The 288,358-nt window shown below is 49.8% G+C and overlaps 1 protein-coding gene across 3 annotated transcripts; it reads left to right on the top strand.

Annotated features, from left to right (window-relative positions):
• Window positions 1-1,418: 1,418 nt before the first annotated feature.
• LOC140403681 (carbohydrate sulfotransferase 3-like) lies at window positions 1,419-199,086 on the top strand. Of its 3 annotated transcripts, none has more exons than XM_072491848.1 (3): window positions 1,419-1,867; window positions 190,069-190,345; window positions 196,773-199,086. In XM_072491848.1, the coding sequence occupies exons 2-3, from the start codon at window positions 190,260-190,262 to the stop codon at window positions 198,001-198,003; spliced, it is 1,317 nt and encodes a 438-aa protein (XP_072347949.1). In that variant the 5' UTR covers window positions 1,419-1,867; window positions 190,069-190,259; the 3' UTR covers window positions 198,004-199,086. The 3 variants fall into 3 exon arrangements, with proteins under 3 accessions (XP_072347949.1, XP_072347947.1, XP_072347948.1); XM_072491846.1 differs by lacking the exon at window positions 1,419-1,867 and adding an exon at window positions 87,793-88,118; XM_072491847.1 differs by lacking the exon at window positions 1,419-1,867 and adding an exon at window positions 88,578-88,767.
• The last annotated feature ends 89,272 nt before the right edge of the window (window positions 199,087-288,358 follow it).

Genomic DNA, 288,358 nt, shown 5'->3' on the forward strand with positions numbered 1-288,358 from the left:
AATGATGCTTCCAGGGGCAGTGAGGATGGAATACTCCACGATTGTAATCTCCGACCCCCCCCCCCCCCCCCCCCCACCCCCACCCCCCCCCCCCCCCCCCCCCACCCCCCACCATGGAGGCAGCTCCTCGCCGATAAGGAATTCGGCACAAAAATATCCCAAGCCATCGGCGGTTACGTAATCTGCAACCAGGCCGGCGCAGTGGTTAGCACTGCTGCCTCACAGTTCCAGGGACCTGGGTTCAAATCCGGCCTTGTGTGACTGTCTGTGCGGAGTCTGCACGTTCTCCCCGTGTCTGCGTGGGTTTACTCCGGGTGCTCCGCTTTCCTGCCACAGTCCAAAGACGTGCAGGTTAGGTGGATTGGCCATGTTAAATTGCCCAAAAGGCTAGGTGGGGTTACTGGGCTATGGGGATAGGGTGGAGGCATGGGCCCATGTGTGGGGTGGAGGCGTGGGCCCATGTGTAGGGTGGAGGCGTGGGCCCATGTGTAGGGTGGAGGTGTGGGCCCATGTGTGGAGTGGAGGCGTGGGCCCATGTGTGGGGTGGAGGCGTGGGCCCATGTGTGGGGTGGAGGCGTGGGCCCATGTGTAGGGTGGAGGCGTGGGCCCATGTGTGGGGTGGAGGCGTGGGCCCATGTGTAGGGTGGAGGCGTGGGCCCATGTGTGGGGTGGAGGCGTGGGCCCATGTGTGGAGTGGAGGCGTGGGCCCATGCGTAGGGTGGAGGCATGGGCCCATGTGTAGGGCCGGTGCAGACCCGATGGGCCGAATGGCCTCCTTCTGCACTGTAAATTCTATGATTCGATGATTCAGAACGGGGAGATCTCACCCTCCACATTCTGGGAGGCACTGAAGGCGGTGATCAGGGGGGAAATAATAGCCTATAGGGCCCTTAGGGACAGGAAAGAAAGGGTAGCCAAGCAACGGCTGATCGACTCCAGATTGGAGGGAGATCGGCCGTACTGCACGGCCCCAACCGTGGAGCGGTTGGTGGAGAGGAAAAAGCTGCAGATGGAATTAGATCTGCTCTCCACGAGGAATGCAGTCCACCAGTCACGGGGGGGGGGGGGGCTGGGGGGGGGGGGGGGGGGGGGGGGGGGGGCGCGGGGGGCATCTACGTGCGTGGAGACAAAGCCAGCCGCATGCTGGCACATCAACTAGGAAAGCAGGCTGCCGCTAAAGAAATGATGCAAGTTAGGGACAGGGATGGTAGGATGGTGGCAGCTCCAAACAAGGTTAGCTAGGTCGATGCAAACTTGCCTGTACGCCTCCGAGCCCCGGAGGGGGGGGCTGAGAGATGAAGCTGCTCCTTGACAGACTGGAAATACCAGTGGTGGGGGAGGAAAAGAGACAAGAGCTGGTAGCCCGCAGGGTGAGATCGTGGGATGCATTCATTCCATGCCTTCAGGGAAGGCACCGGGACCAGATGGATTCCCAGCAGACATTTACAAAACATTTGCAACAGCACTTGTGGGAAATATTCAACGACTCACTGTCGAAGGGGACCCTGCCCAGTGCCTCAATCTCACTGATCCCCCAAAAAAGACAAAGACCGGACAGAGTGGGATCAAACAGACCCATATCTCTCTTAAATACTGATGTGAAAGTCCTAGCGAACGAACCGGCGAGGCGTCTGGAGAGCTGCCTACCAGAAGTGATGGGGAAGATCAGACCGGGTTTGTCACAGGCAGACAGCTAGCAACAAACATCCGATGCCTGCTGAATGTAACAATGACCCCACCCCAGGAGAGGAGCCGGAGATTTAAAAGCGGGAGAGGAGCCGGAGATTTAAAAGCGGGAGAGGAGCCGGAGATTTAAAGGCGGGAGAGGAGCCACCTCCTCTAACCGAAGGGGTTGAGTGAATATCAGGTAAGCTCTTTCTTTCTTTCTTTTTCTTGTTTTATCCACAAGTTATCTGGAGGGGATGGCAGGGAAGGCAGTGCAATGTTCTTCCTGCAGAATGTTTGAGGTGAGGGACGCTGTCAGTGTCCCTGCTGATTTCACCTGTGAGAAGTGCACCCATCTCCAGCTCCTCAAAAAACACGTTAGGGAACTGGAGCTGGATGAACTTCGGATCATTCGGGAGGCAGAGGTGGTCATAGATAGAAGCTTCAGGGATGTAGTTACTCCGAAGAATCAAGGTAGATGGGTGGCGGTGAGAGAGGCTGGGAGGAAGCAGTCAGTACAGGGAACCCTGTGGTCGTTCCCCTTAGTAATAAGTATACCGCTTTGGATACTGGTGGGGGGATGACTTACGAGGGGTAAGCCATGGGGTACAGGTCTCTGGCACAGAGTCTATAAGAACATAAGAACATAAGAACTAGGAACAGGAGTAGGCCATCTGGCCCCTCGAGCCTGCTCCACCATTTAATGAGATCATGGCTGATCTTTGTGGACTCAGCTCCACTCTCCGGCCCGTACACCATATCCCCGAATCCCTTTATTCTTTAGAAAGGTATCTATATTTTTCTTAAAAACGTTTAAAGAAGGAGCCTCAACTGCTTCAATGGGCAAGGAATTCCAGAGATTCACAACCCTTTGGGTGAAGAAGTTCCTCCTACACTCCGTCCTAAATCTACCTCCCCTTATTTTGAGGCTATGCCCCCAGTTCTGCTTTCCCCGACCAGTGGAAACAACCTGCCCGCATCTATCCTATCTATTCCCTTCATAATTTTATATGTCTCAATAAGATCTCCCCGCATCCTTCTAAACTCCAATGAGTACAGTCCCAGTCTACTCAACCTCTGGTCATAATCTAATCCCCTCAACTCTGGGATCAACCTAGTGAATCTCGTCTGCATTCCCTCCAGTGCCAATATGTCCTTTCTCAGGTAAGGAGACCAAAACTGAACACAATACTCCAGATGCGGCCTCACCAACACCCTATACAATTGTAGCATAACCTCACTAGTCTTAAACTCCATCCCTCTAGCAATGAAAGACAAAACTCGATTAGCCTTCTTAATCACCTGCTGCACCTGCACACCAACTTTTTGCGACTCGTGCACCAGCACACCCAGGCCCCTCTGCACAGCAGTATGTTTTAACATCTTACTGTTTAAATAATAATCCATTCTGCTGTTATTCCTCCCAAAATGGATAGCCTCACACTTGGCAACATTGAATTCCATCTGCCAGATGGAATCCCTGTTGATCAAAAGGGAAGGGGGGAGAGGAGTAGAGCATTAGTCATTGGGGACTCCATAGTTAGGGGGACAGACAGGAGATTCTGTGGGAACGAGAGAGACTCGTGGTTGGTGTGTTGCCTCCCAGGTGCCAGGGTCCGTGATGTCTCGGTTCGTGTTTTCGGGATCCTTAAAGGGGAGGGGGAGCAACCCCAAGTCGTGGTCCACATAGGCACCAACGACATAGGTAGGAAAAGGGATGGGGATGTAAGGCAGGTATTCAGGGAGCTAGGGTGGAATCTTAGAGCTAGAACAAACAGAGTTATTATCTCTGGGTTGTTACCCGCGCCACGTGCTAGCGAAACGAGGAGTAGGGAGAGAGAACAGTTGAACACGTGGCTACAGGGATGGTGCAGGAGGGAGGGATTCAGATACCTGGATAATTGGGGCTCATTCTGGGTAAGTGGTGTCATGTTAATCACCCTGGGGTAACACGGACTGCAACTGGATGCAGTTGTACTGGAAAGTAGACTCCAAACTTTGATGTTAGTTCAATATGCTTTATTGAACTTGTTGAGCAGAGCACACAGTTCGCTGTGGGGTTGACACTCTATTAATCTAAGCATGCTGACTATAACTAACTAGACCAGACTAGCTCTGAGCCACATGTAGAAGGCGCTAACTGATATATACACCCTGACTGTCACTACAGTTGTTACCAGTGGAAAGAGGCAGAGTGTTGATGCCTCGTGTGTTTTATAGTGGGAGACCACCTTCTAGTGTTCTGCCTAGTGATTGGTTGTGTTCTGTCCTGTGTGTTGATTGGCTGCACTGGGTGTCTGTCACTGCCTGTCTGTATCTCATTATGCGCATGAGTGCATATCATGACATCTCCTCTTTTAAAAAAAAATGTTGGTTGCTTGGAGCATATGCGACTGTATTTACATGTAGAACTATTTACATTAAATGGCGAGTGGATGAATATATACATGAGAGGTGTCTAGCATGCAGATACAGAACAAAATTTACAAGAGAAATATCTATAAGTCCAATCTTTGGGGCTCGCGTCGGATTCTTGTCGACCGCCTGAGAGGTGGAGGTGGGGGCGACGGCGCCTTGACAGGTGGGATTGCTGCCAGATTGGTGGCCTCATGGTGCGAGGTGTCCGGAGGAGGCATAACAACATCTGGAAAAGTAAGATCTGGTGGTGGGCAGGCAACTTTGCGCAGTGCCCTTCTGTTGCGCCTGACAATGGCGCCATCAGCCATACGAACTACAAACGATCTGGGAGCAGCCTGTCGAACAACAACAGCTGGAGCTGACCAGACTCCATCAGGTAGCTTGATCCGAACAGCATCTTCCGGAGATAGCACAGGCAAATCGGTAGCATGAGCATCGTACGTCAGCTTTTGCCGGTTCCTGAGTTGCTGCACCTATTGCAGCCCTGGGAGGTGATCCAGATCTGGTAAGTGTATGGCCGGAACAGTCGTTCGCAGGTCTCTATTCATGAGGAGTTGAGCCGGAGACATACCGGTGGACAGAGGGGTTGCCCTGTACGCCAACAGCGCATGGTTGAAGTCAGAAGCAGAGTCCACAGCCTTGCAGAGCAGTTGCTTCACTATCTGGACCCCTTTCTCGATCTTCCCGTTGGACTGCGGGTAGTGTAGGCTTGAGATAATGTGGTTGAATTGGTACGACTTGGCCAAATTGGACCACTCTTGGCTGTGGAAGCAGGGACCATTCTCACTCCTGACAGTGAGTGGAATACCATGCCTGGCAAATGTCTCCTTGCAGGCCTTGATGACTGTCCTTGATGTGAGGTCTGACAGCTTCACAACTTCCGGGTAATTTGAGAAGTAATCTATGATGAGCACATAGTCACGCCCATTGGTGTGAAAAAGGTCAATTCCCACCTTGGACCACGGAGAGGTCACAATCTCACTTTGCTGGAGTGTTTCTTTTGTTTGAGCAGGCTGGAAATGCTGGCAGGTCACACAATCGAGGACCATGTTGGAGATGTCCAGGCTTCCAGGCCAATAGATAGCCTGCCGGGCCCTTCGCCTACATTTTTCGACACCCTCGTGGATTTGTTTGAACACTAAGCTCTGCAGACTGCGAGGAATAACGATACGATCGAGCTTGAGGAGGATCCCCTCGACGCCGTCAGGTCGCCTTCACATTAAAGAACTGAGGGCATTGCCCTTTTTGCCAGCCATTTGCGAGGTGGTGCACTAGACGCTGCAGAAGAGGGTCCTTGGCAGTCTCTTCACCAATGCTGATCACTCTTTCATCTGAGGCCGGGAGGTTGCTGGCACACAGCTGCACCTGTGCCTCAATCTGGCGGATGAGGTCAACCTGTTCACAGGGCAAGGTGATGGAGCGGGACAGGGCATCCGCAATTATCAGCCCCTTGCCTGGTGTGTATACTAACTCAAAATCGTACCTTCGGAGTCGAAGGAGAATGCACTGAAGCCTGGGCGTCATGTCATTCAAGTCCTTATGAATGATATGGACCAAGGGTCTGTGGTCAGTCTCCACTGTGAATGTTGGTAGACCGTAGACACAGTCAAGGAACTTTACAATGTCGATTAGGAGATACAGGCACTCTTTTTCTATTGGGCATACCTGTGTTCAGTAGGAGTCATGGCCCTTGACGCATAAGCAACTGGAGCCCAGGACGAGGAGTCATCCCTCTGGAGGAGCACCGCACCAATGCTGTCCTGGCTTGCGTCCGTGGAGATTTTTGTTTCCCTGTCAGGGTAAAAAAACGCTACTACCGGAACAGTGGTGAGCTTCGCTTTGAGCTCGAGCCACTCTGCTTACTGTGTGGGTAGCCACTGGAATGCAGAGGATTTCTTCACCAGATGCCTGTGAGCCGTGGTGTGTGAGGCCACGTTGGAATGAATTTTCCCAAGAAGCTCACTATTCCGCGGAAGCGTAGTACCGCCTTCTTGTCTTCCAGGGTCTTCATGGCATGAATGGCCTTGACCTTGTCCGAATCTGGTCGCACACCCTGCTGGGATATCTGGTCGCCAGAGAACTTGATGGATAACATGCCAAAGGAGCACTTGGCCTTGTTCAGCTTGAGGCCGTTTGCATGGACACGTCAAAAGACTTGTTTGAGATGAGAGATGTGATCTTCGGGGGTCGTGGAACATATGATTACATCATCTACGTAGACACGCACACCCTCAATGCCCTCTATCATCTGTTCCATGATCCTGTGGAAGATTTCAGAGGCAGAGACAATGCCGAACGGCATATGGTTATAACAGTCCTTGCCAAATGGTGTGTTGAACGTGCAGAGCTTCCTGCTGGACCCGTCCAGTTGTATCTGCCAGAAACCACGCGATGCATCTAGCTTCGTGAAGAATTTGGCGTGTGCCATCTCACTGGTCAGTTCCTCCCGCTTCGGGATCGGGTAGTGTTCCCGCATTATGTTCTGGTTAAGATCTTTGGGATCTATGCATATCCGCAACTCTCCTGAGGGCTCCTTCACACAGACCATCGAGCTGAGCCAGTCAGTCACTTCCGTCACTTGGGAGAAGATGCCCTGGTCTTGGAGCTCCTATAGCTGTGCCTTTATACGTTGCTTCAGAGGAGCCGGCACCCTGCATGGTGCATGGATTACAGGTGTGGCATCAGGATCTTGTAGCAGTATGACAGAGTGCCCATTCCATCAAACACATCCGGATGTCATCAATGTCAGCCTGAAGATCCATATTGGAAGAAGACAAGGCATGGACTCGCTGTACGAGGTTGAGTAGCTGGCATGCATGGGCACCAAGCAGGGATGCCTTATCAGGCTTGACGATTTCGAATCGCAGTGTGGCATTGATGGTCTTGTTGGAGACGAATAGATGACACGATCCGAGTGCAGTTATGGCATTGCCATTATAATCGAGGAGCTGGCAGGCTGGCGGAAGAATTTTGGGTTGCTTTATAATGCGGCCAAAATCAGCTTGCAAGATGAGATTGGCAGAAGCACCAATGTCCAGCTTGAACAGTATGCTGCATTGATTTACTTGTATGAAAGCGCGCCATTCGTCCGCGGAATCCACATTGAGGATAGATAGGCGCCTTGCTGAATTTGAGGAGGCATACTCACATGTAGTGATGATGCCCACACGATAGGGGGACTCCAGGCAGTCGTCCTCTGGATCCGTAGTGCTACCAGGATCAGAATCCAGTAAACCTTGCTGTACACATCGAACGCGCTTGCGTTCGAAGTGGGATCGCTGGCCCTTGACTGGTGGTGCAGACCTGCATAAGGCCGCATAATGTCCAGGCTTCCCGCAATTTAAACATCGCCTGCTTTTTGCAGGGCATTGCCGCTTTAAGTGGGCGGTGCCGCAGTTCGGGCACGTCATGACGTTGACGTCGTTACGCTCCGTGCGTCGTCGCACATGCGCAGTGCGGTCAGCCGATGTTAGCACCTGCGCAGTTTGGTTTCCGGCCGCTTCGTTCTCCTGTTCGTGTTGCGCATGCGTGGGGACCGCTTTCATCGATACTGAGGCGCTGCATCCGGGCGATGGCCTGACCACTCTCTGCCTCATGGGAGGCAAGTTTTTCGTATTCTGCCGATTTGAAACAGGAGTACCGATTTCTTGCATGCTCATGCATTATACACGTCTCGAGTGTGACTGGCAGGGTCATGTGCTTAATTTTGAGGAGTTACTCCGGCAAGGAATCGGAGTGCATCCCAAACATGATCTGATCCCTGATGATGGAAACAGCGGTGTCACCATAATTGCAGGACTGCGCTAATATATGGAGATGAGTTAGAAAGGATTGGAAAGGTTCATCCTTACCCTGAAGGTGTTGCTGGAAGATATAGCGCTCAAAGCTCTCGTTTGTTTCGACTTCACAGTGACTGTCGAACTTCTCCAAAACGGTCTTGAATTTGGTCTTGTCCTGGCCGTCGGTAAAATCAAGCGAGTTGAAAATCTGGATAGCTTGGTCCCCCACAGTTGATAGGAGCAGCGCGATCTTTCTGGCATCGGGCGAATCCTCGAGGTCTGAGGCCTCAATGTAGAGAAGGAACCTTTGCTTGAAGACCCGCCAGTTGGCGCCGAGATTGCCAAAGATCCGTAGCTGTGGAGGGGCCTGGATCTTCTCCACGCCGCTGGAAGGCACTCGCTGGTCATCACGGAATCACTCGAGGTAAACCACTTGGAGATAGTAGACTACTGGTACCATGTCGTGTTAATAACACTGGGGTAACACGGACTGCAACTGGATGCAGTTGTACTTGAAAGTAGACTCCACACTGTGACGTTAGTTCAATATGCTTTATTGAACTTGTTAAGCAGTGCACACAGTTCGCTGTGGGTTTGACACTCTACTAATCTAAGCGTGCTTACTATAACTAACTGGACCAGACTAGCTCTGAGCCACGTGTAGAAGGTGCTAACTGATATATACACCCTGACTGTCACTACAGTTGTCACCAGTGGAAAGAGGCAGAGTGTTAATGCCTCGTGTGTTTTATAGTGGGAGACCACCTTCTAGTGTTCTGCCTGGTGATTGGATGTGTTCTGTCCTGTGTGTTGATTGGATGCACTGGGTGTCTGTCACTGCCTGTCTGTATCTCATTATGTGCATGAGTGCATATCATGACAGGTGGGACCTCTACAAACGGGATGGTCTACACCTGAACCAGAGGGGTACCAATATCCTGGGGGGGATATTTGCTAATGCTCTTCGGGAGGGTTTAAACTAGTTCAGCATGGGGGATGGGAACCTGAATTGTAGCTCCAGTGTACAGGAGGTTGAGAGTAGTGAGGTCATGAGTAATGTTTCAAGGTTACAGGAGTGTACCGGCAGGCAGGAAGGTCTTTGGAGTGTGTCTACTTCAACGCCAGGAGCATCCGGAATAAGGTGGGTGGACTTGCGGCATGGGTTGGTACCTGGGACTTCGATATTGTGACCATTTCGGAGACATGGATAGAGCAGGGACAGGAATGGTTGTTGCAGGTTCCGGGGTTTGGATGTTTCAGTAAGCTCAGGGAAGGTGGTAAAAGAGGGGGAGGTATGGCATTGTTAGTCAAGGACAGTATTACGGTGGCAGGAAGGACGTTTGATGAGGACTCATCTACTGAGGTAGTATGGGCTGAGGTTAGAAACAGGAAAGGAGAGGTCACCCTGTTGGGAGTTTTCTATAGGCCTCCGAAAAGTTCTAGAGATGTAGAGGAAAGGATTGCAAAGATGATTCTGGATAGGAGCGAAAGTAACAGGGTAGTTATTATGGGGGACTTTAACTTTCCAAATATTGACTGGAAACGCTATAGTTAGAGTACTTTAGATGGGTCAGTTTTTGTCCAATGTGTGCAGGAGGGTTCCCTGACACAGTATGTAGATAGGCCAACAAGAGGCGAGGCCACATTGGATATGGTGCTGGGTAATGAACCAGGCCAGGTGTTAGATATGGAGGTAGGTGAGCACTTTGGTGATCGTGACCACAATTCAATTACGTTTACTTTAGCGATGGAAAGGGATAGGTATATACCGCAGGGGAAGAGTTATAGCTGGGGGAAAGGCAATTATGATGCAATTAGGCAAGACTTAGGATGCATAGGATTGAGAAGTAAACTGCAGGGGATGGGCATAATTGAAATGTGGATCTTGTTCAAGGAACAGCTACTGCGTGTCCTTGATAAGTATGTACCTGTCAGGCAGGGAGGAAGTGGTCGAGGGAGGTAGTTGAATCACTTGTCATGAGGAAGAAGGAGGCTTATGTAAAAATGAGACGTGAAGGTTCAGTTAGGGCGCTTGAGAGTTACAAGTTAGACAAGAAGGACCTAAAGAGAGAGCTAAGAAGAGCCAGGAGGGGACATGAGAAGTCTTTGGCAGGTAGGATCAAGGAAAACACTAAAGCTTTCTATAGGTATGACAGGAATAAAAGAATGACTAGGGTAAGAGTAGGGCCATTCAAGGACAGTAGTGGGAAGTTGTGGTTTGAGGCCGAGGAGATAGGAGAGGCATTAAATGAATATTCTTCATCAGTATTCACACAGGAAAAAGACAATGTTGTCGAGGAGGATACTGAGATAAAGGCTACTCGACTAGACGGGATTGAGGTTCATAAGGAGGAGGTGTTAGCAATTCTGGAAAGTGTGAAAATAGATAAGTCCCCTGGGCCAGATGGGATTTATCCTAGGATTCTCTGGGAAGGTAGGGAGGAGATTGCAGAGCCTTTGGCTTTGATCTTTATGTCGTCATTGTCTACAGGAATAGTGCCGGAAGACTGGAGAATAGCAAATATTGTCCCCTTGTTCAAGAAGGGGAGTAGAGACAACACCGGTAACTATAGACCAGTGAGCCTTGCTTCTGTTGTGGGCAAAGCCTTGGAAAGGATTATAAGAGATAGGATTTATAATCATCTGGAAAGGAATAATTTGATTAGAGATAGTCAACACGGTTTTGTGAAGGGTAGGTCGTGCCTCACAAACCTTATTAAGTTCTTTGAGAAGGTGACCAAACAGGTGGACAACGGTAAAGCAGTTGATGTGGTGTATATGGATTTCAGTAAAGCGTTTGAATAGGTTCCCCACGGTTGGCTATTTAAAATATGGTGGCATGGGTTTGAGGGTGATTTTGTGGTTTGGATCAGAAATTGGCTAGCTGAAAGAAGACAGTGGGTGGTGGTTGATGGGAAATGTTCAGCCTGGAGTTCAGTTACTAGTGATGTACCACAAGGATATGTTTTGGGGCCACTGCTGTTTGTTATTTTTATAAATGACCTGGAGGAGGGCGTAGAAGGATGGGTGAGTAATTTTGCAGATGACAATAAAGTTGGTGGAGTTGTGGGCAGTGCGGAAGGATGTTACAAGTTACAGAAGGACATAGATAAGCTGCAGAGCTGGGCTGAGAAGTGGCAAATAGAGTTTAATGCAGAAAAGTGTGAGGTGATTCATTTTGGAAGGAGTAACAGGAATACAGAGTGCTGGGCTAATGGTAAGATTCTTGGCAGTGTGGATGAACAGAGAGATCTTGGTGTCTATGTACATAGGTCCCTGAAAGTTTCCACCCAAGTTGATAGGGTTGTTAAGAAGGCGTACGGTGTGTTAGCTTTTATTGGTAGAGGGATTGAGTTTCGGAGCCATGAGGTCACGTTGCAGCTGTACAAAACTCTGGTGCGGCCGCATTTGGAGTATTGCGTGCAGTTCTGGTCGCCGTATTATAGGAAGGATGTGGACGCATTGGAAAGGGTGCAGAGGAGATTTACCAGGATGTTGCCTGGTATGGAGAGAAGATCTTATGAGGAAAGGCTGAGGGACTTGAGGCTGTTTTCGTTAGAGAGAAGAAGGTTAAGAGGTGACTTAATAGAGGCATTCAAGATGATCAGATGATTAGATAGGGTGGACAGTGAGAGCCTTTTTCCTCGGATGGTGATGGCCAGCACGAGGGGACATAGCTTTAAATTGGAGGGAGATAGATATAAGACAGATGTCAGAGGTAGGTTCTTTACTCAGAGAGTAGTAAGGGCGTGGAATGCCCTGCCTGCAACAGTAGTGGACTCGCCAACACTAAGGACATTCAAATGGTCATTGGATAGACGTATGGACGATAAGGGAATAGTGTAGATGGGCTTTAGAGTGGTTTCACAGGTCGGCGCAACATCGATGTCCGAAGGGCCTGTACTGCACTGTAAAGTTCTATTTTTCAACCCCGGGAGCAGACACCTGAAGTGATTGTCTCCCTGGATGCTGAGAAAGCCTTTGATCGAGTAGAATGGAGGTACTTCATGGATGTGCTTGAATAGTTTGGGTTTGAATCAGGGTTCACCATGTGGGTGAAGCTCCTGTACAGAGCTCCCATGGTGAGCTTGCGGACGAATGCCACCAGCTCCGAGGACTTTCGGCTGCACAGGGGAATGAGACAGGGGTGCCCGTGGTCCCCACTCCTGTTCGCACTGGCAGTCGAGCCATTGGCCACCGCTCTTAGACCGGGCAGTGTGGTGGACGGGCATTTGAAGAGGGGTGGAGAGCTCAGAGGTTCACTCTATGCAGATGACCTGTTCCTCTACGTGTCGCACCCCCTGGCCACCCGTATCCACATGTTCTGGTCCTGCTCTAGACTTTTGAGCAGCAACCTGGTTTGAGGTGTTGCCTTGTGCTGCAACACCAGGGGGAGCACTTCCTGCATATGTGCAGTTGTCGTCTCTGAATCGGAATGTCAGCTGCCAGCGTTGAAAGAAAAATGTTTTGTTTTATTCCTTCATGGAAGGCGGGCATTGCTGAGAAGGCCAGTTTTTGTTACCCATCTCTAATTACCTTTAGAACATAGAACATCCAGTGCAGAAGGAGGCCATTCAGCCCATCGAGTCTGCACCGACCAACAAGCCCTCACTTCCACCCTATCCCTGTACCCAATAACCCCTCCTTTGTGGTCACTTAGGGCAATTCATCATGGCCAATCTACCTAACCTGCACGTCTTTGGACTGTGGGAGGGAACCCACAGACTCCGCACAGACAGTGGCCCAGCGGGGAATCGAACCTGGGACCCTGGCACTGTGAAGCCACAGTGCTGTCCACTTGTGCTACCGTGCTGCAGTGCACCTTGTATATGCCTGTGCGGAGTCTGCACGTCCTCCCCGTGTCCGCGTGGGTTTCCTCCGGGTGCTCCGGTTTCCTCCCACTGTCCAAAGACGTGCAGGTTAGGTGGATGGGTTATGCTAAATCGTCCCTACGTGGGCTTACAGGGATAGGGTTGGGGTTTGGGCCTGGGTAGAGTGTTCCTTCGGAGGGTCGGTGTAGACCCGATGGGCCCAATGGCCTCCTTCTGCACTGTAGGGATTCTATGATTCTTTGCTACTCACTGCTGCCACTGTGCGTCGGTGGGGGAGGGAGTGAACATTGAAGGTGGTGGGCGGGTAATTTTGTCCCAGATGGTGTTGAGCTTCTTGAGTGTTGCTGGCGTCTCATCCATCCAGGCAAGTGGAATGTATGCACTCTCTTAACTTGTGGCTGATCGATGGTGGACAAGGTTTGGGGAATCAGGAGGTGAGTTACTCCGAGTTCCCAGTCTCTGACCCGCTCTTGTAGCCGCAGGATTTAAATGGCTGGTCCCATTCAGTTTCTGGTCAATGGTAACCTCCAGGCTGTTGATAGTGGGGTATTGAATAGCATTACTGCCATTGAATATCAAGAAGGGAGATTCTTGTTGGAGATAGTCATTGCCCATCAACTGTGTGGTGCCAACGTCACTTGCCTTTTATTGGCTCAAACCCGGGTGTTGTCCGGGACTTGCTGCATATGGACAAGGACTGCTTCAGTATCTGAGGATTCAGAATGATACTGAACATTGTGCAATCGTCAACAAATTCTGACCTTATGATGGAAGGAAGGTGGGGACACTATACAAGTACCATCAGGTAGCAATGTGCGATCATCTGTGATGTGCTATCAATGAACACAAGACGAGTAGTGAACGTAACTGAGGCTTTAATAAACTAAACAGAAAGCCTCCTGGCCTCTGATCCCGAACTGGGGCAGAGGCGGAGATCAGCCACCTTTATACCGAGCCCGAGGGGAGGCGGAGCCAGCAGGCAGTGGTTTATCACAATACATGTAATACAGTGGCAGTTTACCACAATACATATAATATACTACAGTGGTTTACCACGGGGGTGAAGTGGACTTAAAGGTCAAGTCTGTCGGGGGCCTTGACCTTCCGCCGTGATCGCCTCAGTCCGGCTGTGGTGTGGGCACCGGTGTCGAGACCTGCGCGTCCGGGAGCGTGTCGTCCTCTTCTTCACCCAGTAGTTGAGTCGGTGGAGGGGGGGGGGGGGGCGGTGTGTGGGCAGGGGTGGTGGTGATGGTCGCCGGTGGGCCTGCGGGCCTTGTCCGCATAATTGGGGACCCACTGGGCATAGTAGGAGAAGAACCTCAGGCATCTCTTCAGGGCCTTGGGGCAGTGGGGGAGGGGGAGTTCCAGGAGGGGGCGCATGCGGTCGGAGTCGGGCCCTAGGACTCCATTTTCCACAACGTAGCCGAGGATGGCTAGGCGGGTTGTGCGGAAAACACATTTCTCCTGATCATAGGTGAGGTTCAGGAGTTTAGCGGTGTGGAGGAAGTGCCGGAAGTTTGCGTCATGGTCCTGCTGGTCATGGCCGCAGATGGTGACATTATCCAGATATGGGAACGTGGCCCGCAGCCCGTACTGGTCAACCATTCGGTCCATTTCTCGATGGAAGACCGAGACCCCATTGGTGACGCCGAAGGGAACCCTGAGGAAGTGGTAGAGGCGGCCATCTGACTCGAAGGCAGTGTACTGGCGGTCCTCCGGGCGGATAGGGAGCTGGTGATACGTGGACTTCAAGTCAACTGTGGAGAAGACTCGATACTGCGCAATCTGGTTGACCATGTCAGATATGCGGGGTAGGGGGTATGCACCGAGCTGCGTGTACCGGTTGATGGTCTGACTGTCGATGACCATCCGGTGCTTCTCCCCAGTCTTGACGACCACTACTTGGGCTCTCCAGGGGCTGGTACTAGCCTCAATGATCCCCTCTAGTAGGAGTCGCTGGTCCTCCAACCTGATAAAGGCCCTGTCCCGGGCACTGTTTCGTCTGCTCCTAGTAGCGACGGGCTTACAGTCCGGGGTGAGGTTAGCGAAGTGCGGGGGTGGGGCGACCTTAAGGGTCGCGAGGCTACAGATGGTGAGGGGGGGGGGGGCAGGAGTCCACTGAACTTTAAAGTAAGGCTTTGGAGGTGGCACTGGAAGTCGAGCCCCAGTAATAGGGCAGCGCAGAGATGGGGAAGGACATAGAGCTTAAAGTTAGTGTACTCTACGCCTTGTACAGTAAGGAAGCCAGGGAGATTTTCTGGGACGCGAGTAAGATTGGGAGGGAGCAGCGCCTCACCGTATCTGGGTGAATGAAGCTGTCTGTGCTCCCGGAGTCGAAAAGGCAGGCCGTCTCGTGCCCGTCGATCCGGACGGTCATCGTAGATTTTGCGAGGTGATGAGGCCAGGACCGGTCGAGCGTGCTGGAGGCGCGCTTCGGAAGGTGATGGTTAGGCTGGTCGGAGGTGGCGGTGGCCAGCATATGGCCGGGTGAGCAGGGCTCCCGGGAGGCTGCGGAGTGGTCCCAAGATGGCGGCCCCCATGGGTCGCGTGTGGCGTGCGAAATTGAAGATGGCGGCGCCCACGGGTCGCACATGGCAGGTGGCGCGGCAGCTGGGGGCAGCCCCGACAGGCAGCAGGCAGCCCTGCTGGGCCTAGGAGTTTTAGGGAGAGATCGGGCCTGGCAGGCTTTCGCAAAGTGGCCCTTCCTCCCACACCCGTTGCAAGTCGCGTTCCGTGCAGGGCAGCGTTGTCTGGGATCCTTACCCTGGCCGCAAAAGTTGCACTTTGAGCTTCCGGCGTTGGCGGGCTGCTGCGCGGCACAGGCTTGCGCCACACTCGAGTCGGGTGATCGCGGCGCCCACAAGGTCCACGAGGGTGCCGCGCGGTCGGAGGCGTAGGCCTCCATGTTCTGGAAGACCACCTCCAGCGAGCTTGAGAGCTGCACTGTCTCTGGGAGGCCGAGTGTACCCCCTTCTAGCAATCGCTGGCGGATGTAGTTTGATTTCATGCTTGCGACAAAGGTGTCCCTGATCAACAGCTCCGCGTGTTGGGTAGCCGATACCGCCTGGCACGCACAGTTCCAGCCGAGTACCGCAAGGCACGCAGGAATTCTGCTTGTGATTCCCCAGGGCGTTGTCGCCTCGTGGCATGAAGCTGCCTAGCATACACCTCGTTTACAGACTTTACATATTGTCCCTTCAGCAGCATTATCGCCTCCGTATACGAGGGGGCGTCCCTGATGAGAAGAAAGACTTGCGAGCTCACCCATGCGTTGAGGATCTGCTGCTTTTGGAGGTCGGTGAAGTCTTTGGTGGAGGATCCGAGGTATGCTTTGAAGCAGCTTAGCCAGTGCTCGAATGTTGCAATGGCGTCGGCTGCCTGTGGGTCCAGCTCGAGGCGATGCGGCTTGAGCGATAAATTCATCTTAAAAGTTTAGCTTATTAAATTGATGTGCCATCAATGAACACAAGATGAGTAGTGAACGTAACTGAGGCTTTAATAAACTAAACAGAAAGCCTCCTGGCCTCTGATCCCGAACTGGGGCAGAGGCGGAGATCAGCCACCTTTATACCGAGCCCGAGGGGAGGCGGAGCCAGCAGGCAGTGGTTTACCACATTACATATAATACAGTGTCAGTTTACCACAATACACATATTATATACGGTAGCACAAGTGGTTAGCACTGTGGCTTCACAGCGCCAGGGTCCCAGATTCGATTCCCCGCTGGGTCACTGTCTGTGCGGAGTCTGCACGTTCTCCCCGTGTCTGCGCGGGTTTCCTCCGGGTGCTCCGGTTTCCTCCCGCAGTCCAAAGATGTGCAGGTTAGGTGGATTGGCCGTGATAAATTGCCCTTAGTGACCAAAGAAAAAGGTGAGGAGGGGTTATTGGGGTACGGAGATAGGTTAAGTGAGGGTTTAAGTGGTTTGGTGCAGACCCGATGGGCCGAATGGCCTCCTTCTGCACTGTATGTTCTATGTTCTATATACTACAGTGGTTTACCACAATCTGCTTTTGTGACATTTGTTGAAAGGAAAGATACCGGCCCCACCCTTATCTGGAATAGTACCTGAGGACATTCTATCTCTTCCTGAGAGGGCCAACACAGCCTCAATTTAATGTGTTGTTTGGAGGATAGCACCTCAGACAGTGCAACAGGCCCTCAGCACTGGTGTGCCAGCCCTGACATTGTGCCCAAGACTCTAGTGTGGGACTTGAACCTTCCGACTAGATTTCCACCACTGAGCTGGCGTGCCTGATTATTCAGAAACCTTGGGCGGGATTCTCCGACCTCCCGCCCCGCCGCTCCGACGCCGGCTGTCGAATTCTCTGGCACCGGTTTTTGGGCAGGGGCGGGGATCGCGCCGCGCCGGTCGGGGGCCATTGGCAGTGGCCCCCCCCTCCGCCCCCCCCCCCCCCCCCCCCCGCTGATTCTCCGGGCCCCGAAGGGCCGAGAGGCCTCCCATTTTCGCCCGCCGGCGTGGATTAGACCCAGGCCCATACTGTCGGGACCTGGCTTTGAGGGCGGCGGAGTCCTCGGGGGGCGCGGGGGGAGCCGGCCCCGGGGGTGGGGGCGCACAGTTAGTCAGTTTTGGCAACATGGTTGGGAAAATGTATTCCAATTTCCTCTTCCCATCCATGATGATGTTAACTTCCGAGAAAGCCCAGAGGCGTGACTGAGAGATGACCAAAACCACCTTCCTTTAATAAATTTGGGATTATCCGACAGTTTGGCGGAATGTGCATCCTCTAACACTTTGTTTCGTATCGGGGGTTACATCCAACCCACATGACCCACAAATTATGAACACTTAAGAATGTAATTAAGTGCAAATTTTGAGAATACGTTCTAATGCCCAGTACCGGCAAGCGCAATAATTCACAAAAACACTTAAAATGAATAAGGGAGCTGGAATAAGTGCGGAAAATATGGAGAGACACTGAGAGACCAGGGGCGGGATTCAAGCAAAACGTTTCCAGGTGACATTATGGGCAGGTTTGGTGGGGTGTTTCCCGCCGGCCTTTTGGGTGAGAGCCAGACTGCTCATGTTTTGGGGGAATTTCTCCCCAGTGAGGGTGTGGTCCAGATTCCACCAGGCGCCGCAGGTCAGGTGACTCGCGTGAGGTTTCGCGCCCGGCCTAATTTGGGCGATTCACCCGGAGCCGGGACGTGGTGGTACAATCGCGCCCCAGAGCATTAGAGTGCGGCTAACAGAGGTGCTGAGAGCGAGAGATCGCAAAGACAAAGGCCGGGATTCTCCTGTCCCCCAGCCCAATAGGATTTCCCACTGAAGCCGCCCCACGCCGGTGTTACGATCCTCTACGGGGACAGAATTTGTCCTGCAACCGATTCCCTTCCTACACCTCAGAGTATGACCTACCCAGGCGACCAGTGGCCAGAGCTTCCTCCCAATTGGGGGAAGTCCCCACAGGATATAAACCCCGACCTGGAAGCAGTGTGGGGAAGGTGACCCTGCATATACGACACTGGCGACGAGGATGGGATGGAGCTACCGTAGGCGGAAAGTGCTGAGAACTCGGAGTGTTTTTCAAATACCTCAGGAGGCCGCTTGCCAGCCCGTAGGTGCAGGGCACACATAGGAAGCCGCGAGCCTTTTGACGCCAACTCGGACAATTGTGCCGGGTACGCCGAAAGGCTTCAAATCTTTTTTTGCACTGAGGCCATCATCAATGACCAGCGACAGACCCTTACTGACCACCGTTGGTGGACCAGCCTCTGCACTGATAAGAAACCTGACTTACCCGGACAGGCTGGATGGACTGTGTTCACCACGCTAATCGACCGGGTGGGCCGTCACCTAAATCCACAGCCCCCAATCATGGTCGGACTGTACCACTTCTATACCGCGTCAAAGACGCCGGCAGAGTCCACCGGGGGGTACTTGGTGCCCTTACAGAGACTCGCTGGCCCCTGCGGGTTTGGAGCTGCCCTGGCTGAATCACTGCGGGACCGCTTCGTTTGAGGACTTCAGGACCAGGAGACACAGCGGAACCTACTAATGGAGACACCCCTGACCCTCAACCGGACCGGCGACACAGCACTCTCCCAGGAAAACACCGACCGCGGACTCCAGGAACTCCAGGACTAGCAGTCCTGAACATTGGGTGTCGTCAAGACCACTGACCGATGAACACCGTAGGTGCCGGGACCGTCCCAGAGTGGACGTCACCACAGGCCCCACAACCACCGCCGTGATCCAACCTGGAGTGACCTCCCACCCCCCTCCGAGAGGCCGCACGCATTCCCTGCAGGACTTGGAAGTGGAGGAGCCACTCCTGCCGCTGCTCTGTGTGACTGGCCCCAGAACGGCACCTATCCGGGTGACGGTGCTGCTAAATGGACACCCCACCCAGGTGGGACTGGACACCGGAGCGGCGGCCTCTGTCGTCAGCTTTCGCACATTTACGGACATCCAAAATGGGTCTTCAGACGTTGGAGCTTCAAGACACGGGGGCCCGACTGGCGCATGTACCGGGAAGCCCTTAGAAATCGAGGTACTGCCCACTTGCCCGTGGCTTAGGAGACCAGTCCATGTGCCTACCATTGATGGTAGTCCTCGGCAATGGACCCAGCCTATTGGGGCGTGATTGGCTGGGTCACTTACATTTGGATTGGCAATGCGTGTGCCAGATGTACCCCCCTCTGGACCGGGGGGGAGTGCTATCCAAGTTCACATCGGTTTTCACCGAAGGTCTCGGGACCATTAAAGGAGCCTTGGCCACGATAAATGTCTTTATTTTTAAATTTAGAGTACCCAATTCATTTTTTCCAATTAGGGGGCAATTTAGCATCTTCAATCCACCTAACCTGCACATCTTTGGGTTGTGGGGGGCGAAACCCACGCAGACACGGGGAGAATGTGCAAACCCCACACGGACAGTGATCTGGGGCCGGGATCGAACCCGGGTCCTCAGCGCCGTGAGGCAGCAGGGCTAACCCACTTCGCCACCGTGCCGACCTGCAATAAATGTGGAAGAAAACGCCCGCCCTGTGCCGTGCACACTTCGCGCCAAAGTAGACTGGGAATTGGACCGTTTGGCGCAGCTGGGAATTAGTCGCCCTGCCCACTGCGCCAATTGGGCTGCACCTGTAGTCCCCGTGTTGAAGCCGGGCGGGCCGGTGCAGTTCTGTGGGGACTACACAATAATTGTAAACCGGTTATCCCGCCTTGACCGTTACCCAGTCTCTCGGATCGAGGATCTCTACCCGCAGCTCAGCGGAGGAAAAACGTTCACTATGCTGGATACAAGCCACGCGTACTTGCAGCTGGTTCTCGAGCCAATTCTCGGAAATACGTGACGATCAATACTCATCGGGGATTGTACAAATATACACGGTTGCTGTTCGGAGTCCTCGGCTTGTCCGATTTTCCAGAGGGTTATGGAGAATACCTTGCGAGGTTTATCAAGGGTGGCTGTCTACCATGACGACGTTCTCATAACGAGACCTCGCATCAGGAACACCTGAGAACCTAACCGAGGTCCTCGAGCGATGTTCTCGGGCCGTGGGGAAGAAGTGTGGTTTCCACACGCCAGAGGTCACGTATCTCGGCGACCGAGTGGACAGCAGGGGCCTCCATCCAGTGGAGGACAAGGTGCGGGCAATTCGCCAGCCCACCAGCCCTCGTGGCGAAATGGAGCGCCGCTCCTTCCTCGGCCTGGTGAACAGCTGCTGGAAAAAGGGGTAGAGTGGGACTGGGACCCACTCCCCCGCACCAAAGGCGGTGAAGTAGCATCACTTCAACCCGAACAAACCCCTACCCCTCACCTGCGACGGCTTGCCATAGGGCGCCAGGGCGGCCCTGGCAAACCGCATGCCCAATGGCTCGGAGTGACCAATAGCCTTTGCGTCCCGCCCGCTGGCGGACGGCGAGCAGGGACTACGCACAGATAGAAAAGGAAGGCTTGGCCATTGCGTTTGCGGTGAAGAAATTTCACCAGTATGTTTATGGCCGTGAGTTCACGGCATCTTCTGATCACAAACCCCTGCTGGGGTTACTCAAGGAAGTTCGGATGATTCCACCGATAGCATTGGACCGGGTTCGGGGATGGGTCCTGCTTCTGTCGGCCTACAGGTGCACGTTCGAGCATCGCCCGGGCACAAGACACATTGAGCCACCTGCCTCTACCCACAAAGCCATCGGCTCCCACCTTAGCCGCGGTGGTGATAGCCGCCCTCTATTTCTTGGACACTTTGCCAAGTAACGGGAGCACACATCAGAACGACCCCGGGTTATCAAGGGTCCGACATACAGTCCAATACGGGGCACGACGTAGGGCGATATCAGACAGCCTGAGAGCCTACACCGCCAAGCTGCCCGAAATGAGTGTCGAAGATGGCGTCCTCCTGTGGGGAACGTGTGTAGTCGTTTCCGAATGGGGTGCACACCCCTGTTGACCATAGCGGGCACCCCAGGGTGGCCAAAATAAAAATGTCGGCACGCAGCTATGTTTGGTGCCCGGACTGGATGCCGAGATCGAGTGGGTGGCTCGCAATAGCGTTCCATGCCAGGAACACCGGAAGGCCCCACCGGGAGCCCCGTTCCACCCCCTGGGAGTGGCCCAGGAAGCCGTGGTCCCGCGTACGCATCGACTTCGCAGGCCCGTGTCAGGGGTCCACGTTCCTCATGTTAGTGGACGTCCACTCAAAGTGGCTCGAAGTACACCAGGTCCCCATGGAGACCACGGACAGACTGTGAGGAATTTGTAGCACACGCGGACTGCCCAAGGTCCTGCTGTCCGACAACAGGGCGGCATTTACAAGCCAGGGGTTTGCATCGTCCATGGCCACGAGTGGCACCAGGCACTTGCGGACAGCCCCTATAGCACCTGGCCTCCAATTGCCTGGCCGAACGAGTGGTTCAAACATTCAAGCAGGCCATTAAGACGACGACCCCGGGATCTTGGGAGAGGTGGCTGGCACGATTTCTCTATAGTTACCGTATGATGCCTCACGCCACAACTGGCATCGTGCCAGTAGAGTTTTTCATGTTGCGACGACACTGGTCATATCTCAGCCTCATCCTCCCCGACGTCAGGGCGCGGGTCCATCAGCGGCAGGACCGCTTGGAGACGGACACTCACCGCCCCTCATGGGTGCGCATCTTCACGGCAGGTGACGCGGTTTTTGTGAGGAACTTCGGGATGGAAGCCATGTGGCTCCCTGGGGTAGTCCTGCACGCAACGGGGCCAGTCTCTACACGGTTCAGGTACAGGACACAGAGGCACACCGCCACCTGGACCACATACGATGGCGTGACCAGGAACCACCGGCGCGAGGCTCGGAGGTCCCACGCAGGCCCCAAACTCTGTTGCCTGTAAGGCCAAGGAGGAGCCTGGGCCAGAGGGGAACTAGGACACCACTCGCCCGTTCCGCCTTCTGTTGAACGTCAGGGCGCCAGAGAACCAGAGGTGCCCGTGGATCCGGCCAGTGACACGTAGACAGTGACGTGGATCCAATATGGATATTGGACCGCCCGGCAATGGTAAGCCAGCACAGATTGTACCAACAGCTATGCCGATCATCATGCAAAGCGGCGGTGACCGGTGCGCTGCACACCTCCCGGGCCGGCTGTACCACCAACTAATCTCTGCCCACAATCCAAGCGGCCACGGGACCCTCCACTGCGCGACACGGTAGCATAGTGGTTAGCACTGTTGCTTCACAGCGCCAGGGTCCCAGGTTCGATGCCCGGCTTGGGTCACTGTCTGTGCGGAGTCGGCACGTTCTCCCCGTGTCCGCGAGGATTTCCTCCAGTTTCCTCCCACAAGTCCCGAAAGACATGCTTGTGAGGTGAATTGGACATTCTGAATTCTCCCTCCGTGTACCCGAACAGGCGCCGGAATGTGTCGACGAGGGGCTTTTCACAGTAACATCATTGCAGTGTTAATGTAAGCCTACTTGTGACAATAAAGATTATTATTATACCCAAAGCCATGGACATTTCCTGGACTTGGGGGGGTAAGGGCTATTACGACCCCCGACAGGGATGAAACATGTATAAAATCTGATTCCCCTCCTACACCTCAGAGTATGAGCCACCCAGATGACTAGGGCACCAATTTGGAAGAACTGCCCGTGGGATCTGAACCCCGACCTGGAAGCAGATCGGGAAAGGTGACCCTGCTGGGAGTGGAGAGGAGTGATTGTTGTATCCACAGAGAATGTCAACGGCTGGGAGAATTCCGGCCATGGGTTTGAGGTGTAGGGAGGTGACTTCAAGCGCCAAGAATAAAGAAAGGGAAACAAACAGAGGAATGATTGAGAGAACAGTTGGCTCAAGAATGGGAACATCAAGGCAAATGTGATACCCGGAAGGAAATGGAGACTTGGAAAGTGGGACAAAAATAAAAGGACACAGAGCCAATTCTGAAGGAGAATAGATGACCTCGATCAGATAAGGAAATCGACGTTCTGTGGTAAGCATTGTAGGCAGCTGAGGTGTAATAAAGAACAACAAACAAAAACCGTTCAGGAAACTTAGACGATGAAAAGGTGAACCCAAAAGTGGAAGAGGCCAGCACACATCACAGAAACCCTGCAGTGTAGAAGGAGGCCATTCGGCCCATCGAGTCTGCACCGACCTTATGAAAGCGGACCCCACCCAGCCGCACTCCCCTGTCCTGGGTCCGTTGGACACTAAAGGGCAAATTATCACGGCCAATCCACCTAACCTGCAGATCTTTGGACTGTGGGAGGAAACCGGAGCACCTGGAGGAAACCCACGCAGACACGGGGAGAGCGTGCAAACTCCACACAGACAGCCATCCGAGGCCGGAATCGAACCCGGGTCTCTGGCGCTGTAAGGCAACAGTGCTAACCCCCGTTATTCAATAAGCCGCCCTTATTCAATCAAACTTCTAACATTAGAGCTGGCTGACTGTGAGATCAGGACAGAGGTTTCTGCGTTATGGGTGCAATTGACCTGTTCAATAATCAATGAATGTCCTGGAATCAAGTCCCACTCCCCACTGACAAAAACAACATCCACATCGACTGTGTTATGGTTGCGAAGGGGATTTCAGGATGAGAGGGACCACTGAGCCTGAAAGTTCAGCCTCACCCTCAAACGAAGCCAACAAAATTTGATTCCCTCCAGTTTTCCTCCCTCAGTCCAAAGGTGTGCGGGGTAAGTGGATTGACCATGCTAAACTGCCCTGCAGTATCCAAAGATGCGTAGGTTAGATGGATTGACCATGATCAATACGCAGGGGTTGCAGAGATAGGGCGGGAGAGATAGAGTGAGCGCCCTTTCAGAGGGTGGGTTAAGACTCGATGGGCCGAAGGACCTCCTTCTACACTGTAGGAACTGTACGATTCTACGATATCGTAGGACAGGTGACCAAAATCTAGCTCAAACAAGAGTAGGAGTGGGGGTGATGGGGGCTGGGGGTGGCGGGGTGGGGGGGGGGCGGGGGGGGGGGGGGGGTGGTTGGGTGGAGGTCAGGGAAACAAGAGTGAGAGTGAGTGGACAGATTATAGCCGAGCTGCTACTGTTCCCAAAATAAAGGACGGTTGAATTCTTTCCCAGTCTGCATGCTGCCATGGTGCCATGGGACTGAGCTGAGTTTTCTGGCCGATGTCTGCCTACTTTCAGCCCACTTCCCTGTCATCGTATCAGTCGGCTTTCTCTCAGGATTAGATTGGATTCGCCAGCTCCCCCCGCCCCCCCCCCCCCCCCCCCCCCCCCCCAAGCTCTCTGGTCAGAATTTCCTCGTGTTCCAGCTTGCCGCAGCTGAAATTAAGGCTGCAGTAAAGATGAAAGTTCTTCGTATCCACAAATAAAGATTTAGTCAGTGCTACGCTCTCACACCTCAATGACAAGCTGCTGAAAACAAGAAGTGACTTGAAAGAGGTCAGCAGGAACACCATGTAACTAACTCACCACCCGCCCCCTGCACGCCTCCCTCCCACACCAGGGTGAAGGGATAGTCTAATGGGGAGCTCAATATTGTCTGGCATACCACCTTGGAAACACTTATCCAAGTAGAAACTATGTAGGCCTAAGGAGGCCGGTGTAGATTTGGCAAATGGATCTCTCATGAAACAAGACAGAGCAGAATAAACTCTGTACTTTAGGTTTAGTTTCCAATTAAGGGGCAATTTAGCGGGACCAACCCTGTGCATCTTTGGGTTGTGGGGATGAGACCCACGCAGACACGGGGAGAATGTGCAAACTCCACACGGAGAGTGACCTGGGGCCGGGATCAAACCCGGGTCCTCGGCGCCGTGAGGCAGCAGTCCTAACTACTGCGGTACTGTGCTATCTACCCAGTCTGTTCAAGTAATTTTCCACTCCTATTCTCCTCCCGCACCTAGTGACGCAACAAAGCACACTTTTGTTTGTTTACACAGCTAGCAATTCCCGGAACAGGTCGCTAGTCTGTCGCGAGGGGGCTTATAGCTTGATGGGGGGGCACTCCACATCAAGGGGGCCGACCAGGAGTCTCTCCCTCGCTGACCGCCAGCCATTGGTGTGTTTGGAAATATTTTGCGTCATGAACGCACCTACCTTGGCTGTCGAGTCCTGGGTAGGGACGTTAACCCACTGCGCCAGAAGACCTCCTTTAGTTAAGAAAGCAGTCATCTAAAGTCAACCTCTGTGAAATAAACTCTGAATTTTCTTTCCTCATTGTAGGATAATAAAGCCTCAACGTATCAAACCAAAATTGAACCTGCACAGAAACCCTTGAAAACGTGCTTTGATCTACCTCATTCACGCCCCTGGATTCAAACTCTGTTTCAATATATTACGGCCCCAGAAGAGACCCCAACAATTGCTAGGATACCGAAGAGAAACCCATTATTTAATTTAATTTGTAAGACTGTGAGGAAAGGGTACTTTGCTCCAAAAGTGATTTAACGCACACAGCGCCTATACTTCCTATGGAAACTAAGGAAATTCGGCATGTCCACACCGACTTTTAAAACTTTTACAGATACACTGTAAAAAGCATCCTATCGGGCTGCATCACAGCTTGGTATGGCAATTGCTCGACCCAAGACTGCAAGAAACTTCAGAGAGTCGTGAACACCGCCCAGTCCATCACACAAACCCGCCTCCCATCCATTGACTCCATCTCCACCTCCCGCTGCCTGGGGAAAGCGGGCAGCATGATCAAAGACCCCTCCCACCCGGCTTACTCACTCTTCCAACTTCTTCCATCGGGCAGGAGATACAAAAGTCTGAGAACACGCACGAACAGACTCAAAAGCAGCTACTTTCCCGCTGTTACCAGACTCCTAAACGACCCTCTTATGGATTGACCTGATGAATACTACATTCCTGTATGCTTCATCCGATGCCGGTGTCTATGTAGTTACATTGTGTATCTTGTGTTGCCCTATTATGTATTTTATTTTTATTTTATTTTATTTTCATGTACTAAATTATCTGTTTGAGCTGCTCGCAGAAAAATACTTTTCAATGTAACTCGGTACACGTGACAATAAACAAATCCAACCCAATCCAACAAAGGGATATGGTTTATTAAAACAAACTTTATTACTAACACAGTATTAATAACTTTAACCTTATATACAAATAGCTTTCAATTACCAGTTAAACAATTCTTATCAATGCAAAGACACAATAACCCTTAACTGTTATCTTTATTCCCACTCAAATAACACCCATCTCAGGTCAAAATCCTCTAAATGCAGTTAGCAGACTCAGACTTGCTGTGAAGACTTGTATTGGTTAAACCACTTTGAGAAAGAGGGATCCTTCAGCTGCAGATTCTTGCCTGTCTCAATTTACTGTTTAATCTGCCTGTTCTGTTCATAGGCAAATCTTTAACCCGCTGTCTGGCGATCAGCTGCTTCTGGTCTGTCCTCAGTCAAATCTTTAACTGAACCATTTGGAAAGAAACTGTTTGTTTGCCTACAGACAGATCTTTATCTGAACTATATTGAGAGCAGCTGCTTGCCTTCTGTTCACAGCCCAATCTAAAGCTAAACTCAAACTCCAGAGACTGTTTGAGCCTCTGAACTACATTATCTTACTAAGCTGAACACACCTCTACTGCTCAGGGAACCGTCTCAGTACAAACAAAAGTCCATTAGCCCAACCTTTTACGATGCTTTAATTGCACCTCTTGTGGCCACAAAGACTCGCAAACCAGGATTTAAAAAAGATACTACTGCAACAGTCACATACTAACCCAGGCTTTTACCCGCATTGTACCAAATTGGGTGGCATGGTGGTCAGCACTTCTGCCCCACAGCGCCAGGGACCCAGTTCTGATTCTGACCTTGGGTGATTGTCCGTGCGGAGTTTGCACGTTCTCCCCGTGTCTGCGTGGGTTTCTTCCGGTTGCTCCGGTTTCCTCCCACAGTCTAAAGATGTGCGGGTTAGGTGGATTGGCCGTGATAAATTTCCCCCTTAGTGTCCAAAGGTTAGGTGGGGTTATGGGGATACGGTGGGGGGGTTGGGCCTAGGGCTTCAACCTTGACTCACTGAGACTACCCTCTTTCGGCGGGTCGGTGCGGATGCGATGGGCTGAAGGGCCTCCTTCTGCACTGTAGGAATTCTATGATTCTAATAAAAACACATAATACAATAAATCTGGTATTCCCACACCTATCACAAATAGGCTCAGTGAGTCGAGCTTGAAGCTCTGTCCCTGTACCATGAGTTGACATCTAGCAGAATGCTTACATCAGATGGTCGAGGGTGCGGCCTCACTTCATCACATGGATTTTGCCCTCTCATCAAATCCTCCTTCCATTAATGACTAACAGAAAGATGGTTCCAGGCAACAGGCTGGTTGGATGAATCATGGAATCCTACAATGCTCAAGGAGGCGTTTCCACCCATCGAGTCTTCACCCATCCTCCGAAAGAGCACTCCACCCCACCGAGGGGCAATTTATTGTGGCCGATCCACCTAACCTGCACATCTATAGACAATGGGGGGAATCCGGAGCACCCGGAAGAAACCCACGCAGACAGAGAAAGTGCAAACTCCACACAAACAGTCACCCGAGGCTGGAACTGAACCCGGGTCCCTGGCATTGCGAGGCAGGAGTGCCGCCCAACGCGAATAAGGTAAAGGTAAAGTCACCGTAGTTTCAGATGACCATGGGCTGCTTTCCCCTTTGAGGGGGAGAGCTGACTGGTGGTGGTTTAATCTGAGGGTCACCACGCCTCAGGCGAGGGGCAAGGTTGAGAAGGCAGGGCCTTCATGAATAACCTCAGCCGGGCATTGTCCATTTGTTGCCCATCCCTAATTGCCCTTGAACTGAGTGGCTTGCTCAGCCATTTCAGAGGGCAGTTAAGAGTCGACCACATTGCTGTGGGTCTGGAATCAAATGTAGGCCAGACCGGGTAAGGACAGCAGATTTCTTTCCCTGGAGGACATTAGTGATCGAGATGGGTTTTTACAACAATCGGCAATGGTTTCGCGGTCATCACTAGACTATTAATTCCAGATTTCTATTGAATTCAAATTTCACCATCTGCAATGGCGGGCTGCGAACCCGGGTCCCCATAGCATCATACTGGGTCTCTGGATTATTAGTCCAGTGACAATAGGGTGGCACGGTAGCACAGTGGTTAGCACAGTTGCTTCACAGAGCCAGGGTCTCAGGTTCGATTCCCGGCTTGAGTCACTGTCTGTGCGGGGTCTGCACATTCTCCCCGTGTCTGTGTGGGTTTCCCCTGGGTGCTCTGGTTTCCTCCCACAAGTCCCGAAGGACATGCTTAATAATAATCGCTTATTGTCACGAGTAGGCTTCAATGAAGTTACTGTGAAAAGCCCCTAGTCGCCACATTCCGGCGCCTGTTCGGGGAGGCCGGTATGGGAATTGAACCCGCGCTGCTGGCATTGTTCTGCATTACAAGCCAACTATTTAGCCCACTGTGCTAAACCAGCCCCTTGTTAGGTAATTTGGACATTCTGAATTCTCCCTCTGTGTACCCGAACAGGCGCCAGAGTGTGGCGATTAGGGGCTTTTCACAGTAACCTCATTGCAGCGTTAATGTAAGCCTACTTGTGACAATAAAAATAATCGCTTATTGTCACAAGTAGGCTTCAAATGAAGTTGGTGTGGAAAGCCCCTAGTCGCCACATTCCGGCGCCTGTTCGGGGAGGCGGGTAGGGGAATTGAACCCACGCTGCTGCCTTGTTCTGCATTGCAAGCCAGCTGTTTAGCCCAGTGTGCTAAACCAGCCCCAATAAAGATTATTATTATTCTATGACGCCACTGCCTCTCCTGATATGAGGTTTGATCTTGAGGTAGACTTGGGACCTGCCTCCTTGCCTTGCCCTGGAGTAAAATAGTAGCACGATCCACGGTCTGGTGAATCCCGAATAACCGAGGATGCTTTACTTGGCGAAGAAGGAAAAAAAGGATGGTTGCACAGATCGAAAGGAGTTTTGACAGCATGAGCTGTCAGACTATTAATCAGCCTGAAAACTCCTTCCCCTAAATCACACACTTCTCCGCTTTTGATTCTTTGCAGTCCCTGTATTCCAGATAAAATCTGGTTCTCTTCCATGTCACCTTCAGCTTTCGAATCTGGCGCCATTGGTGGAAAATGGATGAACCCAAAGCGGTAGATAGATTTTTGTCAAGCAACGAGATTAAGGGAAAGGGGCCAAAGGCAGGTATATGGGGTTAGGCCACAGATCGGCCATGTTCTCATTGAATGGCGGGATAGATCTTGAGGGGCTGAATGGCCAATGCAGGAAGGGAAGATACACGCAGGAGTGAATCCCAAAGAGGCAGAACCACAAACATGAAATCGAGAAACTAATTGGGAGGCACTAAAGTTCATGAAATCTGGCAGTAATAGTGAAAGACTGTTTTCACTAGATGGTGAATTGGTTAAGAAATACTCATAACCTTGGATTTGGCCCAAAAGCAAAAAGTCTTTGTTTGCAAAGTTAATTGAATTGAGGAATATATTATGGCTACTGACAGTTGAAGCCAAAATACCCACAGTGCGTAAAAAGGATTGCGTTCAACGCTCGAAGAACGAAAACATCAAAAGATACAAGAAAGGGAACAGAAAAATGGGGCAGAGCAGATTACACCAATGAATGGGGAGAGGGGAGTAGGGGGAATAGGGGGGAGAGGGGCGACAACCGGCAGCGCTGATACACAAGGTCAATTGTCCTCTCACCAAAATGACAGCATTCTTCAGAAGAAAGTAAGGCCTTTGAAACAGAAAAATGCATGAAGCCTGAATTGATTACACCAGCCGTTAAGAGGAAGACTATTATTGAGAAAACTGGGAGAAACAGAAGATGGCTACAAATAGAAGCTAGGACACAGCCGTGCAGTGGTTAGCACTGTTGCTTCACAGCGCCAGGGTCCCAGGTTCGATTCCCGGCTTGGGTTCACTGCCTGTGCGGAGTCTGCACGTTCTCCCCGTGTTTGCGTGGGTTTCCTCCGGGTGCCCCGGTTCCTCCCACAAGACCCGAAAGACGTGCTTGTTAGGTGGATGGGACATTCTGAATTCTCCCTCCGTGTACCCGAACAGGCGCCGGAATGTGGCGACTAGGGAATTGTCACAGTAACATCATTGCAATGTCAATGTAAGCCGACCTGTGACACTAATAGCGATTATTTATTTTTATTTATAAAAAAACGAAAGTAGGAAAGGCAACTCAGATTTTTGGGAAATATATGGGTGTTCATCAGGAAAATAGGGAGAACATTTTGAACTCAAGCTGTACCTGGTACTAGAGAGAAACAAAATACTACGTAGAGAGGGCAATGAGAACAGAAACATAGAGAGGATTGACCCCGGGAAGAGCAAGCTAAGATACTAAGAGAACGCGATTCAGTGGGGCCTGAAATGTGAGTGTGCACCTCTATGAGCTAAGAGCTCTGTGAAGAAAGAGCATTAACTGCACTAAACTCCAGAGAAAAGCGACAGAAACAAGATCCAAAGAGTCATTCAATAACTTTACCATTTTCTTTTACCCTTTGGGACATTTCATTCTGTAGTTTGTTGTTAACAAACTGGACGTATTTTAGAATGGACAAGATTTGTCCTCTGGGGACTTGCATTAATAGGCCAGTGTCTCAACAAAAGCAGCCATGCAATTGAGTCCATCAGGATTATGCTATTCCCTGAATACTGCGTTCATTTGGATCCATGCCAGTTAGTGAAGTTTTTTAAAATAAATTTAGAGTACCCAATTTTTTTTTTGCCAATTAAGGGGCAATTTAGCGAGGCCAATCCACCTACCCTGCACATCTTTTTGGGTTGTGGGGGTGAGGCCCACGCAGAAACAGGAAGAATGTACAAACTCGACACGGACAATGACCCGGGGTCGGGATCGAACCCAGGTCCTGGAATTCCCATTTGAGAGGCTGACCCAAGACCTCACGGTAACACCCTTGCCCCAAGCTGTGGCACCTGCTCGATTACATCACCGTTCGTGGGAGGGGCCTACAGCTGAAGGGCGGTCATCTCCGCGTCTCTATCTCCGCGCGGTTCTGTAACGACCTGCGCAGGCTTTGAGTGAGGCACCAGAGGAAGATTGTGAGGACTACTTTCCATTGTCTCTGATCTCTGCGGCTGTAGAAATGAGCTCCGGGGAATATTTGGAAGGGATAGTCTTCTGGACCGAACGTGGTCTACATGTTTGCGCTGGAGACGACCCTGGTCTTGCACCTGGTAAGATATAGGGCCCGTTTGGCGAAAGATTACGCCAGGGACCCACTGGGCACCACCAGCAAAATTGCGAACGAACACTGGGTCACCGGGTGCAAACTGCCGAATCGGCTGATGCCGAGAAAAACCCTGTCCCTGCCGTTCTTGTGTGCGGCATACTTTTGCGCCAATGTCCGAGAAAACCATACTAAGGCGGGTGCGAAGTCTCCGGCCCATTAGGAGTTCTGCGGGAGCTACCCCAGTCACCGCATGGGGGGTGGTCCTATACGAAAACAAAAAGCGAGCCAGTCTCGTGTCCATTGGCCTGGAAGACTGCTTCTTTAGGCCTCGTTTGAATGCCTGCACTGCGCACGCCACCAACTCATTTGAAGCCGGGTGGTAAGGGGCAGTGCGGATATGGCGGATGCCGTTCATCTTCATGAACCTCGCAAACTCCTCACTGGCGAATGGAGTGCCATTATCCGGGACCAGCACCTCGGGGAGGCCATGCGTACTGAAAGACAAACACATCTTCTTGATTGTTGCGCAGGACGTTGTGCCTAGCATCTTATGCACCCCTAGCCATTTAGACTGGGCGTCGATTCATAAAAGGAACATGGATCCTTGAAAAGGACCGGCGCAATCCGCATGCAAGCGCGCCCAAGGCACCCTGGCCATTCCCAGTGATGTAGGGGCGCGGCCGGCGGAATCTTCTGATGCTCCTGACAAATGGAGCAATTTTGGGCCACCTTCTCAATGTCGGTGTCGAGGCCTGGCCACCAGACATAACTCCGGGCCAACATTTTCATCTTGGTCACACCTGGATGCCCATTGTGTAAGTCTCTTAGTATCAGTTCCTGGCCTTTTTCCGGGACAATCACACGCATCCCCCACAAGAGGATGCCGTCTTCCACGCTGAATTCTGACAGCTTGGAGGAAAATGCCCGCAACTCGCCTGGGAGCTGTCTATGCTGCCCACCATACAGGACTGTGTCGAACCTTTGACAGGACTGGCTCCGTCTGGGTCCACTCACGGATCTGTGATGCCGTGACAGGCAAGGTGTCCATAAAATTTAGGGTTGCAACCACCTCACCGGTCGTGGGTGTCGACATGGGGCCGGTCGATAAAGGCAATCGGCTCAGTGCGTCGGCATTCGCTATCTGCGTTCCTGGTTTGTGCTCCAGAGAATACCCGTCGGCAGCGAGCAACAAAACCCAGAGCTGGATCCGTGCGGAAGCAATGGGCGGTATTGACTTATCCTCTCTGAAAAGTCCCAGCAGAGGCTTATGATCAGTCACGATTGTGAAGTTGCGGCCATACACGTACTGGTGGAAACATTTCACCGCAAAGACCACTGCCAGGCCCTCCTTCTCGATCTGCACAAGATCGCACAAGCGAACTGTGGCATCTGGCTTCATTACAGGTACAATTGGTGCTGCCCAGTTAGCGAAACGGACGGGCCTGATGATACCCAAAGTTTCCGAACGAGTGAGCTCCCCTTCTACCTTCTCGAGCAAGGCGTAAGGCACCGGGTGCGCCCGGAAATAGCGCGGCGTGGCTCCTGGTTCGACTTGGATACGGGTTACGGCCCCTTTTATTTTCCCCAAACCGGGCTGGAATACCTCTGGGTATCTTCCTAGCACCTCAGTCAACCCTCCAGAAACTGTTTGGAGGATGTGCTGCCACTGCAACCGCAAATGGCGCAACCAGTCCCGACCCAACAGGCTGGGCCCATGGCCGCGCACCACGATAAGTGGGAAACGCCCCTCCTAGCGTCCATAAACAACAGGGGTCATTGTAGTTCCTGCAATGTCCAATGGTTCCCCCATGTAGGTGCCCAACCTGGCCTCTGTGTCGGTTAATGTAAGGGTCTGTATACCCTGCTTGATGCGGTCGAATGTCCTCTGGGTGATCACGGAGACCGCTGCGCCAGTGTCCAACTCCATCTCAAGCGGGTGACCATTGACCCGTACTGTCACCTTAATGGGGGCCACACGGCCACACGGGGAGCTGCCACACAATGCAGCTGCAGGCAGTCGTCCTCCGTCTCCACGTCCTCAGGAGTAGTTCATCCACATGGAAGGTACGGCCCCTGGGCTGGTCCCAGTTTTGGACGGAATGACAGGACCGGCGTCCGTGACGGGGTCGGCGCCTACAAGTCTGACACGGACATGGCTCCTCATCCATTGGCTCTGGAGAAGGCTCCCTTCGGGGAGGAATGTCCGACGGCCACTGGCGTCGGTCCGGGCGTTGCCTCGCCCAAGGTACCGCAGGAGTGCAGGGGGGGACGTTTTCGGACGGAAGGTGTTGCGCCCCAAGGCATGCACTTCCATTCCCTGTAGCTCCTGCACTCCTCGTTCTGCGCTCTCCCAGGACAAAACTATTTGAATGGCCTGTTGAAAAGTCAATGTTGGCTGAGCTAACAACTTTCTCTGGGTGGCTGCATTGTTAATACCGCAAACCAAACGGTCGCGTAACATTTCTGACAAGGTCTCACCATAGTCACAGTTGTTAGACGTTTTAGTTGCTGTGAAATGAAGAGTCTAAAGTTCTTGTTCCTTTTCACCAAATACCATTTATTTCACTTCCACAGCCTCTGCACAAAATTCTACCTAACCAGTTCAGTTGCCCAATTAAACTTCGCAGTTGCTCTTTTTCTATCTTTGAAACCATTGCGTCTTTTTGTGAAACTCGGCCACGACTAATTGCTATTGGCGTGATGCTTTCCAAATAAGATTGCTGACGTAAAGTTGCTCCTAACTTAGTCTGTCCAATTTCCTGTCCAATATATTTAAATGCACGGGAAGCCTGACTTCCAACCCTGAATTCTTTCCTCAAACCAGAGATTACAATAGCTTCAAAATCACTAGTCCCACCCAACAAAAAATCATCGACATGCATCATAAAAATGCCAGAAAGATTTCCTTTATAGTGCCAGTAAAACATTGCAGGATCTGCTTTCAACTGGCAACAGCCTAACTTTAACAAAACTGACCTTACCGAAAAATACCAGACTCTAGATGCATAATTTAATCCATATACACATTTGTTCAACTTCCAGAGTGCCCCTTCTGTGTTAGCTGCTTCTTTAGGAGGACGGAGAAAAATGTCTCTCTGGAGCTGATGCCCCTGCAAAACGGCAGCTTTTCTATCTATAGATTTGCATTCCCATGCCTTTGTGGCTAATAGAGCCAAGAAGATCTTTAAAATAACCTTTCCTGCTGTAGGTGAATGAATCCTTAAATCCAGATCTTCTAAGTTTTCTTCAGATCCCCTTGCCACGAACCTGGCCTTTGCCTTATAAGTTCCATCCGGAAGAACCTTTTCTGTGCAAATCCATCTGTGGGATAGAGCTCTTTGTTCCCTATCCAGTATTTCCGTGTATACCCCAAATTCACTCCAACTATGCAATTCTTGCTGTTTAGCTTCTTTAATAACTTTTTCATCTAATTTAATTGAAGCCACCAAAATCTCATGTGCATGTGGGCTTCTACTCCTATTAGTATTCGTAGTCTTACTCATGTTCCGAGATCTTGACAAACTACGCCCCCTCTCCCGCCTGGTATCTCGTTCTGTACTGCTACTGCTTGATCTTTCCCTTCCGCTGTGGGATGTCCTTTCAATAGTTCTCACCCTTTTCCTGCGGACCTGTTCACTATCCGATGTACTAGCTGAACTAGCACTGCGTGTCTGTGCCCTCCATTTTTGAACTTCTTTTTCCCAGTCTTGACTCCTTCCCCTGAATGCTGTACATTCAACCAATGTTTATACTTTCCAGTGGCCTTCCCTGCTCCACTAATAACAGTTGCATCCTTCAATTGACTAGACCCTTCAGGCAAGTATGTCACTTTTGTACCAACATTTGGCAGTTGCGCTTTCGGAAAAATGGCCTGTTTTAATTCACCAGAAGTTCTGTGTTCCTCCACAGAAACCCTGTCTATATAATTTAATTGGTCCTCATAGTTCTGTAACACATGCATACCAGATGACTCTGGTTCCTCGTCATGTCTGTCTGCTCTGTCTAAATTTGAAAATTTGTAATCTGTACCCATTATCCTTGATGAATGGACCCTAACAGTTTGATTAACATGTTGCAAAATAATTGTTTTGCCATCTATGCCTATGATCTTCCCTCGGCCTTTCCATTCATTAGAATTGTCTCTCTTATAGTATACCATGTCCCCTTGCTGAAAAACGGCATCTGATGGCCGTACGTTATGTCTTAAAGCTCTGCGAATTCTTTCAGAGACTTCTGCTTCCAAAAAAGCTTTTCTACTGTTAGGTAATGCATTTAAATGTTCCGCAAAACCAGAGCTAATTGTAGTCGACCAGCTGGAGGCTGGTCATCCAAAATGGACGGAATTTTAGGATTTCTACCAAACACTAATTGATAAGGACTATAGCCCCCAACCATCTGCAATGAATTCTTTGCATGTACTGCCCATGCTAAAGCTGAATTTAGCCTGCAATTTGGTCGATCTGCCAAAATTTTCCGAAGCATGTCATCGATGACAGCATAATTTCTTTCACAGACACCATTACTGAATGGGCTTTCTGCAGCCGTATTCATAACTCTGATATTCATGTTTTCACACATATGCCTAAACTCATCATTAGCAAATTTTCCCTCATTGTCCGTAAGGAATTTTGCCGATGGACCCATTCCTGTCCCTATCCATTTTTCCACGATTTGATCCTGAATTACTCTCTTTTCTTTACTTCGTACAATCGTTGATTGACTAAATCTGCTTGCTAAATCTACAAAATGCAAAATAAATATATTATTTGCTTTATCCCAGATCTTAATGTCCATGGCCACAATGTCGTTAAAATCCCTGGCCAAAGGTAGGGTTACTATCGGTCGTGCTGGTGTCCTTCTGTACTTCCTACAAACTTCACAGTGGTCACTAACCTGTTCTATCAGTTTAGTATAGTCGGCATCCCTTACCCCTGCATCCTTTAATAAATTTTTCAGCCCCCGAGGAGACGGATGTGCAAATTGCCGATGCAGTTTTAATACCACAAGCTTTTTATCAGCTAAAGTCCCATTTTCAACTGCCATTAACACATCCTTAACCACTCTACTTGAAAAATTATTTGTCAGTAATGGAATACAATAGTGTCCCGACTGTGTAAATTGTAAGCCCACCGTCTTTCCAAAAACTGTTGCCTTATCCTGTTCCATATCCAGTTTCATGTGTGCTTTCTTCATCGATGGTCTGCTCAGAAGCAAAGGTATCTCACTTGATACAACAATGAAATGATTCACTCCGGCAATATTGCAAGGGATCACCACTCTTTTCAGCGACTTCAGAGTATTATCAACCCCAAACTTGAAACTTGTGGAACTTTCAAATTCCTTAACCTTGATTTTCAGCATTCAAAGAGTCCAGGTAACATTTTAACAAGTCAATTCCACACACAGTAGATGTGCAGCCACTGTCCAATACAGCACAGTTGAAGGATTCTTCAACTAGCACCCTCATTACCGGCGTAAAACTGCTTGTCAATCGGACAATGCCTTCTTTCTGGTCACTATCTTTTTCCTCTTCTGACTCTTCCGCGTCATGTGTCGCTTCAAACACTCTATCATAACGAGTTGGACAGTTGAAAGCATAATGGTATTGAGAGTCACATCGAAAACATCGATTTATCATGCCCCATGCATTTCTGGGGTTCATCTTCCTATTGTAGGTTCTAACTGAGTTTCTGTCTTCATAATTTCCTTGTCTCGGTCTCCATCTATAGTCTTGAGCCCTGTCTGTAGCCATACGATTTTGCCATCCTGTTACTAGTGTATCTTCCATATTCTGCCTTATTGCAGGCTGACCTATTTGGGTCATCAGAGCCATCGGAATCAAATGTTTCCCCAGAAACTTTAGTAAAGCTTTTGTCATCTGTTCAAATAAGGTATCCTTATCAGTAAACTGAACTCCTATCAAAACCAGGAGCCTATCCATGTTGCTCACTCTAGCACAGTCAAGTAATTTAAAGGCCAACACAGACTGTGGAAATTCCAGATTGTGTTTCTGCAGCCTTTTATATAGTCTGCCAAATTCCATTATATAGTCTTCCATGGAGATATCCTCCATTTTCCGGAACTTATCAAAATCTGACCATGCTTCATAGGCACTTAACAAGTCATCTTTCTTATAAATCTTATCCATATAATGTAATAACGTCTCCAGACCTTCTTCTGAGTCTAACTCTTCCAATTCCAGCTCAGAAAGCTCTTTGTTTCGGATTTTACTGCCATATGGTAGAGAAAGAGCCAATGCCATACCTTGTTTTCTCTTTCCCAAAGCAGTTACTTTAGTCCACATAACTACTGCACTTCTTCATTGGTCGTACGATTCCCTTTCAGAAAATAAGGGGGGATAGTCATATCCAGCCATCTTTATCCTGGGTTCAGCCATGTATCTTTTTTTTTTCCTTCTCACTCACTCATTGGTTTGATCAGGAAAAGTTGTATCTTTCAAACCTTCACATTTGCACAGCAACCATCCTCTGCTACCAATTGTTGGACGTTTTAGTTGCTGTGATATGAAGAGTCTAAAGTTCTTGTTCCTTTTCACCAAACACCATTTAATTCACTTCCACAGCCTCTGCACAAAACTTTTAATAACACACCACCTGACAGAGGCCACCTGAAGCCCCTTTACATATCAGTGTCAATTAATGGATACTTAACATAAATGAGACAACTAATTGCAATGTCTCTTAACCCATTACTTAACAACAGTACTCCGCAATCCTGCGTAGCCTGGATAGAAAGTCGGCAAGGGATTCTCCTGGGGTCCTCTCAGCGGTATTAAACCGGTAACGTTGGACTATCGTGGATGGGGTTGGGTTAAAATGCTGCCCCACTAAATTCACAAGTTCATCAAACATTTAGGTGTCCGGCGCAGCTGGGTACGCAAGACTCCTAATCACCCCAAACGTATGCGGGCCGCAGGCGGTGAGCAATATGACCACCTGGCGCTCGTTTTCGGTGATATTGTTTGCCCGGAAACAGTAACACATCCGTTGTGCGTACTGGTTCCAGCTTTCCAGCGCAGCATCAGAAACATCCAAACATCCGTACAGAGACATGGTGTAATTGAAAACAACTTCCAACCTGTATCCAACAAAAATCCAGGGAGGTGGCTTCAGCAGTGTAGACAGCTATTCACTTTAACCCTCATCGCCAGTTTTGTGAGGGCCATGAAGAATCCAACACGAGTTTCAAGGATACAAATAAATAACATTTATTTACAATAACATATATATACACAGCAGCAGCAACCTCACTTGCTGCTCACTCCTTCCTGCTGGTTCCTGAACTGGCCAGCTTTATTTATACAGGGAGTCTGCTAATGGTTTCTCCGCCCCCCTCATTGGGGAAGCTCATACTCCCACAGGATTGTGGGATTGTCATTAGTCCCCAGCCAATGGTAAGCAGGTAGGTTATAACAACAAACAAAGCCACAGGAAAATCAGCACTGAGGCACTCAAAGACTCTGATAAGAGAGCCATTCAGTGGGGGCCTCACTTCCAACCTGCCGATTCCCAGTGACCCAGAGACACAGTGTCCACAGCCCCTGGTCTGCCCTCAAGGCCTCCATAAACAGCAGCTATGAAGAGACGCTTAGTCACTCGACCAGAAAACAGCAGAGACTGGTTTGATGCATCTGGGAGTTCCAGGAGCTGATAAACAGCAAGTGCAAGGATTTTCCGAGCCTCTCAACTCCAGAACAGATGGTGGGTGGAGAAAGTGCAGGAGGTCCAGGCGTTAGGTGACAGCCCTGATGCGCGACCCTGGTGGGCCAAGGCCTCACCCCACTGATGGCCAAGGCTGGAGAGATGCTCATCAAGAACAGAGAGGCGGCCATCCTCCGCTGGAAGCAGCACTTCAAAGACGACCCTAACAGAGGTTCGGTCTCCAACTCACGTGTGCTGGATCTCATATCGCAGCACATTATCCAGCACCTTCTCAGCCTCACCTCAACCCGGCTCGAGGTAGAATAGGCCATCATGACAGCTGAAGAGCAACAAGGCATCGGGAGCAGATGGAAGCACTATTGACGCAAATGCAAGACCTCACTTCCCTCATCTGGAAGGAGGGTAATGTGCCAGGAGATCTCAGAGACACCATAATCATGATCATCTTCAAGAAAGGTGACAAATCTGACTGCAGTAACTATGTCAGCCACAGGAAAGATCATCGCAAGAGTCCTCCTTAATCGCTTTCTCCCTCTGATTGCAGAGCTCCTCCCAGAGTCACAACACAGATTCTTCTCACTTAGGGGCACAACGGACATAGAATCATATGGTATAAAAGAGGTCCTTCGGCCCATCAAGCCTATACCAACAAAAAAACTACTCGAATCTACACTAATATCACTTCCCAGCACATGGCTGGGAATGTCCCAAAAATGTTCGGACATTTCAAGTGCTCATCCACATATGTTTTACAGATTGTGAGGTTTCTTGTCTCAACTACCCTCCCAGGGTGAAAAAAGGTTTTCCTCATATCCCCTTTAAACCTCATGATCTTCGCCATGTGGAAACTACAAGAGACATGCAGGGGGCAACACCAACCCTTGTACATGACCTTCTTTCATCTCACAAAGGCCTTCGACACTGTCAGCCGTGAGTAATTATGGAGCATCCTCTCCCATTTCAGCTGCCCCCAACATTTGTCACCATCCTCCTCCGCATGCTCCATGATGACATGAAAGCCATGACCCTGACCTGCAGATTCACCACAGACCCAATTCACAATCGGACTGGGCTTAAGCAAGGTACGGTAGCATAGTGGTTAGCACTGTTGCTTCACAGCTCCAGGGTCCCAGGTTCGATTCCTGGTTCAGGCCACTGTCTGTGCGGAGTCTGCACATCCTCCCCGTGTGTGCGTGGGTTTCCTCCGGGTGCTCCGGTTTCCTCCCACAGTCCAAAGATGTGCAGGTTAGGTGGACTGGCCATGATAAATTGCTCTTAGTTTCCAAAAAGGTTAGGTGGGTCGCTGGGTTGCAGGAACAGTGTGGAAGTGTGGGCTTGAGTGGGGTACTATTTCCAGGGGCCAGTGCAGACTCGATGGGCCGAATGGCCTCCTTCAGCACTGTAAATTCTATAATTCTATGATAATCAAGGCTGTCATTGCACCAAAGCTCTTGATCGTCCTTGTTGTAATGCTCCATCTCACCCTCAGCAAGCTCCCTACTGAGGTGGAGCTAAACCACAAAACAAACGGTAATCTGTTCAACCTCCACTGCCACTCCACTCCAGGCCAGATCCAATCTTGCCCCATCCTCTGTCATTGAACTGCAGTATGCAGTTGATGCCTGCATCGAGCAACGAGCCATCGTCAGCACCTTCACTAAGTCGTACGAGAGCATGGGGCTTACACCAAACTTCTGTAAGAGAAGCATCCTCTGTCAACCTGCCCCCACTGCGCAGTCCCCTCCCCCTGGCCTCATGGCGAGGCCTTGGACAACCTGGGGCACTTTCCATAGCTTGGGAGCCACTGTCAACAAGGGCAGACATTAACGCCAAGGTTCAACACCGACTTCAGTGTGCCAGCGCAACCTTCGGTCGCCTGGTGAAGAGAGTATTTGAGAGTCAAACCTCATACCCGGAACCAAGCTCAGACAGTAGTGATGCCCACTGTCCTGTATAGCTCAGAGACATGGACTATGTACAGCAGGCACCTCAAAACCCTGGAGAAGTACCACCAACGCTGCCTCAGCAAGGTCCTGTAAATCCATTGGCAGGATAGGTGTACCAAAGTCAGTGTTCTCGCTCATACCAACATCCCTAGCGTTGCAGCATTGAGCGCGGTCAATCAGATTCGACATAGCAAGGCGAGCCCCAGGAGGGCAGGGGAAATGCTTCAAGGACACCCTCGAAGCCTCCTGAAAAAGTGCAACGTCCCCACCGACACCTGGGAATCCCAGGAACAAGACTGCCCAAAGTGGAGAAAAAGCATCTGGGAAAGAGTTGAACATCTCGAGCTTCAACTCCAAGACGGAGCTGAAGCCAAGTGTTGAGCAACAGGAAGACGTGACAACCCGGGCACCCCACCCACGCGCTCCTCCACCCTCTGCCCACCTGTGACGCGCTTGACTTCCTCATTCACCTGAGAACTCATTTTGAGTGAGGAAGCGAGTCATCCCCGAATCCAGGGGTTGCCTAAGATGAAGACGAAGAAGAAGACAGTTGTCTTCATAAACGTGTTTAAGTTATTATGTGATTATCAGATCAAACAACAGCTGAAAGCAAAGGATAAACAATTGAAGACTTTTAAAAAAAAGTATTTTTATTAAGGTTTTGCAGAATTTTTCATAATAAAACAGTCGTAACAATAATAACAAAACAAACTAGAGTAAACATCAACATAGAGCAAAAAGAGAATATACAATAACAATTAAACAGACATTACCCCAGGCGACTCAGTCTTCCCACACCATCCCAATGAAGAACTCACCGCACCCACCCCCCGCCTACAGATTGCTGCTGCTGACATTTTAATTTTCCCCGAGAAAGTCGTCGAACGGCTGCCACCGCCGAGAGAACCCTAGCGTTAAGACCCTCTTAAGGCAAACTTTATTTTCTCGAGGCTGAGAAACCCAGCCATGTCACTAACCCAGGTCTCTACACTCGGGGGCTTCGAGTCCCTCCACATTAATAAAATCCGTCTCCGGGCTACCAGGGAGGCAAAGGCCAAGACGTCGGCCTCTTTCGCCCCCTGAACTCCCAGGTCTTCTGACACTCCAAAGATCGCTCTCTCTGGACTCGCACCACCCGTGTGTTAAGCACCTTGGACATTGCCCTCGCGAACCCTTGCCAGAACTCTCTAAGCTCCGGGCATGCCCAAAACATGTGGACATGGTTTGCAGGGCTGCCCTTGCACCTCATACAACTGTCCTCTACCCCCCAAAACGTGCCCATTCTCGCTGCCGTCATGTGTGCCCCGTGGACCAGCTTAAACTGAATTAGACTGAGCCTGGCACATGATGAGGAGAACAATCGAAGACCTTAATACATCCATATATATTTAGATCAGAGGACAAGTTTGGGAAGTGAAATCGCTATCTGGGACATCCCAAATGTGTTACGTTGCCATGATGTTAGTTTGCAGCGAGATTTTGTTTGTTCTGTGTGTTTTCTCACAGTAACCGTGAGCCAGCTTGGAAGGATGTGGGATGGCAGTTGTGTATTTGCGGCAAGGAGCAGAGAATCACAGAATAATAAAGTGCAGAAGAGACCCTTCGGCCCATCGAGTCTGCACCGACACATGAAACACACCTGGCCTGCCCACCTAATCCCATTTGCCAGCACTTTGCCCTTGATCTCGATTGTCCAGACGGGCCAAGTGCTCATCCAGGTACTTTTTAAAGGATGTGAGGCAACCCGCCTCTCCCACCCTCCCAGGCCACGCGCCCCAGACCGTCACCACCCTCTGGGGAATAAAAGCTTTTCCTCAAATCCCCCCTGAACCTCCTGCCCCTGACCTTGACATCGTGCCCCCTCGTACTAACCCTGCAACTCCGCTCCCTATCCACATTGTCCATGCCCCTCATAATCTTGTCCACCTCAATCAGGTCACCCCTCAATCTCAACCCACGCCTATCCAACCTAACTTCATAACTGAAATATTCCATCCCAGGCAACATCCTTGTGAATCACCTCTGCACCCCCTCCAGTGCAATCACATCCTTCCTATCATGTGGCGACCAGAACTGCACACAGTGCTCCAGCTGTGGCCTCTCCAAAGTTCTATACAACTCCAACATGACCTCCCTGTTTTCGTAATCCATGCCTCGATTGCTAAAGGCCAGTGTCCCATATGCCTTTTTCACCCCCCTATTAACCTGCCCTTCTGCCTTCAGAGATCTGTGGACAAACACGCCAAGGTCCCTTTCTTCCTCGGAACTTCTCAGTGTCAGGCATCATTGAATACTTCCTTGTCACATTACTTGTGTATCACCTCAAACTTTTCAGGGTTAAATTCCATCTGCCACTTTTCTGCCCATCCCGTCTACATCTTCCTCTAACGCAAGACACTCAACCTCTCTGTTAACCAATCTTTGTGTCAGCCGCAAATCTAATGATCCTACTCTCCCCACCTAGTCATCTATGTCATTTATATGAATGACAAACAATAGGGGAGACAGCACAGATAGAGGTCAAGAGGAACCGGGAGTGCTCCTAATGTTGAGTCATTTTGAGAAATTGTGAGTGGAGCCCATGCTCTGAAGGATAGGTCCAAATTCATGAGGAATTATAATTGTCAGACCTGTCTGGTGAGGCGAGTGGAAGTAATCAGCAGTGCAATCCTGAACGAGGGAGAGCTCTGGAAGACCAATTGCCAGACTGGGTAGCTGAGGAGAATCAAAGTGAATTTCTGAGAGCTGTGGCACTCAGCTTGATTTGGTGACAGGAGCAGTGAAAGAACTCGCAGAATCCTGGAAATCATAGAGGAAATTAAAAACAGAATGGGAAGTGGTCGGGTGAAGCCTTCGGGTTTCAGCCGATAAGGGTTTATGAAATATAAAAAGGGTGGGATTTTTGCAGCCTCGCCCGCTGGTGGGATCTTCGGAGATCTGAATGGCTCGCTGCAACTGCCTCAGGAGAACCCACCAGCCATAGTTAAATTAATAGTGCTTGCTTTATTTAGTTCTTGTATAGTCAAAGGTTTTGTTTAATATGTGAAAACTTGTGGCGTAGCTGAGAGTTAAAATTTATTTTTCTTTAAAGTGAATGATCTCCCCCGAGATCATAACAATTGGTAACTCACCCCACCAGAGCAAGTCAAAAGCCCCAGGCAAATGCCTCCCCCCCCCCGCCCCCCACCCCCCACCAAGTTGGTTGAACAAAGAACAAAGAACAAATAAAAGTACAGCGCAAGAACAGGCCCTTCGGCCCTCCAAGCCCGTGCCGACCATGCTGCCTGACTAAACTACAATCTTCTACAAATTCCTGGGTCCGTATCCCTCTACTCCCATCCTATTCATGTATTTGTCAAGACGCCCCTTAAATGTCACTATCGTCCCTGCTTCCACCACCTCCTCCGGCAGTGAATTCCAGGCACCCACACCCTCTGTGCAAAAAACTTGCCTCGTACATCTACTCTAAACCTTGCCCCTCGCACCTTAAACCTATGCCCCTAGTAATTGACCCCTCTACCCTGGGGAAAAGCCGCTGACTATCCACTCTGTCTATGCCCCTCATAATTTTGTAGACCTCTATCAGGTCTCCCCTCAACCTCCTTCGTTCCAGTGAGAACAAACCGAGTTTATTCAATCGCTCCTCATAGCTAATGCCCTCCATACCAGGCAACATTCTGGTAAATCTCTTCTGCACCCTCTCTAAAGCCTCCATCCACATCCTTCTGGTAGTGTGGCGACCAGAATTGAACACTATACTCCAATTGTGGCCTAACTAAGGTTCTATGCAGCTGCAACATGACTTGCCAATTCTTATACTCAATGCCCCGGCCAATGAAGGCAAGCATGCCGTATGCCTTCTTGATGACATTCTCCACCTGTGTTGCCCCTTTCAGTGACCTGTGGACCTGTACACCTAGATCTCTCTGACTTTCAATACTCTTGAGAGTTCTACCATTCACTGTATATTCCCTACCTGCATTAGACCTTCCAAAATGCACTGCCTCACATTTGTCCGGATTAAACTCCATCTGCCATCTCTCTGCCCAAGTCTCCAAACAATCTAAATCCTGCTGTATCCTCTGACAGTCCTCATCGCTATCCGCAATTCCACCAACCTTTGTGTCGTCTGCAAACTTAATAATCAGACCAGTTACATTTTCCTCCAAATCATTTATATATACTACAAACAGCAAAGGTTCCAGCACTGATCCCGATCCCGACGGAACACCACTAGTCACAGCCCTCCAATTAGAAAAGCATCCTTCCATTGCTACTCTCTGCCTTCTATGACCTAGCCAGTTCTGTATCCAGCTTGCCAGCTCACCCCTGATCCCGTGTGACTTCACCTTTTGTACTAGTCTACCATGAGGTGCCTTGTCAAAGGCCTCACTGAAGTCCATATAGACAACATCCACTGCCCTACCTGCATCAATCATCTTAGTGACCTCTTCGAAAAACTCTATCAAGTTAGTGAGACACAACCTCCCCTTCACAAAACCGTGCTGCCTCTCACTAATACGTCCATTTGCTTCCAAATGGGAGTAGATCCTGTCTCGAAAGTTGAAGCAAAGTTCCAGATTTAGCACCTCTCTCCACTCTTGTTATGGCGAATTTTAGAAATAGAGAAGATAGTACAGCTAAACACGCGGCTGAACTGCTGGTGTAGGGGGGAGGGTTTCAGGTATCTGGACCATTGGGATCTCTTCCAGGTGGGACCTGTACAAGAAGGATGGGTTGCATCTAAACTGTAGGGGCACAAATATTCTGGCCAGGAGTTTTGCTAGTGCCACACGGGAGGTTTTAAACTAGTGTGGCAGGAGGATGGGAACTGGAGCAATAGGTCAGACGGTGAAATAACTGAGGGGAACTAGAGAATAGGGCCAGTAAGACTCAGAGATGTTGCTGAATACAGCAGGACTGGTGGTCTGAAGTGCATTTGTTTCAATGCGAGAAGTATAACAGATAAGGCAGATGAACTTAGAGTTTGGATTAGTACTTGGAACTATGACATTGTTGCCATTACAGAGACTTGGCTGAGGGAAGGACAGGGTTGGCATCTAAACATTCCAGGATTTAGATGTGTCATGCGGGATAGAGAGGGATGTAGAGAGGGATGTGAAAGGGATGCGGGAGTTGCACTACTGGTTAAGGAGAATATCACAGCTGCACTGCAGGAGGACACCTCAGAGGGCACATTCAGCAAGTGTTTTACACAGAGGGTAGTGGGTGCCTGGAACTCGCTGCTGAAGGAAGTGGTGAAGCAGGTACGATAGTGACGTTTAAGGGGAATCTTGACAATCACATTTTTAAAACAACATTTTAAAATAAATTTAGAGTACCTCAATTCTTTTTTCTCCAATTAAGGGGAAATTTAGCGTGGCCAATTCACCTCCCCTGCACATCTTTGGGCTGTGGGGGTGAGACTCACTCAGACACGGGGAGAATGTGCAAACTCCACACGGACAGTGACCCGGGGCTAGGATCGAACCCGGGTCCTCAGCGCCGTGAGGCAGCAGTGCTAACCACTGCGCCCCCGTGCTGCCCATCTTGACAAATACATGAATAGCATGGGAATGGAGGGGGAGAGGCCCCAGAAGTGTCGAAGGTTTTAGGTTAGACGGGCAGCATGATCAGCGCACGCTTGGAGGGCCGAAGGGCCTGTTTCCCGTGCTGTACGTTTCTTTGTTCTTTGTACGTTCCCCCAATTGTAACATTTTAAGCTAAGAGCCAACATGACATGATCTACCTTGCTTAACCAGTTCCCTCTGTGCCTCCTCTCCAATGGATTTTGGCACATTAGTCGCCGCTGTATCAATTTCATTTGGACCTGTAGCAATCCTCAATGTTCCATCAAATCCTACCGGTCTTAAAACATGGAGCTTGAAGTTCCAATTGTTTGGAGAGGTAAGATATCATCCAAGTGAGCTGGGACAATTATTGAAATTAATTTGGAATTGAGCAAGGAATGTCTTGATTCTCCTGGGCCACTGGGGCATAAAAGGCTGAGTTAATCAGTTTATATATCAAGTAGCTAATGGAGCCAGCGTACATGCCAACAATACACATCAAAGGTGACAGTGACCTGTATAGTCTTTAACTTGGAGACAGGCTAGATGTTCTATTGTTCCGACACCTCTATCCATGTCAATAAAGAGACAGGAACAGAATAAGGGGTGAGGCTGGGGGAGCTGGAGGAGGTTGGGGGTAGGGAGTGGTGGACAGAGATGGGATTTGGTGAGGAGGGGTGGGGACGGGGGTCAGGGGTGGAGTTCGGGTGGGATCTGGCGGGCACGAGAAACGGGTCGGATTGGGCTGAGGTCACCGCAGCTGGATCGGAGACAAGGAACAGGGGGATGGGCCCACGGCGACAGGATGGGAGCCGGGGGTACAGGCACCACGGTAGCTCAGTGGGAGTCTACCCCCAGTGCTCCATTTTCTTTTACCAGTGATGAAAAATGATTAGAAATTTGAATAGCGCCGATAGGAAGGGCAGCGAAACAGGAGACACGGATTTAGCGCGAATGGCAAAGAAACCAAAGGCAAAGGTTTTATTTTTATACAATAAATGGTTAGGATCCGGAATGCATTGTCTGCGAGTGTGGCTTTCAAAAGGGAATTTATTAACTGTCTGAAGGAAGCAAATCTTTCCAAGACTATGGGGACAGGCTGGGAGAGTGGGAGTAGCTGAGTTCGTTTGGAGGGCAAGCAGGAACACAGCAGGGCGCGTGGCCTCTTTCTGTGCTGTAGCTATTTAAATATTCTCTGATAGTTTCTAATGTCCATGCACTTGGAGGGATAGATAATGACACCACATTTATTATAAGAACTGCTTTGTTCTAGTGACCATTTGGAGAGGGTACAGAAGAGATTTACCAGGATGTTGAAAGGAAATGGAGGGCATTAGCTATGAGGAGAGGTTGGATAAACTTGGTTTGTTCTCACTGGAACGATGGAGGTTGAGGGGCGACCTGATAGAAATCCACAAAATTATGAGGGGCATAGACAGAGTGGACAGTCAGAAGCCTTTTCCCCAGGGTGGAAGAGTCAATTACTAGGGGACATAGGTTTAAGGTGAGAGGGGCAAAGTTTAGAGGCGATGTGTGAGGGAAGTTTTTTTACACAGAGGGTAGTGAGTGCCTGGAACTACCGTGCTACCTTGCCGCCCCTAAGTTCTGACAGCTTCCGGCCCTGCTTGGCTAATTCCTTTCATTGGTTGTAACTGATGCCGTCCAATCCTTGTACATGTTTCTTTTCAAAGCTGTCGCCTAAACAGGTACAAACACAGAGTCACTGATGGTCAGTTAAAGACACGTTGGTTTACCTAGCCAGTTCCACACAATGCCAAGGCCTTCTACACCACTGTTGGAATTCCCGGCCCACGCGGGTTTTGCGCGCTCAGTTGGCAGCGGGATTCTATGTTCCCACCGGCGGCGCAGCCTCTCTGTAGCTTTCCTGGCAGCGTGGGCTGGTTTCATTGAGAAATCCCATTGGCAAGCGGCGGGAAGAGAGAGTTCTGCCGCCAGCGAACGGCGCGGCCACATTTTCCGCCCTGGCGAGCAGCGGTAGTGGGGCGGACTCGCAACGGAGAATCCCGCCCAATTAATATATTCAGGATGCTGCTGTGATTGATTTGGGGGCAAAACGGAAGGGAGCAATAGCACAGGACAACTGAAATGATTTAAAAATTGGACCATAACCTCATTGAATGGTGGCGCAGATCCGAGATTGAATGGACAACCGCTGCTCTGCATTCTCATACACGCTCCAGCCCATCAAAAATCCACATAACCCCTGGGACATTACTGTCATAATACACACCAGTATATTATGGTGCAGACACACACACTGATGGACATGCAGTGGGACCAATCAGCATACACAACACCGCAGCCAATCACCAGTGAGAGCACACGCACTATAAAGACAGGGGACAGGAGAGTTCCCGCTCATTCTAGTAGCAGCCAGCTCGGAGCACAGAGCTCACAGCCTGCAACACAGACATTCACCATGTGCTGAGTGCATCACCTGGTTAGGACTAGGCAAGGGTCAACAGTTAAAGCTGGTATTGCATTTACCCACAGATCAAGTATGTTAATATAGTTAAACTTATAATAAAATAGAGTTGCACCACTTCAAGTGTTCGTGACCAGTTTGTGATTCAGAACATCCAACACATCGTGATACCAGGAGAGAACTGGTTCAGTCCAGATAGCCATACCTCAGCGTATGGTGACAACCAGCAACGATACCCAGGCAAGATGTTCAAGACCCAGGTTCCGCAGCAGCTCCAGTGCCACGGCGATCTCCGCGAAAACTGGCGGGCATTCCGGCAAAAGTTTGAAAACTTCCTGCTGGCAGCCGAACTAGAAGACCTGGCCGATCCTGAAAAAACGGAGCTTCTCCTCACCATCGCCGGTGCCAGAGCAGAAGAAATCTTTTAAAAATTCAGGTTCTCCAAGGGGCAAAACAGGAGGGACTTCCGGGCAGTCCTGGACAAATTCGGCAAATACTGTGAGGAAAACACACTCCAACCAGCAAGGAAAGGTAAGAGAAGCGCCAGTACTCACCTCGAGGCCGAAATCCCGGAGCACAGAACTATTTTGGTCGGCGGCCATCTTTCTAAAGGAACTGCACTTGCGCAGTTATGCGCTCGCCGCGCATGCGCAATCACGAAAACGGCCATCAGTAAAGGAACCACGATCTGCGCATGTGCAAACGCCTCCTACGTGCTACGTCACACGCGTCATGATGTCAGAGGCCCCGGGCCACGCCCATTTAAAGGGGAAATGTCCCAAAGCAAAGAAAAAATATTTTTTAAGCTATAAAACAACCTTCCTTCACCTGGAATGATGACACAATGCCTCAAATTGAACCACGTAATGAAATAAACCTCCGAAGAACCCTGCAACAAGCAGTTACCTACCCCCAAACCGAATCCGATTCCGACTTCCCGCAGACCAGTGACACCGAGGACCCGAGGGAGCCTTTTCGAGTCGCTGTTATAACAAAGAACAGGCTGTCCCCGAATCAAAACCACCAGCCGCTGTCGGTGCACAGCATTGATCCAGACGACGAGTGGTGTGCCACCCTGACGGTCAACCGATCCCAGATACGATTCCGCCTGGACACTGGTGCTTCCGCTAATCTCCTAGCGTGGTCAGCCTTTCAGACCCTTGGGGTTAAATCAACCATTCTTCCGTCGACCTGCCAACTAGTGGACTACAATGGCAACGTCATTCCTGCTACCGGTTCATGCCAACTCGAAGTGACGCACAACTCGCGAAAAGCCATCCTTCCCTTCGAGATCGTGGGCTCCTCGAAGGACTCTCTGCTAGGCGCACGGGTGTGCAAACTCATTCAACGAGTACACTCTCTCTCTCCAGGGGACACGTCTGCCTTCCAGGATGCGGACTTCAGGGCGCAATTCAATGCCATCATCGACCAGCACCGCGATGTTTTTGAAGGCATGGGCACGCTTCCATACACTTACAAAATCCTGCTCAAACAAGATGCCATGCCTGTGGTTCATGCACCTCGCAGAGTCCCAGCACCCCTCAAGGACCGCCTCAAGCAGCAGCTGCAGGACCTCCAGGACCAAGGAGTGCTCTCCAGAGTGACGGAATCAACCGACTGGGTCAGTTCCATGGTGTGCGTAAAGAAGCCCTCCGGCAAGGTCTGGATCTGCATTGACCCAAAGGATCTGAATTGCAACATAATGAGGGAGCATTACCCTATCCCCAAGCGCGAGGAGATCACGTGCGAGATGGCTCGGGCCAACATCTTCACCAAACTTGACGCGTCAAAAGGATTCTGGCAAATTCAACTAGACAGGTCCAGCAGAAAGCTGTGTGCCTTTAATACCCCGTTTGGCAGATACTGCTACAACAGGATGCCGTTTGGGATTATATCGGCATCAGAAGTATTCCACCGGATCATGGAACAAATGATGGAGGGCATTGAGGGTGTGCGCGTCTATGTTGACGACATCATCATTTGGTCCACCACCCCGCAGGAGCATATCAGTCGCCTCCAGCGCGCTTTCAAATGAATACGGGACCACGGCCTTCACCTCAACAGAGCCAAATGTTCCTTCGGCCAGACGGAACTCAAGTTCCTAGGGGACCACATCTGCCGGTTGGGTGTGCGGCCAGATGCGGACAAGGTGGCAGCCATCACGGCCGTGCAGAAGCCAGCGGATAAGAAGGCAGTCCTCCGATTTTTCGGCATGGTCAACTTCCTGGGGAAGTTCATCCCCAACCTCGCCTCCCATACAACAGCTCTCCGGAACGTGGTCAGGAAGACAACAGACTTCCAATGGCTTCCCGCCCACAAGTGCAAATGGGAGGAGCTTAAGACCAAGCTTACCACGGCCCCGGTATTGGCAATTTTTGATCCCACGAAGGAAACAAAAATTTCAACGGATGCCAGCCAATCCGGCATTGGGGCGGTGCTCTTGCAACGCGATGAGGCCTCATCATGGGCCCCCATTGCATATGCGTCACGTGCCATGACCCCCACGGAACAGCGCTATGCGCAGATCGAAAAGGAGTGCCTGGGCCTGTTGACGGGGGTCGACAAATTTCATGATTACGTGTATGGCCTCCCCCAATTCACTGTCGAGACCGACCATTGCCCGTTGGTCAACATTATACAAAAAGACCTGAATGATATGACCCCTCGCCTCCAGCGCATTCTGCTTAAACTCCGGTGGTACGATTTCCAGCTGCTATACACCCCGGGCAAGGACCTGATCATAGCAGACGCTCTGTCCAGGGCAGTCAACACACTGTGTGACCCAGAGGGATTCGTCTGCCAGGTTGACGCCCATGTGGCCTTCACGGCCTCCAATCTGCCGGCCACGGATGAACGCCTTATCCACATTTGCCGCGAGACTGCGGCTGACCCCCTACTACAGCGTGTCATGCGCCACACGACGGACGTGTAGCTCAAGGGCCAATGCCCGCAGTTCTACAATGTCAGAGACGATCCGGCAGTAGTCGATGGTGTCCTCCTGAAGCTGGACCACTTCGTGATCCCGCACCGCATGCGCCAGCTCGTTTTGGAACAGCTACACAAGGGCCATCTTGGCGTGGAGAAGTGCCGCCGACGGGCCCGGGAGGCAGTGTACTGGCCCGGCATCAATGAGGACATCGCCAACACAGTGCTCAACTTCCCCACCTGTCAGCGGTTCCAGCCAGCCCATCCACGTGAGACCCTACAGCCCCATGAGTTGGTCACGTCCCCTTGGTCTAAGGTAGGCGTTGACTTGTTCCATGCGCTCGGCAGGGACTATGTTCTGATTGTAGACTATTTTTCAAACTACCCGGAGGTCGTACGCCTGCACAACATCACATCATCGGCGGTCATCCGTGCCTGCAAGGAGACCTTTGCTCGTCACGGCATCCCACTCACTGTGATGTCGGACAATGGTCCCTGCTTCGCGAGCCAGGAATGGTCCAACTTTGCCAGCAGGTACAACTTTGTGCATGTGACATCCAGTCCCCTGCACCCCCAATCCAATGGCAAAACGGAAAAGGGCGTCCACATCGTCAAACAGCTCCTCTGCAAGGCTGCCGATGCAGGATCCGACTTCTACCTCGCCTTGCTGGCCTATCGTTCGGCCCCACTCTCCACGGGCCTGTCGCCAGCCCAGCTGCTCATGGATCACACCCTCAGGACGACGGTGCCGTCCATTCACGCCCCAGACCTCGACCACGTTCCGGTCCTTCAGTGGATGCAACAGTCTCGTGCACAACACAAGGCGGCGCATGACGCTCGGGCGACTGATCTCCCCGCTCTGGCGCCGGATGACAACGTCCGCATCCATCTTCCGGAGGGTGGCTGGTCTGCAACCGCTGTGGTTCTTCGACAGGTGACTCTCCGCTCGTTCCTGGTTCGTCTGCCAGATGGTTCCATTCGCCGCCGCAATCGGCGTGCCCTTCGTCTCATTCCACGCTCGCTACGAGATCCTCCACCGGTGCCACGCCCTCCTGTTGTCCCCAACCTCAACAACGTGGAGATTCCGAATACTCTGCATCCTCCTCACTCAGCCGTGGCCCAGCCCGTTCCTCAGCCGGTGGCTCCTGACCCACCCTTGAGGCGGTCAACCAGAACTCGTCGCCCACCTCAGAGACTTGACTTATGAGTTTTACAATGTTGGACTCTTTGATCTGTTCTGTTATCCTGTTTCATCGTTCCAGTAGTTTGTATATAATGTTCATTTCGTTGTTGGTGTGACACCCTATTTCTCTGCACCAGGCACCTTCCCGTGTAAATAGATTAGCCTCATGTACATAGTCATGTAAATAACACGCACACACATAGTCAGGTACATTCACTACACAATATTTATTGTTACGCAGGCACATGTTCTTTATATAAAAGGGGGGATGTCATAATATACACCAGTATATTATGGTGCAGACATACACACACACTGATGGACATGCAATGCGACCAATCAGCATACACAACACCGCAGCCAATCACCAGTGAGAGCACACGCACTATAAAGACAGGGGACAGGAGAGTTCCCGCTCATTCTAGTAGCAGCCAGTTCAGAGCACAGAGCTCACAGCCTGCAACACAGACATTCACCATGTGCTGAGTGCATCACCTGGTTAGGACTAGGCAAGGGTCAACAGTTAAAGCTGGTATTGCATTTACCCACAGTTCAAGTATGTTGATATAGTTAACCTTATAATAAAATAGAGTTGCACCACTTCCAGTGTTGGTGACCTGTTTGTGCTCCAGAACACCCAACACATCAATTCCTTCATTTGGAGGAAATTAGCTCTTGTTTACTCTGTCTGTGGTTGGTCTTGCTAATTCCAAATGGGTTTTATATTAACATTTGCGGAATCAATTATACTTTCTGTTTTCAGGCAACAGATTAACAGACTCGAGTCCGGTACCACTGAGTTCGGGTCTGGACCGCAATATAGCCTCTTGTACAAATCTGTCGTGCTTCATTCTGTTTTTGTTCTTTCATTTATACCCCTTTGATCATGGCTCTAGTTGTGCGTACATACCCTCTCCTGCACCAGTCACAACATATAAACTATTGTGTTCTGTTTTGCTGGGCATTAGATGTGAATTCCCTTCAATGAACTGCCAAAGGATCAGGAAGTTAATGAGTTTAAGGCTGCCTTGTCAGGCATTCTGAATGGGTGGCTCCACTCTGTCTAGCTCCATGTTGTCTATAGCTTCAACCGTCCAACAGTTGACAGGTTTTTTCCAGCGGTGATTTGATATTCAGTACATTGTAACTGCCCTCTCAAATGGCTGAGGAAGCCATCCGGTTCAAGGGCATTTGGGGATGGTGAACAAGTGATGGCCTTGTCACTGATGCTCACAGCCCAAGGGAGAACTTTTAAAAAAATCATGTCAAAAGTTGTGGGGTACTGGTGGAGCAGTGTTAATGCCACGAGACTAGGAATCCAGAGGCTAAGGCTCTGGGAGCTGGGTTCAAATCCCGCCATGGGGGTTGGTAGATACATTCAATTAATAAATCTGGAGTATAAAGCTTCTGACCCCAAGGCAGACATGTATCATCAATTGTTGTAACACCCATCTGCTTCACGAATGCCCTTTCGGGGAAGGCAAGCTGCTGTCGTTACCTGGTCTGGCCTTCATGTGACTCCAGGCCCACTGTAGTTGTGGTTGACTCTTAATGCCCCACTGAAATGATCTACAAAGTGGCACAGTGGTTAGCACTGCTGCCTCACAGTGCCAGGGACCCTGGTCCGATTCCAGCCGTGGGTGACTGTCTGTGCGGAGTCTGCACGTTCTCCCCGTGTCTGCGTGGGTTTCCTCCGGGTGCTCCGGTTTCCTCCCACAGTCCAAAGATGGGAAGGTTTGGTTGATTGGCCCTGCTAAAATTGCCGCTTCGTGTCCAAAGATGTGCAGGATAGATGGGGTTACGGGGAAAGGGCGGGGGAGTGGGCTTAAGTAGGGTTCTTTTTCAGAGGGTTGGTTCAGATTCAATGGGCCAAATGGTCTCCGTCAGCACTGTAGGAATTCTGAGCCACTCAGTTCAAGGGCGACTCGTGACCACAAATGAAACATGAATTTTTTTTTAAAAAAAGTTACTTCATCATATTTCAACATTCCTTAATTCAAAGAATTTGACACAACATCATTATTGTTTCCTTAAGAAAGGAATTACTTCCTCTCTACCTCACATGAGGAAAGGCCCAGTCGCCCAATCTGAGCGTCAACTAATGATCAAGTCAGCAGGTGGTAGCAGGGTTTCCGGCCTGCCTTCCAGAGTCTAACTTCATCAGTGTTTTCCTACTTATTGTATTTACCTCACAGCCCCCTCACTGTCCTGAAGCAGAAGCATTTTCTCGGTGAGGAAAAGTAGAGAACATTCCAGAAGAGTTAAGAGACGACAAAAACCCTGGAAAATACCTCTGCGATTCCCTCAGGCAATGAAAACCAGGCCAGGAGATCACACTGGAGCTGATTGCTCAGTGACTCGTTCCTATTTGACGTGAGCTCTGCCCTGACCCAGACACAGAGCCAGCTCTCGCTTCAAGGGATTCAGTGTAAAATGGAGAAGGGCAGCGGTGGGCAGCCTGTGGCCCGGGGGCCATGTGCGGCCCATCTGGGTTCTGAGTGTGGCCTACGAGACATTTTGATGACTGTTGCTCACGTGCAGGGCCGCCACATTCTGCTTATTCCCATCCGCGTAGTTTTTTTTCCGACCGGTATGACTGAAGTGATCCGCGCGTAAAGCGAGGGCGAGTGAAGTGAGGAGCGTGTTGATTGCTCACAACATTGAGTGTGAGAGCCGTGCTGACATTTCAACATTCAACATTTGGACTCTGTGTCCAAAGTGTAAATATTTATTTTGTTTTTATTTTGAAGTTGACGACAGTTCCATTAATATATAAATGATTAAACATTTTCTATAACTCGGTATGAAATGTTCGGTGTGTAATAGATGTTTTTAATCTTATTCCTGGGGTCATAGTTAATGAACAAGCCCGATTTCAATCTCGTGACCCATTGAGATGAAAGAGGGCCACTCTTGCGGCCCACTCACTAGCTCAGCTTGCCCATCACTGCTGTAGGGGTAACATGTTGGCATGGATTGAAGATTGACTGGCTAACAGGAAACAGAGTAGGCATAAAAGGGGCCTTTTTCTGGTTGGAAGGATGTAACGAGTGGGGTGCCAAGGGATCAGTGCTGGGGTCTCAACTTTCTACAATTTAGGCAAATGAGTCGGATGAAGGTGTGGTCGCTAACTTTGCAGACAACACAAAGATAGGTAGGAAAGTAAGTTGTGAAGAGGACGTAAGGAGACTACAAAAGGACATAGATAAGTTAAGTGAGTGGGTAAAGACTTGTCAAATGGAGTACAATAGTATAATGGATTGGATTTTGTTTATTGTCACATGTACCGAGGTACAGTGAAAAGTATTTTTCTGTGAGCAGCTCAACAGAGCATTAAGTACATGAAAAGAAAAGAAAATACATAATAGGGCAACACAAGGTAACCACATAACACCGGCATCGGATGAAGCATACAGGGGGTGTAGTGTTAATGAGGTCAGTCCATAAGAGGGTCATTTAGGAGTCTGGTAACAGCGGGGAAGAAGCTGTTTTTCAGTCTGTTGGTGCGTGTTCTCAGACTTTTGTATCTCCTGCCCGATGGAAGAAGTGGGAAGAGTGAGTAAGCCGGGTGAAATGAAATGAAAATGAATGAAATGAAATGAAAATCGCTTATTGTCACAAGTAGGCTTCAAATGAAGTTACTGTGAAAAGCCCCTAGTCGCCACATTCCGGCGCCTGTTCGGGGAGGCTGTTACGGGAATCGAACCGTGCTGCTGGCCTGCCTTGGTCTGCTTTCAAAGCCAGCGATTTTCATTTCATTTTTTCATTTTATGCACAATTTTATTGAAGGGTTGGAGGGCCATGTGGCCTGTTCCTGCTCCTAATCTGTATGTGCGTGTGCATGTTCGGAGGACATAATAATAATTGCTTATTGTCACAAGTAGGCTTCGATGAAGTTACTGTGAAAAGCCCCTAGTCGCCACATTCCGGCGCCTGTTCGGGGAGGCTGGTACGGGAATTGAACCCGCGCTGCTGGCCTTGGTCTGCATTACAAACCAGCTGTTTAAGCCCACTGTGCTAAACATGTTTGCGAGGGTTAAAAGTGAATGTTGGTGCTGTTGTGCACAATCTGAGCCACGACCGAGGGTTAGCATTGGTCTCAATTCCCTAATTGCACCCAATCCATCCAAGCAAATGCTGCTGTCCGTCCTTCAGACGAATGGAGGGCCAACCCTTCAAAATAAACTGGCTTTCATTAAAATATCCTGGACAAAGAAGGATACATTCCTGGAACAAACACTTGTTTCTATAGATTATTAATGTGTTCTGAGGGGCTGATCAACATTTGTAAAAATCACATGAGGGTGATGTTGACCTCTGGATTCCTTTATTCCGATGCAACTTTGAGTCCTGATTGTTCCAGTGGGTTAAATTATTATCTATTTGAACTAATTCGAGCTCAACTGGGCAAGGGCAAGGAGACCCTGGTTCTGTTATATTGGCTAATATTGGCTTCCACCTTTCATGGGACGTCAATCTGAATAATTACCCCAAATCACAGGACACAGAATGAGAGGAAAACGTGGGACTGCTTTGTCGTCAGTTGGACTTTCAGCTCCTGGGGGTCCTCTCTTTTTGCAGAATTTCGATATAGCTCCCCAAGGGGGGAAAGTGATTCCGCCTATCACAAGGATGCGCCCTCAAGGGCGGCACGGCGGCGCGATGGTTAGCACTGCTGCCTCACGGCACCGAGGACCCGGGATCGATCGCGGTCCCCGGATCCCTGTCCGTGTGGAGTTTGCACATTCTCCCCGTGTCCGCGTGGGCCACACCCCCACAACCCAACAAGATGTTCAGGGTAGGTCTATTGGCCACGCTGAATTGCCCCTTAGTTGGGAAAAAAGGAATTGGGTACTGGAGATTTATTTGAAAAAAAGGATGAGGCCTCAATGGGGCAGATCAGTTTGGGGGGAATCATTCTGAGGGGCGAGCATCCTGGCCTGAAACAATCGATTGAGCATTTTCACTGAGGGACCTCTGGTCGTAGCACAGCTGGTTAGATCGTTAGTTAGACTGCTCAAGGCAGGAGAATTAGATCGAGGGTGAAGTAGATTTTTAAAGGTTCTTTCATGGGGCGAGGACGTCACTTGCTCGGCCGTGCCCATCGCTAATTACCCGTGTGGAAGGTGGTGGTGAGTCGCCTTCTTGAGGCGCTGTAGCCCACGTGGGATAGGTGCAACCCCTGGCTCCTGGGTCTGGGAATTAACAGGGCCTCCGAGGAGCGGCCAAACGAAGGGTGGGGTGGGATGGTGGGGAGGGGTGGGGAGGGCATCTGATCATTGTCATCCTGCCGCTGCTAACACTTCCCAGGGATGGCAATGGTGGCAGATGACCCACTTGCACAGAGCTAAACTGAAGCCCTTTGGCTTCCAGTTAAGGACCTCTTCCCTCTGTCACTGGCATTTTATCAGTGGCAAAGAAATCTGGTCGGCTCTCTATGGGCTGCTGGGTTCTCTCCTGGAAATACACCTCGTGAACCATGGAAGGACCCCCTCCCCCTGCCCCCCCCCACCCTCCTTGCCCCACCATGGCAATGACCACCCTGGCAGCAACACCCACAGCCCCTTCGCCAACCATCACCCACTCCCACTCACAGTGGGCCTGTCTAACAAGTCCCCACAACCCCAATCCCACTTACGTTGGTCCCACGGAGGAGGGGAGGGGGGGGGGGCGCATAATGCTGCTCCTCTTGTCCAAGCAGTGATTCCCAGAGGTCCGGCTGGGATTGAAGAGGTTTCGGTCCTTCGATTGGCAGCTCTTGGCTGGGAGGGTGAGGTTGGATGGGACGGAGAGGTGGGGTTAGAATCCTCTCCCCCTTAAAGGGATTGGCTGCATTAACAATCCGATGAGTATATAGTGCAGCTGGGCCTCCCTGGGTTACCCCTGACTTGCCAGTGCCTGGATAGGTTTCACATGCATTTGTAACCCTGGCATTGTCAACCTTGTCATGATATCCACATCAGCATATCATGGTGCAATCACACACACACTGATGGACAGGCAGTTGGACCAACCAACACACACACGCATCGCAGCCAATCACCAGTGAGAGCACACGCACTATAAAACAGGGAACACCACAGTTCCCGCTCATTCTACCAGGAGATAGCTCAGAGCACAGAGCTCACAGCGTGCCACTCAGACATAGACCCTGTGCTGAGTGCCTCACTAAGATAGTGATAGGGCTGGGTCCACAGGTTAGCTGGTGAAGCACGTACCCAAGCCAGCAGTTAGTTGTTACCGTTGTTTAGACAGTAAAACTGAGTTGTACCATCTACAGCCGTGTTGGATCATTTGTGTATCGGAACACCCAACATGACAAACCTCTACAACCATCTTTTCTCACTCTCTTCTCAAGGTGTGTTTCCACGCTCTCCTTCCCCCCTTGCAGATTAAGAAGTCTTACAACACCAGGTTAAAGTCCAACAGGTTTGTTTTGAATCACTAGCTTTCGGAGCACTGCTCCTTCCATTCACCTGAGGAAGGAGCAGCGCTCCGAAAGCTAGTGATTTGAAACAAACCTGTTGGACTTTAACCTGGTGTTGTGAGACTTCTTCCTGTGCTCAACCCCAGTCCACGCCAGCATCTCTACATCATGGCTACCCCTTGCAGATGTAAGAAATGTCCCCTTTCTTCTATCTTCTCTACTAAGACCTACAGGCCGGCACTGGAAAACATTGGGACATATCAACCAAGTTCCTTTTTGCAAAAAATACACTTTTAAAAAAATATATTTTTTTGTTCTCCTCCTTTTTCACATTTTCTCCCAAATTTACACCCAACAATAAACAATAATCAGTAACGAATGCGATGTCAATCCCATATCAATATCAACGATCCCATCCTCCCACCAAACCCCAGACATTAGCCCACATGTTAACATAAACAAATGACAAAGAGGAATCAAGAATCACCCATAGTCACCATTAACACACACAGCCCCCCTCCCCCCAACCCTCCCAACCCCCAACCCCGCTAATGTTCGATGCGATCCAATTCTCGAAAGTGCATAATGAATAACGCCCATGAATTGTAGAATCCCTCCATCCTTCCCCTCAGTTCAAATTTGACCTTTTCAAGCGTTAAGAATTCCAGCAGGTCCCCCCGCCACGCCAGGGCACAGGGTGGAGAGGTTGATCTCCACCCAACAGGATCCGCCTTCGGGCGATCGACGAGACGAAGGCTACAACATCTGCCTCCGCGCCTGTTTCCAACCCCAGCTGGTCCGACACCCCGAATATGGCCTCTGATGTGTTAGGCAGGTCGGTTCGGTGGGGACTGCACTTGATGCAGCGATGCGAGAAACAGACTTCTAACACTGTAGAAGATCCAACATGGTTTTATTGAACGACAGAACTAACATACATATTTAACTGTGGGTCGACAGTATACTGAACTGACTGGAGACCTTGTATTAGCCTGACCAGACTTACTAACTACCGCATGGTGTTTGCACTGGGCTAGCTCGTGGACTCTGACTGTCTCAGTGGCTGGGTCCCGAGAGAGCGGGAAACCTAGTGCCCTCTGGCTTTATAGTGGTGGTGTCCTGTCTGGTGATTGGCTGCACTGTGCTGTGTGCTTACTGGTCATCCTGTGTGTCAATCACTGCCTGTCTGCATCTCATTATATACATGCGTGGATATTATGACATCTCCCCCCTGTTTATTAAAATAAATACTAAGGTGTGGATGCTTATAAATATATATATATATATGTGCCTGACTATATACAGAAAGATGTCTAAACGAACGTATATACATAGGAAGGTTGCGATAGTGCAGATACATGGCAAACAAAACGATATTTACAGAGGTCCAATTGGTGAAGTCACAAAAATGTACAAAAGCTCAGTCGATAGATTTAGTCTTTGTGGTGGGCAACGAATTTGTGTCGATCGCCGCGGAGATGGATAAGGAGCCGCTGGCGCTTGGAGAGGCAGGATTGCTGGCATCGCAGTGCGCGTGGACCGGCAGGATTGCTGGTACATCGGTGGAAGAATGCTTGGTTTGGCGCGGATGGTGTCGAGGTCAGATTTCGAGATGAGGTTCGCTGATGCGCCGGTGTCCAGTTTGAACCGGATACGCGCCTGGTTCACTGTGAGGACAGCAGACCACCCGTCATCAGGATCCACACTGAGGATCGAGAGGCATTGCGTAGGTGTGGTGGAAGGCAGCACATGTGCAGTTATGATGCCCACCCGGTATGGGGACTTGAGGCACTCAGCATCAGGGTCCGTTGGGCTGTCTGGATCGGAATCTGGCATGCCTTGTTGTATTGCGCGGACACTTCTGCGCCGCAGCTGGAATCGCTGGCCGCTGAGCGGTGGAGCAGATCTGCAAAGGGCTGCATAGTGGCCAAGCTTGCCACACTGTAGACACCGGCGTCCTTTTGCCGGACATTGCCGCTTTAAGTGGGCGGAGCCACAATTCGGACACGTCATGACGCCGACATCAGCGCGTTCCGTGCGTCATCACGCATGCACAGTCAGGTTGTCGGGCTCATCGTCCGCTCGGTCGTGGCGCGCATGCGCAGGGACCCGGGAAAAGCGCGCAAAACGGCCACTCACCTCAATGCTCAGGCCCTGCATTTGTGAAATGGCCTGCACCCATTCCGCCTCGTGGGAGGCCAGCTTCGCAGTTTCTGCCAGACTTACTAGCTACCGCAGGGTGTTTGCACTGTGCTAGTTCGTGGACTCTGACTGTCTCAGTGGCTGGGTCCCGAGAGAGCGGGAAACCTAGTGCCCTCTGGCTTTATAGTGGTGGTGTCCTGTCTGGTGATTGGCTGCACTGTGCTGTGAGCTTACTGGTCATCCTGTGTGTCAATCACTGCCTGTCTGCATCTCATTATATACATGCGTGGATATTATGACAGCCCCCTGAGGGCCCGGGTCCAGTTTCACGTGCACCACTTTAGAGATTACACTAAACACCTCCTTCCAGTAATCCTCCAGCTTTGGACAGGACCAAAACACCTGAACGTGGTTTGCGGGGCCCCTCCCGCAACGTTCCCACACATCTTCTACTCCTTCAAAGAGCCGGCTCACCTTCGCCCTTGTAAGGTGCGCTCTATACACCACCTTCAGCTGTATCAGCCCCAACATCGCACACGAGGTGGAGGCGTTCACCCTCCGGAGCATCTCACACCAGAACCCCTCCTCCATACCCTCTCCCAACTCTTCCTCCCACATTGCCTTCATCCCTTCTAGTGGTGCCTTCTCCTCCTCCAAAATAGCCCCGTAAACCGCCGATACTACCCCCTTCTCTAGTCCCCCTGTCGTCAGCACCTCCTCCAGCAATGTGGAAGCTGGCTCTATTGGGAAGCTCTGTATCTCCTTTCTGGCAAAATCTCGAACCTGCATGTATCTAAATATTTCCCCCTGCTCCAGCCCATACTTCGCTCCCAGCTCCTTCAATCCCACAAAATGACCCCCAAGAAATAAATCTAATTCCTTTCTCCTCCGTTCTCCAAAAATTTCCATCCCACTTCCCTGGCTCAAATCTGTGGTTCCCCTGAATCTGCATTTCCCTTGACCATGCCCCCAACCCGAAGTGTTGGCGAATCTGCCTCCAAATTCTCAGTGAAGCTATTACTACTGGACTCCCTGAGTATCTCCCCGGGGACGTCGGGAGCGGCGCTGTCACTAGCGCCTTCAATCCCGACTCCCTGCACTAGCTCGCCTCCATTCTGACCCATTGGGAGTCAGCCCCTCTGACCCAGCTCCGCACCTTCTTCACATTCTCCGCCCAGTAATAATACATCAGGTTCGGAAGACCCAAACCCCCTGCCTGCCTTCCTCTCTGTAGTAGCACCTTTTTAATTCTGGCCACCTTCCCTCCCCATATGAACGAGGTAATCTTCCCTTCAATCTCTCTAAAAAAATGCCTTTGGCAGGAAAATCGGCAGGCATTGAAAAATAACCAGGAATCGCAAAAAATATACTTTATTCGTAAAATATCTGAAAGAACATTACAAACATTTCAAAGTGTCCATCATCCAAAGTGCAATGAAATTCAGGTTCTCTACCTACATCATGTTGCACCCTGAGGTGCTTCCCTACAGTAAAAAATACCATGCAGCCATGTCAAAATGGGGAAGCGGTGGCGTAGTGGTCTTGTCACTGGACTAGTAAACCAGAGACCCAGAGTAATGCTCTGCGGACCCAGGTTCGAATCCCACCATTCCCCCCAAAAAAATATGGAATTAAAAAGTCTAATGATGACCATGAAACCATTGTCGATTGTCGTTAAAAACCCGCCTGGTTCACTAATGTCCTTTAGGGAAGGAAATCTGCCGTCCTTGCCCTGTCTGGCCTACGATTGACGCCAGACCCACAGCTGCCTCTTCAAAGGCAATTAGGGACGGGCAATAAGCAGTGGAACAGCCAGCGACGCCCACATCCCATGAAAGAATTAAAAGAAAATTACAAATGGTATGTAAGTTCCAAGCTGAGGCGCTTCAATACAATTGTGATACATGTAATATTCACAGAACATACAGTGCAGAAGGAGGCCATTCGGCCCATTGAGTCTGCACCGACCCACTTAAGCCCTCACTCCCACCCTTCTCCCATAGCCCAATAACCCCTCCTAACCATTTTTGGTCGCTAAGGGCAATTTTTAATGTCAGCCCACCTAACCTGCACGTCTTTGGACTGTGGGAGGAAACCGGAGCACCCGGAGGAAACCCACACACACGGGGAGGATGTGCAGACTCCGCACAGACAGTGACCCAGCGGGGAATCGAACCTGGGACCCTGGCGCTTGTGCTACTTGTGCTACTTATCCACTTGTGCTACCGTGCTGCCCATTCAATATGAGTCATTCAGCCCAAGGGGATTCTTGACAATTCCCTTGCTATGGCTGAACCGTCTTGGACAGCGACCTTCCCCCATTGCGCCTCTGCACCCAGTTTTAACGTGTCCCTCAGCAGGTATTTCGTGTTGGGTGTTCTGATGCACAAATGATCCAAAACGGCTGTAGATGATACAACTCTGTTTTATTGTCTAAACAACGGCAACAACTAACTGCTGGCTTGGGTACGTGCTTTACCAGCTAACCTGTGGATCCAGCCCTATCACTATCTTAGTGAGGCACTCAGCACAGGATCTATGTCTGAGTGGCACGCTGTGAGTTCTGTGCTCTGAGCTATCTCCTGGTAGAATGAGCGGGAACTGTGGTGTTCCCTGTTTTATAGTGCGTGTGCTCTCACTGGTGATTGGCTGCGATGCTATGTGTGTGCTGGTTGGTCCAACTGCCTGTCCATCAGTGTGTGTGTGATTGCACCATGATATGCAGATGTGGATATCATGACAAGGTAGACCTGGGCTTTGGAATGTGCCTGTCTGCAACACTCATTCGGGAACAACCCTTTCAGCTGGAAGACCAACAAGTTTCAGGCAGACCAAAGAGCGTCTTTTCACAGAGTCGACGGTCCTCCAGCAACAGTTGATGTTTGTCGCGGTGCGCGTCCCTGCCGTTCATCCCGAGCGGCTCCGTGACGCCAGGCTCCGCCCCTTTCTCTCCCAGTGCGAAGTCATTCGTCACTCTCCCCCAGCTCGGATTCAAGTCCTTCGCCGCCAACAGTGCCTGTTCCAGCCTGAAAGTACCTCTCCTTGAACAGGGATAGGCGAGTTGGTGTTTGGAATTCTCCTTGACAGAGAATCTTATTGAATGGCGAAGCAGGCTCGATGGGCCAGATGGCCTATCCCTGCTCTATTTTCTTCCACAGAAACTACGACTCTGGGAACCCTGCGGATGCTTTCAGCCAACGAACAGCTCAGTTAGTGTTGGCGTCGCATAGAAACCATTCTAATAAATAGGCAGTTTGAGGTTGGTGTGCTGGTTGCTGTCCAGGCAATGGGCGTGGGTTCATCACATATCATGATACTTGAGGGAATTTCGAAGGGCTACACAAATAGCACCTCAAAGCAACAGAGGCACCTTTTGGCTAACGAAAGTGAAAATGCTGGAAAATCTCAGCAGGTCTGGCAGCATCCGTAGGGAGAGAAAAGAGCGAACGTTCCGAGTCCGATGACTCTTTGTCAAAGCTAACAGACAGAGAAAGTGGGAAATATTTATACTGTGAAAGAGAATGAAAGATGAGTCATAGCCACAGAAACCCAGGGAAACCGGGTGCTAATGGCCACAGAAACCAAGGGGAAAGAATGTTAATGGCAGTCCCCAGAGAGGATAAAAGGTGTGAAAGGCCAAACAGCAGAGAAACTAACATCAGAGGGTGAACTGTAGATGTGGGCACAGTACGAAGTCTTACAACACCAGGTTAAAGTCCAACAGGTTTGTTTCGATGTCACTAGCTTTTGGAGCGCTGCTCCTTCCTCACCTGAGGAAGGAGCAGCGCTCCGAAAGCTAGTGACATCGAAACAAACCTGTTGGACTTTAACCTGGTGTTGTAAGACTTTGTACTGTGCTCACCCCAGTCCAACGCCGGCATCTCCACATCATGTAGATGTGGGGGGAGGGGAAGGGGGAAGCAAAGAGGAGAAAGGTTAAGGAAAGGTGGATAAGATTGTGTGTGTATATTAATACATATAAAGAAAGAAAGAAATGGTAAAGGACAGTTAAAATGAAATGGGATGAAAACAAATGGGTCGAGGTGGGGTAGAGCTAATCATCTGAAGTTGTTGAATTCGATGTTGAGACCGGAAGGCTGTAGCGTGCCTAACCGCTAGATGAGATGTTGTTCCTCCAGTTTGCGTTGAGCTTCGCCTTTTGGCTCATCATCGTTGTGCCAGCACATTGAAAGAGGTGCCCCAATTTTATCCAACTCTTACAGCATAAGAATTGGCAAGTCATGTTGCAGCTGTATAGAACCTTAGTTAGGCCACACTCGGAGTATCGTGTTCAATTCTGGTCGCCACACTACCAGAAGGATGTGGAGGCTTTAGAGAGGGTGCAGAAGAGATTTACCAGAATGTTGCCTGGTGTGGAGGGCATTAGCTATGAGGAGCGGTTGAATAAACTCGGTTTGTTCTCACTGGAACGACGGAGGTTGAGGGGAGACCTGATAGAGGTCTACAGAATTATGAGGGCATAGACAGAGTGGATAGTCAGAGGCTTTTCCCCGGGGTAGAGGGGTCAATTACTAGGGGGCATAGGTTTAAGGTGAGAGGGGCAAGGTTTAGAGTAGATGTACGAGGCAAGTTTTTTACGCAGAGGGTAGTGGGTGCCTGGAACTCGCTACCGGAGGAGGTGGTGGAAGCAGGGACGATAGTGACATTTAAGGGGCATCTTGACAAATACATGAATAGGATGGGAATAGAGGGATACAGACCCCGGAAGTGTAGAAGATTTTAGTTTAGTCGGGCAGCATGGTCGGCACAGGCTTGGAGGGCCGAAGGGCCTGTTCCTGTGCTGTACATTTCTTTGTTCTTTGTTCTTGTTCTATAACCGCACAAATTACTTATTTGCGAAGACCTATTCAAATTGCCCGTTGAAAATTCCAATGGAATCTCGGGCGAGATTCTCCGACCCCCCGCCGGTTGCCGAATTCTCCGGCACCGGATATTCGGCGGGGGCAGGAATCGCGCCGCGCCGGTTGGCGGCCCCTCCCCCCCCAGCTGGCGGGGCGGGAATTAGTCTGGCGCGGGCCTAGCCCCTTAAGGTGGGTCGCTCGGCCCCCCAAGATGCGGAGAATTCCGCACCTTTGGGGCGGCGCGATGCCCGACTGATTTGCGCCGTTTTGGGTGCCGGTTGGCGGACATCGCGCCGATACTGGAGAATTTCGCCCCTGATTCTCCATCTGGTTGCCGATCTGCTTACTTGTGTTAACTGTTCTCTCCACTTAGTTGCTCCATCAAGACCCCTCACGGTTTTGAATCACTGCATTAGATCTTCCCTTCGTAAATGCAGACAGTGAACCAGAGAAAAATATTGCCAAATGGCTCTTTTAGCATCCCTACAATGAAGAAGGAGGCCATTCGGCCCTTTGAGTCTGCAGCGACCCTCTCAAAGAGAACCCCACCAAGGCCCACGACCCCGCCCTATCCTCACAACACTACCTAACATTTTGGACACTAAGGAACAATTTAGCGTGACCAATCCACCTAACCTGCACATCTTTGGACTGTGGGAGGAAACCGGAGCCCCCGGAGGAAACCCACACACACACGGGGAGAACGTGCAGACTCCGCACAGACAGTGACCCGAGGCCGGAATTGAACCCTGGTCCCTGCTGTTGTGAGGTGGCAGTGCTAACCACTGTGCCGCCATCTTGGTTGGCAGCACAGCTTTGAGCTGTGAAAACACGGGTTAGATAATTGGGAGAGTGGGGCCCACCCCACCCCCACCCCACCCCACCCCCACCCCACCCCCAGTGGTCACTGTTGGGATCACTGTTCTGATTAACGGGCTGGATTACTCACCACTCTCTCAACGTCAGCAGACGGTTTTGTGGAACAGGACTTGATGACCTAACTCTCTGACTCAAGAAGTGAGAATATTAGTAGCTCAGCCAAGGCTGACATTTTTTTAAAACAGGAGGGTGCCTTGTTAAAACTGCCCATCTGCACTCGTTGACATTCATTCCCAAAATGGGTGATGCACAGGGATACGACTGGCATCACACTAACTCCTATAGTGTGACTGGCACCAGGTTGCTTCTTGGAGTGTGCCTTGAACTACTTTATTTCTCAGGGACTCCCATCGCCTGGCCTGTTGTGTACAACTGACCCTCCCTTTGGGCTACCTGAACCCCAATATCACTGAAAGAACCATGGGCGGGATTCTCCGTTAGCCGACGCCGAAATCGGAAATGTGATCTGGCGGAGAATATCTTCTGACGCGAAAATCACGGCAGGTGTCCATTTCACGCCAAATCGCGATTCCCCATCACCTCGAAAACTGCGTCAATGCGTTTCACCAAGCACGTACAGTAGACATCTTTTGGACATCATTAGCAGGCCCGACCCGGTATTCTCCGGGGCCTCCGTGATTCTCCGCCTCCGATGAGCCAAGTTCCCGACGGCACGGTTCGCTTGTGCTTTGAAAAATCGTGAAACCGGCGCTACGGCTGCTGAGGGAGAGCGAGGGGGACCAACATCGCGATAGTTTGCTGACAGTTGCGCCGTTGGCCCGGCGACTTCCGCCGGGGCCGGGGGGAGTAGGGGGGGATGGCCAGGCCAGCAGGTGGGCTGTGGGGTCGGGGTAGACGGAACACCATTGCCGCAGCCGGCAAGGCAGCCATGCAGCTGCGCACGCCGCTAACAGCTCGCTTTGAACCTTGTGCCACGGGTCATATAGGTGTCTCCCCAGGCCCCCCCCCCCCCCCCCACTGGGTGCCCTCTGGCCCCAGCCAACCCATCAGCTGTTTGGGTGCGCTCCAGCACAACCAGTGCCCATCTTGTTGGCTGGGATGGTGTGCGTGGGGAGTGTAATGTGTATGTGCGGCTGGGGTGAGTGTGTGTGGGGAGTGTAATGTGTATGTGCGGCTGCAGCTTGTCAGCCTCCCGAGTGTCAATCACCGACCCGGCCAATCCCGCACCGTTTTCCATTGGAATCGATTGTGTTTCACGTGGCATTGGTGCCAGCCCCTCAACGGTAGCGAAATCGGTCCAGGTGTGCGCCGGTTTTCCTGTCTTAAAAGTCCACGGATTCTCCTTTGGTGTCAACATCTGGATTCTCCGATTTTGCGGCTATGTCCAGAGGAAGCGTCTGCCCAAAAGCCCGGCGCCCCTGCACCGATGCTCCGTCCGGTGGGGGGGGCTAGCAGCCACGCCATGTAAAGCCTCTGGCTCCACCTGTAGATACTGCCGTGCACAGATCCAGCCTGCCAGATAGTGCCCCCTTGTAACCCACCCTCGCCATCCCCGGACCACCCCCCACCAATCCCCCCAGCCCCCGCCGAAGCCCCCCCCCCCCTCCGGAACGGCTCCACCCCCCCCCCCCCCCCCCCCACCCCCCCTACCGACTGTGGCGGTGCTGGACACAGTCCGCAGCCGCCGCGTGAGGTCCCCAAAAACCGAGGGGACACGCGCCCCACGCTGGCGGGAGGTCGGCCCATCGGGGGCGGAGAATCGTAGGAGGGCCTCCGGTGACGTCCTCAGGCCGTCCCAACGGCATGCGGCGTGCTCAGCGATTACGCCGATTTTGCCGCAAAAACGGATTCTCCACCCGATCAACGAATACGATATCGGCGTCGGCTATCGGAGAATCCCTTCGTCTCAGTAACGCAGGAACCCACCCCACGTTCAGTGGTCCCTCCACCCCCCAAATTTGTTGCACCATTGGCCTTCGTGGCTGCAGTTACCAGTTGTGCCTGGAAATCAGTGGGGGGGAAATCAGAGCTAAGCGGATGCTTGGCGGGGGTGGGGTGGGGGTGGGGGGGGGGGGGGGGGAGGAGTGCTGGTTTGCTGACTGAAAGGGAGCCAGGTGAGGGCGGGGGGGGGCCGCCGGGGGGAGAGCTGGAGGAGGGAGGCGGGGGCAACTGGCAGGCCGAAAAAGGGAGATGGCTAGTCGGCGGGATGGGGGGGCGGTTATCCCCCCGACCAGGCTGATCACGTGGAACGTGAAGGGCCTGAATGGGCCGGCCAAGCGGTCCCGCGTCTTCTCGCATTTCAAGGGGTTGAAGGCGGACGTGGCCATGTTGCAAGAGACGCACTTAAAGCTCGCGGACCAGGCGGGACTGAGGAAAGGATGGGTGGGACAGGTGTTTCACTCGGGGTGAGATTCAGAGACCAGAGGAGTGGCTATTTTGGTCAGTAAACGAGTGGTTTTTGACACGGGGAGCATCGTGGCGGACAATGGGGGCAGGTATATAATGGTGAGTGGCAAGCTGCAGGGGGCCCGGGTGGTGTTAGTGAATGTATATGCCAGGAACCGGGACGATGCGGACTTTATGAGGCGCGTGTTGGGTAGGATCCCGGACTTGGAGATAAGACACCTGACAATGGGAGGGGACTTTAATACAGTCTTGGATCCGAGCTTGGACCGTTCCAAGTCCAGAACGGGAAAGAGGCCGGCGGCGGCCAGGGCCTTGTGGGAGTTCATGGGCCAGATGGGGGGAGTGGACCCCTGGAGGTTTACACGGCCAAGGACGAAGGAGTTTTCCTTTTTCTCCCACGTCCATAAAGTCTATTCGCGAATAGACTTCTTTGTGTTGAGTAGGGCGTTAATCCTGAGGGTGGAGGGGGTTGAATACTCGGCCATTGCAGTCTCGGACCATGCCCCGCACTGGGTGGACCTGCGACTGGGGGCGGAACGGGGGTGACCGCCCTCTCTGGCGACTGGATGTGGGGCTGCTGGCGGACGAAGAGGTGTGCGGGTGGATAAGAAGGAGTATTGATAACTATATCGGAGCGAATGACACAGGAGAGGTGACGGTGGCAGTGGTTTGGGAGGCTCTGAAGGCGGTCATTAGGGGAGAGTTAATCTCCATTAGGTCCCATTGAGAGAAGAAGGAGAGGGTGGAGAGGGAGAGACTGGTGGGAGAGATACTCAGGGTAGACAGGAGGTACGCGGAGGCCCCAGAGGGGGGGCTGTTCAACGAGCGCCGGAACTTACAGGCGGAGTTTGACCTGCTGTCCACGGGGAAGGCGGAGGTGCAGCTGAGGAAAGCGAAGGGGGCAGTTTATGAGTATGGGGAAAAGGCGAGTAGGATGCTGGCGCACCAGCTGCGCAGGAGGGAGGTGGCCAGAGAGATTGGGGGAGTGCGGGATAGGGAAGGCAACATGGTGCTGAGCCCAGAGAGGGTCAACAAAGTCTTCAGGGAGTTCTACAGGAAGTTATACGAGTCGGAACCCCCCCCCGCCCCCCCCCCCCCCCCCCCCCCCGCCCCCGGGAGGGGGATGGGATGAGGCGGTTCATGGACCGGTTGAGGTTCCCAAGGGTGGAAGCAGAGGGGGTGCAGGGACTGGGGGCCCCGATTGGGTTGGAGGAGGTAGTCAGGGGGCTGGCAGGCATGCAGACGGGCAAGGCCCCAGGCCCGTATGCCTTCCCCGTAGAATTCTATAAGAAGTTCTCGGAGCTGCTGAGCCCGCTCGATGAGAACCTTCAATGAGGCAAAGGAGAAAGGGACCCTCCCTCCGACAATGTCGCAGGCATTGATCTCGCTTATCCTGAAGAAGGAGAAGGATCCGCTTCAGTGTGGGTCCTACAGGCCGATATCGCTCCTGAACGTGGATGCCAAGCTGCTGGCAAAAATTCTGGCCACCAGAATAGAGGACTGTGTCCCGGGAGTGATTGGGGAGGACCAGACGGGTTTTGTTAAGGGCAGGCAGCTGAACGCGAATGTGAGGAGGCTCCTGAATATTATCATGATGCCCTCGGAGGGGGGGGAGGTGGTGGTGGTCGCTGCGATGGACGCGGAGAAGGCCTTTGACAGGGTGGAGTGGGAGTATCTGTGGGAGGCGCTAGGCAGGTTTGGATTTGGGGAGGGATTTATAGGGTGGGTCAAGCTGCTGTATCAGGCCCCTGTAGCGAGTGTGTCCACAAACCGGCTAAGGTCGGATTATTTCAGGCTGCTCCGGGGGACGAGACAGGGGTGTCCCCTGGCCCCGTTGCTGTTTGCCCTGGCAATTGAGCCGTTGGCCATTACGCTCAGGACTTCGTGGGATTGGAGGGGGCTGGTGTGCGGAGGGGAGGAGCACCGGGTCTCCCTCTACGCGGATGACCTGCTGTTGTCTATTTCAGACCTGTTGGAGGGGATGGGGGAGGGGGGGAGGTCGGGGATCGTTTCGGGGGCTTGGAGATCGTGACGGCATTTAAAAATGGCGTCCTGATCTCTCGCTACAATGGGGAGTTCCAGCGAGCGGACCTCCCTCCTGTACAAAATGGGGCTTTGTGCGGCCTCGGCTGCGCAGCCTCCATTCAGGCCCCTTATTCATCGTGAATCGTGCTGAATAGCCACTGGCAGTTGGCACTGCGAGTGCCAGGAAACATGCAGCTAAACGCATTCTTCCCTTTTGAGAGAATCGCGCCCTGAGGTCCAGATTCCGACCATCCTCCGGATGAAAAAGCTTTTCCTCAGTTCCTCTCTCAACCTCCTGCCCCTGACTATAAATCTCTGCCCCCTGGTTATTGACCCCCCGCTAAGGGGAAAAGTTCCTGAGATCCACCCTGCCTACGCCCCTCATAATTTTGTGCACCTCAATGAGACCCCCCTCAACCCTCTCGGCTTCAAGGAAAGCACCCTCAGCCTATCCAAACTCTCTTCTCAGCAGAAATGCTGCCGCCCAGCATACACCCTGGTGAAACTCCTCTGCACCCTCTCTCTGCACCCTCCCTCTGCACCCTCTCTCTGCACCCTCACTCTGCACCCTCTCTCTGCACCCTCTCTCTGCACCCTCTCTCTGCACCCTCTCTCTGCACCCTCTCTCCTGCACCCACTCTCTGCACCCTCTCTCTGCACCCTCTCTCCTGCACCCTCTCTCCTGCACCCTCTCTCTGCACCCTCTCTCTGCACCCTCTCTCCTGCACCCTCTCTCTGCACCCTCTCTCTGCACCCTCTCTCTGCACCCTCGCTCTGCACCCTCGCTCTACACCCTCTCTCTGCACCCTCTCTCTGCACCCTCTCTCTGCACCCTCTCTCTGCACCCTCTCTCTGCACCCTCTCTCCTGCACCCTCTCTCTGCACCCTCTCTCTGCACCCTCTCTCTGCACCCTCTCTCTGCACCCTCGCTCTGCACCCTCTCTCTGCACCCTCTCTCTGCACCCTCTCTCTGCACCCTCTCTCCTGCACCCTCTCTCTGCACCCTCTCTCTGCACCCTCTCTCCTGCACCCTCCTACACCCTCTCTCTGCACCCTCCCTCTGCACCCTCTCTCTGCACTCTCTCTCTGCACCCTCTCTCCTGCACCCTCTCTCTGCACCCACTCTCTGCACCCTCTCTCTGCACCCTCTCTCTGCACCCTCTCTCCTGCACCCTCTCTCTGCACCCTCTCTCTGCACCCTCTCTCTGCACCCTCGCTCTGCACCCTCGCTCTACACCCTCGCTCTGCACCATCTCTCTGCACCCTCTCTCTGCACCCTCTCTCTGCACCCTCTCTCTGCACCCTCTCTCCTGCACCCCCTCTCTGCACCCTCTCTCTGCACCCTCTCTCTGCACCCTCTCTCTGCACCCTCTCTCTGCATCAACCTCTTCCATCGGGCAGGAGATACAAAAGTCTGAGAAAACGCGTTAACAGATTCAAAAACAGCTTCTTCCCCGCTGTTACCAGACTCCTGAATGACCCTCTTATGGACTGAACTGATCTCTCCATGCATCTTCTCTACTGAGTAGTACTACACTGCGTATGCTTCACCCGATGTCTGTGTCTATGTATTTACATTGTGTATTGATCGTACGTCCTATGTATGGAGCGCTCTGTCTGGACTGTACGCAGAACAATACTTCTCACTGTACCTCGGTACACGTGACAAAATATCTAAATCTAGTGCAATCACATCCTCCCTATTGTGTCGACCAGAACGGCACACAGTACTCTTAGCTGTGGCCTAACGGGTGTTTTATACAGATCCATCCCTGCTCTTATACTCTGTGCCTCGGCTAATAAAGGCAAGTATCCTATAGGACTTCTTAATCACCTTACCCACCTGGCCTGCTGCCTTCAGGGATCTTTGGGCATGTACACCAATGTCTCTCGCAACTCTTTTGTTGTGACAGGATGCGAGGCAAATGCGAGGTGTTGCATTTTGGCAGATCTAATTCAAGAGCGGACTATAAGGTCAATGGAAGAGTCCTGGGGAAAATTGATGTACAGAGAGATCTGGGAGTTTAGGTCCATTGTACCTGAAGGTGGCAACGCAGGTCGATAGAGTGGTCAAGAAGGCATACAGCGTGCTTGCCTTTATCGGACGGGGTATTGAGTACAAGAGTCAGCAGGTCATGTTACAGTTGGATAGGACTTTGGTTAGGCCACATTTGGAATACTGCGTGCAGTTCTGGTCGCCACATCACCAGAAGGATGTGGATGCTATAGAGAGGGTGCAGAGGAGGTTCACCAGGGTGTTGCCTGGTATGGAGGGTGCTAACTATGAAGAAAGGTTGAGTAGATTAGGATTGCTTTCGTTGGAAAGATGGAGGTTGAGGGGGGACCTGATTGAGGTCTACAATATTATGAGAGATATGGACAGGGTGGATAGCAACAAGCTTTTTCCAAGAGTGGGGGTATCAATTACAAGGGGTCACAATTTCAAGGTGAGAGGGGGAAAGTTTAAGGGAGATGTGCGTGGAAAGTTTTTTACGCAGAGGGTGGTGGGTGCCTGGAACGCTTTGCCAGCGGAGGTGGTAGAGGTGGGCACGATAGCATCATTTAAGATGCATCTAGACAGATATATGAGCGGGCAGGGAACAGAGGGAAGTAGATTCTTGGAAAATAGAAGACAGGTTTAGATAAAGGATCTGGATCGGCGCAGGCTAGGAGGGCCGAAGGGCCTGTTCCTGGCTGCAATTTTCTTTGTTCTCTTTGTTTGTTCTTAGGACCACAAGAGTCCTCCCCCTTCCCATCCTCAGCCTCCACCCCCATTCCGATTTTGCCCTCCAGTGATCTGTGAAACCCCTGCTGTTCCAACAATGAGTGAAGGGCTCCAAATGGGCGAGGGTATCTGCGTTGAAGCTTCTGTGGGTAGAGATTGTCATAATATGCACCCATGCACATCATGAGGTAAAGACAGGCAGTGACAGACATCCAGGTTAGCCAATCAACATACAGGACAGAACACAACCAATCACCAGTCAGGACACTAGAGGGGGGCTTCCTACTATAAAACACACGAGGCATCAGCACTCCGCCTCTTTCCACTGGTGACAACTGTAGTGACAGTCAGGGTGTATATATCAGTTCGCACCTTCTACACGTGGCTCAGAGCTAGTCTGGTCTAGTTAGTTAGAGTTAGTACACTTAGAGTAGTAGAGTGTCAACCCACAGCCAGCTGTGTGCATTGTTACAGAAGTTCACTAAATTGTATTGAACCAACGCCTAAGTTTGGTGTCTACTTTATAGTACAACTGCATCCTGTTGCAGTCCGTGTTACCCCAGGGTGAATAACACAACAGAGATCACTGATGCGGGCAGGGAGGGGTGGGTGCTGTGAATGGGAAATGAGGAGGTTGCCAAGTGAAATTCCTTCTGTCTCCAGTCAGAGAATGAACGAAAGGTATTGATGTGGTTGAATAGCCTGTAATCTGAGCCCCAGTGAGAATTTGGTCAGCATTCTTGTACTTGTGCTCATGCGACCAGAACTTGTGGTCCGTATGAGTGAAGAGAAAATCGAGGTGATAATTATGCCCCTGTGTTCATCAACCTGCTGAACAGGAACAGTCAATCCTCACTTGGAGGACTTGAGACTTGGCTTTTGGTGACTGTCTGAATGTCACTCGCTGTTATCGTTAAAATGTTTCTCGCTGCAGGATTGGCAGCAAATCAATTCACCCCCAGTTTGCGCAACTGATTTATTTACTTCTTTGGTTATCTACTTTGTCACGGAGGGCAAGATTTTTAAAAAAAGAAGCTTTTTCCAAGTAAGGGGCAATTTAGCGTGGCCAATCCACCTACCCCGCACATCTTTTTGGATTGCGAGGGTGAATCCCTTGCAGACACGGGGAGAATGTGCAAGCTCCACACGGACAGTGACCCAGGGCCGGGATTGAACCCGGGTCCTCGGACAACTGTTTTCACACCACTAGATATCTCATATTCACTCTACCCCAAGCCCTGCAACTCTCTTGATTGCGAGAATAAAGTACTCATGCATTTTTCATTTTCATTTCATTTTTCATCTTCTCTTGCCTGGTACAAATGATCAAGCTTTTTTAGAATTTGTGGGGGGCACGGTAGCACGGTGGTTAGCACAGTTGCTTCGCAGCGCCAGGGTCCCAGGTTCGATTCCCGGCTTGGGTGTCGCTCTGTGCGGACCTCTTCTTCACATATGGGGCATTGCTCTGCTCTACTGGTCACTGCGACCTCGGGTTCCTGCGGATTCAGTAGGCGTTCCATTGCCTTTACTTCCATTGTTACTATTATCTTTTTCTACCGTTAATTTGGGACAGGGGGAATAAGGCAGCGATTCAAACAGCGGGTAGGGCCTAAGCTATTTTCCGGTTCACAATACTCCCGATAGTTTTACGCAACAAAATCTAACGAGTTTACCTTATATCCCTGTTAGTACGCATGCAAGTTAATACACACTTCCGAATCTTGGAGATTTGATCAATACGGGCCTTACACTTGTGGTTTCTTTCACTTTTACCAATTGGATTTCTATTTCAACATTTTGTGGGTTCTCTCGGAGTGACAAAATCACTTCTAGGTCGAGTCCCATCAGAGTCGCCAATAATGTTGCCAATTCGGCTCGGAGTTGCCAATAATGTTGCTCTTTTTAACTGAATACTAATCTGACAGTTATTAATGATGATATTGCTTTTCAGAGTCGCCAGGTATCAAATGATACCACCAAAAGGTTTAGCCAGCTATCGATCAAAGACTCAACAACCAGTTAGTTAGTTCAAGTTCAGTTTATTTACACAAGAATTATGATAGTTTATTTACACAAGAATTACTTTGACATGCAACATAAAACACGACGAGCTAAATTACACTTAACTCTACAACAACCTGTACTTAACTTCAGGCACCCGGCTTTATGCAGAGGAACAAGGCCTTTGTTTGGATCTTGCATGGCTGGGTCTGGAGAAGTGACATTGTTTCTGCTGGGCTCATCCATCTGGCAATCGTTGGTCTTGAACTTGCTTCTGGTCGCAATTGGTTTTGGGCACAAGCCGGGGCCAAGAGAGACTGAACACATGGCGGTGTCTCTTTTTATCCTTCGGGGGTTTTGCGCTCTTTTGGGCAGTCCTGAGCTTTGGACCCAATAATTCGGCAGGCTTCGATTACTGCCTTCGATTTTAGCCAATAAAGGGGCGGGTACCTTGATGGCTGGGCGTGTCCTGAGTGGTCATTGGCCTTGGCTGTTTGGGCTTCCTGGGTGAAGGAGGTGGCGCCGATGCGTCTGGATCTGTATCTGATACCTGAGTACAAGTCCTTTGTCCTGGGGAAATGGGCCATTAGAATGCAAATCGGCTAGGGATTTCAATAGTATCTGGTTCTCTAGTGGTAAATATACACTTCAGCTCTGAGTTCATCTGGATCCTGCATTGGCCATATTTCCCGTGATTCTTTGCAAGTAGCCATGTTTCCCTTTGTAAGTGGCCATCCCAGCCGGCTACACTATGTCGACACCTCCCACTATCTCGGAAAAGGGGGCAGCATAATCAAAAACCCCTCCCACCCGGCTTACTCACTCTTCCAACTTCTTTCATCGGGCAGGAGTTACAAAAGTCTGAGAACACGCACAGATTCAAGAACAGCTTCTTCCCTGTCATGATATTCAGGTAAACATCATGGTACAAACATACATACATACTGATGGACAGATCAACGGACCAATCAACACACACACAATACCACAGCCAATCACAGGCAAGAGCAGACACACTACAAAACAGGGAACACAACACTTCCCGGGCACTCCAGCAGGAGACAGCTCAGGGCACAGAGCTCACAGCAAGCCACTCAGACATCCACCATGTGCTGAGTGCCACTCCAAGATAGTATTAGGAATAGGTCCACAGATTCTAGGGTTATGATCGAGCCTCAGTAACCAGTTTACCACTGTAAATAAATATTAGTAATAAAACTGAGTTGTACCATTCGCAACCGTGTTGGTTCGTCTGTGTAGCAGAGTACCCAACACATCATTCCCCACTGTTACCAGACTCCTAAACGACCCTGTTATGGACTAACCTGATTAAAACTACACCCCTGTATGCTTCACCCGATGCCGGTGTTATGTAGTTACATTGAGTACCTTGTGTTGCCCTGTTATGTACTTTCTTTTCTTTTCATGTACTAAATGATCTGCTTGAGCTGCTCGCAGAAAAATGCTTTTCACTGTACCTCGGTACACGTGACAATAAACAAATCCAAATCCAATCCTCTTTGCTGAGGAACTACCGAAGAAGAAGAATAAAAAGAAGGATGACACTGAATGCTGAGATGGATGGAACTGTCCCAGATTTCTAGATGGCTTTTTTGTGTGGTTTCAATGTAATAGAGAATTGGATCGCATATAAACCAGTGAGCCAAATGCTGTGGTCTTTTTCCGACCCAGTAGGATGAATTAATTATGTTCCCGATCGGTATTTTCTCCAGCCTTAACCGCATTCCAAGATTCAACGGTTCAAGATACTTGCTTCCATTTTCGCACCTCAGGATTCCTCTCGGATTGTGGCTCTTTGCTCTGTCCAGCTCCATGAAGAGAATTCCACCTTTAAGAAGAGTTTACAGAACACCTATCACATCTTCAGGATGTCCCGAAAGTGCTTCTCAACCTATGGGGTACATAGACGCGACTGCAGTGGAGAAAAATGTGGCAGCCAATCAAGGGCCACGGTGTGGGCGGGATTATGTTAGCATGGATAGAGGATTGGCTAACTAATACAAGACAGAGAGATGGAATAAGAGGGTCATTTTCACGATGGCAGCCTGTAACAAGTGGAGTGCCACAGGGATCAGCTCTGGGGTCAGTATTATTGGGGTACGGTAAAGTTAGCACAGTCCCAATGACCATAGGCTGCTTCCCCCTTTGAGGGGGAGAGCTGACTGGCGGTGGTTTAACCTGAGGGTCACCACACCTCAGGCGAGGGGCAAGGTTGAGACGTTGGGGCCTTCATGAATAATCTCAGCCGATATGGAAATTACAATTATATACAATATATATGAATGACTTGGATGAGGGATGTAAATGTGCTATTGCCAAGTTTGCGCGTGACACAAAAATAAGTGGGCAGGCAAATGATGAGCATGATGCTGTCATGTGAGAGTGCCTTTAAGAAATGGATGTTTAAGCAATGTACCTTTAAGAAATGCAGTGATGTCAGAGTGTGGGTGGAGCTAGGCTTTGATCAGCCATTTTGCAGTTTTTAGTTTCAGTTTGAAAAGAGCTTGGGAGTGTCTGTGTTTGCAATGAGCTGGACCTGCTGTGATCTCTGCCATGAAAGACTATCTCTGGATCATTTGGGTGATTTAAACTCATAAAAGTAATGCCTTTAACCTGATGTATTTCTGTGTAAAGGTGTTAAGTCTCTTGGATGTTGAAAGGAATAACTGAAGGATTATTTAGTGTTGTAATATTTTCGGGGTTATCTTTGAAGTAAGAGGTGTTAAGTGATCCAATGTTTATTTAAAAGGTTAAGTTGAGTTCATGGAATAAACATTGTTTTGTGTTTAAAAACCCACGTGCCCATAATTGTAATCCCGCACCTGGGGAACAAGCCATGTGTTTTGAAAAGCAACAATACATTAAAGGGGGATGTTGGTTGAACTCCATGATACATTTTGGGGTTCTGAAAATACCTCTCCCATAACAATGCAAAGAGTGTACAGGGGGATATTGACAGGTTAAGTAAGTGGGCATAAACCTGGCAGATGGAATAGAATGTAGGAAAATGTGAAGTAATGCACTTTGGTAGGAAAAATAAAGGGTCTGAACATTATTTAAATGGAGAAAGACTGCAGAAAGCTGCAACACAGAGGAATTTGCAGGTCCTTGTGCATAAATCACAAAAAGCTAGCCTGCAAGTTCATAGAATCATAGAATCATTACAGTGCAGAACGAGACAATTCAGCCCATCGAGTCTGCGCCGACACTACCTAGGCCCACTCCCCCATAAACCCGTATCCCCAACTAACCTTTGAGCAATAAGGGACAACTTAGTCGTGGCAAATCCACTTAACCTGCACATCTTTGGACTGTGGGAGGAAACCGGGGCACCCGGAGGAAACCCACGCAGACACAGTGAGAAAGTGAAAACTCCACACAGACAGTCACCCGAGGTTGGAATTGAACCCGGGTCCCTGCTGCTGTGAGGCTGCAGTGCTAACCACTGTGCCACCGTACCGTTCAGCAGGTAATCGGGAATGCAAACGGAGTGTTGGCCTTTATTTCAAAGGGAATGGAATATAACAATAGGAAATCTTGCTCAAACTTGACAAGGCACAAAGTACACCACGCCTGGGATACTGTGAACATTTGGTCCCCTTATCTAAGGATAGACATACTGGCATTGGAGGCAGTCCAGAGAAGATTCACTCGGTTGATCCCGGGTATGGAGGGAGTTTCTTATGAGGAGAGGTTGAGTAGGTCGGGCCTGTGCTCATTGGAGTTTAGAAGAATGAGAGGCGACCTTATTGAGACATAGCGGATTCTCAGGGGGTTTGACAGGGTGGATGCTGAGAGGTCGTTTCCCCTTGTGGGAGAGTCTAGGACCAGAGGGCAGCATCTCAGAGTAAGGGGGTCACCCATTTAAGACAGAGATGAGGAGGAATTTCTTCTCTCAGAGGGGAGTGAATCTGAGGAATTCTTTACCGCAGAGAGCTGCAGAGGCTGGGCCGTTAAGTATGTTCAAGGCTGAGAGTTTTAATCAGTGAGGGGATCGAGGGTTATGGGGATAAGGCGGGAAAGTGGAGTTGAGGGTGATATCAGATCAGTCATGATCTCACTGAATGGAGGAGCAGGCTCGAGGGGCTGAATGGCCTATTTCTGTTCCTACACTTCATGGTCAATCACCGCACAGCAATGGGTGATTATTTTGGGTGATTTTGGTCGTGGGTGAAATATTGGCTGGAACACGAGAATCGTCCAGGCAGAAGATGTCCCTTTGACCCACCGTGCCAGTGCGATGCCAGCTCCACCAATCTGCGCATTCCCTACGTGCGAACGTTGGGAGCAGGGGCCGGCCATTCAGCCCCTCGAGCCTGCTCGCCCATTCAATAAGATCGGTGGCTGGTCTGATGGCAACATCCTGCCTACTCCCGATAACCTTTCACCCCTTGTTCATCAAGAACCCGTCTACCATCTGCCTGAATAATATTCAACGACTTCCATTACCCTTTGAGAAAGGGAGTTCGGAAGACCCACTCAAGTCTGAGAGAAAAACAATTCTCAACTCTGAATAATATTCCAGAATATTTCTTCTTTTCAAATATATATTCAATTCCCTTATGGAAGTTAACATTGACTTTGCTCCACAACGCTTTCAGACAATGCAATTCAGATCATAACAATTTGTTGCATTCAAAATATTCTGCCCTGGTTTTCTGCCAGTAAAAATCGTTTCTCCTTAATTATTTAATCACCGTCACGGTGGCACAGTGGTTAGCACTGCTGCCTCACAGCCCCAGGGACCCAGGTTCAGTTACGACCTTGGGTCACTGCCTGCGTGGAGTTTGAACGTTCTCCCTGTGTCTGCGTGGGTTTCCTCCGGGTGCTCCGGTTTCCTCCCACAGTCCAAAGATGTGCAGGTTAGGTGGATTGGCCATGATAAATTGCCCCTTAGTGTCCAAAGGTGTGCAGGTTAGGTGGATTGGCTATGCTAAATTGCCCCTTAGTGTCCAAAGGTGTGCAGGTTAGGTGTGCAGACAGAGGAAGAGTAGGAAGGCAGTGCAGGGATCCCCTGCGGTCATCTCCCTCCAAAACAGATTTACCGTTTTGGAAACTGTTGGGGGAGATGGCTCACCAGGGGAAGGTGGCAGCAGCCAGGTTCATGGCACCGTGGCTGGCTCTGCTGCACAGAAGGGCGGGAAAAAGAGTGGCAGAGCTATAGTGATAGGGGATTCAATCGTAAGGGGAATAGACAGGCGTTTCTGCGGACGCAAACGAGAATCCAGGTTGGTATGTTGCCTCCCTGGTGCAAGGGTCAAGGATGTCTCGGAGCGGCTGCAGGGCATTCTGGAGGGGGAGGGTGAACAGCCAGCTGTCGTGGTGCATATAGGCACCAACGATATAGGTAAAAAACGGGATGAGGTCCTACAAGCTGAATTTAGGGAGTTAGGAGTTAAACTAAAAAGTAGGACCTCAAAGGTAGTAATCTCAGGATTGCTACCAGTGCCACGTGATAGTCAGAGTAGGAATGACAGGATAGCTAGGATGAATACGTGGCTTGAGAGATGGTGCAAGAGGGAGGGTTTCAAATTCCTGGGACATTGGGACCGATTCTGGGGGAGGTGGGACCTGTACAAATCGGACGGTCTGCATCTGGGTGGGACCGGAACCAATGTTCTCGGGGGGGTGTTTGCTAGTGCAGTTGGGGAGGGTTTAAACTAATGTGCCAGGGGGATGGGAACCGATGTAGGAAGTCAGTGGGGACAGAAACAAAAGGCAGGAAGGGAGAGTGTGTAAAGCATGACCAGAGAAAGCAGGGCAGAGAGCAAGGAAGGTCTACATTAAACTGCATTTATTTCAATGCAAGGGGCCTGACGGGCAAAGCGGATGAACTCAGGGCATGGATGGGCACATGGGACTGGGATATTATAGCTATGACTGAAACATGGCTAAGGGAGGGGCAGGACTGGCAGCTCAATGTTCCGGGCTACAGATGCTATAGAAAGGATAGAACAGGAGGTAAGAGAGGAGGGGGAGTGGCGTTTTTGATTAGGGAGAACATCACGGCAGTACTTAGAGGGGATATATCCGAGGGTTCGCCCACTGAGTCTATATGGGTGGAACTGAAAAATAAGAAGGGAGAGATCACCTTGGTAGGACTGTACTACAGGCCCCCAAATAGTCAGCGGGAAATTGAGGAGCAAATATGTAAGGAGATTACAGATAGCTGCAAGAATAATAGGGTGGTAGTAGTAGGGGACTTTAACTTTCCCAACATTGACTGGGACAGTCATAGCATTAGGGGCTTGGATGGAGGGAAATTTGTTGAGTGTATTCAGGAGGAATTTCTCATTCAGTATGTGGATGGACCGACTAGAGAGGGGGCAAAACTTGACCTCGTCTTGGGAAATAAGGAAGGGCAAGTGATAGAAGTGCTAGTGAGGGATCACTTTGGGACAAGTGACCATAATTCCATTAGTTTTAAGATAGCTATGGAGAATGATAGGTCTGGCCCAAGAGTTAAAATTCTTAATTGGGGCAAGGCCAATTTTGATGGTATCAGACAGGAACTTGCAGAGGTAGATTGGGGGAGACTATTGGCAGACAAAGGGACGGCTGGTAAATGGGAGGCTTTTAAAAATGTGTTAACCAGGGTGCAGGGTAGGCACATTCCCTTTAGAGTGAAGGGCAAGGCTGGTAGAAGTAGGGAACCCTGGATGACTCGAGATATTGAGACTCTGGTCAAAAAGAAGAAGGAGGCATATGACGTACATAAGCAACTGGGATCAAGTAGATCCCTTGAAGAGTATAGAGATTGTCGAAATAGAGTTAAGAGGGAAATCAGGAGGGCAAAAAGGGGACATGAAATTGCTTTGGCAAATAATGCAAGGGAGAATCCAAAGAGATTCTACAGATACATAAAGGGGAAAAGAGTAACTAGGGACAGAGTAGGGCCTCTTAAGGATCAACAAGGGCATTTATGTGCAGAGCCACAAGAGTTGGGTGAGATCCTGAATGAATATTTCTCATCGGTATTCACGGTGGAGAAAGGCATGGATGTTAGGAAACTAAGGGAAATAAATAGTGATGTCTTGAGAAGTGTGCATATTACAGAGGAGGAGGTGCTGGAAGTCTTAAAGTGCATCAAGGTAGATAAATCCCCGGGACCTGATGAAATGTATCCCAGGATGTTGTGGGAGGCTAGGGAGGAAATTGCGGGTCCCCTAACCGAGATATTTGAATCATCGGCAGCCACAGGTGAGGTGCCTGAAGATTGGAGAGTGGCGAATGTTGTGCCCTTGTTTAAGAAGGGCAGCAGGGAAAAGCCTGGGAACTACAGACTGGTGAGCCTAACGTCTGTAGTAGGTAAGTTGCTAGAAGGTATTCTGAGAGACAGGATCTACAAGCATTTAGAGAGGCAAGGACTGATTCGGGGCAGTCAGCATGGCTTTGTGCGTGGAAAATCATGTCTCACAAATTTGATTGAGTTTTTTGAGGGAGTGACCAAGAAGGTAGATGAGGGTAGTGCAGTAGACGTTGTCTACATGGACTTTAGCAAAGCCTTTGACAAGGTACCGCATGGTAGGTTGTTGCAGAAGGTTAAAGCTCACGGGATCCAGGGTGAGGTTGCCAATTGGATTCAAAATTGGCTGGACGACAGAAGGCAGAGGGTGGTTGTAGAGGGTTGTTTTTCAAACTGGAGGCCTGTGACCAGTGGTGTGCCTCAGGGATCGGTGCTGGGTCCACTGTTATTTGTGATTTATATTAATGATTTGGATGAGAATTTAGGAGGCATGGTTAGTAAGTTTGCAGATGACACCAAGATTGGTGGCATAGTGGATAGTGAAGAAGGTTATCTAGGATTGCAACGGGATCTTGATCAATTAGGCCAGTGGGCCGACGAATGGCAGATGGAGTTTAATTTAGATAAATGTGAGGTGATGCATTTTGGCAGATCGAATCAGGCCAGGACCTACTCAGTTAATGGTATGGCGTTGGGGAGAGTTATAGAACAAAGAGATCTAGGAGTACAGGTTCATAGCTCCTTGAAGGTGGAGTCGCAGGTGGACAGGGTGGTGAAGAAGGCATTCGGCATGCTTGGTTTCATTGGTCAGAACATTGAATATAGGAGTTGGGACGTCTTGTTGAAGTTGTACAAGACATTGGTACGGCCACACTTGGAATACTGTGTGCAGTTCTGGTCACCCTATTATAGAAAGGATATTATTAAACTAGAAAGAGTGCAGAAAAGATTTACTAGGATGTTGCCGGGACTTGATGGTTTGAGTTATAAGGAGAGGCTGGATAGACTGGGACTTTTTTCCCTGGAGCGTAGGAGGCTTAGGGGTGATCTTATAGAGGTCTATAAAATAATGAGGGGCATAGATAAGGTAGATAGTCAACATCTTTTCCCAAAGGTAGGGGAGTCTAAAACTAGAGGGCATAGGTTTAAGGTGAGAGGGGAGAGATTCAGAAGGGCCCAGAGGGGCAATTTCTTCACTCAGAGGGTAGTGAGTGTCTGGAATGGGCTGCCAGAGGTAGTAGTAGAAGCGGGTACAATTGTGTCTTTCAAAAAGCATTTAGATGGTTACATGGGTAAGATGGGTATAGAGGGTTATGGGCCAAGTGCGGGCAACTGGGACTAGCTTAATGGTAAAAAACTGGGCGGCATGGACTGGTTGGGCCGAAGGGCCTGTTTCCATGCTGTAAACTTCTATGATTCTACTTCTATGATTGGCCATGATAAATTGCCCCTTAGTGTCCAAAGTTGAGCAGGTTAGGTGGATTGGCTATGCTAAATTGCCCCTTAGTGTCCAAAGGTGTGCAGGTTAGGTGGATTGGCTATGCTAAATTGCCCCTTAGTGTCCAAAGGTGTGCAGGTTAGGTGGATTGGCTATGCTAAATTGCCCCTTAGTGTCCAAAGGTGTGCAGGTTAGGTGGATTGGCCATGATAAATTGCCCCTTAGTGTCCAAAGGTGTGCAGGTTAGGTGGATTGGCTATGCTAAATTGCCCCTTAGTGTCCAAAGGTGTGCAGGTTAGGTGGATTGGCTATTCTAACTGCCGCTAGGTGGAGTTGCGGGGTAGGATGGGGGATTGGGTCTAGGTTGGGTGCTCTTTTGGAGGGTTGATGTGGGCTCAATGAGCTAAATGGCCTCCTTCTGCACTGTAGATATTCTATGGTTGTTTATAAAATTTTTTTTTAGAATATCCAATTCATTTTTTCCAATTACGGGGCAATTTAGCGTGGCCAATCCACCTACCCTGCACATCTTTGGGTTGTGGGGGTGAGACCCACGGGGATTCTATGAAACTTTCCACATGGGCAGCATGGTAGCACAGTGGGTAGCACTGTTGCTTCACAGCGCCATGGACCCGGGTTCGATTCCCGGCTTGGGTCACTGTCTGTGCGGAGTCTGCACGTTCTCCCCGTGTCTGCGTGGGTTTCCTCCCGGTGATCCGGTTTCCTCCCACAAGTCCCAAAGGACGAGCTTGTTAGGTGAACTGGACATGCTGAATTCTCCCTCCGTGTATCCGAACAGGCATTGGAGTGTGGTGACTAGGGGCTTTGCACAGTAACCTCTTTGCAGTGTTAATGTAAGCCTACGTGTGACAACAGTGAAGATTATTATTATTAATATGTGGCAATCCCCTCCATCCCAAGAATCATCTCATTGAACCTTCACAGAACTGTCCCCAAGTATTTTCATCATAGATTATCATAGAATTTACAGTGCAGAAGGAGGCCATTCGGCCCATCGAGTCGGCGCCGGCTCTTGGAAAGAGCACCCCACCCAAGGTCAACACCTCCACCCTATCCCCATAACCCAGTAACCCCACCCAACACTAAGGGCAATTTTGGACACTTAGGGCAATTTATCATGGCCAATCCACCTAACCTGCACATCTTTGGACTGTGGGAGGAAACCAGAGCACCCGGAGGAAACCCACGCACACACGGGGAGGATGTGCAGACTCCGCAGAGACAGTGACCCAAGCCAGAATCGAACCTGGGACCCTGGAGCTGTGAAGCAATTGTGCTATCCACAATGCTACCGTGCTGCCCCTTCAAATAAGGTGACCAAAATTGCGCACAGTGGTCCAGGTGTGGTCTCACCAATGCCGTGCACAGTTCCTGCCACCCTGGTGAAGGGCCTTTCCAAAATGTTCACACACCTTCACCGACATGCTCGGTTGGACATCATTTCCACTTCCGGAATGTTGGGTTGGCAGTGAAGATGGTGCCAGTGAGTGAACAATGAAGAGTAATGATAGCTGGGGAAGAAGAGGAAATGTAAACAATTGACACACTACACTACCTCAGCACGTCCCAAGGCCAATGTGGTAACTTGGTCGCGTGATCGGTGTTCGAATGCCGGAAAGGCAGCAATTTGTGCACGGCAAGGTCCCATGAACAGTAATATGATGGCCAGATTGTCTGTTTTTGTGAGGGCGATTGTGGGGGTTAAGTCTTGGTCAGAACATCAGGGAATCTTCACCTGCTCTCCTTCCAATAGTGCAAAGGGACCATCTACCTGAGCAGGCTGACAGGATCTCAGTTTAATGTCTCATCTCAAAGTTGACACCTCCGGCAGTGCTGCCCTCCCTCAGTAGTGCAGTGGAGTGCCAGGCTGGGTAATTTACTGTACAATAAAACCCATGACCTTCTGACTCAGTGACAGGAGTGTTACCCATTGAACCAATACTTGAGCCAGTGCTGTATCCCCCCTCCTCTTATCTGTTAATCTGCAGCAGGGTCCCAGGTTAAACCCTCTTTTTTTTTCTTCTCTATAAATTTAGAGCGCCCAATTCATTTTTTTCCAATTAAGGGGCAATTTAGCGCGGCCAACCCACCTAGCCTGCACAGCTTTGGGTTGTGGGGGCGAAACCCACGCAGACAGGGGGGAGAATGTGCAAACTCCACACGGACAGTGACCCAGACCCGGGATCCAACCTGGGACCTCGGCGCCGTGAGGCTGCAGGGCTAACCCACTGCGCCACCGTGCTGCCCCCAGGCTGTACCCTCTTGGCTGGTATTCTACAGCAGTGTACCAGGTAAGACCCTCTTAGCTGGTATTCTGTAGCAGCGCACCAGGCTGTACCCTCTTGGCTGGTGCACTGCACAAGCATATTTTGAGGGGGTGGGGGGAGGGAAATCTGTCCCTTCTTAAAGAAATCCAGGATGCCTCCTAACTTGCAAAGTCTTGGGGGTGGGGAGAGGGCTGAAGACAAGAGGGGAGGGGTGCTGGAGACCAGGCGCCCGTGTCTCCCCGCTGAAACTGACGCCAGTGTGTGTGTTGAGTTTCATTCATCCCTGGGCGAGCTGCGCGGAGTGAGCCTACAATTCCCCTCCTCCTTCAATCCCCCCCCCCCCTCCTCCTCCTCCCCCTCCCAGGGGCGGGATCGGGGTGGAAACGATGCCGACGGGAATGCCGACGGGGCATCTCAAAGCCTGGAGCTGCAGAGAACCCCTCTGAGTCCGCTGTGCGAATTTCTCCATTACGTCCCCCCTCCTCCTCCCTTTGTGTCTATTTCAAACCGAGCGGGGCTGCAGAAGGAGACAAGAGGGGTAGAGGGGGGAACGTGTTGATCCTGTGGCTGGGACTGGATGAGATGTGCAGCCCGTGGCTCAGGGTAAGAATATCTTTATTTTACAAACATTCTCCAAACCCCCAAACCCCAAATTGTGCTTTATTTCTGAGCAGTTATATCCCCCACAAGGCTTTTGTTGTCTGCTCTCTCTCTCACAGAATTGTTTTAAATTGTATTTTCCTCAACCTGGCAGTTCTAGAGATTTTCAGATTGCCAGGACAGTGTTTTTTTTTTGGGGGGGGGGGGGGTGAAACTGACCTTTTGTCACAATCTTGTCCCAAAGTTTTTTTTTGTTGCTACTTTTCAAAGAGTGCCTTGTTGGGAAGGGGGGTGGGGGCAGGAGTCCCTGCGATTGGTCCTTCCTCTCAAAAACTTCTGACAAGACAGTTGTATCTTTTTTCACAAGTCTTTTTTTTGGTTGCTCTCCTGCTGCAGAGAGGCAGCCCTGCAAATCATCTGCATGTGACTTTGATTTACTCTGCACATGTGGCTCTCTTGCATTTCGGTGCATGTGGGCTGAGGGCTCGACCCAGTTTTGAGACGGTTCTCTCAGAAGGAGAGACTTCACTCGCCTCCAGATTCTGTAATGAAACGCGTATGGGCTTGGATTGCCATCCCCTTCGAAGGCTCTGTTTTACAGACTGCTTAACAGCTGGGAGAGAGTCTGGGCGCCCACACTTGTCAGAGAGAGGTGAGTTCACCCTTCCTTCCACCCACTTTTCCTTTCCCCCTGGGGTATTCCCTTTCCAGGCTAACTATGAGCTGCCTCAGAGGAGAATTGAGGCACTTCAGCCCATCCTTTCTGTGTGAGAATGTTTAATCTAGCAAATGTTCTTACCAACAACTGATTGACAAACACTAAATGTATCCTTTTTAAAAAAATTAAATTGGACCCCTGCATTTGTACTGGTGTTTTGGGCCTGTTTTTGGGGCTGTTCTCAATCATAGAAGCGCTACAGTGCAGAAGGAGGCCATTCGGTCCATCGACTCTGTACCGGCCCTTGGAAAGTGCACCCGATCCAGGCTCAAACCCCCCCCCCCCCCCCCGCCCCATCCACGTAACCCCACGTTGGACTGTGGGAAGAAACCGGAACACCCAGAGGAAACCCAAGCAGACGCGGGGAGAACGTGCAAACTCCACACAGACAGTGACCCGAGGTCGGAATCGAAGCCGGGTCCCTGGAGCTGACAGGCAGCAGTGCTAAGCAGGACAGCCTTTTTAAAAAAAAAAAATTAAAAATCATTTATCGGATGTTGGCTAGGCCAGTGTGTATTGCCCATCCCCTAGTTGCCCTTGAGAAGCTGGTGCCACCTTGAATCATGCCAATCCATGTGCTGTAGGTACACTCACTTTGCTGTTTGGGAGCGATGCCAGGATTTTGACCCAGCGACAGCGTAGGAACGGCCGATATATTTCCAGTTCAGGGTGGTGAGTGGCTTGGAGGGGGACCTCCAGACGGTGGGGTTCCCAGGTCTGTGGTAATTGAAGTTTAATCTTATTTCTATTGCATGAAAGTGCTGGATTGTTCCCAACGTTTCAGGGGCTCACGTTCAATGTCCTTGTTTCCCCAAAGAGTGTAAATTATGTGATTTTTTTTTTTTTTTTTTTTTCACACCGTCTGCTACTGCTTGTTCGGACGTTTCGAGGTGTTGCAGTTTCCCTTGGCTGGTGTTTTTTTTAATCACTGAATTTTTTCCCCCACAATTTAAGATGGCTGGAATACAGATTTAAGGTAATGGACATGGGATTTGAGGAACGTGTCTTCACCCAGAGGGTGGTGGGATTCTGGAACTCGCTGCCTGTGGTAGGGACGGGAACCCTCACTACATTTAAGAAGCATTTAGATGAGCACTTGAAGCGTCACAGCCGTACAAGCCTATGGACCAAGTGCTGGGAAATGGGGTTAGAATCGATTGGTGTTTGATGACCGGTGTGAACAAGGTGGGCTGAAGGGCCTCATCCGTGCTGTAAATCGATGTAACTGTTTGGAGCAACGAAAGCTCAGTTGCAAAGCTGGATTTTGTGTATTCATTCACTGATAGGAGGTGTGAGTTTTTTAGTTTTTGCTGCTCTGCCTCCCAAACAGGAGCTGCTGGGATTGATTACCCCCCCCCCCCCCCCCCAACGCCCCAACCCCCTAACCCCCTAACCCCCTAGACAGTCCCATCGAGCAGAGGCTGGGTCTGACTCTGAATCCTGTCTGATATCAGCTGGTTGGGGGGGGGGGGGGGGGGTGGAACCACCATCCCCTCTCTTTGCACGGGCATTAGGAGCCTATTAATTCCACCCATCCAAATAGGAATGACCCTGTATTGAGTGGTACAAAGGTGGTTATAATAATCTTTATTGTCACAAGTAGGCTTACATTAACACTGCAAAGAAGTTACTATGGAAATCTCCTAGTCACCACATTCTGGCACCTGTTCGGGTACACTGAGGGAGAATTCAGAATGTCCAAATTGCCTAACAGCACGTCTTTTGGGACTTGTGGGAGGAAACCGGAGCCCTCGGAGGAAACCCACGCAGACACGGGGAGAACGTGCAGACTCCGCACAAGACAGTGACCCAAGCCGGGAATCGAACCTGGGACCCTGGAGCTGTGAAGGAACTGTGCTAACCACTGTGCCAGCGTGCTGGTTACGGCCACTGCAGGAGCATTCGCATCCTGTCCCGCCATAGGTCAGCCTGCGAACTCTTCCGCATTGTTAGCCCTGCACAGTTGGTAGTCCCCCTACCTGTGGGGTCAAGCCCCACTCTGGAGATGTGACCATCAGGCGAAATGGGGTTGGCTCTTAACTGCCATTCTCTGAAATGGCCGAGCAAGACATTCAAGGGCAATTCGGGATGGGCAATTAATGTTGGCCCAGCCACATCCCGTGAATGAATTTTTTTTGTTGACGAAAAGTACCGAGGGAGTGCTGCACTGTCAGGGATATGTCTTTCCGACGAGGTGTTAAAGCCAGGCCCCGTTCACCCACTCGGGTGGATCGGAAAAATCCGACGGCTTTATTTCGTAGAGTGGCCGGGAAGTTCAACTCTGGTGTCCCGGCCCGTAACCCTCCAGCAAATGACAGAAGTGGAAAAAAAAACAGATTGTCCGCCCATTGTCCCAGAGTGTCTGTGGGATCTTGCTCTGCACAAACTGCCTGCCGCCTTGCAACGACGACGTTTCGAAAGTAGAAAGAGCGATAAAGCGCTTTGGAGTCATGAGAGAGACGCTGTAGAAAACTGCAAGTTCTTTCTGCTGTCCACGGGAAAGGGGGTGAAGATGTGAAAACAGCAGCTCTATCCGTCCGGCCCTTCCTGAGGCCTGTGGAGCCTTCCCCTAACTCACAGAGAGAGTGAGGACATGCACACCAGCATTCGCTCCTTCGGCCCCCATGAGTTGGGACCGTCTCTTGTGAGCAGACTTGTCACCTATGGAGTAAATGTTTTGAAAGCCTGTTCTTGACCCAGTTGATTGAAGGGAGCACAGAACTTCTTCATAGAAACAGAAATTACTGGAAAAACAGCAGACTTGGCAGCAACTGTGGAGAGAAAGTGAGAGAGAGAGCTGGCGCTATGAGTCAAATGTGACTCTCTTCCAAGCTCAAAACCGTTCCGAAGAAGTGCCATATTGGAGTCAAAACCTTATCCTTATCTCTCCTCTCCACACATGCTGCCAGACCTATTATTTCCCAGCACTTTTATATCAGCTGCCAGCACCCACAGTTTTTATATTAATATATATCTTTGAGTTTGCGATGAAGGCTAATCTCTCCGACTTGATGTGCTGTCAATATTTAATGAGCTGGATATCGGGAGTCACGCCGTTTCATACCTGCTCTGCCCAGAGCAAGGCCCATAGAATCGATAGAACCCCTCCAGTGTAGGAGGAGGCCATTCGGCCCATTGAGTCTTCATCGACCCTCTGAATGAGGGTCCCCCCCCCCCCCCCCAACCTATCTGCGGCAACCCCCGCGCATCGACCACGGCCAGTCCACCTAACCTGCGCATCTTTGGACTGTGGGAGGAAACCGGAGCACCCGGAGGAAACCCACGCAGACACTGGGAGAACGTGCAGACTCCGCACAGACAGTGACCCAAGGTCGGAATCGAACCCGGGTCCCTGATGCTGTGAGGCAGCGGTGTTAACCGCTGTGCCACCGTGCTGCTGGCCTTGCCCCGTTGCCTGCTGATGATTCACTCTGAACCATTTTATTTGACCTCTTTGTCAGTGCTGGGTTGCCATTGCCTTCCACGCTCAAAGGGAGGAGGCGGCTCGTAAGTCGGAGCAGGAATTGGCGTAATTCTGCACCAGACTCTAGCCAACTGAGGTAACTGGCTTCCCTTAAAATCTCGGACACTGCGCTGCAAAGCAGGCAAACTGACCTGTGTGCTGTTTTCTGGGGTGTGAGGAATGTGCTCTCCACATTCCATTACATACCCTTATATATTTCTGCCACGCTTCACTGTTCCTGACTATAACTGTCACTTCCTATTTTGTCAGTGGCTGGGCGATGAATGATCTCCAAGTCTGTAGTTGCACCGTATTCCAGTTCTCTTCCAAGCTAGTGGTGCACTAAGCCAGACTTGTGGCTTACTACAGCTAGTAATTCCCGGAACAGGTCGCTAGTCTGTTGCCAGGGGCTTATAGCTTGAGGGGCGCCCCTCCACATCAACCTTGGGTGACCTGAAGTCTCTCCCGCTATTACCTCCCAGCCATTGGCGTGTTTGCAGGTTGACACCCAACCTGTTATGAACGCACCTTCCTCGGCCGTCAAGTCCTGGGGCGGGACTCGAACCTGGAGCTTCCGGCTCAGAGGCAGGGACGTTAACCCACTGCCCCACAAGGTTGTGTCCACAACAGGAAAGTCCCAGGTGCGTGCAATTGTAGGGGGTGTGGTAAAGGATCACAGTAACCCCCCCCCCCCCAAAACCTCCCCACAGCAGACCTAATACAGAAAATTGAGCCCAGGTTCCTACCCAGTGACAGTGGCCACAGAAGTAAATCAGTGCATTTATATAGCGCGTTCAGTGCTTTGTAGCACAGTGGTCCCAGGTTCGATTCCCGGCTTGGGTCACTGACTGTGTGGAGTTTGCATGTTCTCCCCGTATCTGCGTGGGTTTCCTCCCGGTCTCCAGTTTCCTTCCACAAGTCCCGAAAGACTTGCTTGTTAGGTGAATTGGACATTCTGAATTCTCCCTCAGTGTACCCGAACAGGCTCCGGAGTGTGGCGACTAGCGGATTCTCACAGTAACTTCATTGCAGTGGTAATGTAAGCCTACTTGTGACAATAAAGATTATTAATTAATGATGTACTTTTGAAGCATCATTGCTGGTGAAGCGTAGGAAACGAGTTTGCAGACTGTAAGTTCTCATTAACAGCAGAGTGTGATTTCAAATAAGCATGATGTGGATTCATTTATACATTGAAAGCATAAGCGTTGGACTGGGGTGGACACAGTAAGAAGTCTTACAACACCAGGTTTATCATAGAATTTACAGTGCAGAAGGAGGCCATTCGGCCCATTGAGTCTGCACCAACTCTTGGAAAGAGCCCCCTACCCAAGGTCAACACCTCCAACCTGTCCCCATAACCCAGTAACCTCACCCAATACTAAGGGCAATTTTGGACACTAAGGGCAATTTATCATGGCCAGTCCACCTAACCTGCACATCTTTGGACTGTGGGAGGAAACCGGAGCATCCGGAGGAAACCCTGGGAGAATGTGCAGATTCCGCATAGACAGTGACCCAAGCCGGAATCGAACCTGGGACCCTGGAGCTGTGAAGCAATTGTACTATCCACAATGCTACCGTGATGCCCTTAAGGTTAAAGTCCAACAGCTTTATTTGGAATCACTAGCTTTCGGAGTGTAGCTCCTTCATCGGAGCGTAGCTCCTTCATCAAATGAGAGGGTTACAGTGCTTGTATCTTACTGGATCAGAGTTCCTAATGACAGACAAGTGTTATAAAATAAGTGTACTGCAAAATGGATAGTACTAATTACAGAAGTGATTGTGTTGTCACCCCCGGTTTAACATCTCAATCAAAAGGCAGTGAAATGCAGCGTGTCCTGGCAGTACAGCACGGAGGTTTCAGGCTAGGTTTTGTGCCCAAGTCTCTGAGACCTCCAACGACCTGGCTCCGAAATGAGAGAGTGGCCTCTGAGCTCCGGCTGGGAGGACTGGGTTTTTGCACAGACGGGAGGTTCTGCGTTGTCCCAGCAGCCCCGTGGGCGCGCACCACCTTGTGGTCACAAGGAAAGTGAGCGTTTGGACAACCTTTCCAAGACTTGAGGATGGCTTTTGTAAAGTATTTTTCTGCGAGCAGCTCAACAGATCATTACGTGCATGGAAAAAAATAAAAGAAAATACATAATAGGGCAACACAAGGTCCACAATGTAACCACATAATACCCGCATCGAATGAAGCATACAGGGTGTAGTGTTAATGAGGTCAGTCCACAAGCGGGTCATTTAGGAGTCTGGTGACAGTGGGGAAGAAGCTGTTTTTGAGTCTGTTCGTGCGTGTTATGAGATTTTCGTATCTCCAGCCTGATGGAAGAAGTTGGAAGAGTGAGTAAGCCGGATGGGAGGGGTCTTTGATTATGCTGCCCGCTTTCCCCAGGCAGTGGGAGGTGTAGGTGGAGAGAGAGAGATGAGAGAGTCTGGGGCAGATCATCACTGTGTCTGCCTGCTTTTAATAGTGTTGAGATTGGCTTCCTACCACGACCGAGGAAATATGAGGCGGATCAATTAAATATTGGTAAAGCATTGCTTGCGATATCAGGATACAAACATCCTAGTCCTAGTACAGTAATAACCCGCATGTTCCTTCCACCTAAGTTACAAAGTCCGAGCCCATGTTGGCGCTCTTTGGTGAGCAGCTGCCTCCCTGAAGGGGGCGCGTTTCCTCAAGAAATTTAAAACAGGGCTCTTGAACCAGCAGACTCTTCTGGGTTATGTGTATCATATGCGTTTAAAGCACAATCATTGAATCCCTGCAGTGCAGAAGGAGGCCATTCGGCCCATCGAATCTGCACCGACCTTCCGAAAGAGCACCCTACCCACTTCCTCGCCGTTTTCCCCTAACTCCACCTAAGCTACACATTTTTGGACTGTGGGAGGAAACCTGAGCACCTGGAGGAAATCTATGCAGACACGGGGAGAATGTGCAAGCATAAAGGTGGTCAAGAAGGCATACGGCATGCTTGCCTTCATCGGCTGGTGTATTGAGTATAAAAATTGGCAAGTCATGCTGCAGCTGTATAGAAACTTATCCAATATAGTGTTCAATTCTGGTTGCCACACTACCAGAAGGATGTGAAAGCTTTGGAAAGGGTACAGAAGAGGTTTACCAGGATGTTGCCTGGTATGGAGGGCATTAGCTATGAGGAGAGGTTGAATAAACTCGGTTTGTTCTCACTGGAACGACGGAGGTTGAGGGGCGACCTGATAGAGGTCTACAAAATCATGAGGGGCATAGACAGAGTGGATAGTCAGAAGCTTTTTCCCAGGATGGAAGAGTCAATTACTAGGGGACATAGGTTTAAGGTGCAAGGGGCAATGTTTAGCGGAGATGTACGAGGCAAGTCTTTTACACAGAGGGTAGTGGGTGCCTGGAACTCGCTGCCGGAGGAGGTGGTGGAAGCAGGGAGGATAGTGACATTTAAGGGGCATCTTGACAAATACATGAATAGGATGTATGTAGAGGGATACGGACACCGGAAGTGTAGAAGGTTTTGGGTTAGTCAGGCAGGCTTGGAGGGCCGAAGGGCCTGTTCCTGCGCTGTACTTTTATTTGTTCTTAGAACCGGTTTAAAAGGTGCATAGGCAGATTAGGAAGAGGAGGAGGTCATTCAGCCGCATGAGCCTGTCCCATCATTCCATCAGGTCATGACTGATTGCCGCCTTAACCCCTTCTCCCAGCCTCTGATCCACAAACCTGGATCTTGATCTTCAGAATCGCTCCCCCAGCATCCAGAGGCTTTTTAGGGAGAGATTCTTGAACTTCCCACTTCACTTGGTGGGGTAAAAATACTTCCTGACTGCATGTTGTGTTCTTATAAACATTAGATTTACGGACACTAAACCAAACGATGTGTTGTTTAAATTAAATTGGATCCCTGGATTTTTACTGGTATTTTGGGCAGGCGTTCCCAGATTTTGTTGCCTGTTTAAAATCCGAGCAGGCCTGTGCTAATTGAAGTCAAATCTTATTTTTACTGCGTTTAATTGCTGGATTTTTTTTACCAGCGTTTCAGAGTCTCGTGTTCAATCTTTACCCCGAAAAAGTGGATTTTCCCACACCATCTTGCCCCTGCTTGTTCAGAGTTTTATTGTTCGACCGTTCGCCTGTGCAGATGGTTTATTCTTACACTTTCCGCAGCATAAGACGGTTCGAGTATGCACAAAATAAGTGCTCAAGTGTTTGAAGCCGGACTGTGTGGGAATAATTCACTGCTCAGACAAGTGGACCTCGCTGTTGGTGTTAATCTCGTCTGCCTCCCTGGCAGGGTTATTTGCGGGCTTTTCACACCCGGTGTCGGGGAGGGGGTGTCCCTGACGTCAAGGCTGTTTCGTGGAGGAGGAGGGGGGGCTGTGTCGTGTACTGCTTGGAACTTGCCACCTCGGCGGCGCCAGTGCGAGTTTGTTGAAAAGGCGGTTAAATATCGTGCATGGCTGCGCTGGACGTGTTCGGGTTTGAGAAACATGCGAAAAGCAAATCGGCACGGTAGAACAGTGGTTAGCACTGCTGCTTCACAGCAGGTTCGATTCCCGGCTTGTGTGGAGTCTGCATGTTCTCCCTGTGGGTTTCCTCCGGGTGCTCCGGTTTCCTCCCACAAGTCCCGAAAGACGTGCTTGTTAGGTAATTTGGACATTCTGAATTCTCCCTCAGTGTACCCGAACAGGTGCCAGAATATGGTGACTAGGGGATTTCCATAGTAACTTCTTTGCAGTGTTAATGTAAGCCTACTTGTTTCCTCCCACAAGTCCCGAAAGATGTGCTTGTGTGATAATTTGGACATTCTGAATTCTCCCTCAGTGTACCCGAACAGGCGCCAGAATGTGGTGACTAGGGGCTTTTCACAGTAACTTCATTGCAGTGTTAATGTAAGCCTACTTGTTTGTTTTTTTTCCCTTTTTTAATACATTTAGAGCACCCAATTATTATTTTTATTCCCAATTAAGGGGCAATTTAGTGTGGCCAATCCACCTAACCTGCACATCTTTGGGTTGTGGGGGTGAAACCCACGCAGACACTGGGAGAACGTGCAAACTCCACACGGACAGTGACCCAGGGACCTAAGTGCCACATGCCGCCCCTTTGTAAGCCTACTTGTGACAATAAAGATTGCTATTATAAAGATTATTATAATTCCCTGGTGCATCAGAAGGCAACGTTTGCCGATGTCATGCTCGCTGCGCTTTGCGAATAATTCATTGCATGAAGTGTCATGAGATGCTTTAATGTAACATAAGGTGCTGTGTAGATTCACAAATCACTATTGTCATTAATAGCCTTCTCCCTTCCAAATTGAGTTACTCCTTGAGGGGTCGAATTACCTACTCTTCCTGTAACCACGTATCTCAGGTTGCACCTTTCAGGACTGTTACACGTACAGGGCAAAGGATTGGAAAGTTGTTGTTGGCACTGGCTCGCTATGCTGAATGTCTCCGAGTCGAAGCATGAATGCAGTTGACTTCCTCCCCTTAAAGGCCCATCTCAGACCATTGGAGAAGCACCGCATTGTGAAGGAAAGATTTGTGTTTATACGGCACTTTTCATTGGCCATCAGACGTCTCAAAGTGCTTTTACAGGCACGGAAATACGTTTGGCCAGTGTTGCACTATGGGAAAAGCGGGAGCCAATTTGTGCACAGTAAGCTCCCCCAATCAGCACTTTGATAATGACCAGATCATGTGATTTTTTTTTTTCCTGATGTTGATGGAGAGACAGATATTGGCCGAATTACTGAGTCCAACCCCTTCTCCCCTGCTGCTCTGCGAGGTAATCATAGATGCCTACAGTGCAGAAGGAGGCCATTCGGCCCATCGAGTCTGCACTGACCCTACGACAGAGCACCCTATCTCGACCAACTCCCCCACCCTATCTCCGTAACCCGACCCAACCTGTACATCCCTGGACACCAAGGGGTAATTTATATTATGGCCAATACACCCAACCTTCACATCTTGGGACTTGTGGGAGGAAACTGGAGCACCCGGAGGAAACCCATGCAGACACGGGGAGAACGTGCAGACTCCACACCGACAATCACCCAAGCCGGGAAGCGAACCCGGGACCCTGGCGCTGTGGAGTAACAGTGCCAACCACTGTGCCACCGTGCCATCTAGAAGCCAGGTAATGACCATGCCCAATAAGAGAGAATCTAACCATTGCCCATGGAACTGTGGGTGTGCGTACGCCACACGGTCTGCAGCGGTTCAAGAAGGCAGCTCACCACCCCACTGTCTCAAAGGCAATCAGGAATGGGCAGCAAATGCTGACCCAACCAGCAACGCCCACATCCTCTGAAAGAATAAATGAAAAAACACCAGTGAGCAACGTCTGATATTCCCCCGGCGTAGGGGGGGGTGTAATTGCTCTGATTGTGGGCTGCTGGGGGACAGCTGAAGATGGTGGATTGAGTGTGCATTGATGATGCATTCAAGTTTGTGTATTCTGACACTCCTGTCCAAATAATGGTACGGACCCGTTGGGCTGTGTAAGGCTCTGGTCAGACCCTATTTGGAGTATTGTGGGAGGTTTTGGGCCCCGTATCTAAGGAAGGATGTGCTGGCCTTGGAAAGGGTCCAGAGGAGGTTCGCAAGAATGATCTCTGGAATGAACAGCTCGTCGTAGGAGGAGCAGTTGATCTCTCTGGGTCTGTGCTCGATGGAGTTTAGAAGGATGAGGGGGGGGATCTTGTTGAAACTTACAGGATACTGCGAGGCCTGGATAGAGTGGACAGGGAGAGGATGTTTCCACTTGTAGGGAAAAACTAGAACCCGAGGGCACAGCCTCGGACTGAAGGGACGATCCTTTAAAACAGAGATGAGGAGGAATTTCTTCAGCCAGCGGGTGGTGAATCTGTGGAACCCTTTGCCGCAGAAGGCTGTGGAGGCCAAATCACTGAGTGTCTTTAAGACAGGGGTAGATAGGTTCTTGATTAATAAGGGGATCAGGGGTTGTGGGGAGAAGGCAGGAGAATGCGGATGAGAAAATATCAGCCATGATCAAATGGCGGAGCAGACTCGATGGGCCGAATGGCCTAATTCCGCTCCTATGTCCTATGGGTGGAGGGGTTTAGTTCTGTGCTGTTCAGTCCCTGTATATCTAACTGTGCTTGCATTTAATATGCTGATATCTAATATATTGCTACCAATATGCTAAATAAGGCTAATGACCCTACTGCCTGAGCAGGCTCATTGACAAAGCTGACAGAATTACCACAGCGACAGGGCAGATTTTAGCAAAGGGCACGTTTACATCCACAGAGTCCTCCCTCGCACTGCGGGCGGCGATTGCAGCCAATCGTGCTTTGAGAAATCATTTTGTGACAATGTAATTAGCCGAGCATGTGCAAAATCGCAGCAGCCGAAGCAATAAACATTAAAATCAAAAGCAGGCTGATTAAACTACCCTGCAGTCCTAATTCCTCTCGGAGGAAAGAACTAAATCACTCCGTGTGATGCTGGGGCCTTTATATAAATCAATTTGATACCCTTTAATCCTGTTTGATAAACGTCTTGTTCGCCGTTATTGGTTCCTCAGCTGCAATTAACCCCATTACTATCGCTGTTATCTGACAGATCTGAACCCATATTACTTCAGGCCAGCGTGGCCGATTCAGCTTGATGGCTTCAGCTGCAGCACCCCCCCCCCCCCCCCCCCCCCCCCGAGTTTGTAAGGACAGAGTTTGCAATTGTTAAAATTGGCGCCTTTCCGAAAAAATCTCCGCCTCGTCTCATTACATTAGACTTGTAACAAATGTGACCCGATTGTGTAATGATGCCCATCACTGCATTATGGATTTGGATTTGATCTATTGTCACGTGTACCGAGGTACAGTGAAAAGTATTGTTCTGCGTACAGTCCAGGCAGATCGCTCCATACATGAAAAACATAGGACATACGATAAATGCACAATATATAGACACAGGCATCCGGTGAAGCATACGGTGTGTAGTACGACTCAGTAGAGAAGATGTGTGAAATGATCAGTTCAGTCCATAAGGGGGTCATTTCAGGAGTCTGGTAACAGCGGGGAAGAAGCTATTTTTAAACCTGTTGGTGCGTGTTCTCAGACTTTTGTATCTCCTGCCCGTTGGAAGAAGTTGGAAGAGTGGGTAAGCCAGGTGGGAGGGGTCTTTGATTATGCTGCCCGCTTTCCCCAGGCAGCGGGAGGTGGAGACGAGACTCAATGGATGGGAGGCAGGTTCGCGTGATGGACGGGGCTGTGTTCACGACTCTCTGTAGTTTCTTACGGTCCTGGGCCGAGCAGTTGCCATACCAGGCTGTGATGCAGCCAAATAGGATGCTTTCTATGGTGCATCTGTAAAAGTTGGTAAGAGTCAATGTGGACATGCCAAATTTCCTTAGTTTCCTGAGGACGTACAGGTGCTGGTGTGCTTTCTTGGTCGTAGCGTCAATGTTACAGGCATGCTGTCAACAGAGCAGATGGGCAGAATCAAACGTTCAAACATGTGCAGGTGAGGTGGATTGGCCGTGCTAAATTGCCCTTCAAGTGTCCAACGGTTAGGTGATGATGCGGGGATAGGGCGGGGCATTGGGCTGAGGTAGGATGCTCTTTCGGAGGATCGGTGCAGACTCAATGGGGCGGGTGGCCCCCTTCGCCACTGTAAGGATTCTTTGACTCCATGATTCTAAACTGTTCCCATTGGCAGGCGGGTCGAGCACCAGCGGATACAGATTTAAGGTGATTCGCAAAAGGACCAGAGGCGAAACGAGGAGAGTTTGTTTTGCACAGCGAATGGTTGTGACCCGGAATGCACTGCCTGAGACTGGAGTGGGGGGAGACTCAATGTGGCTTCCGTTCTTTCAAGAGGAATGACAAACACACCGGGCTGTGAGGAGAAGGCGGGTGGGACAAGCTAAGATGCCCTTGCGGGCAGCGGGTACAGACGTGATGGGAGGAATGCCCTCCTTCTTCTGCTGCGCTCCTATGATTTTTTCTTAACGGAAGTATGTAAGGTTACAAGATCCAACCCAAGGTAGTCATTGAGACATCAGTCAGTAGACTGTTCTTTTTTTAAAATTTAAATTTAGAGTACCCAATTAATTTTTTTCCAATTAAGGGGCAACGTAGCACGGCCAATCCACCTACCCTGCACATCTTTGGGTTGTGGGGGGCGAAACCCACGCAAACACGGGGGGAATGTGCAAACTCCACACGGACAGTGACCCAGAGCCGGGATCGAACCTGAGACCTCGGCGCCGTGAGGCAGCAGTGCTAACCACTGCGCCACCGTGCTGCCCGTCAGGAGACTGTTGTGAAGACCACACACTCAGGATGACAGTGCACATGAAGCTTGTTTTTGTGCATTCAATCAAGTCTTTGTCTGATACAGAAGGAGACTCCAATTATTATCACTTGATTGATTGGAGCTATGGATTTGCGTGCTTCATGACATATCTTTAAAGAAAAACGCCAGGGTATCTGGTTCCCTTGCAGCTGTGAGGTTTAGACGCGTACAATAGGTTCAGTGTGAGACGCAAGTCAGACCCAGACACTGGTGTGTATTTTTTCACATCAATGGTGCGCTCTCAATGGTAGTCACTTCTGCCACTCCAATGACACAATGAGGTGAAGCAGAACTCCATGAGTCAGGAGGATTCTGAGACCCAGAGTTTACTGCGCCTTGAGATGAGAGATTGGCCGCATGTTCAACCAGGCGGTCCGGTTACTGACACTCGAAACAGTCACAGAAACAAATAAAAACTCCACGGTCAGGGGTCTCTCTTGAGACTCAGTTGCTCAGTGACAGCACTCGTGAGACAACAAGCTTGTGGGTGCAAGCCCCACGCCAGTGCGTTGCGTACAGAGTTGATGCTGACTCCCTCTCCCAGTGCAGGACTGAGGGAGCGCTGCACTGTTGGAAATGGCGGCTTCCAAAGGAGCGGCTAAACCGAGGCTGGGCAAAAACACTCCCGATCGCACCAGTTTGAAGAAGAGCGGATGCATTCTCCGCAAGCGTCCTGGCCAAAATGTATCGTGGTCGGAATTCTCTTGGGATTGGGATTCTCTGTTCCCGATGCCCCCCCCCCCCCGCCTGCGGGTTTCCCGGTACGTGGGATGGCTTCAATGGGGAATCCCATTGACAAGCGGCGGGAGTTGAGAATCCCACCGCCAGCGAATGGCATACCACCAAGAAACACGCGGCTGGGGTACCCGGAGAATCTGACCCCCAATAGCCAATGTCACTAAATAAAAGATGACCTGCACATTATGGTGTTGCTTGGGGGATCCTGCTGTGCACTAATTGCATTTCCGATATTTGAATCACAGAATCTCTACCGTGCAGAAGGAGGCCATTTGGTCCATCGAGTCTGCACGGACCCTCTGAAAGAACACCCTACCTAAGCCCACTCGCCCGCCCTATTTCCGTAACTCCACCCTAATCTGTACATCCCTGGACACGAGGCAATTTACCTGCACGTCTGTGGGAGGAAACCGGAGCACGCGGAGGAAACCCACGCAGACACTGGGAGAACGTGCAGACTCCACGCAGATAGTCACCCAAGGCCGGAACACGGGTCCCTGGCGCTGTGAGGCAGCAGTGCTAACCGCTGTGCCACAATGTCCTCACTGCGAAAGCACAATATTTTCGATAAAATACTTTGGCCAGAGGAAATGGGGGTCTTCTTCCTTGAGCAGCTAACACCAACGTAAAGATGTCTTTCCAAATGTTTCCGGTGGTTTTCTGTCCGGCGTTACCCATAAACAGCGTGAAGCCAATCTGTGCGGAGATGAGAAAGATATGGCTAAAAACCCCTTTTCTCTCCTGGTAGAGAGGCTAATGAAAGAGTAACTCCAGAACTGTGTGAGATTGCAATGAAAGACTGTCTTCATTGCAATGGGAATGGATCCAGGTCGACTACGCTCCCTTGCCGATTGCATTCAGCTCAGTGCGTATTGAGAATGACTTTCCACCGCGGGCTCCGTGCTGGGCAATATTAAATTTCGGGGAGTGCGAGTCACTGACAGTGTTCTTCCCTCCCCTGCCGCGAAGGCCCTACAGCCTCTTTCATCTCCTCCTATTGGTTTGATACAAATCTGGCCTAATTTCCTGGTTTGAGTTTCCAGGAGTGCTTAATGGACCCTTTCATCGTGCAAGTAGCGTTTGGAGACCAGAATCTTATTTCAGGGCAGCACTGAGCTCTGCTGCTTGATTTGTTTCTGAATAAGGTGAAATCCTGCACAGTGTTGCACGAAGGCGGGCCATGCTCTTAAAATCCTGTGATTAGCACTGCTGCCGCGCAGCGTCGGGGACCCGGGTTCGATTCCGGCCTCGGGTGACTGACTGTATGGAGTTTGCATGTTCTCCCCGTGTCTGCGTGGGTTTCCTCCGGGTGCTCCGGTTTCTCCCCCCCCCCCCCCCCCCCCCCCCCCCACCCCCCCCACCAGTTCAAAGATTTGCAGGTTAGGTGGATGGGCCACGCAGACATGGGGAGCACAAACCCCACCCAAGGCAGCCGTTGAGAGATGACGAGCGTTAATAGTGGCAAAAGGCAAGACAGCAGAATGGGTTCATGGGATTGGGTTAGGGCAGGCCAGGAGCTGTAAAACAACAAACAACAAAAGGAGGGGGAAGTTTGCTGTTTAAATGTTGGTGAAGTCAATGTGAGTTTCTGAGGGCTGTAACGTGCCTGATCGGATAACGAGGCATTGTCCTTCCAGTTTGCTTTGGGCACAGCTGGAACATTGCAGCAGGCCAAGGACGGATGTGTGGGCAACGAGAGCAAGGTGCTAAATTGAAATGGTGAGCAACAGGAAGGTTAGGGCTATGCTTGCGGACTGAGAGAAGGTGTTCCGCAAAGCGGTTGTCCAGTCTCCGTTTAGTCTCCCCAATGTAGAGGGAGACCCCATTGCGAGCAGTGAATAGAGTAGATCAACATGAACGGGGTGCAGGTGAAACGCAACGGGTGAAGTTTCATCCAGAATCACAGATAGACAATCACCTTCTCCCTTTCCTTATAATGTTGAGAAGCTAAGCTGACAGCAAATTCTCAGCTGAACTCTTAGCTCAATGGGGCACAAACCATGGCCCCTGAACGCTCTCATTCACCCAGCTTGACCTCTTTTGGGCTTTAAGGTTTGGCACGGGATGTTCTTGACATTGTTGCCTCATTCGTAGATAAATTGTGAACTAATATCTGCAACTTAAGATAAATGATGTGGGGCGGCACAGTGGTTAGCACTGCTGCTTACAGCGCAGAGGACCCGGGTTCGATCCCGGTTCTGGGTCGCTGTCCGTGTGGTATTTGCACATTCTCCCCGTGTCTGCGTGGGTTTCACCCCCACAACCCAAAGATGTGCAGGTTGGGTGGATTGTCCACACGCTAAATTGTCCCTTAATTGGAATAAAAATAATTGGGTATTCTAAATTTAAAAAAAAAAAAAAAAAAGATGCAAGATGTGTCGAGAGCAATGGGACCCTGGGTTTATGTACCCTCACACCTGCCCCAAGGTCGCACAGTCCAGATCATGGAGCCAGAACGCTAGGATTGCCCTGGCTGAAGTTGGGTGTGTAGAATTTCGAAAGGTTTCACAAACCAGATGAAACGGTGACGGTGACTTTAGTTCAGGAGAATTAACACATCAGACCGTGGTTTTCAGCTCACTAGAAGTTCCTTTCTTTTTTTAAATAAATTTAGAGTACCCAATTCATTTTTTCCAATTAAGGGGCAATTTAGAGTGGCCAATGAAATGAAAATCGCTTATTGTCACAAGTAGGCTTCAAATAAAGTTACTGTGAAAAGCCCCTAGTCGCCACATTCCGGTGCCTGTTCGGGGAGGCTGTTACGGGAATTGAACCGTGCTGCTGGCCTGCCTTGGTCTGCTTTCAAAGCCAGCGATTTAGCCCTATGCTAACCAGCCCCTGGTCAAACAATCCACCTAACCTGCACATCTTTGGGTTGTGGGGGCGAAACCCACGCAAACACGGGGAGAATGTGCAAACTCCACACGGACAGTGACCCCGAGCCGGGATCGAACCTGGGACCTCGGCGCCGTGAGGCAGCAGGGCTAACCCACTGCGCCACTGTGCTGCCCTAGAAGTTCCTTTCTTGACCATGAATGCTGGAGTTTGCTTGGGCCCACCATGTGGCCTAGGCTTGTTTATAGTTTTGCGCTGTTTTTGCGGCTGTTTCTACCTGACCGTCTGTCCCGCGGCAGTGAAAGGGGTTCTTTGGGTTTCCTGTGGCTTGACGCCATTTGTCCTCGATGTGATTAGGATAGTCCGAGGTTACACCTCAAGCTTAGCTTCTTGCGAATACAATTAAAGTCAAGAGTTTCTTCCCCGCCCCTTATTCATTCAAGGGATATGGGTGCGGGTTGGAGCACCCATATCTATTCGTCAACCATATTGTTGTTGGATCTGGAGTCACCTGACCAGGTAAGGATGACAGGTTTTCCTTCCCGCATTGGGGTTGGGATCCTCTGCTCCCGATGGCAGTGCAACCCCTCCCGCGGGTTTCCCGGGAAATCCCATCGACAGCGGCGGGAGTAGAGGACCCCGCCACCAGCCTACGGCACGCCATCTCTCGGCATCGAGAAACACTGGGCTGGGGTACCGGAGGACCCCGCCCAAGCTTTTCACAACGGTGTCGCGGTCAGCGTCTGGCTTTTGAGGCTGGATTCTCTGTTGGCGGGATGCTCCGTTTCGCCCACAGCGCACTCACAGCCGCGGATTTCCCGACGACGTGGGGGTGCCCACAATGGGGAAATCCCATTGGCCGGCTGCCGGGACGGAGAATCCTGCTGTCGGTAGGGGCGCGCCGCACCAGAAAACAGGTGCAGCGGAAAAAGAATCCCGCCCTTAATTCCTGATTTTAAAAAAAAAAATCAAGATCCAAATTATGCCGTCTTCTGTGGTGGGATTTGAACCAGGTCTCCAGAGCTGGGCCCTGGGTTATTAGCCCAATGTCAATACCACTACACCAGCACCTCCTCATCAAAATCTGCCCTCATACTTTTGTAATTGTAGTTCAAATAAATTCTTTGTCCTGGGTTTGTTTATACGGAATCACGGAAAACAGAGAAAAGTACTGTGAGGAAAGGCTCTTCAACGTGACAGTTCATGTCACATACATGAACAGTTTAAAACACGTAACATTAATCACCTCGCGGACCCTTAGTGATCTCTATTTCCAAAATAATGTGTGATTAATATGATTCTCAGCATTCCCAAATAGAATGTTACTATGATTAGAAGCTGACTATAATTGAGCTTTAACGGTTTGATTGTTAACATGATTTTTACAATTGACACCGAGTATAATTCCAGTACAACTGTGAGTAAATGTGTTCCTCACGTTTCAGTAATTCCTACTTTCACGGTCAGATGTTTTTTTCCAGCTCAGTAAGGGGAAACAAGACGGTGCTGTTTGCTGTGTACACATAGCAACAAAGGATGCATTCATATCGGCTCTTTCAGGAGCTCGTCACATTCCCAAGGAGTTCACAATCCCCCAGGCCCCCACAGCAAGGACCTTGAGCACCCATCCGAGGAGCCGTGGTGCAGGCTCACATCAGGGAGACAGCACCCATGACAGTGCTGCGCTGGAGTGTCGGCCTAGACTTGTGTGCTCAACTAGAAGCGGGGAATTCCACCGTGCAGAACGAGGCCATTCGGCCCATCTGCACCGAACTCTGAAAGAGCAAGCACGGTAGCACAGTGGTTAGCACTATGGCTTCACAGCGCCAGGGTCCCGGGTTCGATTCCCGGCTTGGGTGACTGTCTGTGCGGAGTCTGCACGTTCTCCCCGTCTCTGCGTGAGTTTTCTCCGGGCGCTCCGGTTTCCTCCCAAAAGACGTGCTTGTTAGGTAAATTGGACATTCTGAATTCTCCCTCCGTGTACCCGAACAGGCGCCGGAATGTGGCGACTGGGAGCTTTTCACAGTAACTTCATTGCGATGTTAATGTAAGCCGACTTGTGACAATAAAGATTATTGTTATTATTAAAGAGCGCCCGACCTAGGCCCACTCCCCCGCCCTATCCCCCGTACCCCACCTAACTTGGACACTAAGGGCAATTTATCATGGCCAATCCACCTAACCTGCACATCTTTGGACTGTGGGAGGAAACCGGAGCACCTGGAGGAAACCCAAGCAGACACGGGGAGAACTTGTAGTCTCTGCACAGACAGTCACACGAACTCTGGTCCCTGGCGATGTTAGGCATCAGTGCGAATCACTGTGCCACCGTCAACTCTTTGGAGTGGGAACTTAAACCAATAGACTTAAAACTAAGGGCCATGTTAAATTGTCCATTAATGTCCACAGATGTGCAGTTTGGGTGGGGTTACAGAGGGAGGGTGGGGGAGTGGGCCTAGGGAGGGCACTCTTTCAGAGGGCCGATGCAGACACGATGGGACGAATGGCCTCTTTGTGCAATGTAGGAATTCTATGAACATAGAATCATAAAATTTACAGTGCTGAAGGAGACCATTCGGCCCATCGAGTCTGGAAAGAGCACCCCACTTAAGTCCACACCTCCACCCTCTCCCTGTAACCTAGTAAATGCACCTAACCCTTTTGGACAATAAGGGCAATTTTAGTGCGGCCAATCCACCTAACCACACCTTTGGACTGTGGGAAGGAACCCGGAGCGCCCGGAGGAAACCCACGCGGACACGGGGAGAAACGTGCAGCCTCGGCACAGACCGTGACCTAACCCGGGAATCGAGCCTGGGACCCTGGAGCTGTGAAGCAACAGTGCTAACCACTCCGCTACCATGCCGTGGTTCTAAGTGTGTCACCGAGTGATTGCTGGCGAATACCCCGGGAGCGCAGGTGTGTGCCTCTCTTAACCCTTCAGTTGCAAGGAAATGCCACGATACAAATATGAGCAACAATTTAGATTGATACTCCGGTGCAACACTGAGGGAGCGTCTTTCAAACGACACAGGAAACAAATGCCCCGTTTGCCTTCTCAGGTGACCCTAAGACCATAAGGAGTTGGCCATTCAGCCCTTCGAACCTGCTCCATCATTTCATAAGATCATGGCCGATTTGATGCTCGCCAGGCCCTCTTCTCCTGCCTCTGTCCGTAACCCCTAATTCCCCGACTCTTTAAAGCTCCATCAATCTCGACTTTGAAGATGTTCAAGGACTCGGAATCCACAGCTTCGTGGGGTAAAGAATTCCGAAGATTCCCCACTCTTGAGAGAAGAATTTCTTCCTCAAATCCATCTTAAATGAGCACCCCCTTATTCTGCTACTCTGCCCTCCCATCCTACAATCTCCCATGAGTGGAAACATCCTCCCAAAATCCATCCTGTCTGACCCCCTAAGAATCCTGGATGTTTCAATCGTGTCACCCCTCCTATCTTGGTGGGTGTGAAAGATCCTGCAACGCCATTCTGAAGAGGGAATCTTCAGAATCCCCTCACCAACATTCATCCCTCCTCCAGTACTTCGGAAAAAAAAAATGCTTATTGGATCTTGCTCTGCACAAGATGGCTGCTGTGTTTCCTGCATTCAGACAGTCCCTGCGCAAGCAAACGAGTTGGCAGTACAGGACATTCCGAGGTCACAAAATGCACCGTGTTGCTCCTTCCGCCATGTTGAACAAAGCAGCATCACGGTGCGCCTGAATCTTCTCGCTGACGCCCTGACCAGCATCAACGGAAGGATGTGAGGGGATCTGATCGAGGTGTGTAAAATACTAAAAAGGATTGATAAAGTAAATGTAGACCAAATGTTTCCCCTTGTGGGAAAATCTAGGACGATAGGTCACTGATATAGGTTGAGAGGCGGTAGACTTAGAACTGAGATGAGGAGGAACTACTTCTCGCAGAGGGTGGTGAATTTGTGGAACTCGCTGCCCCATAGTGCGGTGGAATCTGAATCATTAAATAGTTTCAAGAGGGAGATAGATATATTTCTGATAAAAAAAATACAGGTTAAAGGGATATGGGGAACAGGTAGGGAGGTGGATTTGAGACCAGGAAGAGATCAGCCAGGATCTGATTGAATGGGGGAGCAGGCTCGAGGGGCGGAATTGCCGACTTCTCCTAATTCCTGTGTAAAACGGCAGGTTCTTCTCATCAACCTCAAAGTCACTGTGAGATTCCTGACGGGAATGATGAAGCATGGCTATGTCGGAGAGTTTGAGATTATCGATGACCAGGGCCGGGAAAATAGTTGTCCATCTCCCAGGCAGGCCGAACAAGTGCGGTGTAATGAGATTCGATGATCTGGTAAAGGAGCTGGAAAGGTGGCAGACTGGGTAACTGCCGTCCCTCAGTTTGGGTATCTTGTAACAACCCCAGCTAGCATCATGGGAGGGACCAAGCGAAAACATAGGGGAGGGAAAATCCGAGGATTCTTTTTCTAAAATGTGAAGCCAGCCTACAATAAAACATTGAAACCATTAAAGAAAAGGCACTGCGTTGATGCCCGCCTAGCTATTCCCCTTTCCCCGGTCCTCCTGGGAGCTGAACATCTTTCTTCCCAGCTCACTCGCACAGAAACGAGCACAAACACAAATCGGATTCTGAGGGATCAGGAAGTGCCAGATACAAGGTCAGCCCTAAACTGTGGATTTAGTGTCAACATAATAACTTGATCTGGAAAATAGAAGAAAAGTGCCTGTCCTGACGTGCCGGAGTTCTTCCCGTTTTCCTCCTCCTTTTCCTTCTGTTTTTATTTTGGTTAATAACGCAGAAGAAAGCTATTCTCCGCCTCGCTCCGCCGGTCGCGGATTTCCCGGTGAGGCGGAGAATCCAGCGGTTGTGAAGAAACCGGGATCGGCAGCAATTTCCAATGCTTGGCCCCCGCCGATGGCGTCGGGATCGAGGTTTGTGACCTGTGCCAGCGGGAGGATGACAGCGGGTCACTAATGACCCATTTGCATGCACTTAACGGGCCGGGCACCATATTCTCTGGACCCGCGCGACGCTCCAGTCCTCCGGGCTGGGAATCACCTGGGCGGGAATTGGGGCAGGTCCTGACGAGCATGACCCTGACACGGTGGACCTTGCACTGGTCCGGGGGAGGGGGGGGGGGGGGGTAAATCTTTAAGGTGGCCGCCTCAATCGTCCGTTCGAGGGCTCACCCTACCCCCCCCACCCCCCGCCACAATGCAAGACCTGCACACCCCACCCCCACCAGAGACCCCTAAATAAAGAGACCCCTCCCAAAGACCCCCAAAATAAGGAGACCCTCCCACCGGCCCCCAGAAGAGAGTTCCCTATCTAGAAGCTGGAGAAAGTCTAGACAGAGCCAATGAGAAAAATTACTGCTTTAGCACTCACCTGGGCAATACACCTGCCGGCTCAGGCAGAGGAAGCAGCGCCTGTCAATTCCTGGAAATAAATCAGCTGGGTTAAACCCCCTCAGACCTTTGATCTGCGAGCCATTCATTCACTTCTCTTTGATATTGATTTTCCTAGGCTGTGATTGACAGCTTCCACACACACACAGCTGTCAGCATTGTTCTAATCATCTCCCTTCATGGTTGAGTAATTTCGAAGTGGTCAGCTGGAATTTGACAGCGCTAACCTTATTTAGGGAATTTTTATGGGGGGGGGGGGGGTGGCGCGGAGGGAGGGGAGTGCATGTCGGGTCACCAGTGTACTGGGGGTAGGGGAGAACCCAGAACACCCAGGGGTGGGGCTGAATTGCGTTGCGGGGGAGGGAGGGGAGGGGGGGATTGGCCAGGTGCAGGACCTCGCTGTCGGGCTGTCTGCTCCAAATGGCGGCCCAATAGTGGGATTTCCTCGGGAATCCCTCACAATCATCGCCATGCATAAATTTACATGGCTAAGGGTTGGGAATTGCTTCCTCAGGAGCGCAATTCTGGTGCAATTCAGCTCTGGTGGGAGAACATAATCTTTATTAGTGTGACAAGTAGGCTTACATTAACACTGCAATGAAGTTACTGTGAAAATCCCCTAGTCGCCACATTCCGGCGCCTGTTCGGGTACACAGGGAGAATTCAGAATGTCCAATTCACCTAACAAGCATGTCTTTCGGGACTTGTGGGAGGAAACCGGAGGCCCCGGAGGAAACCCACGCAGACACGGGGAGAACGTACAGACTCCGCACAGACAGTGACCCAAGCCGGGAATCGAACTTGGGACCCTGGCGGTGTGAAGCAACAGTGCTAACCACTGTGCTACCTAAGTCCCCTCGTGGGCACGTTTCGCCGCGTTTCCCGTCATCCATACTGCCGAGAAACACATGACAATTCAACGGGACTCTCATTGAAGAAGGGGCCGGAACGGGGAACGCGCGGCCGAGGGTGCACATTGCCCCACTGTGTACATTGGGGGCTCGCTGTGTCTCCCCAGTGTAGCGAGGCCCCCAAAACACTTCCCGGCCTCCCCAAGCCTGTTCCCGTCCTCCCCAAGCCTGTATGCAATATGGGAGGGGACCCGCCACCCATGCAGGGCAAACCCAGCACGATCGCAAACACGCAGAAGATGCCAGCTTGGCACCTTGGCAGTGCCTATGACAGCTGGCAGTGCCAGGCTGGAACTGCCAGGGTACTCAGGTGGCACCAGCAGTGCCAGGGCACCACCCTGCCCAAAGGGCATGCTGCTGGGGGCGTTCGATCCCCTTGGAGACCCCCATGAGTGCCGTTCCGAGGCTGAATTCCAAAGCCTGTGTTACCTCAGGAGTCCGCACATTAGAGTAAGGCTTACTGCGTCGAATCCCGCGAGCTGGGTAGATCCCGGGTGCGGGGTCTCCCAGCCTCAGTGGCCACACTACGCCGCGCGCGAGCTGCTTTTCTGGTGTTGCTTGGCCTTTTGGACTGCGGCCATAGTCTCCCAAACGGAACATTTCACCCATCGTGATATTTCTGACTCTTTGCCACTGGAAAACTAACCTGATCTCTTTCCCCCACCTCCATCTTAATACAGTCAATCTCTATTTCTACCCGCTTTATCTTGTTTCTCTTTGGCTTTTAAAAAATATTTAACATCGCTCGTTTGATGCTTCCCATGTCAATTTGGTGACTGGGGCAACAATGAAAAAGGGTTTTCATTGGCTGGAATCCAGGATGGTTTGCGAGCCAATGAAGATTTGAGGATTGGATGTACCTTTCACGATGTGACCACAATTCCACTCAATCAGGAGGTTTTGCCAAGGGACCGGCAAGTTAATCTGTCAACTGGGGTGCTCAGATCGTGATGGGGTGTGCCCGTCGCTGGCAAGGACAGCATTTGTTGCCCATTCCGAATTGCCCTTGAACTGAATGTCTCGCTCGGACGTTTCAGTCGGGGGCAGTTAAGAGTCGACCACATTGCTGTGGGTCTGGAGTCACATGTAGGCCAGACCCGGGTAAGGACGGCAGATTTCCTTCCCTAAAGGGCATTAGTGAGCCAGATGGGTTTTGAAATAACAATTGTTTCACAGTCAATTAGGGCCAGTGAAGCCTTCACTCGATGGGCCGAATGGCCTCCTACACTGTAGGAATCTAGGGATTCTCTGTCCTTGGCACAATCCCAAACATTTCTCCATCTCTCTTTTCCCAATCATTTGGTCAGTGGATTTATTGACCTCCCAGTGGTCATTCATGAGGAAGATGTTCGGAGCAGAGATATTGTTGAGGGGAAATCTCAGTGAGCTTTTGGCAGTTCCTCACCTTTGCCAATCCTATCCCACTGAGTGGTTGGCATTTGGGAACATTACTTATCAGACGAGGTTGCTGACTATCGAGAGGCTAGACTTATCTCTCTGGGAGGGAAATACAGGTTGGGACGGTTTCCGGCTCCCGTGCCCGCCCTATGATTTGCCCTCCCAGCAATCTTTATAAATCTCTAATTGGAAAATAAATTTAGCAGCTGCACCATCGCTCTGTGGCGGGGCACATAGGAGGGGGTGTCACTCGACCCTTTTATAAGCTACTCCTGCAACCAGGCAGCTCACCAGGCCCCGGAACAGGCCCCTGTCAGTGTGGGAACCAAGAGCTGAGTTGAAAATCCACATCGACTCCCTTTAATTCACCTCATTAGGCACTTAATGAGCCTGATCAGCTACCCTCCTTCTGTGGGTAAGTAACCCCACCTGTCCCCGATCCCGTCTCTGCTAATATAATCCAACGGTGGGATGTAGCGCAGTTATTTTTAGCTCCTGCCCGGCTCAAACCTGACCCTGGTGGAGCCATGAATTCAGACGTAGGCCTCTACTTGTCTCTATTCTTTAAACAATGGGTAAGGACTAAGGACACGGACTCTCGTCGGTTATGGCAAGGCTTAAACAACATCATGTGCTACAAAGCAAAGCTGAGTAGAATCTCCGGCAGCAGCGCACCCCTCCCCGATGAACCCAACGCATTAGTTTCGAGCGGGAAACCAACAAACCGTTGTCAACTGCCCCAACAGCCTCGGACACACCCATACCCACCGTCACAGCTTCTGAAGTCCGATCGGCCTTCTTGAAAGTGAACCCTTGGAAATCAATGGGTCTTAATGGAGTCCCTGGTCGTGCAATCAGATCCTGGGCGGACTAACTGCCGGATGTGTTTGCAGACATCTTGAACCTCTCCCTACTCAGTTCCGAGGTTCCCACTTGCTTCAAGAAGACCACCATCATACCGGTGCCAAAGAAGAACCAGGCAACGTGCCTCAACGATTACCATCCGGTGGCCTTGACATTGATCACTATCATAGAATTTACAGTGCAGAACTCGGCCATTCGGCCCACGAGGCTGCACCGGCCCTTGGAAAGAGCACCCTACTTAAGCCCACACCTCCACCCTATCCTTGTAATCCAATAACCCCTCCTAACCTTTTTGGACACGAAGGGCGATTTTAACGTGGTCAATCCACCTAACCTGCACATCTTTGGACTGTGGGAGGAAACCGGAGCACCCGGAGGAAACCCACGCAGACACAGGGAGAGCGTGCAGACTCCGCACAGACAGTGACCCAGCCGGGGATCAAACCTGGGACCCTGGAGCTGTGAAGCAACAGTGCTAACCACTGCGCTACCGTGCTGCCATCCATTATGAAGGGCTTCAAGAGGTTGGTCCTTAGACCCATCAACTCCATACTCCCAGAATGCATTGATCCGTTGCAATTTGCATACTGCCACAACCATTCCACAGCAGATGCCATCGTCCTGGCCCTTCACTAATCCCTGGAGCACCTCGACAACAAGGATTCCTACATCAGACTCCTATTCATTGACTACAGCTCCGCCTTCAACGCCATGATCCCAGCCAAGCTCATTTCAAAACTCCAAAACCTCAGACTTAGCTTCTCCTTCTGCAGCTGGATCCTCGACTTCCTGACCCATAGACCATAATCAATACGGATCAACAACAACACCACCTCCATGGTAGTCATCAATACTGTGGCCCCGGAAGGCTGGGTACTTAGCCCCCTACTATAGTCCTTATACACACACGACTGTGTGGCAAAATATGGCTCCAACTCCATCTACAAGTTTGCTGATGACATGACTAGTGGGTCGGATCTTGAATAACGATGAGGCAAAATACCGGAGGGAGATAGAGAAACTAGTGGAGTGGTGTAAAAACAACAATCTATCCCTCAACGTTAGCAAAACCAAAGAGCTGGTCATTGACTTCAAGAAGCAAAATACCGCGCACACCCATGTCTGCATCAATTTTGCCGAGGGAGAGATGGTTGACAACTTCAAATTCCTAGGTGTGCACATCACCAACAATCTGTCCTGGTCCACCCATGTTGACGTTATGACCAAGAAAGCACAACAGCGCCTATACTTCCTCAGGAAACTAAGAACATTCCTGCATTGACTCTTACCTAACTTTTACAGATGCAATATAGAAAGCATCCTATCTGGCTGCATTGCAGCCTGGCATGGTAACTGCTCAGCCCAAGACCGTAAGAAATTACAGAATTGTGAACACTGCCCCCTCCATCACGTGAACCCGCCTCCCATCCATTGACTGTCGACATCTCCCGCTGCCTTGGGAAAGCGGACAGCATAATCAAAGACCCCTCCCACACGGGTTATTCTTTCTTCCAACCTCTATCCATCGGGCAGGAGATACAAAAGTCTGAGAACACGCACAAACAGATTCCAAAACAGCTTCTTCCCGCTGTTACCAGACTCCTGAATGACCCTCTTATGGACCGAACTGATCTCTCCACGTATCCTCTCTACTGAGTAGTACTACACTTTATGCTTCACCCGATCACTATGTCAATGTATTTACATTGTGTATTTATCATATGTCCTATGTTTTTTCATGTATGGAACGATCTGTCTGGACTGTACGCAGAACAATACTTTTCACTGTACCTCGGTACACGTGACAATAAATCTAAGGTTAATTGAGCATAAAAGGAGAGAGTGAGATAACATGAAATGTGAGCACATGTTGCTCAATAAATGTGAAAAAGAAGTTTGCACAAAATAAGAAATTCTCTGGGTGCAAGTGAAGCTCTCATTAAAATTAACATTGCATGTAAGTGCTGGTTTCCTCAAACTGTTCAAAATAACCTCTGCTCTAATATTTCTCGACTTCCAGCAATGACTTGTCAAGGCTTCACACGTCAGGGAAGAGTGCTGGTTAATCAGAGAGGCATGTTTACAGCCGAAAACAAGATTACTTGTGCTAGGCAATTGGGTATTCTGATTCAGAGAAATATCTCCGTAATTTTCCCCGCCCTCAAACTTAACCCACGCCTCACAGTCTCCTACAGGTAGGACAGTAGGACTGTAGGACAGTCTCCTACAGGTTGTCAAACACTCTGGAAGGTGCCAACAGCTCTAACTCTTGTTGTACATTGTCCATTTCAGGGTTAAGGAGCACAATGTATTGAACAACCAACATCATTAAGGGAGATAGCGATATCACTAGCCTAGTAACCCAAAGACCCAGGGCAATTCTCTGGGGACGTGGGCTCAAGCCTCAACACAGCAGCTTCCGTAGAAGTGTCCATAGAATCCCAATAGTGCAAAAGGAGGCCATTCGTCCGCATCAACCCTCCGAAAGACCATCCCACCTAGGCCCGCTTCCCGCCCTCTTCCCACCTAACCCGCACATCTTTGGACTGTGGGAGGAAACTGCAGCACCCGGAGGAAACCCACGCAGACACGGGGAGAAAGTGCAAACTCCACACAGACAGACCGTTAGAAACTTCAGCGAGTCGTGAACACAGTCCATCACATGAACTTGCCTCCCATCCATTGACTCCATCTACACCTCCCGCTGCCTGGGGAAAAGCAGAATCATAGATCCCTCCCACCCGGCTTACTCACTCTTCCAACTTCTTCCATCGCGCAGGAGATACAGAAGTCTGAGAACACGCACGAACAGATTCAAAAACAGCTTCTTCCCCACTGTCACCAGACTCCTAAATGACCCTCTTATGGACTGACCTCATTAACACTAAACCCCTGTATGCTTCACCCGATGTCTGTATTATGTAGTTACATTGTGTACCTTGTGTTGCCCTATTATGTACTTTTTCTTTTCATGTACTTAAAGATCTGTTGAGCTGCTCGCAGAAAAATACTTTTCACTGTACCTCGGTACACGTGACAATAAACAAATCCAATCCAGACAGTGACCAAGGACGGATTTGAACCTGGGATCTCTGGCACTGTGAGACAGCAGTGCTAACCACTGTTACACCGTGCAGCCTATACTCCATACTCCAACTCCTTGCTCCTCTTTCCTGTCAGGATATTCTTCCCGATGCCCGCCCAGGTTGGCGTCAAATTTGTCCTCACCTCAGTCCTAAAATGTTTGACCCTTTCCTCAAACTTTGACCCCTAGCTCTGGCCTCCCCCACCATCGGGAACATTCTTTCTGAATCTACCCTGTCTAATCCTGTTCGAATTTTATATGTTTCTCTGAGGTCCCCTCTCACTCTTCTAAACCCCAATGAATATAATCCTAACCGACTTAGTCTCTCCTCATATGACAGTCCCACCATCCCAGGATTCAGCCTTGTAAACCTTCGCCTCACTCCCTCCATCGCAAGAACATCCTTCCTCAGATAAGGACACCAAAACTGCACACAATACTCCAGGTGTGGCCTCACCAATGCCCTATACAATGACTGTAAAACATCTCTATTCCTGTACTCAAATCCTCTCGCTATGAAGGCCAACATACCATTTGCCTTCTTTACTGCCGGCTGTACCTGCGCGCTTACTTTCAGTGACTGATGCACAAAGACACCAAGGTCTCGCTGAGTATCCATCTCTCTCAATTTACACCCATTCAATTAATTCCGGCCTCGGGTGTCTGTGTAGAGTTTGCACTTTCTCCCCGTGTCTGTTTGGGTTTCCTCCGGGTGCTCCGGTTTCCTCCCACAGTGCAAAGATGTGCAGGATAGGTCGATTGGCCATACTAACTTGTCCCTTCGTGTCCAAAGGTTAAGTGGGGTTGCATGGATAGGGCGGGGGTCATGGACCGAGGTAGGGTGCTATTTCAGAGCGTCGGCGCAGACTCGATGGGCCGAATAGCTTCCTTCTGCACTGTAGGGGTTCAATGATTTTATGATGAGCGTCATAACTTGCAGTGACAGTGTAAGAATCCGCAGTATTAGTTATGTTTGAGGGAGGGGAACAATTGCTGGAATTCCTGAATCGGAATGTCCAGTTGCACATGGCCAATATCCTTCTTTACTGCCCGTGTGACGAACGGATTGGGAATTTCCTGGGCCCCAGCACTCCTGAGAATCCCTTGTTGGAAATCGGGAAATATTAGCGCCAAGGACACGTTGCACGGTCCAAGGAAGGTGGCACTTTCGTGCAACGCAAATATTGCCGAGAGACATGTGATCCAGTTGCCAGAGGTGGAACTTAATTTGAACACCTCCCGGGCAACACCTGCGTCCTGTTATCTGCGCACATTCAGTTCAGTTTGAAGAGCGCGGAATCATGGATTTTTCGAAGGCCCTACATGGGATTCAATTCATCTTCACCCACTAATTCAGAAGAGTAGAGACCGGCGGGACGGTAGCACAGTGGTTAGCACAGTTGCTTCACAGCTCCAGGCCCCCAGGTTCGGTTCCCGGCTTGGGTCACTGTGCGGAGTCTGCAGGTTCTCCCCGTGAGTGCGTGGGGTTTCCTCCGGGTGCTCCGGTTTCCCCTCACAAGCCCCGAAAGACGTGCTGTTAGGTGAATTGAACATTCTGAATTCTCCCTCCGTGTACCCGAACAGGCGCCGGAGTGTGGCGCGAGGGGCTTTTCACTGTAACTTCATTGCAGTGTTAATGCAAGCCTACTTGTGACACTAATAAAGATTATTATTATTATTATAAAATGATAAGTGTAAAACTGTAGGCAATAAAATTGTCTTGGGGAGGAAAAGGGGCCAATCATTTCGAACTGAGATGAGGAGAAATTTCTTCATTGTTGTGAACCTTTGGAATTCTCTACCCCCAGAGGGTTGTGAGAGTCCCGTTGTTGAATACATTTAAGGTTGGGATAGGCGGATTGTTGGTCTCAGGGAATTAAGGGATATGGGGAAACGGGTGAGGAAAATGGAGTTGTGGCCCAAGATCTGCCCGGATCGGATTGGATGGAGGAGCAGGCTAGACGGGCCGAATGGTTGATGTCTGCTCCTGTTCTTTGTGTTCTTCTGAGACCCCACAATTTTGCCGTTACGGAGCCAAATTTTGCCACCTTCTACAAGCAGCTGTGCCTTACCCGGATACGCAAGCGCCGCAGTGCCGGAGAAGGATTTGGCGAGGAATATCAAGCACATTGATATTTGGCTATTTTTCACTGTTTGAGTTTGCAATGGTCAGGCCACATGGGATACTTGACAGTGAATCTCCTGGTTGCCATAATTTCTTTGAATAGATCAAAAGATACGCTGAAATCTCATAATTTGACACTTAAAGAGATGTAAATTCTTCTTAATTGCTATACATTGCATCTGCTGCTAAACCCAAGAAAGATTCATTTCCAATCATTTGCGCAGCGTGACACAGAGGGAGAACGGCAGACTGAATTTTTAAACATAAACTTCTTGTTCATTTAGCATTGAAGGCGGCACGTTGGCACAGTGGTTAGCACTCATGCCTTGCAACGCCAGGGAGCCAGGCTTGATACCGGCCTTGGCTGACTGCGGAATCTGCACGTTCTCCCCGTTTGTGCGTGGGTTTCCTCCGGGTGCTCCGGTTTCCTCCCACAGTCCAAAGGTGTGCAGGTTAGGTGGATTGGCCACGATCATTGGGCGGGGTTCCGGGGATAGGTTCGGAGGAGTGGGCCTGGGTGGGGTTCTCTTTCGGAGGGCCAGTACAGGCTCGATGGGCCGTATGGTCTTTTTCTGCACTCTATGAACTCTATGGGGGTCAAATTTTGAGCTGCAGTAGGCGATGCTGTATGTGTGTTGACCCAGACTCTTCAGCCATGGAGGGCATTGCTCGGAGGCGCAGTCGCATCTTCACCTCGGGCGAAATTCTCCCCCAACGGCGCGATGTCTGCCGACTGGCGCCAAAAACAGCGCCAATCAGACGGGCATCGCGCCGGCCCAAAGGTGCGGAATGCTCCACATCTTTGGGGGCTGAGCCCCAACATTGAGGGGCTAGGCCGGCGGCGGAGGGATTTCCGCCCCGCCAGCTGGCGGAAATGGCGTTTGTTTCCGCGCCAGCTGGCGGAAATGGCGTTTGGTGCCCTGCCAGCTGGCGCGGAAATGCGGCGCATGCGCAGTGGGGAGAGTCTCTTCCGCCTCCGCCATGGTGGAGGCCGTGGCGGAGGCGGAAGGGAAAGAGTGCCCCCACTTCACAGGCCCGCTCGCGGATCAGTGGGCCCCGATCGCGGGCCAGGCCACCGTGGGGGCACCCGCCGGGGTCAGATCGCCCCGCGCCCCCCCCAGGACCCCGGAGCCCGCCCACGCCGCCTGGTCCCGCCGGTAAATACCAGCTTTGATTTACGCCGGCGGGACAGGCAATTTCTGGGCGGGACTTCGGCCCATCCGGGCCGGAGAATTGAGCGGGGGGTCCCGCCAACCGGCGCGGCCCGATTCCCGCCCCCGCCCAATCTCCGGTACCGGAGACTTCGGCGGGGGCAGGGGCGGGATTCACGGCGGCCAACGGCCATTCTCCGACCCAGAGAATGACGCCTCTCCTGTCCACAGTTTTTTATTTTGCAGGAATTATCCAGCAATTATCCCGGGCCGGTGCCCGTGTGGTATGGGTCTGGCTGGCATTCCCATTCTCGGGTTCTGGAGAAAGGGAGTATAATTGTACCATCCCAAATGGGCTGACGTTTGGCTAGATTATGGGGCACACCTTTCCCACAATCGGTGTTATCTTTACCTCCGGAACTGTACCCCCCCCCCCCCCCCCCTTATTGTCACGAGTAGGCTTCAATGAAGTTACTGTGAAAAGCCCCTAGTCGCCACATTCCGGCGCCTGTTCGGGGAGGCTGGTACTGAAATTGAAACTATGCTGCTGGTCTGCCTTGGTCTGCTTTAAAAGCCAGCGATTTAGCCCAGTGAGCTAAACCATGACATGACAGGGGAGCATCAGGTGATCAGCCCTCCAATGGGCTGATTGTCACTCTCGAGTAGCCAATTGACGGTCACCAAGGGGCTTCCCCGCCAAGACTGATTTTCCCCATGGCAGGGGAAGCTGGTGGCAAGAGTTCATGCCTGCCTTGAGGAGCCCCCCGTCCACCCCACACACCCACCATCATCAAGGTGCTCCCATTGTATTTCCTAACCAACACCACCACCCCTCCCCGTGATCTGCCAATACAGGTTCCTATCCCAGTCACTGGGGCCTGTCAACCTGGACTAGGCCAAGACCTGGATTTACCTCCAGGTCTGGGGACCCGATTCCTCAAAGCAGTTTACTGCCAGCAGTCTTAACAATGGCCAGTCCTCCCCCACGGTGCTGCTGGGACACAGTCTTCACCGGCTATTGGTTGGCAACTCTCAGAGTTGGGGCAATCCTCTCCGAAGGGGGCAGAATTCTGCCTCAAGCCAATTGAGAACCCTTAAATGACTGCGGAACGAGCTTCTTAAGGGGTCTGGCGATTATGTCCCTCCCCCCCAACATACTGTATAATTTAGCCCCATGTGTAATTTTGCATTTACCTATCATTCAACCGATGTAAGGGCTGGTGCAGACAGGGTGGGCCAAATGGCCTCCTTCTGTGCAAGAAAAAGTCTGTGAATCTTGGATTCTGAGGTTCTCAATAGTTGACTATCGAGCACTCTGAGCCAGGAGGTTGTTGGGTCAAGGCACGCTCCTGTCTTGGTGTAGGCTGACATGCCCAGTGCATTGGTGAGGGAGTGCCACACTGTCAGAGGAGGACTCTTTCAGACGAGATGTTTATCAGAGACCTCACCTCAGGCGGACGTGAACCATCCGTGCTGCCATTTTGGGGAAGCGAATGGACGCTTCCCCTGGCCAATGTTTATCCTCAAGTTCTTGCTCATTTATCAAACTTTGCGGTTTGCGGGGGGCTCGCAGTGGTCCATGTGGCTGCAAGGTTCCTTCCAGTACAACAGTGACCACACTTCGAACGTACTTCACTGTAAAGCATATCGTGAGACCATGAAAGGTGCTATATAAATGCAAAGTCTCTTTAGCATCCTAGTTGAGGACTGAGAATAATATAAATGCATTTAAGGGGAAACTGGACAGGTTTGCGAGGGACCGTTGGGACGGTCTTCACCTGAACCATTCTGGGACCAGTGTTCTAGCGAATAGGATAAATAGGTTGGTCACAAGGACTTTAAACTAGCAAGCTGGGGGGAAGGGAAGTGTAAAGCTATGGACAGTACAATGGTTAATGGAGATCAAGGCAGCAGGTTACGTGACAGGTTATTATGTAGAGATATGGGTTCAAAGACAAGGAAAATTAGGAGAAAGGGTAAGAGGAAAAATAAATTGCGAAAAGTTACTGATCAAGGTGTTAGGATTCATACCAAAGACATAAAAAACAGCATAAGTGTACTTCACCTGAATGCTCGTAGTATACGAAATAAGGTAAATGAATTGATGGTGCAAATCATCGTGAATGACTATGATTTAGTGGCCATTACTGAAACATGGTTAAAAGATGGTCACGACTGGGAGTTAAATATCCAAGGGTATCAGACTATACAAAAGGATAGAATGGACGGTAAGGGCGGTGGTGTAGCTTTGTTGTTTAAGGATGGCATCCGGGCAATAGTAAGGGATGATATTGGTGCTATGGAGGACAAGGTTGAATCAATTTGGGTGGAAATCAGGAATAGTAAGGCGAAAAGGACACTGATAGGAGTAGTCTATAGGCCACCAAATAGTAACAGGATGGTAGGGCAGGCAATAAGCAAAGAAATAACGCATGCATGTAGAAATGGTACAGCGGTTATCATGGGAGATTTTAATCTGCATATCGATTGGTTTAACTAGGTTGGTAAAGGCAGCCTTGAGGAGGAGTTTATAGAATGTGCCCGGGATAATTTCCTGGAACAGTATGTAATGGAACCTACAAGGGAACAAGCGGTCCTAGATCTGGTCCTGTGTAATGAGGCAGGATTGATTAATGATCTCATAGTTCGGGATCCTCTTGGAAGGAGCGACCACAATTTTATGGTGGAATTTAAAATACAGTTGGAGGATGACAAGGTAAAATCAAACACTAGTGTTTTGTGCTTAAACAAAGGCGATTGCAATGGGATGAGAGAAGAACTAGCTAAGGTAGACTGGGAGCAAAGACTTCATGGTGAAGCAGTTGAGGAACAGTGGAGAACCTTCCGAGCGATCTTTCACAGTGTTCAGAAAAGGTTCATACCGACAAAAAAGAAAGACGGTAGAAAGGGGAAAAATCGACCGTGGATATCTAAGGAGGTGAGGGAGAGTATCAAATTGAAGGAAAAAACATACAAAGTGGCAAACATTAGTGGGAGACTAGAGGACTGGGAAGTCTTTAGGGGACAACAGAAAACTAAAAAAGCCATAAAGAAGAATAAGGTAGACTATGAAAGTAAACTGGCTCAGAACATAAAAGCAGACAGTAAAAGCTTCTACAAATATATATAAGACAAAAAGAGTGGCCAAGGTAAATATTGGTCCTTTGGAAGATGAGAAGGGAGATTTAATAATAGGAGACGGGGAAATGGCTGAGGAGCTGAACAGGTTTTTTGGGTCAGTCTTCACAGTGGAGGACACAAATAACATGCCAGTGACTGATGGAAATAAGGATATGATAGGTGAGGACCTTGAGATGATTGTAATCACTAAGGAGGCAGTATTGGGCAAGCTAATGGGGCTAAAGGTAGACGAGTCTCCTGGCCCTGATGGAATGCATCCCAGAGTGTTAAAAGAGATGGCGAGGGAAATTGTAAACGCACTAGTGATAATTTATCAAAATTCACTAGACTCTGGGGTGGTCCCAGAGGATTGGAAAGTAGCAAACGTGACACCATTGTTTAAAAAAGGAGGTCGGCAGAAAGCAGGTAATTATAGGCCAGTGAGCTTAACTTCGGTAGTAGGGAAAATGCTGGAATCTATCATTTAAGGAGGAAATAGCGGGGCACCTGGAGGGAAATTGTCCCATTGGCAGACGCAGCATGGGTTCACAAAGGGTAGGTCGTGTCTGACTAATTTGGTAGAATTTTTTGAGGCTGTTACCAGTGCAGTAGATAACGGGGAGCCAATGGATGTGGTATATCTGGATTTCCAGAAAGCTTTTGACAAGGTGCCACACAAAAGGTTGCTGTATAAACTAAAGATGCATGGCATTGAGGGTAAAGTGGTAGCATGGGTAGAGGATTGGTTAACTAACAGAAAGCAGAGAGTGGGGATAAATGGGTGTTTCTCTGGTTGGCAACCTGTAACTAGTGGGGTCCCTCAAGGATCAGTGTTAGGCCCGCAGTTGTTCACAATTTACATAGACGATTTGGAGTTGGGAACCAAGTGCAATGTGTCAAAGTTTGCAGACGACACTAAGATGAGTGGTAAAGCAAAAAGTGCAGAGGATACCGGAAGTCTGCAGAAGGATTTGGATAGGTTAGGTGAATGGGCTAGGGTCTGGCAGATGGAATTCAATGTTGCCAAGTGTGAGGCTATCCATTTTGGGAGGAATAACAGCAGAATGGATTATTATTTAAACGGTAAGATGTTAAAACATGCTGCTGTGCAGAGGGACCTGGGTGTGCTGGTGCACGAGTCGCAAAAAGTTGGTGTGCAGGTGCAACAGGTGATTAAGAAGGCTAATCGAGTTTTGTCTTTCATTGCTAGAGGGATGGAGTTCAAGACTAGTGAGGTTATGCTGCAATTGTGTAGGGTGTTGGTGAGGCCGCATCTGGAGTATTGCGTTCAGTTTTGGTCTCCTTACCTGAGAAAGGACATATTGGCACTGGAGGGAGTGCAGAGGAGATTCACTAGGTTGATCCCAGAGTTGAGGGGATTAGATTATGACGAGAGGTTGAGTAGACTGGGACTGTACTCATTGGAGTTTAGAAGGATGCGGGGGGATCTTATTGAGACATATAAAATTATGAAGGGAATAGATAGGATAGATGCGGGCGGGTTGTTTCCACTGGTCGGGGAAAGCAGAACTAGGGGGCATAGCCTCAAAATAAGGGGAGGTAGATTTAGGACGGAGTGTAGGAGGAACTTCTTCACCCAAAGGGTTGTGAATCTCTGGAATTCCTTGCCCAGTGAAGCAGTTGAGGCTCCTTCTTTAAACGTTTTTAAGAAAAAGATAGATGCCTTTCTAAAGAATAAAGGGATTCGGGGATATGGTGTACGGGCCGGAGAGTGGAGCTGAGTCCACAAAGATCAGCCATGATCTCATTGAATGGCGGAGCAGGCTCGAGGGGCCAGATGGCCTACTCCTGTTCCTAATTCTTATGTTCTAGGAGGGAATGGAGGGGAGGTTTCGATAAGGAATGACGCGGGGAGACTTGAGTGGAGCACGCATGCTGGCACAGAATGGTCGGGCCGAGTGGCCCCTTTCTGTGCTATATATCATGATGCTGAAAACTTGTAAATGAAACTCATGTCAGAACTGGAGCGTTGACAAAACAAGGCCTATAATAGACTGGCTACTCTCTATAATTACGTGTTTCTGCCACTGTTCATGGATTTGGAGTCCTGGGCTCTGCTAGTCCAAATACACAGTGCAGATATTGCAACATAGCACTGCTTGTATTCCCTGCAGCCAGCATCTTGCTACACTTGATCAAGGCTATGTGTCGCCAATTAAAATGTTTCACCGTCTCCAGTGGATGAATGGCTCTTTCTTAGTGTTTGGCTGCGCAGTGTGGAAGTCCAAGACTGGGTTATTGTACATTATGGCAAAGGTCTGTTTACCCTCGATGGCTCAGAGTTTCGCTTCGGAGTTTGTGGATTCGGGTCACACCCCAGGGACGAGCGCAAGATCTGAGCTGATAATTTGATGCGGTGCGGAGGGCTGCCGTTTTGTTGGCAGAACCGACTCTCAGAAGGGCCGTTAAACTGAGGCCTGTATTCGCTCTGTCACGACCTGGTGTGAAGGGGGGAACTGCTAACTCCCCCCCGCCTCAAACAGCCCCCTCTCTCTTTCCCCCCCCCCCCCCCCCCCCCCACCCCCCCAACCCCGCAACCTCAATTCAGCCACCTCAGCGGGCCTCAACAAAGGTTTAAGTTTATCTTTTGAAAGGATATATCTTTTGCCAATCGGAATGTGTTTAACCGTTTATGTGGAAGGGCAACAGGGACCAATCAAACATGTTTTTTTTGAGTTACAGCGAGGACAAATTTATTCATCACTAAACCCAAGAAAAAAATAGTCTTGTCACAGGGAAGAGAGAGTCCAATAAAAAAAGAAATTAAAGAATATATATGGGGGCGCAATTCTCCGTTCCCCCCCACATGTTTCCTGGCGGCGTGCCGTTCGCTGGTGGTGGGATTAATCAAAGACCCCCTCCCACCCGGCTTACTCACTCTTCCAACTTCTTCCATCGGGCAGGAGATACAGAAGTCTGAGAACACGCACGAACAGATTCAAAAACAGCTTCTTCCCCACTGTTAGGAGATTCATTTAGGAGTCTGCTATGAACTGACCTCATTAACACTGCACCCCCCGGTGTTTATGTAGTTACATTGTGTACCTTGTGTTGCCCTATTATGTATTATCTTTTATTCCCTTTTCTTTCCATGTTCTTAATGATCTGTTGAGCTGCTCACAGAAAAATACTTTTCACTGTACCTTGGTACACGTGACAATAAACAAATCCAATTCTCTATTCCCGCCGCTTGTCAATTGGATTTTCCATTGATGACACCCCATCCCGCCATGGCTCCCGCTAGCAGGGCTACGCTGCCAGCGGGAAAAGTGAATCCCGACTGGAACATTCCGGCCATGGTTAAGTGTCCGTTGCTTTTCCTTGAGGTGTAGATTTTAAACATTGCAGCCGATTCAGATTAGCTGGTTTCCTGCATGTGGAACATTATTACGAGATCCTGGTTCGCTGGCAGTTTTCCGGCAATTGACTCCTTGAACTGGCCGACGCACTTTTCCGAAGAGGGAGAGAGCGCAACCTTTTCAGCCTGTCTCCTCTGCTGAAAACTTTCTCAACACCTCCTGCGTCACTTGCAATCTCTCTGTAGTGCTTGCAACCTGGTGTGCTTTACTTCACCCATTGTGTATTTCCAAGGCAATTGGGGTGGGTCTGCCTGTGGCGGCCATTGTTTCAATGCATTTTAATGTCTCTTCTTTCGACAGTTCTGATGGGTGTCTGAATTGTAGGAAATGTCCCTCTCCTTTGACGTTTACACCTTCACCGTGGAAGGTGACCTTCCATTCTTAAGCAGTTTGCTCTGCCTCATTTCAAATTGCAAAATTTCCAGTCAGTTAAAAGTTGAAAAGTCATAATTTTTAAAATAAAGGTTTGTAGCCTCGTAACATTTCTCAAACGCACATTAAAGAAGCCTTGACATATTTGAAGAGCTGAGGATTTTTGGCTCTCATTTATCCCTGAATAAACATGACTCAAACAATTCATCTTTTGCGGGGGGGGGGGGGGGGGACCTCCAGCAATACATTCAATCACAGTTGGCAACCCTATGGTTTGTGGGAGTTTGCGGTGTGCAAATTGGTTGCTGAGTCTCCCACATTACAGCAGTGACTACATTGCGAAAGCACTTAATTGAATGGCAAGTTGGCACCTTAGTTAGCACGACTACCTCACTGCGCCGGGGACCCGGGTTCAATTCCGGCCTTGGGTCACTGCCTGTGTAGAGTTTGTATGTCTCCCCGTGTCTGCATGGGTTTCCTCCGGGTGCTCCGGTTTCCTCCCACAGTCCAAAGATGTGCAGGTTAGGTGGATTGGGCATACCAAATTGCCCCTTTGTGTCCAAAGATGTGCAGGTTAGGTGGGGTCATGGGGTTAGGGTGGGGGAGTGGGTCTTTTGGATGAGTCGGTGCAGAAACGATGGGCTGAATGACCTCCATCTGCACTGTAGGGATTCTATGATTCTAATTGGCAGTTATGCGCTGTGGACATCCTGTGGCAGCGGAAGGCACTATATAAATGCAAGGCTTATTATATTGCATTCAAAGCACAGTTGAAGTCAATCCACTGCTACAGTTGAAGAGCTGAAAGTTTTGGAGCCGGGGTCCCATGGAAGGGTGAGCTTTTTTTGAGTGTGCGCCCATGGTGGGCAGCCTTGTACTGACCTGCCAAAGACCAGTTCATCCTCCACTTTCTTCATGTCTATTGTGCATCCTCACCCGTGAGTGGAATCCCCAGATAGTCCAGCTTTGCACCTGAAGAATGGTGACGTGGCTGAGGTGTTGGGGGTGTTGACAGAAGACACGAGCTGAGCCAGAGCGAGGAAGGAAACCGATGGGAAAGTGGATTGGCCTGGAGCCAGTGGTGTGAGACACACGAGAGGTAATAAACCTTTCAGTGCAAGTGGGAGCATTACAGCATATCCTCGCGTGGAAGGGTCCAGGTTGCTAGCGGTGAGGCCTCAACCTTCCTCCTGCTTGGAGCTAAAACAATCTTGTTTCTTTGCTGATTGTCCACCAATTCTTTGAAATTACAACCTTTCCAGGTTGTGCTTTATCATAGAATCGTAGAATTTACGGTGCAGAAGGAGGCCATTCGGCCCATCGCGTCTGCACCGGCCCTTGCAAAGAGCACCCTACTGAAGCTCATGTGTCTACCCTATCCCTGGAACCCAGTAACCCTCACTTAACATGTTTTGGACACTTAAGGGCAATTTAGCGTGGCCAGTCCACCTAACCTGCACATCTTTGGACTGTGGGAGGAAACCGGAGCACCCGGAGGAAACCCACGCACACACGGGGAGGATGTGCAGACTCGTTTTGAGAATTTGGTTGAGGGATGAATGTTGGCCTGGACTCCATGGAGAACTCCCCTCGTGTCTTGCTTGAAGTCTTTACTGTGTCACCTTTTACACTGAGCCGAGAGAGCATCAGTAAAATGGAACTTCCTGCAACATTTATGGCCATTAGATTCCTGTTGCTCGGCCACAGAATGCCACATTGATTGAATCAAATTTGGGATTTGAACCCGTGACCTTATTGGTGCAGGAGCAGAGGGACCTGGGTGGATTGTTGAAGGTGGCAAGGCAGGTGGAGAGAGCAGTTAATAAAGCATATCGGCTAATTCAGTTGAGGGCATCAGATGGTTATTTGAACAGAAACAATATGCACTAAATCACTGGAACTCCACTGGAGTGCCAGTGCAGACCCGATGGGCCAAATGGCCCCCTTCTGCGTGTAACAATTCTGTGACTGGGACTTGATGATCTTGCTGTTTCCCCCCTCAGTGACGGGACTTCTGCCCAAGAACAAGTGACTTTGTTAATAGGTGGAAAAGCACCTGATATATAGAACACTGGAATGTACAGTTTGGCAGTGATCTGAGGAAACCGGAGAAGTACAAGTTGACACATGTTAGAAGAGTCCAGAAATACTCAGCAGGGTATTTCTCATATAGGTCCTCTGACAGGCCAAGCATTGCTGTACGATAGCCCTGTCCTTTTAGAAAGTGGTTTGCAATGCCAATTAATCCTTGCATGTTGTGAATATTCCACAAATCGCAGAGTTTACTGTGCAGTCCATATCCAAGAATCATAGAATTTCCAGTGCAGAAGGAGGCCATTCGGCCCATCGAGTCTGCAACGGCTCTTGGAAAGGCCATCCTACTTAAGCCCCACGCCTCCACCCTATCCCCGTAACCCAGTAACCCTACCTAACCTTTTTTGGACACTAAAGGAGCAATTTAGCATGGCCAATCCACCTAACCTGAATATCTTTGGACTGTGTGAGGAAACCGGAGGAAACCCACGCAGACACGGGGAGAACGTGCAGATTCCGCACAGACAGTGACCCAAACCGGAAATCGGACCTATGACCCTGGAGCTGATTGAGTGCCAACTCAATGGGCCGAATGACCTCCTTTTGCACTGTTGAGACATTATGGCTACACAGGTTTTTGGGCATCGATACTACAGGATATGACTTTTGGTCAGTGATATACGAACATATGGATGTGTGAATGACGATGAACAGACAGAGATCAGTTCAGCCCATTCCATGTAGCTGTGATGCCTTTTCTGTTTCAGTACATAACCATCCTCTCTGACCCATATACCATCTTATCTCACAGGGAGATATGAAAAGACAGCTTAAAAAGATAAGAGGTTAATAATGGAGAAAAGCTCTGGAAAATTATCTTCTAACTCAAGCGATCTCCACCCTGTTGAGAAGCAGACCCAGTTCTCGCTTGAAGGAATTGGGTGAATCGCACGAGCCTTTGACACATCCACTATTCACTGGGAGTAGAATCGCAATTTATATCGACGCAAGATCTGCACTGGCATAAATTAAGATTCTGACTGGTCCACCGTAACCTGTGCAGTTGAACTAATTTGTTCGCTAAAATGCAATCAAATCCCCTCCATCATCTTATAACCCTTGATCAAATCATCCCTCGCTCTACAGGAGCAATGGGGGTGTAGGGGTAATGTCCGCAGCTCAGTAATCTGGAAGCCTCTGGGGTAATGGGTTTGAATCCCACCCTGGACTTTTAAATTCAATAACTCAATCTGGAATATAAAGCTAGTCTTGGTAATGATGAGCATGAAACCATAGTGGATTGTTGCTTAAAACCCCATCTGGTTCACTAATGCCCTTTAGGGAAGGAAATCTGTCGTCTTTACCTGGTCTGGCCTACATGTGACTCCAGGCCCACAGCAATGTGGTTGCCTCCTTATCTGCCCCTCTTAGATGGCCGAGCGAGACACTCAGTTCAAGGGCAATTAGAGATGGGTACCAAATTCTAGGCCTTGTCAGTGACACCCCACATTCCATGTGAGAGAAAAAAGAAAACAAAACTCCCAAATAAACTGGACTTTGAAAGTGGATAACTGATGTCTTAAAACCGGGGCCTCTCTCTACACCGTTTCGAAAGCCTCAATATCTCCAACATATGAGGAATTTTGGGCCCAAGATTCCGACTGAAGCCTAACCGAGGTCTGGTAGAAGGAAAAAATGGCTGGCCCGATTTTTCACTATTGGGGCGGGTAGTTCGAGCCGGAAAATGTCCCGACTTGGGGCCCACCCCTCGGCAGAGTGGGTGGGATGTGGGACAGAGCTAGGCCCACTGTCCTGCCAGAAGCAGATCGGAGGTGACGACAGGAGAGGCTGCGTGCCAGTGTGTACAGGTCAAGAGGCCCGCGTGAGTTTCCAAGTCTCTGTCCCTGGTGTTTTGTTAAATTTTAGGGCCTGTAGACCTCAGCCCATGCTACCCCCAGACATGCTACACTCCATGCCAACTCATAACTCCCACCTACCCCCATGGCCTTTTATTGCCACCGTGTCAACTTAATGTCAACCAATGCCAATGCACTGTGCAGTCCATATCCAAGAATCATAGAATTTCCAGTGCAGAAGGAGGCCATTCGGCCCATCGAGTCTGCAACGGCTCTTGGAAAGGCCATCCTACTTAAGCCCCACGCCTCCACCCTATCCCCGTAACCCAGTAACCCTACCTAACCTTTTTTGGACACTAAAGGAGCAATTTAGCATGGCCAATCCACCTAACCTGAATATCTTTGGACTGTGTGAGGAAACCGGAGGAAACCCACGCAGACACGGGGAGAACGTGCAGATTCCGCACAGACAGTGACCCAAACCGGAAATCGGACCTATGACCCTGGAGCTGATTGAGTGCCAACTCAATGGGCCGAATGACCTCCTTTTGCACTGTTGAGACATTATGGCTACACAGGTTTTTGGGCATCGATACTACAGGATATGACTTTTGGTCAGTGATATACGAACATATGGATGTGTGAATGACGATGAACAGACAGAGATCAGTTCAGCCCATTCCATGTAGCTGTGATGCCTTTTCTGTTTCAGTACATAACCATCCTCTCTGACCCATATACCATCTTATCTCACAGGGAGATATGAAAAGACAGCTTAAAAAGATAAGAGGTTAATAATGGAGAAAAGCTCTGGAAAATTATCTTCTAACTCAAGCGATCTCCACCCTGTTGAGAAGCAGACCCAGTTCTCGCTTGAAGGAATTGGGTGAATCGCACGAGCCTTTGACACATCCACTATTCACTGGGAGTAGAATCGCAATTTATATCGACGCAAGATCTGCACTGGCATAAATTAAGATTCTGACTGGTCCACCGTAACCTGTGCAGTTGAACTAATTTGTTCGCTAAAATGCAATCAAATCCCCTCCATCATCTTATAACCCTTGATCAAATCATCCCTCGCTCTACAGGAGCAATGGGGGTGTAGGGGTAATGTCCGCAGCTCAGTAATCTGGAAGCCTCTGGGGTAATGGGTTTGAATCCCACCCTGGACTTTTAAATTCAATAACTCAATCTGGAATATAAAGCTAGTCTTGGTAATGATGAGCATGAAACCATAGTGGATTGTTGCTTAAAACCCCATCTGGTTCACTAATGCCCTTTAGGGAAGGAAATCTGTCGTCTTTACCTGGTCTGGCCTACATGTGACTCCAGGCCCACAGCAATGTGGTTGCCTCCTTATCTGCCCCTCTTAGATGGCCGAGCGAGACACTCAGTTCAAGGGCAATTAGAGATGGGTACCAAATTCTAGGCCTTGTCAGTGACACCCCACATTCCATGTGAGAGAAAAAAGAAAACAAAACTCCCAAATAAACTGGACTTTGAAAGTGGATAACTGATGTCTTAAAACCGGGGCCTCTCTCTACACCGTTTCGAAAGCCTCAATATCTCCAACATATGAGGAATTTTGGGCCCAAGATTCCGACTGAAGCCTAACCGAGGTCTGGTAGAAGGAAAAAATGGCTGGCCCGATTTTTCACTATTGGGGCGGGTAGTTCGAGCCGGAAAATGTCCCGACTTGGGGCCCACCCCTCGGCAGAGTGGGTGGGATGTGGGACAGAGCTAGGCCCACTGTCCTGCCAGAAGCAGATCGGAGGTGACGACAGGAGAGGCTGCGTGCCAGTGTGTACAGGTCAAGAGGCCCGCGTGAGTTTCCAAGTCTCTGTCCCTGGTGTTTTGTTAAATTTTAGGGCCTGTAGACCTCAGCCCATGCTACCCCCAGACATGCTACACTCCATGCCAACTCATAACTCCCACCTACCCCCATGGCCTTTTATTGCCACCGTGTCAACTTAATGTCAACCAATGCCAATGCACCCCCCCCCCCCCCCCCCCCCACCTCACCCACCATCCAGTTCAGGTATAGTGAAGGTAGATGCAGAGTGAGGTTCCTTATCCGACGATAATAACTTACAATTATGGCACCTTGGCTCCGGGTCGATTTACAGAGGGAGAGGTGATGTGAAACAAGGTAGCATGGGACAGTGAGTGATTGGTTAAAAACTCAAATTTTGAAGCGGCGGCACAGTGGTTAACACTGCTGCCTCGCAACACCAGGGACCCAGGTTCAATTCCGGTCATTGTCTGTGCGGAGTCTGCATGTTCTCCCCGTGACTGCGTGGGTTTCCTCCGGGTGCTCCAGTTTCCTCCCACAGTCCAACGATGTGCAGGTTAGGTGGATTGGCCACGGTAAATTGCCCCTTAGTGTTCCAAAGGTGTGCAGGTTAGATGGGGATAGGGCAAGGGGGAGTGGGTCAAGGTAGGATGCTCTTTCGGAGGTTCGATGCAGACCCGATGGGCTGAATGGCCTCCTTCTGCACTGTAGGCCTTCTATGAGAGGGAGCGAGGTGAATCGTTGTGGAGAGGGATTTTCAGAGAGAGAGAGCCACCTGAGGGAGCAGAAGGCAGCATCTTCAGTGATGGGCTGAAGGGAAGGTGGAGGGTGTGCGGAGCATGCAAGTTGGAGGACTGGAAGGTGCGGGAGGAGGTGAGGCCATGGAGAGGTTTGTCGCTTGAGGATTGGGTGTGCTTAGGCGTAGGGACCCAAGGCTGGTCAATGAGGCTGGGGAGTGAGGTAGGGTGACGGCAGGGAAGTGCATGCACATGTGCGGGATAAGATATTCGACTCCAGCCGCACGATCCAGCATACCTATCATCGTCTGATCATAGTCAAAGTTTCCATGTGTAAAGATGACTAATATTTGCTCCATTGAAGTAAAACCCTGTCGAGCTGTGTAATGTCTAGATATAGGCTGCTGTGGTGTAGTAGAACTCGCGAGCAGCCGGTTATCTAACCCCCAACCCATTGACTGAATTCTTATTACTTTCTGCGAAATTGATTTCTCCTTTGGCCTTCTGGCATGCTCGAGTGGGGCCGCCCTGATTTGAGGTTTCATTTCAGCCCAAGAGCTTCCGGGACAATCAGTTCCCGACTCCCGTTCCGTCCAGTACCACCCACCCCTCCTCCTGGCTCTGGAAACCAGGATGAGGGATTCACTTACAGAGCGCGACTTGTGTTGCAAGCTGAGAGCGGTCTCTCCCATGAGCTGAAACAGCCTCTTGTAGACTTTGCTGTTGGTTAGTTGAAAGTCAAAGGCATCTTGGCACACATTGGTACACAGGGGCACACTGGCACAGAGACCCGCATATAGGCACAGGAACACACACACACACACACGTTTCAGATTCCGAACTTGGCTGCTGGACTTGTTCAGACGTTGCGGCCTGAGAATATCGACCATTTGGGCATGGGTATGAACCGTTTCTGAATATTTTGCCATTTGCTGCACATAATGTTTACGAACTTTAAACATTTTCGTTAACCCTGCTGGCAAATTTTATTTTTTTTCTTTCGGATCTGATTGTTCAGATTAAACAGGTGACTTATTGGGCTAACCAAACCAAATTTCGATTCACCTCCGACTGACCAGGTGAATTTCTTGTGATCTTCTGTCCAGGTTTGGCTAATTGGGTCTCTATCCAATTCCCAAGTGGCCAGCCATCCACAGCTTAATACAATTCCCAGCACACTGCCTTGTCGAACCCAGGGATGGGTCGGATCTCTTGAGTAGCATCTTTGTACTTGGCAGACAGACTGAAGGGCTAAAGAGGGAGTCCGAGCTTGATTTCAGTGCAGAATAATCGCTTGCGTGTTGGTTTAGGGCACAGCGCAGTGCAGGCCAGTACAGGGATACACACTGGCACGGGGGCGCACACGGCACAGAGACACACATACACGGGCACACATCGGTACAGGTACACTCACTGATACAGGGCTGCAGCTGTAACAGGTGGCTGTTGGTGCGAATATTTTCCCGTGTGATCTTGGCACGGTACCATATCTGAGTGCCAGCGGGCAGCAGCTTTCTGTTACATCCAGGATTGTCCTGGAGTCTCCAAAAGATAAAGATTAATCTTGACTTCCGGGTGCGGCAATGACCAGCTGAGTCGCACGTTTCGGCATCTCCCGTTGGAACGGACTTTTGGGCTCTTAATAGGAACCCCAACGGCAATTTAAACGGCCAAAAACACTGTGCGGTAAACCAGAAGGGAATCCCCACGGACGCGCATGGAAAAGGGAGAGGATAGTGGCCGGATTACGGAGGATCCACTGGAGCAGCGGCAAGGAAGGGAAGCTCAAAGCAAGATGGCGTCGGAAGGTGGCCGTTTGTTATGGGGCCCGGAGCAACAAGAGTTCCTGCGGCGCTGTGTGGAAGAGCTGAAGAAGGAGTTGAAGAAGGAAGTGTTGGCCCCGATATTACAGGCGATTGAAGGGCTAAAGGAGGAGCAGAGGACCCAAGAGCTGGAGCTTCGGGTCGTGAAGGCAAAGACTGCTGAAAACGAGGATGAAATACAGGGCCTGGTGGTGAAGGCAGAAACGCACGAGGCACAGCACAAAAGGTGTGTGGAGAGGTTGGAAGCACTGGAGAATAACTCGAGGAGGAAGAATTTAAGAATGCTGGGTCTTTCCGAAGGCGCGGACTTCGGGACATATGTGAGCACGATGCTTCACTCGCTAATGGGATCGGAGGCCCCGACGGGCCCTTTGGAGGTGGAGGGAGCCTATCGAGTTCTGGCGCGAAGACCAAAGGCTGGAGAAATACCTCTAGCTATAGTGGTGAGGTTTCTCCGCTACAATGACAGAGAGACGGTCCTCAGATGGGCGAAGAAAACTCTGAGCTGTAGGTGGGAGAACGCGGTGATCCGCGTATACCAGGATTGGAGTGCGGAGGTGGCGAGAAGGAGGGCAAGTTTTAATCGGGCTAAGGCGGTGCTTCACAAAAGGAAGGTTCAATTTGGAATGTTGCAACCGGCGAGACTGTGGGTCACACACCAAGGGAAGCACCACTACTTTGAGACGGCAGAAGAGGCGTGGACATTCATTGTGGACGAGAAGCTGGAATAGTCTGGCGAGAGAAAGAGCTTCTGGGACAAAGTGGTGGGGTGATTATGTGGGGCGAGGAGGGGGAAGGGGGGGGGGGGGGGGGGGGGGGGAGGATTTTTCAATTTGTTAATTCTGTGATCCTGTAACTTTTCTCTCTTCCCCATGTTTGGGGGGGGGGGGGTTTATGAGGAACTGTGGGCGCCGGTGGGACGGAAAGGGGAAGGAGAAGGGAAATGCACCATTAGGGGCGGGGCCGAGTGGGAAACGCGGGCTTTGCTCCCGTGCTATGGTAATTGTGGCGGGAACAGGGACGCAGGAAGGAGGGGGCCTCGCACAGTGGGGGCCGAGGACAAGGGGGGGAAGCCGAGGTCAGCCAGAGTTCGCTGACTTCTGGGAGCAACATGGGGGGTGCAACTACGCTAGAGGGGGATCTAGCGGAGGGGGGGGGGGTTAACTGGGTTGCTGCTGCTAAGGAGAAGGGGGAGCTGTTATGGGATGGGGTGGTCGAGGCGGGAGGGCACCGTCGGTGGGATATATGGGTACGTGGGAACCGGGTGAGGAGCTGGGTTAAAAAAGGGGATGGCTAGTCGACAAGTGGGGGGGGTACCCCCCAACCCGGCTGATCACGTGGAACGTGAGAGGGCTGAACAGGCCGATTAAAAGGGCACGGGTACTCGCACACCTAAAGAAATTAAGGGCAGATGTGGTTATGTTGCAGGAGACGCACCTGAAACTGATAGACCAGGTCAGACTACGTAAAGAATGGGTGGGGCAGGTGTTCCATTCGGGTTTAGATGCGAAGAATAAGGGGGTGGCTATCTTAGTGGGGAAACGGGTACTGTTTGAGGCAAAGACCATAGTGGCGGATAGTGGGGTTAGATATGTGATGGTGAGTGGCAGATTGCAAGGGGAGGCGGTGGTTCTGGTGAACGTATACGCCCCGAACTGGGATGATGCAAATTTTATGAGGCGTATGTTGGGGCGTATCCCAGACCTGGAGGCGGGAAAGTTGGTAATGGGGGGAGACTTCAATACGGTGCTTGATCCAGGGCTGGACCGGTCGAGGTCCAGGACCGGGAGGAGGCCGGCAGCGGCCAGGGTGCTCAAGGACTTCATGGAGCAAATGGGAGGAGTAGATCCCTGGAGATTTAGTAGGCCTAGGAGTAAGGAGTTCTCATTTTTCTCCCATGTTCACAAAGTATACTCACGGATAGACATTTTTGTCTTGGGAAGGGCACTGATTCCAAAGGTGACAGGGATGGAGTATACGGCCATAGCCATTTTGGACCACGCTCCACATTGGGTAGACCTGGAGGTAGGAGAGGAATAAGAACAGCACCCACTCTGGAGAATGGATATGGGCTTATTGGCGGATGAGGGGGTATGTCTAAGGGTGAGGGGGTGTATCGAAAGGTACTTGGAGCTTAATGACAACGGAGAGGTTCAGGTGGGAGTGGTCTGGGAGGCGTTGAAGGCGGTGGTCAGAGGGGAACTGATATCCATAAGGGCACATAAAGGGAAGCAAGAGGGTAAAGAAAGGGAGCGATTGTTGAAAGAACTTCTGAGGGTGGACAGGCAATATGCAGAGGCTCCGGAGGAGGGACTGTACAGGGAAAGACAAAGGTTACATGTGGAATTTGACCTGCTGACCACGGGTAAGGCAGAGGCACAGTGGAGGAGGGCACAGGGTGTACAGTATGGGTATGGAGAGAAGGCGAGTCGGCTATTGGCCCACCAATTGAGGAAGAGGGGAGCAGCGAGGGAGATAGGTGGGGTGAGAGATGAGGAGGGAGAGGTGGAACGGGGAGCGGAGAGAGTGAACGGGGTGTTCAAGGCATTCTATGAGAGGTTATATAAGGCTCAGCCCTCTGAAGGGAAGGAGGGAATGATGTGTTTCCTGGATCAGCTGGAATTCCCGAAGGTGGAGGAACAGGAGAGAGCGGGACTGGGAGCACAGATTGAGATGGAGGAGGTGGTAAAAGGGATTGGGAGCATGCAGGCGGGGAAGGCCCCGGGACCGGTTGGATTCCCGGTGGAATTTTATAGGAAATATATGGACCTACTGGCCCCGCTTTTGACGAGAACCTTTAATGAGGCCAGGGAAAGGGGGAAGTTGCCCCCGACTATGTCGGAGGCAACGATATCGCTCCTTTTGAAGAAGGAAAAAGACCCGCTGCAGTGTGGGTACTACAGGCCCATTTCCCTTTTAAACGTAGATGCTAAGCTCCTGGCCAAGGTGATGGCGACGAGGATAGAGGACTGTGTCCCGGGGGTGGTCCACGAGGATCAAACTGGGTTCGTTAAGGGGAGACAGTTGAACACGAACATACGGAGGCTGCTAGGGGTGATGATGCCCCCACCAGAGGGGGAGGAGGAGATAGTGGTGGCGATGGACGTCGAGAAAGCATTCAACAGAGTGGAGTGGGACTATCTGTGGGAAGTGCTGAGGAGATTTGGTTTTGGAGAAGGGTTTATTGGATGGGTACAGCTGCTATATAGGGCCCCGGTGGCAAGTGTGGTCACGAACAGGCAGAGGTCTGACTACTTCCGTCTTTATAGAGGGACGAGGCAGGGGTGTCCCCTGTCTCCGCTACTGTTTGCATTGGCGATTGAGCCCCTGGCCATAGCACTGAGGGGTTCCAGGAAGTGGAGGGGAGTACTCAGGGGAGGAGAAGAACACCGGGTATCATTGTATGCAGACCCAGTGGAGGGGATGCCTGAGATAATGCAGACACTCGGGGAGTTTGGGGAATTCTCGGGGTACAAATTGAATATGGGGAAGAGTGAGTTGTTTGTGGTGCATCCGGGGGAGCAGAGCAGGGGAATAGATGATTTACCGCTGAGGAAGGTAACAAGAGATTTCCGGTACTTAGGGATTCAGATAGCCAGGAGTTGGGGAACCTTACATAGGCTTAATTTAACACGATTGGTGGAACAGATGGAGGAGGATTTTAAGAGATGGGACATGGTGCCCCTGTCACTGGTGGGTAGGGTGCAGGCGGTCAAAATGGTAGTCCTCCCGAGATTCCTTTTTGTGTTTCAGTGCCTTCCGGTGATGGTCACAAAGGCTTTTTTCAAGAAAATAGAGAGAAGTGTCATGAGTTTTGTGTGGGCTGGGAAGACCCCGAGAGTGAGGAGGGGGTTCTTGCAGCGTAGCGGGGATAGGGGGGGACTGGCACTACGGAGCCTAAGTGAATACTACTGGGCCGCCAATATCTCAATGGTGTGTAAGTGGATGGGAGAAGGGGAGGGAGCGGCGTGGAAGAGATTGGAGATGGCGTCCTGCAGGGGGACTAGCCTACAAGCACTGGCGACGGCGCCGTTGCCGTTCTCCCTGAAGAAATACACCACAAGTCCAGTGGTGGTGGCAACACTGAAAATTTGGGGGCAGTGGAGACGGCATAGGGGAAGGATGGGAGCCTCGGTGCGGTCCCCGATAAGAAATAACCATAGGTTTGTCCCGGGGAGAATAGATGGTGGATTTGGAGCATGGCAGAGAGCTGGGATTGTGCAACTGAGAGATCTGTTCGTAGACGGGACGTTTGCGAGTCTGGGAGCGCTGACGGAAAAATATGGATTGCCCCAAGGGAATGCATTTCGGTACATGCAACTGAGAGCTTTTGCGAGGCAACAGGTGAGGGAATTCCCGCAGCTCCCGACGCAGGAGGTGCAAGATAGAGTGATTTTGGGGGCATGGGTGGGGGATGGTAGGGTGTCGGATATATACAGGGAAATGAGGGACGAGGGGGAGATCATGGTGGATGAGCTGAAGGGAAAATGGGAAGAAGAGCTGGGGGAAGAGATTGAGGAGGGGCTGTGGGCAGATGCCCTACGTAGGGCAAACTCGTCGTCCTCGTGCGCCAGGCTAAGCCTGATATAATTCAAGGTTTTGCACAGGGCACATATGACCGGAGCAAGGCTCAGTAAATTTTTCGGGGTAGAGGATAGGTGTGGGAGATGCTCGAAAAGCCCAGCAAACCACATCCACATGTTTTGGTCATGCCCGGCACTGCAGGGGTTCTGGGTTGGGGTGGCAAAGGTGCTTTCGAAGGTGGTGGGGGTCCGGGTCGAGCCAGGCTGGGGGTTGGCTATATTTGGGGTTGCAGAAGAGCCGGGAGTGCAGGAGGCGAGAGAGGCTGATGTTTTGGCCTTTGCGTCCCGAGTAGCCCGGCGAAGGATACTGCTTATGTGGAAGGAAGCCAAACCCCCGGGCGTGGAGACCTGGATAAATGACATGGCAGGGTTTATAATACTAGAACGGATAAAGTTCGTGCTAAGGGGTTCGGCTCAAGGGTTCACCAGGCGGTGGCAACCGTTCATTGACTACCTCGCAGAACGATAAAGGAAATGGGAAGGTGACAGCAGCAACCCAGGAGGGGGAGGGGCGGGGAGGGAAGGGGGGGAGGGCTCGGGTGGGTCCTCAGGGGTGGTTTTTGTATAGATATTTGTACTTGGTTATGTATATTGGATTGTTTGATTTTATTATCTGGAGAGTTATTATTTTTGTTATGGCAGTTGCCATTTAGTTTATATATTATTTATTTACTTGTTAAAACGGTCACGGTTATTTATATTGTTTTATTGTTGTAAAAAGGAAAACCTTTGTATTGTTTCGTTTGGCTGAAAAATTTGAATAAAATATATTTTTTTAAAAAAGGATTAATCTCCGCTCCAGACAACTTAGCAGAAAACTCAGAGGAATGTTCATAGAAAGACTGTGTGTCTTCTTTAGGGGGTTTTGACTCTCTGATGACATTTTGGACACAGAAGTGTGGGATTGGCGGGGTTCGGGGATGATTATTCAGAGACTCGGGCAGGTGGAATGATGTATTATGGGAAAGGAGTCAAAATAATCTTTGGCGAGGGATGTGTCTGGGAGCGCAGCATTTATCGACGGGATGAAATGGAACGGCAATGTTAAGCCAAGAATGATTAGCTGGTTCTTCATTAAGTTTCGATCCTTTGTTGGTTGTACTGGGTGCAATAATGTCCTGTGTTTGTACAAAATGTTCTCTCCAGGCCCCATTTGTGCAGCTGTGAACATGCCTTGAGATGCCACCTGTGTCTTTGGCAAGGGAGAAAGAGGGACAAAAAAAGATGCTCCTGCCAACACCTGGCGGAAGTCAGAATTGCACCTCTCCAGAGCAACACAGCTTCACAAAGTCAGGGGGCGCGATTCTCCGCTCCCGTGCCGGCTGGGAGAATCGCCTGCCGCGCCATTTTTCCCCGCGACGCCGGTCCGACGCCCTCCCGCGATGCACCCAAGCGGCGGGAACGGCCCCGTCGAGTTCCGCGCGGCGCAGGCCGGAGAATCGCCCGGGACACCCAAAATGGCGATTCTCCGCCACACCCGCTATTCTCCGGCCCGGATGGGCCGAGCGGCCTGCCCAAAACGACGGCTTCCCGCCGGCGCCATCCACACCTGGTCGCTGCCGGCGGGAACAGCGCGGGAACGCTGGGGGGGGGGGGGGGGGGCGGCCTGTGGGGGGGGGGGGGGCGAGGGGGGTTCTTTCACCGGGGTTGCACTCAAAAGGGGTCTGGCCCGCGATCGGTGCCGACCGATCGGCGGGCCGGCCTCTCTGAAGGAGGACCTCCTGTCCTCCGCGCCCCGCAAGATCTAGCCGACATCTTCTTGCGGGGAGGACGGCAACCACTTCTAGTGTAGAAGATTGTAGTTTAGTCGGCAGCATGGTCGGCACGGGCTTGGAGGGCCGAAGGGCCTGTTCCTGTGCTGTACATTTCTTTGTTCTTTGTTTGTTTGTTGTTCTTTGATGCCAGTTACGCGGCGGATGCCGGGCGCGCGCTGGCGACGCTGCTTTCGCGACACGACCCCGAGTTTCTCGCGGCCCCGATCCTAGCCCATTATCGGGCCCTGAATCGGTCGAGATCGGGGCCGTTTCGCGCCGTCGTGAACCTCGACGGTGTTCACGACGGCGTGGACACTTAGTCGCGGGAGCGGAGAATCGCGCCCCGTCCCAAAGCACTTTACAGTCAATGTGCGTGTTATTCCAGCCATGTTACAGCCATTTGTTCAGCTGCAGATAAGTGGCGTCCGTGTTCTCCTCCCCTGATCCAGTTCCAATTCTCTTCCTTGCTCCTAGCAGTACTCCAAGGCAGACTTGTGTCTGTTTCCATAGCTACTGATTCCCAGAGCAGGTTGCTCGTCTGTCGCCGGGGCCTTCTAGCTTGAGGGGCGCCACTCCACATCAAGCGTGGGTGACCAGGAGTCTCTCCCGCTCTTACCGCCAGCCATTGGCGTGTTTGGAAGGATTTGCAGGCTGACACATTCAACCTGTTTGACCGCGTTACGAACGCACTTTCCTTGGTCGTCAAGTCCTGGGGTGGGACTCGAACCCAGAGCTTCTGCCTCCGCGGCAGGGAGGCTAACCCACAGGGCCAGAAGACCACCATCCCCTCCCCTGAAGTTGATGAGCTATTAGCTCTTCTAATGTAAACCTTTCATAACCTTTACAATGTCTTTAACACTGAGCGGTCAAGAATGAGGATACAACGCTGCTGTACCTGGGAGGTAGAAACAGGAGGAGGCCATTCAGCCCCTCACACCTGTTCCAGGGAATTTCCAATGGATGAAGTGACTGGAAGCTGCCATTTTTATATCCACTGGAATTCAGAAGAGGCGACTTGATTAAAATATAGAAGATCCTGAGGGGTATTGAGGTGGATGTGGAGAGGATGTTTCCTCTTGTGGGACAGTCTAGAAATAAGGGGTCACTCTTTAAAGATAAGGGGTCAACTATTTAAAACAGAAAACCGTCCCGAATAAACTCCAGGAATTCTTCTGAGGGCCCCTGAAAAGGCGGTGGAATTACAATCTTTGAACATTTTAAAGGCAGAGGTAGATAGATTTTTTTTAAATATAAATTTAGAGTACCCAATTCATTTTTTCCAATTAAGGGGCAATTTATCGTGGCCAATCCACCTACTCTGCACATCTTTGGGTTGTGGGGGGCGAAACCCACGCAGACACGGGGAGAATGTGCAAACTCCACACGGACAGTGACCCAGAGCCGGGATCGAACCTGGGACCTTGGCGCCGTGAGGAAGCAGGGCTAACCCACTGCGCCACCGTGCTGCCACTAGAGGTAGATAGATTCTTGATTAACAAGGGGGTGAAAGGTTAACAGGGGTCAGCAGGAATGTGGAGTTGAGGCTGCAATCAGGTTAGCCCCGATCATATTGAACGGGGTAGCAGGCTCGAGGGGCCGAGTGGCCTATCCCTCCTAATTCGGCTGGGAGTAATTAGCTGTAGCAAGGAGTTGGAGCAGAGGCAATGGGCTCCTTCAGGGCTGCGTTCCTCCATGGCTCTATGCCGATTCTCTGTCAATCTATTTTGGGGCTGCTTTCTGTTTTCCGGCTACTGACAAGAAGCTTCACCCTCTGGGGAAAACGTATCTGAAGTTCAGGCCGGCACATTCCTATGTTTCCCCATGTGTGCTCCTAGTTGGCCATGTTTCTCACCCGGAATGTATTGTCAGGGATTTACCCCGAAAGGGAGCCAAGATGAAATTCCGTCCCGAGACACCTGACACGATCGGGGAAACCCAAACTATTTCTCGATATAAACACAGGAGGATACGGCCTGGGAGCCGATATTTCATTTGTCAAAATTAAATGTAAACCCGGTTAAAGAAGCAAAGTAGGAGGGAGGCTGGGCTTGCAGCTGGATGCTGTATTAGGGGAGTTAAGATGCTGGAGGGGGCTGGAATCGGGGGTGTGGGCGGAATAGACTGCTCACTTTTAACCTTCCTATATTTCTTGTAGGGGGTGGAAAGGGAGAGGCAGGTCATCTTCAGGGCAATGAACCCATTGCTAAAACTGCTTCACAATCAGTCGCACAGATGCGTTAACTGGATTCTCCATTGCCCGACGGCGATATCGTAATCGCCGATCGGGCGGAGAATGGGCTCCGACAACCAAATTGGGGCCGGCGCCGGTTTGATGCTGATCAGCCGTGTTCCGCCGCCTTGGTAATGGCGTAAATCGTGTCACACGCTGCGCGCCGTCGCAATGGCGGTGTCATGTCATCGGAAGGCCCTCCCGCAGTGCTCCGCCTCCGATGGGCCGAGTTCCCGACGGCACGGGCCACGTGTGTCCTGAGCGGTCAGAAACCCAGCATGGCGGCTGCGGTCGGTGTCCAGCGCCGCCACACTCGGCCGGGATCCGTGCCGCTGGCTGGCGGGGGGGCTTCCGTGAGGGCTGTTGGGGGGGGGGGGGGGGACTGCTGGGAGGTGGCCTGCGGGGTCGCGGATGGCGGGTCGGGTATGCGCACGGCCGGCGCCATGTTGTCTGGCGTGACCACTGCAGGTCGTCAGCCGCGCGCACCCGCGGCCAGGGACCCGGCCACTGTTTTCGCGGCGAGAGCCGGGAGTTTCACCCGGCGCCGTTGCTAGCCCGGAATCGGTGAGGGGTCGGCGCCGATTATTTGGTCGAAAAACCTCCCGCAAATTCTCCGTTCGAGCCGGCACTTAGCCGCTGAAACGGAGAATCCAGCCCCTTGTGTATTTTACCGATGACTGTTTCACTTCTCGGTGAGGGGTGGTGGATGGGACAAAGAAGATTTTGGGTTGGCGTTCAGGGTGAAACCGCTGGCAATTGTGGCACTTGTCCGTCACTGATTTTCAATGCCAACCCAGCTCAAGGTGCCAGCGTTGGGAGGAAACCCTTTCTATTCCGCTCCAGCAAGTGCCTTAGTCTTTGACCTTGAATGGGCCCCACGACCAATCGTCCTGTCGACCTCGCTGAATGAGAGGGACAAGTTGGGGTTAACTCCACGACAGATGGAACCACTTCTGCAATGTGGGCCAGCAATGAAGCAGTAGCAATGCTGCTGCTGGTCAAAGACATTTCATTTGGGAGCCATACAGAGAAGGGAAATGTTTTATTTGTACAGGCTGAATTGTAATCAGCAGCTATGGATAAATATCAACTTTTTTTCAAACTAAATTCGCTAAGTTTCTTTCCCTTCCCCCCCACTTGGAGTGACAAATGAAGTGGAGAGAGCGATTTGGTAACCGTTTGGTTCGTGGGAAGGAGAAATGCTGAACAGATACTTATTATTAATCTTTTTCATGCCAACATTTGTTGCCAATCCCTAATTGCCTTGAACTGACTGCCTTGCTAGACCATTTCAGAGGAGGGGCCTGGGACCTGGAGTCACCTGGAGATCAGGTAAGGATGGCAGACTTCATAGAAACATACGATATAGGTGGGGTCTGACCAGAACTGGAGCCAGTGCCAGGGTCCCAGGTTCGATTCCCGGTTTGGGACACTGTGTGGAGTCTGCACGTTCTCCCCGTGTCTGCGTGGGTTTCCTCCGGGTGTTCCGGTTTCCTCCCACAAGTCCCGAAGGACGCGCTTGTTGGGTGAATTGGATATTCTGAATTCTCCCTTTGTGTACCCGAACAGGCGCCGGAGTGTGGCGACGAGGGGCTTTTCACAGTAACCTCATTGCAACGTTAATGTAAGCCTTCTTGTGACAATAAAGATTATTATAAAAGCAGATTTCCCGGTCATGGCATCATTACTGGTTGCGAGAGCACAAATGAACTGAAATGCTCCCACATTAAACAAGTGAGTTCACTTCGAAAACATTTGTCCAGCCGTACAGTACGTTGGTATGGTCCTGGTGTCATGAAAGCTGTTACATAAAAGTAAGCCTTTCTAATGGTAATTAAGAAGTTCCTTAAACGTGACAGCATATAATATCAGATGCCCGGGTTCCAATAAACTACATCCCAATTGCAATGTTTGTGAGATTAAGGCTGGAAGTATTTTTGTCTTTGCTAAATGAGATTGAGATGTAGGTGGGGTCCTTTTAGTAGCCGCTAGCCTCTTTAACAATGCTCGTCATTGCAAACACAATAGTGTTGTCTCAAAATGCATATAATTAGAATGTAACTCGTCATTCAACCAACCTCTACGGCTGAGATCGTTTCTCGTAACTGGTAATGAGAAGCTGACAAATATTTAATTATTTACAAGTTATAATTACAGCTCCAGCAACAAAGCTGACAACTTTAAAGATTTTCTGTGTCGCATACGTGGTGCATTGTATCAGCTCGCTCATCGCTGTTGTCAGCACGACCATTTGTTCACACTGTGTCTGCCAGTGAGTTACTCATGGATTAGTAGCAGGAGTAGGCCCACTCGGCCCCTCGAGCCTGCCCTGCTGTTGCATAAGATCATGGCTGATCTCATCGCAACCTCTTGCCTTTCACACCCCTTGTTTGTCAGGAATCCTCTCCCTCCATCTTAAAAACCATTCAAAGTCTCCGCTCCCACCGCCTTTTGAGGAAAGGCGGTCCCAAAGACCCACGGACCTCTGAGAAAAAACTTTCTCCTCATCTCCATCTGAAGGGGGCCACCCTTTACTTTTTAAACAGTGAGCCCTAGTCCTAGATTCTCCCCCAAAGGGAAACGACCTCTCCACAGACCAGATGGGCTTCGTACCAGAGCAAGCAAGATATTGTACAGCGAATTAAAAGTCCTGTTTACTCAGCGGAGTCTGTTTGAGCAGTGCGCTGCAGCAAACAGTCTACAGAATCTATTTAAAAATACGCTCCATGAGCTACAGTACACAGAACCCATGATCAAAATGGCAGCCAACTCTCTAAATAAATGTAGGGTTATTTCATCAACAAATTGCATGGAGTGGAGGGAAGTTATATGTAAATAATGTGCATAATTCTATCTAATCATTTAAAGTGGTACGTTCTCCTGGCGTGATTGGAGTTTACTAATCACCTCCGCTATGATTGGGAATAGTGGTGCCATTATAGACAACTGCAGAACATAGAATTCCATAGGATTCTTACGGTGCAGAAGGAGGCCATTCAGCCAATCGAGTCTGCACTGACCCTCTGAAAGAGCACCCTACCTAGGCCCACTCCCCCGCCCTATCTCAATAACCCAACCTAACCTGCACATCTTTGGACACTGAGGGACAATGTAGCATGGCCCATCCACCTAACCTGCCCACCTTTAGGCTGTGGGAGGAAATCCACGCAGACACACGGGAGAAAGTGCAAACTCCACACGGACAGCCACCCAAGGCTTGAATTGAATCCGGGTCCTTGGAATTGTGAGGCAGCAGTGCTAGCCACTGTGCCACCGTGCCGCCCTGTGCTCCCTGCCGATGTGCCACCAGCTGTAGCAAACCTGGGTGTTGACACCCAACACGTATCGGATGTATGAGAATGTGTATGGAAGAGAACAGAATGCCGTGCCTGGCCAATCGCAGCCCTGGTGCTCAGCGGTTCACTGAAGCCCGACCTGAAACCCCAAAATGGCGGATTGCTCATTGCAGTAAATGGACGCCAACACTGAAACCGCTGCCTAATTTATTGCCGGGTTTTTAAAAATCTGCTTCACAATGGACGAGGCGGACACTTCGCAAAGATGGACTTCCTCCTTTGCACCCCCCCCCCCCCCCCCCCCCCCCCCCCTCTCTTAGCACGTCGCAACCTATCCACACACCCGGTTACTGGAAAGGCCCAGCAAGTCGGGCAGCAACTGTGGAGCGAGAACCAGAGTTCACGTTTTGGGTCGATGGCCTTTCGCCATCAGAACAGGAAACTGTCAAAGACGGTCACGGGTTTTAAGCAAGTACAGACGCAGGGAAAGGGCGTTGGGGGATAAAATGTGATGGGGTGGAGGGCTGTGGGGATTAAAGAACAAATAGGGCTAAAGGCGCAAGGCGAAAGGGAGATGGCAATGCGACAAGTGAACAAACCTAAGTAGAGTCGCGAGGAGGCGGCAGTCGGGATCGAACATTCGTCACCAAATGCTGCCATCTGAAAACACGGGGAGGAGAGAGGTAATCCAAAACTGGTAAAGATCAATATTGAGTCGAGAAGTCTGGGAGGAGTCGAATCAGGAGGCGATGGGCTGTTCCTCAAGCTTCTGTTGAGCAGGCCGCGGACAGAGACTTCAGAGTGGGAGTGGAGAATTAAAATGACAGGCAACCGATACCTCGGGGTCACGCTGGAGGTGTTCCATTAAGCGGTCACCCGATCTGCACATTTCCAGCATTTTCTGTTTTCATTTCAGACTTCCAACATCCGCAGCATTTCTGCTCTTGAAATCCATCCCTGTTATTCCTTGCTTGGTGTTGACTGTTGGCCGTGGAACTAATTAGTAGACAGGCCTGTCCTTGTGATGCTGGCATCCCACAGGACTCGTAGTGTAAATGTTATCCAGGCAGGTGCTGGAAGTCTGCCATTAAATAGGGTTGGGAGGCTGACTACTGTTTGAGTCCAGAATGCACGGGACCACTTCAGTGAGGTGTATCCTTTGCGAAACACATTTCTCTCTCAAAAATACGATAACTCCAAAATGTACTGAAGCTGCACCACATGGCCTTCAACGTAGGCCTCACTTTATAACTCCGAGCACCTGTCAAAGGAAGGGCATTGTCCATTTAGATGAAATTATTAGTCGTCATTGGGTAGAAACGCAAAGGTTTGGAAAACACTGGGAACCATTTTGGGGGTAGGGCGGATTGATGACCAAGTAGACTTTGGAAACCGTACGGACAGCTCTGACCGTTCAGGAACATTCCGGATTGAGCTCATTTCTACATCTCAGGTTAGTTTTTAAAATTTATTCATTTGGGGAAAGCTGGCCTGGCCAGCATTTATTGCTCATCCCTAAATGCCCTTGAGAAGGTGGTGGTGAGCTGCCTTCTTGAACCCGCTGCAGTCCACGTGGTGCAGGTACACCCACTGTGCTGTTAGGGAGGGGAAGTTCCAGGATTTTGACCTGATGACAGTGAAGGAACGGCCGATATATTTCCAAGTCAGGATGGAGAGCAGCTCGGAGGGGAACCTCTGGGGCGGTGGTCAGCCGGCATGGCCAGCTCTTATGGGGAGGGCGTCTGACCAGAAGGGGAGATGGCTTTCACGGCCGCAGATCTTCGACGGTGAATCACCTCCCAAGTGCCCGGGACGTCACTGAACGGATTTGGAAGCGTATTGGGAAAGTGACTGGACAGCATGGTTCGAATCAACAGCAAACGTCCAGCAGAGGGAGATAAGATAAGCAGTGGTTAATAAACTTGGGGTTATTGCTAAAGCCACAATCTAATCAACATAGAGGTACAAAGAGAAGAGAGTTAAATAGATGATTGGGAAATGCTGTAGAAGGGTTCACGTCCCTGTTAACTTGGACGAGTTCTACAGAAACAGTGCTTTGCGCTGGATGGATGGACATTGCTTGAACCGAGTGCAGGTGCAAAGCACTGAGCGCCACCACTGGCCGGAGGTTGAAATCACCAGTGAAAATACAGGAATAAGGTTGGAATTATGATTTTAATATGGGACTACATTGCACATGTTCACCCTGTGGCAGTTATTTCCCGCTCTCAGATCCTGTTTCACCTGAAAGCTACTCATGATATTGACTCCCATGGCGAGGTGCTTGAGGGCAGCACCATAGCACAGTGGTTAGCACTGTTGCTCCACACAGCGCCAGGGTCCCAGGTTCAATTCCCGGCATGGGTCACTGTCTGTGCGGAGTCTGCACCTTCTTCCCCGTGTCCGCGTGGGTTTCCTCCGGGTGCTCCGGTTTCCTCCCACGAAAGACGTGCTTGTTGGGTGAATTGGACATTCTGAATTCTCCCTCCGCGTACCCGGACAGGCGGCGGAATGTGGCAACTCGGGGATTTTCACCGTAACTTCATTGCCGTGTTAACATAAGCCTACTTGTGACAATAATAAAGATTATTGTTATTATTGGAGTTTGATCAGTCAGAGTATTAAAACTTAATTGAAATTAAAAATGGAGGCACCTGAGAAGGAATGTAGAAAATGTTGTAGGGAAATGAAAAGGGAGATTCGGACAGCCGGAACAAAATATGGGAAGATCAGGGGGTGATATAAAAAGGGAGCATTAAGGAAACAGCTCATGAGTCTATGCCTTTAGTTGAGTGGTAACCAGAGGGCCATAATCGTCAGCAGTTATACTCTCACTGCATTCTACAAAATAATTTATTTAGCCAATGCAAAGTCCCTAAGCCAAGCAATTCTTCCCACTCCTGCTGTGCTGAGTGTGGATTGGACATTCTTCTATGATGTGGCGCACATTCGCTCTGCCCCATAGGCACGTCGGGGGCCTGGCACTAATGCCCCATCTGGCGTTGGCCAAGCAGAGGCCGTGACCAGTCCCGAGCCTGTTGAAGGTGGACAGCTCTTTCCTGGGAAGGGTGACACCAGGCAGCTGTTGGGTTGGTTTGAGACCAGGGCTGGGATTCTGCACTACGGCGGCTAAGTGTTGACGCTGGCATAAACACCGGAGTGTTTCACGCTGGCGTCAACGGGCCCCCTGGCCCAGCGATTCCGTGGCCAGCACGGCGCCGGAATGCTCCACGCAGCGCCGGCGCCGATACTGCGACCCTGCACTGCCGGCAGTGGGTCTGCGCATGCGCGCGGCGGCCGCTTCCGCGCCGGGCCCGCACAACAATGACGGAGCCACACAGTGGGCCGACGCGGAAGAAGGTAGGGCCCCCCCCCCCGGCTCGCGCACGCCCGCCGATCGGTGGCCCCAGATCGCAGGCCTGGCCGTTGTGGAGGTCCCCCCGGAGTCTGATCCTCGCCAGGACGGCCACCGTGGCCGCGGGTCCGAGCTCCCGCCGGGTGGAACCATGTTAGAATCACGCTGGCGGGAACCCGGCCGGTGGACCGCGGAGGATCACCACGGGGGCCTCTTTCAATGGCCCCCGACCAACGCCGTGTCGATCGCACGGCTGACGGCGATTCTCCCGTCGCCGGAGAATTGCGTCCCCCGCGTCGCGGGCCGTCAACTCCGATTCTCCGAGCCGGCGCGGGCTTGGAAAATCCTGGCCGTCGTGCCCAATGATTCCCATTCAAAGGTCCAGGTGGATTTGCGTTGAAGCCCTGATGGAGAAGAGTTTTCCAGATCGGCCTTTTTGATGGGAGCCACACCTTGGGCAGGCTCAATCGATCAGCATCGGGTGGGGGGGGGGGGGGCATATTCTACAAATGAAACCAAAGAGCTCCCTTATGCAGATTTAGATTGTAGACTGACCGCTATTGCAAGACAAAACAAACTGGCCCGAGTGGAAAATGTTCATGCCAGAGTTTGGGCGCAGTGACACCATCTGGAAGGGCAGGATTGGGAATGAAGAGGTGGAGAAATCAATCGCCAAGACGCCACCTCCACCTCATCCTGCTGATGGGCTGAGCATCACAAAAATAGTCGTCAGAAAGATAACGTGGAAACATCCCCCATCCAAGCATTAGCACCTCTGGACTATGTCATTGTCCGAGCTTGGAATAGGAAAGGCCAGGACAGCATCTGAGCCGTTCGGGGTGCAAAGGACTGTTGGACGGACCACAGACTCGCATACTCCACCTGGAGCATGTGCCTGCCTCCTCCCCCTCCAACACCAAATGAGAAGATGTAACATAGAAACAAAGAAAATAGAAGCAGGAGGAGGCCATTCGGCCCTTCGAGCCTACTCTGCCATTCATTATGACATGACTGATCATCAAATTCAATACCCTAATCCCGCCTTCCCCCCCCCCCCCATATCCCTTTATTCCTTTAGCCCCAAGAGCGATATCTAATTCTTTCTTGAAATGACACAACATTTTAGCCTCAACTACTTTCTGTGGGAGCGAATTCCACAGACTCACCACTCTCTGGGTGAAGAGATTTCTCCTCACCTCAGTCCTAAAAGGTTTACCCCTTATCCTCAAACTATGACCCCTTGTTCAGGGCTCCCCACACCATAGGGAACATTCATTCTGAATCTCCCTGTCCAATCCTGTTATAATTTTGTAAGTTACCATGAGATCCGCTCTCACTCTTCTGAACTCCAGTGAATATAATCCTAACTGACTTAGTCTCTCCTTATATGTAACATCCACATTCTCCAGGAGATTAAAAAAAATCAACAGAACAACTTTCATCCCACCTTCGTCCCACGTTCTTCGATGAATTCAGTGCGGAACGGCTTTGGGACAAGATCAAATCTTTGACCCCAGATCAGCGGATTTGAACCTCTTCTGCAAAAGTCTCCATTACATGTGAAACTCGCCGGACATCACGGCAGAAAGGAAAAGATTACTTCCGTCTCATATCTGAAGCTCTGGGAAGGCGACACGCCATCCAATATGTGACGAGTAGAGGAGACACTGAAATCCGACGTGACACGTGTAGGTTCTTCCATGCCAAGACGTCAATGGACCAAAAACAAATCCTTCCTCCCTGAGTTTCCTGGTCAGCCATTCTGCAGGAGACAACATCAAACCACTGCAGGACTAGGGGCAGCATGTGGCGCAGTGGTTAGCACTGGCACTGCGGCGCAGAGGACCCGGGTTCGGATCCTGGCCCTGGGTCACTGTCCGTGTGGAGTTTGCACATTCTCCCCGTGTCTGCGTGGGCTTCACCCCCACAACCCAAAGATGTGCTGGTTAGGTGGATTGGCCACACTAAATTGCCCCTTAATTGGAAAAGAAAAATAATTGGCTGCTCTAAATTGAAAAAAGAAAACACTGCAGGACTTGATAAGCATAATCATTTGACCAATCCAATGGACGCCCTGGTCGCCAATGGTTTGAATTTAGCCATATCCCTTCTGTCCACTTTGAGTAAGATTCTCACATGTTTTCTCACCCGCCTCCTACCTGTCAGTGAAGATATACTTCCAGAGACACAGCGGGGCTTCCAGCCATCCAGGTATGATCTTTGTCATTCGACACATCCAGGAAAAGTGTCTGGAACAACACTAAGGACTCTACATGGGTTTGTCAAAGGCCGTTGACACCATCAGCAACAAATCTCTTTGGAATGTCCTCCAAAGACTTGGATAATCAGAAAGATGTGGTACTATTCAAAAAACACCGCTTACAAGTAGTGTTCATGTTAATTCTCTTCACTGTCTATCTTAGCCTCGACATGGAACTCATTCGTAAGCAGCTAATAAGCTTTCAACCTCAATGGACTATGATGACTCTCCAGCGTATCTCAAGACAGTTTCTTTTCTCAAATGCTTCTATCGCCGAGGAGATCCATTGACATATCATTACCGGGCCTGACCCGGTATTCTCCGGGGCCTCCGCGATCCTCCACCTCCACTGGGGCGAATTCCCCACGGCGAGGTTCAATTGTGCTTTTAAAAATCAAGAAACGGGAGCCGTGGATGTTGAGGGGGAGAGAGGGGGGGCGGAAAGTGCCCAACATGCCATAGTTTGCTGACAGCTGATCCTCTCTTTGTAACTTGAGAATGGCATCTGGTCTCGAGGATGGCGAAAGCGTTTGAAGGCCTCATTGGAAAGGGGACAGACTGACATCAATGCGTGTGAGGTGACTAACTGTGCCATGTGGCAGCGTCCTATCTAACAAGTGGCAATACAGTCGGAGACGGCATGAACATCTGCCCCAATGAAGTGTGGCAAGTTGAAAGAGAGAAGACTTGAAGACTTTCCCCTGTCCTTCCCCAGAGCAATGCCTATCCTCCCTGTCCGTGGAACTCAGGATCAGTCTGCAGAGTCTCCTGAGGACACATCAGTCACCAAGTTTGGCAAACCTCATCCTCGGCGGTGACATATATAAAAAGGGAGCAGTGAGGAATGTAATAAATGTATGAAAATGGAAGAGAGGTTTGGGGAGCAATGAGCATTGCTTCTCCTCCTTGCGCCATTACCCCCTTGGGTTTCCCCAAGGATCCAACCTCGGGACCCTCCTTTTTCACACCTGCATGTTCCCGCGGTGACTAAACATAGCTCCAGTTGCACATTGATGGCACCCAGCTCTACCTCACCACACTTATCCCCTCTACGTAGTCATCGACAGCCAATACTGGCTCAGCAGAAGTTTGCGCCAATTAAATATTGGGAAAGTCATTGGGGTGAATTCTCCGCCGACGGGATTTTCCGTTTTCCCCCAGTGAAGCGAGATCAAAACATCACTGGGAAAATCCTTTGGAAAGAGGAGCGTTACCACAGAGAGGGAGGATGTGTGGACCTGGACATCCTTTAAAAAAGAATTAGATAAATATTTCAGGCTGACTTAAAGACCCTGGGTTCCAGGGAGAGAGCGCAGTGGTAAGATTGGTTTTAGATTACACTCGCAAAGAGTTAGCAGAGATAAAACGGACTGAAGCTGTGTAAACATTAGTAGTATGAACATTAATGAGGTGGGTGGATTAGGTGGAGTGACCATGCGAAAATTGCTCCTTAGTGTCCAAAGATGTGCAGGTGGGGTTACAGAGATAGGATGGGGGAGTGGGCTTGGGTAGGGTGCTCTTTCAGAGAGTCGGTGTAGACTTGATGGGCCGAATGGCCTCCTACACTAGGGATTATATGGTTCTATATCATCATTAACACTGGATAGCAGATACACACCTCAGCTTGAAGTGATGTAGTGCCTTTAGTATAATTAAATGTCCCACGGTCATAGTAAGAGCTTAAAGAAATATTGACAACCATTCACGTAAGGACAGATGATCAACAGGTTAGTCAGAGATGGGTGTCAAGGCTATTGGTTTATGTCTTTTATGCTCTTGTGTTTTTTCATTGTTCCTCTAGCTCTGGTGTCCCAACAATTTCTTTCCTCCTTGTGGGTAGTAGTCCCCACCGCTCATTAACTCATCACTCTATGTTTGGTTTAAATTCTATTCCGCTTGCAATAAACAATTAAGTGAGGGGAAGGTCACTGAATGTTACCCTCGCCCATGTAGCCCACACCCAGAGAATCGATAAGAAATCTGCAAACGTGTGCAATTCAATCCATGTATTGTACTGTCAGGTCACCTATCACAATGGGGTGCTTTGTTAAAGCCTGATCTTCCATCGCCTAAACTGGGATTCAATCTATCTTTGTTATTTTGTTTTTATTAAGAGGCCAATCCACCTACCCTGCATGTCTCTGGGTTGTGGAAGTGAGACCCACGCAGACACTGGGAGAATGTGCAAACCCCACACGGACAGTGACACGGGGCTGGGATCTAACCCGGGTCCTTGGTGCCGCGAGGCAGCAGTGCTAACCACTACGTCACTGCGCCCCCCCCCCTCGATCTTCGTTATTTAACATGCCTCCTCAGTTTTTGAGTTTAAGTGTTCACCATGTTTTGTCAATTTACCCTTCTCAAAGATCCAGGGATCTCTTGCTACAAGCCCAACAAGCCTTGGGTATAATCCTTTGGACTATTAGTTTTAGTCCGATTACGCTCCTGTGAGGTACCTTGGTATATTTTGCTACAAAATGGTTAGCACTGTTGCTTCACAGCACCATGGGTCCGGGTTCGATTTCCGGCTTGGGTCACTGTCTGCGCGGAGTCTGCATGTTCTCCCTGTGTCTGCGTGGGTTTCCTTCGGTTTCCTCCCACAAGTCCCGAAAGACGTGCTTGTTAGGTGAATTGAACATTCTGAATGCTCCCTCAATGTGTACCCGAACAGGCGCCGGAGTGTGGCGAGACTGGATTTTCACAGTAACTTCATTGCAGTGTTATTGTAAGCCTACTTGTGACACTTACAAAGATTATTATTATTGTCACTCTCGTAGCATTGTTCACATTTCCTCAATGCAATACTCACTCCAAAAACCAAATATTACATTTTTGACATTTTTAAAATCTGTAGTTATCGATTCTCAGGGTGTGGGCTACATGGGCGAGGTTAACATTCAGTGACCTTCCCCTCGCTTAATTGTTTATTGCAAGCGGAATGGAATTTAAAAGCAGGAAGGTTTTGCTAAAGTTGGCATTGGTGGGACCACATCTCGATTTCCGTGCACGGTTTTGGTGAGGGGGATATGCATTTGAAGAAATTGAGAAAAGATTCACGTGATTGATTCCGGTGACTGGCGGGAAAGGGGTTATGTTTCAAGGACAGGTTGGAGAGACTGAACCGGTATTTATGAGAGTTAACAATGAGAGGTGATCTTTTCACTAAATACATAAGATTCTGAAGGGGCTTGAACAGGGTGATTGCTGAAAAGGTGATTCCTCTTGTGGCGGAGAACAGAACGATAGAGGTACAGTTTAAAAATAAGGGGTCTCTAATTGAGAATTTCTTGTCTCTCAGAGGGTGGCACAGTGGTGAGCACTGTTGCCTCACAGCGCTGCGCACCTGGGTTTGACTCCGGCCTTGGGTCACTGTCTGTGCGGAGTCTGCACGTTCTCCCCGTGTCTGCGTGGGTTTCCTCCGGGTGCTCCGGTTTCCTCCCACAGTCCAAAGATGTGCAGGTTAGGTGAGGTTACAGGGATAGGGCAGGGGAGTGGGCCTAGGGTGAGGGTCAGAGCGCAGACTCGATGGGCCGAACGGCCTCCTTCTGCCCTGCAGGGGTTCTATAGAATCTTCGGAATCTGCGATGGAGGCAGAGCCAATGGATATTTTTAAGGCTATGCTAGAGAGAGAGTTTTGAATAACAAGGCGGTGGTCGGCAAGAATATGGGGTTGAAGGTAAAATCAGATCAGCCATGATCTTATTGAATAGCGGAGCAGGCTCGAGGGGCCGAATGGCCTACCCCTGCCCCCTAATTCACACGTTTGTAATTGCCTTTGAGAAATTTCATCTCACCTAGCAGGGCTGTCACATTTAGGGCCAACTAAATAAAGATGAAGAGTTGCAGCAGCTTACTTGTTCGAACGTTCCGCCATTTTGACATGTGTTTGAATCCAGATGTTATAATTCGAAGACCATCTGATCTAACTCATTTTGTACTTGGAACGCGTGCACCTTTTTAAACTCCTTTTCTCATCATCTGACAGCTCTTTCCCCCTGCAACCCCCCCCCAAATCCCGACGCATTCCCTCATCCCAGTTTAGTTTAAGGAATGACCACAAAGTGACAGAAATCACGGGGCGAGAATATGGAGGCCGATTCCGTTCGACCTGCTCCCTGAATTGTAACTTGGGCCAAGTCTGGTTTATCCGTCACGCCTAAGCTCGCTGACTCGCCTTGGCTTCCGAGTCCGGCAGCTCCTCGATTTTAAAATTCTCATCCTCACTTTCAAATCCCTCCATAGTCTCACCCCTCTCTATTCCTGTAAACACCACCACCCCCTCCCCCCCTCCACCCAGCTCTTCCGAGAGACCTACACTCCTAGAATATCAGCATAAGATACATCCCTAATTTTCATCACTGTGGTGTTCTTTGTGGTTCAGATCCTAGGGTGGTTGGCGTAGTGGTCACAAAGACCACAGCTAGCTTTTGTATTAAACAAAGCTAAAGATTATTTAAACTACTTCATTGAATTCAACCTCTTACTTCTACATAATAAACAATTGACAATAAACATATAATCTATGCTCATCTACCACTAATGACTACACTAATACAATAACTATGATCTGCTCTCACTCACACTAGCTTTCCTACAGTCTTTCTCCCAGCCTCCTCCCAGAAGGTTTAGCATTGATGCTTTATATAGTTCCGCATCTAGCTCCCTCTAGTGGTTGCTTCGGACATAACATTAACCCTTTCAGTTCTGTACATTTCTCATAATGTCACCATCACCTCCCCACTGGGGGCCATGCCTTTAGCTGCGAGGTTCCCAGCTCTGGAATTCCCGCTCAAAAATCACCCCACCTCCCTGCCCCTGCTCTCTATCGCTGGTGATGCTACTTGACATCATCCCACTTGGACCAAACTTTAGTTGATCTGTCCTAAAACTTCGGAGGGGAAGAGCTTTTCTTCCCTGAAGAGGGCTGTGGAATTCTGAGATAGGTGTGGGGTTGACCACTGTGAGCAGCTGCATTCCTGGGGGTTTCGTCACATGCCCCCCCCCCTCCCCCCCCCGCGCTCCAGCCGTTAGTCGGTCAACGCATCCACCTTTGCGACGCACAGCCTTCCCACGCCAATTGGAAAGCAAACAGGCCGGTTACGCAGTTGGATGCCAAAACTGCCTGTTCCTCCACCCCCCCACTCCCAACATTTTCTTCTCTGGTAACGAGGGATGTTCAAAGGTGGCATTGTGGCACAGTGGTTAGCACTGCTGCCTCACAGTGCCAGGGACCTGGGTTCAATTCCAGGCCTCGGGTGACTGTCCGTGCGGAGTTTGCACGTTCTCCCCGTGTCTGCGTGGGCTTCCTCCGGGTGCTCCGGTTCCCTCCCACACTCCAAAGATGTGCAGGTTGGGTGGCCTGGCTAGGTGGACTGGCTATGATAAATTGCCCCTAGGGTGTCCAGGGGTATGCAGGTTATGGGGTTTCGAGGATAGGGAGGGGTGGTTGGATGAGTGGCTATGGGTAGAGTGCTCATTCGAAGGATTGGTGCAGACTCGATGGGCTGAATGGCCTCCTTCTGCACCGTAGGGATTCTATGATTCTAACATGACAAACAAAACCTATCTCGCTGAATGTCCCGATGATTTTTCTCCGGTGCCTGGTGATTGATCAATCACTGAAGACCTCGGGCTAATCCTAGAAGGTTTGGTAACTCCACCAAAGGGTTGTGGAACGTTGCTGAACATGCTCATGATTGAGTTCACAGATTTTCGACCTCTGGTGGTTTACTCGGTTTTTACTCTGTTTACTAGGATGTTGCCTGGTATGGAGGGCACTAGCTATGAGGAGAGGTTAGGTAAACTCGGTCTGTTCTCACTGGAACGACGGAGGTTGAGAGGCGACCTGATAGAGGTCTACAAGATTGAGTGGCATGGACAGAGTGGATAGTCCGATGCTCTTTCCTCGGGTCGGAGCGTCAAGTACTAGGGGACATAGGGTTAAAGTGCGTGGGGAAAAGTTAGAACAGATATGCGAGGCAAGTTTTCTACACCGAGGGTGGTAAATACCTGGAACGCGCTGCCTGGGGAGGTGGTGGGAGCAGGTACAATAGCGGCATTTGAAATGAAAATCGCTTATTGTCACAAGTAGGCTTCAATGAAGTTACTGTGAAAAGCCCCTAGTCGCCACATTCCGGCGCCTGTTCGGGGAGGCTGGTACGGGAATTGAACCGTGCTGCTAGCCTGCCTTGGTCTGCTTTAAAAGCCAGCGATTTAGCCCAGTGTGCTAAACCAGCCCCTAATTAAGGGACATCTAGACAAATATATGAATAGTGTGGGAATGGAAGGATACGGACTCTGTAAGTGCAGATGGTTTTAGTTTAGGCAGGTACCACGGTCGGCGCAGGCTTGGAGGGCCGAAGGGCCAGTTCCTGTGCTGTACTGTTCTTTGTTCTTTGAACGCAAGGTTATGGGGAAGGGTTGGGAAAATGGAACTCGGGAAGAAGTTCGACCACGGTTCACTAAATGGCGCAACAGGCTCGAGGAGTCACATGGTCGACTCCTGATCCCATTCCGTCTGCCCTTGCGTCTGTTCTCACACGCTGGTTTTTGTTTGCAAACGGGTAAATGCGCCATTGGCAAACTCTGGGTTAAATACTTCGCCCTCGGAAAGATGCTTTGATCCCAATTCCAAGTTTCACAATTCCTGTGGAAGACAAATATTTTCCGCAGGCAGTTCCAAAACCGAACCGGGATAAAGCAGGAAATAATATGTCGAGGATAAACCCGGAGCGGTTTCCAGGGTTTGAGTCAGTTAAGGTCAGTTGGCAAAGATTGAAAAAGGCTTTGGCGACCTTCTAAGATTCTTTCAAAACAAATACTGGCAAGCAAACAGACCGGTTACTCAATTGGATTCCAAAACTGCCTGTACCCCCTCACCCCCCTCACCCCCCAACATGTTCATATCTGCTAATGGACGATGTTCAAAGGCGGCACAGTGGTTAGCACTGCTGCCACACAGCGCCAGGGACCCGGGTTCAATTCCGACCTCGGGTGACTGTCTCTGTGGAGTTTGCACGTTCATCCTGCAGGAAATACTGTTCATATGGGGTTGTTGTTTTTCTGGGAAGAGTTTGTTAAAGCGGTGTTTTACTCGTTTTCCCGGGACCCACTTTTGCCAACTGACTCGCCTTGAAGACCCTTGCCGGCCGAGCTTCGGGACACACGGCACGTTTGCGGACCCACTCCACCGTTATTCAAGGCAAAGTTTGAGACACTAAAGTTTTCTTTCTGCAGGCAAGGGAAGGAAAATAAATCGGCGGTATTCTCCGTTCCGGGGACAAAGGGCTGGATTCTCCCGATCGCCGACGCGGGAATCGCATTTGGCGATCGGCCGGAGAAAGCATTTTTACGCTGGAATCGGGAGCGGCGCCGTTTATCCGATGCGCCGCCCCCTCAAAGACCGGCGTACTCGAGGAGGCCCTCGCTCGATGCTCCGCCCCCAGATGGGCTGAGTGCCCGACAGCGTGGGGCCCCGTGTCCTCACAACCTTTGGGGTCCAAGTGTAGCGGCTGCGGACTGTGTCCAGCGCCACTACAGTCGGGGGGGGCTTCGGCGGGCATTGGGGGGACTGGCCGGGTCCGCACGCGGTCAGCGCCATGTTGTATGGCACGGCCGTCACTGGCTGCGCATGTGGGGCCACGGACCCAGACATCCTGCGGCTGTATCCGCAAGTAACGCTGGGGGTTTTACGCTGCGCGGCTGCTAGTCCCCCACCGGGTGGAAGATCGGTGCCGGGGCGGCGCTGACTATTTGACCGTAAGGCCAGACGGATCCTGCGGACATAGCTGCAAATCGTCAAATCCAGCCCTAAGTGTTGATGCCGGGGCAGGATTCAGGGACTTCCACGACAGCTGGCACCGCACCTGGACCGATTCAGTGACCGTGGAGGGGCTAGCACCGGGGACACGAGGAACAGAATCGATTCCAATGAGAACGGGTGCGGGATTCGCCGGGTCCGTAATTGACGCATACGCACACTTCTCTCTCCACACACACACTCATCCCAGCCACAAGATGGCACTGGTTGTGCTGGAGCCTGCCCATCCCGGCGATGGGGTCGGCTGGGGGCAGAGGGCACCGAGGGGACTGCCCTGGGGGGGACACAAGTACGACCTATGACCCTAAATTCACAGTGGGCTATTAGTGGCGTGCGCAGCTGCATGGCTGCGTTGCAGGCCATGGCAATGATGGTCTGTACCCCACCCGACCCCGCAGCCCACCTCCCACAACAGCCACGGCATCTGTTCCACGGTTGTAAAAGCTCAAGCGCACCTTGCCATCGGTAATTCTCCCGGTGGAGGTGGAGAATCACAGAGGCCCCGGAGAATACTGGGTCAGGCACACGGATGATATGCCAACGGCGTTTACTGTACGTGTGGAGCGGAACGCACTGACGCCGCTGTCGAGGCTCCGGGGAATTGCGATTTGGTGTGAAACCGGCGGCCGCCGCGAATATTGGTGTCAAAACCGGTTCTCCGCCCATACCCGATTCCGGCGTCAACCGAAGGAGAATCTCGCCCATAATCTAGTTTTCCTGTTGTTATTCACTGTCCAGTAGCCTCTGGTGCATTGAATTTATGTCAACTTTTAATGAGGACAGGACCATGTATGCCTGCCGTCCCATCTAAACAAGTTCCAGGGTCACACGTGAAGGATAGTTTCTCATGAGAGACACTGGAGGGCTGCTGACGATTGTGAAGCTGCATTCATCACAGCACAGTGGTTGGCACTGTGGCGTCACAGCGCCAGGGTCCCAGGTTCGATTCCCGGCTTGGGTCACTATCTGTGCGGAGACTGCACTGTCTCCCCGTGTCTGCGCAAGGCAGCGCTCCTAGAACACAGAACATAGAACAATACAGCGCAGTACAGGCCCTTCGGCCCACGATGTTGCACCGAACAAAAGCCATCTAACCTACACTATGCCATTATCATCCATATGCCTATCCAATAAACTTTTAAATGCCCTCAATGTTGGCGAGTTCACTACTGTTGCAGGTAGGGCATTCCACGGCCTCACCACTCACTCACCATCCTGATGATGTCACACGCGCATGCACACTTTTGTTAAGGACATCCAAACACAAAATCAAATAGGAAGATTCTTATTAAAACACGATTACAACACTCTCTGAGTCAGCGAGGTCAATGTAGGCCAATGAGCACGGGGAGAGGAGAACGGGACCTGGTTCGAATAAGGACATGGGGGATGTAGTGATCTCTGTATATCAATATATGTGATCAATGTATGTAAAACTAGTACAGGCAATTCAACACTCGATGTCTCAATATCAGATGATATAAGAAAGACTTTCCTGCTCTTTCTGAGAGGGTGTGCTTCAGGAGAGTGAACAGACAAGACATAGAATAACTAGAGAGAGAGAAGTTATAAATTATTTCATTATTACATTGCATAGTTAGTTAGTTATCTCTACTGTATTTTATTTCTTTTACTAGTTGAGTATTAAGTAAAAAGGACTCACAAATATTATTTATATTGCTCAATAAATTAGTTCATCTTTACAAGAAGACTAGTGTTCATTTCATCAACTCGGCTGGTTCAAAGAGTAATATACTATATTACACAAGGTGATATAACATGGTACCAGGAGTTTGAAATATAACATGGTAGCGGAGTGATTTAAGCTTTTAAAAAAGACTAATGAAGATTTAGAATCAAAGAAAGAAAAAAAATCAGAATCAACTATTCGACTACAGACGTAATCGCAACATCGGAATCTCCGACAAAAATAACTTTTCAATGGACCAAGTTCAAGCACCCAGACATCTGAAGACCGCTGATAATTTAAATTTGAATTGGAAATTGTTCAAACAACAGTTTCAACTCTATTTCAAAGCTAGCGATTTTAAGTGCTGCACCAGAAACTAGAAGAATTGCTTTACGTCTGTCCCTGGCAAGCTTTAACACAGAGGAATTATCTATTCTAACCATTCCTGTGTACAGGCTTTTTAAAGCTTTCCTTCAATTGTCTTGACTGTGTCCCCTTGTGGTTAGTATTTCTTCAATCCCTAATCTTTCCCCATTTACCTTTTCATTATCATTTATAATTTAAAAGTCTTCCATCAGATCGGGCCTAACTTTTGCAGTTTGAGGAATTAAAAGAAGGCTCTAAAACTCAAATATCTCTCGGGAATTTTAGCCTCTCGTAGCTAGCAACTTCCGAATGAACCTACCAGGTGACCTTTCGCCTGGTAAGAAACACTAACAGCGGGAGCCCAAAACAATACAAATTTTGTTGTTTCGCAGTGTACTCGCCGTTCAAAGAACCTTCTTCACCTTGCAGTAGATTTACACTTTCGGTGGTCACTGAGCAACTTTAAAAGAAAATGTTTTAAAATTCTGTAACAAAACAGAGGAAACATGACTGACTAATGGAAAATGATGTCATGATAAGAATCCTGATATTTTTATTTTGGATCTATGTCAAGTATGGTGGAAAAATGTCACGTTGGGGCGGCACAGTGGTTAGCACTGCTGCCTCACGGCGCCAAGGACCCGGGTTTAATCCCGACCTAGAGTGACTGTCTGCGTGGAGTTTGCGGGCGGCACGGTGACGCAGTGGTTAGCGCTGCTCCCTCACGGCGCCGAGGACCCGGGTTCGATCCCGGCCCTGGGTCGCTGTCCGTGTGGAGTTTGCACATTCTCCCCGTGTTTGTGTGGGTCTCACCCCCACAACCCAAAGATGTGCAGGGTAGGTGGATTGACCACGCTAAATTGCGCCTTAACTTAAAAATAATTAAAATTAGAGTTTGCATATTGTCCCCGTGTCCTCCGGGTGCTCCGGTTTCCTCCCACTGTTCAAATATGTGCAGGTTAGGTGGATTGGCCATGCTAAATTACCCCTTAGTGTCCAAAAAAGGTTAGATGGGGTTAGGGGATAGGGTGGGGTCGTGGGCCAAGGTAAGGGGCTCTTTCAGAGGGCCAGTGCAGACTCGATGGGCCGATTGGCCTCCTTCTGCGCGGCAGCGATTCTATGATTCTACTATAGATGATTAAAAAGAAGCATATGGACCTGGGTAATATCCTGGCTTAAGCTGATAAGTGGCAAGTAATATTGCCTTGATCAAGTGCAAGGCAATGATCATCTAATTATAATCTAACCATCTCCCCTTGATATTCAGGGACATTACCATCGCAGAATCCCCCACTATAAACATGCTAGAAACAACTGAACCATCCATATAAATACTGTGGCTACAAGTGCAGGTCAGAGGCTGGGAATCCTGCAGTGAGTAATTCACTACCTGATTCCCCAAAGTCTGTCCACATTCTCGTATGAAAGCAAAATACTGCTGGAATTCTGAAGGAAAAAGAGAGAATGCTGGTAGCATTCTGGCAGCACCGGTGTACGAGTCCGATCTGACTTCTTCAGAAATGGGGAGAGGCAGTAACGCGAAGGGGTTAAACCTTCACAACTTTCACCCCTGCCACAGAGTGGAAGAAGTGTGCCATCCTCAGTAACTTGTCAAGGCTCCTTAACAGCACCTTCCCAACTCCCGACCTCTACCACCCAGGCTGGGGGTGGGCAGCTTAGTCCAGTGAAAGGGCCGCATGAGTGACCCTCCTTCACCTTAGCAAGATTGAAATCGGGCTTGCTCACTAACTATGACACCATGAATAAGATCGAATGCACATATCATAGAATTTACAGTGCAGAAGGAGGCCATTTGGCCCATCGAGTCTGCACCGGCTCTTGGAAAGAGCACCCTAGCCAAGGTCAACACCTCCACCCGATCCCCATAACCCAGTAACCCCACCCAACACTAAGGGCAATTTTGGACACTAAGGGGCAATTTATCACGGCCAATCCACCTAACCTGCACATCTTTGGACTGTGGGAGGAAACCGGAGCCCCCGGAGGAAACCCACGCCCACACGGGGAGGATGTGCAGACTCCGCACAGACAGTGACCCAAGCCGGAATCGAACATGGGACCCTGGAGCTTTGAAGCAATTGTGCTATCCACAATGCTACCGTGCTGCCCAGATTCCGTACAACAGTTAGGGCGGCGCAGTGGTTAGCACGGCTGCCTCACATCACGAGGATCCAGGTTCGATTCCAGCCTTGGGTGACTGTGTGGAGTTTTGCACTTTCTCTCCGTGTCTGCGTGGGTTTCCTCCAGCTGTTCCGGTTTCCTCCCACAGTCCAAAGATGTGCAGGTTAGGTGGGGTTACGGAGATAGAGCGGGTGGGGGGGGGGGGGGGGGTAGGCCTAGGTAGGGTGCCCTTTCAGATTAGATGGGCCGAATGGCCTCCTTCCGCACTGTGGAGAGTCTATGGATTCTATGTGGGGGTGCCCACCACTGACCTAGAAGGACCAGGGCAGCAGATGTGTGGGTCCATCACTACCAGCAAGCTCCTGTCTGGTGGTGGTCACCCACCACCCTGACTTGGAAATATAACAGCCATTCCTTCACTGTCGCTGGGTCAAAATCCTGGATCTCCCTCTCCAACAGCACAGTGGGTGTACCTACATCAGGTGGACCGCAGTGGTTCAGGAGGTGCCTTCTCAACTAGAAATGGGAACTAAATGTCGCCCTATCATTGACACCTATGTCTCAGCAATGAATATAATTGATCCAAAGACACTCAAGTAACACAATAAAGAATGTGTGACCGGGCGATCAATTCATGGACCATCCCAGGCAGTCATTGGAGTGGAACCCATGAGCCAGTGCTGAAGTGAAGTTCCTTTGTTCCTTAGTCTGAATCCCCAAATTCAAGACTTCATTTCCAAGGTTTAAATTGCTGAGAGAATATTTATTTAGTGTGCCAACTTGTTGCCCTGGTGTTACGGAAAAGCTGACTTCATTGCGAGGAAAGGCTGTATAGACGCCCTATAGTGTAGAAGGGGGCCATTCGGCCCATCGAGTCTGCACCAACCCTCCAAAAGTGCATCCCACCTGGGCCCACTCCCCTGCCCTATACCTGTAACCCCCCACCCCACCCGCACATTTTTGGACACTATGGGGCAATTTATCATGGCCAATCCACCTAACCTGCACATCTTTGGACTGTGGGAGGAAACCGGAGCACCCGGAGGAAACCCACGCACACACGAGGAGAACATGCAGACTCCGCACAGACAGTGACCCAGCCGGGAATCAAACCTGGGACCCTGGAGCTGTGAGGCAGCGGTCACTAGACATCAGATGGCGACACCCCTGGATTTACAGGGTCATCGGGGGCACAGTGGAGGCCATTTGCCCCATCGATACTGTGCCCCCCCCCCAGGAAGTGTTTCTGCACCTGCCAATAGGGAGGTCTCCGAACTGAGGGAGTCCGAGGAAATCAACGTGCTTTTGTCGATTAAATATTTGCTAGAGCTGATTAAAAGCTGCTGAACCTTTTGCAAAACTTTCAGTTACTGCTTGAAAATTTCTAAGAAGAGACACATGTTGGCAAAGCTTTTTGCCTTACACTTACCAGGACAAACAAAGGAATTTTTTTTTTCAATTTAGAATACCCAATTATTATTTTTTCCAATTAAGGGGCAATTTAGCGTGGCCAATCCACCTACCCTGCACATCTTTGGGTTGTGGGGGGTGAAACCCACGCAGACACTGGGAGAATGTGCAAACTCCACACGGACGGTGACCCAGAGCCGGGATTTGAACCCGGGTCCTCGGCGCCGTAGGCAGCAGTGCCAACCACTGCACCACGCGCTGCCACAAACGCAGGAGTGGCAAAAGGAATTGGATAATGGCAACCAGAAGATCCCCTGGTGAAAACAGCCAGAAAACACCCCGTCCCCATCACATTTCAAAAAATACTTCATAATCCCGTAAATTGCTTTGTTACATCTCGCCCTCGTGAAATGCATGCCCTTCCTCCCACCATCCCCCTCTTCAAAGAGGTGGCACGGGCCCAATAGGTGGGATGGCCTCTTTCTGTGCCCCAAGATTCTATCATCCTCGATTTGCAGTGGAAATCGACGGGCTGAATGGCCTTTTCCTGTTCTTTTGACTAAATCACAATCTGAAGGGCTTGCGGGGCACAAGGAAAGAGAGAACTTGCATTTATATAGTGCCTGTCACAGCCCCAGGGCATCCCAAAATTGCTTCGCTGTTAATGAAGTAACCCTGAAGTGCTGTAACTTCTGTTATTTGGGAAAGAGATAGACGGGTAGATAGGAGCTCACCCAGGGGCGAGAGAGAGAGATGAGCATGCCTTTGGGTCCATGCCCTCCTGGACTATTTGGCAACACGAGTGGACATAAATTGTTTTCAGCTCAGTGCTTTCTTTGCGAGAAGCTTCTATTGCTGCTGCGGATTGTCAGCCAAGAATTCATCCTTACGGTTAAGTGCATTTGTCAAAACAAATCCACTGAGGGCTTAATTACCATGGTGACCGTGTTCCTTTCGATCCAAACTCATTGCAGCCATATTCTTTGCAGTTGGTTCCATACTGGTTTGGAGGGAGGCCGGCAGCTGTGTGAATGAGCCGCCGTTTGTGGTCCCAACGGTCCCCATATTCGCAGCCATCGATTCCTGCACGGCTATTGGTGGGGGGGGCGGGGGGGGCGTGTTGGGGGTTGGCAAGGCCCCTACCGAGGGCTTCTGGGAAATGTTCTCCATCTCATTATTCTGGGCTTGGGGGGGGGGGGGGGGGGGGGCCAAGAAGCCAAGATTTATTTGTTAAAATACGCACACTCTCAAAAAAACAACTCGTGATTTTGGAAAATAGTCCGTTTTGGGGCTTCTTCCACGCGCACAGTTCAATAATGGCACAGTGAGGGACTTTGAGAAAGGCACCATTTTAATTGCCTCTGTTCGGAATGCTTTGGAATCCTAGAAACTACAGTGCGGGGATGCAGGCCACTGGGCCCATCGAGTCTGCACCGGCCCTTGGAAAGAGCACCCTCCACCCTAACCCCGTAACCCCACCTAACCTTTTTGGACACTGAGGGGCAATTTAGCACGGCCGATCCACCTAACCTGCACATCTTTGGACTGTGGGAGGAAACCGGAGCACCCGGAGGAAACCCACGCGCACACACTGGGAGAACGTGCAAACTCCACACACAGCCAACCGAGGTGGGAATTGAACCAGGAATTCTGGAGCTGTGAGGCAGCAGTGCTGACTGCTGTGCCACCATGCCACCCTTAGCCCTTTGTGGCTTTGCTACACCCCCCCCCCCCGGCACGGTAGCACAGTGGTTAGCACAGTTGCTTCACCGCTCCTGGTTCCAGGTTCGATTCCCGGCTTGGGTCACTGTCTGTGCGGAGTCTGCACGTTCTCCCCGTGTGTGCGTGGGTTTCCTCCGGGTGCTCCGGTTTCCTCCCATGGTCCTAAAATGTCGAGATTAGGTGGATTGGCCATGCTAAATTGCCCCTTAGTGTCCAAAAGGTTGAGGTGTGGTTACGGGGTAGAGTGGAGGTGTGAGCTTAGATAGGGTGCTCTTTGCAAGGGCCGGTGCAGATTCGAAGGGCAGAATGGCCTCTATCTGCACTGTAAATTCTATGGTTCATCGCAGGAATGGGCGGGAGCCATTCGGCCCCTCGAACCTGTTCCATCATTGAATTAGATCATGGCCGTCATGTATCGTAACACCATCCACTTGCCTTGGCTCCCAAAGTCTGGATATTGTTGTCTAACAGAGAGGTTATCAAGCTTAGTTCTGGCATTTCTATTAATCACCCAGCCTCAACAGCACTGTGAGGGTGAGAGGCACATTCCATTACACTTTGTGTGAAAAAGGGTCTCCTGGACTGGCTAGTCGTGGGCCTAGGTAATCCAGGTGCTCTTTCGGAGGGCCGGTGCAGAACTGATGGTCAGAATGGCTTCCTTCTGCACTGTCGGTGTTTGACGATTCTATCAGGCCCAGCATACAATTCCTATCTTACAAATGCCAATTTTAAAAAATAAATATTGAATTGGCTGTCAAGTGCTTTGGGAAATTATGAAAGGCACTGTGTAAATCCAGGTTCATTGTTTCCAGCCAAAGCAGACTTTATTACGCCCTGGCTAAATCGGTTGCCCTGGTGATACGTTGAGTGTTAAGTGACCATGCACCGCCTTGATAAAGCAGTGCATCCTCTGACTCAGAGTTAGGACAGCCATAGGAGACGCACAGTTTAGTTCCGTCACACCTCTCACACCCAGCTGTGAAAGCACAAAAGCGTCAAACTTGTGAAAGACCAGGAGGGAGGGATGCAGTCATTTCCCGATGGTTTTCCTGAATTTTATTGCCTGGCGCTTCCCGCAAGAGGCCAGAGTGGAGCATTTATAAACGGCTGCTAATTTACAGGAACTTCCCTTTGGCGATGAGCCTCCTTGAGGACAGGTCTTTCTTTAGTCACACTCAAGAGGCTTGGCAGAAACCGTTCGGATTAATCGAGGCTGACACTGCATTGTACAGAGGGAGCACTGCATTGTCGGAGCTGTCGCCTTGCGAATGAGGTTTTATACCTGTCTGCCTGAACAAGTGGATGTAAAAGATCCCGAGGCACTAGCTCTAGGAAGATTGGGGGAGTTGTCTCCGGTATCCTGGCCAATATTTATCCCTCAATCAGCATCGTTAAAATCAGATTATATGGTCAATATTCTGGGATCTTGCTGTGTGATATTGGCTGTTGCGTTTTCCTACATTACAGCAGTGTCTACACGTCAAAAAGTACCTGATCGGCCGGAAACTGTTTTGAGACAGCTGGGCGACGCAGTGGCACAGTGGTTAGCACTGCTGCCTCACAGCGCCAGGGACCCGGGTTCGATTCAGGCCTTGGGTGACTGTCTGTGTGGCGTTTGCACCTTCTCCTCGTGTCTGCGTGGGTTTCCTCCGGGTGTTCCGGTTTCCTCCGGGTGTTCCGCTTTCCTCCCGCAGTCCAAATGTGTGCGGGTTAGGTGGTATGGCCATGATCAATTGCCCTTTGGTGTCCAGGGATGTGCGGGTGAGGTCACGAGGATGGGGCAGAGTGGGCAGGAGAGTGAACCTGGGTTGAGTGCTCTTTCGGAGGATCGGTGCAGATTCGATGGGCTGAATGGCCTTCTTCTGCACTCCAGGGATTCCATAAACTCTGCGATGAAAAGCCCCAAATCAATCCGGATTTTCCTTCTGAAACGCAACTTGACCTGAGTGATTCAACCCTGCTCCAAATCCTGGACTAATGCCAAGCTTTGTTGGGAATAATCAGGAGAAGACAATGCAGGTTCAGTCTTGAACAGAGGGACATGTGGGACATATGTGCCGCCTCTATATCTTGAACCCGTTCTCCAACTCAAAGTCTCGTGCTGTGAAATCTTGGCTGTGCTCCCAGCAATGTCCCATTCAAGTCGCATGGGACACGCACCCACATTTCATTTGCCTTCACATCCAAGCTATGGACTAATGCAGCTTGAAGCCAATAACACATTGAGATGTAGATATGGCTCTAATGCATACCTATCTAATGCAGCGTTTTTCAAACTTTCTTTTCCTGGGACCCATTTTTGCGGACTGGCCGACCTTCGGGACACACGCCACACGACCTTCGCACCCACGCGATGTTCGCTTACCTTTAATGCGAAAGGTAAGGTCCTCATGATCTCACTTGAATCTTGTTCAAAGGAGGAGAGGGCAATGTGCATATCAGATTTCAGCCAGTTCCTTTGTGCTCTCTTCATCTTTATGAAAACAGAAAATCCAACCTTGCATGTGTAGGTCGTCATGAAGGGCAATAGCAACAAAACGCTTGTTTTACTCAGCAGTGGATACTCCTGGGAGATGCTAATCCAGAATGCTGACAGCCTCATGGGGTTTTTGCATGTTTTTAATGTGGCATCACAGATTAGCTACAGCAGTGTAGTCTTTTAATTTGGAGTCCGCTGTAAGTTAATAACTGACTCTGGGGTCTCAACCTCAAAAAGATTTTTCACTCACCGTTTCTATTTCAAAGTCGGAAACTTCTCCCCTCATTTGCCAGTACTGCCCTGCATATAACACATATGGGCTTGCATCCTTTTTTGTATTGGCACAATTGACAAATCCATACCTCAAGAAATCATGGGCGGGATTCAGCGACCCCCCCCGCCGGGCCGGAGAATCGGCGGGGGGTTGGCGTGAGTCCCGCCCCGACGCCGGCTGCCGGATTCTCCGGTGCCAGTTTTTCGGTGGGGGCGGGAATCGCGCCGTGCCGCTCTGGGGCCATTGGCAGCGGCCTCCCCCCCGGCGATTCTCCGGCCCGCGATGGGCCGAATGGCCGCCTGTTTTCAGCGGGTCCCGCCGGTGTATATTACACCAGATCCGTACCGGCGGGACCTGGCTCTGTCGGCGGCCTGCGGAGTCCTCGGTGGGGGTGTGGGTGGATCTGTCCCTGTGGGAGGCCCCCACGGTGGCCTAGCCAGCAATCGGGACCCACCGATCCACGGGCGGGGCCTGTGCCATGGGGGCACTCTATCCTTCCGCCATGGCCGATGTGGAAAAGAAACCCCCTGCGCATGCGCGGGGATGACGCCAGTACACGCTGGCGCTACCGCGAATGCGCCAACTCACGCCGGTCGGCGGAGGCCCTTCGGCACCGGTTGGCACGGCGCCAACCCTGCCGGCGCCGGCCCTAGCCCCTGAAGGTGCGGAGGATTCCGCACCTCCAGGCGGCCCGACGCCGGAGTGGTTCACACCACCCTTCGCCGCCGGTACGGCCCACCCTGCCGGTGAGGGAAGAATCCCGCATCATGTTTATACCCCTTTGTTCCCGAGTTAAGTTTCTTCTTTGTAGGCTGTTAACCAGAGGCGCAGGAGCACTGTACAGAGCGAACACTTGCATTGCTCTGGGATGCCATGGACTCTCCTGGGCAGCTCTCCCCAGCCGATTCTGTTGTGACTTCCTGTCCAGTTGATACATTCATTGCCTATTTGAGTCACAGGCCGCCCCTTACGTTTAAGGAACCAATCCACCAGCACCGTGGCACAGTGGTTAGCACTGCTGTCTCACAGCTCCAGGGTCTCGGTTTCAATTCCGGCCTCGGGTGACTGCCGGTGTGGAGTTTGCACTTTCTCCCCGTGTGTGCGTGGGTTTCCTCCGGGTGCTCCGGTTTCCTCCCACAGTCCAAAGATGTGCAGGTTAGGTGGATTGGCCATGTTAAATTTCCCCTTAGTGTCCAATAGGTTAGGTGGGGTTACTGGGTTACGGGGATAGGGGGGAGGAACGATGCAGACTTGATTTGCCGAATGGCCTCCTTCTGCACTGTAAATTCTATGAATCTATGATCATTGATAACTGACTTGGGAACACATCGCAAGGCAGCAGAGAGAGTGAACATAGAACATAGAACATAGAAAATACAGCACAGAACAGGCCCTTCGGCCCACGATGTTGTGCCGAACCTTTGTCCTAGATTAATCATAGATTATCATTGAATCTACAGTGCAGAAGGAGGCCATTCGGCCCCCTGAGTCTGCACCAGCTCTTGGAAAGAGCACCCTACCCAAACTCAACACCTCCACCCAACACCAAGGGCAATTTGGACATTAAGGGCAATTTATCATTGGCCAATTCACCTAACCCGCACATCTTTGGACTGTGGGAGGAAACCGGAGCACCCGGAGGAAACCCACGCAGACACGGGGAGGACGTGCAGACTCCGCACAGACAATGACCCAAGCCGAAATCGAACCTGGGACCATGGATCTGTGAAGCAATTGTGCTATCCACAATGCTACCGTGCTGCCCTTAAGAACAAATAAATCTACACTATATCATTTTCCCGTAATCCATGTACCTATCCAACAGCTGCTTGAAGGTCACTAATGTTTCCGACTCAACTACTTCCACAGGCAGTGCATTCCATGCCCCCACTACTCTCTGGGTAAAGAACCAGCTTCAATGTTCATCGTAACTCCGACCCCCTATGTAACCCATCGCACGGTGCTGATGCTCGTAAATGTGCCACCCCCTGTGCTCACGGGTCCCATTATCTCACGAGACACTTGGCGAAAAGAAAAGCAACAAAACAAAGTTAGTTACTGGGTGGCACGGTGGCGTAGTGGTTAGCACCGCTGCCTCAGGGCGCCGAGGACCCGGGTTCGATCCCGTTCCCGGGTCACCGTCCGTGTGGAGTTTGCACATTCGCCCCGTGTCTGTGTGGGTCTCACCCCCACAACCCAAAGATGTGCCGGGTAGGTGGATTGGCCACGCTAAATTGCCCCTTAATTGGAAAAAATAAAGTTGGGTACTCTAAATTTTAAAAAAAGTTAGGGAAACATTCAGAAGGGTTAAAGACTCTTCTATTAATCTGAAGGGAGAGTATATGATTCCAGTTGTGTTTGTCTGCAATGCCTGCCTGTCCACATGCCAGAATGCCTCCGTGCTGTAGCAATTATGATCCCAAGGGAATAGTACTGGGAAAAGATTACAGTCTTTCATTTAAAAATGTCCACGTCACTTGTGAATTCAATTTTTTTTGTGTGCATTGCTGTAAGCACCAGAATTAATAGCCTCTTTATTTAAAAATCCTACTGACTTTGGAAATGTTCCCATATGTCAGTTTTTAGCATTAGGAGATCCGCTGAAGCTGGGCTGACAACGGGAGGCCGGGTTCGGTACCATCCAGAATGAATTCCACGTTGAATGGAAATCCCATCTCAAGACCGGACAGAGTGCAGGGGAAGGGCATTGAGGCTGATTCCATGTCGTTCCCTCGGGGAATTCTCCCGGTCAGCCTCGAGCGTCTCACGAGGTAACGGGACAGGTGACAAGCCCCCGAAAGACGTGCTGTTAGGTAATTACGTCATTTGGACATTCTGAATTCTCCCTCAATGTACCCGGAATGTGGCGATTGGGGCATTTTCACAGTAACTTCATTGCAGTGTTAATGGAAACCTACTTGTGACAATAAAGATTAATGTTATTATTATTAGCACGTCTTTCGGGACTTGTGGGAGGAAACCCACGCAGACATGGGGAGAATGTGCAGACTCCGCACAGACAGTAACCCAAGCCGGGAATCGAACCCGGGACACTGGCGCTGTGAAGCAACAGTGCTAACCACTGTGCTACCGTGCATAAGACGGGGGAGTGGGCGTAGGTCGGGTGCTCTTTTAGAGGGTTGGTGCAGACTCGATGGGCCAAATGGCCTCCTTCTGCACTGTAGGAATTCTGTGGTACATTTTCCTTGGGATGTGCCAGTGCATGTCGAATGCGGGAGCAGATTCTGACCGCAACAAGCAGATGCACATTTCCTATTTTCCTTCATTTCAGGTATCCCAACATATTTTTTTCCTTGTTTTCTCTTTTTGTTTACCATTTGGCTCGTGGAACTGAACTCCGGCAAGATCGGGGGCGGGGGGGGATGGGGTGACGGGGGAGGGGAGTCAATTGAACCGGCAGAGGGGAAGGAAGGGACAGTGGGTAGAGTGGGCTGCGTTCAGGAGTGGCAGCTCATTGTGGGACAATGCCATCCCAGGCGTGCAAACCCCCAAAGAAAAATGACTAAAATGCCAGCAGAAGGCTCCCATGAGCATACCTTTGTACTGTAGCTTGTTACTCATTAACTTGACATTTCTGCCCCCAAGGGCTGTTCGGCACAGACCTACATGAAATCGAACAGGCGCTGTCATGTTCCGCTATCAGCCTGCTGGTTCTGTCTTGCCCCGACTGTCGAGGTGAATTTTGGCCAGAGGAAGGTTTGCAGCCGAAGTAGTTCACACCCCCCCCCCCCCCATGTGGCCCACCTGGCAGTCGGGTTGCAGGAGCAGAGGGCCCGTGCACTCCAACAACGACGGATTGTGCCACTCCGTCTCCCTCGCTCGCTGTCGATTGGTCCGTGCCAGTCTGCCTTCTGAGATTTGAGCAAAGTATCATGGTGGGCTCGCCATTTTTGCCGTGCGCCCGCTTGAAGTGTCGGCAAGCAGCCGTCGGGCGCGATAGGAAGAACTCTCACCACCCCAGGCCCCTTCACGGAGCGGGAGAGCAAAGAATGACCGCCAGGCCCAAGACGGGTTGCACGAGGTACATGGAGATCAGAGTCTGGTATGGATTCGGAAATCATTCAAAGTAGTTCACAGGCAAAGAGAAATGCAAACATAGCACTGTCATATCTCGAGGATTAGGCATGGAAATCAGTGGCGTTGGGCTGGATTCCCCGACTTTGAGGCTATGTCCCCACGCCAGCGTGGGAAAGGTGGCATTTTACGCCCGGAAATTGGGTGCAAAACGGCCACCGATCCTCCGTTTGGCTGGGGGCCTAGCAGCCGAGCAGTGTAGAACACCCGGCTCTGGCTGCCGATTCGACACTGCCCGGAGAATTCCCGGCTCCGTGGCCGTGCATGTGCATGGCGGCGGCCCGCAGCGGCCGCACCGTGCAACACGGCGCTGGCTGCGCGTGGACCCGACCTGCAAAATATGCCTTCCCCCCCCCCCCCCCCCGTGGCCGGCTCGCGAGCTCCAGACCACCCCCCCAACAGTACTTCCAGCCCCTGACAAAAGTCCCCCCCCCCACCGCCCGCAGATCGAGCCTCCCCCGACTACGGCGGCGCCGGACTGACTCCGCAGCCGCCACGCCGAGTTCCCGACGGATGATAGCACACGTGCCCGACGGCGTCGGGAACCCGGCCGGTCGGGGGCGGAGCGTCGGGGGGGGGGGGGGGCTAAGGAACGTCGGCAACAGGAGAATCTCGCCCGTTATGTTAAACCTGTTAGGCCCCATTTGTAAAAATGGATATGTAAGAAAGATACCAGAATTGGGAGGGTGGGGGGGGGGGGGGGGGGGGGGGTGTCAGGAAATCAGGAAATATCGCCACTTTCCGGCACCTGTGCGCGGAGGCCGGTACGGGAATTGAACCCACGCTGCTGGCTTTGTTCTGCATTGCAAGCCGTCTGAAAAATAGATCGCTGGGGATTGAACTATTGGAGGCTAAAACTATTGAAAGGGGTTGATGCTGAGAAGATGTTTCCAGCCGTTAAATGAAGGAGGCTGGCGGCAGGCTCATTCAGAGCATGAAGACTGGAACAGGGTGGGTGAGCTGCGTTAGTACCCCCCCCCCCCCCCCCCCAATCCACGGGGACGATCAATATCCCAACGGGGCCCGTAGAGTACTGGCTCTCCCACTGAGGGGCGGAGGCCTAACAGCGGGGGCTCGTTTATTCCTTGGGATGAAAGGCGGCCCAGGAAGGAGCCGGTATCTCAGGATGGTCCCGACTTTGACTTGGGCCGTTCCTTTAATTGCTGTATTTCCCAGCTGAGAGTAGGAAATAAACAACATTTGACTCTTTCAAAGAGCCGGTGCAGACTCGATGGGCCGAATGGCCTCCTTCTGCACTGTAAATTCTGTAAGACTCACCTTTTCGGGGCTCCTCACTGACTGATTGACCTGTAAATCCGATTTAATTATATAAGTTAACTGCAAAGTTGCTTGAAAGGTTGCGTTTTAAGGTTTATTTCAAGCTTGGATGAGATACAGTAGGCATTTTAATTTTTTAAAAATATATATTTTATTCAAGATTTTTTGGCCAAACATAACAGTCCACAGTTTTTCTTTTTAACAACAATAAAACAATATAAATAACAGTGGCCAGTTTTAAACAAATAAATAAATAATATATAAACAAAAACTAAATGGCAACTGCCTTATCAAAAATAGTTACTCTCCAAAAGTACAATCTAACAGTCCAATCTACATTACCTAAAACAAATGCCTATACATATACAATGACATCCCTGAGAGCCCGCCCGGGTCCTCCTCCTCCCCCCCCCCCCCCCCCCCCCCCCCCCCCCCCTGGTTTGCTGCTGTTGCCTTCTTTCTTTTCCATTCCCTCTATCGTTCTGTGAGGTATTTGACGAACGGTTGCCACCACCTGGTGAACCCCTGAGCCGAACCCCTTAATACGAACTTGATCCGTTCTCGCTTTATAAACCCTGCCATGTCGTTTATCCAGGTCTCCACAGGGGGTTTGGCTTCCTTCCACATAAGTAATATCCTGCGCCGGGCTACTAGGGACGCAAAGGCCAAAATATCAGCCTCTCTCGCCTCCTGTACTCCCGGCTCTTCTGCGACCCCGAATATAGCCAACCTCCAGCTTGGCTCGACCCGGACCCCCACCACCTTCGAAAGCACCTTCGCCACCCCCACCCAGAACCCCTGTAGTGCCGGACATGACCAGAACATGTGGGTGTGATTCGCTGGGCTTCTCGAGCATCTCCCACACCTATCCTCTACCCCGAAAAGTTTACTGAGCCGTGCTCCAGTCATATGCGCCCTGTGTAAAACCTTAAATTGTATCAAGCTTAGCCTGGCACACGAGGACGACGAGTTTACCCTACGTAGGGCATCAGCCCATAGCCCCTCTTCGATCTCTTCCCCCAACTCTTCCTCCCATTTCCCTTTCAGCTCATCTATCATTATCTCCCCCTCGTCCCTCATTTCCCTATATATATCCGACACCCTACCATCCCCCACCCATGTCTCTGAGATCACTCTGTCCTGCACCTCCTGCGTCGGAAGCTGCGGGAATTCCCTCACCTGTTGCCTCGCAAACGCCCTCAGTTGCATATACCGAAATGCATTCCCTTGGGGCAACCCATACTTTTCCGTCAGCGCTCCCATACTTGCAAACGTCCCATCCAGGAAGATATCTCTCAGTTGTACTACCCCAGCTCTTTGCCATGCTCCAAATCCCCCATCCATTCTCCCTGGAACAAACCTATGGTTAGTTCTTATCGGGGACCGCACCGAGGCTCCTGTCCTTCCCCTATGCCGTCTCCACTGCCCCCAAATTTTTAGTGTTGCCACCACCACTGGGCTTGTGGTGTATTTCTTCGGTGAGAACGGCAACGGTGCCGTCACCATTGCTTGTAGGCTGGTCCCCTTGCAGGATGCCCTCTCCAACCTCTTCCACGCCACTCCCTCCCCTTCTCCCATCCACTTACACACCATTGAGATATTGGCGGCCCAGTAATAATCGTTTAGGCTCGGTAGTGCCAGCCCCCCCTATCTCTACTACGCTGCAAGAACCCCCTCCTCACTCTCGGGGTCTTCCCGGCCCACACAAAACTCATAATACTTTTCTCAATTCTCTTAAAAAAAGCCTTCGTGACCATCACCGGGAGGCACTGAAACACAAAGAGGAATCTCGGGAGGACCACCATTTTAACTGCCTGCACCCTACCTGCCAGTGATAGGGATACCATATCCCATCTCTTGAAATCCTCCTCCATCTGTTCCACCAATCGTGTTAAATTAAGCCGGTGTAAGGTTCCCCAATTCTTGGCTATCTGAATCCCCAAGTACCGGAAGTCTCTTGTTACCTTCCTCAGCGGTAAATCCTCTATTTCCCTGCTCTGCTCCCCCGGATGCACCACAAACAACTCACTTTTCCCCATGTTCAATTTGTACCCCGAAAAATCCCCAAACTCCCCAAGTATCCGCATTATCTCTGGCATCCCCTCCACCGGGTCCGCAACATGCAACAACAAATCATCCGCATACAAAGATACCCGGTGTTCTTCTCCTCCCCTAAACACTCCCCTCCACTTCCTGGAACCCCTCAGTGCTATGGTCAAGGGCTCAATCGCCAATGCAAACAATAACGGAGACAGGGGACACCCCTGCCTCGTCCCTCTGTGAAGCCGGAAATAATCAGACCTCCTCGTCCATTCGTGACCACACTCGCCATCGGGGCCCTATACAGCAACTGTACCCATCCGATATACCCATCTCCAAAGCCAAATCTCTTCAGCACCTCCCACAGATAATCCCACTCCACTCTGTCGAATGCTTTCTCGGCATCCATCGCCACCACTATCTCCGATCTCCGCTTCCCCCTCTGGTGGGGGCATCATCATCACCCCTAGCAGCCTCCGTATGTCCGTGTTCAGCTGTCTCCCCTTCACAAACCTGGTTTGGTCCTCATGGACCACCCCCGGGACACAGTCCTCTATCCTCGTCGCCATCACCTTGGCTAGAATCTTAGCATCTACGTTTAAAAGGGAAATGGGCCTGTCGGACCCGCATTGCAGCGGGTCTTTTTCCTTCTTTAAGAGGAGCGATATAGTTGCCTCTGACATAGTCGGGGGCAGCTGCCCCCTTTCCCTAGCCTCATTAAAGGTTCTCGTCAAAAGCGGGGCCAGCAAGTCCATATACTTCCTATAAAATTCCACCGGGAATCCGTCTGGTCCCGGGGCCTTCCCCGCCTGCATGCTCCCAATCCCTTTCACTACCTCCTCCATCTCAATCTGTGCTCCCAGTCCCGCCCTCTCCTGTTCCTCCACCTTCGGGAATTCCAGCTGATCCAGAAAGCACATCATTCTCTCCTTCCCTTCCAGGGGCTGAGCTTTATATAATCTTTCGTAGAATGCCTTGAACGCCCCATTCACTCTCTCCGCTCCATCTCTCCCTCCTCATCTCTCACCCCCCCTATCTCCCTCGCTGCTCCCCTCTTCCTCAGTTGGTGGGCCAGCAACCGGCTCGCCTTCTCTCCATATTCGTACTGTACACCCTGTGCCTTCCTCCATTGTGCCTCTGCATTACCCGTAGTCAACAAGTCAAATTCTACATGTAGCCTTTGTCTTTCCCTGTACAGTCCCTCCTCCGGTGCCTCCGCATATTGTCTGTCCACCCTCAAAAGTTCTTTCAGCAACCGCTCCCTTTCCCTACCCTCCTGCTTTCCTTTATGTGCCCTGATAGATATCAGCTCCCCTCTAACCACTGCCTTCAACGCCTCCCAGACCACTCCCACCTGAACCTCCCCATTGTCATTAAGCTCCAAGTGCCTTTCAATACACCCCCTCACCCTTAAACATACCCCCTCATCCACCAATAATCCCATGTCCATTCTCCAGGGTGGACGCTGTTCTTTTTCCTCTCCTATCTCCAGGTCCACCCAATGTGGAGCGTGGTCCGAGATAGCTATGGCCGTGTACTCCGTCCCTGTCACCTTCGGGATCAATGCCCTTCCCAAAACAAAAAAGTCTCTCCGTGAATATACTTTATGAACATAGGAGAAAAACGAGAACTCCTTACTCCTAGGACTGCTAAATCTCCAGGGGTCTACTCCTCCCATCTGCTCCATGAAGTCCTTGAGCACCCTAGCTGCAGCTGGCCTCCTCCCGGTTCTGGACCTCGATCTGTCCAGCCCTGGGTCCAGCACCGTATTGAAGTCTCCCCCCATTACCAACTTTCCCGCCTATAGGTCCAGGATACGTCCCAACATACGCCTCATAAAATTTGCATCATCCCAGTTCGGGGCATATACGTTCACTAGAACCACCGCCTCCCCTTGCAATCTACCACTCACCATCACGTATCTACCGCCACTATGGTCTTTGCCTCAAACAGTACCCATTTCCCCACTGATATAGCCACCCCCCTGTTCTTTGCATCTAACCCCGAATGAAACACCTGCCCCACCCATCCTTTGCGTAGTCTGACCTGGTCTATCAGTTTCAAATGCGTCTCCCGCAGCATAACCACATCTGCCTTTAATTCCTTTAGGTGTGCGAGTACCCGTGCACTTTTAATCGGCCCGTTCAGCCCTCTCACATTCCACGTGATCAGCCGGGTTGGAGGGCTCTTTACCCCCCCCCTTGTCGACTAGCCATTCCCATTCCCTTTTTTAATCCAGCTCCTCACCCGGTTCCCATGTACCCGTATATCCCCCCGACGGCGCCCTCCCGCCTCGACCACCCCACCCCGTACCAGCTCCCCCTTCTCCCCAGCAGCAGCAACCCAGTTAACCCCCCTGCTAGATCCCTTTCTAGCGTAGTTGCACCCCCCATGTTACTCCCAGAAGTCACCAAACTCTGGCTGACCTCGGCTTCCCCCCGCGACCTCGGCCACCACTGTGCGAGGCCCCCTCCTTCCTGCTTCCCTGTTCCCGCCATGATTACCATAGCGCGGGAACAAAGCCCGCGTTTCTCACTTGGCCCACTGTTCCTCATCCTCCCTCCCCCCCCCTCCCCCACAACATGGGGAAGAGAGAAAAGTTACAGGGTCGCAAGATTAACAACTTGAGAAATCATCCCCTCCCCCTTTTTCCCCCCCCTTCACCCCACGTAATCACCCCACCACTTTGTCCCAAACGTTCTTTTTCTTGCCCGCCTATTCCAGCTTCTCGTCCACAATAAATGTCCACGCCTCTTCTGCCGTCTCAAAGTAGTGGTGCTTCCCTTGGTGTGTGACCCACAATCTTGCCGGCTGCAACATTCCGAATTTGACCTTCCTTTTGTGAAGCACCGCCTTAGCCCGATTAAAACTTGCCCTCCTTCTCGCCACCTCCGCACTCCAATCCTGATATACGCGGATCACCGCGTTCTCCAACCTACTGCTCCGAGTTTTCTTCGCCCATCTGAGGACCATCTCTCTGTCATTATAGCGGAGAAATCTCACCACTATGGCTCGAGGTATTTCTCCAGCCCTCGGTCTTCGCGCCATAACTCGATAAGCTCCCTCCACCTCCAACGGGCCCGTCGGGGCCTCCGATCCCATTAACGAGTGAAGCATCGTGCTCACATATGCCCTGACGTCCGCCCCTTCTACGCCTTCGGGACTACCAAGAATCCTTAAATTCTTCCCCCTCACATTATTCTCCAGAACCTCCAGCCTTTCCACACACCTTTTGTGTTGTGCCTCGTGCATCTCTGTCTTCACCACCAGGCCCTGTATTTCGTCCTCATTCTCGGCAGCCTTTGCCTTCACGACCCGAAGCTCCTGCTCCTGGGTCTTTTGCTCCTCCTTCAGCCCTTCAATCGCCTTTAATATCGGGATCAGCAGCTCCTTCTTCATCTCCTTTTTTAGTTCTTCCACACAGCGCCGCACGAACTCTTGTTGGTCAGGGTCCCATACCAAACGGCCACCTTCCGACGCCATCTTGCTTTGTGCTTGCCTTCCTTGCCGCTGCTCTAGAGGATCCTCCGCAATCCGGCCGCTTTCCTCTCCTTTTTCCATCCGTATCCAGGGGGGATTCCGTTCTGGCTTACCGCACAGTGTTTTTAGCCGTTAAAATTGCCGTTGGGGCTCCTATTAAGAGCCCAAAAGTCCATTCCACCGGGAGCTGCCGAAACGTGCGACCTAGCTGGTCATCGCCGCACCCGGAAGTCAGGCATCGTTTTAATAATAATTGCTTCTTGTCACAAGTAGGCTTCAATGAAGTTACTGCGAAAAGCCCCTAGTCGCCACTTTCCGGCACCTGTTCGGGGAGGCCGGTACGGGAATGGAACCCGCGCTGCTGGCCTTGTTCTGCATTACAAGCCAACTATTTAGCCCACTGTGCTAAACCAGTCCTTGCATGAGACCTTGATGTCAGAGTCAAGTGGGGATCCTGGTCGCGCATCATGTTGGGAGAAGCCGGCCTACATCGTGGCCACCCAATGGTGGGCGGGCTCTTAAAGCTAGTGGACCAATAGGCAGCCCTCCTCCAGCGATGAGGAGTGCCCAAGGTGGGAGCTTGAGGCCTAGATGGAGTGGACGTGGAGAAGATGTTTCCACCAGTAGGAGAGACTAGAACCTGGAGGCACAGCCTCAGACTGAAGGGACGATCCTTTAAAACCGAGATGAGGAGGAATTTCTTCAGCCAGAGGGTGGTGAATGTGTGGAACTCTTTGCCGCAGAAGGCTGTGGAGGCCAAATCACCGAGTGTCTTTAAGACAGAGATAGATAGGTTCTTGATTAATAAGGGAATCAGGGGTTATGGGGAGAAGGCAGGAGAATGAGGATGAGAAAAATATCAACCATGATTGAATGGCGGAGCAGACTCGATGGGCCGAGTGGCCTAATTCTGCTTCTATTTCTTATGTTCTTATTATAATGTTCTTTTGGATGGCCTGATTTATATTACAAGAACACTTGTAGCTATAAACGATTTATTAACATGAACTGTAGGTCAAATATTTACAAAACAACAAATGATTAACAGTATGAACATACGCAAGTAACCTCTCTCTTCCAGCTCCCTACTCAGTCTGAGGTCACCTGACTCTAACATTCACTTATATACTAATGAAACTCGATGCAAGAACAGCCAGCATAGTATGTACAAATCGTCCAAATCTACAAATTGAGTCAATCAGGCTTTCTTCTGACTCTGCTTGATCTTCTCAAAGTTTGGCTTTGCTGCTCAGAACTTGTCGATTCAATGTTCTCCATGACATTCGCATGCTCAGGAACTGCTGAACTGTCTGACACTGCAGCTGACAATGATTCTAACGTAGATTCGCCTCGCATCACATTGTCCTCTGTCTGTACATTGGGGGAAGGAGCTGCTACTTCTTCAAGTACAATGGATTTTCTCGACCAATTGCCTGAATCTTCTATTCTCACAATGTCATCACTGCTCGGAGGTGGTAATGTTCTAGACACTCTATGATAGAACTGCTTTTGTTTTGCTTTAATGTTTTACATTTCCTGCAGTACCACTGCATTCTCCTCCTTCTTTCCCAAGTATAGAAGTGTGGTATGGAACCTTCTATTCATGAGTAACTCTGCTGGCGATCTACCTTGTGACAATGATAACGCTTTGTAACGTGATTTCGCGAGATATGGATTAGATTGGCTGTCCATTGCTTTCTGTAGTGATTGTTTTACAATATGTGCACTTTTTTCGTTAAGATCTTTGAGATCCATACCTATATGGCATCACCATTTTTTTGTTTCACACATACCATGGAATTTACCCCATTGGTAGGTTCTTCTATCTTCTTGATAACTTGTGGTTTTGTATCTGATGCAGGTGGTAGGGTAGAGGGATCGACATCTTCAGCAATATCACGACTAATAGTTTGCATCGGTGCTTTAAGAATGCATCTTCTTCAAATTGTATCTCATTGGCAAATGGCAGTGCACCAAAATCAGTGAACAAATCACTGAATTTGCTGATAACGTTCTCAGAAGTGCTGGAGAATTTTTTGATGTCCACAAAACGTTCTTCTTCTCTGTTATTACTCCAACAAGCAATGATGTTTCATCACTGGAGACTGTCACCCACTGTGCAGACTGATCTGGGTTTGAGCTTCGAGCAACAATTCGGAGCAAAGTGAGTTTTTCCTTTGCACCTGGAGCAAGATTTGCCAAACGCTGGTCACTGCCTTGATTTATGCCTTTGACCACAGTTTTTACACAAAAGTAATTCGTCCTGATCTTTAACCTGTTTGTTGGTATGCGAGGAGTTGCAGGAAATTTCCCGCCTTTTTTTGGAAGTTTCCCGCCTTTTTGGAAAAAGGGCGGCAACCGGAGTGCTTTCCTCCAAGAAGATGCCGCCATTACTGAGAAACATTTCAGAATGCTGTGCTGCGAGCTCGTGAGCCTGGCAAATCTTAACTGTTTGTTCCAAAGACCAGCTCCGATTCCCTCAGCAACCGTTCCCTCAGCAGCCGTTCCCTCAGCTTATTTTCATTCACACCAAACACAATCTGGTCTCGAATCATGGAAGATTCCACCACAGAAAAATAACAGGTTTTAGGTTTTAACTTTAAATCAGTGATGAAATGATCTATGGACTCTTCTGTCTTCTGTAAACGTGATCTAAACACATAGCGTTCACAAATTTCATTCTTTCTGGGGGTGCAATGTTCATCACATCTTTGAATTACTTTGTTAATATTTTTACTATCTTCACCGTTTGCAAATTTAAAGGTATTAAATGCAACAATTGCTTCGGGCCCTGCCGCTGTTAGGAGCATTGCTATTTTTCGCAAATCTGATTGATCTCCTAAATTTACTGCATGAAGAAACAGACTAAATTGTTGTTTAAACATATGCCAGTTACTGTCCACATTACTATGAGATCTGAGACTCATTGGTGATTTCAACAACTCCACGTAGTTCATTCTTGCAGTCTGCAAAATCTTCAAATCTCTGGACCGCGTGGCAGGCCTCACTCGATGATGTGATAATTTTTTCTCAGTGTTTAATACGATCCAGTCCTGGTACAATGTAATGCTCTTGTTGGATGGCCTGATTTATATTACAAGAACACTTGTAGCTAAAGCTATAAATGATTCATTAACATTAACTGTGGGTCAAACATATGTAAAACAACAAATGAATAACAGTATTAACACGCACAAGCAACCTCTCTCTTCCAGCTGCCCAGTCAGTCTGAGGTCTCCTGACTCTAACATTCACTTATATATTAATGAGACTACTAGTGGTCAGTTGGTGAACTACAACACACATGATATCACTACATTTATAGAACAAATAATGGCTGGACGCAGAGGCAGGGGACATTTGACAATGGAGGTGTCCTCTGAACATGGTTGTGACCCCTAGGGTGTGTGGCCCCAAGCAGAGTGAAATATGCCAGTCCCTCGAACTGGTAGTCCACTTTGTTTAACTAGCTGTGTTTTCTGCACTCTTTGGGATTGAGTCGGAGCAGGGGAGGGACATTAATAGGCTCCTGAATTACCTCCATTCACTACTTGTGGTCAGTTAGCAATTCTGGCTTTGATTTGGGTTTCTCGAAAATGGCTTGGGGGTGAGATGATGTGGAGATGCCGGCGTTGGACTGGGATGAGCACAGTAAGAAGTCTGACAATACCAGGTTAACGTCCAACAGGTTTGTTTTGAATCACTAGCTTTCGGAGCACTGCTCCTTCCTTGGGTGAATGAAGAGGTGGATCCCAGAAACATTTATATAGACAAAGTCAAAGATGCAAGACAGTACATTGAATGTGAGTCTTTGCAGGTAATTAAATCATTACAGGTCCAGATGGAGCAGGTTAAAGAGGTAAACTTATAGCCAAGTTCCGCACACATGAGTCCGGCCTCAACCGGGACCTTGGATTCATGTCGCATTACATTCACCCCCCCCCACCATCTGGCCTGGGCTTGCAAAATCCTACCAACTGTCCTGGCTTGACACAATTCACACCTCTTTAACCTGCTCCATCTGGACCTGCAATGACTTAATTACCTGCAAAGACTCTCATTCAAAGTATCATCTTGCATCATTGACTTTGTCTATATATCTGTTTCTGGAATTCACCTCTTCATTCACCTGGGGAAGGAGCAGTGCTCCGAAAGCTAGTGATTCAAATCAAACCTGTTGGACTTTAACCTGGAGTTGTTAATACTTCTTACTGGGGGTGGGATGGCATTGAAAAACTGGCACGCCAGCCAGTGGTACTAAATTCCACGGCAAGCAAACTCAGTCCCCAATCCCCTCGAAACGTTGCTGTCCAAAGGGTCAGTTAGATTTATGAAGCGACCTTCAGGCAGGCACAGGAGCGTGTTACTAGTGGACAGCAGGTCAGGAAGGGAGGTCTGGAGGATGAGGGAAGAGGTGCATGAGTAGGGTAGGATGGCACGAGGTTGTAGAGACTGCTGAAAAGCAGGGTGAAGGGTTTTAATTCAATAAGTTGAATTGTTTTTCCAAACTTTGAGGTACATTCCTTCGAGTATGTCAGGCATGTGAGCAAAGAGCTCCAGCATTTATCAGCAATCAACGAACAAAGAAAAGTACAGCACAGGAACAGGCCCTTCGGCCCTCCAAGCCTGCGCCGACCATGCTGCCCGTCTAAACTAAAATCTTCTGCACTTCCGGGGTCCGTATCCCTCTATTCCCATCCTATTCATAGAATCACTACAGTGCATAAGGAGATTATTCAGCCTATCAGGTCTGTTCCGACCCTCCCCACCAGGCCCACGAACCACCCTTCCCAGTAACCCCACCTAATCTTTTGAATACTAAGGGGTAATTTAAACATGACCAATCCACCTAACCTGCACATCTTTGGACTGTGGGAGGAAACCGGAGCACCCGGAGGAAACCCGCGCAGACACGGGGAGAACGTGCAGACACCGCACAGACGGTGACCCAAGACCGGAATTGAACCCAGGTCCCTGGCGCTGTGAGGCAGCAGTGCTAACTACTGTTCATGTATTTGTCAAGACGTTCCTTAAACGTCACTATCATCCCTACTTCCACCACCTCCTCCAGTAGCGGGTTCCAGGCACTCACTACCCTCTAGTGTAAAAATACTTTGCCCCTCGCACCTTAAATCTATGTCCCCTAGTAATTGACTCTTCCACCCTGGGAACAACGTTCTGATTTTCCAGTCTGCCCATGCCACGCATAATTTTGTAGACCTCTATCAGTTTGCCCTTCAACCTTCATCGTTCCAGTGAGAACAAACCGAGTTTATCCAACTTCTCCTCAGAGCTAATGCCCTTCAAACCAGGCAACATCCTGGTAAATCTCTTCTGCACTCTCTCCAAAGCCTCCACATCCTTCTGGTAGTGTGGTGAAGAGAATTGAACACTATATTCCCACGCTATCCCCAGAGCATTGCCCTGGTTCTCTGGATTACGAGTCCAGTGACAATACCACTACACCATCACCTTCCCTGCACTGCACCTTTGATGTAATAAAACCTCCAAAAGTGCATTGAGTATAAAAATTGGCAAGTCATGCTGCAGCTAATAATAATAATAATAATAATAACCACTATTGTCACAAGTAGGCTTCAATTAAGTTACTGTGAAAAGCCCCTAGTCGCCACATCTCGGCGCCTGTTTGGGGAGGCCGGTACGGGAATTGAACCCATGCTGCTGGTCTTATTCCGCATTGCAAGTCAGCTGTTTAGCCCACTGTGCTAAACCAGACCCTACCTAAATCATCCAGACTCGACACATTAGCTCCCTTCGCCCTCTCTCTCCAAAGATTACTGAGATTGTGCAGTGTTTTGATTGCTGAGATTGCAATGCAGATTTTGGATAGGTGCGGTAGTCACAGGGTAGTTGTCATGGGTGACTTTAACTTTCCAATTATTGATTGGAACCACTGTAATTCGAATAGTTTGGATGGGGCTGTTTTTATCCAGTGTGTACAGGAGGGTTTCCTCACATAATATGTGGATAGACCGACAAGAGGCGGGGCCACATTGGATTTGGTACTGGGTAATGAACTGGGCCAAGTGTTGGATTTGTTTGTGGGAGAGCACTTTGGAGATAGTGACCACAATTCGGTGACTTTCACTACAGCAATGGAGAGGGATAGGTTTATAACTGGGGGAAGGGTAATTACGGTGCGATTAGGCAAGAATTGGGGAGCATTAGATGGAAACAGGAACTGTCAGGAATAGGCACAATTGAGAAGTGGAGCTTGTTCAAAGAGCAAATACTGCGTGTCCTTGATATGTATGTCCCTGTCAGGCAGGGAGGAAATGGATGAGTGAGGGAACCATGGTTTACAAAAGAGGTTGAATGTCTTGTCAAGAGGAAGAAGGGGGCTTATGTAAGGATGAGAAAACAAGGTTCAGTTACGGTACTTGAGGTATACAAGAAAGCTGGGAAGGAGCTCAAGAAAGGGCTTAGGAGAGCTAGGAGGGGGCATGAGAAGTCCTTGCAGGTAGGATCAAGGAAAACCCCAAGGCTTTTTACACTTATGTGAGGAATAAAAGAATGACCAAGGTGAAGTTAGGGCCGGTCAAGGACAGTAGTGGGATCGTGTGCATGGAGTCTGAAGATATAGGAGAGGCCCTAAATGAATACTTTTCTTCAGTGTTCACAAAGGAGAGGGGCCATGTTGTTGAGGAGGATAGTGCGATACAGGCTGGTAGGCTGAAGGAGGTAGATATTCGGAAGGAAGATGTGTTAGAAATTTTGAGAAGCCTGAGGATAGTAAGTCCCCTGGGCCTGATGGGATATATCCTAGGATTCTTTGAGAGGCGAGGGATGAGATTGCAGAGCCTTTGGCTTTGATCTTTATGTCCTCACTGTCTACAGGAATAGTGCCAGAAGACTGGAGAGAGGCGAATGTTGTCCCCTTGTTCAAGAAAGGGAATAGGTATAACCCTGGGAATTATAGGCCGGTTATTCTCACTTCGGTCACAGGTAAATTATTGGAAAGGGTCCTGAGGGAGAGGATTTATGATCATTTGGAAAGATACAGCTTAATCAGGGATAGCCAGCACGGATTTGTGAGGGATAAGTGTTGCCTCACAAGTTTGATTGTATTCTTTGAGGAGGTAACTAAGTACATAGATGAGGGTAGAGCAGTTGATGTTGTATACATGGATTTTAGTAAGGCGTTTGATAAGGTCCCCCATGGTCGGCTCATGCAGAAAGTAAGGAGGCATGGGATAGAGGAAAATTTGGCTGATTGGATCAGTAACTGGCTATCACATAGAAGACAGTGGGTGGTGGTAGATGGTAAATTTTCATCCTGGAGCTCAGTCACCAGTGATTGGTCCTGTGATTTTTATCAATGACTTGGATCAATGACTTAGATGATGGAGTTGAAGGTTGGGTTAGTAAATTTGCTGATGACACCAAGATTGGTGGAGCAGTGGATGAGGTGGAGGGCTGTTGTAGGATGCAAAGAGACATTGATAGGATGCAGAGCTGGGCTGAAAAGTGGCAGATGGAGTTTAACCCTGATAAGTGTGAGGTGATTCATTTTGTTCGGACAAATTTGAATGCGGATTACAGGGTTAACGGCAGGGTTCTGAAGAATGTGGAGGAGCAGCGAGATCTCGGAGTTCATGTCCATAGATCTCTGAAAGTTGCCACCCAAGTGGATAGAGCCGTGCAGAAAGCCTATGGTGTGTTATCATTTATTAACAGGGGGATTGAGTTTAAGAGCCGCGGGGTTATGCTGCAACTGTACAAGACCTTGGTTCGACCACATTTGGAGTATTGTGTGCAGTTCTGGTCACCACATTATAGTAAGGATGTGGAAGCATTGGAAAGAGTGCAAAGGAGATTTACCAGGATGCTGCCTGGATTGGAGGGTAGGTCTTATGAGGAAAGGTTGAGGGAGCTCGGGCTTTTCTCATTGGAGCGAAGGAGGATGAGAGGTGACTTAATTGAGGTGTATAAGCTGATGAGAGGGATAGATAGAGTGGACGTTCAGCAACTTTTTCCTCGGGCGGATGTAGCTGTTACAAGGGGGCAGAACTATCAGGTTCATGGTGGAAGATATAGGAGGGATGTCAGAGGTAGGTTCTTTACTCAGATAGTGGTTGGGGCGTGGAACGCACTCCCAGCTATGGTAGAGGAGTCGGACACTTTAGGAACTTTCAAGTGGTTATTGGATAGGCATATGGAGTGCACTAGAATGATTGGGAGTAGGTTGATTTGATCTTAGTTTCAGATTAGTTCAGCACAACATCGTGGGCTGAAGAGCCTGTACTGTGCTGTACTGTTCTATGTTCTATGTTTTCTGGAGGTGAAGACATTTGGCTTTCCAGTGGAATCTTTCCAATCGAGGGTGGCTGAGTCAGGCAGCCGTTGGCGGCTGCGTGGGTGGAGGGGGCGGTTAGGGACAAGCAGTCAAGTGATGAAAGCTCCAGGATTGCGTACAGCCAGGGCTGGCAGCCGGGTGTAAGCACCGCGGGGGAGGGGCAGGTCTGGTGGGCGTCTGGCGACAAGGATGAAACATTGAAACCCCCCCCTTTCTCTCTCTTGTTATCTCCGCAGCGCAGTCTGCTGTCGCTGGGAAGAGGCAGAAGCTGACGCAACAGATGCCTTCGCCGGTCGACTGGCATTGCCCTGGCATTGAGGCTCGCAACGCAGGATCACTGACGCACCACTAAGGACTTCACATCAGCACACAGGGCTTCCCCCAGTGCAGCGACAGCACCAGGACTGCAGACTCCCAGCCAGTAGCAATGAGAATGAGAAGCAAATATGCAATTATTCTGTTTTTTGTTGCTGCTCTGGTGATCATTGAGAAAGAAAACAATATCATTTCAAGGTAAAGATTTTTCCTGTTGCTTTATATTCCATATCTCCTGAAATGATAGGCCCCCTACAGGGCAAACGAAGACCATACGGCCCACCAAGCCTGCACCAACCCTACGAAAGAGCACCCCACCTGGGACCACTCCCCGCCCTACCCCCATAACCTCTTAATCCCACCTAATCTTTGGACAGGAGACGTCCAAAGATGTGCAGGTTAGGTGGATTGGCCATGCTAAAATTGCCCTTAGTGTCCAAAAGGTTCGGTGGGGTTGCTGGGTTACGGGGGATAGGGTGGAGGTGTGGGCTTAAGTGGGATGCTCTTTCCAAAGGGCCGCTGCATACTCCAAGGGCCAAATACCCTCCTTCTGCACTGTAAATTCTATGATTCTATGTCAGAATCGAACCTGCATCCCTGGCGCTGTGAGGCGGCAGTGCTGACCACTGTGCCACCCAGTCAAGAGTGGGGTTGAATGGCCTGGTTCAATGTTTTAGACTTGATACAACTTCCGGTAAATTGGTTGCCTGTTCTAGGCCTGGATTCTCCTCACCCTTCATCCCAGCAGGATCTTCCCCTCCAGCCGATGTGAACGGAAATCTCAACGGACCTGTGTTTCGGGACTGAATACTTCCGGCCGAGGGATTTTGGTCAGGGGCTGATGCCAGTAAAAAGAAAAGCTGGATTTGGGAAAGATCTGGTGGATGATTCAGTGCGGGAATCAAAACCCCTTATGGAACTCCAGTTTAGTGGGTTGGGAGGGTATTACAACATCACGGGGCACGTCCTGTGCGAATTGGACTGACAATGCACAGTTGTGGACATCTCTGATGTGGCTTTAGTTAACATTAAATGAGCAACCCCCCTCACAAATCTTTTATGCTTGTTGAAGGGGGTGAGACACGAGGGGGCTTGGGAGGGGTGTTGTGAAACAGAAGTGGGTGTGACACAGGGTCAGAACCCTGCAACCCCCTCCCTAACAGCGCTGTGCGTGCACCTACACCACACGAAGTGCAGCAGTTCAAGAGGGCAGCTCACCACCATCTCCTGTCATGTGAGTGTACCTTTAAGAAATGGGTGTTTACTGCTGCAGTGATGTCAGAGAGTGGGTGGGGCTGGGCTGTCTGTCAGCTTTTTACTTTTGTTTTAGGCTATTTGCTGCAGGGTGTGTTTTAGTTTCGTTTTCAGTGTTGGAGCTGAAGCCAGACCAAGCAGGTGTACTGCTGTTCTCTCTGCCATCAAAAGACTATCTCTTGATCATTTGGTGAATTCAGAATTATAAATGTTTTCAGTAGTGACTTTAACCTGATGTGCTTCCGATAAAGGTTTTGTTTTTAAGTCATATGGATGTTAAAAATGAAAGCTTAAAGGTTTACTTAGTGTTGTAGTCTTTGGGGGTTGTATGTGAATTAATGGTTGCTAAGATGTTCACTGTATGTTTTAAAAAGGTTAACTTGAGTTGATAGAATAAACATTGTTTTGCTTTAAAAAATACGTTTCCATTTCTGCTGTACCACACCTGTAGAGTGGGCCGTGTGCTCCCCGTACCACAATCTAGTAAACGTTGTGGGTCAGGGGAACTCCATGATACACTCTGGGGTTCTCTAAACCCTGGCCCATAACACTTCTCACGGGCATTTAGGGATGGGCAAAAAATTGAGCAATGCCAACATCCCGTGAAAACATCTGGCCTCTTAAAGATTGGCTCAGAATGTCAATTTTTATACAGATGGGGGCAGGTGGCAGGAACATCTGTCCCTGTCCCAGAGAGGGTGGGGATGGGAGATGTGGCGTTTTGCCTTTGAATTCCAGTTTGAATTTAGAATATTGGCGCCAATATGCAGAAAAGAATAATTAAAGGGACATTTTATCATGTCGTTGATGGAGAAATAAGAGAAGGGGGTGATGTAAAATGTTGAATGGGTGGGATTTCTTGTCACCATGGAGGTGGGTTTGGAGACGGGAGAGTTGGGAAGGTAGGGGAATGCCCCCCTTGGGCAGTTGCCCGAAGCTGTCCTGCCTCCAGGCAAGGTTCGGATGTATAGACTGCCACTCGTACAGGCAACTGTCTCAACGGAGACACAAGGGTAACCCAGATAATTGGGCCTCAACTGATGGGCATTTTCTGAGAACCGCAGGTTTGCTGGCATCGCACAGGCCGTCCATCGTGTCAGAGGCCTGGCGATTGTTTTGGAAGGAACCATTGGGCAAGGGAGGTCAGAGGTGACTGCAAATCTTGGGTTGCCCTCTGCAAATTGAGGACCCTCTCCGTTCTGCACTTAGCTGCTTGGTCCCGTGGGATCGGTTTGTGAGGGCCTCAATTTTGAGGCCTGCTCTTTCCCTGTAATGCTCTGCTCTCCCCAGTGTGGCTGCCGGTCAGTCATTACTTTCCCATTCCAATTCTCTTCCCTCTCCTAGTGGTCAGTCAGCCGGACGTTTGTCTGTTTCCATAACTAGTAATTCGCGGAACAGGTCGCTAGTCTGTCGCCAGGGGCTTGTAGCTTGAGGGGCGCCACGCCACATCACGTGTGGGTGACCAGGAGCCTCTCCCACTCTTTTACCGGCAAAGCCATGTTTGGATGGATTCCGCAGGTTGACGCACTCAACCTGTTTGGCTGCCCAACGAACGCACCTTGGCGCCATGCCCTAGGGTGGGACCCAAACCTGGAACTACTGTCTCCCTGTTCCACCCATCATCTTTAATTGGAGGACAGACGATTAGTAGGCCCTACACTTGTGCCGGTCAGCCCATTGCTGAGAATTGTGGGCTTGGAACCTTCAATTGTGTGAAGTTCTTATTGCCCTTAGCCCAACGGTATTGGAAGGGCATGTTCCCCGATCCCCTGCCCCCTCCTCTCAAAGAAACATTTGCTTCCGTAGAAAGAAATTACTGTGGATGCTGGAATCTGAATCAATGAACAGAAAATGCTGGAGAATCTCAGCAGGTCTGACAGCCTCTGTGGCGAGAGGAGGGAGCTAACGTTTCGAGCCTGTCAAAGCTCATTAGCTTTCATAACCTATTAGGGCAACGGGGCAGTGGTTAGCAGGTTCTGTTCCGGCCTCGGCTGACTGACTGTGCGGAGTTTGCACGTTCTCCCCGTGTCTGCGTGGGCTTCCCCCGGGTGCTCCGGTTTCCCCCACAGACCAAAAGTGTGCAGTTTAGCTGGGTTGGCCATGATCAATTGCTCCTTGGTGTCTAAAGATGTGCAGGTTAGGTGTGGTCACGGGGATGGGGCGGGTTTGTGGGCCTGGGAGTTGTGCTCTCTCAAAGAGTCGGTGCAGACGCGATGGGCCGAATGGCCTCCTTCTGCACGATAGGAATTCTATGGTTCTATGGATACTTTGGAGCACACTGCACTTTTTGCCTTCAAAATGAAAAACATTTCTCTTCTAAAAGGGAGATAAATATCTTAAACATGAAAATAAATTGTGTGGGATTCCAGTTGCAAACAATAATGCTCCTTGCATTGGAAATCCAAACTCAAATAATTGATCTAATTGAGAGGTATTAGAGTCGACAGGCGAGAAAGAGAGAGAAGCTCTTCTTCTGCTGAGGGAATCCTGAATAGCGGGCCTTAACTTTAAAATTCTGGCTAGGCCGCTCATGGGTGCCATCCAGACGCACCGCTTCACGCAAACATCAGTGGACATTTTCTTGGGTAAGGGTATCAGAGAATATAGAGCCAGGGCAGGGACAGGCATCACCTGATCAGAGGCATAAGAGGACCAAGCAGCTGAAGGCCTAATGTTGTTCCGTGACAAATGAAAACCTTGCAGAGCACCTATCTACATTAATTCCTATTGACAATGAGTTCTCAACACTGCATTCTCCATACCATGGTAGTTAGGCGAACTCCTGAGCTGAGATGATGCTGACAAACGCGTTTTGTTCCAATATAGTTTCAGTAGGGTAAATGCGAGCCAAAATATTCAAAAGGTATGGCGCAAGGCAGGTCCAAACATGAATCTTAACTCTTAAAATACTGCGTAAGCTGGAAATCTGAAACAAAATCAGAAAAATGCTGGATAAACTCAGCAGGTCTGGCAGCATCTGTGGAGAGAGAAACAGTTAACATTTCGAGTCCGTATGACCCTCAGGCTTCTTAAGGTTATTATGAATCCAAGGGCAGCACGCTGGCACAGTGGTTAGCATTGCTGCCTCACTGCGCTGAGGTCCCAGGTTCGATCCCGTGTGGAGTTTGCACATTCTCCCCGTGTTTACGTGGGTTACGCCCTCACAACCCAAAAAATGTGCAGGGTAGGTGGATTGGCCACGCTAAATTGCCCCATGATTGGAAAAAAAAAAGAATTGGGTACTCTAAATTTAAAAAAGAAAAGGTCATTATGAATCTTCTTTGAGATGCCAGCTGTATGGTTATTCATGTCAACATTTTCTGGCATATAAAACATATGACTCAGAAGGCTAGGGGAATAACTGAGGACAAATAATGTGGTCCCAATCTACCAGTTGATCCCATGATTAATGCTGCTCCTTGGGAACTTGCAGTGTTGACATTCCCATGACCTAGGGCAGCACGGTAGCATGGTGGTTAGCACAATTGCTTCACAGCTCCAGGGTCCCAGGTTCGATTCCCGGCTTGGGTCACTGTCTGTGCGGAGTCTGCACGTTCTCCCCGTGTGTGCGTGGGTTTCCTCCGGGTGCTCCGGTTTCCTCCCACAGTCCAAAGATGTGCAGGTTAGGTGGATTGGCCATGACAAATTGCCCCTTAGTGTTCAAGATTGGCCTTGGTGTTGGGTGGGGTTACTGGGTTATGGGGATAGGGTGGAGATGTGGGCTTGGGTAGGCTGCTCTTTCAAAAAAGAGCCGGTGCAGACTCGATGGACCGAATGATCTCCTTCTGCACTGTAAACTCTATGAAATCTATGACCTTGTCCTTAATCTTGGGGATTAATTAAGCATAATCTAGGGGATGTGGACTAGAAATGCAGAGACCCAGGGTAGCGCCTTTCGAGCCCAGGTTCGAATCCCACCACAGCAGACGGTGAAACTAAAATTCAAATAAAATGTGGAATTAAAAGTCTAACGGTCGCCATGAAAACTATTGTCGATTGTCGTAAAAACCCATCTGGTTCACTAATGTCCAAAGATGTGCAGGTTAGGTGGATTGGCCGCGCTAAATTGTCCCTAAGGGTCCAAAGGCTAGGTGGGGTTCTGGGGAAGGGGCGGAGGATTGGGCCTAGGTGGGGTGCTCTTTTGGAGGATTGGTGGAAGTTCGATGGGCCAAATGGCCTCCTTCTGCACTGTAAATGTTCTGTAGGTGTTCAATGATTCATGGAAGGAAATCTGCCATCCTCACCCGGTCTGGCCTACATGTAACTCCAAACCCACAGCAATGTGTTGACTGTTAAAAATGCCCTCTGATATGGCGTCGCAAGCCCACTCAGTTCAAGGGCAATTAGGGATGGGCAATAAATGCTGGCCCAGCCAGCAATGCCCACATCCCTGAGTGTATAGAATAAAATTGGTGCTATCTATCTCACCCTCTTCAGAATGGTTTTCCTTACAATTAATTCTGTGTTGGTCTCATTGGCAAGGTCAGCATTTATTGCCCATTGTTAAGGTGACTTCTTTGTCCTTGATGCAATTCATAGATCACAGAATAGACAATGCAGAAGGAGGCCATTCGGCCCATCGGGTCTGCACCGGCCCTTGGAAAGAGCACCCTACCCAAACCCACACCTCCACCCTATCCCCGTAACCCAGTAACTGCACTCAACCTTTTTGGACACGAATGGCAATTTATCACGGCCAACCCACCTAACCTGCACATCTTTGGACTGTGGGAGGAAACCGGAGCACCCGGAGGAAACCCACGCACACATGGGGAGAACGTACAGACTCCGCACAGACAGTCACCCAAGCCGGGAATCGAACCTGGGACCCTGGAGCAGTGAAGCAGCGGTGCTAACCACTCTGCTACCGTGCTGCCCTCCTTGATTGACCTTCTTCGGTGTTGCTTCGAGCAGAGATTCACCACCCTGACTCTTTCCCCGTGTAGCTGCCAATGCATGGCCAGCGCGCTACCAGACATATCCTCATAGCTCCATCAATTGATTCTGTTCATCTGTAATACCAGTTTAATTCTATTCCTGATAATGATTAGTTCATAGGTTCTCTGCGGGATTCTCCGCTTTGCCGGCAGCGTACCCACGCTCTTGGGTTTCCCGACAGCGTAGGGGTGTCCACAATGGGGAAACCCCATTGGCCGGCTGTGGGAATGGAGGATCCCGCTGCCGGCGGGGGGGGGGGGGGGGGGGGGGGGGGGGGGAGGAGGAGAGGCAGGCCACGCCGGAAAACAGGGCCGGGGGACGGAGAACCCTGCCCGCTATTTATAATATTGACCTTGCGTCAGCAGGTGATTGTATTGATGTTATTTAATTATTCTATTCTATTAATACTGAGCTTTTCTTTCTTCCTGTTTAGGGTGTCTGACAAGTTAATATTGAAGTTCCCACAGGGGGAATTTGCAGGGTTAAACAACACCATTTCCGCCCGAGCCTTAACTGAGAATGACTCCCTTCTGACCGGCACCAGCTCCTCCTTGTTGAACTGTGCGTCATCGCAGGCTGGGCCAAAGCGAGAAGATTCAAAGGAGCCGACCGGCCGGAAGCACTTGATATTGATGGCAACGACGAGAACAGGCTCTTCCTTTGTGGGCGAGTTCTTCAATCAGAACAGCAACATATTCTACCTGTTTGAACCTTTGTGGCACGTGGAGCGGACGGTCACCTTTGAGCCGAAGGGCGCCAACGCGGTGGCCACCTCCATCGTCTACCGCGACGTGGTGCAGCGGCTGATGCTGTGCGACATGTACGCGCTGGAGAACTTCCTGCTGCCCTTGCCTATCCAGCACGTCACTGCCTTCCTTTTCCGCCGGGGCTCCAGCAAGTCGCTGTGCGAGAAGCCGGTTTGCACTCCGCCCCCCAGGACCAAGTACCCATGGCACGAACGGTTCCCCTGTCGACTGCACCGGTGTGGGCTACTCAACATGACGCTGGCCATGCACGCCTGCCTCCAGAAGCAACATGTGGCCATGAAAACTGTGCGCCTACGGCAGTTGGATTTTCTTCGCCCGTTGATGGAAGACTTCCGGATCAACCTGAAGGTCATCCAGCTGGTCCGCGATCCCAGGGCTGTGTTGGCCTCCCGGATGGTGGCCTTCCCCAGCAAATATGAAGCCTGGAAGAAGTGGGCCAACCAAGGGGTAGTGCCGGATGACGAGGAGGTCGGGAAGCTCCGAGGGAACTGCGAAAACCTCCGCACCTCCGCGCAGCTTGGCCTGAGTCAACCTGCTTGGCTAAAGGATCGCTTCATGCTGATGCGCTACGAGGACGTGGCCCTGGAGCCCATGAAGAAGGCATACGAGATGTACCGCTTCGCCGGCATTCCCATCACGCCGGAGGTCAAAATGTGGATCTACACCAACACCCAAACCTCACAGGGCAGCGACAATCTTTACTCCACGCGCAAGAACTCGTCAGAGCAGTTCGAGAAGTGGAGGCTCGCCCTTCCGTTCAAAATCGCTCAGGTCGTCCAAACCGTGTGCGGGCCGGCAATGAAACTGTTTGGCTACAAGCTGGCCAAAGACGCGGAAACTCTTGCCAACAGATCGGCCAGCCTGCTGGAAGATAGGGGAAGCCTTGGAATCGCCTAACTGAAGGATGCAACTATCCGGAAATAGCTGAAAGTTTGCCGCCTTTTCTTCGCTGCCTCAGCCTTGGGATTCAAAGTTCCGTTTGTTGCGAATTCTTGTTTGACCTATTGCGGAGGTGCAGGACAAATCTTGCATCTCCTGGACGGCCTTAGAAGGCAGAGGCCTGACGAACAGCTGATAATAGGAATACACATATATTAAACACACACACACAAAAAGAGATTTATTTATTAAGGAAAAAGATTATTTTTATGACTTGATTTTATAAAGATTTAGCACGGTATTGGGGCTACTTGGGAAACAGAGTTACAGAGGAACTTAATTTTATTTGTATTGAATTTAGGCTTTAGACTAAAATATCAAATTATAGGAGAGAGCTTGGACTCATTTTGATCTTAAGTTATAGAAATGTTTTATTAGAATTTCACTGAGCTACCCAATAATAGAGTTGGCTTTAGGACTTTATTTTTGACTGTCGATATTTGGGGCCAAATTTGAAGGAGGTGATGTCTATGTTTGTGGGTTTTGAGGTACATTTTAGCCAATCAGTGCCAAATGTTTTGTTTTGTCAGTGGGAATATGGGATTTGATTTCCTTCTAGAAGGTTCCAGGTCAGAATATTCTCATTCGTGCCTGAACTCCACACTAGGGCCCACTTAGCCATTTACGTAAGTCTAGGTGATGTTGTAATCAATATAGAAGAGCAAAGGCTGGTCCAAGAATGAATAGGTTGTTCACCACACTGAGAAAATGTTTCAGTTCAATATGTGAGAATATATTGAGGCAATGCTCCGCCTCGAGGTGCGCGCTTGGCGAATATGAAAGATAACTGCACCTCAAGAAGCAACAGCAGTATGTCCGGAGGCCTCGCCTTCTGAGTTCTGGCAGCAGAAATTTAACACTGCCCACACATTCCCATCTCATGGGTTGCAAGTGTTGCAGGAATGACTGATTGCCACGCCAACCGGTGAGGGTCTTGTGAACCCACTCTCTTGGGGCTGAGCAACCAAATTATTCACACTAGCATGAAAAATTGGTCCTAGAAATTCCTATTGGCAATTCTAACGCATGACAGAAATTTGAGAGGGGTGGGGTGGGGGGGGGGGGGGGGGGGGGGGCATGGGGGTAATGTCGCTGGGCTCAATATCCAGAGGCCTAGGCTAGTGACCTCGGGACATGGGTTCAAAGCTCCACAGCAGCTGGTGTTAATAAATCTTGAATATAAAACTGGACTCCGTAATGGTGACCAGGACAGTTCTTGTTTAAAAACTCCACCCGGTTCACTAATGTCCCTTCAGGAATGGAAATCTCCCCTCCTCGCTCTGTCTGGCTTACACTTGCTGTCTAGTCCCACTGTAATGCGGCTGACTCTTAACTGCCCTCTGAGGTGACCTACTCAGTTCCAGGGGCAATTAGGGATGTACAAATGCAGGCCCAACCAGCGATGCCTACATCCGTAACCAATGAGATCTGGAGATATACTGACAATAAACCTCACCTGATTTTTCCCTCCTTGTGGCTACCAGGGCAGGTCAAGAGGTTGGGAATCCTACGGTGAGTAACTCATGTCCTGACCCCCCCAAAGCCTGTCCACCATCTACAAGGCACAAGTCAGGAGTGTAATGGAATACTCTCCATTTGCCTGGATGAGTGCAGCTCCAACAACACTCAAGAAGCTCGACACCATCCAGGACGAAGCAGCCACACTTGATTGCTTCTCCCTCCACAAACATTCAAACCCTCCACCACCGACGCACAGTGGCAGCCATGTTACCATCGACAAGATGCACTGCAGTAACTCACCAAAGCTCCTTAGTCAGCACCTTCCAAACCCACGACCACTACTGTCGAGAAGGACAGGGGCTGCCGATACCTGGGAACCCCACCACCTGGAGGTTCCCCTCCAAGTCACTCGCCCACCCTGACTGGGAAATATATCGGCCGTTTCTTTACTGTTGCTGGGACAAAATCCTGGAGGCCCCTCCCTAACAGCACAGCGGGTGTACCTACACATCAGGGACTGCAGCGGTTTAAGAAGGCAGCTCACCACCACCTCCTGAAAGGCAACCAGGGATTGCCAATAAATGTTGGCCTAGCCAGCGACACCCACATCCCGTAAATTAATTTTTTAAAAAGGCAAAGGTGAGAATAGTGTAAAAAGCGACAACCCCCCCTGATCCCATCGCTTTGCAGTCCAGGAAGTTAAATTGGAATTAATCCCACCCCCTCACCCCAGAGCCCAATTGGATAAGAATGTTCGACATTTGGACATAGAACTTTGACACTGCTCTATTCATTATTTTATTGGAATGCTAATTCTTCCAAACTGTAATCCACACGGTGTAAAAACGGTACTTAAGTGAACAACAAAGAAAATTACAGCACAGGAACAGGCCCTTCGACCCTCCCAGCCTGCGCCGATCCAGATCCTTTATCTAAACCTGTCGCCTATTTTCCAAGGATCTACTTCCCTCTGTTCCCCGCCCGTTCATATATCTGTCTAGATGCATCTTGAATGATGCTATCGTGCCCGCCTCTACCACCTCCGCTGGCAAAGCGTTCCAGGCACCCACCACCCTCTGCGTAAAAAACTTTCCATGCACATCTGTATTTACAAATGAGAGGGGCCATATTGTTGGAGAGGGCAGTGTGAAACAGACTGGTAAGCTCGAGGAAATACTTGTTAGGAAGGAAGATGTGTTGGGCATTTTGAAAAACTTGAAGATAGACAAGTCCCCCGGGCCTGACGGGATATATCCAAGGATTCTATGGGAAGCAAGAGATGAAATTGCAGAGCCGTTGGCAATGATCTTTTCGTCCTCACTGTCAACAGGGGTGGTACCAGGGGATTGGAGAGTGGCAAATGTTATGCCCCTGTTCAAAAAAGGGACTAGGGATAACTCTGGGAATTACAGAACAATTAGTCTTACTTCGGTGGTAGGCAAAGTAATGGAAAGGGTACTAAAGGATAGGATTTCTGAGCATCTGGAAAGACACTGCTTGATCAGGGATAGTCAGCACGGATTTGTGAGGGGTAGGTCTTGCCTTACAAGTCTTATTGAATTCTTTGAGGAGGTGACCAAGCATGTGGATGAAGGTAAAGCAGTGGATGTAGTGTACATGGACTTTAGTAAGGCATTTGATAAGGTTCCCCATGGTAGGCTTCTGCAGAAAGTAAGGAGGCATGGGATAGTGGGAAATTGGGCCAGTTGGATAACGAACTGGCTAACCGATAGAAGTCAGAGAGTGGTGGTGGATGGCAAATATTCAGCCTGGATCCCAGTTACCAGTGGCGTACCGCAGGGATCCGTTCTGGGTCCTCTGCTGTTTGTGATTTTCATTAATGACTTGGATGAGGGAGTTGAACGGTGGGTCAGTAAATTTGCAGACGATACGAAGATTGGTGGAGTTGTGGATAGTGAGGAGGGCTGTTGTCAGCTGCAAAGAGATATAGATAGGATGCAGAGCTGGGCTGAGAAGTGGCAGATGGAGTTTAACCCTGAAAAGGTGAGGTTGTCCATTTTGGAAGGACAAATATGAATGCGGAATACAGGGTTAACGGTCGAGTTCTTGGCAATGTGGAGGAGCAGAAAGATCCTGGGGTCTATGTTCATACATCTTTGAAAGTTGCCACTCAAGTGGATAGAGCTGTGAAGAAGGCCTATGGTGTGCTCGTGTTCATTAACAGAGGGATTGAATTTAAGAGCCGTGAGGTGATGATGCAGCTGTACAAAACTTTGGTAAGGCGACATTTGGAGTACTGTGTATAGTTCTGGTCGCCTCATTTTAGGAAGGATGTGGAAGCTTTGGAAAAGGTGCAAAGGAGATTTACCAGGATGTTGCCTGGAATGGAGAGTAGGTCTTACGAGGAAAGGTTGAGGGTGCTAGGCCTTTTCTCATTAGAACGGAGAAGGATGAGGGGCGACTTGATCGAGGTTTATAAAATGATCAGGGGAATAGATAGAGTAGACAGTCAGAGACTTTTTCCCCGGGTGGAACAAACCATTACAAGGGGACATAAATTTAAGGTGAATGGTGGAAGATATCGGGGGGATGTCAGAGGTAGGTTCTTTACCCAGAGAGTAGTGGGGGCATGGAATGCACTGCCTGTGGAAGTAGATGAGTCGGAAACATTAGGGACCTTCAAGCAGCTGTTGGATAGGTACATGGATTACGGTAGAATGATATAGTGTAGATTAATTTGTTCTTAAGGGCAGCACGGTAGCATTGTGGATAGCACAATTGCTTCACAGCTCCAGGATCCCAGGTTCGATTCTGGCTTGGGTCACTGTCTGTGCGGAGTCTGCACATCCTCCCCGTGTGTGCGTGGGTCTCCTCCGGGTGCTCTGGTTTCGTCCCACAGTCCAAAGATGTGCAGGTTAGGTGGATTGGCCATGATAAATTGCCCTTAGTGTTGGGTGGAGGTGTTAACCTTGGGTAGGGTGCTCTTTCCAAGAGCCGGTGCAGACTCAATGGGGCGAATGGCCTCCTTCTGCACTGTAAATTCTATGATAATCTATGATTAATCTAGGACAAAGGTTTGGCACAACATCGTGGGCCGAAGGGCCTGTTCTGTGCTGTATTTTTCTATGTTCTATCTCCCTTAAACTTTCCCCCTCTCACCTTGAAATCGTGAACCCTTGTAATTGACACCCCCATTCTTGGAAAAAGCTTGTTGCTATCCACCCTGACCATACCTCTCATAATTTTGTAGACCTAAATCAGGTCCCCCCTCAACCTCCGTCTTTCCAACGAAAACAATCCTAATCTATTCAATCTTTCTTCATAGCTAGCACCCTCCATACCAGGCAACATCCTGGTGAACCTCCTCTGCACCCTCTCTAAAGCATCCATATCCTTCTGGTAATGTGGCGACCAGAACTGCACGCAGTATTCCAAATGTGGCCTAACCAAAGTCCTATACAACTGTAACATGACCTGCCGACTCTTGTACTCAATACCCCGTCCGATGAAGGCAAGCATGCTGTATGCCTTCTTGACCACTCTATCGACCTGCGCAGCCACCTTCAGGGTACAATGGACCTGAACTCCCAGATCTCTCTGTACATCAATTCTCCCCAGGACTCTTCCATTGACCGTATAGTCCGCTCTTGAATTAGATCTTCCAAAATGCATTTGCCTGGATTGAACGCCATCTGCCATTTCTCTGCCCAACTCTCCAATCTATCTATATTTTGCCGTATTCTCTGACAGTCCTCCTCGCTATCTGCAACTCCACCAATCTTAGTATCATCTGGAAACTTGCTAATCAGACCACCTATACCTTCGTCCAGATCATTTATGTATATTACAAACAACAGTGGTCCGAGCACGGATCCCTGTGGAACACCACTAGTCACCTTTCTCCATTTTGAGACACTCTCTACACTCCTCTCTGTCTCCTGTTGCCCAGCCAGTTCTTTATCCATCTAGCTAGTACACCCTGAACCTCATACAACTTCACTTTTTCCATCAACCTACCATGGGAAACTTTATCAAACGCCTTATTGAAGTCCATGTATATGACATCTATAGCCCTTCCCTCATCAATTAACTTTGTCACTTCCTCAAAGAATTCTATTAAGTTTATAAGACACGACCTTCCCTGCACAAAACCATGCTGCCTATCACTGATAAGTCTATTTTCTTCCAAATGTGAATTGGGCAGTTGGGTAGCATAGTGGTTAGCACAATTGCTTCACAGCTCCAGGGTCCCAGGTTCGATTCCCGGCTTGGGTCACTGCCTGTGCGGAGTCTGCACGTTCTCCCCGTGTGTGTGTGGGTTTCCTCCGGGTGCTCCGGTTTCCTCCCACAGTCAAAAGATGTGCAGGTTAGGTGGATTGGCCATGCTAAATTGCCCTTCGTGTCCAAAATTGCGCTTAGTGTTGGGTGGGGTTACTGGTTATGGGGATAGGGTGGAGATGTGAGCTTGGGTAGGGTGCTCTTTCCAAGAGCCGGTGCAGACTCCATGGGCTGAATGGCCTCCTTCTGCACTGTAAATTGTATGATTCAAGATTCTATCCCTCAGTATCTTCTCCAACAGTTTGCCTACCACTGACGTCAAGCTCAGAGGTCTTTAATTCCCTGGACAACATTAGCAATTCTCCAGTCCTCCGGGACCTCACCCGTGCTCAAGGATGCTGCAAAGATATCTGTTAAGGCCCCAGCTACTTCGTCCCTGGCTTCCCTCAGTAACCTGGGATAGATCCCATCCGGACCTGGGGACCTGTCTACCTTAATGCCTGTTAGAATACCCAAAACTTCCCCCTTCCTTATGCCGACTTGACCTAGAGTATTTAAACATCCATCCCTAGCCTCAACATCCGTCATGTCCCTCTCCCTGGTGAATACCGATGCAAAGTACTCATTAAGAATCTCGCCCATTTCCTCTGAATCCACGCATGAATTCCCTCTTTTGTCTTTGAGTGGGCCAATCCTTTCACTAGTTACCCTCTTGCTCCTGAGATACGAATAAAAGGCTTTGGGATTTTCCTTAACCCTGTTAGGCAAAGATATTTCATGACCCCTTTTAGCCCTCTTTATTGCGCGTTTGAGATTTGTCCTACTTTCCCGATATTCCTCCAAAGCTTCATCAGTCTTAAGTCGCTAGATCTTATGTATGTTTCCTTTTTCATCTTAGCTAGTCTCACAATTCCACCCGTCATCCATGGTTCCCTAATCTTGCCATTTCTATCACTCGATTTTCACAGGGACATGTCTGTCCTGCACTCTAATCAACCTTTCCTTAAAAGACTCCCACATTTCAAATGTGGATTTACCCTTAAACAGCTGCTCCCAATCCACATTCCCCAGCTCCTGCCAAATTTTGTTATACTTGGCCTTTTCCCAGTTTAGCACTCTTCCTTTAGCAGCACTCGTGTCTTTGTCCATGAGTATTCTAAAAACTTACGGAATTGTGATCGCTATTCCCAAAGTAATCACCAACTGAAACTTCAACCACCTGGCTGGGATCATTCCCCAGTATGGCCCCTTCCCGAGTTGGACTATTTACATTCTGCTCTAAAAAAACTCTCCTGGATGCTCCTTACAAATTCTGCTCCATCTACGCCTCCAACACTACATGAGTCCCATTCAGTGTTGGAGAAGTTAAAATCTCCCATCACGACCACCCTATTGCTCCTACATTTTTCTACAATCTGTCGACATATTTGTACCTCTACTTCACGCTTGCTTTTGGGAGGCCTGTAGTGAAGTCCCAACAATGTTACTGCACCCTTCCTATTTCTTAGCTCTACTCATATTGCCTCAGTGCTCGAATCCTACATCGTGCCCTCCTTAATCACAGCTGTGATATCATCTCTGACCAGTAATGCAACTCCTCCACCCCTTTTACCTCCCTCTCTATCCCTCCTGAAGCATCTATACCCTGGAATATTTAGTTGCCAGTCTTGCCCTTCCCTCAACCAAGTCTCAGTAATACCAATAACATCATATTCCAAGGTACTAATCCAAGCCCTAAATTAATCTGCCTTACCTGCTATACTTCTCGCATTGAAACAAATGCACCTCAGAGACCACCTGTCCCTTTGCGTTCACCGTCTCTTCCCTGTCTATCCTTCCCCTTAGTCACATTGAGTTTATTATCTAGTACCTTACTGGCTTTAGTTGCTGCCTCTTTACTGACCTCTAACTTCCTAATCTGGTTCCCATCCCCCTGCCCCATTAGTTTAAAACCTCCCTACCTCCCCAACAGTATTAGCAAAAGCACCCCCAAGGACATTGGTTCCAGTCCTGCCCAGGTGTAGACCATCTGATTTGTAATGGTTCTACCGCCCCCAGAACCGGTTCCAATGTCCCAAAAATGTGAACCCCCTCCCTCCTGCACCATCTCTCAAGCCACGTATTCATTCTGACTATTCTTGAATTTCTACTCTGACTGTCTCGTGGCGCTGGTAGCAATCCTGAGATTACTACCTTTGAGGTCCTACTTTTCAACTTATCTCCTAACTCCCTAAAATCTGATTATAGGACCTCATCCCATTTTTTACCTATATCGTTGGTGCCTATATGCACCACGAAAACTGGCTGTTCACCCTCCCCCTTCAGTATGTCCTGCAGCCGATCTGAGACATCCCTGACCCGTGCACCCGGGAGGCAACATACCATTCGGGAGTCTCGTTTTCGACCACAGAAACGCCAGTCTACTCTACTCCCCTTACGATTGAATCCCCTCTGACTATAGCCCTGCCAGTCTTTTACCCGCTCTTCTGTGCAGCAGAGCCAGCCACGGTGCCATGAGCCTGGCTACTGCTGTAGATTTAGGACCGAGTTTAGGAGGAACTTCTTCACCCAAAGGGTTGTGAATCTCTGGAATTCCTTGCCCAGTGAAGCAATTGAGGCTCCTTCTTTAAACGTTTTTAAGAAAAAGATAGATACCTTTCTAAAGAATAAAGGGATTCGGGGATATGGTGTACGGGCCGGAGAGTGGAGCTGAGTCCACAAAGATCAGCCATGATCTCATTAAATGGCAGAGCAGGCTCGAGGGGCCAGATGGCCTACTCCTGTTCCTAGTTCTTATGTTCTTCCCCTGTGAATTCGCACTGATGGTACATAATGGGTGAATTTCAGTTTTATTCATGGAATTTGGGCATTGCTAGGCCAACGCTTATTTCCCATATTGCCCTTGATGTTGGTGGACTCTGAACACAGTTCAAAGACCAGTTAAGGGTCAATCACATTGCTGTGGGTCTGGGGTCACTTGTAGGCCAGACCGGGTAAAAATGATCGATGTTCTTCCCTATATTCTGTTAGAATATGGAATTCCTACAGTACGGAAGGAGGCTTTTCTGTCCATCGAGTCTCCGTCAACCCTCAGAGGACCTACCCCCCCGCCCGCCCCGCCCAGCCCACGTCTGATGCCCCGGCCCATCTCCGTAACCCCACCTAACCTTGGACACTAAGGGGCAACTTAGCAAGGCCGATCCACCTAACCTGCACATCTTTGGACTGTGGGAGGAAACCGGAGCGCCCGGAGGAAACCCACGCAGACACGGGGAGGACGTGCAAACTCCGCACAGACAGTGACCCGAGTCTGGGATTGAACCCGGGTCCCTGGCGTTGTGAGGCAGCCATGCTAACCAATGTGCCACCATCCCCTCCCAGTCGTTTCATGGTCATCATTACAGGATTAGCACAGTGATGGGATTTGAACACATCCTTCCAGACCGTTAGCCCTGAATTCCATGCCCAGTAGCACGACCATTAAGCTATGGCACCTTGTCTGACATGGTGCGGAGTGGTGATTTAGTAAGTGGGATTGATTTATGTTGGTTTAGGATTTATTTGTTAATTCAGATAGGCCAGTTCACACAGACAAAAAACACCCCACACAAACATGCAAATTAGGTGCCGGAGTAGGCCATTCGGCCCCTCGAGCCTGCTCAGCCATTCCGTAAGATCACGGCTGATCTGACTGTGGCCTCACCTCCATATTCTCCCTCTCTTTTGATCCCCTTGTTGGTCAATAATCTGCCTGCCTCTGCCTTAACTACGTTCAGTGACCCAGCCTGGAGAGTTCCACAGGTTTATGACCCTCTGGGAGGGAGACATTCTCCTCAGCTCTGTCATAAATGGAAGGCCCCCTAACGTTTAAACCGTGTCCCTTAGTTCGAATCTCTCCCACAAGGGCAAACATCCTTTCAGCATCCACCCAGTCAGGTGGCGTGGGGGTGCGGTGGGGGTGGGGGGGTTATTGGGGCATGTGGGTGGCACTCGGATCAGTGCAACCACCTCTCATTCTTCTAAACCCCAATTGATAAAGGCCCAGCCTCTCCAACCTTTCTTCCGAATATAACTTCCCCCCAGCCTGGGTATCCGTCGAGTGTAATAATAATAATAATCTTTATTAGTGTCACAAGTAGGCTTACGTTAACACTGCAATGAAATGTACCTCCTCTCAACTGCATTCCTATCCTTTTTTTTAAACAAGTGACCTAAACTGTAGAAACTATTCCTGACCAGGCCTCTCGAACGGCAGAGAAACATTGCTACCTTTATATTCCGTTCCCTTGTCAATAAACGGCAACATTCCAATTGCTTTCCTAATCGCTTGCTGCACCCCGCGCGCTGACATTTTGTACACCAGGCCACCCAACTCCCTCTGTAACTCAGAGTCCTATCATCGCTGCCCATTATAATAAAGAGCTTCCTTTTTACCCTCGGGTTCTCATGCCCCCACCTTCTACTCCCGTCTGCCCAAAATGTCTTTTTGTGCCCGATGTAATACTCTGATGCAGTTGGGCGAGCAGTAAATCAGTTCAAAGTGCACAACGCTGGTCAGGTCACTTGCTCGATCATTTTTTTTCCTCTTGGTGGGGGTGGGGTGGGGGGGAGGGGGGGGGGGGGGTGTTCCAGTTTGGTGTCCGAAGCGCAGGAGAATCACGGCGTTGCATTTTAGAAGTTGGTCGCATTTCTGCATCCGACTTGAGTGCGCAAGCGGGGAGGGGTGAGGTTGGCGATTGGCGCATGCCCGCTGCAGGGGAATAAACGTAGGGACGGATTTTCCCAGCCAGCTCAGCGCCATTCGCTGGCGGTGGGATTCTCTGCTACCGCCGCTGCCGATCGGAATTCCCACTGAAGCCGCCAGACTGCGCCGGGGAACCCGTGGGCGGGGGTGCGTTGCCGGGGTGTCCACGGCTGGAGAATTCCGGCCTTATAATTTCTGGATGGTTCCTGCTGAGGTGGGTGAGCGGGAATCTGCTGCGATTGGTCGGACGCCCACTCCGACAAGCCTCAAAAAAATCAGAATTAATTGGCGAAAAAAAAGCTGGAAACTCGGAGGACCAAAGAAAAACGTTACAAATTGAGAGCTCACGATTCACTCTTGGACCAGTCGAGTCAGTAGCTTAGAGTGTAGGGAAAAGGAGCATTTAGTTACACAAGGCTTCAACTTATTTAGAATTGTCTTCGTTTTTTTTTTAGTAGCTATTTAAGTCTTTGTAGGTCTTCACGATCCGACGCTTGGCACTGCACTTTACTCGGAATGCCTCAAAGCAGTGTTTTGTCTTTTGAAAACAAATGTACTCCTATTTGGCGTTGGGGAGGGTTTTCTCCTGGTGAACTGTGACCTGCTGCTCCAACGGTTCCTAATGACACGTGGGCCAGGGGCTCTGTCGTCGAACGGCTGGTCCTGCTGACGCTCGGTTGGATGGCCTGGTCAGCCCCAGCGAGTGCAGCCTCGGGCCTACAACAGGAGGAAGCCTCTGGGCCGGCCGTGTCCCTCGGCTGGCTTTTCTATTCGGTTCGGTGGGCTGGCCCACACCAGCCGCGTACCCACAGCAACGCGACGCCGAACGTTCCGAGTCAGTGCTAGGCACAAGTTTTCATTTGTAACGGTTCAAAGCTCAGACCCATTCTTGCTGTGGGAGGACACACATTTTACCTCAGCTCTGATTCCCCGACAAGGTATATTGGGGAGTCACTCTGCAGCTGGCTTGCAGAGAATTAGTTATTGAGGAAGCTGTGGATGCGGGAGCGCGATGTTAGGCTCTGAGACTGTTTCTTTGTACTGTACCTGCAGTTGGGAACACCTCTGTACCATGGTTGATAAGTCATTAAACGACTGGTATTACATGGCTATACATGCGCTCTCTTGTTGTTGGTCTGAGTTTCTGTCCAATGCTCTCATCCTCGTACTCCAGCGAATAACCCAACCACTCGCTGTCTGTTGGCCCCGATTGAATCCGCAAGAGTTCATACTGGCGACCACACCCGGTTTGGTTCCAGCTACGACCAGCACAATCCCCCAAAGCCAAACTGTCAAACCCGGTATCCTGACCACAATGCCAACTACTAATTATTCATCAAGTTGTTTCGGGCAGATTGGAGTCATGCTGCGCGTCATCCATTTGTTCGCTTCCGTCGCTGCCATGAAAGGTCACGTGTGGCGCGGTGAAACCCGACTGGACCGTGGCTGTCCAGGAGGTGATGGATGTGAGAACGGGCACCTCTCTCAGCTTCGTAGGCAGAGCTGAGCTCTTTTTACGAGGGAAGGCATTGAACGAGAACATAGAACATCCAGTGCAGAAGGAGGCCATTTGGCCCATCGGGTCTGCACCGAACCACTTAAGCCCTCACTTCCTCCCTATCCCTGTAACCCAATAACCCCTCATAGCATTAGCTGTGAGGAGCGGTTGAATAAACTCGGTTTGTTCTCACTGGAACGACGGAGGTTGAGGGGCGACCTGATAGAGGTCTACAAAATTATGAGGGGCATAGACAGAGTGGATAGTCAGAGGCTTTTCCCTCTGGTGGTGGGGTCAATTACTAGGGGGCATAGGTTTAAGGTGCGAGGGGCAAGGTTTAGAGGAGAGGTACGAGGCAAGTTTTTTTACGCAGAGGGTAGTGGGTGCCTGGAACTCGCTACCGGAGGAGGTAGTGGAAGCAGGGACGATAGTGACATTTAAGGGGCATCTTGACAAATACATGAATAGGATGGGAGTAGAGGGATATGGACCCAGGAAGTGTAGAAGATTTTAGTTTAGACGGGCAGCATGGTCGGCACGGGTTTGGAGGGCCGAAGGGCCTGTTCCTGTGCTGTACTTTTCTTTGTTCTTTGTTCGATAACCTGTTTGGTCACTAAGGGCAATTTATCACGGCCAATCCACCTAACCTGCACGTCTTTGGACTGTGGGAGGAAACCGGAGCACCCGGAGGAAACCCACGCAGACACGGGGAGAACGTGCAGACTCCGCACAGTGACCCAGAAGAGGACATCCGCCCGGGTCAACTCACTCACTCCCTGCACAAAATCCCCACTCCCCCTATTTCATCCAAGGGCAACAACAACTTGCATTCATCCGGCACCTTCACCATCCCCAGGTGCTCCACGGAGGGAGAATTCAGAATGTTCAATTCAACTAACAAGCACGTTTTTCAGGACTTGTGGGAGGAAACGGGAGCGCCCGGAGGAAACCCACGCAGACTCCGCACGGGCAGTGACCCAAGCAGGGAATTGAACCTGGGACCCTGGAGCTATGAAGCACCAGTGCTAACCACTGCGCTACCGTGCCGCCCACGTATTGTCATCCCACAGGTAGTCAGGAGGCCCAGGGGACACGGGTTCAAATCCTGCAGTGGCGGGTCGTGGAATCTAATGAATAAATAAACATGAAATTGAAAAGCTGGTCTCAGTAATGTTGACCGTGAAACCATTGCCGATTGTTGAAAAAACCCAACTGGTTGACTGATGCCCTTAAGGGAATGAAATCTGCCGTCCTTACCTGGTCTGGCCTACATGTGATCCCAGACCCGCAGTAAAATAATTGACTCTTAACTACCCTCTGAAATGGCCGAGCAGGCCACTCAGTTCAAGAGCAATTAGGGATGGGCAACGAATACTGACCTTTCCAGCAACCCACACTTCCCTTGAAAGAATAACATGGTTGGGGGTATGTATTTTGTGCTATGATAAAGAATTTCTTTTTCGAATAATTCTTTTGATAAATATTCTTTCTGGGCTGTAGCTATTGCTACTTGGCAGAGATAGGTCACTTTGTGATTGAACTAGTTTTATTTCTAACTTTGCAAATTGAACAGTTGACGCTAATCCCTTTTCCCTGTATCCCAATATTCTGTCTACTTAATTTTCAGTGTTTTGTCCAATTCCCTATGAAATGATGTTATAACCCCGGTCTCGAGTCACTTGTGATGAAGTTTATTGCTTTCAGAATATGTTCTTTCTGTCAAATACTCCCCCAACTTATTTTAAATGATTTAGGCAACAAGTTAAGCAACAGGCGGCGCGGTGGCACAATGTTTAGCACTGCTGCCTCACAGCGCCAGGGACCCAGGTTCGATTCCCCGCTGGGTCACTGTCTGTTTGGAGTTTGCATGTTCTCCCCGTGTCTGCGCGGGTTTCCTCCGGGTGCTCCGGTTTCCTCCCACAGTCCAATGGGGTGCAGGTTAGGTGGATTGGTCGTGCTAAATTGCCCCTTAGTGTTCCAAAGATGTGCAGGTTAGGTGGATTGGCCGTGCTAAATTACCACTTAGTGCCCAAAGATGTGCAGGTTAGGTGGGGTTACGGGGATAGGGTGGGGGAGTGGGCCTAGCTCTTTCAAAGTGTCAGTGCAGACTTGATGGACCGAATGGCCTCCTTTTGACCTATGGAAGTACTTTTGATGAGAATTCATTCCAAGTACTTACTTATCAGAAAGGAAAACAATTCAAATGTTCGCCCTTGCTCGAGGCTTGCTCATAAATTATCCTCCATAAATCTCCTGCAATGCCTTATACAACTGGATCATTTCCCCTGTTAGTCATAGTCCCATGTCAATGAATTCCAAGTAGTGAGATTCTTGACTGAAACCTCTTCAATATGCTGATGTCCTTTTCAAAGTAAATGTTCACAATCTTTCAGTGCTTAAATGTTCCTGAGCCTCGACTGCCTGTCATGCATTGGAGCATTCAACAAATGCAAATGTGTGTCGCGTTATCTCTTAATGCTCTGTACTCACTGGGCACTGTGAAAATCGCACTTAGAACAAATTCCAATTCTCCTCCTAGTGGTCGCACTAAGACAGACTTTAGCTGTTTCCATAGCGAGTGATTCACGGAACAAGTCGCTAGTCTGTCGCTAGGGGTTTATAACTTTAGGGGGCGCCACTCCACATCAAGCGTGGCTGACCAGGGGTCTCTCCCGCGCTTGCCACCAGCCATTGGTGTGTTTGGAGGGGTTTTGCAGGTTGACACTCTCAACCTGTTTGGCCACATTGGCCGTCAAGTCCTGGGATGGGCCTAGAACCCGGAGCTACTGCCTCAGAGGCAGTGATGCTAATCCACTGCACCACTAGACCCTTAGAACAAATATCGAGTGTTAAGTGTTTGGAGTGACTTGCAAGCGATAACAGTGGGGGGTATTTCAAAAGGATACCAGAGGGGCAATTCCCCGCATGCATGAATCCAAGGATAATGAGCCCTGCAAGGGGTTAATAAGGGCCCCTTATTAATAATATTTACCATCCCATTTCCACTGTACTCCTGTCGGTCACTATTGCAGCCCAAGAGCTTCTGAAGGTAGCCAACTCTGCTTCAACGCGTTCCTGGAGTTTTGACCATGTGACCTTTTGCCCCACACTCCTCCATTATTTGGCCTACACACCGATCGTGACCGTGTACCTTCTCCCCGCACCAGTTGGATGATCCCTGTCAGCTTCCCTTTCCAACCTCCAATGTTCACAGCAACTGGAATAAAATACCACCGCGGCTTTGGAAGTTCCTATGCATTAACGCAGAGGCACTTTTCTGGAGATTGGTCTCCAGTTCCTGAAGGCCCCAGGACAGATGGCAACCCTTGGGTTTTGGAGGCATATCCGACTACCTCCGCAAACAGATGAGAGCCTCGTGAATATTCAAAAGTCGTGGTGCAGTGATGATGTTTGGACGTTGACACTATTTTAATCTGAAACCGTGGTGTGCCCTGTGCTGAATGCAGCTTGGGTTTTTGCCAAGATTGGGGACCAGAAGAGGGACCATTGAGAGAACACTTTCAATAGTTGTCTTCGCGGCCAAGCCTCCTGCTCCTCGAGGCCTCGCAGTGGACTCTTCAGAACCCGCTCCCAGCCCTGGGCTTCGCTTCCCACTTCAAGCTAGTGTCATAGGATCATAGAATAGAGTCGCAGTAGAAGGCCATTTGGCCCATCGAGTCTGCAGGTAATGGACCTGCTTACCCACCTAGGTCCACTACCCATCCTCTCCCTGTAACCCCACCTAACCATTGGGTGCCAAGGGACAATTTATCATGGCCAATCCACCTAACCTGCACATCCTTGGACTGTCGGAGGAAACCCACGCAGACACGGGGGAGAACGTGCAGACTCCGCATAGACAGTGACCCGAGGCTGGAATTGAACCCAGGTCCCTGGCGCTCTGAAGGCTAACCACAGTGCCACCGTGCTGCCCCTCAGCTCTACCACCCCTTCCCAAAACTCACCTCCCGCCACCGACCGTTTGTTTGGGCCTCAGCAATGGCATGCTCTTGCTCCATTCCTCATTCCCACCCGGCGGCCATCTTGCCATTCCCATTGGTATCTGGCTGGATTCTAAAATTGTACGGTCAAAATGAGGCCTGGGAGCTTACTGGTCGGCACGGTGCAGGGCAGCATGGTCGCACAGTGGTTAGCACTGTTGTTTCACAGCTCCAGGGTCCCAGGTTCGATTCCCGGCTTGGGTCACTGTGCGGAGTCTGCACGTCCTCCCCATGTGTGCGTGGGTTTCCTCCGGGTGCTCCGGTTTCCTCCCACTGTGCAAAGACGTGCTTGTTAGGTGGATTTAACATTTTGAATTCTCTCTCCGCGTACCCGAACAGGCGCCGGAATGTGGCGACTGGGGGCTTTTCACAGTAACTTCATTGCAGTGTTAATGGAAGCCTACTTGCGACACTAATAATGATTATTATTGTCATTCACACCCCCCCCCCCACACCCCCCCCACCCCCCCCCCCCCCCCCCCACCCCCACCCCCCCATGACACACTCTTGTCTTGAGTTACGTAAGAAAGGAAAGATTACTTGCATTTATATCACACTTTTCAGGACCTTCGGATCTCTCAATGTGCTTTCCCACCAATGTACGGTTTTGAAGTGCTGTTGCAATGTAGGCAACACAACACTCAATGTGGGCACAGCAAGATCCCGCAATGGGATAGTGTTCAGAGCGAGGTTATTTGAGGGATAAATATTGATCAGGACACTGGGAGAACGTCCTTTTCAATCAGGTTTCAATGAGCTCCACCGATTTTGTCCCATCGCCAACGCTGCCATTTTGTCACCAGTCTCATTTAACTGGATCCTTGCTGGCGAATGACGCCCCATCTCTCTCCTGCTTTACCTCAGCCAAGGTTACTCCGAGGTATCTCAGCCTCCATTGTCATCGATACTCTTAAAATTCGGCCCATCGTCTATTCCTCCCCCGTTCAATGAGATTTTCAACTTCACTTTCCCGCCTTGTCCCCATAACCTTCGATTCCCTTACTGAAACAAAATGTCTATTTCAGCCTTGAACATACTTAACGACCCAGCCTCTACAGCTCTCTGCGGTAAAGAATTCCACAGATTCACTCCCCTCTGAGAGAAGAAATTCCTCCTCATTTCTGTCTTAAATGGGCGACCCCCTTACTCTGAGATTCTGCCCTCTGGTCCTAGACTCTCCCACAAGGGGAAACAACCTCTCAGCATCCACCCTGTCAAACCCCCTGAGAATCCGATATGTCTCAATAAGGTCGCCTCTCATTCTTCTAAACTCCAGTGAGCACAGGCCCAACCGACTCAACCTCTCCTCATAAGAAAATCCCTCCATACCCGGGATCAACCGAGTGAACCTTCTCTGGACTGCCTCCAATGCCAGTATGTCTATCCTTAGATAAGGGGACCAAAACTGTTCACAGTATTCCAGGTGTGGTCTAACCAGTGCTTGTAGTGGGCGGCACGGTGGCACAGTGGTTAGCACTGCTGCCTCACAGCGCCAGGGACCCGAGTTCGATTCCAGCCTCAGGTGACTGTCTGTGCAGAGGTTGGGTTGCTTGGGTTCCAAGTCTGCTTGGGTTTCTTCCGGGTGCTCCGGTTTTCCTCCCACAGTCCAAAGATGTGCAGGTTAGGTTGATTGGCCATGTTAAATTGCCCCTTAGTGTCCAAAAGGTTAGGTGGGGTTGCTGGGTTACGGGGATAGGGTGGAAGCATGGACTTAAATAGGGTGCTCTTTCCAAGGGTCAGTACAGAATCGATGGGCCGATTGACCTCCTTCTGCACTGTAAATTCTATGATTGTATAGTTTCAGGAAGACTTCCCTATGTTCATGCTCCATTCCCTTTGAAATAAAGGCCAACTTTCCATTAGCCTTCCTGAACCATCTGCTGAACTTGTATGCTAGCTTTTTGTGATTTATACACAAGGACCCCCAGATCCCCAAGTTGCAGCTTTCTGCAATCTTTCTCCACTTAAATAATATTCAGCTCCTTTATTCTTCCTACCAAAGTGCATAACTTCACGTTTTCCTGCATTATATTCCCAGATCAATTTTTCACCCAATATTTACTCAACCTGTCTATATCCCTCTGTAGATCTATTGTGGTTCCTCACCACTTGCCTTCCCGCCTATTTTTGTGTCATCCACATTTGTGGGCCCCCAGTTTTAATTGCCTGACCACTCCGCCACCTCAGCTCTAAGCTCTGGAATTCCCCCATAAACCTCTCCTCCAAAACCTCCAAACTCACCACCCCCCCCCCCTCCTTGACCTGTCCGAATATCTCCTTATCCGACCTTGGGTAGTCAAGCACTGTTTCGTGACGGTGTTCTGTGAGACACCATGGGATGTTTAACTATTGTAAAGGTGCGAGATGAATGCAAGTTGATGTTGTTCTGCTTCATGGGGTACTGTTTCTGCATGTCTGCTCCTCAAGGGGATTCCTAAACCTGCTCATGGGAAGCTTCACCTACCTCACTGCTCATGGCCTCTCACGTTCCCTTCATACAGCCAATGTCCTCTTCATCTGTTTCGGCAATGTGGTTCCAAGTGACAATTGACTTCGATGAATATAAGCAGAACCTAATTGAAGGGTGCAACAGGTTTAGGAGCTTCTGAAAGAAAAAGAGATAGATTTGTGTTTCTGGACCAAGGGAAACAGATTTAGAGATTCTTTATCATGTAACATTTACAGAACTCTCTTTGTTACAGGTGTCTTTTTCGGGGTGTACTTATTCACTGTATTGAGGTTCACAGCATTGAAGAATGCCATTTGGCCCATTATCTGTGTGCCGCATGAGGGAATTGACTAATGTCGCTCCGAGCTCACCTATAATTCTATTGTAGACTGTGGGCCACACTGGAGCATTGGGAAAAGTAAACGGCAAGAGGAGGCATGGTGGCGCAGTGGTTAGCACTGCTGCCTCACAGCACCATGGACCCGGGTTCAATTCCGGTCTTGGGTCACTGTCTGTGTGGAGTTTGTACGTTCTCCCCATGCCTGAGTGCATTTCCACCGGATGCTCTTGATTCTTCCCACAGTCAAAAGATGTGCAGATGAGGAGTGGATTGGCCATGCTAAATTTCCCTTTAGTGTCCAAAGATGAGCAGGTTAGGTGGGGTTACGGGGTCAGGGTAGGAGAGTGGGCCTAGGCAGGGTGCTCTTTTCAGAGGGTTGGTGCAGACTCGATGGGCCGAATGGCCCCCTTCTGCACTGTACGAATTCTATGGGAGTATTCCCAAGGAAGCGTTTCCTTCATGGGAGATTATGGAGGCAGAAAATGAGATGGAAAGAGTCTCCCTGAGCTGATCTGGAATTCCTATTGCCGATGGATTGGATAGTGACATTGACAGTAGGCTGAACAGATGGTTGAGTTTCTGAGCTTTGGAAAAGGAGAAGCAAGTTCTTCGACCTGAACCGTAAGAGATCGGTCTACCCCTGAGTCATAGGGACCAAAGTATCCTCAGGTTCAGCCAATCGGAGAGGTGGTCGCTTAATGATAACGCCACTGAGCTTGTATTACAAATGCTTAAACTAATACATTGGGGACATGGGTTCAAATCTCACTACAGCAACCTTTACATTCAATGAATAAATGTGGAATTGTTTCTATAATGCTAACTATGAAGCTATCATTGATTGCTGTAATTTGGTTCACTCCTGTTGTTTTAGGGAAGGAAATCGGCCGTGCAAACCCGGTCTGGCCTCCAGATCCACATATGGTTGACTCTTAACTGCCCTGTGAAATGGTGCGACAGGCCACTATGTCCAAGGGCAACTAGGGATGGGCAACAAAAGCTGGCCTTGCCCACGTGCCCATGTGTATGTTTTAAAAATTGCTTATTTACTGTACTCAGTTGCCAGAGTAAATATGGCTCTCAGCGATTGGGGCGGCACAGTTATTAGCACTGCTGTCTCGCGCGCTAGGGTCCCAGGTTCGATTCCCGGCTTGGGTCACTGTCTGTGCGGAGTTTGCACGTTCTCCCCGTGTCTGCGTGGGTTTCCTCCGGGTGCTCCGGTTTCCTCCCACAGTCCAAAGATGTGCAGGTTAGGGGTGGATTGGCCGTGATAGAATTACCCCAGTGTCCAAAGATATGTAGGTTAGGTGCGGCTATGGGGATAGGTCGGAGGGGGGGGGGGTAGTTGGCCTGGGTAAGGTGCTCTGTCAGAGCGTTGGTGCAGACTCAATGGGCTGAATGGCCTTCTTTTGCGCTGCATGGATTCTACGAATTACAGGGTCAGGGTGGGGGAAAAAAATCAACTCAGGATCCCATTCCAGGCCATTATTCGAAACTGCTGCGTCTCAACGCTCCAGTATTGTCCTAGAGTCGTTGAAGGATAATATTTCAGCAAACAGGGGCATTTAGAGACCTTTTTTCCCTCAACACTTTTTTCCAGAAATGTTGCAGTTGGGAAAGAAAAGGCTGTTGCGATAAAACCTTTACATTTCTGGCAGGTATAGTGGAGCATTCTCTTCAGATCTAGTCACCACACTTCAGAAAAGACGTCCACGGGCCCCTGAGAGGGCACAGAGGAGATTGGGTGCAGGTTTAAGGTTTGGGGGCAAGATATGGGGGAGGGATGTGATTAAGAACTTTGTTCACACAGCGAGCGGCAATGACCAGGAACTGACTGGTTGGCCGAAACGGAGATGATGAATGATTTCAAAAGGATGGGCAGTTGAGGGAAATAAACGGGGAGAGTTACAGAGATAGAGTAGGGGTATGCGATTGATTGGATTGTCCTATGGAGAGCTGGCATCGACTTAATGGATCAAAAACACGGCAGCACGGTAGCACAGTGGTTAGCACTGTTGCTTCACAGCTCCAGGGTCCCAGGCTCGAGTCCCGGCTTGGGCCACTGTCCGTGCGGAGTCTGCACATCCTCCCTGTGTGTGCGTGGGTTTCCTCCGGGTGCTCCGGTTTCCTCCCACTGTCCAAAGACGTGCAGGGTAGGTGGATTGGTGGCGCTAAATTGCACTTAGTGTCCAAAAAAAAAAGGTTAGGTGGGGTTACTGGGTTACGGGGATAGGATGGAGGTGTGGGCTTGGGTAGGGTGCTCGTTCCATCAGACTCCATGGTTCTGCACTGTAAATTCTATGATGTGGCGGGATGCTCCGCTTCGCCAGTGGCACACTCATGCCCGTGCGTTTCCCGATGGCATGTGGCCACAATGGGCGGCTGTGGAAACGGAGAATCCCGTTGCCGGCGGGTCGCCCCTCCCCAGAAAACGGGGATGGCGGGTTGGAGAATCCCGCCCCTGTCTATCCCAGACTTAAATATATCCAACGATGGAACATCCTCTGAAGTCGAGGATTCCAAAGAAAGGTTCGCAGTCTTTCTTCGCGGGAAGAAATGTCTCCTCACCTCAGTCCTAAGTTGTCAGCCCCTTATCCTGAAACTATGCCCCCCCCCCCCCTTGTGTTCCAGATATCCCAGTCAAAGCCTCTCAGAATCGTGTGTGCTTCAAAGGGATCGCTCCTCATTCTTCGGAACTCCAGCGAATATAGAGCCAATTTACTCCCTCATCACAGGACAATGCCCCTCATGGAAAGAACCAATCCAGCTGACTCTCGTAGCTGAAATGAAATGAATTGAATAGCTTTGGGGAATCCTGTGCAGTCACCTCCCCCTGTACCTCCCATGACCTCCAATCCAAGGCAAAAGGTTTCTCGGCCTTTTCCCAGTCTGCTCCCTATTCATTTGTATTATAGAACCAGAGAAGCCTGAGAGTGCAGAAGGAGTCCATTCAGCCCATCACACCTGTACCGACCCTCTGAAAGTGCATCCTACCTCGGCCCCCACCCTATCCGCGAAATCCCGTAACCTCACCGAACCTATACATCTTTGGACACTAAGCGGCCAATCCACCTAACCTGCACATATTTGGACTGGGAGGAAACCCACGCAGGCACGGGGAGAATGTGCAAACTCCACACAGACAGTCACCCAAGGCCAGAATAACCTCCTTACTCCCCAAAGCCTGTCCATCTACGAGGCACAAGTCACGCGTGTGATGGACCCTCTATTTCCCTGGATGACTGTAACCCCAAGAACACTCAAAAGGCTCAAAGTCGTCCAGGACAAAGCAGCCCCCTTAATCAGCACCCTAACCACCACGTTAAACATCCACTCCCTCCTCCACCGATGCACCGTGGCAGCCGTGAGTACCATCTACAAGATGGACTGCAGCAACTCACCAAGGCTCCTTCGACAACACCTTCCAAACCTGTAACCTCCACCACCTCGAAGGACAAGAGCAGCAGACACATGGGAACGCCACCACCTGGAGGTTCCCCTCTGAACTACTCCCCATCCTGAATTGGAAATATATCGGCCGTTCCTTCACTGTCGCTGGGTTAAAATTCTGGAACACCCTCCCTAACAGCACGGTGGGTGTACATACACCACATGGACTGCAGTGGTTCAAGATGGCGCCTCACCACCACCTTCCCAAGGGCAGTTACCAACTGGGCAAGGAATGCTGGGCCTAGCCACTGTCGCCCACATTCCGTGCGAGAATGTTGTAAAAATGGAAGATTGTCAAACTGAATGGCCTTGCACGTGTGTGACGCCCTCGAGAATTACAACACTCCCATCCCCGAACCAGCAATTCCTCTCATTTGTTTTCCACCCACCCATCGCTCCTCTCAATCCCTAAACTTGCAACTTCCGTCTCTTCCTTCATGACTCTTCGCAAAGCTCATCTCTGTGAAGTTTTGGCTCTCCTCCTTAACATCTCTTTCTCTTGTCTGTGGTTCCTGCTCATCCTTCGGCTTGGCCTGAATTTTGCAACAGGCCATAGGCCCAGAAAAGGCATTCCCAAGGTTACTTGGCAAACTGGGAAGCACCAAATCCTGCAGAGCAGCAGTTCCTAAAGTGCTGCAGCTTTCCCATAATGAATGAAGTGTGCTGGTGATACAAAAGGTGGCTGATTCTTCGCAGTGACTCTGGGGAAAGGAGGTGGATGACTTTGCTCCCCTTCGACACTTTACAGCTGGAGGTCCTACATAGAACCATACAATAGAACCATACAATTCCTACAATGCAGAAGGGGGCCATTCGGCCCATCAAGCCTGCACGGACCCTACCTATGCCCACTCCGCCAACCTATCCCCGTAATCCTATCACCCCACCTAACCTACACATCTTTGGATATTAAGAGGCAATTTTAGCACGGCCAATCCACCTAACCTACACATCTTTGGACTGTGGGAGGTAACCAGAGGAAACCCACGCAGACACGGGGAGAAAGTGCAAACTCCACACAGTCAGCCAAGGCTGGAACTGAACCCGGGTCCCTGGCGCTGCGAGGCAGCAGCACTAACCACTGTGCCACCGTGCTGCCGTCTCTTTCAGTACATCCTGTAGTTAGGGCTAAGGATGGCAATGTCGGGTGGTGCCCTCCAGGTCGCCCCATGTTTGGGGCAAGGGGCATGATGGGGTGGGGGAGGAAATCCCCTTCTGCTTGTGTTGGGAGGGGGGATGATTTTTTTGTCTCAGAGAAGGGAATATGGGATTCCCGGCTACCGGGATTTTCCGGCTCCGCCTCACTAGTGTGAGGGAAAGGACGAACCAGTTCTTCGCGTTGCAGTGAGTGGAGAAACAAAGGTTGAGATATTCCAGTCACGTCCTACGCGGGTATGGAAATTCCCACCCGAATTCAATGGATCCAGCCAAATACGCGACATTTCGATTTGCGTCTTTCAGAAGCCCCGAAACATTTTACAGCCAGCAACAAATTCCGGAAGTGTGGTTATTGTTGTACTGCCCAAAAACACAACACTCTGAGCATGTGCACAGCAAGATCCCGCAAGTAGCAAGGTGATAACGAGCAGGGAATCTAGTATTTGTCGCCATTTCCTGTTTCTGAAGTTACCAGTGCGGTATTATCAGGTATTACGGTACCTGAGAGGCTGAAGTACCATTGGTTAAACCTAGGGGTTTACCATGCTATATAGTATAGTAGCTCCGCCCTGATAGGTGGGGTATAAGAACCCGTGCCGTCCCAGCAGCCCTCATTCTGTACCTGAGGTTCTGGGGAACAGTTCTAGCTTATTGAAGCCTTCAGTTGTACTACAACCTCGTTTTACTAGTTATTGATCGTGCATCAATTTAATAAGCTAGGTTTAAGTAGAAAGGACGGAGCTCCGAATCAAGCCGGAGTGTCTGCAACTCAGTCCCCACGCGACAAACTCAGCGGCGATCTTTAAGCACTGGCTGCCGTGTTTTAAAGGCTCCCTTGAGACGGCTGGAGGCAGACCCTCGGGGGAGCAGAAACTGCACGTCCTGCACTCAAGAATAAGCACAGAGATCTACACCGTGCATCAACCAGTGAGTGAAAACTGGAGCATCGAGACGACAAACACTTACTCTTCCCACTTCAACAAGGCCTATCGGTTATTGTCACATTTTATTTCTTTGAAGATGAGGTGTGGGCAATTATTTATCCTTGGCCTGCTCCCAGTGACAAAAAAATATTTTCGCCAAATAAATAATAAATGAGATACCTCACTGAGCTTAAAATGTTTCCCCCCCCCCCCCCCCCCCCCTTTTCAGTCTTGGCTTTGCATAGATACATAGAAGATAGGAGCAGGAGGAGGCCTTTTGGCCCTTCGAGCCTGCTCCGCCATTCATCACCATCATGGCTGATCATCCAACTCAATAGCCTAATCCTGCTTTCTCCCCATAGCCTTTGATCCCATTCCCCCCAAGTGCTATATCCAACCAGCCTCTTGAATATATTCAAAGTTTTAGCATCAACTACTTCCTGTGGTAATGAATTCCACAGGCTCACCACTCTCTGGGTGAAGAAATGTCTCCTTATCTCTGTCCGAAATGGTTTACCCTGAATCCTCAGGCTGTGACCCCTGGTTCTGGACACACCCATCATTGGTAACATCTTCCCTGCATCTACCCTGTCTAGTCCTGTTAGAATTTTATAAGTCTCTATGAGATCCCCCCCCCATTCTTCTGAACTCCAGCGAGAACAATCCTAATCCTTATCTTGCTAACTGCAATAAGATCAGGGCATGGGGCAGAGCCTGTGAAACATTCAAAGGCATTTTGCATCTTCTTATCTTGTGGTTCAGCCACCGCTCTGGATGTTTATCACTTTGTGACCTCTTTAACTCTTTCACAGTGGCATGAAATATTCCAACTTCCTGGCACGTCGAGCGCGGGAACACTGTTAATCCTTCACCTTTGGTAAAGCACCAAATGAGGCCATTCCGCCCATCGGCTCCATGCTAGCTCTCTACAAGAGCTGCTCAGCCAGTCCCACTCCCCCCCCCCCCCCCCCCCCCCCCCCCCCCCTCTCTGCACTCACTTCCGGTAACCCAGCAAATTGTTCCTCTTCAGATAATTATCCAATACCTTTTTTAAAAGCCACTATCGTATCTATCTCCAACACACCATCAGGGAGCACATTCCAGATGCTAATTACTTGTTACGTAAGAAGACAGACTCCCATTTCGTCTTTGGCTCTTTAGCCAATCACCTTAAATCGCTGTCCTCTTGTTCTCCCTCCGTCCGTCAATGGGAACATTTCCTTGGAACATAGGAACAGGAGCAGGCCACTCAGCCCCTCAAGCCTGCTCCACCATTCAATACGAACATGGCAGATCAGGCACTTCAACCCACTCTCCCCATAACACTTTACGTTATTGCTACAAAAATCGATCACTCTCTGCTTTAAACATACTCCATAATTGAGCTTCAACTGCCCTCTGCGGTAGAGAATTCCAAAGATCAACAACCCTCTGTGCAAAGAAATTTCTCATATCTGTCCTAAATGGCTTCCCCCTTATTTTGAATTTGATTCTAGATACTGATTCTAGACACCTCAACCAGGGGATACATCTTACCTGCATCTATCCCTGTCTGTTCCTTTAAGTATTTTGTAGGTTTCAATGAGATCACCTCTCATTCTCCGAACTTTAGAGAATCCAGGCCCAGTTTCCCTAATAAGACAATCCCGCCAATCCCAGGATACAGTCTGGCGACCCTTCATTGCACTCCCTCGATGGCAACAATATCCTTTCTGAGGTAAAGTCGCCATAGTCCCAGACGACCATAGGCTGCTTTGTCCTTTGAGGGGGGGGGGAGCTGACTGGTGGTGATTTAAGGCCGGGGTCACCTCAGCCGGTACGGGAATCGAACCCGCACTGCTGGCCTCGCTCAGCATCACTAGCTGCCTGGCCAAGTGAGCTAAACCACCCCCCCCTGAGATAAGGGGACCAAAACTGCACACAATACTACAGGTGCGCGCAATAACCAAGTCCAAACAAGTGAAGTAAGAGCTCGCTCCTGTACTTGAATCCTCGTGCGATGAAGACCAACATTCGATGAGCCTTCCTTTTTCATTTTCTTTTCCAATTAAGGGGCAATTTAGCGCGGCCAATCCACCCACCCTGCGCATTTTTGGGTTGCGGGTGAGACCCACGCAGTCACGGGGAGAATGTGCAAACTCCACACGGCCAGTGACCCAGGGCCGGGATCGAACCTGGGTCCTCGGCGCCGTGAGGCAGCAGTGCAGAAGGAGGCCATTCGGCCCATCGCGTCTGCACCGACCCTCCAAAAAGGCACGTTACCTAGGCTCAATCCCCCGCCCTATCCCCGTAACTCTACCTACGTCCCGGGAGGAGTGGCTTCAATGGGAAATCGCATTGAAAAGCGGCGGGAAGATAGAATCCTACCGTCAACGAAGGGCACGCCACTGCGAAACAGGCAGCTGAGGAAACCGGAGAATCCCGCCCCTGCTCCAGGAAATGTGAGCCACGGAAACAAACGTAAGCAAAGTGCTTCGTCCACCTCCGGCAGGAAGCCTTCTTCAGATCTCAGTCAAACCTATGAAGAAGGCATACGGAATGCGTGCCTTCATCGGCCAGAGCACAGAATATAGGAGTAGGGAGGCCTTGGTACAACTTTATGCAACATTGGTTAGGCCTCAGACGGGACATTGTGTGCAATTCTGGTCGTCACTCCATCGGAAGGACGTGATTAGACTGGAGAGGGTGCAGAAGGGCTTCGCCGGAATGTTCCCTGGGAGGTTTAAGTTGAGGAGTAAGTGGTTAAGACAGGACCTGAGGAAACAGTTTTTCACCCAGGGGTTGGTGGAAATATGGAACGAGCTGCCTGAGAGGGTGGTGGAGGTTGGGGCCCTCTCAATGTTTAGGAGGCATCTGGACGAGCACTTCTATCGCCGTAGACCAAGTACTGGTAAATGGGATTAGCACAGATTGGTATTTGATGGTCAGCATTGACTCGATGGGCCAAAGGGCCTTTTCCTGTGGCCTATGACTCTCTCTATAATACAGGGATATACAGTTCTGGTGACCCTAAGAAGTACATTCATGAGCTCCAGGCCGAAGAATTTGTGGTCTGTGCATAGTGTCTCCTGCGCAGTCGAACTGGGTGTTAGGAACATCACGCGAGATAATCACGCAAAGGAAGCACGGCAGCACGGCTTGGGTCACTGTTGGTGCGGAGTCTGCACATCCTCCCCGTGTGTGCGTGTGTTTCCTCCGGGGGCTCCGGTTTCCTCCCACAGTCCAAAGATGTGCAGGTTAGGTGGATTGGCCGTGATAAATTGCCCTTAGTGTCCAAAATTGCCCTTAGTGTTGGGTGGGGTTACTGGGTTATGGGGATAGGGTGGGGGTGTTGACCTTGGGTAGGGTGCTCTTTCCAAGAGCCGGTGCAGACTCGATGGGCCGAATGGCCTCCTTCTGCACTGTAAATTCTATGTCTATGTAAGGACCTGCATTTCTGCAGCAACTTTACGACCACCAGACATCCCAAAATGCTTTCCAGCCCATGAAATACTTTTGGAAAGTGGTCCCTGATGTGTTGGGTGTTCTGGATCACAAACAGGTCACCAACACTGGAAGTGGTGCAACTCTATTTTATTATAAGGTTAACTATATTAACATACTTGAACTGTGGGTAAATGCAATACCAGCTTTAACTGTTGACCCTTGCCTAGTCCTAACCAGGTGGTGCACTCAGCACATGGTATATGTCTGTGTTGCAGGCTGTGAGCTCTGTGCTCCGAGCTGGCTGCTACTAGAATGAGTGGAAATTCTCCTGTCCCCTGTCTTTATAGTGCGTGTGCTCTCACTGGTGATTGGCTGCGGTGTTGTGTATGCTGATTGGTCGCATTGCATGTCCATCAGTGTGTGTGTATGTCTGCACCATAATATACTGGTGTATATTATGACATCCCCCCTTTTATATAAAGAACATGTGCCTGCGTGACAATAAATATCGTGTAGTGAATGTACCTGACTATGTGTGTGCGTGTTATTTACATGACTATGTACATGAGGCTAATCTATTTACACGGGGAGATGCCTGGTGCAGAGAAATAGGGTGTCACACCAACAACAAAATATATACGAACTACTGGAACGATGAAACAGGATAACAGAACAGATCAAAGAGTCCAACATCGTAAAACTCATAAGTCAATTCTCTGAGGTGGGCGACGAAATCTGGTTGACCGTCAGGGTGGCACACCACTCATCGTCTGGATCAACGCTGTGCACCGACAGCGGCTGGTGGTTTTGATTCGGGGACAGCCTGTTCTTTGTTATAACAGCGACTCGAAAGGCTCCCTCGGGTCCTCGGTGTCACTGATCTGCGGGAAGTCGGAATCAGACTTGGGGAACGTGGGTTGAATTGTCCGAACGTTCCTGGGAGGCTGGCTGAAGCGATGCGAATTGTCAGGCTGAGCTGCTCGACAGCAGGCAGCATAGTGGCCAAGTCTGCCACATCGTAGGCATTGTCGCGATTTTGCAGGACATTGCCGCTTTAAATGGGCGGAGCCACAGTTGCCGCACGACGTGACGTCAGTATGCTCGTTGCACCACCGCGCATGTGCGGTGCGGTCCTGCATGGTGCGCGCCTGTGCACCACGTTCCTCCACGTCACCGTCCCCTCGTTTGGCGCGTACAAGCGCGGGAGGCCGCGAAAAGCGCGGGAAATGGCCGCTCTCATCCAGGCTGCAGCCTTGGAGGTGTTCAATTGTTTGGACCCGTTCCGCCTCGTGGGGACCTTGCCGCGCCGGTTCAACCGCCTGTATGTGGGAGTACCAGCTGGTGGCATTTTCATGCAGGACACAGGTCTCGATGGCAGTCGCTAGGGTGAGTTGCTTAATTTTGAGGAGCTGCTGACGCAGGGGGTCCGACAGAACACCAAATACGATCTGGTCGCGTATCATGGAGTCGGAGGTGAGCCCGTAGCCGCAGGACTGCGCAAGGATGCAGAGGTGTGTTAACAAGGATTGGAAAGGTTCGTCCTTACCCTGCAAGCGCTGCTGGAACAGGAATCTTTCGAAGCTTTCATTGACCTCTATGCTGAAGTGGGTATCGAGTTTGAGGAGAACCGTCTTGTATTTTATCTTGTCCTCGTCATCTGTGAATGTGAGGGAGTTGAAGATGTGGATGGCGTCTTGCCCGGCCGTGGAGAGGAGCAGAGCAATCTTCCTGGTGTCCGAGGCGTCCTCCCTGTCCGTGGCTTCGAGGAAGAGCTGGAAGCGATGTTTATAAATCTTCCAATTGACCCCGAGATTGCCGGCGATGCGGAGCGGCCGCGGCGGGTTGATGTTCTCCATACTTCAGGATGCCGGAATGCTGATTAGTTGCAGGTGGGTCTCAGAAGTGCTAGTATGCAACCACTCCTTGTACCATGATGTGTTGGGTGTTCTGGATCACAAACAGGTCACCAACACTGGAAGTGGTGCAACTCTATTTTATTATGAGGTTAACTATGTTAACATACTTGAACTGTGGGTAAATGCAATACCAGCTTTAACTGTTGACCCTTGCCTAGTCCTAACCAGGTGATGCACTCAGCACATGGTGAATGTCTGTGTTGCAGGCTGTGAGCTCTGTGCTCCGAGCTGGCTGCTACTAGAATGAGTGGGAATTCTCCTGTCCCCTGTCTTTATAGTGCGTGTGCTCTCACTGGTGATTGGCTGCGGTGTTGTGAATGCTGATTGGTCCCACTGCATGGCCATCAGTGTGTGTGTGTGTCTGCACCATAATATACTGGTGTATATTATGACAGTCCCTGTGGGAAACTCATGATCCTATCGATACATAGCAATGTCCCACACACAGCAATGAAAGTAGTAGCCAAAATACCTGTTTTCGGTGTTGGCTGAGGGATAGATGTTGGCAAGGACGCTGGGAGAAATTGCCTGCTCTTCTTCAAATCGTGCCATTGGTTCTTTTGCATACACTTGGGAGGGGGCATCGCAATGATTACTAGCCCGAGAAGGGGTATTTCCAACAGTGCTGCCCTCCCTCAGTACTGCATTGGGGTATCAGCATAGGTTATATGACGGATTACATATGGCTAATCAGATTGTCTGGCATCTCTACAAGGCAGGATGTCTACCTGTGAGGACGATTGTCCCGTCTGCTGACAGTTAAAACTTGTTAGAGCACAAAGTGTCAGAGTTGGCAGGGATGCGCGCCCCAAAATTCCGCCCTTGGGTACTCTCAGGCAAGGCAGGTAGAGCAAGGTACGCAAGTAATCAGGAAGGTTGTTGGCCTTTATTGCTAAGGGGATTGGAGGACAGGAATAAAGAAGACTTGCTCCAGTTGCACTGGGTTTTGGTGAGACCATTGCCGGAATTCTCCAGACGTTTAGGTTTTCTGTTCCCGCCGGCAGCACTTGCCATTCATTATGATCATGGCCGACCACCCAATTTAATAGCCTGATCTCGCTTCCCCCCCCCCCCCCCCCATATCCTTTGATCCCCTTCACCCCCAAGTGCTATATCTAACTGCTTCTCGAGTACACACTGGAAGGGCCGAATGGCCCACTCCTGCTCTTTCGCCCTCCGCTCCCAAGTACCAAATCGCAAACCGAGAATTGACTTCGTAACCCAGGGAAGCCATGGCGACAGTACATTTAAACTAGACAAATGATGTGGGATTAAAAACAGAATTTTCGAAAAAGAAAAAAACCAGACGCAAACCAGCTGTTCGACTTTGAAAGAACGGATTTGAAAACGAGCTTCAATTCCAGGCCAACATTGCTCTGGGTGTTTTTGCAAGAGGATTATGGAAGGAGGATTGAGATTCCTTAAAAATCATTTAAGGATTTCTGACTGAGGTTGAATTTAAAGGGGCCATGTGTTAAATGATTACAGCACCACCTTCCCTACAGAAAATGCCAGAAACATATCACCGATCAGGGGAGGCTCTACATTTTATCTTAATTGCCCAGAATTTACTGGAGAGGAGGTCCACCACACCAGTGCCACACTGGTTGAAACCATCCGAGGGTCAGCCACCCCCCTAACTGCCTGCCTTCGCCTCCTCTAGCAGCCCCACACACACATCCCCCTCAGGGACCCCTGTAATAGGAGGACCCTCACAGATCACCTACACACAGACCCCCCCACACCAGAGTAGTGGTCAGTGATTGACAGCTTCTATAAACCATCTGCAGCTTTGCTCCATTTATCTTCCAGTGTGGCCCATGTCGCGACACCCTGGACTAGCGCGCGGAAAATTCCAGCCCCACTTGACACGGAGTCTCAACCCATGTGGAATTAGATTGTTATATTAATACCCATGGCTTTGGTTTCGTCAAATTGACTCCAGTCAGCAGTTTTGTAAGTTTAAGCACGAATTATTGATAGTAATTATAATTAAATAGTCAAGAAAATACAATTGTCTATCCACTTTCTGATTCCCAAACACCACCCCCATCTCTAACTCGCCCCGCTCTCTGCACACACACATGACAAACAAGACAGGGAGAAAGGGTGATGGAAAGGGAAGATAAGTAATGATAAAATAAAAGGGTAAGAATCTTTGATTCAGATCAATGTCTTCCAGTTAGTTTCTTTCTCAAGGTTAGGCCTTCAGTTGGGTTCTTCCTTCTTCGGTTTGTAACGATCTTCGCTGCAGACTCACGGAGACAGCAGGCAACTGGCAGCAGAGAGAGGGAGAAACACACAGCTCCCCTTCCTCCGAGGGTCCAGAATCTTCTGGCAGGATCTCGCCGAGAGAAAAAAAGCACCAGGCAGGAACCAATCAACGACTGTTGTCAGGCAGAACACTATGCCTGGCCAACACATCAGTTGCCAGTTAGTCAATCGAACCAACTTTCTCCACGACCAGTTCCTAAGATTCACTCGGTGCCGATGAGTCCGGTTTCTCCTCTCTCAAATACAAAACCTAGGAACACCCTGTCCTGGCAAGCACGCTTCTGATTATGGGCACATTCTGATTATGGGCCCAAGGACCAAAAATAATAAAAATTAAATTAATTAAATGGGGACAAAATAAACAGGAAGCCACTTACACCCATCACTTCCACTTTTGCCCTCATTCTCAGATGGAAACTCAGTTAGAGTAACAGAGTAATTTTGGATCTTAGTAAGTGATTCAAGGAATAGTCTATCCACATAACCAATGAAGTTGAAGGTTTGAGAGAAAAGCAGAGGAATACTGGAGAAAGAAGCAGGAGCCAAATTAGATACAAAGTGAGATATAAAATGAAGGAATGAAAGATTGGATTCAGAGAGAGGAAAAAAGTGACAAAGAGAAAGTGAGAAAAGAAATGAAATATTTAATTAATACATTTTTAAAGGAACACATTACCATAATTAAGATTTTGTAGTTTGAATTGCCCCCTTTCTGGATCAGAGCGATTGGACGGCACTGCAGGAACATAAAAAACTTGGTGGCATGGTGGCACAGTGGTTAGCATTGTTGCTTCACAGCATCAGGGACCACAGTTCGATTCCTGTCTTGGGTCATTGGTGGGTTTGGAAGGATTTTGCCGGTTGATACGCAACCATGTTACGAATGAACCTTCCTTGACCGTCAGGTCCTTGGGTTGGACTCGAACCCAGAGCTTCTGGCTCAGAGGCAGGGACATTACCCATTGGGCCACAAGACCGCTATCTCCTCTCCTGAAGTTGATGAGTTATTAGCTCTTTCACGTTTCAGGTAAGTGCAGTGAAATCACATTGGAATGCACTTAGTGCTTGGAACGCACTTATATCTCTTTGATGTGGTCATGTTTACCAACAGTGGGATTTCACCACTTGGGCCACTGAAGTGTGAAGGAAGATAAATGGAGCAAAGCTGCAGATGGTTTATAGAAGCTGTCAATCACTGACCACTACTCTGGTGTGGGGGGGTCTGTGTGTAGGGTGTTCCTTTAGGAAAGGATCCCAAAGTGATCTGTGAGGGTCCTCCTATTACAGGAGTCCCTGAGGGGGATGTGTGTGTGGGGCTGCTAGAGGAGGCGAAGGCAGGCAGTTAGGGGGGTGGCTGACCCTCGGATGGTTTCAACCAGTGTGGCACTGGTGTGATGGACCTTGCGGTGGGCCAAGGGGCAACCATTATCCCCTTGGCCCATCACCATGTCCAGCATGAATAGAATGTCTTCCTAAGCAACTGGACTCTTCTTATTTTTCAGGTTGATGATTGCTGTGACCATGTGTGATCTGTCCCAGGTGATTCCCGGCTGCTGGGTCAGTAAGACCCATTTGCATTTATTTACATTCTCCCCCCCCCCCCCCCCCCCCCCCCGCATCCCCTGCCGGTGCGCGTCACGGACCTCGTTCACACCGCCAGAAGAGTCTGGAGCATTGGCATTCGAATAGGCGCCCGGCGCAGATCCTGATTTCCCCCCGCAGCCGATTTTCCGTCCCACCGGGGAATGTATTCCGGGTGTCCAGGGGCGGAGAATCTCGCCCATTATCCCAACATGGTGCTGGGATAGTAACATGCGTGCGTACAACACAGAGCAGCCAAAAACGAAAAGCTCAAAAAGGAGCAATGACAACGGGCGAATTGCTCATGATCTCATTGTTATTTGTGGGAAAGCATTCCGGAGGTCACGCACTACATAAATACAAGCCTATCTCTTAACACTTGCACTGTGGGGCCTGTCCTTCCCTGTCGGCCTGAAGATTTACTGTGGGCAGCTGCGGTTAAGCAGCCAGTGCCAGTCCAGGTCCTGCCTGCTCCCCGCCCCCCCCTCCACCCCTCCCTCCTCCCCTCTCCTCCTCCTGCCCTCCTCCCCTCTCATGGGCATGCTCCTAATACGTGACATCCCACCCCCCCTCCACTCCCCCACTCCCGCTCTCATCAGGCTCCGCCCTGAGTTTCCCCAAGTGTAACGTGCAATGAACGGACTGGCTGTAAGGTTTGTGTTCGAAGGTATCAATGTTCAGGCTCTTTGACTCCTACTCCTTGTAGACCAAGCGCGTGATACAAAGGCACACTCTGAGCTTCTCCACATCCCTGAGTGAAGTTACAAAAATAAGCAGAGTCCAGTTGCTTAGAAAGACATTCTATTCAGGGGCTTGTCTGAGGCCTCTTGCCTGCCACTGAATAAGGTTTTCTTGCTGTTCTGCGAAAGGATCGAGAAAGAACGATTTGTTGGCAGTGACAGGAAGAAGCACACACACATACACACACATACACACACACATACACACACACAAAAAAAATATGCTTCACTTTAAATTAAACATTTCTACACAGCAAAGTGAAAGAAGTCTTGTTGTGGTTGCAGACCCCAAACTGGATCGGTTGCGAGTGGAGACATATTTCATGACTCCAGTAGAATGTGGAACAGCATGACCAGGCTAGACTCAGATCCAGCCAGTGCCCCACGAGAGGATAACTTTTCTTTTCCAATAAAGGGGAAATTTAGCATGGCCAATCCACCTAACCCGCACATCGTTAGGTTGTGGGAGTGAGACCCACGCAGACAAGGGGGAATGCGCAAACTCCACACGGACAGTGGCCCAGGGCCGGGATCGAACCCGGGTCCTCAGCGCCATGAAGCAGCAGTGCTAACCACTGCACCACCATGCCTCCCCACGATTGGATAACAGTGTTTATTTGGGTGTATCAGATGTGTGCGCAGTCATTTTGTTCAGTCGAAAGCAGCCATGTTAGTTGTGTGTAGCCATGAGAAAATGTTCCCCCTCGGGAAACTACTGACGAATTCTACTTGCAACTGGCAAAACAAAGGGGTCGTAATTGCATCCAGCACATTGAAATTGCACACTCTGTACTGCCAGGTCTTTAATAGCACTGAGATGAACATTGTTCATTTATATAGTCCCTTTAACAAAGTGAACTCGTCTGAGGGCGTTCCTCTTCATAATCACACAGAAATTGACACTGAACTAGAATAGTTGTCCAAGGTCTTCATGTATTGCATTTTCACCTCCTTCTGACCAGTGCCATTCCTATCTGACGCACAGCAAAGTGTGTAAAGGCTTCAATCGTGTTGCTAAATTCAGCACAAATTTACCATAATAATTGATCTGTCCCAAAAACGGCCTTAATGGGGATCAGGGGATTATGGGGAGAAGGCAGGAGAATGGGGATGAGAAAAATATCAACCATGATTGAATGGCGGAGCAGACTCGATGGGCCGAGTGGCCTAAGTCTGCTCCTCTGTCTTATGGTCTTATGGTGTCAAGAGAATGTCGCTTTAAGAAATGTTTGGCTGCTCACGTTACTGCAGTGATGTCAGAGTGTGGGTGGAGCTGGGCTCTGGTTCTGCTTTTTAGTTTCACTTTGAGAAAAGCTTGGGTGTGTCTGTCTTTTTGGTTTCGTTTTTCAATGTGTTGCAGCTGAAGTCAGCCAAAGCAGCTGTATTGTTGACCTCTCTGCCATGAAGGACGGTCTCTTAATCATTTGGTGAATTCAGAAATGTAAATGTTTTCAGTGTTGAATGTAAACCCTGATGTGTTTCTGTTTAAAGGTTGTTAAGTCTTTTGGATGTTAAAAGGACAGCTTAAAGGATTACTTAGTGTTGTATTCTTTGGCGGTTATCTTTGAATTAATGTTTGCTAAGATATTCACTGTTTGTTTTAAAAAGGTTAACTTGAGTTCTGTAGCCATGTAAAATGGCGAACTCCCGATTAGAATGGCCAACCCCCGATTTAAAATGGCGAACGGAAGAGGCTGATGGGAAAATCAGCCAACAGGACTCAAACAGACAGCTGCAGGTAAAACAGTGTATTCGCCTCTGGGGAAGCCAGACGGAATCGATACCTGCAGCCATCAACATAACAACACGCCAGCCATCTGCATAGTAAGTAGCAATCCCGGGAACAATATGCTACAAATTAGTAACACAAAGCCGACCCAGACTTTTCGGCGCCAGCAGGAGCTTACACAAAGAGAGGTGAATGACCACTCCTCGATCAAGGAATTGCTCCAGCATTGGAGAATATTGAACCAAGTGATTGGGACCAAGTCCAATCACTTGGAACCAGGTACAAGGTCCGCCCCGAGAGGCGGGAAGCCCCTGGGGACTATAAGAATAGGGGTCAAGTTCAAATCGACCCTTCTTCTCCTCTCTGCACCCTTCGAGACCCTTCTGCTGACCCTCTACAACAGCCGCAAGAAACGTAAGTCTTACACCAACGCTCGCTACGAGATAGGCACTCCTGACTATCGACCTGTACCAGCTTTGAATCCCGCAGGCTCAGAATCCATACGAAAGGCCATTCATTTCCCTGACCTGGTGGGCCATTTCCAAAGTTAAGTATTGGCCTGTTAGTTGTAGGAAGTAGCTTAGAAGTAGAATTAATGTATAAGTATTGATTGCTGTATATAATAAATGTGCGTTGATTTAACTCTTACTAAGCGGTGTGTTGGATTATTGATCATTACTCGGGCTTGAGCCACGTGGCGGTATCAGAAAGATACCTGGCGACTCAAGAGCAAAGGTGACAGAACAAGAGCAATTAAACTAATGCTAAAACGAGCAACATTTCGGCGACTCCGCCGGGACCTGATTTAGAAGTGGAAAACCACTCCGGGAGAACCCAAGAAATTTGAATTAGAAACCCAATTGGAAACAGAAAACCACAAGTGTTCAAGCAGTTCTGATCAATACTCATAATTCGGAAGTGTGTGTATGCATGCGTAACTAACAGGGCTATAAGGTAAAACTGATAGATTTTTGTTGCGTCAAAACTGTTGGAAGTCTGTATTTTCGGAAAGTAGCGAGAGCCGTACCCGCAATTACAACACCGCCTTAGCCCCCTGTTCCAAATTTAGAAGAAGCAGTCGGATAGGAAAGATGGCCATGCAAGCAATGCAGCGCCTCATGAACCCTGAGGAATTTTCGGTCGCAGCAACCAGCAGCAGTAGAGTGGGACAGTGTCCCATTTGGGAGGAGGAAATCCGGAAATATCTCAAGGGCAAAGGATGGCCCCTGTGGAATGATTTCTGCGATAATGAGGAATCAGGTCACGGAAGTATAGGGCATACTTGGTAGGAGAACCTGAGCGAGATACACAAAAAGAGCTTGGGAAAAGCTCGCAAGCAAATGACAATCGTGTCCTGTTTGGCACAATTGCGAGGCACAGAGGAGGTTGTCAAGACGCTCCGCAAAGAAGTTGAGGGCATACACCGGATGAGTAAAGTCGATGTAAGCGAAGTTGAAAAAGAGAATTTAGAATTAAGAAGGAAATTGTCAGCGAAAGATGGAGAGGTGGCTGACGCCAAACGGGGTCACCAGTCTTGTCTGGCGCATTTAAGCAGTTTCCAGTCGCAGTATGAAAAGGCTTATCAGGACACGCAACGTGCAGTCTTGGTAAGAGAAGAAACAGAAAAACAGGTAGAAGCGTTATAGAGACAGTGTAGCGATCTAAAAGCAGCATTAAGAGCACTCCATGCTGCCACCACAGAACAAAGACAGAGTACCATAGATCACGCAAAGTGCCGGAAGCAGGTTGCAGAGCTGCAATCACTGCTTTCTGTTCAGAAAGGTTTTCAGGAAACTTTTGGGGAAAAGTTAGACCAGGAAGACGGCCCTGATTGGGAAGAGTTACACAAAACAGCACAGAGATATGTTCAGGGAACATGTGCGCAGGGAAAGCCCCAAAAGAGAAAAGCACCCCAACCCCCCACACAGCAGATAGTTCAGGCTCCAATGAACCCTGTAACCACCCACCGCACAGCCACATCGGACGATGTGGAATATCTATATTCCACCCCCTAACAGTGACCCAATTACGGGGCGCATGCGAGAAGATCACACCGTTCCTCCCCGCCTCAGACCCCCACCATTTATTTGCCACAGTTGGACATCAGGCGAACATGTACGGCCTGGATGAGAAAGAGCAGGTAAAGCTCATGGTTTTAAGTTTAGATCCGTCGGTAGCAGCAGCCCTTCCCGACCCACAGAATGTAGGAGGAGGCACCCTTGCAGAAATGCATACCGCGATCCTGGATGCGATCGGGTATAACCGGGGTGACCCCGTAGATGGCCTCAATAAATATAGGCAGAAGAAATCTGAGCACCCCACAGCGTTCGCTGGACGCCTGTGGATTCACTTCGCAGCAGTCTTCGGAGACGTAGACCGTGCCCATTTGTCCCCAGACAACATGGCCAAATGGACCCACACCCTTATCTCCCATGCCACAGATGCAGGACAGAAAGCCTGTATGAGTTATGATCCCTCAGAGGAGGCCCATAACGAGAAGTGGGTAGTTAAAAGATTGCCCTGCGTTTGGGAGCAATCTGTTCAGAGCAAACCCACTGTTAAACATAGCGAGGAAAAGCAGGCCGGCGCAGATATGCAGGCAGTAAAAGCAACACACCAGAACCCTGCATGCTTAAATGAGGGAAAGAACAGCCCCCCATCCAAGTCACTAGAGTGTTACAACTGAGGACAGTTGGGACACTTCGCCAAAGAGTGCAATGCCCCTAAAAAGCCACAGAGAGCCCAGCAGACGGGCACTCTGATTAAGAAAAAGACAGAGCCCATCCATAGCGTTAGCGCCCGTTCGGATCAGACGGACTTGACCGGAACGGACTGACGGTGTACGGGCTCCCCCAGTTGGGTCTGCGACACCCTTTGGGATAGGTCAGGACGACCCTTAGTTGCAGCGAAAATTCGGGGACAGCCTATCGAATTTCATTGGGACGCAGGAGGGTCCCGCACCACCATAAATTCCTCCACCCTGTTTCAAAAAGACACGTGGCCCACTACAGCCACTATCACCCTCAGAGGCTTTACAGACCACTCACAGCAGGGACACATCACAGCCCCTGTACCCATTCAAATCGGAACCATCACCACCAAACACCCCGTAGTTGTAGTTGACCTGCCCCACACAGCAGAACACATTCTGGGAATTGATTTTATGAATTCCCACCACCTTTCATTCGATCCAGTCAACCAATGTGTCTGGAAGATGGCGAAATCCGCGAGAGCCCCCGCAACGCTCAACATAGGCGAATATATGAATAAAATTAGCGCCGTAGGCGAATTTTGGTTCAACCCGACCACGCTTAGCACGGACAGACAGGTTAGGGCAGTCCTGCAAAAGAACAGGGCAGCATCCGCGACCCACAAGCACGACTGTGGACGGATGACTGGCTCCGTACAAGTAACAGGACCTGACCCTAGACCCCAGAAACAGTACGGATTTCCCCTAGAGGCACAGGGAGAAATCTCAAAAGTAATAGAGAGCTTATTAGAGCGTACAAATTTTCCTTCACCTTTAAAGCACAGCAGTACACGTGGACATGCCTGCCACAAGGCTTCCACAACTCCCCCTCCATTTTCCACCGACAGCTGGCAAATGGATTAGCAAAATATTCTCACCCCGAATGTCTGGTACAGTATGTAGGCGACCTACTTCTGCAGACAGACACCAAGGAAGAGCACATTGAGCTTCTGTCCGAACTCCTGGAACTATTGCATTCAATTGGTTGTAAAGTCAACCCCAAAAAGGCCCAGATTTTGGGAGAAAAAGTGGTATATTTGGGAACAATTATCACGCACGGTAAACGCGAGATCGAGCATAAAATAATTGATTTGATCGCTAAATTGCCCCTTCCCCAGAACGTTTCAGCCCTCCGGTCGTTTTTAGGACTGGTTGGCTACTGCCGAAACCACATGGACGGTTTCGCCAGCAAGGCAGCGCCCCTCTCAGACCTCCTAAAGAAAGGAGCCCCCTGGGAATGGCTTCCGCAGCATACGGATGCTGTGGACTCTTTAAAACAGGCACTCATAGCCGTCCCCGCACTACAAGTTCCAGACCCGCTTTCCCCTTACGCAATCGAGGTAGCGACCACAGACCGCACCCTTTCAGCCGTGCTCCTGCAGGAACGGCACGACCAGTTAAGACCCGTAGCTTACGCCTCCAGACTCTTAAATGCTGTGGAGCAGGGATTTTCAGCCTGTGAGAGGCACCTGCTCGCAGTTTTCTGGACAGTCCAGTACTTTTCATATATTACCGGACTGAACCCCATCTGACTGAACACACCCCCACCCAACTTTTACTGGACGGACGACTCAAGGACGGTACAGTAAGCCAAATAAGAGCAGCCAGATGGACCCTTCTCTTACACTGTGAAAAGGACAAAGACTCACACCTACTTAGCGGATAATTTACAGTACCAGGGAACCCCCCATGAATGTGAGATTATCTCTCCACACCACAATACAGGCCCCTTTATTGCTAAAACACCCTCCACAAAGATAGGTAATTCAACTCAGAGCCCCCCGCACACGGACACGTGTGAGCTCATAAAGATTTATGTGGATGGGTCTTCCACAGTCTTGGATGGGCAGCACATAACAGGTTGCGGGATCTATGTCGAGCACGCGCAGGGACGCGCCCTCGAGGAAATATCGTTGAAATTACCCGGACACTTAGGCGCGCAGGCAGCAGAGCTTGCGGCCATTGTATATATAGTTGAGCACCCAGATTCCTTCCCCAGCCCAGCAGACATATACTCGGACAGCCTCTATGTCTGTAACAGCCTTACGGACATTTTGCCCCTGTGGGAAGCAAGAGGATTTGTTTCCGCAGACGGAAAACCCCACCCCTCAGCCCCATTGCTCCGCCATATTTTAGATAAAGCCCAGACCAGGACTTTTGGCATCATCAAAGTCCGCAGTCACCATCGTTCCTCCCCCCCTGGAAATGTAAAAGCCGACGCACTGGCTAAGGCAGGTTCCAGACCTGGGTATTTTTGGAAACCCCCCGAAAGCGCGCCAGTGAGTGCAGTTCAGGTCATACAGACTAGGATCAAGGATCTAGTAGAGGCCCAGAAGCAGGACAGCAATCCCATGGAGATTGTAAAAGGGAAGTATCCCGCCTCTTACGAGAGGTTTAGAAATACGCTGGCCACACATGACGGTGTGGTGTTAAAGGACACCCTTTATGTGGTTCCTGAACAGGACAGGAACCAATTGATCTGTCTGTTCCATGACGGTCATGGACATCAGGGAATCGATCCCACTACAGCCCATCTCAAACAGCTTTGTTGGTGGCCAAACTTAAAGGAAGATGTAAGCCATTACATAGAAAATTGTCTTATCTGCGCCCAGAATAATCCGGACAGATATGCCAAAGGCCCAACTCAGCCACACCCGACCCGTTAATGGCCCCTGGACTAACCTCCAGATTGATTTTATAGGTCCATTGCCCCCTTGCAGGAATGGCTATAAATATGTACTTGTGGTCATAGACACATTTACAAAGTGGGTGGAAGCATTTCCAGCCCGCACAAACACTGCAAAAACCACAGCCAAGATCCTAACCCACCACATCTTTACAAGATGGGGACTCCCCCGCAGCATTGAATCGGACCAAGGTTCTCACTTTACGGGACGGGTCATGCAGAACGTCCTCACGATATTTGGCATCACACAAAAATTCCACATTGCATACCACCCACAGTCGAGTGGTATCGTGAAGCGCATGAATTGGACCCTAAAAGTCACCCTCAGAAAAATGGTCCAGCAGAACAACACCACTTGGGACTCAGTCCTTCCTTTTGCGCTGATGTTTTTGCGTAACACTGTTTCCACCTCCACAGGTTACACCCCACACACTCTCATGACCGGACGCCCCATGGAAGGGACAGAATACTTGTTAGGTTTGGACCCGACCAGCCCCGAAGTAACGGCCCTCACACACGAGAAAGCCGTGGAGCAATTAGTTGCAAATGTTAAAACGGCTCAGTTAGCAGCCGCAGTAAAATTGGGCACCAGAAAGAAACAGAGCAAGGCTTGTTTCGACAAGCCAGTGCATGCGACTGAGTACGATATCGGACAGCAAGTGATGCTTTCTGTATATAACCCCAGCACATTCCTGTCACCTAAATACTCGGGTCCGTATTCCATTGCAGATAAAGTAAGCCCTTGTGTATATAAAATAAAGTACCCCAATGGTAAGACTGCGTGGTTTCATATAAACCAGCTGAAGGTTTATGGAACACAGTCGAACCACGCATACCACGTCATGCGTGACGCAGCAGACCACACCCCGCCCACAGCCAACGTACCCCTACCAACCCCCACCACGTCCAGCCCAGCCACGGACTCAACCTCGACTCCGCCCCGGAACGCCCACAGACTGCAGCAGCAGAGACAGCGACTGTGACTCGGGCGATAGCCACAGCACGCCTCCCTACTATCCCCATGCAACAGGACCCACGCCCAGCGACTCCGACTACGGTCCAAGTGATCCCTTCCTGATCACTTTTCTGAACAAACCCCACCACCGACCACCGAACCACACTGACGACCCCGATTTTGTCCCCACCCAACTAGACACCAATTATTGGCACCGTGACAACTCCTACCGACTCGTCCGCAACGACGAGAGCAACCCCAACTCATGCAGCCCTTTCAGCCCTAATCCACTCCAGAGTTTGGCACCCGGGAGAAGAGGACGACCTTGGGTCTGACTCCCAAACCGCCAACCTCTTTGCGACCCTGTTCGCAACCGAGAACTGAGGTATCCAGATGATGTTTTAAAAGGAACCGCTTGGGAAAAGTGTTGTCCTTTCTGATGGAACCTGCTGAATGTTTTATGTTATTTGTACGTTTGTTACATGCTGTATGTCCGACAGGAGAATTTTTCTCACTGCCACATGCCCATTCAGCAGAAACCTCTGAGGACTTGCCTTCAGAGACCCACCGTTGCCACACACTTGTTCAGAGGAACTAGCTTTTCAGCTGATACTTGTTCAGGTATCAGACGCCCGATCATAACTGCCCTTCTGGTTCGAAGGATAGAACCACTACGCCTGCCCCCCACGATGACTACATTTTTGCCCGTTCTTGTCGGTTGCTCAGGCAGTGGAGAAATGGCTTGAGACCCACCCTGCCTGGGAACCCCCCCGCTGGTCAACTACGCTCGGGTAGGGGAGATACGGCATTGGTAGCCGTCCGACCCGGGGACTCCATCCAAATCTTACCCGTCGCGGCCCTTACGCACCTCGTTTGGCATTTTTCATTTCAAAAAGTTTTGTTTGTTAAGGTAACCCTTAGGTTGCTGGCCATCTTCTATTTACATCCTGGAACATTTGGATGGTAAATCAGCACTGGTTCATGATTGGGAAGTGTGCCGTGTCCTAAAATTTGTTTTTTCTGAAAAAAATGAGGGAGTCACACACAGTGACCAATTATAAACGGAATAATTGGCACCAACGGACAGACACACTAGCATACCAGATATTAAACAAAGATAGTTACAGATACTATGCTTGTTTCTACAGAACTCCAGAAGCTCCAGGACCGGAGAAAATAAAGAGAAGAGAAGAAAGAGAAGGAAAGAGGACAGCCATGAGGACTTCCTTCATCATGATCAACATACTGTTTATGGACATTTGGTTGCGCATGAAGGCGAACCCCATGACTTCAAACCTCCCTGCCATTAATGTTTCACTGCCCCGCAGTACCCAGAGCCCAGTCACCAGCGACACTACATCTTCCTGGTGTGCCAGGTTCATAACCTGGTACTCCCTGTCCTATGTGATCGAAACACTATTAGCGTTGGCGATACTCTGCTGTGTAGTGCAGACTATGCGCCTCCGTAAATGGAGAAGGAGAGCGTACCGCGCTCGAACCCTGGTATATCGGATCAGATCCCCTATATTTAGTTACGACCAGACACCCGACCCCCGCGATCTATTATAAAATAATAAAGTGCATTCACTTGCGTTTATTGTTGTTGTAAATAAAGAGATGTAAAAAAACTTTTTCATGAGCAAAAATTGTATGATCCTGAGCTTGACTGCCAAGCCAGGAAAGACTGTATGAAATGCTGTGATTTTGTTGTATAATTGAGGAAGGTAGGATAATGGAATGTTTAGCGAGGGTAGTATACTAAGGATAAGTTAGAGGTTCCAAGTTTGTTGTTTTGTAATGCATGTCCCTGTCTGACATAGCGCCCTGAGAATTGTTAGTTAAAATTTTTTGTGCATAGCTAGGGTCAGAGCAGAGGCCATGTAGGAGGTGTCCCCCCCGGTCAGGGAATGGAAAGTAACAATAATGATGTGATCCTTCACGCTTCGCTTTAGCATGTGGTAGGCAGCACGGAAGCATTGTGGATAGCACAATTGCTGCACAGCTCCAGGGTCCCAGGTTCGATTCCGGCTTGGGTCACTGTCTGTGCGGAGTCTGCACATCCTCCCCGTGTGTGCGTGGGTTTCCTCCGGGTGCTCCGGTTTCCTCCCACAGTCCAAAGATGTGCAGGTTAGGTGGATTGGCTATGATAAATTGCCCTTAGTGTCCAAAATTGCCCTTAGTGTTGGGCGGGGTTACTGGGTTATGGGGATAGGGTGGAAGTGTTGACCTTGGGTAGGGTGCTCTTTCCAAGAGCCGGTGCAGACTCGATGGGCCGAATGGCCTCCTGCACTGTAAATTCTATGATAATCTATGACATTTCCTTCGGTTCTTTGTGTGGACCGTCTTTGTCAGCCCATTCAGCGAATTGTAGAGGACGTATGATATTTATAACGTAGAGCCACTACTGTGACTTGCAGCAATAGAGTCCCAGCACGGGGTTACCAGAACTGCCGGAACATGCTTGCGCCACCAGTTAAAGGGCTGAGTTAACAAGTCCCAGTTGTGCGGGCCTCTGCCCACTACCAGGGAAACTCATTCACACTGAACCATCCTGTTTTAATACAGGAACAATTGGTGTTGCCCAATCACTTGTAGCAACAGATTCAATGACTCCTGTTCGCATTAATCTTTCCAGTTCTTCTTCAACTTTAGGCTTCATGGTGCAAGATACGGTTCTAGTTTTGAGACATTTGGGCGTGCTGTCTGGCTTGATATTTTGTGTGCCTCAACTCTAGCCATAGAGCCTAGTGAATCTTCAAACACCTTCTCTTACTTCTTCAGAAGTTGTTGCTCACCCTTCAGGGGTGGGATTCTCTGTCCCGCCGTACCCGTTTTCTGGTGCGGCGCGCCCCCCGCTGGCAGCGGAATTTTCGTCTCGGCAGCCGGCCAATGGAGTTTCCCATTGTGGGCACCCCCATGCCATCGGGAAATCCGCAGGGGTGAGTGCGCTGCCGGTGAAATGAACGAACCCGCCTGCGGAGAATGCAGCCCCTAGCTTTTGCCCTTGCAGCCGCTCGGTTTTGTGGTCTTTTGAGTGATTTAAGCTTCATCCACTGATCTGTAGACATGACGAGATTGTCTGACTGTGTTGTTCTTCTTGCACTTTCTTGGTGGAGAGAAGTTTTCCAGATCCCAACATGCCTGGGCAATATGGCCCTTCTTGCCGCTGCTCATGTATGTATTAGTTTTATTCCAGAATTCCCCTGCTGAGTGTCCAACCTGTGTACAGCGGTGACAAGGCTTGCTCCTTGCTCCTTGTGGCATCCAGTTTGTGGATCTTCGCTCCTGCCCCGACCTGTGAAGCTTCTCTTACTGCTGGCTCTTGTAGATCTACCTGCTCCGTAGATCATAGAATTTACAGTGCAGACGAAGTCCATTCGGCCCATCGGGTCTGCACCAGCCCTTGGAAAGAGCATCCCACCCAAGCCCACGCCTTCACCCTATCCCTGTAACCCAGTATCTCCCCACCTAACCTTTTTAGACACTGAGGGCAAATTATCATGGCCAATCCACCGAACCTGCACGTCTTTGGACTGTGGGAGGAAACCGGAGCACCCGGAGGAAACCCACGCACACACGTGGAGAACGTGCCGACTCCGCACAGACAGCGACCCAAGCCGGGAATCGAACCTGGGACCCTGGAGCTGTGAAGCAATTGTGCTATCCACAATGCTACCGTGCTGCCCAACTTCCACAGCAATGTTTAGAGTCAAGTCAATTACAGGAAGCAGCTTCCTCTGAATAGCTTCACTGCGTAACCCACAAACCAACCTTGCAATCTTTCGCTTTGCCTTCTTAAAGAGACTATGAACTGCAAAATACTTTCACCATCTTCCTGACCACAGTGATGGAACCCAAACCTTTCTGCAATCAGTAATGGTTGAGGAGAGTAATGTCCCGCTAAGATGTTTATGAATTCAATACAGGACTTACCTCCTGGTTTTATGTTGCGACCTTTCGATCCTCCTGTGTCTGATTCGCTATTAGAATCATTTGGAATCTTTCCACATGTACATTCCATGTATCATAATCCTCATTAAATGTGCCCATGGCACCCGTTTTTCCCGCCACCTTCGGATCTATACTTGCTCCCCATCGATTTTTAATGGAAAGTAAGGCACAAATGATCCCTTTCACAAGCGACTTTTTGCCCAAGTATTTCAACTTTTGCCCCCGAGTGGTGATCCGTGTAGAGTCGGCAGACTTCCAAATCGCCATTCCCCGCAGTCCGTGTAGCTTTGCCGCGTGCGTTGTCTCTGCAGCCTGGACCCCAACTCACGTCTACGGGAGCAAGCCGAAAAATTTGTTAAACCTTCACACCGCCGGCAGTGTGTGTGTGTGTGTGTGTGTGTGTGTGTGTTCTGTGCCAAGGATCTTCCGTTGTTCCCGATGCCATCTCACTATTAGTCGAGAAAATCTTTCTTCCCCAGCAATTGGTCCGCCTCAATCCTCGTCGCCAGTTTTCTATCCTGTTATGTTTCTTTGTTGTCGCAATGAGAAAAGATACGGAGGTACCCGCACTCTGGATTCTTGTAAAACACAATGAGAGGTTTATTAAGAATGTTGCTCAATACAATCCAGATGGTGATTTGCTCAAAGCCCGCACAAACACTCTGCTAACGTCACTACACATCATGTGACGCAGAACTAGCGAGAATATATTCCCTGATATGTAACAAGGCTTGAGGGGCCGAATGGCCTACTCCTGTTCCTAATTTGTTCGTACCTGCGGCCCAGATGTTCGCATGTTCCTTATTTGTGAGAGGATAGAAAACAGCAATGCCTTTTGTAAGTTGTTTTAGCTTCCGGTGTGTTCCTGTATTCGAGCACAGGACGATAGAAACATAGGAAACAGGAGCCAGAGTAGGCCTCGAGCCTGCTTCGCCATTCAATTAGATCATGGGGAGAAGGCAGTAGAATTGGGATGACAAACATATCAACCATAATTGAATGGCGGAGCAGACTCGATGGGCCGAATAGCCTAATTCTGCTCCTATCTTTTATGGTCTTATGGCAGATCTTCTATCTCAATGACATTTCCCTGCACTATCCCAAAACCCTTGATATCTTTGCGATCTAGAAATCGATCGATCTCTATCTTGAACATACTCAATGACGAAGCGTCCACAGCCCTCCGGGATAGAACATTCCAACGGTTCACCACCCTCTGAGGGAAGAAATTTCTCCTTACGTCAGGAAGAAATTCCTCCTTCCGTCAGTCGGAAACGGCCTGTCCCTTGTTCTGGGACTCTGTCCCATGTTTGTAGATCATCTCCCCCTCCCCCAACTCCCCTCCCCCCCACCACCACCAAACCCCACCCCAGCCAGTGGAAACATCCTTTCTGCATTTCCCCAATCGAGCTATGTAAGAATTGTTTACATTTCCATGAGGTTACCTCTCGTGCTTCTAATCTCCCAGGAGTTTATCGTGGCGTCATTTGAGATTTTAACTGAGCTTTGCCCTCAATGAAAGAACATGGGGTTCAAATCAGTCACATGACACCTATATTTGGCGTGAATATTTTCCAAATCGAATGAAATGAAATGAAAGCCAATAAATGACTTCCAAATTGCTAAGTTTTCGATTGCGTCGTTCAGTTCTCTATAAGCTAAGCCCTTTCTAATTTATGGTTCTTCCGACTCCAGGAGCTAAACCCATTGACAATTCCTGAGAACATTCTACTCAACTGAGCTTGGCTTTTAATGAACTGTCTCAGCTCCGGAACCCAAAACAGAGTCCCAAATCGTTGGTGGTTACATTCAGAGGGAAGAAAGGAATTCGGCATGTCTGCATCGACTCTCACAAACGTCGACAGCTGTGCCACACAGAGCATCCTATCCGGCTGCATCACAGCCTGGTATGGCAACTGCTCTGCCCAAGATCGTAAGAAACTGCAGAGTGTGGTGAACTCAGCCCAACGCATCACACAAACTTGCCACCCTCCCATTGATCCTGTATAGACCTCCCGCTGCCTCAGGAAGGCAGACAGCATTGTCAGAAACCCCTCCCACCCAGGCTTTGCCTTCTTCCGGACCCTTCCTTCCATCAGGCAGAAGGTACAGAAGTCTGAAGACCCGCACATCCAGATATAGGAACAGCTCCTTCCCCACAGCTACTAGACACCTCAACGACTCCCCCTCGGACTGATCTGTTCCCTAAAAGAACACTATTCACGACACCCTATGCTGCTCTTCCTCATATATTTACTTTGTTTAGCCCTTGTTCCGCACTGTAACCAATTACTTATTTGTCGATGGACTTTGTCGATTATTCTTTTTGCCTACTGTGTACGTTCCCTTGGCCGCAGAAAAATACTTTTCACTGTACTTCGGTACATGTGACAATCAATCAATCAATCAAACCAGGCACACGTATACAAATAAATGTTCATGATGTGTGCTGGAAATTCTGACGCCACATAATGAGGTATAACGGGTGATGGTGAACCGGCCACCACTCCTCATAGCTCACCTCACAGGGTCAAAATTACCCCTGAGCGGCTTGCTTTCTTTCTCAAGCTTTTGGAGACAATAGTTGTGCAGGGTGAGGCTGGAGACTCAACCTCTCCCACTCCCTTGTGACTACATTCAAATATAGCCACAGGGCTAATTGCAGATTCTACAGGGGTTTCCACAACAGTTTTGTTTCCTTCATCATTTTGTATGCCGAGGGCTTGTTGTCCACCCTGACTTGCCCTTGGCTTTGCTCGGCCATTCCCGGTGGGGGGGGGGGGGGGGGGGGGGGGGGTTATCTGGTCTGATTAGTAAGTTTGCAGACGACACAAAGGTTGGTGGAATTGCGGATAGCGATGAGGACTGTCAGAGGATACAGCAGGATTTAGATCGTTTGGAGACTTGGGCGGAGAGATGGCAGATGGAGTTTAATCTGGACAAATGTGAGGTAATGCATTTTGGAAGGTCTAATGCAGGTAGGGAATATACAGTGATTGGTAGAACCCTCAAGAGTATTGACAGTCAGAGAGATCTAGGTGTACAGGTCCACAGGTCACTGAAAGGGGCAACACAGGTGGGGAAGGTAGTCAAGAAGGCATACAGCATGCTTGCCTTCATTGGCCGGGGCATTCAGAATAAGAATTGGCAAGTCATGTTGCAGCTGTATAGAACATTAGTTAGGCCACACTTGGAGTATAGTGTTCAATTCTGGTCGCTACACTACCAGAAGGATGTGGAGGCTTTAGAGAGGGTGTAGAAGAGATTTACCAGGATGTTCCCTGGTATGGAGGGCATTAGCTATGAGGAGAGATTGGATAAACTCGCTGTTCTCACTGGAGGTTGAGGGGGCGGCCTGATAGAAGTTTACAAAATTATGAGGGGCATGGACAGAGTGGATAGTCAGAAGCTTTTTCCCAGGGTGGAAGAGTCAATTACTAGGGGACATAGAATCCTATGGTGCGAGGGGCAAAGTTTAGAGGAGATGTGTGAGTGACGTTTTTTACACAGAGGGCAGTGGGTGCCTGGAACTCGCTGCCAGAGGAGGTGGTGGTAGCAGGTACGATAGTGATATTTAAGGGCGTCTTGATAAATACATGTATAAAATGGGAATAGAGGGAATCGGACCCTGGAAGTGTAGGAGGTTTTAGTTTAGACGGGCAGCATGGTCGGCATGGGCTTGGAGGGCCAAAGGACCTGTTCCTGTGCTGTACTTTGCTTTGTTCTTTGAATTTAAATTGGTGGGATTTGAACCCAAGCCCCCAGAGCATTAGCCTTGGCCCTCTGGATGACTAAGTCAGTGACATTAGCAGGAGGCCACCCTATGCATTACGAATTGTGAACTGTAACATTATTCTCCATATATAATGTACAGTCAGTTAAGGAAAGGGCTTCAAACTGTGGGAACTATCGAATGAGGCAGCAATTATGTGAGGAAGGGAGGAGGGCACATTTAGAACATGGAACATAGAACATACAGTGCAGAAGGAGGCCATTCGGCCCATCGAGTCTGCACCGACCCACATGAAACCCTCACTTGCGCCCTATCCCCGTAACCCAACAACCCCTCCTAACCTTTTTGGACACTAAGGGCAATTTATCATGGCCAATCCACCTAACGTGCGCATCTTTGGACTGTGGGAGGAAACCGGAGCACCCGGAGGAAACCCACGCACACGCGGGGAGAACGTGCAGACCCCGCGCAGACAGTGACCCAGCGGGGAATCGAACCTGGGACCCTGGCGCTGTGAAGCCACAGTGCTGTCCACTTGTGCTGCCCATTTGGAGAGAGAAATGGCGGAAAAAACTGAGTTCAAATCTTTTAATTGCATTGAGATAATTTTTAAGAAACGTGATGCAAGTAGTTGAGGCAAATATCATGAGATGAGTACTGGGGCGCGGTTTGGCTTGCTTGTTGGACAGCTGGTCCGTGATGCAGGGCGGGTTTAATTCCCTGGCGGGCTGAAGTTGTTCATGAAGCCTTCTCAACCTCGCCCCTCGCCTGAGGTGTGGTGACCCTCTGGTTAAATCACCACCAGTCAGCTCCCCCCCACATAGGGGGAAGCAGCCTATGGTCATCTGGGACGATGGCGACTTTACTGTTACCCGAGATGAGTATATGAAGGATAAAGGAACGGAGGGACATGTTGATGAGGTTAGGTAAATGGACCAGTTGGATCAGAAGACCTGTTTTTAAAAATTAATTTATGGCATGTGGGTGTCACCGGCTGAGTCAGCATTTATTGCCCATCCCTAATTGCCCTGGAGGAGGCGGTAGCGAGGTGCCCTGGAGTGCGACGTGAACTCACAACCTTCTGGCTCACATGCCTGAGTGCTTTCCAGCTGAATAAACAGCAACGAGGCACACGCCTGGTGATAACTAGGTGATGTGTCTCTACAGGATCTGGCTCAGTCAGGCGACCATTGCAGAATGGAACCATCTGGCGGGAGAATGTGGGCTCCGCCTGCCGCCCACAAGCAAAAACATTCACCGCTGCAGCCCTCCAAATAGCAGTCGCAACACGAGCTGGTCTTTGTCAAGCTTGCAAACTCCCTCAGAAAGAGCACATGCCCGGAATCCTCCGTTATTTGGAACCTCTAGCTTAGTCAGTCCTTCCCGGAAACACAACGCTACTCAGGACAGGGCAGTCCACTTGATGCCATCCCAATATCCAACCCTCCCACCACCAACACACCATGGATGAAGGGCCCTGTCCAATAGTACTTCACATCCCCAAGATCGATAGGATGAGCCTATCTTCTGCCACTGAAGTTAAATAGCAACCCAATAAAAATGCATTCTTTTTAATGACGTTGGGGCGACACGGCGGCAGAGTGGTTAGCACTGCAACCTCACAGCGCCTGGGACCCAGGTTCGATTCTGGCCTCGGGTCACTGTCTGTGCAGAGTCTGCACGTTCTCCCCGTGTCTGCGTGGGTTTCCTCTGGGTGCTCCGGTTTTCTCCCACAGTCCAAAGGTGTGCAGGTCAGGTGGATTGGCTGTGATAAATTGCTCGTGAGTGTCCACGGTGAAGAGGGCGGGAGGTTGTGACAAGGTCGGGTGCTCTTTCGGAGGGTCTGTGCAGATGCGATGGGCTGAAAGGCCTCCTTCTACACTGTCGGGATTCTATGCTCTTACTAAACGGCAGGGCAGGCTCGAGGGCCGAATGGCCTATTGCTGCACCATGTTCATAGGTTTGCATGTTCATCTTACGAACATGATTGTCCATGACAATCGGTGGTAACATTCTGAACGAGAAGATTGTGGAGTCAGGTCCCACTCACTGTACACTGAGGCGCAGTGTCGAAAACACCGTCTTTCAATCACTAAACTGAGGCCTTGTTCAGCGACATGGTGTGGGGGGGGGGGGCGACGTAAAACAATCACATGACACTGTGAAGAACAGCGACAGAATTTTCCCGACATTTCGACTCACATTTATCCTTCAATCAATGTTGCTAAAACAGATTATTGAGTCATCATCATGTTGCTGTTTTTGGGATCTTGCTGTGCACAAATAGGCTGCTGCGTTTGCTGCATTACAGCAGTGACTATACTTCAAAACAACTTCATTGTCTTTCAAGTGCTGTGGGCATCCTGAGGTTGAAAGGCGCTATACAAATCCAAGTCTATCTTTACTGTTCTTCGATCGAAGACCAATAAGAACAACTCACTTCCAGCAAAGCCATGTGATCCAAGGGAAGTTGGTTCTCGATGCCGCTCGAGGAGCGGGTTTATTTTAAACCCGCATATGTATTAGAAACAGAAGAAACCTACTCAGGTTGCTCACAATCAGGGTCTATAGTGGAAGAATCAACAGGCATGGAAATGGAGGAGATTAAGGCTAAGAAGGGAGCTGATAGGGGCACATAAAGAGATTAGAATGTGTGAATGGCCGAAAAAAGGTGAGCAGTGTGTCAAAGGGCAACCTGGAACAGGGAACAGATGGCTTGAGTGGGGTGGGGGAGTAGGGGGGTGGGGGGGGGGGGGGGGAGAGGGGGACAACGGTGAGGGGAAAACAGATCGATGGAAGAAATGAAAATGAATTGACATTTATAAAAATGGGAGTTCAATGGGAACCATGAGAGTTCACTGTCGGAAGTTGTTGAACTCAGTGTTAAGTCCGGAAGGCTGTAACGTGCCCAATTGGAAGAGGAGGTGCTGTTCCTCCAGTTTGCGCTGGGCTTCACTGGGACATTGCAGCAGGCCAAGGACGGACATGTGGGTGTGAGAGCCGGACGGGGAGTTAAAATTGCAGCGACAGGAAGGTCTGGGTCCTGCTTGTGGACGGACCGAAGGTGTTCTGCAAAGCGGTCACCCAGTCTGCGTTTAGTCTCTCCAATGTAGAGTACACAGCACTGGGGGCAGCAAATGCAATAGACCAGATTGAAGGAGGTTCACGTGAAGCGCTGCCTCACCTGAAAAGAATGTTTAGGCCTTTGGATGGTGAGCAGGGAGGAGGTAAAGGGGCAGGTGTTATACCTTCTGCGATTGCATGGGAAGGTGCCGTGGGACGAGGGCGAGGTGCTGGGGGTGATGGAGGAGTGGACCAGGGTGTCCTGGAGGGAATAGTCCCTGTGGAATGCTGACTGGGGGAGTGAGGGGAAGACGTGCTTGGTGATGGCATCATGCTGGAGTTGGTGGAACTGGTGGAGGATGACTCTTTGAATGTGGAGGCTGGTGGGGTGAAAAGTGAGGACAAGGGGGCCCCAATCCTAGTTCTGGTAGGGAGGGGAAGGGGTGAGAGCAGAGATGTGGGAGATGGGTCGAACACGGTCGAGAGCCCTGTCAACCAAAATGGGCGGTAAACCACGATTATGGAATCATGAAGACAAGCCAGCAACACCATCTGCAGTAATATGCTTTTCTTTTATTGTAAGACACTTCCTCGTAGCAAGTGACCCTTAAGAAGCTCTCACCTCAAAGTGCCCTAGTATTAAGTGGCAGATGTTTAACCAGCAATTCACTGAACACAGTCATTGCAATACACAGTGATTAATAGAAAATTGACAACTCGGCCCATCAAGCCTGCTCCACCATTCAATATGATCATGGTTGATCGGTTTGTAACCTCCCGCCTATCTCCAATAACCTTCCCTTCTTCCCCTTACCAACTTTCCTGCCTATCTATGTGTCATCAGCAAATTTAGCAACCATATTTTCAATCCCTTAATCCAAGCCATTGATATCAATTGTAAAAAGTGAGGCCTCAGCACTGATCCCTGTGGCACGCCACTCATCGCGTCCTGCCAACCAGAAAATTACCCATTAATCCTACTCTCGGCTTCCTGTTCGCCAGCCAATCTTCCATCCATGCCAATATGTTCCCCCACTAAACCATGAGCTTTTAATTTTCCGCAATAACCATTGACGTGGCACCTTATCAAGTGCCTTCTGCAAATCTAAGTATAGTACATCCACCGGTTCCCCTTTATCCACAGCACATGTGAATCCGCCAATAAATTGGCTCAATATGATTTCCCTTGCCCCAAACCGCGCTGCCTCTGTCTGATTGCCTTGATTTATTTTGAAGTGCCCTCTCATAATATCTTGAATCGTTGTCTTCCAACATTTTCCCTCTCTGACAGATGTTATTCTAGCAGGGCTGTCGTTTCCTCGTTAGTTTATACGATCGTAAGGAATGGTGGGAATATTGTGCAGCTATGAAAAAAGAACTGGGCATTCAATTTCACTGCCCATCCCTCACTGCTCTTGAGATGGTTGGCATATAAGCACCTACAGAAGGTACTAGAGAGTGTGTGCAGTACATGACAGAGCAATGAGTCAATCAGCCCAGCTGGACACAAAAACACTTAGCTTCACTCCCACTCTATGCTGCCAGTTGGACTACTGCCTTCAAACACGCTGCCAATGATTTAATATCGTATGACTTTGTAACTGGTGTCTGGTGAAGGAAACTCTGACATGCCGATGGTCGTTTAATTGAGAGGCAGAGTTCTGCTTTTCACAGAGACAAAAACAATCCTACATTTCAAGCCATGTCGGATGCATCTGACGCCCCCCCCCCCCCTGGAGTGAGATTGGTCCCCACCTTCGCAGGAGTCAAAAGCGTTCCCGAGGACTTCCGGTTGCGGTGATGCCTTGCTAGCCGCACGTTTCGGCGGCTCCAGCTCCGATGGACCTGCGGGCTCTTTTAAGAGCCCCAACGGGAAATTTTTGGGCGACGCAACCCGGTGTGGGGTGAGTGAGAAGGGAGTCCCCCCCCAACGAAGGAGGAAAAAAACGGCGGCGGCGGCTGCAGCGCGAGGAATCGTCGACCAAAGAGACAGAAAGGGAGAAGCACAAGATGGCGGCGGAGAAAGCGCAGGCGACATGGGGGCCCGAGCAGGATGAATTTTTGAGACGGTGCGTGGAGCTGCTGAAGAGGGAGGTGCTGACCCCGATGCTACAGGCATTTGAGGGGCTCAAGGAGACACAAAATACCCAGGAGACAGAGCTCCGCGTGGTGGAGCAGAAGGTGACGGATAATGAGGACGAGATCCTGGGCCTGCCGGTTAAGACACAGACGCACGAGGCACTTCATAAAAAGTGTACTGAAAGGATCGAGGCCCTAGAAAACGGAGCGCGAAGGAAGAACCTTCGGATACTGGGTCTCCCTGAGGGTGTGGAAGGAGTGGACTGTGGAGCTTATGCAAGTACGATGCAAGTAGCAGATGGGAGAATGCAGTGGTACGGGTGTACCAGAATTGGAGTGCGGAGGTGGCGAGAAGGAGGGCGAGCTTTAACCGAGCCAAGGAGGTGTTGCATAAAAAGAAGGTGAAGTTCGGGATGCTGCAGCCGGCAAGACTATGGGTCACGTATCAGGAGAGACACCATTATTTCGAGACGGCGGAGGAAGCATGGACCTTTATCAAAGAGGAGAAAGTGGATCGGAACTGAGGGACTGATGCCGCAGGAAATGTTATTGTTAATGTTATGGTTGAAGTTAATTGAGAAGTAAATTGGGTAGGGGGGAGACATTGGGAAATGTGGGCGACGGTGAGGGGGGAAAGACGGGACATAGATGGAGAATGAGGAAGGGGAGGGGGAGGGGAAAGGGAGCTGCGCCATAAGAGACGGGTCAGGTAAAGGGATGTTCCCGCGCCAGAAAGAATATGGCGGGAAGACAGGCGCAAGGCAGATGGGAGTTCCCCACACGGGGGGGTCGAGGAGTGAGCAGGAGTAGCCGGGGTCAGTTGAAGTCAGCTGACTTACGGAAGTAATATGGGGGGAGCAATCACGCTAGAAAGAGATCTAGCGGGGGGGAGGGAGGGGGGGGACAACTGGGTTGCTGCTGCGGAAATCCAAAAGGAAATGGCTAAAGAGTGGGTGGACGGGGACGGTATGCGACGCTGGGGGAGCGAGTGGGAGCGCGGAGGCGGGATATGGGACTGGCCTAGAGAAGGTAATGGCTAGTCGACACGGGAGGGGGGCAGGTAGCCCCCTAGTGAGGCTGATCACATGGAACGTGAGAGGCCTGAACGGACCGATAAAAAGGGCCCGAGCACTCGCGCATTTGAAAGGACTAAGGGCAGACGTGGTTATGCTCCAAGAGACGCACCTAAACGTGGCGGACCAAGTTAGGTTAAGGAAAGGATGGGCGGGACAGGTGTTCCACTCAGGACTAGAAGCAAAGAACAGAGGGGTGGCCATTTTGGTGGGGAAACGGGTAGCATTTGAAGCAAAGAACATCGTAGCAGATAGCGGAGGTAGATATGTAATGGTGAGTGGCAGGCTGGAGGGAATGGAGGTCGTGTTGGTTAATGTATATGCCCCGAACTGGGATGATGCGGGATTTATGAGACGGATGCTGGGGCGTATACCGGACCTGGAGGTAGGAAACTTGATTTTAGGAGGGGACTTTCATACTGTGCTGGACCCGGGGCTAGATAGATCCAGCTCAAGGACCGGAAGAAGGCCGGCAGCGGCCAAGGTGCTTAAGGGGTTTATGGACCAAATGGGGGGAGTGGATCCATGGCGATTTCTTAGACCTAGGGCTAGGGAGTTTTCCTTCTTCTCCCATGTCCATAAAGTGTACTCCCGGATAGATTTTTTTGTTTTGGGAAGGTCGTTGATCTCTAGGGTGGAAGAAGCTGAGTATTCAGCCATAGCGGTTTCGGACCATGCCCCACATTGGGTGGACCTGGAATTAGGAGAGGAGAGGGAGCAGAGAGCACTCTGGCGATTGGATGTGGGATTGATGGCGGATGAGCGAGTGTGTGCAAGAGTGCGGGGGTGTATTGAGAGATACCTGGAGGTCAATGATGACGGCGAGGTCCCTGTGGGAGTGGTATGGGAAGCACTAAAAGCGGTGGTCAGAGGAGAGCTGATCTCCATTGGGGCCCACAAAAGGAAAACAGAGGCCAAGGAAAGGGAAAGATTACTGGGGGAGATTTTAAGGGTGGATAGGGAATTTGCAGAGACCCTGGAGGAGGAATTGTACAGGGAGAGGAGACGACTCCAGACGGAGTTTGACCTTCTGACCACCAGAAAGGCGGAGGTACTGTGGAGGAAGGCACAGGGGAGGAGGTATGAATATGGGGAAAAGGCTAGTCGCCTGCTGGCTCATCAATTGCGAAAGAAGACAGCAGCGAGGGAGATAGGAGGAATTAGAGACGAAAAGGGAGACACGGTGCGAAGAGCAGGAAAGATAAATGAGGTGTTCAAGACCTTTTATGAGGGACTGTATAGATCTCAACCCCCAAAGGGAGAGGAGAGTATGCGGCAGTTCCTGGATCAATTGAGGTTCCCGAAAGTGGAGGAGCAGGAGGTGGTAGGCCTGGGGGCACCAATTGGGGTGGACGAGGTTATTAAGGGACTGGGAAGCATGCAAGCAGGGAAGGCTCCGGGACCAGACGGGTTCCCGGTGGAATTTTACAGAAAATATGTGAACTTGTTGGCCCCGTTGATGGTGAGGACGTTCAATGAGGCCAGGGAAGGAGGGACTTTACCCCCGACAATGTCGGAGGCGACTATATCGCTAATTTTGAAGAGGGATAAAGATCCGTTGCAGTGCGGGTCCTATAGACCCATTTCATTATTGAACGTGGACGCCCAATTGCTGGCAAAGGTACTGGCATCGAGGATAGAGGACTGTGTCCCGGGGGTGGTGCATGAAGACCAGACAGGGTTCGTAAAAGGGAGACAACTGAATGTTAATGTGCGACGACTATTAGGGGTGATAATGATGCCCCCAGTGGAGGGGGAGGCAGAGATAGTGGCGGCAATGGATGCAGAGAAGGCATTTGATATGGTGGAGTGGGAGTATTTATGGGAACTGTTAAGGAGGTTTGGGTTCGGGAACGGGTTTATTAGCTGGGTCAAACTTCTTTATGGGGCTCCAACGGCAAGTGTAGTTACGGGTCGACAAAGATCGGAGTATTTCCGACTATATAGGGGAACAAGACAGGGATGCCCGCTGTCTCCATTGTTGTTTGCGTTGGCAATTGAACCTCTGGCCATGGAGTTGAGAGACTCCAGGAAATGGAGAGAAGAACACCGAGTCTCGCTATACGCAGATGACCTATTGTTATACGTGTCGGACCCAGCGGGGGGGATGATAGAGATTATGCGAATGTTGAGGGAGTTCGGGGATTTCTCGGGGTATAGGCTAAACATGGGAAGAGTGAATTATTTGTGATACATCCAGGGGACCAGAGTAGAGAGATAGAAGGCCTGCCTCTAAGGAAAGTGGAAAGAAACTTTCAATACCTGGGAATTCAGATCGCTAGGAGCTGGGGAACCTTGCACAGACTTAATCTGACACGGCTGGTAGAACAAATGGAGGAGGATTTCAAGAGGTGGGACATGCAGCCTCTGTCGCTGGCGGGCAGGGTGCAGGCAATTAAGATGATGGTCCTCCCGAGGTTCTTATTTGTATTTCAATGTCCCCCTATACTAATCACTAAGACCTTTTTCAATAAAATATACAGGAGCATCACGAGCTTCGTGTGGGCAGGGAAAGTTCCGAGAGTAAGGAGGGGGTTCCTTCAGCGTAGCAGGGACAGAGGAGGATTGGCACTACCGAACTTGGGCGATTACTATTGGGCCGCCAATGTGGCAATGATACGTAAATGGATGATGGAGGGTGAGGGAGCAGCGTGGAAAAGACTGGAGAGAAAGTCCTGTAAAGGGACGAGTTTAGAGGCGCTGGTGACGGCGCCGCTACCGTTCTCGCCAAAAAAGTTTACCACGAACCCGGTGGTGGCGGCAACATTGAATATCTGGGGACAGTGGAGGTGGCGGAGAGGGGTGCGGGGTGCCCTAGTGGGGTCCCCAATTAGGAACAACCATAGGTTCGCCCCAGGAAGAATGGATGGAGGATTTCAGAGCTGGCACCAGTTGGGAATTAGGAGGGTGGGAGATTTATTTATAGATGGGACTTTTGCGAGCTTGGGAGCATTGGAGGAAAAGTATAAGTTGCCCCGGAGAAACTTCCTGAGATATATGCAGGTGAGGGCGTTTACTAGACAACAGGTGAGGGAATTTCCGCTGCTCCCGACACAGGGGACTCAGGACAGAGTGCTTTCAGGGGTGTGGATCGGAGAGGGCAAGGTGTCAGAGATATACCGAGAGATGAGGGAAGAGGGGGAGGAGTTGGTGGGCGAGCTAAAAGGAAAGTGGGAAGAAGAACTAGGGGAGGAGATAGAGGAGGGTATGTGGGCTGATGCCCTAAGCAGGGTAAATTCCTCTTCCTCATGCGCCAGGCTTAGCCTGATTCAATTTAAGGTGCTACATAGAGCACACATAACGGGAGCAAGATTGAGCAGGTTCTTTGGAGTGGAGGACAAATGTGGGAGGTGCGGCGGGAGCCCGGCAAACCACGCACTTATGTTTTGGGCGTGCCCGACACTGGAGGGGTATTGGAAGGGAGTGACGGGAGTGATTTCGCAGGTGGTGAAGGCCCGGGTCAAACCAGGCTGGGGGCTAGCTCTATTTGGAGTTGCGGTTGAGCCGGGAGTGCAGGAGGCGAAAGAGGCCGACGTTGTGGCCTTTGCGTCCCTAGTAGCCCGGCGCAGGATCCTACTCATGTGGAAGGAGGCGAAACCCCCCGGACTGGAGGCTTGGGTAAACGATATGGCGGGGTTCATTAAACTGGAGCAGATAAAGTTTGCCCTGAGAGGATCGGCTCAAGGGTTCACCAGGCGGTGGCAGCCATTTCTCGACTACCTAGGGGAACGTTAGAGGGAAGACAGATGACCAGCAGCAGCAACCCGGGGGGAGGGGGGGGGGGGTTTAGTTTAGTTTATGTTAAAAGATTATGGGATTTAGTTATTTGTGTATTGTTAAAAATGTCTTTACTGTTACGTTTGCTTTGTAAGAGGGAAAAAATTGTTGTTTGGAAAAAATTTTCAATAAAATATATATTTTCTTTAAAAATGCGTTCCCGAGGAAGAAACTCATTGTTCGAGATCTCCGCACTCTAATGGCAAATCATCATCATTTTTAATTCATTCATGAAATGCGGGCTTCGTTGGCTGGGCCAACATGTGTTGCCCATCCCGAATTGCCCCTTTAACTGATGGCCATTTCGGAGGGAATTTAAGATGTTAGGGCAGCACGGTAGCATTGTGGATAGCACAATTGCTTCACAGCTCCAGGGCCCCAGGTTCGATTCCCGGCTTGGGTCACTGTCTGTGCGGAGTCTGCACATCCTCCCCGTGTGTGCGTGGGTTTCCCCCGGGTGCTCCGGTTTCCTCCCACAGTCCAAAGATGTGCAGGTTCGGTGGATTGGCCATGATAAATTGCCCTTGGTGTCCAAAATTGCCCTTAGTGTTGGGTGGGGTTGCTGGGTTATGGGGATAGGGTGGAGGTGTGGACCTTGGGTAGGGTGCTCTTTCCAGGAGCCAGTGCAGACTCAATGGGCCGAATGGCCTCCTTCTGCACTGTAAATTCTATGAATCGGCTGCATTGCTGTGGGTCTGGAGTCACATGTGGGCCAGACCGGGTAAGGACGGCAGATTTCCTTCCCTAAAGGACCGGGCAAACCAGATGGATTTTGAACGACAATGGTTTCACGATAATCACGGGACTTTTAATTCCAGATTTTTATTGAATTCAAATTTCACCATCTTCCCGGGTGGGATTCGAATCAGATCATTACCTTGCGTCCCTGGGTTATTAGTCCAGTGACAATGCCACCCCCTCCCCTCATGATAGACAAGGGAGTCAATGGTTATGGGGGGGGGGGGGGGGGGTGGTGTTGATCAAGAAAGTGGAGATGGGATCACAACTAGAGCAGCCATGGTCTTATGAATGGTGGAGCAGGCTCAAAGGGCCGAATGGCCTACTCTTGCTCTAAACCATATGTTTGTCTATCTGAGTGTTTGTAAAGATGCACTTTCACAGTATTATAACTTGCCCAGATCCAATTGGCTGGGGACAGTTGGTTACCCCATGACCGTTGAGGAAGTTGAGCTCCCCCAGTGTGGGATGGGGTAATGGTTAGCAGTTACAGTTGTATAAATAGACCATGCCAGTGTGGTACTGGTTAGGGAAGGAACTAGTAGTGAATATTAGCCATGTGTACATATTGTTGTAAATAAAGTTACTTTCTGTTTGACTCTACAAACTTGTGCTGGATTATTGTGCTGTTTTCATTTTAACCTTCACATCTTTTCCTGTTGTTCAGAGCGCTCAGTTTTATACATTATTCCTTTCCCCCTCTTGGGAATGTGTCCAGTCTGCACCTAAATAATATCCTTGTTGAGGGTCTCCTATTTCTGTCCTGGATCCATGGTGGGGGATGGGAGCAGGAGCAAGCTCATGTCATGTATTTGTGTACATACGTGTGGGTGTGCATGTGTATGTCTGTATGTGTGAATGTACACATGTATGTTTGTTTGCATGTATGTGTGCATAACTGTGTATTTGTGTGTGCCTATAGGTGCACATTTGTTGCTTGTGTGTGTATATGTGTGCATGTCTGCATGGGTGTTTGCACGCTCCATATATGTGCCCATGTTCATGTGTATGCATCTGTCTGTGTGTATGTGTGCATGTGTGTTTGCATGTGTGCCTGTGTATGTGTGCGTGGGTTTGTTTGTAAGTGTGTGTGTGTTTGTAGGCATCTGTATGTCTATGCTTGAGTGTGTGAATCCATGTTTGTGCATGCATGTTTGTGCCTGTGTGGGTCTGTGAATGTGTGTGTGTAGGTTTGAGTTTGTATGTGTGTACCTGTGAATGTGTGTGAGTGTGTGCGTGTGTGTTTGTGTATGTGAATGTGCTGGTGTGTGTTTGGCTGTGTGTATGTTTGTGCATTTGTGTTTTTATGCGTGTGTGTGACTGTGTTTGTAAGAGTGATTGTGTTTGTATGTGTTAGTGTTGTATGTGTGTGTATGTATCTATGTGTGTTGTATGTGTGTGATTGCACATGTATGTGTTGTATGTGTGTGCATATTATCTGTGTTTATGTGTGTGCATGTTTTATGCCTGTGTTTGTATGTGTGTGTTTGAATGTGTGTTGTATGTGTTTATGTGTGTGTGTGTGTATGTGCATAATGCAAAAAATCCTGGAATAAGAGATTTAAGGATTACTCTGTTCGAGGAAGAATTTTTGGGAAAAGCTCTATGCAATCGTGCCAATGGCGTAAACAATGTTCCTCATCTGAAGCTCCACATAACGTTCTTAATGAGAAAAAAGAAAATAATAAAGGGATTGAGTTGGCAGTAGCAGAGCTGGAGCAGTGGGGTAGAGCCAGTCGCTGGCAAATTGCAGCATCATTGTGAGGGATAATGCCAAAAAGAGGTTAAACAGTGGGAAGGAACAAACCCTTCAATGTCAAAACAAATAAATCCTACCTACAAACCCTTAAACGCAATTAAAGAAAAAGAAACATAGGCCCATCGCAAGTTTGATATCCAACATCTCGCTCAGCCAGATGGCATCGAGAGATGATTGGCCCCTTTTATCCCATGTGATTAATTCTCAGTCACACACATACTCGCCTGTGCAGAGATTTTGGTTGACTGAAACCAGACACAGTGAGGTAATAAACATTTCAACATGACCCCATGGCAACCCTTCTGCTCCTCAGCCATAACACCACTGGCAGGTAAGACAGTGGGAAAGACAGTAGAACAGCAATGGCAGGAGTTTCTGGGAGTAATTGAGGACACAGTACAGAGGTTCATCCCAAAGAAAAGAAAGGTTATCAGAGGGGGGAATTAGGCAGCCATGGCTGACAAAGGAAGTTAGGGAATGCATCAAAGCAAAAGAGAAAGCCTATAATGTGGCAAAGAGTAGTGGGAAGTCAGAAGATTGGGAAGGCTACAAAAACAAACAGAGGATAACAAAGAGAGAAATAAGGAAAGAGAGGATCAAATTTGAAGGTAGGCTAGCCAGTAACATTAGGAATGATAGTAAAAGTTTCTTTAAATACATTAAAAACAAACAGGAGGCAAAAGTTGACATTGGGCTAAGTTTGCCGATGATACAAAGATAGGTGGAGGGGCAGGTAGTATGGAGGAGGTGGGGAGGCTGCAGAAAGATTTAGACAGTTTAGGAGAGTGGTCCAAGAAATGGCTGATGAAATTCAACGTGGGCAAGTGCGAGGTCTTGCACTTTGGAAAAAAGAATAGAGGCGTGGACTATTTTCTAAACGGTGACAAAATTCATAATGCTGAAGTGCAAAGGGACTTGGGAGTCCTAGTCCAGGATTCTCGAAAGGTAAACTTGCAGGTTGAGTCCGTAATTAAGAAAGCAAATGCAATGTTGTCATTCATCTCAAGAGGCTTGGAATGTAAAAGCAGGAATGTACTTCTGAAGCTTTATAAAGCATTAGTTAGGCCCCATTTAGAATACTGTGAGCAATTTTGGGCCCCACACCTCAGGAAGGACATACTGGCACTGGAGCGGGTCCAGCGGAGATTCACACGGATGATCCCAGGAATGGTAGGCCTAACATACGATGAACGTCTGAGGATCCTGGGATTATATTCATTGGAGTTTAGGAGGTTGAGGGGAGATCTAATAGAAACTTACAAGATAATGAATGGCTTAGATAGGGTGGACGTAGGGAAGTTGTTTCCATTAGCAGGGGAGACTAGGACCCGGGGGCACAGCCTTAGAATAAAAGGGAGTCACTTTAGAACAGAGATGAGGAGAAATTTCTTCAGCCAGAGAGTGGTGGGTCTGTGGAATTCATTGCCACAGAGGGCGGTGGAGGCCGGGACGTTGAGTGTCTTTAAGACAGAAGTTGATAAATTCTTGATTTCTCGAGGAATTAAGGGCTATGGAGAGAGAGCGGGTAAATGGAGTTGAAATCAGCCATGATTGAATGGTGAAGTGGACTCGATGGGCCGAATGGCCTTACTTCCGCTCCTATGTCTTATGGTCTTATGGTCTTATGGTAAGGAAGTAATAAAGTATTGGGCTCACCGAATGGTGATGGTGCCAGTACAGCTGATGACGTGGAGCCAAGAAAGATGTTGATTCTCTACTGTACTCCCTATACACACACGACTGTGGGGCAAGATTTAACTCCAACTCAATCTGTAAGTTTGCGGATGATACGATGTGGTGGGGCGTATCTCAAACAACGACGAATCAGACTACAGAAGGGAGATAAATCACTTGGTTGCATGGTGCACCGAAAACAACCTCTCTCTAACTGTCAGAAAGATCAAGGAACTGATCATCGACTTCAGGAAGCGCAGCACGACACACACTCCCGTCTGCATCAATGGCTCCGAAGTGGAGATGGTCGATAGCTTTAAGTTCCTGGGGGTCACCATCACCAACAGTCTGTCCTGGTCCACTCACGTTGATGCAACAGTCAAGAAAGCCCAACGACGTCTCTACTTCCTTCGGAAGATAAAGAAATTCGGCATGTCTGCATCGACTCTCACAAACTTCTACAGATGTGCCATAGAGAGCATCCTATCCAGCTGCATCACAGCTTGGTATGGCAACTGCTCGGCCCAAGATCGCAAGAAACTGCAGAGTGTGGTGAACTCAGCCCAACGCATCACACAAGCTGGCCACCCTCACATTGATTCAGTCCACACCTCCCGCTGCCTCAGGGAGGCAGACAGCATTGTCAAGACCCCTCCCACCCAGGCATTGCATTCTTCCAGACCCTTCCATCAGGCAGAAGGTACAGAAGTTTGAAGACCCGCACATCGAGACATAGGAACAGCTTCTCCCCCGCAGCTACTAGACTCCTCAACGACTCCCCCTCGGACTGATCTGTTTCCTGTAAGAACACTATTCACGACGCCCTATGCTGCTCTTGCTCATGTATTTGCTTTGTTTGGCCCCTTGTTCCGCACTGTAACCAATCACTGTTTGTCGATGTACCATTTGTCAATGTACTCTGTCGATTAGTCTCTTTGTCCACTATGTACGTCCTGTGTACATTTCCTCGGCCGCAGAAAAATACTTTTCACTGTATTGTGACAATAAAGCAAATCAAAATCAAATCAAAGATTCAGCAAGTACAGGGGGGAGTTAGAGAAAACTAGTAACGCATCGTAGCTTGCTCCAGCAGCCTGGTAGGTCACCCATGCCCCCACTGCAGCCATGGAGTAAAACCAGAGAGGCTGAGCAACTTCTGCCACTCGAGTTCAACATCTCAAACTGTGAGGTGGGCATCTGAACAATGAAATCATTGCAGAAATATCGCGCAGAACAGCAGCTGTTTGTTAGCCATCCAACTAAAAAGGTTGGCACATGTCAGGAAAATGTGAGTTGCCTATTTTCTATGCTGTCGCACAACTCTCTGACATCATAATAGTGTACTTGAGTAACAAAGGCCTTTATTAAATTAGATGCTCTAATAACTGGAGTAGCTTGAGCAACAACTGCATTAAAAATCCCATACCAGAGAAGAGAAGGGGGGAAAGAAAATAACACTGCGTTCTTATTCATGATTAGTCACTCGCTGTGCAGAAGTTGAGTATTGCTGAAAAAAGACACACGTTGTCGAAGCTTTTTGTCTTGCGCTCATCAGTTTAAGCACAGGAACACCAACATCATGATAAACAACAACTTCAGACTGTATGAGAAGAGAGTGCTTCAGAATGCACCAGTTGATGGTGACCGACAGTTAACTGCCAAGCATTTTTTTGAAATTTAACCCAGGCAGCTTGACTCTGATTGGTCAAGGCATTGCCCTGAGGAATGAACCAGCGAATGCCTGTCACTTATTGTTTTTTGGCTGCAACAGGTGCAATGTGTGTGCATGTTATTTCTGCCTGCAAAGAACAGAGCCTTGTGTATCAATGTATGCAGCTTCCAACTCATGCAAATGTGCCACACAGCGAGCCTGACCGACAATCTTAATGTGGTTGCCAGCGAAATGATTGTTATTGAGTGACTGCCAAGATATGTGTGTGTGTACGTGTGCGTTAGTGTTTGTATATATCTGTGTGTGACTGTGTGTTTGAGGGCGCACTCACACATGTATACATTCATGCCTACACAAACACACACACACACATCACGCACACAAAGCACACATGTTCCTAATGTTGGGAGAATCTTTATGAATTGTATTTTTCTTTTTTGTGCGAAAGTTTCAGGACAATAGATGTTCCATTTATTACAAAACAGGGGTGTGATCGCGAGAATTCCAGGCATCTTTTGTGAAGCTGAAGGCGATCCAAGCTGATGAACTGGTGTTAACTGCTTCTGATTTCGAAAAAAACCTTCAAAGTGTCAATTGATGTGAGCGACTTGGGGGTGGATGCGATCATATTGCAAGAAGAGGCATAAAGAGCCCAATGGGTACTTCCTAAAAAAATAAATCGGCATCAAAAGAGATGCTCTGAGGTAGAAAAGGAAATCTTGGGATTATTACTGGCTCTTGACATTGGAGGCAGTCCAGAGAAGGTTCACTCGGTTGATCCCGGGTATGGAGGGAGTTTCTTATGAGGAGAGGTTGAGTAGGTTGGGCCTGTGCTCACTGGAGTTTAGAAGAATGAGAGGCGACCTTATTGAGACATATCGGATTCTCAGGGGGTTTGACAGGGTGGATGCTGAGAACAGTCCGCATACCTGTACACATCTTCAAACACGTGACAAGCACATGCTCTTTCACGTGATGTCTGACAGATATGTGCACACACACACACGTCCAAACAATTGGGCATGTGTGCATGCACGTTTTTTTCGACATGTGCATTGACATTGCGATGTATGTGACCTTCTGTCTGGAAAATATGTATATGTAAGCAAGTGTGTGTGTGTATGAGTATGTACGTATGTGTGTGGTGTGCATATGTGTATATGCATGTGAGTGTGTGCATGTGTGAGTGTGCGCGTATGTGTGTGCATGAGTGTACGTGTGTGTGTGCATGTGTTTGTGTATGTGTGTGCATGCGTGCGTGCGTGTATGGATGTGGTATGGGCACCGGTATTTACGGCAATGCCCGTGTGCATGTGAATAAATGCAAATGTGTATGCAACACATGGTGGAGATCAGATGACTCGTCTGCCCATATCCGAGTGGCTCGCTGGGATTCTTAAACAGCTGTGAAAATATATTCCATTGCTAGTTTAAGTCACAATTTTCAAGGGGAAGGAGATTGAAAAAATTAATTATTTGAAACGTTTCCCTTTTCTCCATGACCAGGTCTGTAGGTCTGTACAGTCTCTGACGCATTGCTAGTTTCAAACGACACGCTGGCAACATCTGTTTTTAATAAGGAGTCACGTTAACCTAGCTGAAACAGCTATAATCAGCTGCCTGTGAAACATGGACAGGATGAGTCTGCAGAAACTGCAGTTAGTTCAGGTCACTGTAGACAGATGATCCACTGTTCAAAGTCAAATGTCGAGGAAACGGGACATCTTCATTTCATTTTAAAACGAAAGCTTCAAACGTCTAATCCATGCCATTAAAAAAAATATATACAGTACAGTATTATCGGCAAGCTGTTGCAAGGAAAGAAATTGGCAATCAAAAAGCTAAAGTTTGGCTGCAGATGGTAAATGCATTAAGACCAACCTTTAAGGTGTCCCCCCCCCTTGATTTGGCCAACTTTCCAATTCGTATGAAACATTTTACTCCAAAAACATTAACGTCTAACTTGGATGTTGCTGACTCCAGGCACTTATTCTATTGGTTTTTTTTCAAAATCATAGCAATATGTTAAGTGACAACAACGTCTAGGAAAGCATTTGAGTTGAATTATAGTGCGTCCAAAGTGCTCTGAGCAATTGGTGAGTGTATTCAACAATAACTTTCGAAAAGGCATTGGAGAAATACTTGAGGAAATATTTTCCAGGGCACTGGGAAATGAGCAGGGATTTAAGATTAATTAGACATCTCTTTCAGAGGAACAGGCATCTCGGGCCAAGTCACTTCCTTCTCCGCTGGATCACACGAGAGTTCTGGAAGTCTATACAGCTCTTTCAACGCTAGCATGGGAATAGGGCGATTTCCCAACATTGCAATCTCACCTACTACCCAGCTGTGCCTGCCAGTGCTGTCTTCATGCCAGGGAGTTGGGCACGGGTTAGAGTTGGGCACAGGCCTGTTGTCTCCCGCAGAATCGATGAGCTGGGGACTGAGGCAGGTTGATGGCAAGGGTGCCATGTTGAAAGGCCCACCTCCATTTATTGAGACATCACAGGTCTGGAGATGAATGTGAGGGCCCCTCCCCCTCACCTTCTCTCTCCCTCTCACCTCCCTTACCTCATCACACTCCCTTCATCCTCGTCAGCCACGTATCATCCAAATAACCCCCTCACTCCCCCCACTCCACAGACCCCCCCCAAATACCCCTCACCAACCCATACACACCACCATCACCTCCTCACTCCCACACCACCTCAAACCCCACAACTCAATCACACGGTATCCGCTGTAGACGGAACTCATGAACCTTGTACTAATAGTATTGGCAAGACAATGGGCTGGATTCTCCGACGTTGAATTGCTTTGTTTTGCCTGCAGCCCGGGGCTTTCCCGACGGGATGGGGCTGCCCCACAATGCGAAACACCATTGACCAGCTGGCGTGCTGAACCAGAAATCTGGTGCGGTGGGACGGAGAATCCAGCTCCATAAATTTGCCAAAATAACCAAACATTACCTGATACCCACTTAAAAAACACAATCATCTCGCCAGTCATACATTTATCAAAATGGGGCGGCACGGTGGCGTAGTGGTTAGCTCTGCTGCCTCACGGCACTGAGGACCTGGATTCAATCCCAGCCCCAGGTCACTGTCCATGTGGAGTTTGCACATTCTCCCCATGTCTGCATGGGTCTCACCTCCACAACTGAAGAAGAAGTGTAGGGCAGGTGGATTGGCCAAACTAAATTGCCCCTCAATTGGAAATAAAAGAATTGGATACTCTAAATTAAAAAATCAAAATGAACAAACAGTACCAGAATAATGATTTAAAAATTATCTTAACAACTCACAAATTTGTCAAAACAAAATCCGTCAAAAAGTTCCCATTTCCCTCAACAACACCTGCTGAGCAGAATCCATTAGAGGGTTTGGACATCTGCCAAGAATTCGTAATGAGATTTCATTGAACAACTGTGTTAACAAACCTTTCCGAGCTGAATGCATTAAAGCCTTCCAAGGAATCTAGAATTTCAGCCATTTGTCAAAGCTGTGAAACAGCCAAACCGATGGCTAAGATTAGGGTTAGAAAGAAAATGCAAGCTCAGCCATCTGTCAAAGCTTTGAAACAGCCAAAGAAATGGCTGAGCTGAATTTTAAGTAACAAATCAAAGCTATGGGCACATTTCACACTATTATCTCTGAATTTCACTTTTGTATATTGCGGAATGACACTTTATCCAGTGGTTATGAACTCTTGTGCATCTGAACGTTTTTCCTATTTAGGAAATGACAACCTTCGAACCACATTATTGAATGGTCATGCACCTTTTCAATACAAAGCCTTATCATCACATTGCATTAGAAACATAAATAACTTATGATAGAACACTAAATCAAGACATGTTAAGTTTTAATCTTATCTTTCATACGCTTCCCATTCCAAACCAGTGATGGTTCATAACACCTTTATGCTGTTGAGAATCTCATCATCTTCCAAAATGGTCCCGCCTCTATGACAATTGCAGAAGATCTAAGATGCCCACTTCCGCAATGGTCCTGGCAATGTTGGGACACCATCGCGCTGGTCCCCAGCCCTCCCCTTAACCTGCGCTATTAAAAATTGTCAGGAGTGGGGGTGGAAAACCTGGATTTGGATCCCGGCCCCCATTTTTAATGCCGGCCTGACCCACATCGGGGTGGGAAACTCCGGCCTAAGGAAGGAATGGGCTGTTTTGTCTTTCGTGCCTAGTTCCAACATTTAGTAAGATCGTGGCTGATCCAATAGCTCAACTTCACTTTCCCAATCTACTGCCGAACCTCAAGATTCTCTTTGTGTCGAAAGTGTAAAACGATTGGAGATGGTGGGGACTGAATTCAGGAGCTTTACCACTGAACTACAGCCCAAATTGTTAGGTTGTTAAGGGACCCAGCAGGTTCAAGCTACATTATGTTTAATGGTCGGCAACTAAGAAAATATGGGATCATTTTTTCTCAGCCTGTCAATGCTATTAACAGAATCTTGAATGAACAATTCTCCTGGTCATCACCGCAATACAGAATCTCAGAACTGCTGGGCCACTGAAGAAAGCCATACAGCCCATCGCGTCTCCCCCACCTCTCCCAATGAACATTATGACTTTGTGCCATTCTAAGAAACATAGAAACATAGAATATAGAAGCAGGAGGCCATTCGGCCCTTTGAGCCTGCTCCCCCATTCATTACAATCATGGCTGATCATCAAGTTCAATACCCTGATCCCACCTTCCCCCCCATATCCCTTGATCCCTTTAGCCCCAAGAGCGATATCTAATTCCTTCTTGAAATTACACAGCATTTTGGCCTCAATTACTTTCTGTGGGAGTGAATTCCACAGATTCACCACTCTCTGGGTGAAGAAATTTCTCTCACCTCAGTCCGAAAAGGTTTACCCCTAATCCTCAAACTATGACCCCTAGTTCTGGCCTCCCCCACCATCGGGAACATTCTTTCTGAATCTACCCTGTCTAATCCTGTTCAGATTTTGTAAGTTTCTACGAGATCCCCTCTCACTCTTCTAAACTCCAATGAATATAATCCTAACTGATTTAGTCTCTCATATGACAGTCCCGCCATCCCTGGAATCAGTCTGGTAAACCTTCGCTGCTCTCCCTCCACAGCAAGAACATCCTTCCTCAGATAAGGACACCAAAACTGCCCACAATACTCCAGGTGTGGCCTCACCGATGCCCGATACAATTGCAGTAAAACATCCCTATTCCGAAACTCAAATCCTCTCGCTATGAAGGCCAACATACCATTTACCTTCTTTACTGCCTGCTGTACCTGCACACTTACTTTCAGCGACTGATGCACAAGGACACCAAGGTCTCTGAATTTACACCCATTCAAATAATAATCTGCCTTCCTATTTTTGTCTTTTACTCAGCTTCTATTCAATTAATCATCTAACGGCCTCGTGAATGCCTCGATTGGATCTGCCCCCACCACAGTTCCAGGCCGTGCATTTCAGACCCCAACCACCCGCTGCGTGATGAAGCTTTCTCTCACTCCACACTTGCTTCCTTTGCAAAATCACTTTAAATCTGCGCTTCCCTATCGTTCTTGATCCTTTTACAAGCGGGGACAGTTTCTCCCCTCTCTGCTCTTTCCAGCCCCCACATGCTTTTGAACATCTCTATTAAATCTCCTCTTAGCCTTCTTCTCTCCCAGGGGAATAATCCCAACCTTTCCAATCTGACAGTTTATCACTCCTGGGGCCAAAAGGATCTTTTCGCTTTATTCGTTCATGGGATGTGGGCGTCACTGGCGAGAGCTGCATTGGTTGTTTGACCTTGAACGAAGTGGCTAATTCTTAATTGACCTTGAACTAAGTGGCTTTGTGAGACCATTTCACAGGGGCAGTTCGGAGCCAACCACTTTGCCGTTGGGTCGGGAGTCACATGGAGGCCAGACCAGGTAAGGACAGCGGATTTTCATCCCTAAAGGAACATTGGTGAATCAGATGAGTTTTTACGACAATCAATGTTAGTCCCATAGTCACCATTACTGAGACCAGCTTTATGTTCGAGGTTTATTAATTGAACTTAAATTCCACCAGCTGCTGTGGTGGGATTTCGACCCGTGACCCCAGAGCATGAGCCTGGGCCTCTGGATTACTAGTCAAGTGACATTACTGTTGTAATATGCTTCGAAGTGATGGCATGATGCTATCTCTTAATGGCATATTATAACGCTGTTGCGTTGGTATAATGAGATAAAGGCACCAATCACTCATAATGAATTGGGTAAATATATTATGGATTCATTAATTAATTCTAGGCACATGTGAATATGGATATATGGACAGGAAGCTTGAGGATATCAGAGTTGCAGAACTGTGTGTGCTGTGTTCTGCTCCAGACTGAAGTGAAACTGAGACTGGATCACATGACACACTTCCCTTCTGGTGATGTCATGCTGTTATCCCTTAGAGGCATATTACAACATCCCCCTTTCTTTTTAAAGATACTTTCCTCCTCCCAAAGAAGTATAACTATTCACAATACACATTCGTATTTAGTCACCATTACATAAGTGTACAGGACTGATGAATCTATGAGTCTCTAAAGCATAGAGGTAATCTGCTTGTGTTCCCAGATTCGGTCATGGTAACCTTGTGTCTTTAATTGTCCTCGATACGATAGGACAGTGGTTGAGGATCTGGAATGGATCTGATTTGCCCTTGGATATGTCTCACGCCGATGCATAATGATTTCATAGGGCCTGGGTTCCGAAGAAATCTTTGTCACCTCAGCTGATTGCCATGTTCCTTCTGTGGGATCCTGGACGCGAACGTGTCATCCTGACTGTAACATCGGAAATTCTGTATCCGTATTTTTATCATGCATGTTGATCCTCTTCTCTTGCTGGTTTAACAGTTGCTTTCTAGTTTCTAAGAGAGTTGAATGGGTAAACGTTGGCAGATTGGCAGACACCGGTCTGCCAAATCCGAGCGATGGTATAGTTACACTTAAAGGTGTCACTCTCAGATGTAACATAGCAGACCGTGCTTCGCCAGCCCACATTTGAGAATTGGGGATTTCACAGTGCAAATCATTTGTTCAGCTAGACCATTAATTTTTTATCCATGGGATATGGGTATCACTGGCTTGGCCAGCATTTATCGACCATTACAGGGCTAGTGATTTAGTGATAAGAGTATTGATGAGAAGAAGTAGTGTGATCGATATTCCACTTCCCACACATATCCTGAAATGGCTTCCCAATAATTTAATAATAATAATAATAATAGTTGTTTATTGTCACAAGTAGGCTTCAATGAAATTACTGTGAAAAGCCCCAAGTCGCCACATTCCGGCGCCTGTTCGGGGAGGCCGGTATGGGAATTGAACCCGCGCTGCTGCCTTGTTCTGCATTACAAACCAGCTGTTTAGCCCACTGTGCTAAACCAGCCCGAATTTGCAAACATTTATCCATGATGATCTCTCTAGAAAAAACAAATAAACTGAAAGTAGAATTTAGAATATGCGCACGACAGTTGTACTTGACATATTGTGCAAATGTCGAATAATGATGTTCTTGATAGAGTAATCGACGATGACAATGAAGTCGGTGCCATGGACCTGAAAGAGGTCAGATGCAATTGTGGACCAAGGATGGATAGGAATCATTGGTTCTTTTTGCTGACTTGGCATCTGCTCTTGACATACCTCGCACGTCTTGACGATGACTTCAATGCCATTGTTCAGACACGGCCAATAGACTGCCCCTCTCGTGAGACTGCTCACCTGATCTATGCCCATGTGTGAATGATGAAGTTGTTGATGAAGAAAATTAGTTGCAAAGATTCCAGTATGATAACCTGCCTGCACTTAATAATGACTCCCCAGGAGATATCGATCTCAACCTGGTAAGGCCAAAATGGTCTCGCGTGTTCGTGGGCATGCAAAATCGAATCAGGCCATCCTTTTATGATGGTTTTGCACAGTTTCCGGGGTGATGAATCTTGCACTGTTTCCCCCTTGTAGTTGCTGGCATTTGCATGGCCCAAAATGTACAAGATCAGTTGATGAACTTGCATTCCCCTGTAAGTGTAACATTGCAGTTCCCTTGAGGCTGTCACTTTTGTCAATACATTGTGGATATTTCAAGGTTAGGTGATGTACTGAGGTGCTAGGATTAGATCCTAAGGTGTATGTTGTGTGTGTAATATTTTTGTTTTCAAAATTGAAAGTGTCCAATTAATTTTTTTTCCACTTAAGGACAATTTTGCATGGCCAGTCCACCTAACCTTCATAACTTCAGTTTCTGGGCTAAGTTTCCCCAACCAAGATGGCCACAGGACATGACAGACTGATGAGAAATCAGTGCAGTGAGGATCAGTTGTACAGCCGGATCGGCCAATATAAGCAAAGTACTGAGTCCTGCTAGAAAAAAGAAGCTCACAGGGTCAACATAAGACCACAAGAACAGAAGACATAGGAGCAGAATTAGGCCATTCGGCCCTTCGAGTCTGCTCCTCCATTCAATCATGGCTGATATTTTCCCATCCCCATTCTCCTGTCTTCTCCCCACACCCCTGATCCCCTTATTAACCAGTGATGGTGATGCCACTCTCCACCTCCACTGAGGGACCACGCCCGCAACTGCTCCAACAGGTGTAGGAGTAGCAGCCTGCCCTCTCAGCCACACGCCACTCCACAGGGCAAATGGGATGGACACAGGCATCCAGCTGGAATGAGTCAACTCCCCCAACCCGGGCTGAGGGTCAGTTTCCTCGACACGCCTGACACCCAATCTCCTGGAGCAAGGCCCAGTGGACCATCTGGGCACTGCATTGCCAGTGGCCAACACCGAAGACCCAAACTTCCATCTCCGCGCTCCCCATATCTCTGCTGCTCCCCTTGTGAGCTCTCTTGTGTGGTGTGAATGCTCGTAATGGCTTGTGTGGAGGGGGCGAGATGGATGCCAGTTATGAAGGGTAGCAGATGCCAGAATGGTGTTGGTTACAGCACGTGTCTCTAACTGGAGTCTTCGTGGCCTTCTGAATGTTGACAGCAAGTCTTCATGAAATATTTGTAACTATTATACAGATACACAGTGTAGGATACAGACAAGGAGCCTTCTCCGTCTCAGAGTCTCTGCTCAACACCGTAATGACTCTAGGTTTGGGTCATGTGCCGTCTTACTGTGTGGGTGGAACTGTACTCAATCCCACATTAACCCAGTGTGTGCCAGACCCATATTCCACAGCTGTGAGGCATGGGTGTTAGAGAGCAATAGGCTGAGGGTGAGTGTGTGTGTGTTGGATGTTCAGATGGGGATGTGAGGCGTCTTGAGAGAGAGGAATGAGTGGAGCTGCAGATTATGTTGACTTGAGGGCCTGCCGTGCAGGAGCATGCTGGGAAATGTCTGGGACTTGGCACCTGCAGGTGTTACACCACACACCTGTTGATTCCTCCCGAGGTCCTGAATCCTCTTGGCGCGCTGCCTCCAGGTTGGAGGGGACACACTGCTGCCCTGACTACCACGGCCACTTCCACCCACGCCTGCTTCGTTGGAGAGGCTGCCCGCCGCCTCCCGGGCTAGGGAGAGCCCGCCTCATCGCTGCCCCTCAGCTCCCTCGGCTGGGGCGTGTGGTGAGAGGGAGAGGCCCGTGAGGCAGCTTTCTTAGACCTCTTCTCCACTCCTGGACGTGCCGCACCCTTAAATGTCCAACTGCCACCGAGCTTCCCTGAAGCACAACGTGGCCCTTCAAACAGAAATCCTTCCCCTGACAAAATGGCTGACCATAAAAGCAAATTACTGCGGATGCCGGAATCTGAAATGAAAGATAAAATGCTGGAAAATCTCAGCAAGTCTGGCAGCATCTGTAGGGAGTGAAAAGAGCGAACGTTTCGAGTCCGATGACTCTTTGTCAAAATGGCTGAGCCATCCCGCCTGCCCTCCCTGATTGGTTGGGGATTAATTTATTCACCTGAGCGACGAACACCTGTGAGGCCCGCTGACTGGGACGGTGAGGTCACAACCCAAAAGTCAGTGCGTCGTCCCGACCGGCACTGAGGTGATCAGGTACTGCCCCTAACCCCTGAAACATTGCGTGGAATCTATGCAAATGCATTGCACGATGACGCTACAAGTCGTTACATAGCATCCCGAGCGGCTTTGGGCAGGGTGCATGTGGAGAGGATGTTTCCTCTTCCAGGAAAATCCAAAACTAAAGGCCACTGTTTAAAAATGGGAGGGCACCCATTTGAGACAGAGGTGAGGAGAATATTTTCCCCTCAGGGCATAGTGTCTGAAACTCGCTTCCTCACAGGGTGCAAGCAGAATCTTTGAATAGTTTTTAAGGCTGAGTTTGATAGAGTCTTAGAACATAGAACATTACAGCGCAGTACAGGCCCTTCGGCCCTCGATGTTGCGCCGACCTGTGAAACCACTCTAAAGCCCATCTACACTATTCCCTTATCGTCCATATGTCTATCCAATGACCATTTGAATACCCTTAGTGTTGGCGAGTCCACTACTGTTGCAGGCAGGGCATTCCACGCCCTTACTACTCTCTGAGTAAAGAACCTACCTCTGACATCTGTCCTATATCTATCTCCCCTCAATTTAAAGCTAAGTCCCCTCGTGCAAGACATCACCATCCGAGGAAAAAGGCTCTCACTGTCCACCCTATCTAATCCTCTGATCATCTTAATTAACAAAGTTGGGGGGAGAAAGGTTATCGGGGGTAGGTGGAAGTGCGGTGGTTAAGGTTACAATCAGATATGACCCTTATTTTTAAATTTAGAGTACTCAATTCATTTTTTTACAATTCAGGGACAATTTAGCGTGGCCAATCCACCTAACCAGCACATCTTTGGGCTGTGGGGGTGAGACCCACGCAGACACGGGGAGAATGTGCAAACTCCACACGGACAGTGACCCAGGGCCGGGATTCGAACCCGGGTCCTCAGCGCGTGAGGCTGCAGTGCTAACCACTGCACCACCGTGCTGCCCAGCTATGACCTTATTGAATGGCGGAGCAGGCTCGAGGGACCGAAAGGCTTCCTCCTGCTCCTAACCCGTATGTTTGCACCAGCGAGAGACAAATTGCAATAACCTGACTAACATTTGGAGTGTGTGGTTAATTTGTTACTAAGAGCATTTGGGGAAGTGGGTATATTTGAGGGCGAGAAATCCTTTGTGGAGTTGCGTAAGTTTGGTACCAGGGTTACATACGGACATTTTGCAACCGGAGCAAGTAGAGGCCATTCGGTCCCTCGAGCCTGCTCCAGCCTGATCTGACAGTAACATCAACTTCACATTCCCGCATACCCCCTGATCGCCTTCAGCCCCCTTTCTGGATGAACAGAAACAAATACGTGGATGTCTCAAATTGTTCTCATTCAGAATTCGCAATCCAGTGGACAACAGAAAAAGCACTGACTGGGCGGCATGGTAACACAGTGGTTAGCACTGTTGCCTCGCAGTGCCAGGGTCCCGGGTTCGATTCCCAGCTTGGGTCACCGTCTGCGCGGAGTCTGCACGTTCTCCCTGCATGGGTTTCCTCCGGGTGCTCCGGTTTCCTCCCACAAGTCCCGAAAGACGTGCTTGTTAGGTGAATTGCACATTTTCAATTCTCCCGCTGTGTCGCCGGAGTGTGGCGACTGGGGGATTTTCACAGCAGTGTTAGTGTAAGCCGACTTGTGACACTAATAAAGATTATTATTATTAGGGGCCGGATTCTCCGGTTCCCCAAACGCGTGTTTCTCGGAGGGGCACCGTTCGCTGGCGGTGGGGTTCAATCGTCCCGCCGCTTGTCAATGGGATGTCCCATTGTAACCAGCCCAATGCCGCCAGGAATACCACAGGTGGGACTACGTTGCCGACGGGATAAATGAATCGCTTCAACCGGAGAATTCCGGCCTGTGCTTCAGAGGGATGGAACTTGCCCATAATTCTGGCCTCTGTTGTCAGCTCGCATTTTCTTCCATAAAATGGCATTTATTATCACTCACTGGCGCCCTTCCCAGGGCAATGAGTCAGGAGAGTTTTGGCCTGTTTGCATTTTCCGATTGGTATTTATAGCGCGGGAAGTCAGTGTGAAGACAAAACTCCGAAAATAGATGGAGCGAATCACGAGTATTTGTGACCAAATGTTATGTTGGACTCAACACAGCAATGGGGAATATCAAATCTGGATGAATGAGGAGACTGTGACTTGTTTGGATAAACACGCAAGAAAAGGAATCACACAGACCTGAGCGAGACACATTCCTCGGTCCATAAACATCCAGTCTCGAAGTTCCATAGCTGCCGGAGGCGGAAGCAGCTCCTGGTAACATTGTGATCCTTGGCAGTCGCATGGGGAGGGGCGTAATCTCTGGGAATTTAGTGGGCATGGAGCGAAATAAGCATTAGAGTCACCGACGGCAGAACGAGCTGAGAATTGAGAAAGCTGAACCCCAGAATCGAACTGGGTGCCAAGTTTTATTTTGAAACCAATCTTCTGGTACAGCATGGCTTGATCAGCGGCTGCTTAATATTGTTTCATCAAGTTAGTGATACACTGTACATATGGAACCTCTGACTTTGTACATATTCATCCGCTCCACTCAGTTGGACTGATAGTCCTTTGATTCTGCAATGCCTGTTGTGGCTTTTCGTCCCACTGTGATGTTAGCCTCCAGTCCTGAATTGAGCTCCCTAATGCTTTCCATTTACTCCAATGATGAGCTGAACCACACAACTCCCTGGATCGTCCCAGGGTGACGTGCAGCTTTTCCATTGGAGGAACCATTCTGGGGTGTGGGATGCTGGAAGTGGCATCCTTTGTTCCTGGATTAATCATTGAAGCCCGACAGTGCAGAAGGGGGCAGCACAGTGGTTATCACTGCTGCCTCACAGCGCCAGGGACCCGGGTTCAATTCCGACCTCGGGCGACTGTCTGTGCGGAGTCTGCACGTTCTCCCCGTGTCTGCGTGGGTTTCCTCCGGGTGCTCCCGTTTCCTACCCCAGTCCAAAAATGTGCAGGTTAGGTGGATTGGATATGCTAAATTGCCCCTACAAAGGGTTACAAGATGGTTTTTTTGGCTCTTCCAGAGGGCCGGTGCAAGCTCGTTGGGCAAAATGACCTCCTTCTGCACTGCAGGGATTCTATGATTCCATGATTCTTTGATTCTAGAAGGAGGCCATTCAACCCATCGAGCTTGCACCGACCCTCGGAAAGAGCACCCTCTCTGAACACAGGCCCCCTAACCCGGTAACTCCACCTAACCGTTTGGACACTAAGGTGCAATTTAGCGTGGCCGGCCCACCTAACCGGCACATCATTGGACTGTGGGAGGAAACCGGAGCACCCGGAGGAAACCCACGCAGACACAGGGAGGACGTGCAGACTCCACACTGTCACCCCAGGCTCAAATTGAACCCGGGTCCCTGGCGCTGTGAGGCAGCGATGCTAACCACTGTGTTGCCCCGTGGGGCAAAATGGTGGGGCATCTCCGACAGTTTCCCGCCTTCAGCACCCCCCCCCCCACCCCCCCACCCACGGGTTTGCCACTGCCAGCGAATGACACAGTGCCGGGAAACACGCGGCTGGGGGACCGGGAATTCCGCCCAATATATTTTTGAGGATGATTGAGGCGAGGACCAAGTATCACATGAAAACAACAGTATGGGAGCAGGCCATTTGGCCCGACATTTACTCTCCACATGAACGTGCTTCCGCGCCATGTCCTCTTACCCCACCAATATAACCTCTGCCATCCCCTAAATGCATTGATGTTATTTGCTTCAACTAATCATGGAATCATAGAATCCCTACAGTGCAATGGATAGCCATTCGGCCCACCGAGTCTGCACAGACCCTCCGAACGAACACCCTACCTAGGCTCACTCCCCGCCCTATCCTGATGGCCCCACCTAACCTTTGGACACTAAGGGTCAATTTAGCATGGCCAATCCACCTAACCTGCTCATCTTAAGCTTTTGAATTCCTGACTGCATTTATTAACGACCATCCTGTGTTTATGGTCCTCAGTTTTTGACTCCCCAACAAGTGGAAATGCCTCGCTGCTATTATGGGTTCGGACCAGAACCCCAATTTTGGTTAAGATCCCGAACTTGAACCCAGCTATTTGCATTTGGTAAAGCTGTGTGAAAATGTCATCGCACCACAGGATTCATAACACTGACCAGTAGACAACTTTCCTATTAAAACAAACTTTAATTTAAATGCACAATTATGCACATTAGCAACAAAGAAATAGCTTTACAGTTAACAGTTACAACAACTTAACTTGCTTCTTGAAACCTGGCTCTACATTTCAATTAAGCAAACCCATATATCTCAAAAAACACTTATGTAAAGTAAACAACCAGGTTTTACTTGCTTATCTTGGTGCAGAGTCCTTGGAGAGGGAAAACTTTTGGGACCAAACCTTGGGTCCTATAGGCAACTTCCTCTGCATGCAGATTTGGCTCCTTCCATTAGCTATTTTGTAATACTCAAAGCACACAGCATTCTTTTGCCTCCTGTTACAGGATGCGCCATGCCTTGTTTAGCCAGGACCAAACACAATACCTCACTTTTAATCACAGCTCCAACAGACCTACTATCTGGATGTATTTTAACCCAAGGTTTAATAACATTACTGCAAGAAAAAAACTATAAAATATGATATTCATCGCACTGCCTGTCTTGTCAAGCCCCTTCATCAATTTAAAACCCTGTGAGGTTTCTGTTCAATCCTCTATTTTTTTTAGAGAAAAGAGCCTCAACCTGTTCACTCTTGCCTGTCAGTTTTGACATCATTTTTGCAAATCTCTTCTACCACTTCTCTAACACCTCCATAGGCTTTGATCGAAAATGGAGACCAGAACGGAGCACAATACTCCACATGGGGTCTCTCTGAGGTTCGACAAAGACTTAATACAACTTCTATTCCTACTCAGAAATAAACCTTGGAGCTGGTTTGCAATTTTGATGGCCTTGTTATGACTTTGGGCTGAATTGATTTTCCCCCTGTCCATGCTGGAATACTGATATGGAGTTAGCCACGTTCAACACTTTTTGTCAACTATTAAATGTTACAAAATTCCATAACCCTAATAAACGCTGTCCATTTCAAATCAAGCGTGGGAGTTTCAGCAAATCCCCTTCTGACTTAGTGTGGATCAAGTAAAGAAAAGGTTTGTACTGTTACAGATTAGTCTGCCGATATTCACGCCAAGACTCACTGCCAGAGACCGAGGCTGGTCTAGTTTCTTTGTTATTTCTGCTGTTAAAAATAGATGGCATTGAGGAGGTGTTGTATTTCTTTGTGGCCACAAACAGAAAAGGTGTCCACACTCTGGATTCTTGTAAACTATGACGAGAGGTTCATTAAGAATGTTGCTCATACAATCACGGTGGCGATCTGTCTAAAACCCACGCAAACACTCTGCTGTACACATCACATGACGCACAACCAGCGAGAATATATTCACTGATGAAATGAAATGAAATGAAAATCGCTTATTGTCACAAGTAGGCTTCGATGAAGTTACTGTGAAAAGCCCCTAGTCGCCACATTCCGGCGCCTGTTTTGGGGAGGTTGGTACAGGAATTGAACCATGCTGCTGGCCTGCCTTGGTCTGCTTTCAAAGCCAGCAATTTAGCCCTGTGCTTAACAGCACTCCTCCCGTTTAGCTTCATTTGTGCAACAACAACAATGAACTCTGATACAATAGATCCCCTTATGTATTATTCCTGTACATATGTACAATTCAATTAGACAGTCTGTGTGGTGGACGTCTATTCCCCTTTCGTAGAATTTGGCGCTCTAGAACTCAGCGACTTGTGACCTCAGAAGCGTCCTCATTCCTTTCTGTAGGATTACACCATAAGACCATAAGACATAGGAGCAGAATTAGGCCCACTCGGCCCATCGAGTCTGCTCCGCCATTCAATCATGGCTGATATTTTTCTCATCCCCATTCTCCTGCCTTTTCCCCATAACCCCTAATCCCCTTATTGATCAATGTCCCTCATGCAGTTGGCCAATGACTTTATTACGCCATTTATTACTTTATTAGGGCAGCACGGTAGCATTGTGGATAGCACAATTGCTTCACAGCTCCAGGGTCCCAGGTTCAATTCCGGCTTGGGTCGCTGTCTGTGCGGAGTCTGCACGTCCTCCCCGTGTGGGCGTGGGTTTCCTCCGGGTGCTCCGGTTTCCTCCCACAGTCCAAAGATGTGCAGGTTAGGTGGATTGGCCGTGATAAATTGCCCTTAGTGTCCAAAATTACCCTTAGTGTTGGGTGGGGTTGCTGGGTTATGGGGATAGGGTGGAGGTGTTGACCTTGGGTGGGGTGTTCTTTCCAAGAGCCGGTGCAGACTCGATGGGCCAAATGGCCTCCTTCTGCACTGTAAATTCTATGATCTATGATCTATGGAGGAATAATCACTTGGATTCCCCACAATAGAACACCACCCTGCACTGTCAACTCAAGTCTTTGTGTAATGTACAGCTTGAGGTCTGTATTTTTCTCATGAATGACTGACATCATTCCTTTTGGTCCAGGCCCATCACCTTCCCCATCGCTGGATCGGTTCTTGAATATCTTTGAATTTGAAATGAGGGCAGCAAGGTAGCACAAGTGGATAGCACTGTGGCTTCACAGCGCCAGGGTCCCAGGTTCAATTCCCTGCTGGGCCACTGTCTGTGCGGAGTCTGCACATTCTCCCCATGTCTGCGTGGGTTTCCTCCGGGTGCTCCGGTTTCCTCCCACAGTCCAAAGATGTGCAGGTTAGGTGGATTGGCCATGATAAATTGCCCTTAGTGACCAAAAAGGTTAGGAGGGGTTATTGGGTTATGGGGATAGGGTGGAAATGAGGGCTTAAGTGGGTCGGTGCAGACTCGATGGGCCGAATGGCCTCCTTCTGCTCTATGTTCGAAGTAACAGGTACACTATCCACAAGCGAGAAGCACAGAGTATTAACTAAATATTCTTCAGTGTCACCCTTGGCTTGTGAGGGTAATCCTGATAAAACATCAGTGTTTGCATGATTCCCGAGCTTGTGATACTGGATATGGTAAGTGTGCGCCGACAATATCAATGACCATCTTTGCAACATACTAGCTGCCAAAGAAAGGTACACTTGTAAACGGCCCAAAGATTTTCGTCAAGAGTCGATGATCGGTCAAAAGTACAAAATGATGCCCACAAAGGCAATTTTGATACCTTGCAACGAATATGGTGCTCAAAACTTCTTTTTCTAGATGAGCATAATTAATTTCTGTGCTACTGAGAGTTTGTGAAGCAAATGCTATTGGTCGTTCTTCTCCTGAAGGCATAGTGTACGAGACGACAGCACCAACCCCATAGGATGAGGCACCGCCAGCTAATTGCAACTTCATTTTTAGATTCTAGCGAACCAAGAGCTCTGACTTTGGTGAGGCTTATTTCACTCCATTGTATCCAATGGAAGGCAGTGAGGTGTTGTAGCCATCGGGGATGGCCACTTTCAACTAGGTACAGAGCAACTCGCAAAGACTGATGGGTAAAATGGACAACCCAAGAGTCAGGCAGGCTCAGAGCCTGAAATGCATATTTGTCAGCAAAGTCCAGACGGCATCGAAACTCCGTCCCATTAGCATGTTAATCAGGCCGATTAGCAGGTGATGGCCCATCTTCCCCAAAACAAAGGACTGGTACTCCAGCAACCGGGACAGCCCCAGACATTTCGGCGCCACTCCCTGTCCAAGGGAAATGCAAACAACGGGGTCAGTGACTGTTTGAGGCACGCCCAGCCATCCAGATCCCCACCCACTTATTGGCTAAGGAATCGAACGGAGTGATCAGGGATCACCCAATTAGTGAGGCCCAAATCGAAGGACCGCCCAAAAGAGTGCGAAAACCCCCCGAGTAAAAAGGAAGAGTTCGCCATATACTCGCTCTCTCTTGGCCTTGGTACCCCGGTCACGGCCATCGCCAATTGCAGCAACACCAGAAGCAAGTTCGAGTTCAACGCCCGCTACCAGACGGATGAGCCCAGCTGATCAGCAATTACCCCTTCGAACCCGAGAGATCCAGAATCGAACAGCGGCCACTGTTTCCTGACCTAAGCCGGGTGCCCGAAGTTAATAAAAGGTTGTCTTAGTCGATAGGTGTAGTTACTAGTAGTGTTTATGTTGCATGATTAATTGGGTGTAAATAAAGTACCCTTGACCTTGAACTAACTAACTGGGATTTGGCTCTTTGATCGATAGCCAGGTGAAACTTGTGGTGGCATCATTCAATACCTGGCGACTCTAAGCATTCGGACATAGACAATATAGAAAGAAGGGCAAATTCACTGATTGCCCTAATTGGAACAGAGCCACAGAAAAGACCAAGTACTAGAAAAAACGCACAACAGTGTGTCTTGCACGTTGGAGTCTCAACACGCCAAGTCCACACCTGAAGAGACAATGAGAGTTTTATTTTGCTGCCATGGTTCTCTTTGTTTCTGTTGAATCCGCGAGAAGCAGAACACACAGACAATGGTAGAAATTAAAGGACAAGGCTTATTATTCCAAAACTCCTCCACTCCCCTCAGGGTCTCCTTCCCCACCCCTTAAAGGAGAAGTCCTGCCTGCCTTAAAGGGGAAGGTCATATTCCCGGGAGGTCGTGGGAAATTGTATGGTCCTGATGCTGGGATCGCCATTCGGGTTGCAACAGTTTCTGTGCATGAACAATATCACTGGACAGCAAGCAGACTGTGTGTACAGGAAGCCCTTATTGGGACTTTCTTTGACCATCTCTGAATTTGGATCAGTATTGTACTGTCCCACTTTTATTCGTGAGGTTTACGAGACTGCCCGCCCGTATCACCCGAACTCTGGCGTTGTTTAATCACTTTGTGGAAGCAAATGATCGAAAGGTGGGGCAAGGTCTGATTTTATCACTCAGCTTGGTTCAATTCATCCGTTCGTTTCACGCAATGTAAAGATCGGAAGTGAAGAGGTCTCGATCTCAGGATAGAATGACAGTGACGTGGTGTGCTGCCGTTGACCCCGAACTTCCCACGCGACAGATGGATCTTCATATTGAATTCAGGAAGGAGACAGACAGATGGCATTTCCACTTCAATTCATGAGATAATAGTTTAAATTCACTGAGCGCATCACTCACTAAGTTTTCACATAATTTGCAAAATGGAAAGTGCTTTCCATTCATAGAAGAAACAAAACTAATTCATCCTGATTGATTGTTACTTGATATCTGCAATTAATTCCGTCGAACATTAGCCCAAGTCAACAAATGCTGGGTGTAGCGTTGTACATTCTTTGAGTTGTTCAGGAACTTAGGAACAGGAGTGGGCCATTCAGCCCCTCAAGCCTCTCCCGCCAGATCATGGCTGATCTGTTGCCTAACTCTGTATGGGTCCATATCCTTTATTATCTTTGCTCAACAAACATCTACCCATCTTAGAATGTGAATGGACGAGGGGCGGCCTACTGCTGCTTCTATTTCTTCTGTTCTTGTGATAATCCTCAATTCCACTTTCCTGCTTTATCGCCACATTACTGATTAAAAATCTGTGGTAAATGTGAGGGAAGTAGAGAGGATTGATTAGGAGGGGGGGACCGATCCCTGGGGGAAACCGAGGCCTGGTGTTATGGGTGGGGTGAGGGAAGAGGTGGGTGGTGGTAGGTGGAGTGGTGTCGACCGTGGAGTCACCTCAGGCAGGGACTTGGATCCAGGTGGCAGGCATGAAGATATTTAGCACTTCAATCTGTCTGCTTATTGTCCTCAGCCCTCGGGAAATCGGGCCAGTCGCTGTTCCAGTCGCAAACCTGAATGAGACCGAGTCTCAAAGAGTTAAAATGCCAGCCACCTCCTTGAAGTAAGTTGCTGCCCTTCCACGTCTCAACCTCAATTAATGCTGGAAGCGAGTGGGCTGGAGACACATTGGGATTGGGAAACTTACCCTTCAACTGACCTTAACCCCCAACACAACCCAACCCAACCCAACCCCCCCCTTTTTTAAGGTTAAAACTCCCCCCAATGGACCATTGTTCACAAGATGTGAACCGATGTCTCTGGAACATCATTCTGGGAAAACCAAAACATCTGGCAAGGAAGTCGAGGCTGACTTTAATTCCACAGACTCAACAAAAACAGGAAGCGTGCATGGAAACTAGACCAATTTGTTAACGGAGTGACTTAACCAAACTCCTAACATTGGTGGTGTTTAACAAGAGCTCTATTAACGTGACGAATAAAACTGCACTATCTCTTTGACAGCTTGAAATAGTTGCACAGCTGGAATGTGTGAGGCTCCCGAGAACTACTTTGCAATCAACGTATTAATGGCAAATTGTATGCTCCCCTTCAAAGAGACAAAATACGGATCAACCAAGGATCTCAGGTCAAGTCTTCCTCTTTTTGCACCTTGACATGAAACCCTGCATGGTTGAAATTCACCGAGGATCGCACACAACATAATGTAACTTCCAGTATGTACAGGAGGGCTGAAGTACAGGTATCGATCGTCCTGCCTGATTTTCATGCACACCCATTTGATACTTCATGATTAATTACTAAAGAGGAGAATCTGCCCTTTTGTTTCAGAATAAACACACTCACCCTCTGTGTCAGAGGTTCACAGGTTCAAGTCCCCTTCCAGAGACTGAAGCTCGTAATCTGGTCTCGCACTTTGAGCTAGCACTTGAGGGAGTGCAGCACTGTTAGCGATGACGTTTCTCAATAATAATCTTTATTGTCACAAGTCGGCTTACATTAACACTGCAATTAAGTTACTGCGAAAAGCCCCTAGTCGCCACATTCCTGCGTCTGTTTGGGTACACAGAGGGAGAATTCAGAACGTCCAAATTACCGACCGACATGTCTTTCGGGACTTACAGAACATAGAACATACAGTGCAGAAGGAGGCCATTCGGTCCATCGAGTCTGCACCGACCCACTTAAGTCCTCACTTCCACCCTATCCCTGTAACCCAATAACCCCTTGTGGGAGGAAAGCGGAGCACCCGGAGGAAACCCACGCAGACACGGGGAGAACGTGCAGACTCCACTTAGGCAGTGACTCAAGCCGGGAATTGAACCTGGGACCCTGGAGCTGTGAAGCAACAGGGCTATCCACTGTGCTGTATTTGTATTGGATATTGTATCGGTTAGCACTGTTGCCTCACAGCGTCAGGGATCCGAGTTAGATTCCAGCCTCGGGTGACTGTCTGTCCCGAAAGCTCCATCAGAAGCCCCCTGTGAAGGCCCAGAGACCTCCGGACTTCCCTTGCCCACCCGGCCTAGCACTCCTTCAAACTCCCCCAACTCTCTTCCTATCCGCCCCTCACTGGGACTCCAACCAGTTATCTGGCCTCCAAGTCCCGACACTTAGTCCCAGGCAGATTGCTGAAGTGCCTCTTCCGGCCACTGCAGCGCTGTGACTGGAGGGCTGATTGGCCAGCAGTTCCCCAAGGCGAACGTCCTCCCAATGACAGTTGGCCTGCTGCCAATCAGCACTCATTTGAGTGCAAAATGGTACCGGGTATGTCAGAGTCAGTGGGGATGTGTTCCCTGTAACTTCTCCGGATCGCAGGAGCCAAGCCCCGCCAACGAAACAATTCAGGCCCATCTTACTATTTAATGTTTAACTTGCCGATTTATCTTATTGACATAATTTTTTAAATATAAATTTACAGTACCCAATTATTTTTTTTTCCAATTATGGGGCAACTTAGCGTGGCCAATCCACCTAGCCTCCACATCTTTTGGGTTGTGGGGGTGAGACCCACGCAGACACGGGGGGGAATGTGCAAACTCCACACGGCAGTGACCCGGGGCTGGGATTGAACCTGGGTCCTCGGTGGCGTGAGGCAGCAGTGCTAATCACTGCGCCACCGTGCTGCCCATCTTATTGACATACATGACCTTTTAGTGCATAGTTAATACTTTAAACGTGGAACATTTCCCATACCTGGGGGGGCCACCTCTCCTCTGAAGCTGACATCGACGCGGAGATCCAACAGTGTATCCAAACCGTGGGCGCCTAAGGATGAGAGCTTTTGCCGGCCGTGACATCTGTGCTGACAGCAAGATCCTCATGTACAAGGTGATTGTCCTCCCAACTCTTCTATACGGCTCCAAAAACCGGATTAAAAACAGTCACCGCCTCAAGGCCCTGGAGAGGTACCATCAACGCTGTCTGAGATGGATTCTCCACATCAGCTGGGAGGATAGGCAGACTAACATCAACGTCCTTGAAGGAGCCAAGAGCGCAGCATCGAGGCCATGATCACCCAAAACCAACTCCGCTGAGCCGGCCACATGCTGAGGATGTCAGAGTCCCGACTGCCAAAGCAAATCTTCTTTGTCCATTTCAAGGAAGGCTCCCGAACAAGAGGAGGACAAAGGAAGCTCTCCAAAGTCACCCTGAAGGCTCAACTCAAGAAAGGCAACATAGACGTCAATGCCTGGGAGACCCTTGCTCAGAAGAGACGTACTTGGAGGAACCTCCTGATTGAAGGGACACAATTCTTCGAGACACCCGACGGCAAGAGGAGGCCCGGAAAAGGAGCCTGAGAAAGGAATACCCAACGATCCAGAGTCCACGGACCAATCCCACTCCCAGGAAACACCTGCCAAGTGGCTCTGAGATTGGGCTTGTCAGCCACGTAAGAACCCACAGAACCCATGACCAGTAACACCGAATTTCCTAGGTGGACAATTATAGTCCACCTATAGTCCAAGAAGAACAGTTCAACTGTCCCACATCAATATTGCGAAAAGAACAGCTCTTAATGGATACTTTGGAAAATAAGTTGATTATTTTTTACTTACATTTCGATTGATCTAATTATTAACATGTGCTGTGTATAATTTATTCAATGACTCTCCGACTGGACAAGTGGGCTGTGAATAATAATAATAATCTTTATTGCCACAAGTAGGCTTACATTAACACTGCAATGAGGTTACTGTGAAAAGCCCCTAGTCGCCACATTCCGGCGCCTGTTCGGGTACACAGAGGGAGAATTCAGAATGTCCAATTCACCTAACAAGCACGTCTTTCGGGACTTGTGAGAAGAAACCGGAGCACCCGGAGGAAACCCACGCAGACACGGGGAGAACGTGCAGACTCCGCACAGTCACCCAAGCCGGGAATCGAACCCGGGACCCTGGAGCTGTGAAGCAACAGTGCTAACCACTGTGCTACCGTGCTGCTCACACGGTCTGGAACTCGGTATGAAACCCGGGGCACGCTTCGGCAGATGTTGAAGAATTTAATTGTGCAACCAGGTACACAGTTACTGGTTCAACGAGACGGTGTTTAATTAAATTGATCAATGAAGTGACTGATCATCACCGAACTAGTTGAGAATGAATGATTTGTCAACTGAATAGGTTGCCAAATCAATTCACTGATTACAGAGGTCAGGAGTCACTAAATAGATGACATAAAACACTCTAACTAGTCAAAACTATTATACTCCGAGCTTTCTCAGTTTTAGCAGACACCCCCTTTTTAAAAAATTAATCTTCTCTCTGAACTGGTCAATTTTATTTATTCTGTTCTTTGATCTTTTTTCTGCTCTTTTCGAATTTATCAAGCTCAGTTTTCATGTAACCCTATCACAGCCCTGATGGTGCCAATGAGTGCGTTGTGGGCTTTTTCTTTGAAACCAAGGCTGGACGCCTGTCTGAGGGGGTGGTGGCGACACAGTCCACTTCAATGATACCTCTCCATCCACACCATCATTGTGGTGGCTATGGCGCTCACCACAAGTTGAACCTCGGTCCGGCCTCCTACTCCCCGAGCGGCCTCTGCTCCTTTGTACCAACCCTCTTGCCTCTCAGACAAGTAACTACGCCAGGGGCAGGAGTCTCCGGACTGCCAGCCGCATTCTCCTGGACGGCAGCGGGATTCTCCATTCCCGTCACCTGCCAATGGAATTTCCCATCGTGGCCGCCCCACGCCGCCGGGAAACCCGCGGGCGTGGGCGCGCTGCTAGCGCAACGGAGAAGCCCCCAAGCGGAGAATCCAGCCCAGGTTTCCCACCGCGATATCTTCACTGCTTTCCCCCCTCAGCCTTTGCATTGACCGACTCCTCATCCTCGGTGACTTCAACCTCCATCTCAACTCATCGTGCTCTCTTATCCTGCCTAGAACTCTCCAAAGAAACGCCCCCCACCCCTCCTCATGGCCAACCTCTTGACCATCTCAGGTTGTCTTGGTACTCCAATACCACCGGTCAGGTCAGCCTGACCATGACCCTGTATCACTGACCCCCCCCCCCCATCCCCACAGCTCCCTTCCCTCTCTGCACCGTACCTACCTCTGTGTCCAACCCCTTGGGGAAAAATAAACTCCCTCTCAAATCTCTCAACCGCACCTTCGAAATCCCAACAAGCCTTTGCCCCACTGTTTGTCACACCATCCCTGCAACTATCAGCCTGTCTGATGTGATCTAGTTGCTCAACACTTTCCTGTTGAATGCACCCCTCATCATTGGGGAAACAGTGACGGGGACGCGCCACCGGC

This window comes from Scyliorhinus torazame, chromosome 28 (assembly GCF_047496885.1).
Source record: "Scyliorhinus torazame isolate Kashiwa2021f chromosome 28, sScyTor2.1, whole genome shotgun sequence".
Taxonomy (NCBI): Eukaryota; Metazoa; Chordata; class Chondrichthyes; order Carcharhiniformes; family Scyliorhinidae; genus Scyliorhinus; species Scyliorhinus torazame.

What these genes read in the sequence shown, in the direction of transcription:
- LOC140403681 (XM_072491848.1), top strand. Translation starts at nt 190,260, where the DNA reads ATGAGAATGAGAAGCAAATATGCAATTATTCTGTTTTTTGTTGCTGCT. An exon ending in GAAAACAATATCATTTCAAG is followed by an intron (nt 190,346 to 196,772) that starts GTAAAGATTTTT and finishes CTTCCTGTTTAG; the next exon opens with GGTGTCTGACAAGTTAATAT.